The following is a 265,400-nucleotide window of genomic DNA, read 5'->3' on the forward strand; positions in this document are numbered from 1 at the left end:
GGAGGATGACTGGCGAGCTAATTTAGAAATATCCCCAGAAGATTTCTGCTTAAGGCTCAATGACAGAAAGGAAGGGACGTGAGGATGAGACTGGCTTTGAGGGCAAGCTAGAACCTTCTTTTTCAGGTGCCTTGCAAACGCAGGATTAGTCTGAATTGCACTGAGACCACCTCCTTGTCCTGGCCCTAGGAACTCCCCTGGTCCCTGTGGACATTTGCAGGGAGCCATCCTCCATTTGCAGGGGAATTTATAATCCTGTAGTTTGTGTTGAGGGATTGACGGTGAACCACAGTCTGTGGGCTCTGTGAATTCAAGCCTCTGAAAGAATATCTGCAAAACCAAAGATATCTCTGCTCAGTGAAGACTTTTGCTACCTCAAGAGGACAAAATGCAAGTTTTAAATGTCAGGAGTGGAGAGGAAGGCTTCATAGTGAGAAATGCTATGGTTTGGGCTGATAAGATTCAGAATGCCTCTATATGCAAACAAATACCATCAGTACCATTTGGTGAGACTGTATTGGCAAGGAGAGATCTGGCAGTACTGTGATGTGGTATTTCAGCTACTTGATCTATGCCAACAAGTGGGAGTTTGTGCGAATTTACCAGCTTGGCCATACACCAGTCTGCCAGCTATTGTCCCGCCTTGTCACTGGAACAGGACTGTACCCAGGGGGCGGGATGGTGAGACTAAGACTCATCATGCGCTCACTGATCTCTCAAGGTTCCCAAATGGGGTGAGTTGAGGTTACCTCCTCTGCCTGCCTGACCTGAGATTTGGAGGCACCCTCATTTGCTTCATGATACTGTTCAGAGTTTCAGGAACAAACCATGGTGCTTCCTTTTGAAGGCTGACAGACTGGATGGGGAGTGACACAAAACCTTCACAGCCTCAGTTCCCATTCCTTCCACGCTCACTGAAAAAGAGAAATATTCGATAGGACTCACTATCCTGCTGTTGGATGGAATGAACTGGGAATTCTGTATACTGTCTACAACTGGAATTAGGAGAAGGTCACATTGCAGGCTTGTCTTTCCCTTCATGGTGAGTGTCCAGGCTCTGTTTGCTAGCAGTTGTCTTGCATATTAAAGAGAAGTGCTAACTGCATGGCTTCTGAACATTAGCATCCTTGCTGTTAGGAAACCTCCCTTGTCCTGACTTGTTTCATGACCTTTTTGTCTAGAAAGTGATTGAGTGCTCCCTGTTGAGATGTTAGCAGCCCTGTGGTGGGGGAAAGGACATCTAATCAGCACCACGATGGAGAGCAATGCTGCACAAGTAGAACTGTGGCGCTCAACAGCTTGGAAGGAGAAATTTTGGAGAGCCTGTGCGTCTGAATCTGCAACTTAAACAAATGGGGCCGCCTTGCTTCATTTCATGCTGCGTGCAGTAGACTTCTCCACCAAGAGCAGTGCTCTGAGAGCAAGTCTTAAAGGGCAGGAAAGACAATTTCTCAGCAAAACTAGTTCTTCCCAAATCTGAGCCCCTGTAAATTCATTCAGAAGTACTTTGCATAAGAGCAGAAATGGGCTAATAAGGAGGGTGAAGAACAAAACAAGATGAAGCAGAAGTTTCCTCTAGGAGGAGGGACCTGGCTTGTAGCTAACCCAGTAAAACATAGCACAACAATGTTGAAGGTCTTCTCTTACCCTAGTTTACTCACGGAGCAAATAGGTGCAGTCCTCAACTGTGTTTCCAGGGACTGGAGGATTTTATTCTACAGCAATGCTTTTACTTATTTAAATATAATTCATGAACTTATAAAAACTTCCTAGCGTGGGTCCCATGTAGCAAGCACCAGCCCAACAACAAGCGTTTCTGAGAATAAGGCTGAGGCACCACTGTGCTGGGGAAAACGCGGGGCGGAGGGGAAATGCTTCACTGTGTTGGGAGCTCAGAGCCTAGTGGTTAGAGCTAAAACTTAGGCAGTCTGCCTGCCTTCCATCTGCAACTGCACAAAGCCAGTTTCAGCACACAGCCCACTGTAATTGCTTAGACCTTTGTTTTCACAGGCTTTGTTTCTACCTTAGGGTAAAATCCTAGTGTGTACAGCTATTCCTGTTTTTATTCCTTTTTTTTCTTTAACGTAAACCTGAAAGCACTCTGAGAGACTATAGCAAGCTGACTTTGTTTTTTTTTAGGGCAATGTGCAACAGGCTTTGTGGATTCTAATCATATACAGAATTAATATAATGATTTTTAATGAGACAACATATTATGATTAAAACACCAGCTGGTGAATGAAAGCAATAAAAGTATTAGAGGATTTTATCTTCTGAGTATTGTGAGTTCATAGCTCACTAATAACCTTGGGACTTAAGTTGCTAATAATAATGCTTTGTGTTGCTAGGGAATGGTGCTGCATGATACATGGTGAATGCTGTGTGGAGAGGATATGCCTACGGCATGATGGCAACTTGCTAAATCTTTTTATTATTTTATTGAACACAAACACTGTTTGACCCACAAAGTTGGATGCGGTTTACAGTGTTTGTTAATGTCGCTTGTCCTGATTGATTAGTTAAACAGTATTTTACTGCAGCATGGGTATTTTTAATATTGGTTGCTGACAATGGTACTCTAGATGTAGTAGCATGCAGTGAGTAGGGTTTTCCAATGCTCTGGCTGTTGTCTGCCACTAAAATGCTACATGCCTCAGTGAATTGCACCTCCTTGTATCTTTATCTACAAAGATGAGGCAAAAATGCCAGCAAGTATTTTAGGGCAAAGCCCACCTCTTGCTCCCTTTTTGTACTGCTTAGTATCTGGGATTCCCTTATTTACCTGGGGCAAATACTAATTTTCAGGTTTCTGGTTTTTTCTTCCAGATATTTAACTGATGTTGTTATCAGAAATGCACATTTATACTGCGGTATAGAATTGCAGATTGACTACAATACCTCATTTTTAAAATTAAAAAAGTAGACCTTGTGGTACTGTGGTGCCTGGCAGAAGGTACAGCTGAATTACGGTACTCTGACAGATGCGGATAGTGATGCAGTATCTGTGACATAACGCAGTCAGAGCACCCTGAAGAGGACAGTCACGCTCACAAACCAGCTTGGCCACATTGTTTGGGTCAGTCACGCTCACAAACTAACTTGGCCATGTTGTTTGGGCCCTATGGGCCATCACAAGTTACACCAGCTAGCACTCTGGCTCCTACAGAGTATTAGTGTCTTAATGCACTGCCATCTCTCCTCTTTGCTTTGGCCAAAGGGCTCATTTGCAGCTCTGTCTTACTCTGTCAAGCAGTAAGGTTTATCACAAGGTAGCGAGTCTGTTATGCAGTATGTGATTTAATCTATTGTCCATCTGTCAGCCCCACCACCGATAATGATTTAAACCTCTTTGTTGGTCTCCTTCAAATTATAGAAAATTTAATTCCTGGAAATTTCTTAAAATTGATGCCTTGACAGAGTAGAAAGACGAGAGATTTGTGCTCCTAGGGTCAGGAAAAGCAGCACAATTCAGCTGCTGCTTGTGATTTGTTGGGGCTAATTTGCCAGCTGTAATCTTGTCTGTCAGACTGTTGTCAGCTTCAGATTGTCTGTATGTTGTCTATTACCTGATTAAAATATTAAAGGTGACCTAGGATAAGTGTTACCTTGAAGGGAAGGGAGCAAGTTTGAGAGACAGAGCATGGCTACCGTAGAAGAGCAGATGTTAATAATTCTGCTGCACACAGAGCAGCTTGCTTTTAGTCTTACCTGCATCCTTCTACACTGCCCCACGAACGTGGTGTGCACTTTCAGCTTTGGCTGGAAACATACTCTCTGAAGTGGTTAGTTAATAGCGATTTTTTTCAAATATGTCACGTGGCTTTGGTTTTGGCAGAAGAAGAACCCTGAGAAAACAAAACACTGGGCACAGTGAGATCATAAAGCAGATTGGCACTACCCATACTACTGTGCTGAAACAAATCAGTTCTTACAGTTTGAAGATTAAAGCCTTGTTGTTCACGAGCCTCCGTCCCCCACAGATAGCCCCTGACTTCTGTGTTGTGCCGGTTCAAAACAAGCATTGAGGTCACTTCCTCTCCCCCCTCGTGTTTTACAAACAAGATGAATTCCCAAGGTCAGTCTCGGGCAGAGTTACCACAATGGCCACCGTGCTGTAATCCCGTCGAGGGCTGAATGCTTACCGTTTCCTTTGCGAAGTTGAACTGCAAGCGTTCAATAATCTAATAGGGGCCATAGTCCTTCACTGGGACAAATGACTCAGAGTTGGTTAGAGACATTGATTGGGCTCACAGTAAAATAAAATATTACAAATTTTCAGCAAAGATCCTATTACAACAATGAAAATGGTTGAATGGAAGTAAGCCAAGGAGAATATTCCATCTTGACAGCCTTTCATGTTTCCCTTTGATAGAGCCCTGTATAAAACAGACTTCCATTTGTCTTTATTTTTAGTGCTTCATGTCCCGTTTGGGTGCCCAGAAATGCTTTTCTGAAGCCATGTGTTCCTTTCAAAGTGGCGGTCAGTCTTGGCATAATCTTATGTTGTATAAATACGCGATATTAATCAAATTAAGATATTTCGAAGACATTATTATCTTAAGTTTCCCATATTTTTGGAAAGGAGAATGACAGGTCAACAACAAGGAAAAGAAAAACATATTTACATGAAACATTGCAACATCAAAATTCAATAGCTGCGTAAAACACAGAGGTCAATGAATCAGAAATTATTTTCAAATCCTTCTAGCTAGAAGAAGCAGAATAGCCCCTTTGATTAATAATTAAGTCTTAAGCACCAGACAGAAAACACTGCTTTATGTTGTGTTATTAAACTCTTGAGTGTGCTGTATCATCAAAGTTCCACTAAACAGTAGAAATGCAATCATTTTAAAGTGTTCATCCACAGACCTCTTCATCTCAAGGTCTGTGGTCTCAGCATATGTTCATCTGCGAAACACTTTTAAACAAATAACCCTCTTCACAGAGATGTCTGAATACCCTCGTTGCCTTCTGAGAGAAATAAGCTTCTGCTCATGCAGAACTCTTAATGGTCTGTAATGGAAGGTCTGCCTTCTGCCATCCTTTCCTAAACCAATGTCTCCATTGTAGATGTAATTATTTGTATTAGCCCTAATAGAACAGTAAGAAGAAAAACTATTTGGACGATGACTTTGCAAAATAGTTTGGATGCTCTAGGGAAACATTGCAGAGAAAATCAGGTCATAATTTATATAATTTCTGTTCTTTGGATGCCACTTTCAGTTTTGCCTTTATGAAGCCGAGTCTGAGTTTCAGCCCATGTATACTAGTCTAGTGTTATTAAACTCTATAAGAATTCACTGTAAAACCTCACTCACTTTTTCACCATACTTTCTTTCTTCCAGTCTTATGCTAAATTAGCTTTAAAATTTGTCTCTGTCCCGATTATCTATTTTTTTTCTGCTTTGTGCACTCTACTCTAGCGTGTGTGCTCTAGTAATTTAGCCTTGTGAAGGGTAAATGCACTTGTTAAACACCATCAAGCCATTTACACTAGAGACAATTCCATGAATAGTTTCATCTGTACAAGGAGGAAAAAACAGTAAGAAATTGCGTATGTGTTTCTGTGTGATGGTTTTATTCCAGAAATTCTAGTGGTTGTGAGGGGGTGTGTGTGTGTGTGTGTGTGTGTGTCATGTAAAGCTTCAGAAATAGTATGTAGTTCCTTTTATTTTAAAGTTAACAACTTCTGAAGGTTAGATTACCTGAGATCAGTATGTTTTCTTTCAAATTGAATGGACTGCTTCAAGATCAACTTGAAATAGAAATGCCCCAGAATTTTTCTTACCCCTAGCTGGATGCTGAATTAAAATGTTCATTATCCTAAGTTTACTTTGAACAGATATAACAATTGCAACAGATAAAACGAGTGAGAACCAGACCTCTTGGGTTGTTTTTTTTCCCCCCAATTCCTCTTGTGCAAGCCAAGAAATAAATTTCAAGCCTTTTATTACTGTATTGAAATGAATATCCTGCATAGTTTATTTCTAACAAAATTATATTAATGAAGGATTAATAGAGTAATTCATGCTTGATTTGTAACCAAAATGATACAAATAGCTAGAAATAGAGGGCTGTTTTGCATCTGTCTATTCTAAAAATGGAGCTATTGCAATTAATACTAGAGTTTGTCATAAATTCTACAAAAACAAAATTTATAGTTACAAGATGATGCATCACGGCCATTCAGGCTGCCAGATCTGATGGTCTCTTCTGGCTCATAGAACCCAACTGCTCACCACAAACACAACTGTGAAGTTGCTTATAATGGTTAGTGCCATGGCTATTTAAAAATGCTACTGTATCTTGTAAAAGATAACTGACTTTGTATGAGATAAAGGTGGCTTCAGAATAAACCTAAGAAAGTTAATACACTTCGGATTTATTCCAGTGTATCCGATCATAAATTGTTCGTTGTTGTAAAAATTACAGCAAATATGCAGCTACTTCTATATCTGATTCTGCAACTCTTTCATGTATCACTCAGGTAAAACTCCAGCCAAAATTCACATGGCCTGTAGTATTTGGCTTCAGTGATGCAGTTGGGTGTATTGTAATGAGTGCTATCAGTAAATCAAAAGGATTTTGATGAAAATCAAAAAGTGTAAATGGTATTGTAAACAAAATAAAATGCAAAGCTTCAAGGAGCTTTCTATCTATAAAAATACATTACGAAATAACTGTGAGGAACTTCCAGTCTTAACTGTACACATCTAGTTCTTCCTCCTTCTGTACACTTAAGCAATGACAGATTTTTTTGTACCACTCTTGCACTCTTCATTTTTACTCCAATAAATAGGGAAAATCAAGTCTGAAAAATGAAACAAATTAGAACAAAGTGGTAGCACCGGGATCAGCCAAAGCATGTTTGTCCTTGTAGGGGGACTCAAATTAGCATCCTAGCTTTATAAATTATTTGGTACTCAGTGAAAAATCCTGTAACTTTATTTAAGTATTTAAAAAAAGATACTTTTGGTGATTCCTGTAACAGTGTTTAGTAAATGGTAGACTACGAGTCTACCATATGCAAATAGTGCTTTTATTAAATGCTCTGGTCTTATTACAGAAAACAAGGGGGAGATCTAAAACCCATCAATGTCACCCACCTTGCAGCCTCTAGGTTATACTATTTCTGCAGACGGGACAATCAGAACTGTATTTGTTTCACCAGGCAGGTATGACAACACAGATTTATGTGGGATACCTCGGATGGTAAAAGGACCATTTTTAGTATAATTGCTCTATAGTTTGAGCTATACTCAACGTCCCATTAACTTTTCAGTCCCAAAAGAGCATCAAAGCAGGTCACAAAATGCACAGTTAGTGGTTTCATTGACGTCAGCATGAGTCGTGTGTCTGGAGTTGCAGAGATGTGGCCTGTTACGAACTGCTTCATGAGAAAGAAAGTGCTCTTTGCTACTTGAACTTTCTGATGGGGAGAGATGAAATTTGAAAGGAATCTTGGGAGGGGAAAAATCTGTAGGGGTTTCCTATCATAATCTGTAAAAAAAAATGGACAGAAACTCTGCCAAGCCTTTTGGTTTTGGTTTTTTGGGCTTTTTTTTTTTCCTTTGTTTGAAGGCTTTTCACCCTAACTTTGAATGTTTGTGTAATAGAGCATTAAAACAGAACGGACTTTCTTATTTCACGTGTACTCTTTCCACTTTGGCCTGGATTTTGCCAATAGGAATTAACCTTGAGGAGGTTGCTATGCAAACCTGAACCAATGTAAGGTCTGCTGATAAAATGGTGAATAGTGTGGAAATACAACCTAAAAGGGAGTTTATACCTTGCCAGAAACAAGACTTGTTCTGATTCAGCCCAGGAGAGAGGATCCATCTGATACATGGCAACCTGGGAGGGCCCATCTACTTCTGGCTTAACACTCTGTGTACTAGCAAAGCTGACTATAAAAATGATGGCATACAGGATCCTTGCAATTTTTCCACACAAAAGCACATGAATAAAAAAAACCCACTTGTTTGAAACCTTTCACAAGTTGGAAACCACTGTGTCTCCAGCATGCAGAGCTCTAGCAGAGCAGTCATGCACCTCCTCCCAGTATAAAACTGAAACAATTATTTAATGAGGAAAAAGGGGTAGTAGTGCATTTTTGCCTAATGTATGATAAAATCCAAAGGTAGACTGTGCAGTAATACTTAAACTCTAAGTTGTCTAGAGTGGATTTCAACAGATTAGATAAAACCGTATTCTTTTTTTAAACTTCTCCTTTGCCTTGTGAAGACAGGTTTTGCTGCGTCTTGCGTAGTTTGATTTCTTCAAGCGAGTGGCACAAACCAGGCAAAATGTTTGTTACAGGTACTAGATTGTGTTTGCTTATTTATGGATGCTCCTGGAAATGTATTTTTCCTGAATGCAACTGAAAAACAGAATTAAACCTGCAGGCCTTGTGTACGCGTATCTGCATGTTAGTCCTAGAAATACAGCACAATTGCTCATTCAGGCACTGAGTTCAGCAACTTTCAGGCTCAGTTATGGGGAGCAGAACTGTTCATACAGGATAAGGTACTATATGGGTCCGTCCAGCAAACACTTAGTAGAAATACCTAATAAAAGCAATGGAACTTTAAAGAGCAGTATGGACTTCATCTAGCATTTCAAGACTCTTATGCAGCCAGTTAAAATTCACAGAGATAAAAAGATAATGATGAAATGTGTGTATCAAATGGTCATTTGAGCTTACAGTATGTAAAAAACTAAAGGGCATATACAATTGTTCACAGAACAGATTGTCATCTAGCTGGTGAAAGTTGTTGCATTTTGAAAACATGCAACCCAAAACATATAGTTGAAATACTGTTCATGTATGTATATATATGGAATAACCATCTGATACACGGTCACAAGTGGCATTCCTAGCTGACCTGCTGGCATTCCATGGTTCTCTCTGCAGGTGGTCTCTTCATGTAGGCCTGATGGCTTTGTTTCCAGAGAGAGCGAGTATCACTTTCCCTTTTCTCTCGCTGCTTGTACCTAAGTTACTCCGGGGCCACCCGGCTCCCTTGTCCTTGAAGCAAGAAAAATCATACTGGGAACAGATGCACGACTGCTTGTTGTTTCCTGCTCCCAGAAACAGTGGCAGGAAAAGCCCAGGCACTGACATCCATTCCTGGGAATGAGGGGCTGTAAACTGCAGAAAAGGGATGACTCCAGTTGACAGATTTTTCTATTTTTACTCCGTTCAGTTTATCCCATACAATTTAAATAAAGAACACGGGATTTGAGTCTGTAATCCAGGAAATCCGTATTACATAGGTTTTCTCGCAACCCATTGGTCAGTGAAAGTAAAAATATGCTACACAGATGAGAAATTTCTTGAAGGGCATGTGCCTCTCTGAATTACTCAAACATTTTAATATTGTCACACTTGGATATTGTATTATGATTACATTTTCTACATGCAGTAGTACAGAGGGATCAAGTACACAGCATCTCTGTAGGCAGACCTGATAGGCGTTATCCATCAGGCTCTGCGCAGCTGGGAACAGGTCTAAGCAGAAGTTCAGGCCTTTGTCTAGCAAACCATTCTTCAATGGCCATGGAAAGCTGTCACAGAGCTTTAGAAGGGCCTCCAGGTGAACTTTTGGGAAACCAGCAAGTCTCTGAGATTGCCAGAAATCACCCTTTCAGTCTGTTTTTAAAGCATGCCTTTCCAAAAACAAAGTATAAGAAGGGCACAGTGCTACAGGCTGCTTGACTGGTTTCTCCACATCTTGGTGAACCTATGCGGACTCCAGGCTGTTTATTGCAACGTAGGGTTTTGCTGCTGTTGTTTTATGAAAGCCTGGAGTCTTGACTCCTGTTAATTCTGCAGGGTCATGCTGCTAACAATGAGTATGCTGAAGTGTGTTTTTTGTTATGCATATGAGCAGACTTGGTTAATCAGTTCCAATTAGAAGACTAATACTTACGCAAGAATAAGCTTTAACAAGTAGCACTTGTATCTGATGCCAGAAAAGCTGCATTTCATTAGTTTTGCTCTCTTGGTACAAGTCAGGATCAAATTGGTGGAACTGACAAGTCCTCTCCACTCCTCCAAACATGCTCTCCTTCCAAAGAAGCGCTGTTACGGTTTTAGTTTAAAGGAAGACACAATTCACACTTGTGCGGTGCTGTGGATTAGACAATGCTCCACCTTCTTTTGCAAGTAGGTAGGGGACTAAAGATTACACAGACGATCTTTCTTACATGTAACAAGAACAACTATGCAAAATGTTAAGGATGGCTTTGTGTGGTTGGAAGAACATCTGGGTTACAGACAGGTTGCACTGAACTCTGCTATGGATGCTGTTAGCTGTCTCTATGCCTCAAGTGAAAGTTTTGTGATGGACACACATTATAATTAATGCTTAAATTTCCATTTGGGTGCTCAAAATTAGAGCTCAGTGATGAAATTGGAAAGGGAGCTCAGTGATGAAATCAGAAAGGGAATCTAAGATGTTGAGGTAGCACCACACCATAAGCAATTAATAGCAAGGTTGATGCATGTGACTGAATTGCAAGAAGATATAAAAATGGGTACAATATACATTTGAGGTAACATGGCTCAAAGTGCAAGAATGTTGCAGGGAAGAACTATTTCCCACATTTCTTTGAAATACAGTTGGGTGCTTGGAAGCAGCAAGTCATTTGATGCCCCCATGTTTGCACACCTGGAAAACACCTTCTTCAAAGACCTGCCACTGTAGTAAGGGGTTCACTGGTGTACCTGGAGCAGATGTGAGCTGCTGGGTTGACAGCATCATGTACTTCACAATGGAGACTTCCAGAGCTTGTTCCAGCTTGCAGAGAAAAAATACATGTGACAAATGTATATCTTCTGATATGAATATTTCAGAAGTTCTCTTGAAGCACTTAGAAACAATTTCATTCCTTTTGTGGCATAAAACATTTAAAAAAAAATGCTGTGGAAAAAAAAAGTAGTAAACTAATTCTTAAAGGACATCGAAAGTTTTTTTAAATGTGGGAGTGAGGAAGGAAGGAAAGTGATGGTGGTATAGAGCTGTACTGCAGCAGCACTTTCCCCTCCCTTCCACCCCCCTTAGTTTTGCAGCACTGGATCCACTGGGCAAAGGCACTTAGAAAAATGTTTTAGCATAGAGTATGATCTCTCTTTGGAGCCAGAGGATGATGAATGACTTCTTGTAGGCCAGATACAGGCCGCCTGCAATAAACTGGAGGGGGGAAAACAGACCCCTAAATTTAACTTCCTTGTATTTTGAGATAATTAATGTCCAAATAAAATGGTTCCTTCTGCCTAGTGGCATACCCAAAAGCAGTCTGGGATCATATAAGAAGCACCAGGAGATAAGACCTGGTGCTAGTGAGGTGCCATACTGACACTTGATAGTGAATACCCTATTTCCTGATCCCCAGACGTGCTTGCACTCCCTTTCACAGCAAATACGCTTCTACTTCTTAGTAATCTCGGCATCACTTGCACTGCAGCTCACTGGAATTGATCCAAATTAATAATCTTTAATAAACTAAGATGCAATTAGTACTGAATATGCAAAATACTTAAAAGGCTGTTTTTCATGCCTATTGCTAAAATTAACGCTTAGATTACAGGAAAGTTCTTCCCACTTTCCATTTTAAACAGAAATCAAACTTCGGGTTCCTGTGAAACTTTGGACTGAGGCTGAGGGCTGGAGAGCGAAGAAAATTAGTATACTATGTCATAAAATGCAGGTAGCTTCTACCTTTTTTCCAAACAGTTTAACATGGTTTTACATGTAATATAGAAGAGCAATACATGCATTTTTTTCTCTTTACGTAAAAGCATTTGGATTTTTTAAATTTTAAGATCTGCAGGAGTAATGGTTTATGACAGGAGGGGAAAAAACTGACCTGTGACTGTTCTGAAGCCTCTTGGAAGGCCTGAACTTGGAGGAAGGAGGGTAAAGAGGGAGTAAGTATTATGTATATATGTGAGGAAACAGCTCTTAAACACTCTCTTCAGCTTTTTGATGTCTGTAAGATTATATTCCCATTTTCCTAGTTTCTCTTGCTTTTATTCCTTACGGTGCCTTTTAATTTGGTAAGATTTACTTTAAGGCAAGATCAATCAATTAATGTCTTAGTATTGAAATAATCAGTCTATTGATAACTTAAAATGTTAAGGCAAAAGCCTGTTGAGACAGTATGGTCATACTGTAATATTGTGGAGGAATCCTCTCCTTAACATACTTTTATTTTTAAAGCAGCTGAAAGATATACATGCATACTATCAACGTCTTCTCAAGTGCATTTATTCTACTACTCCCACATAAAAAGTAGGGAGGGAGATCTTATTTTAAAACCATTACAAAGATATAACTATTGAATTTGGGTTGCCAGAGAGATCATTTAAGAAGGAAAACCACTGTCTCTCAACAGCAAGATAATGCCATGGGGGATGATTATCCATGAGATAATTTTATTCCCGAGTATTGTAAATCTCAGCTGCTTTTCCTTCCAAACCCAGCACCTTGAGGTATGATCTTATTATAATATATTCTCTACTGTGCATTCAAACCAAAACACTAGAGTATAAGCTATCACTTCAAACTGCATCTTGTTTTCTCAGTGTTGGTAGGTTGCATAATCTGTAAAACAAAACTGAGAGGCTCTTCCAAAAAAAAAAAAAAACCCAGATGATAACACTCATACATTGAAATTGTAGTACCCAAGTCAGATTCTTGTTTCTGGGGATGACAACTCAAACACTGAAGTAGCCTTCTTGACTCTGCAATTCACTCCTGCTTCTCCTTACTTAAGACCTTATTTAATGTCAGGACAGGGACAGGCTATTATTTTTAAAAGTAAGGGTATTTTCAAGGACTTAAGATTAGGTCTCTCTGTCACAAACAGTATATCAAAACACTTAAAGCCTTTTGAATCCTCATAACAGCCCAGCATCAGAAATATTTTTAAAAAGTTATTTAACAGACCTTTTTTTTTCTCTAGGAAGAAAAATGATTTGCCATGTTGTAATTTCTTTATGCTGATCTCAAAACTAATTGAGAAAAGGGGCAAGATTATGCTGCCACAGCCTAACCTTCTGGCTACAGCTTGCAAGCTTTCCTGTTGTTCAAAGCACTTTGCTGTGGGAATATAGAAATGCGGTGTTCTTTCTCTCACGACTGGAGCCCTCTCCAATGGCCGCAGACAAGCAACGCCTCTTTGCTCTTTAACTTGCAGCTGAACTCGGGATGTGAATCTGACAAACTGAAGCAGCATTCTAATCCCGCTTTCACTGGGTCAGTTTCTTTAAGAAAGGCAAACTGAATTTTTTTTTTTTTAAATCTAAACACTGCAAAAACAAAGAAAACAATGGCTTATCTAGTATCTGGTTATTTGCAAAATTTGATGGTGTTTTCTTCTCCTTTTAGCACACATTTTTAGCTGCTGACAGAGAGCTGGAAAAAGCTAGACCCAGGGCAACAGGAAGCCAATTCTGATATGCGTACCTCCAACCATGACCTCGATAGCAGTACATGAACCCAATCTCCTAGCTGAGTTACCTTTAAGAAAGCTCTACCTGAGTGATAAGTCTCTGTTCTTTCCACAAGTGCTTGGAAGAGTATTTCCACTGATTAATGAGCTATGGGACAACAGTTTGGTTACTTTATCCACACCTGCCTTAGCAACAAGTAGAAAGTTGTTATCCTCTATGTGAACACTAAAAAAAAAAAACAAAAAAACAAAACAAAAACAAACAAAAAAAAAAACCCTAGAAATTCTCTGAGCAAAACTCATCCTCATGAAAATCTTAACTGTCCAGTTTGTGTGCAAAGTACCCTTTATTAGAAGATCCTTGTAGGCAGTGCTTAATATATGATATGCAGGGAAGAAAGACAATAACTTACCATGCTGCTTTCTCTTTCTTTCTTTTTTCCTTTTCCTTTCCTTTTTTTTGGGGGGTGTGTGTGTGTTGTGGTTGTTTGTTTTTGTTTTTTTTAAAATAGGATTTAACAGCCTACAGCACAAGATTTTTAGTGCCATGGAAGCATGGGCTACTGAGGATAAAATATTTTATCAATAGAAGCAATGCAGCTGTGAAGTCCTAGATAACTTAATTATTCTCTGCTATTCTTTGAGTCTTGCTGTCCTTACAAATTTCTTTTTTGGTGACTTAATTGCTCCCATCCTGAATTAGAAACATTGACTGAAACCTGAGATCACAGTACAAGCAGCTATTTTCTTTCCTACGGAACAGTAATAAGGCTTTGATATAACTTGACTGGAAAAAAAATAGAATGTTTTTAGTAAAAGACTGAAAAAATAGGAATTTTAGGTTCCTTTATCAACTGTTTTCTCTATTTACATGAAAGGTGACTTCTGCAGAGTTCTAGGGGAGATGGGCCTTTACAAAGGCCAGTGAAGCCATGCTTATGCAGAGCCTGGGTGACCAAGAGTGAATACTTGATGTTCATAGAGAAGGATCTATCAAATTCGAGGATGCTTTTTGTGAAGACTTGTGTGAAACTTGCAGTTCAAGGCTATGATATTACAAGGGAAAGAGAATGACTAAAGGGGTCTATTGTCTTCTCTCTCTTCCACCCACGCAGCAAAGGAAATATGTGTGTGTATGTGTGTACACAGATAGACATGTGTGTGCACTGAAAATAAAATGCAGCTGAGCTATGACAGTGACCTCTTTCACCAAAAATTATAGTTAAACACTCAATGAATTCTAAGAGAGGGTTTTAAGAGGATTACCATCTCAAAAAAAAAAAATTACAGTAAGGTAGCTGAATCAATTGTCTGGTTTGAGATCTAGAAGTTGAACAAAGGTGTACCAATATGTTTATTTCATTACCAGGCCAGCTGAAGTAGTCTGAAACTTTCAAGACTTGCCTGTTTTATTATTCATGGAGTTAACTTTATTACACAATAAGATAGTTTGACAAATGAAAGTCCAAAAACTGGTATAATTGATGCTACAATACTGATGCACTCTGCCGCATACAGTGACACTAACATTATGGAATAAATCCACTTTAAATGCTCCAAGGAGATAAGTCCTTTGTCCTACCACCAGAGATACAAATATTTAAAAATATACCAGCATTTGGAAAAGTTCCACTGCCACCTGCTTATGTAAAATGAGCTGTGTATGACAGAAACAGGTTCCTAGTATGTTATAATAATTAAATGATTTGCTTTTACTGTTTTGGAAACCAGCAGCATCCTTCCACTAAGGAACATGGAGCGTAGCCCACTAAGTATTTGTCTTGTCCTATCTCTAACATTGTTTAAGCTAGGGGAGGGAAGGAAAGAAGGAAAAGCTTAACTTTCTCCAACTGTTCATACGCTCCTGACAAGACAACAAATGCAAAGCTACAACCGTATGTTAAGATGATGTTTTTAAGTCTGTTTATATTGATTTCTAGAACACATAAGGCAACCAATTTAAAAACATTTTCTCCAGAAATTTGATCTGAATAATGAACCCTACATGATCACAGAATTAAAGCAAGTGCAGAGAGATACATGCAGGCGGTCCTTCGGAGAAGTGTCACGAGTCCCATGAGTTGTGGTTCATTTACTTTTGGTTTCTTGGTTGTGAGGCCATGTACAGTGCTACTAGACAGTAGATAGTCCCGCCTATTGTTAGAGCCATAGTGGTCCGATAAAGCAGCTTATCTGGAACTCCCCGTTTCAGGTGTACTGGCAGTCCATCTGCTTTCTGTGGGAAGAGTTTAAAAAGAAAACAAACAAAAAATGAAATGAACACCCATACTAAGGCAACAAGGGACAAGCTACCTCAGGTAAATTAAGAGACTTCCATGAGGGAAACATCCTGACAAATAGGCTATCTATAATCAAGTGTATACTGCATTTTTCATTTAGCAAGACAAATACAAAAGCAAGTTAATTTTATTAGCCAAAGCTGTTAAGTGCAGGCAGAAAGAATATATCTTGAAATATTTCTAAAGAGGACCTGGACAGGAAAAGTGTCACTAACAAAAGAACGTGAAAAGATATGCATAAAAGGTTATTCACCAAGTCAGACTGACACATTCCAAATGCATGTGGCATGTAAGAGAGAAAAGGGTACATCACATAAGGCACAACCTTGATGTTTTAAAAAAAAAAAAAAGTTTAACTGATTTGTTGTATGAAAAGTCCTAGTACACTTAGAAATTCCATAGCTAACAAACTGGCTTTGAGAACTTTACTGTGCTGCTCTTATACTGCATTATAAACAGTTTCAGTAATATTCAATTATATACAAAACAGTAATCATCTGCTTTGCTCCTCCCAATCTGCTTTAAGGGATACGCTTGTATTCCCAGACAGAAAGTGTTTCCAGTAGCCAAATAATACAATAAGCATCTTCTGAAGCCAGCAAAAAGACAGACAATATAATAGACTTTCTACTTTCTATATTTATCTCCTATACAAGGCATATATACCTTGTAGTATAGTAAAAGTATACAGGTTATATACTGTACTCGACACTTGCTTAACTAGACTTTAGAAATTTTGGTACTGTAGAATGACGAAAGTAGTCAGCCACATTAAAATAAGGAAAGGTATGTCCCACTCTCCAGTTTTCTTCATGTTACTCTCAAAGTTGTTGTTACCTGAAAAAGTTTCTGTAGGTCTGGCACCTTGTTTTTACCCAAGAAAGAGTCAGTTGCTGGTAAATCTGAAGAAAGTTTACTTGTTGTCCCAAAAATCAGAGCTGGGGATTCAGTGGAAACTACTGGTTTGAGTCCCTGCATAAATAAAGATTAAAATATCAAGGTATATAACACTTGCAAATGTACCAACTGTCATGTCAGGCAGGCACACTGCCAGTCATTACATGGATACATTACAAAGGATATTTATCTAGTCTGAAGACCTGTGACAACAAGCGAAAGATACATTGTTGGCCCACTTACTTCTCAGCTACAACTTTGGGTCAGGGCTTAGCAAGGATAATAGAAGCCTCCTTTCTGATTTCTTCATGACATAAATTGATAGCTATGATAAGTTTTTCTGTGCTGGTACTTGTTCCAAATTCCTGCTTGTTTTTCACACATAGTGAGACTACCTAGGGCTCTATCTGAGTCGTAGGATTAGAAGCAGGGAATCCCTGACGCTTGGGTCAGAGTGAGGAGACTCCAATGAACTCTTCCTCCTGAACGCTGCAAGCAGTAGCTAACTTTCTCAGCAGCAGTCTCTGAGATCACTTTAACAGTCACTAGACAATTGCAATTCCTGCTGGTTGTGATCGTGTCTACTTTATTTCATGAGCTATCTGTAGCATATAAAAACTGTACATACTGAAAACTGGAGTAAGCTGCAAAGTTCTTCAAACAGTTCCATGATAAAGATACTTCTTCCATCATTCCTAAACTCACAGATAAGGGGCTTAAAAATGTAATTAGCAACCCATAACATTTGTTATTAGCGCTGAAACTGCTGCCTTTACAGTATACTACCTGGATGCAAGACATACTGTATGGATTACTACTAGAATAGGGAAATCAGTTGTGTTAACAACTGCAAGTTATCGCCAACTTTTTCCGGCTTTGGAAATACATTCCTGTTCAGATAGTTACAAGATCCCCTTCTGTTGGAGTAATAGGAGACTTAAACCTGACTCAGGTGACTAACCTCATCATGAAATCAAATGAAACCACTTCAGAAAACTCATGTAATCATCAGTGTACTGTTGTAAATGACTTCCAAAGCAGCATGGCACCAGTTAAGAACATCACATAGCAATTTAAATAAAAATCATTGATATGGTTCATTGGCTTCACAACAGAGTGCAACAAAACGTGCTGCAGAAGAGACAGTTCAGTTTGCCCAACACAGACACTGCACTAATCAGGGTCCCCCACCCCAACATGCAATTCCACTTGAATTCCACCCACAAATTGTGAATCTTGTGGTCAGCTCCAACCAAGCTGGGCTAAATTAGCATAACCGTGTGGCTGTTCCAACTGAGTACTTGGCTGTGTTTACTGAGAGAAAGTGGCAAGCGCTCTATCTTGCACCCAGCTGCTTGCTAAACTTAGTGTGACTGAAGAGAAATCCTCAGTATTACACATAAGAATTTCAGTACAGATCATTTTTTAAGCAAGTGATTAAGACATCTTAAATGACCCTTAATTGTCACTTGTATTTAACTAAAACTGCAGGTTTATTTAATAACATCAGTGTCTCACTATGCTCAAGATAGTAGCGGAATGAATGCCTCTACACGCTTGATGTATGCTTCCTAAGAAAATGTTTCACATTGTTAATTCCTCTTCTAATATTAAGGTGTTAATCTTTTATTTCTAATCATGTTAACAGGAATTTGCTCCAATCCTTGGACAAAGTACAGCAGATGTACTCGTGCAGAAGAGTCAGCATGCTACAGCTCTGACTGAAGTCCTCAATGAAAGGTCAGGACGTGCAGCTAATCCAAACCAAAATCTCTGCCTACCTCTCTGTAAAGTGTGTTTGTTTTCCTGTCAGAGGTCTGAAGGTCTTAGGACCCCATCTATCTGTTGGTTGGCCAACATGCTCAAAGTTAAAACCACCTCATGCCATGCTGGCATGAATTTGCAAGCTAAATTTACAAAACAGTTAAGGATCTGGAGCACAATTTAATGGAGAGAGCACAACACAAGTTTTTAAATGTTCAGGGAATTGCTCAAACAGATCAGAGAATGAGAAAGTAAAGAAAACCGAGGTAAGGACCAAAATGAAAAGGGGGAACAGGAAAGAAAGTTAAGCTGAGAATTATTATTTTAGAACATGCAATGAAGTAACTGTTATGAACTTGCTAAACCTAGACACTTCTAACATAAATACCAGGTCCTTTGTAGTAGAACATACCTCACTGTATGAGGTTAAATATATTTGTTAACACTAACACAAAGATGCTTTTAGGTAGGATCACTTGAAGTTTTATTTGTATTGGGATGATACACTTCAGTAAAAGTCACTTTTTGTACATCGTAAGTATCATCTACAGCATAGAAGGTTAACCATTATAGCTTCTTAACAAACTCCAACCAATTCATAACAGCTAAAATCAAAAGATCTGCGGTTTGTGGGGGTTTCAAATAGCTACACACAAAATAAGTTGTATCAAGTGAAGTACCTAGTATGACTGAATTTCTACTATGATCACAGTCAGCCTTGAACTGGGGAAAAGTTCACATAGTTGTCTTCACCTGATGGCATTTGAAACTGGTGTCGCTATTTGTACTTTAAGTATAAGCGAAGTCTTTGAATTAATAGTTTTTATTGTATTTGAAATGGTTATGGCAGTCATTATCCTCCTAAATATGAGCAGTAATTTTTAACCTATTTGACTCCTCACCTGCACAAGCTGAGAAAGTTCCCGTTTATTCCAACAGGCTAAACTGTTCATACTACTTTACATAACTTTGTTAAATGCAAAATTAAGTTTTCTAAGAATGCTGAGATGGAAAGAACAATACAGGTTTCAAACTAATATTTTTTTTTTTGTTAATATAAGCTGTTAGTTATGTTACCATCAGAAAAAGCATTTCTGAAATACATTTTGACTGATATTTCACAAGCCCACAATAAGTTTAAACCTGTATCAGAACAATACTCCATTGGGAAGCTTCGGAATGTAACAGTACAGAATAGAGCGAATTATTATACCGCATATTCGACCAAGCAGAATTTGAATTGCGGGATGTCTTCATTTTTCTAGAAACATCAAGATAAATAGAAGCATAAAAAGCAAACCATTTTACATGATGAGCTATGGTTTTATTAAATACAGCAATGAAATCAATAGGAAAAAACTTACTTTGTTTTGGACTTAGCATCTACTTACTTATGTGATTCCTTTCATATTTTAATTCCTATTTATTGCAAACAGTTTTATCAGACTGAGGTGTCTGAATGTGTGGCCTGGGAATACAGTCAAATTCTACCAAAAAGGTGGCCTAAGAACACTGTAAAAGGGATTGAAGGTAACTTTTAAAAATGTAGCTATTCTATTGCATAGCACATCTGCGTGCCACAGTTGAGGACTAAGCTGTGTGAATGGCAAGCCAGATATGGAAGACTGTTTCTTTCGTCAATATGAAAAAAACCACATTTATAAATTGAGACAATATTCGTAAGACCTATGTGAAATGCTCCTGCTTGGATACAATCTCATCTTCTCAACTATATTCTCTCAAAAATTAGGTTTTCATATTTCAGTGATGATACTGAAATGAAATACAATGCCTGATGATGACCAAAAAAGAAATCACTACAATGTTCTAGAAAAAAAAAAAAAAGTATTTCTACTCCTTGGACGTTCTCTTTCCTGCCTTGCAGAACACAGAAGTGAGATCTACCTAGACTTTTTTTTTTTCTATCTGCAATGATAACTGTATGTGAAGCTAGTATTGCACAGACCCTTTACAAACCAATTTTGATATATGACACTACAGCATTTTAACCTAGATGTCAATAATTCAGAATTTATCATGTCTTTCTGTATCTAGTGCAATGATATTCATAGATACCTAGTATTCACTAACAGAACAGAATGTGGGATAACAGAGAATTCTGTATTCTCCTCTTATCTTGCTTCTGCCCTTTTAATCCCTAAAGATGTACTTAAAAGGGGATGATTGATACATTGTAATGGAGCCTGCTGAGCAGAAAGATGAGCAATACTCCACAACTTGGGCTCCAGAGGCCAAGAGTGTTGTCTTAAGGACGACTTTACATCAGATGGCTATAAGAGCTTCCTGTAGTTCTGTGGTGGGGCTTGTCTCTTAGGATACTAAAAAGGATGCATTATTTGCAACAGAATAGCCACAATATACCTAGAGACTAATACATAGTGTTCTAAGCTATACTTTTCCAGAAAGGAGGTACTTTACTGCTTGGGCTTGGAGCCCTTCCCCTCTGCCCCCAGTGGTAACCCTAGCCTTTGCCTTCCTCTACACAAATGAAGTGTCTTTGAATATAACCTTGTGTAGAACAGGTAGGATGTGACCCAAACACTGCAATAGCAACAAGAGTGTTTTCTAGCACAGGTGCCTGTTGAACTTACTCTTAATGAACAGACATACTTTCAGATTAGAACACTTTCTTTATTCCACTGTCTTCCCTGTGCACTGCGTCCCCACCCCCCAACAGCTACCAGGAAGCCTTCCAAAGAGTGATGGGGAAAGAGGAGGATAAAAATCTTCTTGGGGCAGAAGTTGCCATACCAGAAAGTCACTGGTACCTCAATGTTTACTTAAGACCATAGAGTAATTCAGGATGGAAGGGCCCTCTAGTAATTTTTAATCCAAACTGAGGAGACCAGGTCACTGTGGATTTTGTCTGGTCTAGCCTTGAAAGCCTCCAAGGATGGAGACTGCACAACCTCCCTGGGCACCTGCTCCACTGCCTGACTGTTCTCACCATGAAAGTGTCTTTCCTGATAACCAGTTTGAACCTCTCTTTTTGCAGCTTATGCTTGTTGTCTTCTGCCCTCCCGCCATGCACTCTTGTGCTGAGTCTGGCTCCATCGCCTTGACAGCACCCTGTAGGTGCTGGCTGGCCGGTCTTAGGTCTGCACCTGACGCCTCCCCCCTACACCACCTCTTCTCCTGGCAGAACAAGCCCCATTTCCTCACCCTGTCCTCACAGGGCAAGTGCCCTGGCTCCCCTGACCATCTTGGTGACCTCTGCTGAACTTCCTCCAGTTGATCAAGAACATTACCATACTGGGGGACCCACAACTGGATGCAGTACCTAGATGTCATCCAACGAGCACTGAGTATAGGGGGACATCATCGCTTTCTTTAATCCACTGGTTATGCATGTGGTGATGCAGCCCAGGATGGCGTTGGCCTCCTTTACAGGTAGGACACACTGCTGGCTCACACCCAGCTTGCTGTCTTGGGTCTCTACCACAGAGCTGCTCCCACCAGCCTGTCAGTTCCCAGCTTGTATCCCTGCCAGGGGCTCTTCCTTCCCACATGCACAACTTTGCCTTTTTTCCTCATGGAAATTCATAGTGTTCCTGTCAGTTCATTCCTCTATTCCAGATAGGTCCTTCTGAATGGCAGATCTACTTCAAACATTTTAGATCCACTGCCTTGATGTCTTCTGTAAGCTTAAGAGTGCACTCTATAGCCTACTCCAGGTAACTGATAAAGTCCTGCAGTAACCTGCAGTATTCCACTTGTTATGAGCATCCCGGCAAAGTATGACTCATTAACCACCATGCTAAGTCTGATCAGCCAGTTCTCGTCACCTTTCTAATTGCCTATGCATCTAAACTATTAACATCTTAACTTCAAAAAATTTCAAAATTGAAAGCTTTGTAGTTGGTCTGGGCCCCTTGAAACAATTTGAGATTTTAAAGAAGCTTAATACAATATTCTTGCTTGCAGAAGATGACTGGATTTTCCAAGTAAAACCTGCATAGTCAAGGATATCCAGGAATGCAGAACTGTAAAACAGGTTGCTAACAGAATTAGACTAACAAAGAATTAAATAAAAAGAGTTATTTGTGTATCACAATACACATTAGTCTATAAAAATGTAGTGTCTTTGTTACCTTTTATTAATGAGTTTATCAGGAAAAAGACAAACTATAACTTTGATTTCACTTCTGTGTGTACACATGTATCTACTTTTTTTGTTTTAACAACTTCAAGTCATATCAGATATGTTTGTTCTCTGGAGGCAGTTCTTTGGAAGGCTGACTTCTTAAAAATCATTCTTCTGATCCTTAACCTCCAGTTTTGGGGATTTTTTTTTTTAATTACTAAACTGTAAGAGCTGAAGCTTTTCAAAGTTTACTCAGGAACTTGAACACGGTATAGCAATCATGCTGCATTTGCCCCATGACAGAATCACATTACAAATCTTCCTAATATTACTTAGGAATCTGTGTTGACGTACGTAAAAGGAAACAAGTTCCGTGATCCTTTTTCTTCATCAACATGCAACTCTTCAATGTCTTGAAATGGCTGATATAATTGGGATCCATTCTCCCCTCCCTCATCTCCCCTCCACTCCTGCAGAATTAACCGTGTACTTTAACTATAAAGTATGGAAAGTATAAGACTACTTAATGCAATCTTTAACCTGTATACACTTGGTAAATATGTCAGCATCATACAGAGAAAAGGCTGTTTTCATTTTGCTTTAAACAAACTTCAGTAGATGTGCTTCCTCTCCAAGAATGGTTTTAATGCTTTCAGTAATTAGTTTTTCTGCATGCACAGACAGAAGAGGGGGACTAGGTGCTGTGCTGTTCCGATTTGCTAGCTGCAATTTTAAAATAACAGCCACGGTTTTAGCTCAGGGGCAGTCCTAGATGATAAAAGTGTGTTAATATCTTGCTATAACACTCAATGCATCCCCAAACTGAACCAAGACGTGCACGGCCGCATGAAGGGCCTCGCCTTGCCCAAGGTCACACGACAGGCCGGGCTCGCTAGCTGCATGGGGGGGGGGAGGGGGGGGGCGCGAAAGATCCCTCCCCAGCCAAACAAACGCCCGCCAGGCTCGAAGGCCCTGCCAGGGAGGCCTGGGCCGGCCGGCGAGGCCATCACCACAGCAGCCGCCAAGCGCCCGCCGCCCAGCAGCATGCACTCGCCCGCCACCTCCAACTCCCCGCGACCCCGCTCTGCCGCCACCGGGCGGGGCTGGGTCCCGGCCCTGCCGCCTCCCTCGGCGGACAGAGCCCCGAGGAGTGAGCGGCGCCGCGTAAGGAGGAGGACGGCGAAGGTCACCGCCGTGAGGGCGCCCAGGAGAAGGAGGAAGGCGGTGGCGGCCCCGTTACCTGAGGATTGTAGGCGGCGGAGGCGGCGGCCCCGACCAGCCGCTGCGTGACGCCGCTGAACTTGTAGTACATGGCGGGGGGCCACCGGCACGCGCCCTGCCAACGGCACACCGGCGGCGGCGACTCGCGCGGAAGGACCCCAGCCGGCTCCCTGCGACGCCTCAGCCTGACAGGGCCCGCCGGCTCGCGGGCCCCCGCGACGAACGCCTGCGAGGGGTGAGCCAGGGGAAGCCGCCAAAGGAGCGGGGTAAAAAAAAAAAATCGGTGAAATACACGAGTCGTTACTAAGGCAGTGGGAGCGCCTCTCTGCCTCGAAGGCCTGCCGCTCTCAAAGCGAGGCTGGCGGCAACTTTCAGTCAGGCAGCGGGAGGGGGCCCTAACTGGCCGAGCTGCAGTGCGCGTGCGCACCACTGCCCCGCCGAAGGGCAACGGTGGCGGGGTGCAGGGGGCGGGGAAGGGTGGGGCTGTCGACAGCCAATCAGCGCAAGCAGCAGGTGAGGCCCCGCCCTCACCGAGGAGGGAGGAGCGGGGGCTCTGAGGCCGGTGTTGTGGCCTCAGGGGACCGCGGAGAGGGAAGAGGAGGAGGAGGAGGATGCGAGTGCGCACGGGTAAAACGGGGCTCCTGCGTGTGGTGGTCCCCCCACGGCGGCCCAGCCCGCCCTGCCCCTCCTAAGGGCCGGCGGCTCCGGCCCTCCCTCAGGTTGTCGCCTTGCCGCCGCTGAGGCGGTCACGGTCGACTGCCTTGTGTGCGCCTTCCGCTGCAGAGCTCGGGGTGTTCAGAATTCGAGGCAGCGCCGGCGGCTTGTTCTCAAGTGTTTGTTTTCTGATAAAAATTAAGAAGGGATGGTAGCGGTTTTGTTTTCTGGAACTTAATCTCTGGGTCTCCACTTTGTCAGGTGATTCAGACATCTTCTGAAAACATCTGAAGCCCATAATTTGTTTAATGAAATAAGGCTTTCATTAAATGAAATCAGCATTGTCAACTAGGGGAATGTAATATGATGCTGCTTCTCTTGTGAATTTAATCTTCCTGAGAAGCCCAGCAGCCCCATAGACTGAAGGTACAACATGGCAGGGTGTTGCTATGCTTATGGCTCAAGGGCCTGTGGGCGCTGAGTGGTCATTTGGCTTCTGTGCACGCCTTGGGCCATAGGCAGTTGCCAACTGAGATGTTCTTGTTATTAATCCACAGCATCTTGCTATTATCAGAGTCTGACAGTGCAAAGTCATTAATTTGAGTTGACTCTGTGAATTGCCTACTGTTGGTTAAGATTAAACATACTGAGGCCTTATTAAAAAAGGATCATTTGTTGGTAATGTTTAATCATAAGTAATCTGCAACAATTAGAGTATTGCCTATTAGGAGTCTGACATACAGTTTTGCAGATAGGCTTGCTATAAAAATATCTGTGGTCAGGCACTGAGTGAAAACTATTAAAATATACTTTGCTTGTAAACTGGGGGAAGATCTGTTCAGAGGAGATGTTTTAGAAAGTAAAATACCCATATAAAAATATGTATAATATGATTTCTTTACCTACCTGTGTAACGCCTTCTACTTAGTTTTTAGAATTTGAGTTTGATGGCAGCAAAATGGAGCCTTGAGTCTTCTTGGATCTATCCCCTTCTGAACAGACATGTCCTATACAGGATAACAGCTGCTCAGTAATGAGGAAAGCCCCTGTGAGCCTTATGCATCTATTTACTTGTGAAAGTAGGGCTATGAACCAGAAGCAACGGTCCTTGCTGCACCAGTTCTTACCTGTGCCTGTTGCCCTGGAGGCAGGCTTTCTTCTTGGCGAGATTTCAGTTCCACAAACTCTGTCTCTGCTGTCCTCTCATGGAGAGAACCAGCTGGATGCTCCATACATGATACCCTGAGTTGACGTTCTGACTCTGTGTTAGGAACATTAACTGGAGAGGATATGTTATTTGCTCACTAAGTAGGAAATTTATGGAAATATTTTGTAAATGTTACAGGACGAATTGTGAAATCCCTGTGGCTTTCAAGACTAGGCAGCATTAATGAACTGGAACATGTGCTGCATAATTTATGGTAGAAAAGAATTTGCTGATCAGGATTCTATTTATTTCTGAGAAAACTAAACTAGAAGTTATGTTTGATTACAAATCTGCCTGTAGTGGAGCAGAAGACCCTGAAGATGGGGTATACATATTCTTTACAGTGGAATGCTGTGAACCATGGCTAGGTTTGTGTGGTAACAGTCCTGACCTACTGAAATCCATGGGATTTTGTTTGTATTATAACTACTCTGGAACCTTCCCTGGGCATATCTGTCTGCAGATGCACTTTTAACTCCTCCTGTCCAGCTATTTCAGCATTGGCCAGAAGAAATAGGTGTTCCTAGCAAGCTCACTTACAGAGTTTGTTTTGTATCTTGCTCTTCTACCTTTTTTTCCAATATTAATACATGCTGTACTCCCAGAGGAGCACAGGTTTTGTGGCAGGTCATGCATGGAGATAATGCCATTGTGTAACTAATTCTTGCTCCATTGATGCTCTTGAATCAAGTTCTTGAAAAGTCATTCAATATTGACTGAAAGCTGCAGAAAGGAAAGGTTCATGCCCCGGAGCTTTGAGGAAGCTGTGAAAAGTGTACAAATTTATCCCCTTTTTCAGTTAATCAATTTAAGTCACAATGCCTAAAAGCAAGCTGTGAAACTTTGCTGCTGCAAGCTGTTGAAACAAAACCTAGGTGCTGTCTCTCTCTTGTTTTAGCTCACAAAATTGAAGATGGGGAATTGTTTACCTTGCAAGAGAGATGCATGGGAGGATGACATGAATAAAATTACAGTTACAAGTGAAGCTTCTGCTGTTGTTCTTGTAACACAGGAGCATGGGGACGTTCTGTGGAAGGGAAAGTAAAATCAGAATAGCATGAAGGATTTCCTTTAAAGGAAGAAACTTGTTTTTGCCTTAGGTTTTTGGTCCACCTTTTGCTTTAGTCCCTAGACTTTCGCCAAGACTGCTTTGCTTATCAGACTTTCTGACATAATGGGTAATTAGGCTGTAAAACTTACTGCCATAGGAAGAAATTGGGGCAAAATGAGGCCACTCACCTTAGCAGGGTTCAAAGAAAGAATCAGCATCTCTGTGGACCATAAAACTATGTATAGTTAATGTAAACAAAGTGTCCTGGAAGAAGGAGACTTCCTGCATTGAACTTTAAGCTGATGTCTGACTTTTAGATGCTGAGATGGAAAATTCATGGCAGTTCTACATCTGGTCTGTTAGGGATTTTATATCTTCGTCTGTAGTGTGGTATTGGCAGCAGCTAAAGACAATACTACCCTACAGGCTACACTGTAGTTTAATTCATTTTTTCCAAATTTTTTAGGGGACTGATTTCATACATGCAGGTTTGTTTATCATGGCTCAGTCCTGGAATAGTGCTAAGATTATACTTCAAGATGAGTAGCTTTCTGGGAGTGAATGAAAGATGCAGTGTATCTTGAGCTTATTCTGGTTTTTTGTTGTTGTTGTGATTTTTGTGTATTTATTTTCTTTTTGAGGATAAAATAAATAAAAAAACAAGACCTTATTCTGCTGCTTAATGAACAGAATCTTCATATGCTGATCATTATTTCGGCACAGATGTCTGTAACTCAAATTCTATGAATCTGCCCATGCAGCTCTGTTCTTGAATTGCTGAGAACAACTGTGTGGGTGGATTTAGAACATGAAATTGCCATGTGCAGTTATGTTTTGTTTATGCAGACTCTTTTAAGAGTACTAGATTGGATTTGCTTAATATTTGCTTTGTGTGTCTCTGTGTGTATACGTAATGTATGCAAACCCCCAAATTAGATGATGATCACCAAGCATAAGCTCTATTAATGCAAGAGGCTGTGACATTGTAAACATGTTCCATTTGGATCATGTTATCAACTGAAAAAAGAAATAAAGTCTATGCGCAGAATAAGGTAGTAATTACTTCTGAAACCTGAATCTGAATTTATTGGTTCTTTATTGCCCATATATACTGAATACAGCGCAGATGAGTCTTGGAAATAGACTAGTGTTAACTGAGACATTTCTTTTTGATAGACTCAATACTGAAAATTAATAAAAATAGATTTTAATTTTAAAACTGTTCATACAGTTAATATATTAATATAAATTAAACAAAAGCTTTTACTATCTTTCTTATAACAAAATTCTTGCTTCTTTTTCTGAGGGAGATGGGATTAGAAGCAGCCATTTATATCTACTGTATGAATTTAGAAATAATTCCATATTTCATTTCTGTTTCACGGGCACTTTTTTGTCTTGACGTAAGGCTTCTATATGTGAAATACTTGCTAGCAATAGTTACTTGATAGCAATAGCAATTTTGGCAATAAGGGTGTTGTGTTTACTGTAGTAGGTGGGGATCAGGAATCTTTTTAAAGGTGTTGAATTTTATTTGGGGGTTTTTTTACTTCTTGTTATATACGTATAATATTCTTTCCAGGTTCTCACACAGAACATGTCTGAGAAAGTAAATTAAGTAATTGAAAACTTGATGATATAATTACTGTAAAGCCTAATGATTGCATAATACTTCTGGGGCAATAAGTTATACTTTTTATAGACCATTTCTCTGCAGTTACGTGTTATCTGTATAAAAGCAGAATGGAAATTGTGAAAGCAATGGTTTATTCCAGGTTAGCAATGAAGTGTTCTTTTATCCTCTAACCTCCAGATGTGAAAAGCATTATAGGAACCTACAGTAAATATTGCTTTCACTATCTCAGCTTTGTTGACTTTGCTTTTTTCCCCCTTTATTTTCAGAATTGCAGAAGCAAAGGTAAATTTTTCATCTGATTGAGACATCAATGTTGACTGTCAATAAAATAATAATTACCTAAAAGCCCTCTTTATTCTACTTTTGAGAAAGTAATCTTGAAATACCCAGGCTCTATCTCTATGGCTTGTAACACTTCCCACTTTTGAAATGCTGTACTGGAAGTTTGGATACTTTGCCTCTTGCTGTTGACTTTGATAAGGACAACCATAGCTCGGAAGTGTCTGCGTGCTTTCTGCTGTGACGCATTTTTTGTTTTTACAACCAGAAAGGAAATCTTATGATGGCAGTACATTATTCTTCCTGAAATTTTCCTTTAAGCATTGTACAGGTAGTGAAATAGGTTTCCAAATGAAGCAAGCAGTATCTTTGGACACTGAGAGGTAAAATGCATCTGCAAGGTTTTCTCTTTTCACACTGCTGCCAAAGTCTTCCTTCACCTCTTTCTTCTCCCTCCCTAGGCTGTAAGTGTTGCTCTCTCAAACTGTCAACAGCCCACAGCAGAAGTTTATTTTTCTCAGATATATTGTAGATACTGGGAGGATGATGCATTGTCCTTGTATTTAATTTCTTCTTGTCAGCCTTTTCATATACAAATCCATAGACTGGAGTCCAGAGACAACCACATCCTTAGTGCACTATTGTAACAAACTTCCCTGAATAAGGCAAGATTTATAGACAAAAAAAAAAACCTCCACTGCACATGTGTTAGAGGAAATGTTCTGTACATTTGTATAATATGAAGTCAATAGATAGTAGGGTATTTGTGATGGGCTGAGAAAAGATCCCAGGCACTATTTCTCAGTATTAACAACTAAAATAGAATTGTTTTGGAAATGCATGGGGCAATTTAGGCTAGATGGCTTGACTTGAATACCTAAGTCTTTTGCTTTCTTGGTCCAGCACCCACTTGTTAGTCACTTATACTTAATTTTAGGTATTATCAGTCATGTTTCAGAACATTCTATACAGCTATGTTTCGGCTAAATTTACTCTTTCCCAACAATGACGCTGCCCCGTATCTACTCTTTCTCCTTGGAGAAGGCAGTAATCAATGAACATGCAGGATTGCCAGCATGTTCAACAGTTCAGAACCAGCAGTTCAAAAATCATGAGGTCAGTTTTTTTGTGTTTTAGGATGTGATAATGTTTTATCACATAATCATGTTTTACCACTTCTCTTTCATGCCTCAGGATATAAGGAACATGAATAGATGAAAGCCTAATTTCACATGATGAGTTTTTATAATGACTATCATAGGTAATAAATTTCACAAGTTGGCAACTTCTGTGTTGTAATTTCCTGAAGAAGGTATACATTGTTTGTTAGAGCTCCACCCTCAACCTACTGCAAAGTGCCCTGTAGGTACATGCTGAGGCAATCCTGTTTGATACAGTGTGTTGAATCTATGCTGTTCGGGACAGAGAAACAAGAATAACAGCAATTCTTCCCCCAGAGTATCACGGTTTGCTAATAATTCTTAAGGTGACGCCATCAAGTAGCAGTACGTTATATCTCTTTACATTTAAGCATCCTTGTGAGAGCACTAGACATGTCTTGTTAAATCTTTTGGTTGTGTTTTAGCTAAGGATATATCCAGGATGCAGAGCCAAAGAATCATCTCCCACTTTGTTCCTGGACACAGTTTTCCATGAGAAGGAAACTACTGCAGCCTTTAGCTGAGTCTCTAGACTGAGAGAATATGAAACTGGGACCATGCAGTGCACTGTGCCACTCAGCCAATATGTGTGGCCTAAGAAAAGCCTGGACTTGTAACTTCAGTGAAATGTGTGCAGTTCTGTGGATCCACAAAGGTTGAAATCCACAGATCTCCAGTATGTTACAGAGGAAAAACTGAAATATAAGGAGCAAAAAGAAATCTTTCTTCCAGATGTACTCATCCGGAAAGCTTTTAATCAGAAATATGATTTGAAGTGAACCTCCAAGTTATACCTGTGCTTTGGTTTGTATCACTGAGCAGGCCTGGACCCCACAGATGGGATATATTTTTGGATGAAGCTGGACTTCCTGGTCGACTGTAAGATGCACTTAAGGAACACAACCAATGTGCTTCAGTTGGTAATGAGCATTCAGACAATAGGACCAGACTAGGACCGGTCTGAAGAAACCTCCCAGGAAATGTGTATGGTGTGGGTGCCAGGTCCTCAGCAGCAGCTGTTTCATTCTGCGCATCGCTCCTCTTTGTCTCCACGGCTTCCCACAGTAGGTGCAACTTGGTAAATTGTGTGAAATGGGATGTGACGGATTTTCTAGATGCTAATGTCTGCCTGGAATCCCATTCACAGCTACTACCCGTAAGCCCTTCTTCCAAGTACTGCCATGGGATAAAACCATTCAGAACTGGCTGAACTATCACCATACTCAGGCAGAAGATCCAGCTTTGCCCAGATTATTTGTCAGCAGGCTGTACTCCAAGGGGTTTCTATTTGACTGATTAAAAATATATATATACTTAAATTTAGTAATACTAATGTCAACTGTCTGGTTACTAGAAAAATCTTTCTCGTAGAAAATATTCTTGTTTTATGAATCATTTAGCACGTTAGAGGTAACATAATAAAAAATAGATTGCTGCCATGAGATCAGTGTCTTCTGCATTGAAAATAATGCATAGTGTTGACTACATTTATTTTTGAGGATTGTATTCTCCCAGCAGTAGGAACCATTACCCTGTGATACCTTTACAACTAACAGTCTCCTAATTATCTTTCCTGCAGCATCCTATCATCCCACTTACATTCTATAAGCATGTAACTATTATGATTTAGTCTCTTCATATGGTAGTGTAACTTGTATCTGTTTCAGGAAGTCGTGCAGGTTTTTTGATGCATTTCCCCTTTGTCTTGCCACATTATAAATGATGGGGTTTTTTCCTTTTAAAATATTCTGTCAGCTGTTGTATACCTGTCTGTGCTTTCTTACTGCCATCAGAATAGGGACACTGTAAAACTGGGAGTACAAGCAGATGAAAGAACTATCGACCTGCTTATCACAGCATTTCCCTGCATAGGAGAAAGAAATTCAGAAGATTAGGTAACAGTGTGGGAGAACACTTATAAAGTCCGGAGTGAGGGGAAGAGGGAAGCTTAGTTGCAGCTCTGCAGAGAAGAGGACTGAAGTGTGCTGGAGTGAGTAGAGTAACAGCAGGGAAAGCTAAAAGGAACTGTTCCTGAGCCAAGTCCTTGCACACATTAAAGGGTTGGATAGTTGCAGAAACAGGGAGCCCTCCAAGAAAATGCTGCCTGCAACATCTGCCTCTGCATTGTGCAGGAACTTTTCTTTGGCAGAGCATCGCAGCCTTACGGAGCCTATAGTTAGATTAGGGTTCTTCGTACTGCGCTGTGCATCTCTATTTATAGTTTTCTCCCAAGCAAGAGATGATCTGTGTGAGTGCAGGTATGTGTGTGTGGATGGAAGCAGTGTGATTCAGTTGCTGACCACATGTGCCATCTGAGTAAAAAATTTTGTTGAAGACATGTCTCTTGATAACATCCTCTCTCCTAAAGATTTTTCACAGTAAATTTTGCTGAACCATATCTGGCACCCTTGTCTTGCGTAGGTTCTGTGATGCCAATTGCTAACGAAGAGTTTCATTTGGCTCAATATATAGGAGCCTGGGCTTTTATAATGAGAAAATCTGAGTTCTGTTTTCCCAGGGAGTATTGGAGTTTGCAGTACCATTGGTGGTACAGGCATGTTCATTTAAGAGTGCTATATCCTATTCTGCAGCCTGAGGGAACTGAAAAGGGGTGGTGAGGAGGTGTGGAAATGGAGATTTGGCACTGTGATTTTACTTGCTTTTTACTTTGCATACTCTTGATTGTTTCCCCTCCCCAATATAGTTTTCTCTTCAGATTTTGCAGTGTGGAGCTGATGTGATTATGGTTTCCTGAAGGATTCCCCATCTCCTTTAGACTAGAGTATTTGTTGCTCACTGTTCAAAGGCAGAATGGAAACTTGCTTCTATGCATCCTCAGAGAGGCACCGCTTTGATCCTGTTAAATTGTTTGTCCCAGAACCAGTTGCCACCAAACAGACGGTATCAGATTAATATAATTTGAACCTACAAACTCAACGTTCTTAGCACTGGCTAAACACTTGCCTTATACTGTAGAGATTACACTAAAATAATGGGAACCAAATTACCCCAAGTTCTTTCTTCGCTTTCACTATGTTACTGAGTTATAGTGTCATGTTTGTAGTGCTTTAGGGAGAAATGAATTATGAGTGAGATCTACATGCTTGCTTTACAGGAAAGTTTTATGGGTAGAGACAAGGGAAACACTCTCCAAATGCTATTAAAAAGATTTTATTTAAGGTTCCATGTTATTTTTTATGTAATCTATGAGCTGACTTTGATTCACACATAAACCAATTTGAACTTTGGAACAATACCTATGTGTGTTCCATTTTGTTCCTTTTTGGGTGATTGCAACCTTAAACCTTAATCAACTTTTTTAAAGCTGGTTGCAAAAAAAAAAAAAAAAAGAAATCATAAAATATGATTTGCACATTTGAAATAAAAGACTTAGTAGAGAGTTTAGGGATTATTTATGACTACTGATAAATAACTGCAGGTTTCTACAATGGACTTACCCAATTTTCCCTCTGAACTGTAACATTCAAGCTGAACATCTTTTGATTCAGGAGAACTGTGTCTCTTCTTTGAGCAGTGAAAAGGCCTAATCAAGTACTGTAGCGCTTGTCTTCTTGCTCTAGTCTCCAAGACAATTTATGGTGCTTCAGCTGAGCTTTTGTTTCATACTCTTTTTAAAAGCAAAGTAGTAAGTATTGTTTGTACTATATCCTGCTTTAAAATAGTAGGAGAAGACAGATAAAGAAGTGACTTGGGAGCCCAAGTTAATAGAGCTGAACACCACAGCATTTGCTGCGTATGTTATAGTTAAGCCTTAGAGTGCGAGGAGTTGGCTGACATGGTGCTGACCACAACTATAGCCTGTGTAAGTAGCAAAAGATTGTGTTTTCATGTACCAGCTATCATGATTAAAGATTAGGGTAGGGAACCACCATGCTGAGATGGCACACCTCCATGGAAGTTCCAGTGGTCATCTCTGAAAGGAAAGGATGTGACTTTTGGGGAGCTTTTGTGCATATTTTGAGTTGTAGCCTGCAGAATCCAGTTCCTGGATCCCCTTAGTGTGGATGCCTTATGCATTTTGGAAGTCATTAGCGCTCCACAGAAAGGGAGGCAACTGCTGAGTGGCATGAGACGGTGCCAGATTCTCTTTTATTCTCCTCATCTGAGAGACTGCGTCTGCAAGCAGGCACATTCAGAAAACATTTAGAGGGAAGTAGTAAATGACAAATGTTGGCAATACAAGTTGTTGTCACATTGTGTAACCCAAAGAAATGGGTGAAAGCTTTTCTTTTTAGCAAAGTAGGCACGTATCAGTTGGGTTACACTTACCAGGGATGAGTGGACTAGGGAACTGCTCTTTAGCACAGTTCCTCGAGGGGCAGGATGCTCAGTTTGTATAAGCATGTACCTACAGAAATGACAGTAGGCCAGAAAACAATGGGCAGGGTGGAATGGCAGACGGTGGGCTGGCACTGTGATTTCAGAAATATTTGGTGCCAGCACAGAAGCCTGCCAGTGTGGCTAGTGGCAGAAAAATGGTAAAAACCAAAGAGGAAAGGAGTTGGATGGAAAAAGTCTGGCAAAGGAAGAAAGCAGAGATGCGTTTTCAGGGAGGGTATGGCAGGACAGCAGCAGTGATGGGGAAGAGGGCTGAAAAGCACAGCAAAGTCCTATTGTGTTTAGTGTCCAAGAGTTATCTGCATTGCATGGTCTTAGTTTCTGATGAGTCACTTAGAAAGGACTTCATTACTGTCTCAGAGCCTGTTGGATTGCTGGATTTAGTATTTTTAACCTCTCGCTACCCCTCTACCCCATTTCCTTTTTTTCATTAATTAGTTTTCCACCTGCTCTCTGCCATGTTCTTTCATTTTGCATGACAATCCTGGACTCTAAGTAGGGATAAATCCCCAAAGCAGAGAACATGAAAGTAGTGATTTCTTTTATGGATCTTAAACTGGGATCTTTAATGCTAGAGTAAAAGCCTACCAGTTTCCGAGGCTGTTAATTGCTTCTAGTATGACTCTGTTGTATGCTGATGGAAAGTGTACTGTCCAAGCTTGGCCAATTTGCATTACAGTTTCTTGGTAGAAACAGCAATTTAGCGTAATTGACCAAAAAGTAAAGAAGTACAAATCTGTAACTCCGCCACCTCATTGGCAATTCAGCTGTCAGGTCCACTCATGTTGGCGGGAGTAGGTGGCCAAAGGCAGATAGGCGATCTTTACTGCAGAGTTGTGAGTGCATTTGAATGGGCTGCGGGATGTGAGGTGCCAGGATAAGACTGTAGATTAAGGGTGGGATGTGGATGATTTAGGCTATTTTGTATTGCTTTGTAAAAGCTTTGCTTTGCATGACTGTTTCTTCCCATTATATATGACATTTATTGTGGGGGAGGAGAGAGCTTCTTATCCTACACTGAGACAGAGAAATGTAGGGATATTTATTCTCAGCTATCTAATCTCGTGTTGAACTGCATTTCAAATGCGAAAGGGACAGTCTGTATGAAGAGAAGGCAGAGGTAACAGCAGCCTCAGTCCCTGGAAGTTAATGTTTAACCTTAATGCTTCTTGAGTGAGGATCAGGTGAAAGGAGAAAGATCTAAGAAAATGAGGTGCTGAAGATGGAGTCTGCTATAAAGAGGGAAGCAGATGAGCTTCATGGTCCCTGGTCTTGTGTTGAGGGTAACCTGGCATTTACATCCAAGACTTTGTCTTCCATAACCCAGGTGACAAATAGATTTTCTAAAACAAAGCAAAATTCATCTGAGCTAGCTGTTATTCACTGCTGTTTATCTGACTCCCTTGAAGAAGATTTTTCTCTTCAGATATATCTGGGTTTTAAGCCTCTTGAGTCAATGGAGACCAAAACCAAAAGCTGCAGTGACCTATAGGCTTAGTTTGTATCAAAGGACACAACAGGTAGAGCCTGAAGACGCTGCACACAAAGGCAGAGATACTTAAGGAATCCGTATAAATATGAGGGCTGTAAGCAAAAAATCTCTGGCAGGAATCCGCACTTTTAGATTTTTACTTATTTATTTTTTTATTGAAGTAATTTTGTTACTTTTCTTTTTGTTTCTTTTCAGTGGGCCCCTGCATGACTGTACTTAGTGAATACACTGTTTGGATTGTATTTCTCATTTACTCTTATATGGCATCTATATAACAGCATCCTTACATAGCATCAAGGATTCAAGATGCTATTCTGATAAATGGCCCAAATTTTACTCATTCATAGTATTCCATCAAGTGACATCAAGTTCAAATATTAAACCCTAATAACAAAAGTCATGGTTAGAGGCTGTGCTGTCTTGGCACAGCCAGTACAGCTGACAAGGCCTTTAGCAATGTAGACTGCCTTCTAAGTGCTGCATTCGCCGGAGCCTTTCTAAATTGAAGAGGAAAAGAAAGAAAAATTGTATTTGAACACCTAGTACTTAAAAGTGTATCAATCAGACTTAATATATAAGCTATGCTCATGCTACAGAGAAATGTCATGTTGTTTGCTTGCACTGTTGTCTGCAAACAGCTTTTGATTTGTGTTTCAGTCTTGGATTATATGGGTTTTGGGAGCAGCATTGTAATTTTGATCCATGGTTGTAGAGCACTTAGTACAACAGAAGCCTGGTCCTCGCTGTAGTTCCTGCTTGCTACTTCAATACTGGTAAAAGAGCAGTGAAAAGAAATATAAAGGCTGATGTGGAGGATTTCTGGGGTACAAGGGAAAGAATTCCAATTTTGAACTTCTAGATTTTAATAAATCTCTTTACTGTTTTCTTTTTAAAATTCTTATGGCAAACAAATGTATAAAATGTTCCCCAAGACAGCAAGAATCAATCTTATTTTGGGGGGTTCTATATATTTACAGTTTCATCTCACATTGCTAGGAGATGCAAGTGTTGAGCTTATCATCCGTAAAACAATAACAGAGTTAAAGCATTTAAAAACACTTCTGCCTCCAAAATATTTTAGAAATTCTTTTAGAAAAACACTTCTAAAATATGTGACTATGTGGACATCTGCTTCATTTCTTCACTGATTGATTTGATGTAAAACTTTTAAAACTAATAAATAGAATATGAGAAGTAAAAACGCTAAAGATTTCTACACTAAGTCTGTTCATTTTCATAATAATGCAGTGGGCTGGTGCCAGAATAGTTCATAATTCAGTGATCTCTTAAAATATTCAAACTTTTTTTAAAAGAACATTAGTTGTGATCATTTTTGGAAGTACTTTTGAAATGGCTGCATTTAAAGAATCACCAGAGCATCTCAGATCCGTTCACAATAATGCGAGCATTGCACCGGTGAAACTTCAGGTTGTTTTGAAATTCCAGAATGAACACCATATTGACAGTTTGGATTTTATTTTTTTTTAATATAAATACATTTCAGTGAACTTGAAGCCAAATTCAATCCATTTTTCCAGATTTGTTCTTATAAATAATCCCTGTGTTATATATGTATAAAGTATGCGTTACATGGCTGCTTTTTCATTTTGTTTTGACAGCTCTGTTGTCCATAATTCTAATAGATATTCAGTTGCTGAAGAATAACTCTGTGTAGGTTTAAGTTTATTTTTTGGCTCAGACTAACTTCTAGATCAAATATTCAAATTTTCTATTGAGTAAAATTCCTCAGTTCTAAATGGCAGACTACTTAGTAGCCAACAATTGTCAAAGGAAAACAGTTTTTGCCTAGGTACAATACCAGTATGAATAGCCACAGGATTCACTTGTTAAAAAGAACACATTTTATAAACATTTGGTTTTTGACCACTAGTCCATAAAATATAGCAACAAGACCAGCAAATTTTATTATGTGATTTTATGCATCTAATTCTGTATTCACATCAAAAAAACACATTTATTACCTTTTCAAATTATAGTATACATTTTTCTTTACAGATAAGCAAACAATATATAAAATTAACATTCTATAAAATTATAAATCTTTGCGTTTGTAAAGAATAAAGGAGTCTAAAATGTGTAGTTGCAAACATTCACATTTTATTCATTTGAGCAAGGATTTATATTCTTCTTCTGTGGCTCCTAAAATTCCTTGTCAAGCAGATTGTCAGTCTTGGTGGCTCACTGTGCAGCCTTCTTGATGCTTAACCTATTCTGCATTTGCAAAAGATACTCCCTACTTTGTGTTGCTATACATCGTATTCACTTTTCACTATGAAACCAGCTTTGTTCTTTATTCCATATGGGCTGGGGCAGCTTTTCAGCTAGTGTAAACTGTTACAGCTCTAGCAAAGCTGGAAGACCTTTCTCACTAAGTGTATGTATTTTAAACAGGGATCAGTTTCACGTAGCAAGTTTAACTAGCATCAGGTATACAGACCTGCATGTTTGCTTTTACAAACAAGTAACAGAAAATGAGTCAATTTCCTTCTTTAAAATCATAGTGAAAAATTTTTTATATAGCGATAGAATCATTTTTTGCTATGCGTAGCTTACTTAATTTTCCAGTAAATGTCTCCTTACAAGCTCATTTGAAAGGATAATTCTAAAATTTTCAAGGTATTTCAAATGATCAAACTTTAATCAATAGTTTTATCCTGAACCTCTTAAGTGGGAGAAAATTCAGAGCACAGCAGATTTTGTTCGTTGTGCTTGTTCCCAGGAAACTGGCTGGTTTGCCTGCCGAATTTAGCTGGCTGGTGTGTGCATACGACCACTTCCTGGCAGACGTTCAGATCTGGTAAGATTTTTGTAGTTGTTACCCAGAGGGGAAGAGACAAGTGTTTTGAACCCATAAGGACTTCAGTTTTATTTTGGAAACATGAGGGTTGAATGCTACAAAAGCTGAAGACCGATTCCTTTACGGGCACAAATCGCATACACGATATGAAAACCCAGTACCTTTTCCTTTAAATACATGGGTGTCAAGATACGAATCTTGCGTTAACAGGATTTTCATCGTTCTCAAACTTGCTGCTATGTACACTAAGATAAGCCATTGTACAGTAAGAAGGAGTATCACATATTTAAATGGCTGATCCCTGTGCTGATAGAACTGTTGAAAATCATCAGTCAATCAAATTAATCTTTGGTTTTTATTTGGTGGGTATTCGTCAAGACAATATCATTTCCAAGTCTTACACCAAGGGAAATGATAATCCTCCAGTCTTGGTGATTTTTGGGAAGGTGCTTCATGTAGAACCATAGCAGGAAGATGTACGCTAGACAGCTTTCCATTACAGTGATTTCATTAATGATAAAATGCTTTTAAGTGGCGTGCAGTACCTTGAAGGACTGCAGCCAATATATAGTTCCCAACGGGTCAGTCCTAAGGATTGAACCTGGTATATAATGTATGATTAACCTTTCTTGTCATCAAAACATCCAGTGGCAGTTCAAAACTCATTGGCACTGCTTTTACTTTTAGATGAACAGAAAGGCTGTCTCACAATTATATAAGCTGTCTTTATTTATCCCCTGTTTTATTATATTTGTATTTTATCTCATTTGTTCCAACTGTGAATGTTTCAGATATTGAAAGAGGTACTGCCCATGAAGTATTTTATTGTATAGAGTGCAATAGGCAATGATTAGAAATTAGCGAGCGAGCTTGTCTTCGCTTGGCTTTGAAATGCTGTATTTCATACAGAGCACTGTACCCCACGTCTGCATAAAACACGGTCTCAAGTAAACTTTTAGTAACACAGTTTCATCTCTTTAAAGGTACGCTTATTTTTGACTACACATATAATTCAGTTTTTTTTAAGTCTCACTAAAAAAACACTGGTCCATTAAAAATAAGATGACATATATTACTAGAAGTCAGGAACCCTATTTACTTACTATAAAATTCTGGTTTAAGGCTACTGTTGAGATCACGTTACTTCAACTTGGTTTCTAAGGAAACTAAGTCTACACACTGATAACCATACAACAATAAAAAAGGCAAAAAATAAAACCACCTCAGTATCTCTCCTTAGTAGGCTTATATAGAGAGCAGTCTCAAAATAATATTTTATTGTAACTCAAAAAATACATTAGGTCATTCTGTTCACAGAACATAAGCTGTTCAAAACAAAAAGTATGACTTAAGTTAATCTCCACAGACTTATTCCTTTACACGATTATTTTCCTTAGGTAATCTTTTTACAGTGGGAAAGGATTCTTTAGCTGAAAATCACTTTATAAGGTATAAAGTTGTATAAAAAACATTTTGTTTGTATACCACATACAGCCTGGATCTTTGAAAATTTCCTGTCCTTAATTGCTTATACGAGATGATTCATGTTGCAAATTGGTATTGGCAAGTTATTACGTGTAGTAATTTATATTTTTTCCTTTGTACGAGCATCTAAAGATTAGATTTATAGGTAGTGCTGAAGTGCATTTCAGTCTTGAAATCAAGACTGCAACATACTTTAAAGTATATTCACATTCTGTATGGATTTCAAACTATTGTCATTGTGATGATGGTTTGGGTGTTTTGTGGGAGGGTTGTATTTCAGAGTATTGGTCTGGTTAAATACAACACATAGACAAAAGACAAAGTAAGTTTTAAGGAGTTTTATAAAAACCAGTATTTTTCCCAAGCATTAAAAACAGCATATGAAAATCCATAGGGCTAAGTTCTCATGTGGGGGTTTTTAACCTATTTTTAATGGAAAAAAAAAATTGGAGCAGAATACAAAAAAAAATAGCGATTTTATCCTTGAAAATGGTTTTGATACTGTCAAAATAAACTTTTCATTAGGAGATGAAAATGTCATTTTCTTCAACAGCTGTGTTTGGACTGAAGTCTGAAATTCCAATTTTGTCAAAGAGGAAATTTTGTGTGAGGAGAAAAAAAAAAAAAAAAAACATTTCGACTGACTATAATATATAATATATGCAGGATATATATAGGTGCACATGCAGGAATACAGAGCCAGCATCTCCGCTGGTGTAAAACATCTTATGTGTCTCTGAAGTCACAACTTGCCTAACTAACATCAGCTGTGAATCTCACCCAAGAAAGAAATTTTTGCTTATCTCATAGTCACCTCTCTGTGGAATGCTGGAGCCGGTTTCTGAACGACATGGTTCTGACATACAAGGCATAAATATAGTAGTACAGGAACTACAGAGCTAACCTGAACACCAGGAACGCGCCAGTGGCAAGAAACAGAGGTATGGCTGTAACGTTACTTAATAATGTAGTCTTGAAAAACTACTGAAGGAAAAGTCAAGCTTGTCTGTAAAGAAGGCTACTAAAATTCTTTTCAGGTCTTCAGAAAAATTCTTCTTTGCAATGTAATTCTTTAAGACTGCTAAAGACTAAGACCACTTAAAATGATAATGAATTTTTCCGGTCTCAGAGTGGAGCCTTCAATGTACTGGTTACTGACCAATGAGGTACTTTTATTTGAGTGAGCAATTCCAGAGATGTGTTTTCTAGGTGGTAGTCATTTTACTTCTAAAGCTTTTAACAAATACGTATATAAAAGATGCTTCTACAGCACAGTAATAGTAAATGCAGTATTTTCAGGCAAGCGCACCAAATCCACCTATGCTGATGACTCTGAACTTCCATGTCAGCAACAAAGCTCCCTGTTGATGTTTATTGGTACCCAAATTCATAAAGCTGTACTGTAATGTATTTTAGTATCTAACTGCACATTTCTACAGAGCAGCCTTTCAGAATTATACCGAACTATTCTATTAAGCAGTACTACACAAGAAATGTAGTGAACAATATTTCAGAACCTAACCTGATTCATTTTAATCTGCTAGTTACATTGGAGAATATACCATTTTGCCAAGCGCAACTCACGCTTCTATATTTTACTTCCTTTGGTACACTCTGGGCTTTTTACAGTTGTTTTTAAAACTTCCCTTAAAGTAAAGCGTATCCTTCAGTAAGGACTGCAGAATTTAAAGATGAGGAAAAGGCTCATCTGACAGGGAGCAGCTACTCTTGTTTTTCAGTGCTTTCTCCAGACTGTTTCAAGGGATGGAATCTTATCATTTGTCTTAGAGAACGTTCACTATGATATATATGTTTGATAAAATGGGGGGAAAAGAATCTATGCTTATGAGTATGTAACTTCAGGTGGATGGAACTGAACTCAATGTACATAAAATTTGGATAGCTCTTGCACCATACCAGAAAATATATTTATCAATGCCTGATTTTTTTTATACTGATCTTTATGAAGTACAACACTTGCTTCTACTAACTATTTGGTTCCAGAGAAATTACTTGTGGCTAAGGAAGTCCTTGCTCCAACATTCAGAGGTGCACTTCTTGCACTTCTTTGAGTTACCAAATTCAGAGCAATGCCACTGAGTTCACTAGTTTTACAGAAGATTTGTGTGCTTCATCAAAGATCAGAATCGGGCCTCAAGATTTTTTGCCCTACAGACCTATATTCTTCATCTTTCCTGAGTTACAGAACAGTTCTACTCTGTTGCGAACCTCAAAAGTAGCAGCAATTCTCCTTCAGTATCTGATTTGGTTATCTCAGTTAAAGGTGGAGATGATACTTCAGGCTCGAAGTTATCAATGCCTTTATGGAGCATTTAGATATTGAAATCTTTGAAAAACTTCTGCTACACGTTACTTAGAATGGCATAGGATGTAATTATGGGAATGACAGATCTCAGTGTTAAGCCCATGTTCTGGTCTGCTTTTGTGTGGAAAGGCAAAGTGAAGACCAAGCTAGTCTGGTTGAGGACTTCTGAACCCTCTTTTGTTATTTTTGTTCTCTCAAATTTGAAACTCCCTGCAAGGTGCCCAAGGCAAATGGCCATCCTTCCTGTCTGAATGGTGACGGGCTTTCTCCAGGCTGGCGAGAATGTTGTTCCACAGGACCATCCAGTCAAGGAGGACACACGAAAGGACCTTCCACCATTCTCTTCTAAGACAAAGCTTAGCAAGTAACTACAACAGAATGCAAGTTTGGTCAATTTAAGAATTCAGCAGAGAGGCTTCTACTGTACCTAGCGGATCGGAACTTGAGCTCATGGTAGCATTGCACAAAGCTGTGATAAATGAAAGTGATCGGCAAGGCTAATAAAACGATGCCACTAACCACACAAATTCCTCCAAGAATCCTTCCTGGTACAGTGATGGGACACATGTCACCATAACCAACCGTGGTCATCGAGATGATCACCCACCAACAAGCAGCAGGAATGCTGGCATAATCCTTATTCTTTGTTCCCAAGTCCAGCCCATTTTCAAGAAGCTGGGAAAGTGCACTGAAAATTGCCATAGCAACACAGATAAAGACAAGTAGCATCACCATCTCTCTGTAACAACGCTTCAGAGTCAGACCAAGTGTTTGAAGGCCAATGAAATGACGAGCCAGTTTAATCACCCAAAAAATCCTCATCATTCTTAAGACCCTCAAGGTGACTCCAGCCCTCTGAAGCTGTGAATTCTCCCCTGTGAAAACTGTCATTAGAACAGAGATGTAGTAAGGAGTAATTGCCAGTAAATCAATGATGTTGAGAGGTCTTCTGACAAACTCACACTTGTTTTTGGAGACGATGAACCTCACAATGCACTCTGCAGTGAACCAGCCTATGCAGATAGCTTCAATTATCCTGTTGAAAGAAACAAAGTATAGTATTTATGTTCTGTGCAAAAGCTTTAGAGGATGTTTGGTTTGTTCACAGATATTACCAAACTGACACTCAGAGCTTCACAAACAACAAACAGAAAGCCACGCTATTCTTCTCCTACGCGTGTAGCACCAGATTTCAGCAATTAACCTGAGGATCTAGTGAGGATTTTAAACTGATCATTGCTAAGAACTTACCCATCGATCGTTTTCTTGGAATTATAGATTGCTACTGGTCTTATGCCACCTATGCCACTGTGTAACATTATCTAAAATACCTTTTTTTCCTCAGTTGATTGGGTTTTGGAGGATTTTGCTCTTTTTTTTTTTTTTTTTTTTTTTTTTTAGATCTATGAGGCCTGATCCACTTGGGACTGCAAAGGACTGTGGATCAGTGAACTGGCTAGTTATGAACGGCAATGTATAGAACCAGACTGCTAAACTAAAATGGAAATGTAGCTGGAGTAGGCAGAAATGAGCTTTTGCATTGGATAATTCATGCAAATTGGCTCTTCAGGAACCAATCTAAACCAGTCTGATTTGCATCCCAAACAGTGGCTTACCTAGAACTATATTCAGAACTTTATAGGTACTGCCACTAAATACAGATGGTATTTTATTTTTCATTGGGTACACAAAGTAATAAGCTTGCGTCCTCCCATTTACCACTATGCTCTGAATTACTGGATTTTTTCTTTTGTTTTAAATGTAACTCCACCTAAACTGTGTTGCAGCAAGAATGTCAAGGTAACCAAAGCAATAGTCAAGATTATCTTCTTGCCAAATACAAATAATGGTCTTAAGAAAAGAAATCCTGGAAGGTGATTTCCGTATGTTCTTGAATATTTTCAAGTCCCAGTTCAGTGAATGAGACTTGAGAATATCTCAACTTCAAACCAGTGGAAGGTAGAAATAGAAGATGAAAATGTTGCTATAAGATTATTTAATAACTGTTGTGCATGTAGTCTCAAATCTCCCATCTGAAAAGAACCCTTTTCTTAAGAATTCAGACTGTGCTCGCTTGTTTAATACAAGAGGGAATGGGGGCTAATCTTTCCCTCTTCCCTTTGTTTACCTTTTTTCACCAACAGTTTGAGCAACGAAAAAGCCAATCACCGACGCCTTCTCATACCAACAGCTCTGAAACCAAACTGACGTGAAATTGGGGATTTGAAAATACTGCATACGACCAGAGCTTTTCTTTGCTACTGCAGGAATCCTAACAAGGTAGTGTCTGTAGAAATGTAATGATTTGCAAGTAATAATCCAACTGTCATTTCAAACCTAAAATTTTGCTTTCTAATACATCTGCGTAATTTTTTACCAGTTCTGAAATCTATTGTTATAATAAGACAATGGCCTCTTAGAAAGACGATATTCTTCTGTAACTGCCGTAATTATACTACTAGATGGTATGAATTAACTTTCATAAAAGTTTCATATGCTAAAGTTTTATTTGTTTTTTATTAATTTCATTTTATTCATTCATTCACTTAAGTTTTACACTAAAAAATGGAGCAAACAGTAATGGTCAGTTGAGGTAACGCCATAATTGCAGCCATGGCAAATCTAAATGAACATAGATTAATTACTTAAAGAAACAGTTATTCACATAAAATCAGACCTTGTTTCTCTTGTTTCATGAATAACAGGGAAAGTTCTGTAAGCAAGTGGCCTTTCTTCATAAAGGGCTCATAAAACACTCACTCATGTTAGCAGCTTTTGGTGGAAAGACCTGTGAATTTCAAAAATAGCTTGCTCTTAAGAATTATGTGTTCTCTTAAAAATTAAGCTTTTGAAAATACTAGCGCTTCTTTTAATAATGATAGTGAGTGATAACTACCTCAGATGCAGATTTAATTTCTTTTTAAAAATGCTCAGATCATAATGTCTTCTAAACAAAAGTCATGTACAGAATGTGTGAAAGTTATTGTATGCATGTATCATTCCTTTATGTTGGAAAAAAACAAGAAAAAAATATTAATGAGTAAGTTCTCTTCAATCCTTTTTACACATGATGAGGAAATACCTAAGACTTTCCATAGTAAAATCAGTCAAACAGCAATATCACTGTAATGGACACACTGATAGAAGTCTGAATGTAATTATACGTTGGCTAGTTCAGATCTCATGTAACAATTAAAAGAAAAATTCTATCTGGATAGAAAGCTGCAGCCAGGAATATTCAACAATTCCAACAGACTCTATTTCACATTTTATGAGATTTCTCTGGTTTTGCTGCCTGTATCCTATGACATGAAGCATTTAAATGAAAAAGCAATTTGTAATTATACAATTTAAAGCTTTTTCACTGGGTATTTCCTCCTGATGACCTGATAATGTTGAAAATGTGATTCCTCCGTTTTGTCACAAATTAGGCTCTGAGTCAAGCTTTAAGGAAGTTAGATCCTGATTGTTGTGATTCAGTAGAATTCTTTATGAATCAACATTGATTCAGTGGTCCGGTATAACTTTGAGGAGTAACTATACAAGTAAAAATCCACAAAATGTGATCAATCTATTGTTTTACTCTGGCAGTTCCTAGCACGAGAGATACTGTAAATCAGTTACATTTCAGTAGGAAGTACTGAAGAAGCCTTCTATTGTAGAACAAACTTGAAGAGAGCTAAGGAACACCACTGATAAAGCAAGATGAAGACAGTGGGAGATGCATTACTGCCACTCCATTACATATTGCACTTCCATTTCTCCATTCTACATCTCTCCGTCTTTCTCATTAATTATATGCATGTTGGCTAGGGAGAAGATAATGAAGAAGACTGTCCCTTGTTTTCAGTCCTGGAAAATCATGTAAAAGTAAGTGCTTTGGTGAGAAGAACTAGAAACCTCTGGCCTGTTGGGAAAACTGGAGTGCTACATACTACGTTTCCACTTCCAGATCAAGTCTCCTTCTCCTTGTAGTGATTTATCTTTATAGCTAACCTTGTTAATGGATAAATAACACCTAATAAGGAACGCAAATTTAACAGTTAGTCCTCAAGAGAACTTAACTAAGTGTGAAGTTAAAGCCAAGTAAAATGCGTGCACTTGGAAGACTAAAGTTACTGTATCTTCTGTAATCAATTCTTAAAATATTTGCTGCATATTCACAGGACAGACTGCCTTTTATTGCCTATTCCTGGAATAATGCTATATTAAAATCTATAACTATATAATTTAATCATGAGCTTTATTTGGTAAAATGTAGTACCTATTTTATAAGCTTCATCACAGTTTTTGGTTGTTTTTTTTTTCCCCCTATCAGTTAAGTTTTAAAATAGCTGGTATTCAAAAAGGAGAGGGGAAATTAAAAACAAACTCAGGAAGTGTCTCCTTGAAGATTCCCCACAAAATTTATACATAATCAGAGAAAGTAAGTCCTAATTTTTATTCAGTTACAGGTTATTTCTGGTCAAACTCACTGTTCATTGTCCCAGACCTAAGCACATGAAAGAGGGTTTTTCTCCTAAAATTTTAAGCCTCTTGGTACGTCTTTCCAGATTGCTTTAATGAGTCTTTTGTCCATAAATGGAAAATCAAGCCTTTGTGAGCCTCATTTCTACTGTAATCCCATCACTGTTCAATTTTCTGTTCCATCTGATAACTTCCTTTCAGAATAAGCTATTTTATGTACAATAAGTTAAACCACTTCAGAAATTATTTTTTCAATCACTAACAAGGCTAGTTTGTTATTACTGAAAAAAAAAATCATACTGTGAGTGTCTTAGACTATTTCAACTTAGCATAATTCTTTTCCCCAGCATGCCAATTTGTATATTTTCAGTATACCCTGGTGAGTTGGTTGAAATCTAGCCCAAATATTCGTTAGTGGCACTATTATCTATTAAGCTTGTAAATAAAACATAGACATCAACGGGACACATGAGGAAAACAGATGATATGATTAAAGACAGTATATGACAGGATTAAAGATTAAAGTCTGTCAGCACTGATTTGTTAATTTGTTGCTAAAGCCTATTTCCATGTAAACCACATTAAACCTGAAAAACGTCCAAGCAGTAGCCAGAATGATCAAATTCCTGCTCAGGAAGACTCCTAGTTGTTTCAGCAAATGTCTTTTTTTTAATCCTTTTGAAATCAACACGGTTTCTGTCTCGCTACAAACTGTAAAGTAAGGTCCACAGAACAGCTACTTTCCCTGCTTTAAAAACCTTGTTGGCTTTTTTCCATTCTGTCGCTGCTTTGGTAGCGATAATACGTCTTGATGCATTAAACTCCGGTGCCTTATATGGGAGGCTGTAACGACCCAGCACTCCCCAGGGACGGGGCAAATGTCTTTCACAGCTCTCAGGGGATACCTGGATCTGAACATCTTGAGCCCTGGGGTCCTCAGCATCTTTTCCATCTACTGTGAACACGAGTGGCACCTAGCCCTGGTGAGTTACGGTTCTCCCGTGGCCAGGCAGTGATACACGTCTGTTATCTTTTATTTTTCAAAAAGCTCATCAACTTATTAGAAGAAGAATGTGTTTTTAACTCTGGTCTGTAGTTCCATTCTTTACCTTCAGCCTACTGTTTTAACTTAGCAAAAATGTGGTGTTCAGGTTAGATCTTACCCAGGAAAGAAGCTGTTCTCTTTTTTTTTTTTTTTTTCCCAACAGATGTTGGATGTGAGCATTCGGGTGTTCTGAAATTCCACCACCATAAATGAATAACGATTTTTGCGTGTCTAAAATTCAAAGCCAACTTTTTAAACTGATGTTTTGCAGAGATGAAAGAAAGCCCACTGGCATCTGTTGAGAGATGCTGTTTGGAGAAGTTACTGTGTTTATTTGCTTTTGCTTAAGCACACAGCAATCATATAGGCTTGATAACCGAGTGATCCTTTCAATACGGATTTGATCATGATCAGTAAGTGGAAAAGGGGCAATGGTCTCTCCCTTGTGCTAACACACTACTTGTATTCAGCATTAGAAAAATAGTTTAAAGGCAGGTGGACAGAGCTGTGCTGGCAGTAAGTCAAGCAACTTCAAATGACTTCCTATTACAGGCTTGAAAAGCTCTCCCCAAAAGATTGTGCTTATGATCAGTTTATGGGCAGGTCCCTGACCAGAGGCTCGCAGTATGCGTCTGCTGGCACAGCTCAGAGGAGAGCAAAGATGACTTGAAATTGCCAGAAGCAACAGAAGGGGAGACAGGTGTCCCTGCTGTCTGCTCCTAAACTGTGCAAATCTGATGCAAATCTTTAGCTCTGAGAAGTGAAACGTGCCAAGGCAGGGAAGAGAGCAAAAATCTTAAAATGCAAGAAATTTAATAACTCATCCTTCATCCTGAGAACGCACCTGGGGAAGGCAATCCCTCCGCACATCAGGGAATTACACTGTGTCTGTCAGATCTGTGATATTCAGAGGTCGGATTCCCCATCCCTCTCTCCTTAAAAAGGCTTACTCATGGAGTTCTCTGTTGCCCTCTAAAGGGTGTTACTCCAAAGGATCTGAAATAGCCATAAGGCTGCTCAGCCTTTGAGAGTGTGGTCGCCATGAGAAGTGATAACAGCGTCATGGTTTCGGAAAAAAGTTTGGTGGGCTCAGTTCCTCTTCTGGTGAAGAGGTGTTCATACAAGAAAAATAAACACAGCTGATATTAGCTGGCAGCCACATTAACCCTCACTGCAAACCTCATTAAAGGGGCTGATTTTGTAAATTACGGAGTTAGTGACACCCTCACTTGTAGAGATGATGTCCGGGTAAGCTGGAGACACGCTGCCCAAGGCAGGTCCGGGGACGGTTACCACAGTTCAGCACAGAAATTATCCACATGGCACCTTTCTGAACTCTAACCTAACATCGAGGGAAGGACAGGGGTTCTTATTAGTAAGCATGTGAGAGACTAAACATATCAAAGTTGCTGAATTTCATGAGGCAGTTCTCTGCTCTTCTAAGCAGTGGCTTATGCTGATCTGAACAGTCAGGTACATTGAAAATCTACAGTTGAAGGGCTTCGAGATAAGCCCATTCGATTTTCATTTCTATTACTTTTCAAAATATGTTTTTAGAATAACATAAGGTCTTCATACTAGTAATTACAGTGTCATGTGAGTCAAAACTCACTCACATACAGCAGTAATGTCACCGTTTCTCTTGACAAAAAAAAAATTATTGTATTATCATGTTAGATAGAATTTCTTTATTTCAATGAGGAAGCTTGGTTAATAAAGAAAAAAAATTGGCTTCCAACTTTTAAATGTATCACTGGCCAGATTTTTAGAAGCCTTGTCACCTAAGATGGACAGTGTTGCCAGAGTACGCAATCCCAGACACTCCTGTGCGATTTCTGTGGTCAGACTCTCAAATAAGCCGCTTACCTACTTAGGTTTTGAAAACCTAACTCATTTTAAATGAAATAACTGCAAACGAAAGAAAATAAATAAAGGGAAATAAAGTTCAATGGCAACTGGGCGTGTTAGGTCAAATCCTATGGCATGTGGGAGTAGTTGTAACTAAACTGATCACTCACTCGAAAGCAACTGTAGCTCACACCTTTTTTTCCAGGTATAACAGGCTTTTTTAGTCATGCTGCAGCGTATGCAAGAAAAGAAAGGAGTGGCTCCTGTAAGCGAACAAGGCCATCTCAGCAGATGACCAGCTGTGGACATAAAGGAACGCATTTCTATCTGTTTTCCATGTGTTCACCGTTAAATTGCTATCAGCTCCTGCGCAGTGAGAGCACATAGGTTAAGTCGCACGTGAAATGAATGTGTTGATGTGCGACAGACTTTTGCACGAAGATGGTTAGAAACTGTTCAGCCCCAACTTTTAGGGTTCTCTCTCTGTTTTTTTGTTGTGATTCCACAAAGTACTACAACCATTACTGAAGAAACTCACTCTACCATTGATAGTGGTCCTTCCAGTTTTAAAAGCAGCCTTCGCTGCCCTGTGCAGCGCTTGGCTACGCTGTACCTTACCAATATTTAGGACCTTATCCTTCAAACACTTGGTATACAATATGCAATCCTTCTGAAAAGTAAAATTACGTGTGTATATAATACACACATGTTCTTGAAGACAAAGGCACTATGAAATAAAAATTACACGTCATATGCCTTGTTCCTCTGCAAGTTGAACTCTTTCAGTAAAATTGTTGTTGACTCCCACAGCATGAAGATGTGAACAAAGGTATGACGGATGTCATTAATGGTAGTGTTGCATCTATTTTCCCCTGTCTATTGGAGGTATCTAAGCAATTTGCTGCCTTACAAAGAGCATCCACCCTTTGAAATACCCTTGCAAAGCTTAAGTAAGGCTTTTTAACTGGAAGAACCTGTAAGAACAACTTTTGAGATATCTGAATCTAAGCAGAAATCAACAGCTTCTCAATCTGTATCTGCTTTCTTTTTGTTCATACAATTAATACTTTGGCTCAGCTACAATGAGAAATACAGGTGCAGTTTTCCATTAAGCTAATGGAAACTATGAAAATACTTTCCAAGGAATTAATTTGGCTACTAAGATATAATATATCACATTCCAATTAACTCTATGGTAAAAGATGATGATTTCATAACAACAAGGCTGCGATTTCACTGTAGGGCCCCTTTAGCAGAGAAGCAGCTGAAAACTTTTTGTTGAATATTCTGTTTTAAAAGAAGAGAGAAATTAGCAAATACAAGAAATGTTTCCTGCTTTCTTTATACATCAGTCCTATTGATGGGAGAAATGCTACCGGAGTGGTCTTGATTCTGTTCTCTAGGGAACAGCAAAGAGAGAGCGAGCGTGCCATGATACTGAAGTCAGCAGAGTTGCATCGATGTAACCCTAAGCTGAGGTCACAAAGAAGATGAAAAAGGGTTTGTTCTTACTAGTACGGTTTGGGATTGAGCCATGCCCTGTTTTCTGCAAATGTTTTGCAATGTTTAGTGTGCTTACACAGGCTTTATGGAAAGGAAATGTAAACATGTGTTACATTCAAACACTGGGGTGTTTTTATGATGCATTTGCAAGATCTTAATGCACAGTCTGATCATCTCCTGGGTTCCCCACACAGAGGATCCGAGATGGCAAGAAGAACGGGAGGTAAAACTGTTCCCACATACAAGATTTTACAAGAGCAGAACCATAACAGGCGCTGGATCTGCTCCGGCAGAAGGACCTGTATGAACACATGCAGAGTACATACGGGATTGTGCTCTTCCCAAAGGAAAAGAGAAGGGAATTGCATTCTCTTCTTTTAGGGTTTTATTTCCCTGTCATCCCAGAATCGTAACACCTAATACGATTTTCCGAGTGTTTGAACTTCTCTGTGTGGGTAAGGAGTCCCGTGGCTCCTGAAAGTGTGTGTGTGGGGGAGAATGACAGCTCCGAGCTGCTGCACCCTGATGGAGAAGAGAAGCCGTATTCCCACGGCACCTGCTCCGACGCCAGCCTGCCCGCGACCCGAGCCGCCCCCGGGCTGCTCCCTGCGCCCCCGGGAGACAGCGGGCGCCCGGCAGAGCCCGGCGGGAGCCGGGGCTGCAGAGCAGCGCCCGCTCCCCCGAGACACCCCCCACATCCACCCCCACACCCACCGCCGGCTCCCCAGTTCAGGGCCGGGGTTTGAAGGCGGGCAGGCGATCTCCGCCGGCGGCGGCTACAGCCAGGGACCGTCAGGACGAGGGTCAGGACACACTGGACGGGACACACGGGGAGCGGACAGCGGGAAAATAAAGGATCCTCCTACCCTGAGGGCTCCCTCACTGACTCTGCTGTGTACCTGCTCTGCTCCTCCACGCTGCGGTTCTCCGCCGCCCGCCACTCGGGCAGGGTGCTGGCGCACAGCACCACCATGGACACGATGACGAAGAGGATGGAGACGGTGGCCAGGACCTGGGCGGCCACGGAAGACGTGGGCTCCTCGAAAGTCCTCCTCATCCTCTCCAGCCACTTCCCGCCCTCGGCGGCCGCCGGCCGCCGGCCCTTGCCCTCGGGGCCGCCCGCCGCCTCCCCCGGCGGCTCCTCCGCCGCGTAGTAGGTGCACGTCTCGGACATGCGGTCGTCGAGGCGGCGCTGGCAGCAGTAGTCGAGGTGGGAGCCCTCCAGCCCCCAGTAGATCATCTCGTTGTAGAAGGAGAGCTCGCACATGTGCGGCACGAAGCGCAGGTGGCCGTGCCGCACGTAGAGCATGATGAAGCCGAAGGCCTCCGAGTGCCGGTCGAAGAAGTACTCGTTCCGCTCCCGGTCGTAGTCGTCGCACACCTCCAGCACGTCCTGCTCCGAGAGGCAGCCGTGCAGGCGGCTCACCCGCCGCAGCGGGAAATCCTTCAGCACCTCCCGGGAGAAGGAGTACCGGGTGCCCCCGACGTTCAACACCACCGGGGGGCCGCGGCCAAAGTTCATGGCTTGGGCGGGACGGAAGGAGGGGAAGGGCGGGCAGGGCGAGGCAGGGCGGCGAGGCGGGGGGCAGCGCGGCCGGCGGAGGCTGCCCCGGCTCCGGCTCCGCTCGCACGGCTGGCGGCTCCCGCTCGGCGACGGGGCGGGCGGGGAGAAGGCGGGAGAGGCGCCGCCGCGGGCGCCCGAGCGGCCGCGCAGGAGACGGGGCGCGGCGGAGGTTGCGCGCCCCCCGCTCCCCGCCGGGGATGCCGCTGGCAGGTGCGGCCGCGGCCTCAGCGCCGGCGGGCGGGCGGCTCCGCGGGGCCCCCCCGGGGCGGGGTGGCGGCCGCGGGCATGGCGGGGCCGGGGAGCTCCGCGCCCGGCGCCGCGCCGCTCCGCCGGTGCCGGTGGCGGCTGGCAGGAGAGCGGGAGGCGGCGCGGCGGCGGCGGGGTGGGGACACGCCTCCTCCCCCGCCCGCGCACATGGCGGAGCGGAGCGGGGCGCGGAGCGGAGGGATGCTGCGGGGCGCCCGCCACCCCCGCCCCGTCCCTTCGGCGACCCTTTGGGGGAGAGCCCGGCCTCGCCGCCCGCCCCGCGAAACGGCACTTGGGCGAAGTTGCCCGCCAAACCCAAGCAACACACTTTGGGGGCTTTTTTTCCCCCCAAAAAAACCAAGCTGAAAGTGAAGCGTTCGAGCACGGCACCACTCGCTCCTCGCTCAAGGCTGCCCGTCGCTCCCGGCTCGCTTCTTCGCCACGGCTCCCGGCCCGCGGGCGGCAGGGCCAGGGCCCGCCGGCAAAACGCGGGTTTCTTTTCAGAGCCTGTCCCCCACATCCCGCCCCCTCCCCGGGCACATCTGGATGAGGAGACGCTTGTCTGTCTGCCTCCTCACGCAGTCGGAGGGTGCCTTAGGCAGAGCCTTCTTCCCTGCTTCTCCCCACCTCCCTCTGGCGTCTGGGCGCCCGCAGCCTCCCGCGTCCCTGTGCCCCACACCCGTCTACAACGTTAAAACACACACCAGCGGGTACGACCCTGGCTGCTCTCTAAAGCTCTGATTTCATTTGGTTGCCTTACATACAGGGAGTTCTTCTTTTCCACTACTGATTGTTTTAATTTTTTCTTAACCCGAACATGACAGTTCTCCAGGCTGAGGTCTTTTCTAGGCTTATTAACATCTGGAGCATCCTGGGGTCAAATCACCCAAGATATGGATCTCCCTTTCAGTGAGGTGCTTCCAGTTGCAAATGTGCTTCCAGTTGTCAAGAGAGAAGGCAGGTGAGTATATCCTTTCAAAACCAGTGCTCAAGTGCTCTGTCTGTAAAAGGTTAAACCAGCGTTTTACCGTCCCCGTTCTTTGTTGCTCTAGATATACGCACTTGTCCTTATGGGCTGGTGTTGGGGTGGGGGTTTGTGTTCTTGTTGCTGCCATGTTACTTTCTCAGATGAGATTTGTAAGGTACGTTTAGGTGTACTAAAATAAATCGATAGTCATCTAGTTGTGTAGTAAAAATTGTTGTTGCAAAGGAGAATGCGATTAAAACTGTTATTTTTAACCCTGTTTGTCGTCTTCTAAAAAATACTTCCAGAGAGATTCGAATAAATGTCCACGTTACGGCGAAGAGCACTCTGCGAGCTCTGCTATGATTGTTATACAGGATATCCACTAGAGGTCACGGTTAGTCATTTTTCTCTGTTCATTTACCGAGAAGACGAAAAACCCACCCAAACTCCAGTTACAAGATGTAGTAAAGTATACACGCCAGCCTGTTGTTCCCCAGTAACGTCATGTTTGACCTCTCTTGAGTCATTCTGGTGCCTGTTTTCACATCGCTGGAAAGGTTTTCCCTCCCAGCAGCTGTGTTCAGTTATAATTTTCTAAGCGACAAACACTGTTTTATACCTCTCCACCTTTCTTTGATGCGTATGCTGCTGTAATTCATTCTTTCAGGAGCAATTACTAGAATACCTGTTAAAAAAAAACCTAAATAGCAAAACCTGACTGGAGCTGTGACAGCGATAATGAGTTATCCAGGTGCTCCTGGCTTTGCAATTTGTTCTGCTTCCTGTTCCACACGTTTTAACCCCCTTCATTCCTTATAGGGAGCTGCCAGAGAGGGGAGTACAAATAGTATGGCCTGAAGGGCTGCATTTACTAACTGTATAGGACTATGGGTTGAAGTATAAGCTCTAGAAGTCGTTTCAAGATGAGCAAAGCCTTATGTGCTGTGCTGCGTTGGGAAGCTGTATGGCAGAACAGGTAAAGTGCTGGGCTGACAAGACTTGATCTGTAAAGCGCATCGCTTGATGAAGCGTTGTATGTTAATTTTATACCTATTTCTGGTTTTCAATTTTTTTTTTTTTTTAAATACAGAATGCAAAGATTTTTCTCCAGAATAATGTTGTCAAGCATTCAACGTAAGCAAAGCTAACCTGACAAAAGTGATATTTTCTTTTCCTCTGTAGTCTGGCATGTTCAAGTTTTAGTTATTTTAGTTATAATTACTGACTTTTAATTGAGGAGATTTGTTCTAGCGAGATGGTGTCAATTGCTGTAAACAACACCTTCTCACATCGGGAGCAGTAATTTACCAGGAACAAAACCTTGGAGTTTAGACAGGATTTGTAATTTTCCAGTAAATGCTCTGATTTTTGGCATTTTGAGATTGGTCACTCTACTGCAGTTGTGAAATAGCTGGTTTATAGTAAATTTGTGGTAATACACATTGTTTCATGGGAATTACTCAGAATTTACAAGTGTCAGGTCAGTGGTTGTTGTGGTATATGTCTTGTTTTCCAGGAAACTTCAGTGAGTGTAGCTTTTTTTTTTTCTTTATTTTGCTGATGTTGAATTTTGTGACTGGAAGTCTTAAGAAATTTGAAAAAATAGGGTGGAGAGCCTGAAAGAGACAAAGCGCTTAAGACTCTGTGTGATGATAAGCAAAACACTCAGTAATATATTAAGAAAAATACCTCTTTAAAGGCAATGGTGGGGAAAAAAGTGTGTTTGAAAGTTCCAGCTGTCCTGATTTGAAAGATGGTACCTAATTAGTAAAAGCAAGTGAGCCAATAAAAACCGTTTAAATAGGTCAACACAGAAATTAGTATTCAACCTATATGTTAAATGGTAAAGTATGAGGCGTAAAGTGAATCTTTAGAAGGACTGAGCTGGCTAATAATCTATAATAAAGACCTCTTTCAAGTAGTTGAGTTCAGGTGGTTGGGGGTGGGTTTGGGTTGGGTTTTTTTATCATCTGGAGATAGACACTGGGATGTGGAATCAAAGCAATTACTCTTTTCCTGGTGTTATAGTTGTTACCATTTGCTGCCCAGGGGAACTTCGCAATTAATAGTCATTATGTAAAAATAGCTGTCTTTGTGTCAACATTTATTTTCATGGCTTGCACTGCGCTATTGCATCCTAGGGGTACTTAATGAACTTGAAATATTTTCTACAGTTTCCAAATCTTTCTGGCCCCGCGCTGGGACCGTTGCTCTGTGTTTTGAGCGCAGCTCAGTGTTAGCTTTTAGAAAAGAGAATCTTTACTTGCATTTTGTATATGAACGAAGCAGTATATGTTGACGGCAGGCATTTTTCTTAACTCGAGATTCTGTTCCTACTGAGGTAGCTACTGAGTGCTGTTGACTTCAGTGTAGGCAAAATAGGCTTTTGGTGGGGTGGCTTCTGTCAGGAATCTTGGTTATTTTTATGACCACAACACGTAGGAACTCTAGCTGTGGAGCAGGTTGCCATGATGATAGACTTGTACACACAAGAACAAAAAGATCTTCCTGGCCAGGGAGTATACAGCATGTAACACGTGAACTGGAGGGGGGAGAAAACCCAATGCTTTTTGGTATTAAACATACTGCATTTGGCCATATCTATCTTAATTGCTTGAAGAGGTAATGCATAAAGACTGGAACAAATGCTTCAAAAGGTTCTGCATGCACAGATGGACTATCATTTACATTTTTCTTTAGTTTAGGTCTTGGGCAAAAATGATTTCCAATAGATTTTTTTTTCTTTAATCAAACTTCTCTGCACCAAAGCCCCTCTACTTCAGTGTTATTCGTGGACTACATAGAAAACCTTTCAGGAGATGAGCCTGTTACCACATATAATTACCAAACAAACAGTCTAATGACAGATGCAGTTTGGATTGTCAGTGGCACCTGACATAAGAGTACAAGTTCCCTTGTCACTGAGGCACTTAGAAAAATCTGAATAATTTTGAATATGAATGTTTCTAAAAATGGATGAATGACATTTAGTAGGGAGCTGGGTATTCACATATCTATACATGTGCACAGAATACAATCTGTAGTTGACATTTATAATTAGACTAACTTGTTTCATGAAACATACTAACAATTTGGGAAATTTGGCTGTGAACAATTAAGCTTTGATACTGGAGACTGGATATATTTGTAGGTCAGACTGAGAGCTGCTTTTTTTTTTTTTTCTTTTTAACGTGAGAGACAACTGCCCTCTCTGTTGTCCTTCATCTCCATATTGAGAAAATCCCAGCAAAACTTCTTGTACCTGATGCTGGGCTAATTATTGAAGGCTATTAAGTTTCAACGAGCATTGAATCAAATGAAGCCCTCTTGGACAGAGATGGTTACTAGCTGGGGTAAACCAGTTTGTTACATCTGAGCTGCAGGCAGGCAGGTAGAAGGCACAGAGAGAAGGACGTTGCTTGCCTGAGGAAGGTGATTAGAAGGAGACTTGCTAATGGAGAATTCAAAGGCATGAACGTATTCTCACAGGAGAGTACGACACAGGAATGCGTTTTCACACCAGTGAGATCCTTTTCTAAATGCCTACCGAGGGGAAGGCAAACTGTCTGCAGAGAAGATGGAGAGAAATACTGGGATTTGGAGAAGCCGGGGGGGGGGGGGGGGGGTGAATCCAAAGTATGCTCTCAGAAAAGGAAGAAATGAACGTTATTTTGTCATGATACTACATTTTTTTGCATTAGCTAACATAAAGAGTTACTGTTGTGCTTTTTTCATCGTTTTTTTTCTTTTCCTCCCCCTTGAATCCTCAGCAAAGGCTATGATCAGTTCGCTTGCCTAAACATACATGAGTTAGTGCCACTTGAGATGCCCTCCATTTTCCCTGTTTTCCACCTGCTGCTCCAGTAGTGCACAAGCCTCCTGTATCCTGTCCATCGGCTCCCGTGGATGTCCGGGATGCCATACAGGTGACGCTTCATTCCTGTGTTCAGGTAACTGAATCAAGCCATAGGAATTGTTGAAGAACAAGCCTGGAAACTTAGAAGTTGTGTTGCTTGGGAGTCTGTGCAGATGCCCTGATGAGTCACCCGTGGCCTTTGGGAAGGGAATTCAGACAGCTGGGGACTTCTGCAGAGCCATTGAAGGCAGCACACGTGGTCCTGCCTGCTGGTTTAGAGGAGGTGATAAGCCTGGAGGTCTAATTAGGTGAGACTTAACCACACTGAGTTACTTTCCCGCAAGTAGGGGTTTACTGGATTTGTGGAAAAAATATTTGAAAGGGAAATTTCTGGAAATACCAGTTAATTTCTTTTATTCCTTAGTGAGAAACAGTATGCTTTTCCATTTTATGTTCTAAGCTCTCAGGGGAAGGAGAGGAGAGTTAGAAACGCTGTCTTGCTACTACACTGCTCTAAGCCTCACACTTCAGAGGAAATAAAGTTAAATACGGCACTTTTGAAAAACCTCTCACTTGTTTCCTAATGAATAGGGGAAGTACTACCTTCTCAAACAGTGCTCTTGTCAAATGCTGCATGTTAACAACTGACCACGCCATTTTGCTAAACTACAACAAATGATGTAGAATCAGGTCTTGTGTAACACGTGAGCATACAAAATTCAGTTACTTTGACCCCTCGCATGCGGATTTTTATTTATAAAAAGAACGATGAATCTTTTTAGCCTAATCCTATATGTTCTTCCAGGATTCCAAGAAAACTTTTCTTGTTGACTATACTGGTTTGTAAAAATGATGAAGCTGGCTAACTTAGATAAACATTAGCATAACTATTTAAAACTCAGCGATGATGCTCAAGTTCTTCAAATACTAAATCTGAAGTCAAAGCCTCATCCAGTTAAAATTAATAAACCAGTGGTGTCTTGTGTTCTGTTAGCAAATAAATCCTTTGATCCTGGGTGAAAATGTGATCAGACCTCTCTGTAAAAATCCTCTTTTCCTGAGCCTCCGGCAGCGCTGGAGAGTGTGGCGTGCTCCTAGCCTTTCTCAGGACACAGGCAATAGTGGTTCTGCAGTGCAACGAGGTGTTAAAACCTTTGCATTATCGGAGCTTCAGGAACAACTGGAGCATACCTCCATTACCAGTACAGGGAAGCCAATAAAGCTGCTCCAGCCTGAGTTTACCGCGCAGGATGTTAAATGGCAGCTGGCTTTTCGTGGCTGTGCAGAAATAAGCTAAAGATCCCTCAGTACTCCCTGTAACTTATCTGCAAAATATTGGAGAGGACTCTGGCTTCTAGCAAAAAGGGTTATGTTAAACTGGGTTCCATGTAAGCAATTATATACAGCTCTCCCCAGGTGCCTGCTTAATTGCCGTCAACATCTAAGCAAGTTACATAGATGTTCCCCGAGTTCGCTGCTGTGCCACTGCCGCAAGTTGGTATGTGCTTCCAGGAGCAGCAACTTCTCATCCCTTACATTAATTAAATCATTCCTTCCTAAATCACACAAGAGATCAGGTTGTGTCGTGGAATTAGAAGTTAAAGTGATCACACCATTATCTCCGTTAAACAGCTAGAAATGTCTCTTATAGCCAGAATGGGTCTTTCTCCGCCTTCATTTTACAAAGGTATAACATTCCTCATGATGGTATTTTTCAGTGATGACTTGAAGCTGTAACCGCTAATGGCCTGGATCAGGTACAAATACTTGCAACAAAATCCACCAGAATGATCCAGTAGATTGATCACCTCTTAACAAAATATCTGAGAATCTGGTTCTTGAGATTAAACAACTGCACGAGAAAACATTTTTCTTTCTTTCACACTGTAAAAAATATACATTTGTTACAGTTTTTATGCTGTGTTGTGGTCTGGTATAAGTTACCACAGCTTCCTTTTGTTCAATTACTGATTTAATGATATTTTTTATAACACTTTTTTTTTATTTCAACACACTTTTGTTTCTCTGCTGGCAACTGCAGATCCTGCCTACCTGCCCCCATGCTCTAAGTAAGTCAAGTGTCACTAAAGTCACAGTTCCCGAGTCACTTCTTGTAAAGCTGCACTGTGTTCACTAATTGTTCTTTTCCTGCTAATTGCAGGAGGGGAAAACGGACTTCCCACATTCGTCTGGGGGAGGGAGGTGTGGGATTTAGAGGAGTCATTCGCCAGTGGTGTCTCTCTACAATGTGCGCCAAATCCATAGTGAAATTGCAGTTGGAAATTCCTTTGCCATCGTGGGGTGTGTTAGAAAGTGCTGCTGGTGGACTTGCTGAGCTCCAACAGTTGCGTCGTGCTGAAATGCAAACAGCAAGAGGGCCACCTGCGTGGCTGTAATGGCCACTACCTCTCTGACTCAGCTACTGATGTACCACAGGATGTAAAGCTAATCAACCGATGCTAGCAATTTAGACATTCCCTAATTTCCCCGCTTCCCGTTGTGATAAACTGTGGAACAGCACTGCCAAGGCTGGAGTGACTTTGGCACAACTTTGCCACCAAGTTAGAACAGCCTGCTATACAGCAGAAAACCCAAATTTCCCAATATTTATGACAAACCAGATCTTTCCTGCAAATGTTGGCTAACAAAAAAATTATTAATGCCGTCTGTAGAGCTATGCAGATTTATTCTGATAGAGATCTTTGGTAAATTTTCAGTACAACTGGGTCTTTGCGTGTTAAGCTGCCCAGGCAAGTTTATAGATGTGCCTTTCAACAGCAAGAGCCAGAATAAAATAGGTTGATCATCTCAGATTCTAAGTCATGTTTTCCTGTGATCTATGGGGGTTTGGGTTTTGTTTGTTTTGGTTTTTTTAACTATTGCACAAACAAGGCAGGAGACGTCAGTAATCTTGAAATCATAGAAGAAATTTGTATGTGTCTCTTTAGAAAAGCTTAACATCGTTTAATGAGACACACTGTGTTGTGTTGCGCGTCAATGAATACAATAGTACCCTGCTTCTCACAGGTGGGAAAATACAGTAACAATCACAGAAACTTGTTTTGTAAAGGCTCCTACCCGTAGCAGAAGGTCTCTGCCCATAGACTGCAGCATTCAGCTGGAGAAGCTTCTTTTGGGGGCTTGGACTTTTATTATTATTTTTATTTATTTGTCTGTATTTTGTGTTGTAGTCTCATGCTGAAGACCATAAAACATAACCTTATGATCGTGTTGCTTCCTTAATTTTCTGAAGAGCACTGTTATCAGATCATCGACACATTTTTCCTTCAGCAGGTTTAAATGTGTGTGTCTTTCTTCTCTCTTTTTTAGAAATTTCATCTGTTTAAACATTTGTGCTGCCAAACAAACTTCAACCTGGGAACAGACATCTCATGTTTGCAGTGCCTTGTTTGTTTGATTTCTTTCCTCCTATAGTTATATCTTTAATTCCGAGATCTGTCTTTAATTCATCACTGAATTAATTATATCACTGGTTTTCTGTGTCTTCTACCTAACACTTTTTGTGATTCATATATTAAAAATTATGTTTTCTTCAAAAGAGAAGAAGAATGGGGAAAACAAGCTTTTTTTAAAAAAAACAAACAAAAAGCCCAAAACAAAACCAAAAGAGCCCCCAAAATGAACCACAAAACCCCAACCCCAAGTACTGATTAAAACATGGCACTGAAATGACAGAATCATAGAATGGTTGGGGTTGGAAGGGACCTTAAAGACCACCTAGTTCCAACCCCCTGCCATGGGCAGGGACACCTCCCACTAGACCAGGCTGCTCACAGCCCCATCCAGCCTGGGCTTGAACACTTCCAGGGATGGGGCAGCCACAGCTTCTCTGGGCAACCTGTTCCAGTGTCTCACCACCCTCACAGTAATTTCTTCCTAATACCTAATCTAAACTTCCCATCTTTCAGTTTAAAACTGTTACCCCTTATCCCTGTGTACCCCTTACACTCCCTGATAAAGGGTCCCTCCCCGTCTCCCCTGTAGGCCCCCTTTAGGTACTGGAAGGCTGCCAGAAGGTCTCCCCGGAGCCTTCTCTTCTCCAGGCTGAACAGCCCCAACTCTTTCGGCCTGTGCTTCTGTTTTCTAGGAGCCATACTGGGAGCCCTACTTTTGAGTGTCCTACTCAAGAAGTCATGCATTCATCCGCTCGCTTTTTTCTTTGACTAGATGACTTTTAAAGGTCCCTTCCGACCCAACATTCTATGGGGTCAGACATATTCTTGTCCGACATTCTATGATTCTTAGTCCAAAGAATTTTCTGTCTCTTTCAAGAGGATGGTGAGTGGGCTCTCTGGTTCAAGAAGGACAGGGAACTGCTGGAGGGGGTACAGCAAAGGGCTACCAAGATGATTAGGGGACTGGAACACCTCTCTCATGAAGAAAGGCTGAGGGATTTGGGTTTTTTTAGTATGGGAAAAAAAGACAGCTGAGGGGGGATCTTATCAACACTTGTAAATACTTAAAGGGTGGGTGTCAGGAGGATGGGGCCAGGCTCTTTTCAGTGGTGCCTGGGGACAGGACAAGAGGTAATGTGTACAAACTTGAGCACAGGAAGTTCCGCCTGAACATGAGGAGGAACTTCTTTACTTTGAGGGTGGCAGAGCCCTGGAACAGGCTGCCCAGAGAGGTGGGGGAGTCTCCATCTCTGGAGACATTCGAAACCTGCCTGGACGCGTTCCTGTGCAACCTGCTTTAAGGTGACCCTGCTCTTGCAGGGGGTTTGGACTAGATGATCTCCAGAGGTCCCTTCCAACCCTACCGTTCTGTGATTCCCCACTCAGCCTGGGCTGTGGTCACCCATTCAAATATGCGTACAGTTGCTGTGGCCTGAGTTCCAGCAAAAATTAGGTGTGTGCCAGAGCCTGATACGCTCTCTTACTATTTCCAGAGATTATTTGGAAAATATTCCTTACAGTCTCCTTGTCTCTCAAGTTCAACATTTCTGTGACTTCATGGAATGTGAAAAATACTCATCCCAATATGTAACCGGATTGCCTACTCATACAGCTGATTTTTACAGCCTCTTACATTTCTGTTGTGGCCAGAGGAGCAGTCCTGGAAAGCAGAGAGGAAGACCAGCTTGTGGAGCTGTGATTCCTGACCACATGCTTCTTGGCAGCTTTGTGGGAGGGAACCTACTGAGGTGCACCAATATTCCTCCTCCCGGCACACCAGGGAGGTCTGGAGGCAGACCAGTTACCAACCTGAGGCATGGGGTGGTCCGTCCACACTGGGAGCGGAGCAGGTAGATGTGCAGTCATCCTTTCAATGGGGTTGGACCTTGAAGATTCAATCTAATGCTGAATTTTGTAATCACGTAACCAAGTGCTCTTGCGTTCCCCAAGACTGCAATTCCTGTGGATTAACTCAGTAGTATCAATAGAGTTACTCTGAATTTACAGTGGTGTGACTGAGAGTTAATCGTGTCCCTGTATTTCTGAGTCTCTGTAAGCAATGAAAAGGTATTATTTTATTTGCCAATAATGATGGTCTGCCTAGTAGTCCCACATTTGCTGTATTTAAGGAATTTTTACCATGTAGATAATAAATTCCATTGAAAGGAATCTGCATTGCAGAAACTGTGACCATTTAGGTCAACTGGCACAAGAGGCAGATATTCTGAATAACAGAAAAATTATTTCTCATAGACAAATTGCTTGGCACAACTGTTTGTGGCCATTAGATTCTTTGCCTGTTTTGTTGACATAAAATCCTCTCTGTCTCCTACAACTGCAGAAATAATTTCATAGTTAAAAAAAAAAAAAGAAAATAGCTCCCGGGTTCCTTAAACCTCACAGGAAAAACTTCAGCCTAGCATGAACTTTTACTGCCAAGTTATAAACCTTGGAACAGAGGCTGGTAATGGAAATAGTGATGGAGAAAACTTTAGAATTATAAATGGTGACATGATGGATTCTGTGTGCCTCAACGTTTTGCACTTGGAGGGGACCGCAGGACTGGTGTGGCTGAAATAGCAGCGTTACCTTTTGCTGTTCAGAACAGCAGACTCCAACAGAAAGCGAGTACTTCGGTTTAATACAGAATTCCAGAAAGACTGTGAGGAACTGTAGTTACTTCTGTCCTCTCTGGTGGGGAAATAGTTTTGATGAAAGTGTAATGGGGTTTCCCAGTGTTTGTAGGGAACAGCTCACCCCTGAACAATGAATGTCTTAAACTGTGCACTGCGTTCAGAATTTATTTGAATTTGTTAAGAACTAATACAGCAGCAAATATTGTTTTCCGTCCTTGTGATACTTCCAGCATAGAAATCTGTAGGTGAATAAGAAAGCGGCTCAGCAGCACAGTTCATCCCATAAAAAGAGAGAGAGGCTTAAAACTACAAGTTGATACTTTTGTTTTTACATTTTGATGTATGAGGAAAACTGTAAAAGGCCTTTAAAAATGAACTGGTCACCTCTCAAGTCATGATTGCTATTAAGCAGTGTACCTCTTCAAGTCTTAAAGGTAGAACTAACATAGACTTAACATATTTTATGCTTTATAAACCGTATTAAGCTTGCTAAAGAGCTAAGGTAAAATGTCAGATTAAGTAGTGTAAACTCCGTGGCATCCAGATGCCACCCTGTAGAAGGCAGCACCGTGCCCCTGCCCAAACACCACCTCCTCCTGCTTCTCCCATCACAACGGGTCACTGCACTGTATTCAATCATTTGTTATTTTCTTTTCTAAACAGAAAAGGTCGATAGCCACATACACAATGACTCATGTTCAGAAGAAAATATTAATCAAACAACCGTAAATAACCTTCCTCAGCCCGAAATGTTGGGCAACTACCAAAGAGGAAACCAATCAAAACATGAAATCTTCTTAAAATATTCATTAAAAAATTCATATTCTGAAAGGCTTGACAGTCGCTATGGCTAGAATATTTTTATCGCAATTTCCCCCCTCCCTATCACAGCGTACTGTTTTCAGCTGTTTTCATGGAGAAGTCTGTAAGGAACTGATGTTATGGATAATTATCACGAGAACTTACATAGTACTCTCCAGCACTGTGAAGCTGGAGGGTCTTTGCCTGTGTTGTACATTATGTATTTTCCAGTTGGTGTTCATGAGAGCAGATGGCATTGGGCACCTGTTAGAACTGAGACCTACACGGGTGGGTTGGGATGTTGATCGCTGCTTATTCACAGACGCAGCCAGTCCTCACAGGGATACGAGTCTTCATTTGGGAAGAAGACCAGAACTTCTGGAAGCAGATCTGAGAAACATGCATGAGCAGGCCCCTTCTGTCTCGGAGCGTATGTGATTTAGCAGCATGAGCGGTGCTTATTTGCTCTCTGATGTCTTCTGGACATTTTACCTACACAGATGTTTGTACTTTGCCCTGGCTGCTGGTTGTTATTCTGGTGAAATTCAGGAACTGGCTTCAGTGAAAATAGCCCTGAATAACTTGCTGCCTAGTTTGGGGGTTTTTTGGTTGTGTATGTGGGTTTTGGGGTTTGTTGGGTTTTCTTCCCCACCCGCCCCCATTGCTGTTGATATGCATTAGTTTAAAAACTTTTACAGAACCCTAAAGGGAACATAGCTGTAACTATGAAAGGGGGTTATTCCAGTATAGCTTTTTCTTGTCTTTAGAGGAACAGGCAAACAGGCACACTGTATGCACGGAGCCCAAGACTCATTCCTTCTTTCCGTGGACCATGAAATATTTTCTGAGTTGTGTGGGAGAGCCACTGGATCAAGGAATCTTAAGTTATTTCAAAGAGCATATTTTAAAAGACACTTCTTTAGTCATATTCTTCCTGAAGAGCAAGAATTTGTTTTTTTTTTCCCTAGCAGTTCTCCTCATTGCCAATTCCCTAGTTCAGAGTAGTTGGTTGGATAGCTTTGAGGAAGACAGGGGAATGGAAACATTCAGTTTTGGCTCTGTGTATGTGTTTGTTAGTCTCAGCTATATGCTGTACTCTTGCCTCCCAGTGGAGCCTCATAAGGAGAAGGCAGCTGATTCACCCTGCATTTTTTGTTTATATTGAAATATAAATGATAAAACAACTTGTTAGTAAGCACATAAAATATTCCTTGTTATTCTAGGCAATATTGTAGAATATTAAAACTCAGATACTTGCAGACTTAATCTCAGGTATCCACATTTTACAGGTTTCCATCCCTAGCTGGAACCAAGACCCAAGCTGGGAAAGCGTCTAGTTGCAGAGGTTAAAGAATAGTGAGAGGCTCACCTGATAAAGAAGTGCTGAGGGTACATTTGATCGATATGTTGCGCTTTGGTGTTGCTTGCCTGTAATCATTCAATCCCCAGAAAAACTGAACTGAACAGATGCTAAGTCCTTGACTTAAATTAATTCCGCTCAGCTGAATGTACTGTACTTTGCTTAAATATGTGTCATTAAGCACCTTTGACAGCTTTTTAGCAGGTGTTTAGCACGAAAAATAGATCAGTTGGGAGAAAGGGACAGATAAAGAGTAAATGCAGTGTGGTGTGTTTAATGTCTAGCTAGTATTACTGTGTTCAAAATGGTTTCATTTAAGAGTGCTGTAGATCTGTGCAACACACCAGCGTGCTTCCAACTGCTCTGATTCACAACCTCCCTTACCTCAAAGATAACGAAGGTATATAATGATCTCATCTTAGTCCTACTGGAGTCAACCACGAAACTCACATTGACTTTTAACAGGAGCAAGATGTCAACCAAAGTCTTCTCTAAAACTGGCAAACAATGGGGTGCAAACCTGAATCCTAAAGCTATAGGGGGTTTTTGCCATTAGGCAAGAACTGCAAAATAATTGGTAGCTACAACAAAAGCTCTAGATGGGCAGATTTTTTCTTTTTTGTTTTTTTTAAATCTGATTAGAAGATATGATCTTTACTCTGTTACTGAGATGATGATCAAAAACTATGACAGTTACACCTGTGGACTGAAAGAAATGCATTTCTTGCATACGTAATCTTCAGTAGTAGATTAACGATAAACCCTGCTTTACCATCCCTCCTTCCCCCTCTCCCATCAAGCCTGTAGCATTATTTCTGTTTGCAATAGAATGGTTTTCTTTAAAGCAAATTCAGTCAGAACAAGAAGACAGGTGTATACAGATCTGACTTATTTTGCACAAAAAAAGACCTTAATTCAATTATACGATTTATGGGAAATGAAATTATGTATGGTGTCAAAGCAGTGACACATGGTAGGCTATAGCATCTATCTATATAACAGTGTGATACTATTTGAGCAGGTAGTGAAAAAGAGATATTTGGTAATGTTTTTTTCAATTAGTAACTTGTTGCCAGCCATAAGCACCGTTTTTCTCTTCACATTGATTTAGTGGCATTCTTACAACTTTAAGACTTAGATTGAACATCTAAATCTGCAGACTGCTGATAATTCAGCAATTAACTTTAAGCTATTGTTTAAATCAGATTTTATGAAAATAGTGACATATTTAGCTAAGAGTCTCTCGAGACATCTGACTCACAGAGTCAATAAAAAAGCCAATGTTATTTCTGATGCCAAGAGAAGATGATTTTCTCTTGTGAGAGGGTTGGGATTTTTTTTCTGATTTGTAAAGAAGTTGATACGGAAGCATCTATTGCAGATTGCACCCAGCTTCCGTTTCAATAGAGGCAGCTAAAATTTTCTATTTCTTATGATAATAAACATTGAATTTCATACTCCTGTAAATGAAATTTAAAAAAAAAATCTCACACAATGTCTGTTACAAAATGGAAATTAGCTAAGGTTTTAATAAACATAATCATGAGTATTGACATGGAAAAATGTTTTTCTGTATTGACGAAGTGACATCAATAAGAGTTCTGGTTCCGCTACAAATTCATTGATGAGGTTTTTGCAAGCTATGGTGTATCTTTGCATTAGTGTGAAAAACAACAAATGCATATACTTTTTTAACTGCCTGTAAGCCAGTCCAATTGGTGTGCAGCTGTATCAGCCGGCGTGTTTGGTCACAGTAGATGAAAGTGACTTTGTACAGACTATGTATTATTTTTTGAGCCACAGGACAAGTCCACGAACTACTGAAGTTCTCTGTGGCAGTGAATTACTCTCAGTGTAAGTAGGAGTTTAGGCTGATAAGAACTGATCACTTGTATTTTTTTAACTCTTTGCATGGGTTACGTGCATGCAGCCTGCTTATGCATTGTAGCAAAGTTTTACTAACAGGGGAGCCACGTTCCCTTGGTGCAAACTCATAAACTTGAACTGCTGAATGTTTCCCGTGCTTCCAGATTACCCGTGCCAAAGAGAAAGTCTAGGCTCAGCCCCTTTGAGTTAGGCAGGTCCTGTAAGTGTGGCCCAAGGATGGAAAAGTCTAAATGCCTTTTCCTTTCCGTTGCATCAGCAGGAGAGTGAGTCTCCGTGAAAGCTCTACAAGGAGCTGAGCACCTTTTATTAAGGCTCAAGCAACTCTCTTCTCCGATGCTTTCGTTGATTTCAGTATGATGTTTCTACCTGGAAGATCCCAAAGTATTCTGTAAACACTTCTATCAATATATCTTACTTTGGACCTCTAAACTGTCAGTTTAATCCTTAAGCAAGTAATTTGGGAAGATTTGTCTTCAGTACTGGTGTCTTTGTGAGTCAGTTTGTGTGGCTTGTTTGATTTTTTTTTTTCTGGCAGTGTTTTTTTGGGGTGGTTTTTATTTTTTGTTAGATTCAGGCTTTTACTACCTAGAGAAGATGCCGGGCTGGAACCTTTGAAACCAAGTTCGCTGGACACAAACCAGGACGTTGCACAACAGCTGCATGGGAAGTTCCCTTATTCTGTCACTTTCTGGGGTGATAAGGTTGTCAGAGCTTTTTGTAACTTTCATCCTGGCTCTCCAATAGCAGGAAAAGAGCATCGATGGTGAGGAGTTTTTGTGTCTGATGCAAGAATCCTTGAGGATTTGTCATAAAACCTCTCACCTCGTGTGGACAGCCAGGGTTCTGCCACTGGCTGAACAAAACATTTGGGCTCTGAAAAGCTATAGGCAATTAAAAATGAAAATTCAGAAGTAAAATTCCCTGATAGCACATTCTCATTCCCTTTGTCCAACCAATTCCACACATAAGAAAAAAGCCTTAAATTGCCTATGAAGAAAAAGTGAAACTTTTTTTATTATCCCTAATGAAAAAACTCTATTTCATCGTTGCTTTTTTTTTAAATACAGTAAGAAAATTGTATGGCTCCAGTCAGCTTAATGGGTATTTAACATACATAATTTAGATACATCTGATGATGCTAAAGTGAAAAAGCCAATAAAGCGGGTGCAGCCTGGACAAGTCAATAGGTGCCGTATTGGTAATACCATGAAAGGTCCTCAGGCAGCCCTGCGCTTGGTGCCTCATCTCCAGCTCCTTCCGTACTGCCGATCTAGCTCACCGTGGGGGCAGTGGGTGACCCTGAACCAGGGAACTGGTCTGTTTTAAAACGATCCTTTATGCTCTCTCTATTCTTCTTGGCTATTTGTTTTGGAAAAGCGTGAGGAGGAATGATGGGCTGCTCAGGATGGCACAACAAAAAAAAAAAAAAGTTGTGAAATGAAGTTCTCAGGTAATCTGTGAGTCTAACAGGAATAATCTACTCCGCAACTTCGAAGTTGCCACAGAAATGTGTGGTTTGGGTTTTTTTTGTTGTTTTTTTTTTTCCCCAAACACAAGGAATCTCTGTCTGTAGCTGAATACAGTTCACTTACCAGGTTAAGACAAAGCTCTTATCGGATTTTTTTTTTCCCTCACAACTACGTTGTGGTTGAAACAAGAGGTTTACGTTTTATTTAATCTAGAAAAATGAAGATGTTTACATAATTTTAATTTTTCCCATTCCATGCACTGAGATAGCACAGAAAACAAACCATATCCAGATGGGTGTATACATGACACCAAAGCAAAACATACTGCCAGTCCTGGAACTTGGTACACAACTACAACTAGTTGTGCCCACTACCTCCCTCAGCTTGCAGCAGTGACTTCAAACTATGTAAATACAGCAGCGTGACACTGTACAGTATCAGGTTGTGCTGTCTGTGGCTGCACAAACTGTGTTAGTGTGAATTATAAGGCCCAGTGGTTCAGTACTAAGGTATATAACATCATTCTTTATCTCATCTGTGGTGCATGCCTTAGTTGGGCAACTGTAAATAAAGGGTGGTGGGTTTGTGTTTTTTTTTTTTTTTTACTGTTTTCAGGCTGTCAACCTGAAAGGGTAGGCTGGGATTGTGGGCTTCCTGGGCTGCTCACTCATGTTTTTGAGAGGTGAATTCTGTATCTTCAGGAGTTGCCTGCCTTTTCCATAGGCCATGCCTTCAGATGATGGAAGCGAGGGTCTGCTTCTGTCGAAATCCACTCCTTGCTGGATGAAGGTACGCTGTAAGCTTCAAAGTGTGGGAAATTCCTCTAATATCACAGTGCAGACTTAAGCTGAGGAAAAGAGCTCAGAGGCATTTTGTTTAATTGATAATAATTGCGACAAGCCAACTATTTGACTTAACTGTTCTCTTGCCTTGAAAGTTTAAACCGTTTCATTTACCAAGCAGTAAACCACAAGAGTAGAAATAACACACCATTTAACTTCTAGCTATTTGAATGTGGGTCTCTGCTAAGGTGGTGGTATTGTGCCTCTAGAAAAAAACAGCTGGACTGAGCTGCTACTTCCCAAGGAGTTTCTGCAGACTTTCTTTTCAGGTCCTGCAGATGTTCCTGTCGGGAGACAAAATAGAGGAAGATTTCCTATTTTTTCTTTCAATGCATGAATGTGTTGATGACTAAATCACTGCATCGTATGCCAGCTTCGCGTATTTCAGGAATTTGGTACTCAGTTGCCTGTTTGACACAAAGTACTCACTCGGGAAATTAAAAGCGCCCTAAAAGTAGAAGAAATCGTAAAACCTAATAGTCCCAGATTCACTTAAAGGGGGAAAGGGAAGAGGGATATGATCATTTGAAACACCAGGGATGCTCATCCTCCTTCTAATCAACGCGTTTCCCCGCAGCTCGGGCTGAAGTGAAATGTTAGCTTGGGTAACGCTCAAGCTACACGCACGAAGAATCCAGGACATGAAGCAAATAATAAATCATCATCTTCCTTGCAAGAAAATGATAAAAAGCGTTCCTCTCCCGAGGAAGCGTCCCGCGGCAGGATCAATTGGTTTGTAAAGCGCATGGATTGCTTGTGAGGCTGTGAATTTTCTATCAAGGCGGGGACATGGCTTTGCCTTACATCAATATTGATGGTTTTTTTGAGGCATGCCTCTCGCCAGGATGATTTGTAAGCACCTCCTTCAGAACTTCCTGACTCCTAGACAAGCTGCTAGGCTTATCTTTACCCTGCCGTAGCTGCTTTCTCCTGCGTTCAGGCTGGCTCCTCCGGAGGGCTTGGAGCCCCCCCCGCCGCCGGGCTGCCCCCCAATTCCTTGCCGGCGGCGGGCAGGGCTCTCCCTTCCCGCCCGCTCCCGGCAAAGGAGCCGCCAAATCCATCGCCAGCAGACGCCGTGCGCAGACACACGCACACACACACGCGGGAGAAACTTTTTCTCGATTATTACTAGGAGTTTCCTGGGGGGAGGTGAGGGAGAGCCCTCGGGTGCAGGGGACAAAGCGGCGCCGGGGGAAGAGGTGGGGGGGGGCCGGAGGGGAGGTGGAAGACGCGGCCGCCCGTTTCATCCAAGGCAGCTCCCGAGTTTGGGGACAAAGCGGCGGGAACCCGCGAAACGTGGCGGACTCCGGGAGAGGGCGGGCAGCCCCCGCTGGGAGGTAAAGCACCGGCCGGGGCTGCCGGGCACCCCCCCCCCCCGCCTCCGCCGGGAACGCCCGCCCCGCCTCGGGCCGCCCCACCTGCGACCGGGCCCCCTGCCTCCGACCCGCCCCGGGGCCGGTGCGCGGAGGGAGGGAGGGAAGCGGTGGGGGGCGGTTGTTTAACCCTTTCCCCGCCGGGTGGCTCCGGAAACGGCCGCGGCGACGGCGGCGGCCCCGTGAGGCGCGGCGCTGTGTCCTGTGCCCGGGCGGGGAGGGGTGGCGCAGGGTGGGGGCGAGCGTGGGGCGGGGGGGCCGCGGGAGCCGCTCCCTCCTTGCCCAGCCTGGCCCGGCAGAGGCGGCGGCGGGAGGAGGAGGAGGAGGGCGGAGAGCGCAGACATGGCGGCCAACATGTACCGAGTGGGAGGTATGTGGGGACGGGGCAGCGCCCGCCCCGGCTCCGGGGGCCCCTGCGCCCGGCAGCAGGGACGGGGCCTGCCCGGGGGGATCCACCCCGAGCCGCGGGTGGCGCGCACCGCGCCGGGGTGAAGAGAGGCGCTCCGGACCCCTTCGCCTGCCGCGGCAACCGCCATGGTCCCCAGCGGGGCGGCCAGGCCCGGTCGGCCGGCGGGAGGCGGCAGCAGACCCCGGCAAAGGGTCCGCCGGGCCCTCCGCGGGGCGGAGGGGGAGGACGCAGGTTCCTCCCCCGCCAGCCCTGCGCGCCGGGTGGGAGGCCGGCCCCCACCGCCGAGGAGGAGAAGGGCAGCGCCGCCCTCCGTGGGGAAGGAGGGGAGCGGCGCCGCCGGTTGCCTGCCCCCCTCACCGCGGGCCGGGCACGGCCTCCCTTCGCGCCTCGCCTCCTTCCCCGGCGAGCGGCGAAGGGGCCGCCCGGCGGTCCCCCTCCCGGCCCCGGCGCAGCAGCGCGGCAGGCTGGCCCGGTTGCGAGGCGAGCGAGGGGCGGCCTACCGGCGCCGAGCGTCCGCGGGCCGGGGGCCTGCCTCGGCACGGCACAGCGTAGCCGCCCCTGCGGCCTGTCGGGCCCGGGCAGCCGGCGCCCGCCCCGAGGGGCGCCCGGCGGCGCTTCCCTCCCTGCCGTTCCCCCTGCCCCGGTTCCCTCCCGTTAACGGCGGCGTTTCTCCCTGCCTTCCTTTATGGGGATAAACAATAAATCCGGCTCTGTACCCGGGGGTGTGTGTGGGATTTCTTTCAGCTTGCCTGCTTTACCGACGTGACCCCGGCGGAGTGCAGTGATACTGCAGTGACTGCTTTGGCACCGGAGGAAAGCGGGGGGTGGGGGGACACATCGGCGGTAAAACAAACAAAAAAAAAAACCAAACCGCGGCCAGCGTTACTCTTCCCACCCCCTGCCTGGCGAAATAGACACCGGTAACTTTCCGCTCCCCTGCCTGTGGGAGCGAATATGGCTGTGCTCCTGGTGCCGTGGCTCAGGTGCACCGCTCAAGTTCGGTTTTTCAAGTACTTGGTGCTCAAAAATGGCCTTCCTCCTCCTCTCTCCTCAGCAGCCTGAGGTGAGAGGGAAGACGCGAGGAAATGAGGGGTGGCGGTGGTCAGTTTGACTCTTTTTCTGCCTCTGTCTAGAGATAATGCTGATACATCCACAGATCGTCCATCTGCATCCTCCTTCATTAGGGCGTTTAGATTGTAATCCCATCAGCCTTTACTCATGAAAGTAATCCTTCTCTGGGCAGGGCTGTTGAAATCTGGGGAGGTTTTGCTTCTTAGGTCATCAGTTCTCAGTTTTTTCGTTGTAATCTTAATAAGCAGTTGTGAAAAATATCCAGAGATGGTGTTCGTTCTTTCGAGCTAAATGGGCTACCTGAGGCTCTGTTTCATTGTAATGTAGTGTGAAAGCATTGCAGAAGAGTTTTATACATCATTATGGTCCCCCCACCCAATTTTTTTTTAAAGTAAAGTTTGCATGGTGCAGAAGTCAAATATCAAATGCAAAGTGTGGTTAGCATTTGATGGGTATGTTTTCATTTGATGAAAACAAATTTTGAGAAAACTATTGAAGGAAATGTGCTGCATGTCAATTCCTTGTATGTTATGTGGGAGCAGCTTTCAGGATATGAGTAAACTTCCATACACTTTATGAAAATGTTTTTGTAGTAATGATGTTATAAGACAGTTTTCCCTGGAAGAACCTCACTAACCTCATGCCTATTACTGCTTAATACAGTTTGCATGTTACTGAGCAGAGATGACAAGAAAAGCAAGTACAGTAAAATATACATTGCTCATTTGGACACCTGTACTACCACCCCACCTGATAATAAATGTGAGGTAGCATATCTTACAGAAATATTTATCACCATAATATAGAAACTCACTAAAGCATGTGATTCTTAAATCTTCCCTCATCGATTGTGAGAAACGGCTGCTTTTATATCAAGATTTATGAAGTGTGTGGATTACTGAATTACAACGTAAGCTCCAACACAAGGCATTTAACTTTATTTCAGCATGATTGTTGAAGCACATGTAGTGCAGTTATAACCAGAATTTAGGAACAAATCGTGTTAAATCTCAGCATAGAAATACTTGACTGCTGTAACATTTGTTAAAAAATCTCAGCTTTTTACAGCTTCCAGATTTAGAAGAAAATTTTTGCACTAATAATGATAGGCTTTTACATATTATTTTTTGGTATTTCAATATCTTTCCTTTTTTCTTTGCAGATTATGTTTATTTTGAAAATTCTTCCAGCAATCCGTATCTCATTAGGAGAATTGAAGAACTTAACAAGGTACACAAGTATCTTAAGATTTTTGCTTGACCTTTGAAACAGTCAGTGCACTTCTTAAAAAAAAAAAAGTTATTTCCATCCCATAAGATTTGTATTGTGGTAGAATTTTCTGGTTTTCTTTTTTGTTTGTTGTTGTTTTGTTGAGTTTTTTTTTGCTTTCTTGAGATTTGCTATGTATATTGTGTATGTTTCAGTTACTGAAATCTTGCTGTGTGATGTCCTGCAATTCTGCCCTGTTACCTAAGGAAACGCACAGTTCATCATTCCTGGTGAACAGAAGTCCTCTGCTTTAAAAACTTCCTAACAAATCCTTTGAGTGCTTGAGGAAATGAATGAATTTAATTCTCTGTATGGTGATGACACTGTGAATCCATCTGGAATGATCATGTAATGTGCCTGCTTTTGGATGTATGTGTAAAGAGCTAGTAGGTATCAGTGAGACTTTGCAGTGGTCAAGTAACATAATATGTGACTTTTGTGGCTGTTTATTGCTCTGCTTATTGGCAGCTGTGAATGAAGGATGGGCTTTTGAATAGAAATAGAGACTGAATTCTCTGTCTATCCTGAGTGTATTTTTATAAAGACTGGAGGCTTTTCAGAGTGTCATTTTGGGGAAAGCGTGATTACTTTTCTTCGTTATTGTACTATGAAGAATGGTGTGGGATTTTTATTTTTAGCGTGCCATATTTTTACTATTGCATAAAGCAGTGTTAAAACTTACTGATACATATGTCAGAAGTTAATGATCAGAATGCCTATCATGAGGTAAATAATGATAAAGATTTTTCTTTTTCCCTGTGGTTAGAAAGTAAATTAAAAAAATCAGTGACCTGCGAACGTTTTTGTTCGCATCAATGACATTACCTGTTAGTGCTGTCCAACACAACATGCACTGAGCTTCTGCATGGCAAATTGTTTTGGACTTTTATCGGAGAAGAATGTTTTTTATTTACAGTAATTGAAGTGATTCCAATCATGTTCTGAATGTAATGTTTATTATCTTCAAACTGCATTGCTATAATTTAATCTTGCTCATGGATGGTAGAGCAGTCATGTATTGATTTTTTATTTTTTTTTTTTAAAGACAGTTTTGAGGATATAGTCCAGATATCTTAATTGCGCATTAAGTGCTTTCATGTGTTAAAGGCATTGAGCAAACACGGAGATGTTATGGAAATGTGTAATGAAATGCTTTGGTTATCATTTTACCAGAGATAAGACGCTTTCTTTTCTTTTTGGTAAGAAACTTTAATTAAAGTATGATACTCTCCAGTGCCACATCTTGAATTTTAAATAAGTAACTCAAAGTAATGAACTAACATACTTTTCATAACAAGGGAGAGGTTACAGTTCTTCAAATACTAGTAGATTCTTTACATTGTCAGGCTAAAGAGCATGATCCTTGTAACGAGTCATGAAAACAACTGTGAACTAAATAGCTTTTTTTATCTCAAGAGCTGCAGCGAATTTTCAAATAAACTATGTTATATTAAATATAACCGAAATATTAAATATCCAGGAAAAATGCTGTAGTACTTTGAAGTACTCATTTATGTCTAAAGCTGGGTTGTGATGAAATGTTCATAAGCTTCTAATATTTCTTAAGGATTCTTATGTTAACATGATACTGGCATTACATCTCTAAACAGCTGCATAATATAAAAATTCTTAGCACTACATACTTATAATCAATACTGTCACCTGATCTGAAATTGATGTTGGCCCGTGTCAGGAAGTTTTGACTTATTTGAGTAGTTCTGTTGATTTCAGCCTGACTGATCATGTGAAAACTACTAATAATGAGTGAAAACTGCAAGCAGAGGGCATTTAATTTGTATTACTCAGCTGAGGAAGGATACATTCTGACTTGATTTATCTTTCTTTTGTAGACTGCCAATGGAAATGTGGAAGCAAAAGTGGTGTGTTTTTACAGGCGAAGAGATATTTCCAACAGCCTTATAATGCTTGCAGATAAGCATGCTAGTAAGTAGATGATATAGGGCATTTTTTTTCCTTTCTGTTGCAGCCTGTTTGGTTTCTGCAGCTACTTAAAACTGCATTTCTTTGGCGTGTGAATATATATTTATATTAGGCATTAATTAATATCCAGTTAGATGCGTATCGTTAGCTGATACTGGCCCTGCTCCTAGTAGTGGGACTTAAGTTAAAGTGTATTGAAGTGATTGAAGGTCTCCATTTGAAAAAAAAAATATATTTTTTCATCTGGAAGATACAGCTTTTTTTCTTTTTATGTCAAAATAAATCTTGGGTGTAAGTCGATGTAAGTTTAAGAGTGTTTGTAAGGATTTGATTTGACTTTTTTGAGTTAGACTTAAGCACATATTGCTTAATGCAAAGAATGAAATGTATTGATGGAGACTGAAAATCACTGGAGATTGTAAAATAGCTGTTATGTGCATTTATGCTAAATGTAGATATTAATCAGTAAAACAGTAGTAAGCATCATGTCATTGTTTTTTCAGAAAAGCAGCAAGTTGTAACAGGGGAAAAAAAGTCCCATTTTCATCATGATCTCAGCTTTTTTTGGTAGCTGCCATTTAGTCTACAACTGAAATACAATATTTTTCCCTAACTTTATAATTAAAAATACAATTCAAAAGACAAAACCAGAACCCAAGAAACTGAGATGTTTGAGAAAATAGTTGTTTGCAAAATACTGCACTCATGTTTGTAAATAACTGAAGTATTAAATTTGTCAACATCTGGTAAATTTCTTGCCATATACTGTTAAATAACGTTTTGATTATAAATGATACTTGAGTTTTCAAAATTAATATGGAAATAAGTGACGTAGGGTTTTTAAATCTCTGTTTTCTAATTTACTGGTATGAATCTCTTTAAAGACATAATCCCATATTGTGTGTGCAGATATATGATGGAGTAATTAGATGCTTAAAAAATACCTAAGAATTCGTTTAATGTCAAATTCTGATAATTTTTCTCATACAAGTACTATTCGTGAAGAGAAACATCCAACTTTTGGCTTTTGTTTTATTCTTTCATTGGTCCTAGAGAAGTGGAGGTGATGTGAGTACGTAGTGTGAAGTAAAGAAAGAAGATATATCTTGCTTATGTTCTAAAGGAATGATTTATTTAGAAGTTTTTCTAATACAGTTAGGTGCAGTTTATAATTATTGGTGACCTATTTTATAGCAGTCTGCCCCGACAATAGTTACAGCCTTTTGAGTTCTTCCTTACAAAATGTATAGAAACAGAACTTTTAGTGAGCTTCATTAAGCTTTCCAGCACGTTTTTTTGTTTTTCTCTTCTAATGGAGGAGGCAGTGAAGGATGGAAAGGATAACGATTTTAGTGGAAATACTTTTTTTTTATTTGATTTTTAAAACATGAATGTGGTAAATTTTTTTGGTTAGCTTGTTTTTGAGAAAAGGGTGTGTTAGTTCTGTGGGCATCATTTGATCTGGAAAGGTGAATAAGATTTTTCTATTTCTTTTGTGAGTTTTATATTGCCATTTTGTCAGCACTTTGGTATAAAGGACTTGTTGACGGTCTGGTGCTCTTCCAATATAGCATACTAGGGGTTTATTGGTGTCAGTAGAAGTACCATGGAATCTTCCGTCATGTTTTCTCTATTGAGATTCTCTTATGGTTATCTAGCAAGAAAATAGAAATGTAATTTCTAGCTGATTCAACAAGGCATCTTTAGAATGGCTCTGTCTCACAGATCCTAAGTCTTCTAACCCAGTGTTCTTATAGATTAGGTTTCTCTGTGGACGCTTTGTCTGTACAAATGCTTTCTTTCTGACTAATCTGTGGAATCTGTACAGCTAAATCATCTTACGAGATATATGTTACAGTTACAGGGGACAGCACATAGTGAAGGTTTGCTCGCCTGGAGCCGTACAGCTCATACAGCAGATGTAGTTAAATGTCAAATAAATGTAAATGTTTTGATTCTGGAATACCACAGTGTTCTGTTTAAAAATATGATGTATGTAAACAAAATATTTGTATATTTGTGAATTGAATGTTTTGGGAATGTTTTACATAGCTAAACATGTTGATGCTTCAACACGTCTACGTGTTTTGTTATAAAATAAATGCTAAAAGATACAAGTTTCTTACAGAATGGAAATTCTAGTTCAGTCACTGGTTACTCCAGTGTACGTGTCTAGAGAAGTCTTTTAAGTATAATATCTGCTTGCTACTTCCTAATGATGTTTTTATATTGCGAGCATATTTTTTTTCTTTTTGATAGAGAAAACTGTCTACTTTTGAGGATTTTTGGCAGGTGGGCATTGGGTTTTTTTGGGTGGCACTTCAGTTTCTGAAGGTTGCATTTTGTGATGTCGGTATGGTCCCATTTAATAAGAAAAGAAAATAGTTTAATAAGAAAATATTTTGGAACTTTAAGAACAAATTTTCAATAACTTGAAAAAGTTTCAAAACATTTTAAGAATATTTGGGGAAAATAGAATTAAATAGATCTTGTGACGTGATCACTGGTAAAGAGTTGATATACTGATTTTTGGGTTTGCTTGTTTGTTTTTTAAGTTGTCTATGAAAAAGTTTCAGGATATAGAAAGAATCGGGGGGGTAGGAATTGACTTTTCCTTAGGCCATTCTAAAATACTTGGGTACAGAGGAGTTCCCTTGATTTCAAAGCATCAGATGCTAATCTGTGAGGAAGTTGCATTTCCTTCGTTTTTTCTCTGGTGTTTCTGGTGGAAGTTAATTAAAGAGCATTTTTATTGGTCTACCAGCATCATGTATGATGTCAGTCTAGATATGGGAATAGTTCTATAAGTTGACTGGAGCCATCGAAATCCAGGAGTTTGGAATATTTTATGGGCCCTTGAAGACATTATGTTTTTCCCTCTTCGATTTCTGTTGCTATGGAATAGAGTCTATGGTAAGGCCAACTTGAAAGCCAAAAGAAAATACTGGCCAAGGTCAGCTTTTCGATCCTGTGCAGCCTCCTGAGCGGAGTAGGTGGGTTCTGTCAGTGTATCACCCACCAACTCTTAGGTTGTAGCCATTACCATAGGGTCCCTGTGAGGGGGTTCATTCCTTTCTTCGTGCAGCAGAGTAAGGCTTACTTTATGGGGAAAAGAAGGAAAAGAGGTGAATAGAAGACAGCAGGCAGTACAAGAGCTGTTTTGCAGCAGCTGACTGAAGTACTAAGCAAATGAACTTGGAGAGAAAGCCTGAAACCACTTGGCTTGTTAAAATGGAAGAAGGAAATGTAAAGGGGTGCCATAGAGATATTTTCTAACCCAGTGGTGTGATTGAATGAGAAACTGCCAACTGTATCTGGATCTGTAAAATTTAGATGATCCTTTATCTAAAGTGGGGTTGATATAAATATTTTAGGGCAAGGTTTCAGGCACTGGGGAGAGGAGGAGTATACTAGCTCTGTACTGGCACTGGGTTTGGGTTACAGTGAAGGGCTCAACTTCTGTATTTCCTTCTTTTGTAATAGATTTATGAACTGTTATTTCTCGAAGCTGAGTAGGGTGGCCTGAGTGCCTTATGCCTTTTTTTTTTTTTTTCCCCCCACAGTTCTTTACATTTTGTCTCTCTGGTCATGTGCTATCGTGTAATACTACGTCTGAAGTCACTCTCTTACTGCAACTCCTCAAACAGCTTTTGCCTAGTCAGCTACCTGGGGAGGATATAAAAAATATTGCTGTTGTCAGAGCCCTTCGTCGTCTTATATATTAAGAGAGCTTGCTTTGACTTAGGTGTGCTGAACTCCTGACTAAATGCCCGGAAAAATTCTTGATTAAAGCATATGCCCTTGATCAAGCACATGCAGTATGTATTTTTTCTCACTAACAAAATTGATGCTCTTGTGAATGAGACAGGAGTCAATTTAAAAAAAAAAAAGAAAATCTGAGGTGTATTGGTTTCAGAGACTGAGAGATCAAAGGTAAAACAGATTTTTCTAGATTACAGAAGCTGTAGTCAAAATCTCCTTTTTTCAATCTCATTTGCTCTGTAGAGATCACCTACTGGCTTTACTTCTCATAGTTGCGCTTTTTTAAAGACAGCCTTCAGCTGTTGAACAGTCACGATTCAAGTTGCATTGCTTTGCAAAATGGTGTTTCTGCTACAGTATTTTTGTACGCAATAGATTTCTAGGAAAAAAGGAAGAGTCGTCTTAGCGACCTAGTGATTCCTGTTCAACAGTTGTAGTCTATACTCAGTTCTGACTCTGGTATGACACAGACATATTATTGTGATCAGAAACAAATCCAGTATTCTCTCTGCACTTTAGTTTCTTTATCTGTAAAGTAATGCGCTTATTAGCAGCTCTTGTTAAGGTTGGTGAAAAACATTTAATATACCAATACATTTTTATAGCTCCCATTAAAAGATCTCAAAGCTCCTTACAAATAATTAGCCTAAAAATTAAGAGTTTATTTTGTATATTAATAGCATGACAGTTCCAACAGTCCTGGAAATGCGAAACAGCAGTTTTGCCGTTGTTGAACTCTCTTACTTTTATGTAAAGATGCTTTATATTTGTGGAAAAAACCCCACAAAAACCCAAACCCAGCCAACAATTATTTTGCATGTTGTCAATCTATGTTAGCATCATAATAATTGCCAAACATTCCATATGCGTCAAAGAGAATGAAGCTGTTAATATTCCATCTGATTTTTGCGAAGCATTTTATTTCAGTAGAGCAGCAGGCTAGCAGGTAGCATAGAAGATGTCAAGAAAATGGGCTTAACTTGAGAAATATTGTTTAATATATTTAGTAGTAATGTAGATTACTCATTAATATTCCCAAAGATATACAAAACTGAAATGTGAATTCCTTTCATATGTCATCAGTTTTTTTTTAATATATGGTTGCTGTTACACAGTGGTATTCTTAATATCTCAATTCCAGGAAAAACACATGGGAGTTTTTCCTGCCCTCTTTGACAATCGAAGAAATACAAGTTAGAAAGTTTCATTTTTCACTACTTTTCTCAAGTGTACACAGAACTAAAAGAGGAATAGGGCAATTCAGATATTCAGTGTATAAGAAAAAAATTATGTGTGTGTAGAGACCCTGTGGGTTCAGTAAAGAGCTCCAGAGTAAATGCCTAAAATGCTTTGTGTTGTTCAGTGTACTTTTCTCTTAGTCACATATTTGACTCAGTATAATTCAAAACATTTATAATCTAGTATTACTGGGTTATTTTTGTCCAATCAGATGAAAAACTGCCAAAAACTTGGTGTTTGGGTTTATTTTTTTTTGCTGTGGTTCTTTTTTATCGTAGTTCTTGTACATCAAACTAAATAGCTGTTATTCAGAAAAAATATTATGTTTCTTTAATCACAGTCCCTTTTCTGAAAATCAGTTTAAGATGAGAGACTGTTCCTGTTAGTAATTCAAGTCGTATGTTTTAGCATAGAAAGTATCTTTTGACTGGAGATTTTATTTGAAACCTTTAATTGGCTTTTTTTGTCCCATTAGTTCCCTTGAATAATACCTGTTGTCTCCACAGCCTATGTTTGGTTAGAAGGACCTTTGGTCAAATGAATAAGAGACAAATAATTCTTCCATTGTATATGATCCATTTTCTCCGCCTTCATAATCGTAAATGTTTTTAAATAATTCATACTTTACTTTTTTTTTTTTTTAAATGGTGAATGCTTATATTGTTGTATTCCTCCATATAACTTCCAGGGAATGAATTAAGGCAGTTTATTAGCTTTACTGGTCGTGCTAGTGGAGACTGACATCCATCCTACAGGAAAGGATGCTCAGAGGCACAGAGAGTTCTTAGTTACTCTTTCAAGGGAATTGAAGTTTAAAGAGCTGCCTGTTTAGCAGGTGGTCCTTTGAATAAAAAGGTCATTGTATTGCAGTGGTCTTGATAAAAATAAAAGAGAAACAAAACCTTTTGGGTCTTGTTTATGGTGACATGGGTGCAAAAAAAAAAAAGAATTTAGAACTTGGGTTCAATTGATTTGTGTTTCTTACAGTAGGGTGTAAGTGGCTCTTCTGTGGAATTTAGTGGCTTTCTGTTGTGGTTTAACCTCAGCCAGCAGCTAGAACCACTCAGCCGCTCGCCCTCTTCCCCCAGCTTGGATGGGGGAGAGAATCGGAAGAGTAAAAGAGAGAAAAAAAACCTCGTGGATTGAGCTAAAGATAGTTTAATAGGTAAAGCAAAAGCCATGCATGCAAGCAAAGCAAGGAATTCGTTCACCACTTCCCATGGGCAGGCAGGTGTTCAGCCATCTCCAAGAAAGCAGGGCTCCATCACGCATAATGGTTACTTGGGAAGACAAATGCCATCACTCTGAACGTATTCCCCCTTCCTTCTTTTTCCCCAGCTTTCTATGCTGAGCATGACGTTACATGGCATGGAATATCACTTTGGTCCGTTGGTGTCAGCTGTCCCGGCTGTGTCCCCTCCCAGATTCTTGTGCCCCCCAGCCTGCCTGCTGGCGGGGCAGTGTGAGGAGCAGAAAAGGCCTTGAGAGCTTAGCAACAACCAAAAATACCAGTGCGCTATCAAAAGTAGTTCTCATCACAAATCCAAAATGTAGCTCTATACCAGCTGCTAAAAAAAAAAGTTAACTCGAAACCATGATGCTTTCATAAGGTTTTCTGTAAAGTTACATTTCTTTTTTTAATTGCAGTGGGTGAGAAGGTCTCTTTCCTGCTTGCTGTTAAGAAAACAGATCTGTTGTTATTACTCTGTGATGAAGGATACCATTTTTCTGGATGTTAGATGGGAGGGGAAGGAGCTAAAGAGTGGAAAGGCAGAGCTGGGAATCAAAGACAGGAGAATCTCTTGGAGCATTTGTAAGGAAGAAGGAGGCTTGGCTGCTAGTTATGCCCAAGGGATGGGCGAGCATACTTGTGTAACTGGTTCAGTGAGATACTACCTTCCTAATCTCAAGGCTTCTGTAAATATAAACTAGTGTTAGTTTGCAGCTTAGTGTCTCTGGCCCTCTCATCTCTCTCCACCCACATCCCCCGTTCCCTTGGTGAATACCCAAGAATTAGGAGAAAATTATTTTTGACCTCACATATCTGCCCTCTTTTCAGGAGATCATTGATTTAGAAGATCATAGGGTTTGCTTTGAAGATGGGATGGTGAAAAGAGACAAAACCAAATATAATAATCCAGGAAAGTTTAGAATGAGTTCCAATGGCTGTTTTGCTTGAGACTGGAATTTTGCATGTTGACTTATTTACAGTCAATAATAGAGACACGTAAACTAAACACTAGCAAATTCAAGTAGGTTGTGTTGCTCCTGGGGATCCTGAAGTCTATGATGTGGGTGAAACACACCCTAGGAGGAGCATTTAAGGATGATACAGATAACAAATTCTTTAATCAGTGGCAGAGTAGCTTTTATGCTGAAGTATTTTTATATTACTGTAACTATCACTTTCACTGAAAATGAGCTTGAGGAGTAGGGTTGGCTTTTTTTGTGAGGAAGAGATGGCCTTTTTGATCTCCTGAGACAGGGGAACATTTACACAAGAGAATGCCTTCAGATGTAATTTATTTGGGGGGGGGGGGAGGAATTCAGAAGTTGCTGAAATAGAGCAAGCCTTATCCAAAATTACAGCCTTGTCACCAAGGAGAAACTTGTCTCAAGGCTCCCAATTATCCTTTTCAAGGGCACTTTGGGTAGTCTCGTAAATTATGTGTTCTGTTCATTTGATTTTTGTGCAAGAACTGCATACTTGTAAATTATTTTTTTTTCTCAACAGTAAAAGCAATAAAGAGTAATGAGGAGCTTTTTGCTTTTGGCCATATCTGAGTTTTCTGTCTGTGAATGACATTTTAGCATTAGGAGTTAATTGTAGTATATATTGTCTCATTAACAAGTTTACTGTCATCTCTAAGTATATTGTGGAATTATTAACTGTTGTGGCCATCTTTGGTGCAGAATGTCTTGTTAGATTGTGAATGTTAATGATCTTCTCTTAAAGGAATGAATGGATGTGCAACTAATTTCATAAGTTTAGGAGTTCTTAGCCCTGGTGGAAAACTTGCATAAATGCACTTTTTTCACCTGAGTATATGTGGTTTGGGTATGTAGAATTTTGCACATATAAAAACATTGTCCACGCTATGCAGTTAGTTTGTGTAACTGCCTCTGAATTTGTGCATGAACTAGCATTCTAGCTAGTAACTGCTAGTTTCATCTTTTGACCTCTTAAGAGTAGATTTATAATTTTGGGCAGCCATACCTAGATTTTTTTAAATTCAAAAACCTTATTTTCTGGACATTTAATTTAAAAGGCTTGAACGCATTGCTGCCAATCTCTGTGAATGTAAAAACAAACTAAAACCAAAATCTGGATTGACTCCGTGAACTTGCTGTGGAGAGTGGAAAGCTGCGAAATATCAGTTCATTTTTATACTTGAAGCTGTTTAATAGGTATCTGAAATTCAGCTTCTTATTTTTATTGCTTAATTACTGGAATTACTTATTTAGTATGTTTCCTCAGTAGGGAGGGAGCCGGTGGGCTACAAAAGGTGGCACTTTTTTGAGCTCCACTCAAAATAAATTCTTCACATTTTGAATTGTTGGAAGGAGACAGTGTTCACAGGAAACTGCCAAAGCATTGTGTGTTCTCTGTTTCCCTGTGTTTCTTAGCATTAATGTCCCCATGGTAAAGTTTAAATATATGCATCAGTATTACCATACTATTTGTTCTGTGTTTCTTTTGATTTGTGGAAAACACATAACTGTCATCTCTCAGCTGCTAACTTTCTTGCCTCCTTATGTTTGTTAATTGTGCAGGCCAATGATCCTACACTGTTTTCTCGATGATCTGAAAAATACTAGTAACATTTAAATTGATGTTATTGATCATAATTTTTTGTGTCATGACAATAAATAGGATATTTCACACCTCCTAGGTTGCCATAATCTCAGATGGTTCTACTTTTCTTTTTTTCTTGGCTCATAATTTAAGTGACTGTTCCCAGTTTCTTCCCAGTGCACTGTACCAAAAAGCACCTGAGGCATAAATTTTAGACTACAAAAACATTGCTAGATTATCTGTATCTGTAAAGCTCCAATTAGAGATGCATTTTACATCTTCAAAGAGTTCTCTGATAGTCTAATTGAATCAGTAGTTTATATTGCCTACAAATCTGAATGATGTAAACTCACTATTAATGTAGAAAGACTTTTTTTTCCCATCGTGCAGTGGCAGTTAAATGTATGAATCGGGAATCAGGCCTGATGATTTAAGGGCTTACTAGCAATAATTCTTGAATGTCTATACCATGCAGTGGAATGAAGTCTGCAGTTGTCCACTGTAATTAATACTTATGCGTGCCAGTAACTTCACACACGATGACAAAGATGGAGTTTATTAGCTTGGGCAAAGCACTCTGTGAGAACGAATGTAGTGCTTCCTACCCAAGCTGATTCATGCAGTGCTGAGTGTATATGGCGTGAGGTATTATGGAAAAGGTAGAAGTATCAGATCAGATTAATAACTAAAGGACTTCCGTGGTTTGTCTGTAAACTCTTTGTTAAATGTAGGCTGCACAAATAACGGGATATGGGCTCAAAGTTACCATATGTATTGAGTTTGACATGCCCCAAACCACATGGATTATCACAGTGGGTGGCTGGAACGGCTGTGCTCTTCAGCGATGTGATTTGTCGGTTTGATCAATACTTTGTTTTTCACCTCAGCTACTGTTTATAACTCTGAGCAAGGGAAGATTTGTAGTGCGAATCTGCTTTAATTCTGATTTTGATGTGCTACACAAGTACTTCTGCAAGGATCCTTGCAGAGAGACACTTTATACTAACGTAGAATATATCACTCCCATGAGCAAAACAAGTCTGAGTGGTAAAAGTGCAATTTTTTTCTTCGGTAAAAGCCTGTTCTACATTACCAAATTCCTAAAAGACTTTGGGGAGCTAACTAGTTCATTTTGACTGTCACCCACTGTCTGAATCTAAAACTTCTTTGCAGATTTCTCATGGTACGTAAGATGCCTTCACCGTGCAGATTGCGTAGTTGCTGGGCTGTGCATAGAGCGCTCTATCTGCATACATCCAGGGGTTATGTAGGTGCGTGTGCCTTTTCTACTTGTGCAACAGGTTAAGCATCTATCAAAACCCAGCACGACTAAATTAGCAGTCTTCCCATTTTTGATATGCTGACTGATAGACTTCAATTTTCATTTGTCTGTTCTTGTTTCTGTGAAAGATTGTGACAGTGATACGCAACGCTGAAGAGAGTCGTGTTTCAGTTTCCTGTATTAAAAGTGCAGGCTTGTTTTGGCTTAAACCAGTGCAGAAATCGTTAGTGTTGGCAGGGTCAGTGACCTGTAACCTAGTCCTATGGGGTACTGTGGCCCTTTGCTATGTGACGGTTCCTTTAGGGCAGATCATTTGATTGATGCTGCTGTCAGGAGTGAAATCCTGATGCTATTATTCAGTGGGGCCTCAATGGGCCAAGGACTCAGTTGCCAAGTATCATACAAGAAAAAGGGCTTTGATACGTGGACAGCTTTTATATTTCTTTTTGCCTTGAAAGGGTGACTAGCTTCGTGTACTTTCATACTGCTCCTCCCTTTCTTTTCCTGTTGTTAATTTTTTTCTTAATAAGAGGAAAAAAAGCCAGGATCAGAATAATGAATATTCAATATGTATGAAGTGAGCAAATGATGATTTTCTGATATTTTACATCATACTGTAACAAACATGGTATTTGAATGTGTTGTCTATGAAAGAAAGTACTGAGAGTACTTGGTTTACTTGACCTTTATTTCCATTTATTTAAAGAAAAATGGCATATGTATTAAAGATTTGAATAGTTAATAGTGTGATGTTTATTCTTACGCTGTTCTGCTTGTTTTTTCCCCACCAGCATCAGAATTAATAAATTAAGAGACTTTAATAATTTCGAGTAATACCTGTATTCGTATGTCTTTATACTTTCTCATTTCATATGTATAGTTCTCATTAATTAGAATCTTAAGATCTCTGTATATGCATTAAGGATGTAATACACCCTGTAAGATAAATCTCTAGCATAGCTGAAGATGGAAAAAAATGAACTTTTAAGTCTTATGTAGACCTTCAGAGTGAGTGAACCCCTCTTCCTGCTTGTTTCGTGAGGTCTATAAACAGAAAAACTTTCTTACCTTGCTGGCATTGAGCAGACATTGTCTTGGATAACATCCTTCTCATGTTAAAATCCTTCACGTAGAGTTTTAATGTGTCTTTGTTAAGTTTATTCAAGAACAGGATATACAAATCCTTTTCTTCCTTTTTTTTTTCTACTACTTCTTTCCTCCCTGCAAAAAATCAATCAAAGTTCAGCCTTCTGGAAGGAGAGACTGTAGAAGATAAATAATTTGTATTTTATAAGCAGAATCATATGCCATTCTGAGTAGGGGTAGGAGGGTGCTTGTACAATCTGTGCCTTTTCGTCTCTGCCAACAAATTTTTAAAAGCTGTTCTGCTATTGAGGATGTGAATTGTATGTTAGAAAGCAGTTCAGATCTCTGAAGCTCTGTGGTTATCATTGTCGTGCAGTGAAAGAAAATGCCTGTGTAGATCTTAAAAGTGGACTCTGGGTTCTTACAGAAAACTTAAGAGATTTTTGGTGTTCTTAGTTTTCTACATGACTTTTTTTTTTAATATTTATAATGCATTTTATTAAGGAGAGGCAACTACGCAACTTGTTAACTAACTGCATCAGGCACACCTATTTTCTATTCTAAAGGAAAGACCATCGTGTTTTAACAAGATACTATGAGCAGGAGGTCTGTATGGAAGTGATGAAAATCCAAGTGATGGGAAAAGTTGTTAATAGCATCAGTCTCATGAAAATGGAAGCTACTGATCTCCCTTTTACTCAAAATCAGGTCTAATAATTATTCATGCAGGTTACATGGCAATTGTTGCAGGTAGCCTTTGTATTTCTTGAGCCAGATGATAGATCTAAAAAATGATTTTTTAGGCAGTGTCAGATTCCCATGCGCTGTAGGGTGGTCTGCCAGCCAGGATTTGAGGTTAGAATAAAACTTCCCACTTTCTTTCCCACCACAGCTCTAAACTCATTTACATTTTCGAAAAGTTACTAATTGGTTTCTGATTCATCTGATGAGCTGGATACCAGTAATTGGACCTTGAAAATATTCATCATATTGGAAATAGCTGTGTCCATGGCACAATTTTGAGTCTACTGCTCGCTGCTACTAACGAGCTGCTTAAAGAAACACTGTGCAGGACTGTTGCTCCACACATGCTGCAACAGGTTGCTACAGTTCAGACAGGTGTACACATGACCAAACACATTTTGAGCCCTGTAACGGGGTATTTTCTCGTTTGGAAGAGTTTGCATTTGAATAGGTGAGACAGAAACCAGGTAAGAGGGAGAGAGGGGAAAAATCTACTTCAGATTTATGATAACAGAATTGCCAGCTCTTTCATCATTGCCTGCGTGTCATTATTTTCATGCTTCTATGGGATCCTTCTGTTCTGTAGTGTTGTCATAAGCTAGCTTCCAGTGCTGAATGATAGGATTAAAAAACTAGTGTGCTTACTCTTGTATTTATTCATGTCACATTTAATTTATTAAGATATATTTATTAATGTAGCACATCGTGATTCATACTACTTATGAAGGTAATCCTTCCCTGCCTTCCACCCATGAGTTCCTTGCTCTCAGAAATCTCCAAAACCAGTTATCCAAAAAACCCACCCATCAAGTTTTGGAAGGCGGAGTTTCTGGTGATGAAAACTGTGGTAGTTTTCATTAAATATTTTTGCTGCAGGCCTGCGATAAACATGAGATAGTTACCCAGTTGCTTATAACTGACTATCATCCTGGGAATTGTTACTATTGTAACATGCTACTTGGAATTACTCAAAAACACCCTTTTGCATGATTTTAGAAATAATTTCTATTATTGGAGAGTAGGTGTGGCATATTAGTTCTTAATGGTTGTGCAGTATAATTCTTTTTGGTTTGTGACCTCCTTTAGAAGAATAATTACAAGGTGGTGTGGGAGGGAGGATCACCTGGAAAATCGTGTAAGAAAATTGGATAACCCCTTGTGCTGTACAGTAGGAATTAAAAGTACACCTGTTCCTTGTAAGCACAACTATTGGTCTTTTTTTCCTACCTGCAGAATTGCTCAGATTCACACTTTAGATAGTAATATGCTAACTAAATGACTCATAATCCATACAAATTGTGCTTTAGATTTCTAATCCTGTCTGACAGTCACAGCAAATACCAAATTGGTGTTACATATTCGAACAGCCATCTGAACATTGTACTAACAGACGTGGTGCAAGTAAAGCTGATTAATTCAGCTTTGGTAAACACTTTCTCAGTCAAATTGACAGTATAACCGTTGCATAGTCTAGCTCACAAAGTTGATTAAAGTGCTTTACTACAGCGCTAGGGTCTTAAGTATCACAACTAAGTTAGTACAACACAACGTGTGGCAGGAAGCCTCACACAGATGAGCAAATTGGCCAGCTGCTCACCTAAGAGAGTTCTTCATTCACAGTCTGAATAGAGTTGTTCAGATGGTTAGACTTAATGTTCTTTTGTACTCATTTTGGCAGTAAATGGATTTACTCCCTCTCCCTCAAAAACCTATATTTATAATTCTTACTGCTGTAGCATCTAACTGCCAAATGCACACTTGATGTTTTTGCCACAACTAGCTAAGCTTGAAAGAGACTTACGCACAGCCATCATTGCTTTGATGTGGGGTAAACTTGCTGCTGTTCAGCATTCTCGGCTTTTTATCTGTAGGTTTTTAAATATGTTGGCAATACCTGGGATGTATATAGGGCCGAGTATAGAAGAAAAAGATATACAGGAAAGTAAAAAAGTTTAGAAACCGTACTGACAGTAAGGCTTAGTGGCATTCTTTGAACTGAAATTTACACTGACCTAATAAAATTTTAAAGGTGTTTTAACAAACTTGGTGAAACTGCTGTAACTCCAGAAATTGTGGTAGTGATTTAAATCTCTCCATTTAAGCTTGCATAAGCCGGATGCAGCTAAGCTGAGATATGGTTTCAAAATTGGAAGCAATTAAGTTTAAGAGGTAGGAAGTTAACGCATCTCAGTTTTTGGTTGCACTGCTCATTTAATTCAGCGTCAGTCCGTGCTGCTGTTGAAAGGAGTGGTTCTTGGTTTCACGTCTTTCCAGTTTAAGTCACTTATTCCTGCTTTTTTCCTTTGTGCCAGCACTAACATTTTTGGTAGGCGCACCAGGCTAGGGAATCGGAATTGATCTGGGTTACGGGGCAATTAGGTGAATAAAAAAACCAATTGCATGGTCTGAGTCAGAGGGTGGTGGTTAAGGATTCATACTGTGTGTGGAGTCCCACAGGGATCTCTATGGGGACCTGTCTTTATCAGTGACCTGGAACAGCGATGTGGTATGCTCCCATCATGTTCACAGGTGACACCACACTGCGGGGAGTGACCAGGTGATACGCTTGAGGGAAGGGCTGGTAGCCAGGGATTCCTAGAAAGCAGGAGCAATGGGATATCAAGGACCTGAAAATACTCAACAGGGACAAATGCCAAATCTTGCACCTGGGAAGGAAAAGCCCTGCCAGGGATATGGGCTGAGAACAGAGGGGCTTGGGCCAGCAGCTCTGCAGGAAAGGCCCTGGGGATGCTGGCAGACAGCGAGGCCCTGGCAGCAAAGTTGGCCATCAGCATCCTGGACTGTATCACCAGGCACATAGCCAGTAGATTAAGGCAAGTAATTACCCCCCTGATTATTCAGCACTTGTTGCACCACATCTAGGTACTGCACCCAGTTTTAGACCCCTGATACAGAAAAGTTGCTGATAAATTGCAGTAAGTTCAGCAGAGGCCACAATGTGGGCACTTGCCCTGCTAGCAGAGACTGTGGGAATTGATCCTGTTTAGCTTGGGGAAGAGGTGGATTCCCAGTGCCTGTGTGGGGGTTATAGAGAAGATGGAGTTGGTTTCTTCGCAGTGACTAAATTGAAACAGCGATTCAGATTAGATATAAGGAAAAGCTTTTTCACCATGGTTGTGTTGCTGGAGAGGTCATGTGGCCCTCAGGGGTTTTCGAGACCCAACTGAATAAAATGCTGAGTAACCTGGGCTGACCTCACAGCTGAGTCTACTTTGAGGAGGAGTTTGCATTAGAGAGCTCTGGAGGCCCCCTTTCAGCCCTGAACTACTCTGCGTTTCCATGGTTTTGTGATCCAGCCAACCTCTAGCTGAAAATAACAGTCAGCGGTTTGGTGACAGTAGAGGGAGAACTTTATTCTTCCTTTTGAAACTGAAGATTTACTCCCTCTCCCTGAAGACAGCCTTCAGTGTTTAAACTAATGTCTCTTACTTTCTGTTGCAGTAGATGAGAGGAGCACATGTTGGGTTATTTTGACTTAGTTAAGAAAGAGTAATTTGTTAAAAGGGAATTTAATTGTTTGCTAGCTGTTTGCTAGTTTCACCATAGAGTGGTTTGAGTCTCATTTAAACCTCTAAGTGCCTTTCAGGATTTATTTTAGCTATTTTTAAACCACTTTATATTAAATGGGTGTATTGTGTTTCTAGACACTTTCCCTCAGTTTATTTTTATTTCCGTTGTAAAAACAAGCAGCTCTTCCTAGTGGCAAGCTTGAGTCATCTCATTACTTAACGATAAACAAAGACACTGTATATGAAGCCTAGGTGGCATGGACGGTTGTCTCTTATGCTCGCTAAGAACACCACCATTTTCTACCAGTGAATCCCACAAATGAAATTGAACAGGGGAAAAAAAAGAGTTTATCGCATTTTTAAAAGTAGTAACACATATGTAAAATGAGTGAGAATTACAGTTTCTTCCCAGTATTCATTGCTTGCTTGTCAGCTAAGTCTTACTTATGTCAGAGGGAAACGGGAAATGCTATGTCTGCAGCGCTGCCGCTGAAAGTATCACCAAATCACTCTGGTTTGCAGGATCAAAGTAAGTATTTACAATTGCTGATTAGAAAGCCCATGTATAATAAATAGGCCTAAAGCTTTTAAAAGCTCACTGGAGATGTCTGCTTTTGCTCTCCAGGATTTTTCCTTTAAATAATGAAATATTTCTCATAAACCAGGAAAAGTACTACAAACCAGCATTATCTTAAACTTTGCTCAAGGCCTAACAGGGATTGCGTCATTTTCAAAAACTGATTGTATTCATCTTCGTAGTCATACCTAAGACTTTCAACATATTTTTAAGCTGAAAATTTTTAAATTGAATTTTGTTTTCTTTATAATCTTGCAATGATAAAGCCTGTGTATGTCATCACCATATTGCTCCATTAAAATATTTGCTCACTCTGAGCCAATCGCTTCTTTATTTCTCTTCCTGAGTGTAGAAAATATGCTTAGCTTAGTGCTACTTCATGACTTTCTGTAGGTACCCTCCATTTCCCTCCTTTTGACAGGAATAACCTCTCCTTGGATGGCAAATTAAACTTCACATATGTTGCTAATCTGAGTCAAAGAGGTGAAGGAACCTCTACAAGTACTGGAAGTTCTTCACCATTTTTCTTCTAGTGGGTGTTAAGGCCTAATCTGTGCAAAACTCTGGTTTGAAAGCAGCTACCTAAAGGTTTGTTGAGATGCAGAATTCTTTGTATTGCCACCAAGCAAATTGGTTTTCTATTTATATTTGTCATCAAGCAAATTTAGTTTTCTCATTTTCTCACTTTATGCTTTCCAGTGCTTCCTTTCTGGGTACAGGTTTGTGTTACTGCTGGGGCAAGCTATTACTTCTATTTATAAATGCTAATACTACTGTTAGCATTGTTTTTGTATTCTAATGCTGAGGAAGAAAATTGTAAAATTATCCTGGTGGTAAATTGTGTTAAGAGTGGAACTGTTCTGTGTTTGGCCATGGTTTGTTCTACTTGCTGAGTTTGTCAGATCATCATGAGTAAAACATGTATGTTTCATTTCTAAAAATACAACAGAAAAAGTTACATGGTTTCATGTCTAGGTTTGGAGTGTTTTAATAGATGTGTGTAAGAGACATTAAATTTCAGATTCAGGCTCTTGGATCAACACTTTCTTGGCTTACATAAGATTAGTACAATAAATATATGAGTAAAATTTCGGGGTTTTTAAAAAATTATTTTTTTAATTTATATTCTTACTCTGAGGGAGCTATTAAGATAGCTGTCTAGGTGTCTAAAGCCATTTTAAACTCTCTGGAATATTGTCTCTGTCTCCCTGCAGCCACTTCAAAATGGTACGTATTCTCCTGTGTTTTGTGCCATATCTGCAGTCAGATGTTTTGGATATGTCAATCTAAAATGGTCCCAGACACGTGTCTTTGGATGCCTAAATTGCTTTCTAAAGGACTGTTTGTTGTCAGCTGTTTTTCAGATGGTTATAACACATGATTACCTTGCTGTGATGTTTTTCGGGAAGGAGAGAGGAAATAAATAGCCAACCGAGAACTTTGGACCTGTAGAATAGTACCAGCAGTGCATTTATTAAAAAACAAAAAACCAGTAAAGCAACCTCTGACATGTCGTGGTACTTCAAGAAGAAACAGTAATGCTTGAACTTTGAAATACAAACGTAGCTTGTAATGGTCACTAACTGTAATAAGCAGTTGTAGCTATTAATTGCTTGAAACACGAACTTTTTAATATTAATTTGTACTTTTTTCTTTAGTTACTTGCTTAATTAAAAAAGTTCTTTGCCTTTCTGCAGATTTTTTTAAGCTTTATTTATTGTTAGTATTATTGATGCCAGAATAATTCTGAACTGAGTTGTGGTCTGACTTGAACCTGTACATGTGTCAGGTGAGGTGGGGGGCCTCAGGTGAGACTGGGGGAAGTCTTGTTTTCATTTTTGTTTTTCCTATTGTATTTTCCCACAAAATATGCCAAAACAAGGAAGGGGGGCTGGGGGGGTCTACAGGAGGATAGAGTTAAAGTGGATGGAATTGGGTTTGAAGAAGTTGGTTATATCGGAGCGTATGTATTGTTTTATATCTTTTGTGGAAAGAACTATTAGAAGTGGAGTGAGCTACACACAGGCTTGATTATAAAAAAAGAATAAAGTGTTGCATTTGGAGAGAACGGTGGTTACCATGAGGATGCAGGCAGGCTTCGTTTTGAGATAGTGTGTTGGTTGTTCATAAAAATGGTTATTGTTGGAAGAGCGGATGGGGTGATCTGTTGTAGTTAGTTATGAGAAATACTACCTAGTGCTGAGGATTCATCATGTAATTTCTGAGACATATTTTATAAAGTACACTTGGTTTTGCAGCTGATGGATAATTTTGCAGGTAGAAAATTGACGCGTCTTAGAGAGGTTATTAAAGTGTCTGTATTTTTTACATACAATTTTCACTGGGAAGGTGGATTTCAGCCATGGAGACCCCAGGGTAGCCATTTTGGAGAGCCTGTCATCGTATGACATGTTATCAACCACTGTGAACGTTGCTCTTTAACTCTGTATGCGATGCTTTCTAGTATCTGCTTTTATTTCTTCCTTTATGTTCCCAGTTGGTTTAAATTTTTAAAAGGGAATGATTTCCTTGGTTTTATCATACACGAGGTAATACTAGAGAATTTCAGATTATACTAACTGTAAAAGATAGTTTATAGTTATATTAACTGTAAAAGAACTATGGAATTTATGATTTGCTGTTATACATGCTGTCTTCTGGATTAAAATAGTGCTGTCTTGCTTAAAATAGAAATAATTTTAAGTGTTACTATTTGTTGTCAGTATCTAAGAAGGTTAGCATAACGGAAGGCAGTAGGCTTTTTCAGTTTTCTTAGACTAGGATTTGGCAGTCTTAGACTGCAATTTTGTTTAGTAAATTTCTGTTCCTAGAAAGTATGGTTTTCCCCAGGACTTCTGTAAAAGTTTTAGTAATACCAGTATCAGCAACAGAAAATCTGAACCAAAACTGTTCAGCAAGCAAGAGTCACCCCCAGAGAAAAAAATACGGAACAGATGAAAGAAGTTGAAAAAAGAATGAGTAATGTTGTCAGGATTGTTCTTACAGCTGCGTGAAAGACATCAACGTGTAGTACAGTAGGAGAGGAGCATAATTTTTTTAAGAGTTTAAGTAGAAGGTATAGAATTCAAAATACTTAATATTCTGTCAAGTTACGTAAACTGTAGTCTTGTTAAACTCATCTTTTCTTTGAAATACTAAGGAACGTTGCTAAGGGGTGGGGGGGATGTCAAGTGAAATGGCTGTAATGGTGTTATGCAACAGAGTTAATTTCGACCTACGCTCTGCTTCTCTGCAGAAGAAGTTGAAGAAGAGTCTGAAACTACAATTGAGGTTGATTTGACTGATAAACAGAAACATCAGTTGAAGCACAGAGAGCTCTTCCTTTCTCGCCAGTATGAGTCCCTTCCGGCAACGCATATCAGGTAAGAAAAAGTAAATATCATTTATCTGTGTGTTCTGTTGAGGTGGATTGCCTTCCAGTATCCCACCTGCTTGAACTCTTCAGCTGTTATCTTGCAAAAGGATGTGATTGATCACAGCTGAGCCATGCCAGGTTGTCCCATGAACTTCTTGGAACTGCCTTTGGTTTTTCCTTCTGTTACTTCATGTTGGAGCTTTGGAAGGGACAAGAGTCTCAGAGCCCTGGCTTGCCAATTACAGCATCAGTTGATAACGTGGTATAAAGTCAGTCTGTTCCTACTTTGCAAGAGTTTGGTTTTTTTTTTTAAATATTCTTAAGGTGGGCCGGAGGATCTTTGACCATTTTGTCTGCCCAGGGAAACCACAGATGGGTTTGGAAAGGAGACAGTGACTCAGTGGTCAGATCTGCAATTCAGGGCCGCACGCATTTAAAAATAAAATTACCCCAACTTACTTCAGTAAATGTGAAGAAGTCATGGTTGAGTTTGGCTAAATGTTGCAACAGCATTTAAAGTATTGTTTTAAATTGCCCTGATGCTAATGTAGGAAGAGGCTTGCTAAAGGTCAAAAAGTGTTTGTTGGTATCCTTCTGTAAATGATATAAGTGCGCATGTTACCTCCTATTTAGCAGTCAAGCAAATTCTTTTAGTGTTGAGGGGGTTGGGGATGATGTACCTAGAAATGGAAAAGAAAGAGCCCAGTGGTAAGAGGGAGTGTAGTGAATGTAAAACAAGGGCTCTGACATTCTGAAGGAATTTTTGTTTTCTCATTACATCCAGCTCACCTCCGCAGCTGTTTCAGATCATAAATGACTAGAAGCTACCAAAAGAAAAAGTGTATGTGCTCCAGTAGGAGAAACAATTTGTATGTGCTTGTAGATTTTCTCTCTTATTGGCAAATGTGTGGCTTACCTTTCTCTCTGCCAACACAAAAACTGGAAGTTGGAAATTTTTGTATTAATTTCCCCTGCTTGATTCAGCTACTTGTTTTCTGACTTTGAGAAAGTCATTTAACTGTCAAATCTCTGCTTCCCCAACTACAGCATAGAGATAATAATCCTGCGCTGTTTCTTTTACTTACTTTGACATTTAGATATCGAAATAAGGTATTCTCTTTGTAGAGAGATTACATAGAAGAAGTATTGTAAATGTCTTCTCACCTCACAACTCGGGGAGCAAATACAATAGAGGTTCTCCAGTACGTACTTCACAAAGAAGCCAGAAAAACACGTGAATTCATAGTACATGCAGCACTGCACAGCAGGCAAATGCAGAGTGATGACTTGCATCGACTTTTCAGAAGGGATGAATGCTGTAGGGCTGTGCTGTCACGTGTTACTAAGACCTTTAACACGCGAATTCTGAACCAAGCTGTATGTAGTTTAATGACATTTTAACAATCTTGACTCTATTTTAAAAAGACACAAGAAGGAAAATACACTGCAAAATATTCCTTATTTAACTTTTTAACTTCTTAATGGTTAGATTCTGTGATTCTCAGTAGTTTTCATAACTTTTATTAATTAGCTTGTCCTGTAAAAGAGGATAGAAATGTTGTGAGAGTGGTACTCCTCCAGCTTCCTCCTGTCAGTGCTCCAGAATATCCAAGGATGGAGATTCCACAGCCTCTCTGGGTGTCTGTTTCAGTGCTTGACCACCATAATGGTGAAAATTTCCCCATCGTCTAATAGGGATTTCCGGTGTTGAAACCTGCTGTCCACTGCCTTTTGTCCTATCACTGTGCTTCCCTGAAAGGAGCCCAACTCTGTCTTATTTTTATATCTTTTCATTAGATAATTGAAGACAGCAGTAGGATTTCTCCCTTTAGTTGTCACACCTTAAGAGTGAACAAATCCAGTTTAGTATCATCTGCAGACTTGCTGAAAGTGTATTCAGTTCACTTGTTCAGATTGTTAATAAAGATGTTAAACTGTTGGCTCCGGTATCAGCACTTCGGAGATGCCTGCAGTGACCAGCTGCCAGCTGGACTTTGTACTACTCACTACAACAGCCTGGTAGTCTGGCTAGTTTTTTTTTCCAGCCTTATTGTCTACTTACTGAGTTCTGGATGTTACCAATCTGGTTAAAGGACACTGTGGAACACACTGCAGGCCTTGCTAAAATCAGGGTAGACAACATTCACTGCTGTGACTGGTCTACCAAGCCAGTCATCTCCATATAGAAAGCTAGCAGATACTCATGCAATAAAACCCTGAGTAGCTCCATTTTGTGGGCCTCTGCTCTTACCACCTGTGGTTTTAGCCCCAAGATAGGAAAAATTGTATTTACAGGAGAAAATAAATGGTACCATGAAATAGTAGAGAATGAAGAATGGAGATCAGTTCTCTCAAGACTACATTTTGTAATACATCAAGAATATTTTGTAAGAATACAAAACCTCAGTCACTTTGGAAGGAAGAGGAGAAAGCTAAAAGTGATTTTAAGAGAATGGAGGAGGCTGAACTACCTGTAGTTGCTTTTGGCAGCTACAGATCTTGAACTTTTACTGACATCTTCGGCCAAGAAAAGAAACTTTAGCTTGTAATTTAAGAGAATAAAATAAATTTACCTGGTGTGGTATGTTTTTGTTTACTTTTTACTAATATACTTTTACTGCTCTTGTTTTGTCTTTCTTCTTTTCTCAACTTTACTGGTTTTACTTTTTTTTTTTTTTTTTTTAAACTGAATGGCAGGGAAAATTACAGCCCCTTCCCCCCAACCCTGTGACTGAGACTACTTTTATTCTAATTCACAATTACGAATACCATATTGTCTCATACACCTGGTGCCACTACATTATAGTTGAGATGCCTTGCAGTTATTTTAGCAGGTTATATTTCTTTGATGTGCAAATCTAATTCTGAAGCTCTTTGGTCTGTAATGTTGAGATTTGAATAACTCTGATGTAGTTTGTTTGCTTTTGAATTACTGAAATACAGTTTAATTCCTTATTCTCATACTTTTAATGTTGTTATATATATTATATGTAACTCTCTTGAGATATAATTTGTTTTGTTATAAATACTGGGATTTTTTTTTAGACTTCATCTGGTTTCCTGTTTGCATTAGGTGTCACTATGCCATTTTAGTAGCTTTAGGAAGCGGTATAAGTTTTGGCACCAAAAAAAAAGCCAGATTTAGAAAAGAATTAGAAGCTGGTAGTGTAGTAGTAATTAAACATGACAGTGCTGCCTTGTGGACACAGTGTTCTTGCAGTGGAATGTATTTAAGAAGATATAATTGCCTAGCTCAGTGCAGTACCATTCTGGAGTGATGGCATGTGGTACAGTACAAGGTGATGTACTAGTTTGGCTCTCAAAACCAAGATTTGTTACCTCAGTGCCTACTTGTCAAGTTATAAGTGAAACTGTTCCCTCCCCTGTCTGCTCAAATGTGTAAGGTTGGTAGCACCCCTCCAGAGAAGATTCTCCTCCTTTCCTAATTCCTGCATGTTACAGATGCAGTTTCCAGGCACCATAATCCCAGATGTTCTTGTAACAGAGTTATACTGCCAGCCAGACTCGCTGAGTGCTCTCCTTCATTAATGTCACACAGTAAATGCACCCAGAATTCACGCAGGTGGCTCCTGTAAGCAATACCAGTCCCAGAGAGGGGTTGATTTGAGCTTGAAGTGCTGTGTACTTTAACTTGGATTTTCCTAGATTTGAACATTACCAAATACAGCATTTTGGAAAGGCATGAGAAGGCACAGGGGGGGAAACATTGAAAGTTGTCATAAAGGTGAAATTCTTTGCCAGTGTTGTAAAATTCACCATAAAACTTAGCACCTGGTGAAATGAGTCCCTTGTATAAAAATCTACAAATGGTTACCTTGTTGGAGGGATGCACTGGTTTATCTGACTTGGTTTTAAATTTATTTTTCATTGTTAAGGTCTCAAGAATTAATAGGTGATAAACACATTTAGATTGCTGTAAAAGATTGCATTAAGTTCTAAGATCACTTGTAAATGCCTTTAGATTTAGTACTTCATGTGAGTTGTGTAGAAGAATTTATCCATCAGGGTTCATCTTGCCATTTTGTTATCTTTGCTTAGTTCTTGTTTGGTAATAACCTGTGTTTCAGTCTTGGGGTTGTGGGTTTTTGTGTTTTATTATTGTTAAGCGTTTGGAAAGCATAAATAAGTGAGGCATTCTCAGATGTTGTAATAAAATCAGGTGTGAATCTTTTGGGCTGCTCTATACTTTAATAGCACCCACCTTTCAAAAAAACAAACAAAAAAGAAATAGGAATTATTTATGCGAAGTATAAAGAGGCTTATATGCAGACTTTGACTAAAGTCAAAGTAGTTTGAGAACGAGGAAAAGTTCCAAAGAGTGGTGGCTGTTTGTGAAGGGGAAGGAAGATTTCAAACATATAATTATATCTGGTTGCTATCATGTTGGTGATTTAGTTGGTTGATACAGTTGGGTTTTTGTTAGGGTTAAGGAATAAACTACTACTTTGTCAGAATTCTTTCTTAGTTACAGCAAAATGACAAATATTTATCTTCAGTAAATAAAAATGAAATTTGTTAAATTACTTCTGTTCAGCAATCTTTCTGATAAGTTAAAGTTTGAATACAAGTTTTCAGGAGTTCTTCCCTGGGACTGAAGAGCGGTATGGGATTGTCATGGCCTCTTTAGTTGCTCTTTTAGCTGATTCAGACTGCACAATTTTGTGCAGTGACTGTTGACATGATCCCAACTATTTGTGCTTGAATTAAGTTGTATATTTCAGTGGAGCATCCATGCTTGGTTGAAAAATTTCCAAGTGATGGATAATTTACCGTATTCTTTATAGTTTTATCAGTTGCTAATTGTGCGCGTTTGTATCACTATGTTTTTTAATAAGTGCAGGGATTCTGATCACATGGTAGTTTTGGTTTTTTTGGTTTTTTTTTTTTTCTCCTGGAGACTGTGTTTTCACTAAGTACTTTTTGCTTTTCTTGGGCACGATTTCAAGATGCTGAAACTCTTGCTGAGCTTGATGTCTGGACTCAACGCACCTGTGTATGATACCTGAACATTATATGCATGTTTGTCATTATGGAGATTATTCAAGTAACTGTAATAAATCTACACCTAAATCTTTAATGAGGAGTATTTATTTAATCTGCCATTGGATGAACTAAGTGTTTCTTCTGTTTCTCAAAGGATTAAATTTCTTGCTTGGCCTAAGCAGCAAATTCAAGCTTTCTATATAGCTATGGCCTTAATTCAGAAAAACTTTCTAAACTCGGATTCTGAAATTTTCGGTTCTTTCTAACTTGTGAGTCTTTCTCATACATACCCTTTATTTAAAAAAAAAACCAAACAATTTTAAGATGCTCTTGGCTTGGTTTATTACTGCCACTCCCACACAGAAATGACTTCATGAGCCTTTCAAAGATCGTGATTGCATAAGATCATTTCATTAAAAGCTGATCAATGTGAATTGGGGAGAAGGTGAATTTTTTTTGCAGAATGCCTGTGGGTAAGTGACATTAAAGAGCTTCCAGATAGTCTGATAATGAGAAGAGTTCTTTAATTTGAGAGAAGAGTTCTTTAAATTTTATCAAGAAATTTAGAGCCTCTGCATAGTTTTAAATGTAAGCATACAAAAACGTATACTCAAACTTCTGAATTGTCAAGCTGTAAGAATCTTGGTTTCCCTCAGTTCTGAGATTGTTCCCTGTAGTAGTTTAATGCATTTTTACTCTCTTTTTTTTTTTTTCCCCCTGTGTCTTTTGACATCATTTGCATCAGTAGTGTGGTCCAGAACACACTGTCTTATTATTTTTATTTTTTTTTTACAGTTTGGTGGGTTTTGGTTTTGTTTTCTTGGTTTTTCATGGGTTTTTTTGTTTCTTAGGGTTGTTGTTGTTCTTAAATTATCCCTTAGCTGCTGGGTAGATTAAAGGAACTTTCATTGGTACCGCTTTGTAGACATATTACAAGCAGCATAAGTACGTGCAGTTTATAAAAAAAACATGTTGCGCTTAAAAACTACCTATAAGTGTGTGATGCTTTTTAGATGCCTTTTAGATAAATGACTCGGTTCTGTCATACAGATTTCTTTGTGCTGTTTTCTTCTTCATGATCCCATCAGAACTCACTAATATTGCTATTTCAGACAACTAAGGTGTAGAGAAGTACTTCTTTCTGAAAGTGGGATTCCTTAATTTAAAACAGACCAAATAATCTGAAGCTCAAGACAGACAGGGCAAGTCATTTTATAGAAGAAATTTGGGGACTTTTTAAGGCATTGCACCGTAGGATTTGTGATATTACCTAAGCATTTGTAGTTTTGGCATTCTTGGCAAACTAGAAGTTTCTAGCCTATGGGAAGGGTTTATGTATGGATTTATATACTTCATATATATATATGTGTGTGTGTGTATATATGAGATAAAAATTTTACCTAGTTTTTCAAAGCTTACTTTGAGCCTTATAAGCCTGATTTATTTTCTGGCATAAATCAGACTGGTTAAGGAGTGACTCTACTTTGCATAGCCATGTGCTTACCTGATAATTTAGATTGTTAAGAAAGGAATTCTTCATTTCTGGATTGAGTTTAGTTAGAACAAAGGCGCTTTAGAAGCATGCCTTATTTTATTTATTTATTTATTTATTTTCTGCTAGAATTCGGAGAATTCTTACGTGAATTAAGATGAAAATTCAGTCTGGGCCAGAATCTTGTTTTCACATATGGTCAATAGCCAGTACTAATAACAGCATAAGAAAAAGTGTATTTGTTGGTGGAAGGTTGTCACTTAAATACCTGAAAATCAGTACATATTTCCCTGTAGTGACATAATTACAAAGTTAGGAGTCTTTCATATGGTGCAGAAGTTTAAGTTCAGTTGCATGGAGCGATGTGCATTGCTTCTGAGCTGGGCGACCTTGTAACGTCACGCTGAAAAATCATTCTTCAACAGCCTCCTTTGTTGGTTTTTTTTGGGTTGTTTTTTTTTTGGGTAACTTTTTAGCATGAATTAATCCCCAGAGGAAAAATACCAGTGACAAGCTTCCTACAGTTGTTTATAGAAAGTGTATATATACGGCTATGCTTATTTTGAGATATCAAAACATGTCATTCTCCTGTGTCTAGTCCAAGAAAAGATTTGTCTCTCTCCATGGCACTCAGTACTACCTTGGTCTTTCTACTCGGTGTTTTCTTGCAGACCCTTCTCAGCTACACAAGATTCAGTCAGTAATGTAGACTGGAACAATGTTAGTGTAAATCCAGTTTTAAGTGATAGCGTGTTAAAGCTTGTTTCAAATGTGTGTCCATTCATAGATCCATTCATTTACTTCTTAACATTTTCTACAAGTATTAAGGTAAGATCTTCCAGCAGAGTTGTTGAATGCTTTGGCTCTTCAGCTAACAACATAGTAGTTTAAACATATAATCTGCACAAATTGTTACTGAATGCAAAGCGTTCTTTGATTTTGTCTTTTGTAAATTTGTTTCACATTGGGAATGCTTTTTCCTGTTGAGATTAGGCAACAGTTAGAGTAGACAACAGTAGTAGAGAACTATATAAAAGTTGGAACCTTAAGAATAGGCAAAAAATTTTTACCATTATCTACAAATTACTTTTAAATTCATGTCAGTTATGCATGATTGCTCCAAGAGGCTGCCTTTAAATCTTACCAATTTGGAGTGCTCAAAATGAGCACTCCAGCTCTAATTAAGATTAAAACTCTGAATTTTTTGACTACAAGCCACATGCAGCATAAAAAGCCTGGGCCACCCATATGATCTATGCATATGTTTATATGGCAGGCATTTACTGGTCCATTTAGATGTACATAAATCAGTTTGCTGTGCATTCTGTTTTTAATTTTCTTTGATCAAGTGTGCATTAAAAAGCTGATACTAAGTTTATTGGTCTATCTATTGGCCATAGATGTACAATCTTGTAGTGTTTGGGAGATTGGTATCATTTTGTTGGAGACATATTCGCCTATGAAATGTTGGGGTTTTGTTGGGTTTTTTGTTGTGTTTTTTTTTCTTGTGTTTGAGACAGGTCTGTAAATGAGCAGAGACAAACTGGAGCCAATTAAGCATGAATCAGTACAATGCAGATCTTTCTTCTGTCAATTCTAGATATTGATTGAATGCTTTTAAAGTCAATCTTTAGTTAGGGGTCTATTGCAGGTTTAAATCACTATGATGATGCTTTTATTTTCTTGTTTTTGCTGTTGTGCAGTAGCTTGCTCTCCAGTTGTAAATATCTTTGCAATCTGGAGAACTTGAAATTTGCTATAAATACTTTGGTATGTGTCTATCAGCATCATTCTGTGCCCCTTAACCTGTGCTTAAAAGTAAAATACACAAGTACTCTTCGTATTGCCTTTCCGTAACTGGGGAATCAAGTTCATATAATTAGCTCTTTGGACTCCACAGTCTGTGGTCTGGTGATCATCATTGCAATTTAGACTGCTTGTAAGGCATCAAGACTTGGCTCAAAGTAGTTGTTTGATTGGAAATCTTCAAAACACTTTCCCATTTAAGACAGCTCAGGAAAAAGCCTTTTTATTTAAGGTAGCCCTCTCCTCCTCTACTTAATATCGGTACCTTTTTCTCCCCTTTCCCTTTATGCCGAATATGGGAAAGGTTACTCCCGAGTTCTACTCCTGCACCAAACCTTTCTACCCCTCTTCATTATGCATCTTCTTCTTTTTAGTTTAATCTCTGGTTGTCATTGAAATAACAGCATATGTTAAAATCAAATCACAAGCATAATATTTCCTAATATTCTCAGACTGTCTAGTTAGTGACTCACACTTCTGTGTTCCAAATCTCTACTGAGAGACCAATGTTTCTTGATAAAGATCAGCAAGAGACACTTGGTATATCCATACAGAATTGCCCAATGTCATTCTGTCGTATTCAGGAGGGCAACTAATAATTGTTAATAGCAGAATTTCAAAGTCTGTGGAGTCATGCCTGCATGTATTATTTTCTTTTTGAACTTGTATCCGAATGACCAATGCATATCAAGTTGCATCGACTGAATAGGAACTCAGAGCAATGAGTTTTGAGAGTTCTTATACCGCATCAGGCTCACCCAAACTGCATCTACTTTACAACAGGAAGCTTAGATGGCATGATTCTGTACCCATGAGGTTGCTTTTTCTACTCCTGTGGTTTTTCCTGGTTAACAGGCACTAAGTGTTCTGTTTCTTGTGTAATTTTTTTCTGTAATTTTTATTTTCATACCTCCCTTCCCAATAAATCCTTATTAAAACAAGGTTTTTATCTTGTGGGCTGTTTTACTCATCTGGTGAAAATAGAAAGAAATAGCCTGCAAGAATAGCAGAACAGGAATTGCAGAGCTTTCCACTGGTTTAAAAGTAAAGGCTGTGCCGAAACAAACAGGGACTTTAAAAGATCTAAACAGTTGCTGTTATTTTGATTCATTCTGGTAGTTTTAAAAGATCAGTGTTTGCATCAGTTCGGTAAATATCCTTTTGATTACTTTAAGAAAAAACTTACTAAAGTACAGTTAGCTAGAGAATTCAAACAAGCAGTCTCATTATTTTTTCCCCAGATATGCATATCCATATTCTTCTGGAGAATAATAGGGTGTCTTGGTCTGGGTTGTCGGATCAGGCTATACTGAAATCTTTTCATAACATTGTCTTGTATAATAGCCTTGGTCTGACTTTCTCTGTTCAGCTTAAATTCTTGAGCTGGTTATCATCGTCTTGTTGTCTTTATTGGAACAGGTTAGTAAGGGCAGTCTTATTGTACTTCTCTCTTCTAAATATTGATCGTTGTCATGGTCTTGTCTGAATTATGTTCCCACATGTTTTTCATTCCTCTGTTGGGTCTCACTCAAATGTGGTGGTTTTTGTCTTTACTTTTCAAGGCCTATTAGGTCCCATCTCTGGTTACTGTCTTCGAAATCAGTCCTTCAGGACTCACTGACATCTCATATAGAGTGTTAATTTTCGTTAGCTCCTTATCAAATTGTCAAAGACAATCTTACATGTGAGTGTCTCACAAAGCTGCCATTTATTTTCTAGTTCTTTCTTTTTATTCTTTTCTTCATTCCACATTAAAAAAAATAAATAAATAACTAAAAACAAACTTCCACCCCCTGAAAAGTAGCTCCCCAAAACAGGGAGGGGAAAAAATAATCCTTATGTTTGCTGCATTGAGACTTCTAGCTACCATGATGACTACTATGTCTTGCCGTTTCCTTATAATCTTCATTTGTGTTTCTGTGCTTTACGTTTTCAGTTGTAAACGGTTAGGTTTTGGGGGCTATGGGGACTATATGGACCTGGCTTTCCGCTAGAGCTGTTGAAGCAATCCTTTTCTACAAAATCATTAAGGCATTTTTTCCAAAGTAGTATTTGAGAGTATTTTTCTGGAAAGTGTTTGAGCCTTATTTCTATATTGTAACAAAAGGACTTCACTGAAGTAAGGAAGTAGGTTCTTGGTGTGGAGAAATAGGTCGTTAGGCATCCCTTACCTCATGGCTGTAAATGGTGGAGTCACCTGAAAAATATAAAAAAAATTTACAAGCGGACAAGAGCTTCTAGTGAATGGGAGTGAAGGAAGGTGTAACATATGAAAACAGCTTTCGTATGGTTAATGCTTTAAAGAAATAAAGTTATGAGTTACAGCTCTGGTTTCTAGGACAAGGGAAGCAGTTGAATCCCGAGTGGTTTATATGATAGATGCTGGTAATACTGTGAGCATATATATAGGTAAGTTTCGTTGTCTCCTTTTACTGCAAGACCTCTAAATCACTTTTTACTGCTGACTGATTTTAATACTATAAAAAGTTTTGTTGGTATTGTTAGCTCAGTGGAAGAATTTCTTATTTGTGACTACTGTAAAAACTAAGTATATCTAAGAGCAGAAAGGATTCTGAAGGGAAAACTTAGTCTCATCAGAATTAAATTGTAGGTGAAGACATTAAAGTTTGTTGTTGTTGTGGGGGTGGTGGTGGGTTTTTTGTTTGGTTTTTTTGTTTGTTTGGTTTTGTTTTATTTGCAGTTACTTGTACATTGCTGAGGTATCCAAAACTTTCCCTCAACATTTCCTTCAGCGTTCACACAAGATAATTTTTGCCTAATTCTGTAGGAAGTAAAAATAATTTTTCTCTATGTTTTTAATTTGAGGAGAAGGTCAAAAAAAGATATGTAGTCTTAACATCGCTGAACCCTTCTGATGCTATTTACTAGTAATTCACCCTTTTGATACCAGTTAGGTCAAGAATGCTGCTTTGTGGAGGAATAAAGCTTGAATTACAGTGGGATAAGAGGAGGAATCTCTGGATTCATGTCTGAATAAATATTAGACATCTCTTCAATCTTTATTTTTTTTTTCTTTCACGAAAGCTGGGTAATTCCATGTAATTTTTACCTTCGTTTGGTTAGTTTTTGTGACACATCTCAGACAGGAGGCTTCACCAGTATGGCAATGAAACTCTAGCATTGTACTCGTAGTCTAAATAATACTCAAAACTTCCCTAGTGTCTTTGCAAAGAGAATATAATTTTATTTTGGTGTGTAACTGATCTTAGAACCTGGTAAATGCAGTTTATGTTCTCTTTCACTTATCTCTGTAGGTAGCTAGCTGCCCCCTCTGTTTTTAAAATCTGCCCCCCTCAGATTTTATCCTGTTATATTGATTCTTTATTTGATGTAGATTCATCTGTCCCAGTTACCTGAAATTGCTTAAAAGCATTAATGGAGTTCCAGAATGCTGTGAGGAGGGTAATGTTATATTTAAATCCGGAGAAGGCTCTGGTTTTTTAGGTACATATCTTAGAGAAATAACTCTAGGTCTTGTTGTAATGTAGTTTAAACCACATTAGCTTTCTCTCCAAGGTTTTTTGATTATTAATATTGGAAGAAAGGGTGCAGAGTGCAGTCGTGATTGGAGAATATTTAGGGACATATCACTGCAAATTTGTATTCACTTAAGTTATTTCCTAGGCATCCATGATTGAGAGATGCCAGAGACAAATACAGTGAGCTAGATGCTTGATTCAACCCAGTAGACGATTTGCAATAGGCTGAGAGGATTCTCCTCTGTTGGAATAAAAGAGAAAGAGGAGATACATAAATGGTAGGCTTTTGTGCGTTTGGTAAAGATTCTATATAATTTTTAATAAGGAATTTCAGGTTTCTAGATTATAGAATCTGGTAACTGTAACAGATAATTTTTTCTAATTTTGTTCTTATGTAATGTACCTGTTTTAAAATGCTCTTTTTCATTTTAGCGCGGTGTCTGCTACTGTGTGTCTAGTATTGTCTTTTTTTTGAGCCTCTAGTCATGCACGTGAAATATCATATACGCATGTAAAATGTTACCTGTGTGTTTGACTCCAGCCATTAGATGGTTAAAATGCTGTACAATGAAGTGTACATCAGATAGAAACTGAATCACTTAGAAGATGCGCTGGGGAGATTAATCTTGTCTCTTAATGGAATAAAATGAAATTTTTGAATTTATCAGCAGTAAGGTATAAGGTCAGTCAATAAAATACTCTTGCAGTCACAATGACAGTGAAGGAATGCCTCTGCAGTAATTGGAGTTAAATAGCAGTAGGCTGCAGTGGAGAGAGAGAGCATACTAGAGGTATGTGGAATAGAAGCAAACTGGAAAGGTGAACTCCTGTTTAGCCTTTAACACTAAAAAAAAAAAAAAATCCGTTAAAATAAAGTTGACAAACTAACTTCATGGTACAACATATAATTATTTTTTAGAAGTGAGTGTTCTGGAAGTATCAAGGCCAGAAGCTTCAAAACCCATTCAAAGACATGGTCAAGTATAGAGGTGGTTTCTTACTTCTCTACTGCAGGTGTCTTTTCCTCTGCTGTTGTGCATTGTGCTCGGGTTTTTCTTGCTCATCTTCCCACCATTTCTCTTTGGTGTGGTTCTTCTGACAAATACGGAGATGAAGAGAAGCTCAGAGTTCAGGAGGTTATATACTGTAGATTTAATGAGTGGTTTAACCCCGTTTCCTATGATGTGCAATGGTAGGGAATAGGACATTAGCTGGGTATGTTTGCTTAATGATGAGCTGTTAACAGTTGGTATCTAATGCTTATGGCTGAGTTTAACAGTCAACATTCACTGAAATGAACGATGCTTTTTACAATAACTTCTTTGGTGTTATCTTAAAGTCAAGGAGGTCTCTGCAAACAATTATCTTTTCTGTATTTGTATGCTGGTCTGTTCCATGGCAGAAGGGTGTTCTGGGCAGGGGTCCTATAGCTGTATATGTAAGGCCACTGGAACCTCCTGGTAAATACTGACTGAACTGGTAGAAATAGAATGAAACTTAGGTGCATGAAATACAAGGTGATGTATTTAAGGGGTAATAAATACGTATTATTATAAAACGGTAGTTCAGTTGAAAGTGATAGCATAAAAATGCCAGTTGCTAGCAAGATGATTCAGCACGCTTAACATTTTTTCATCCATATCTCTGTGTGTTTCTTTAAAATACCATTTGTTAAAAATAATTCTGTGGAATATTTGCAGAGAAGTTGGAGGCAGAGGAATTTGAGGCCAAAGGAATGTTGTGGGAGAAGGGGATGAGAGAGAGGGGAGAGATAAGGGGTGCAGGTAGTGGGGTCGAACTCCATCGCGTTGTATACATGTGTTGTACATGGGCAGATCTGTACCACCACTGAACAACAGGAAGCTTTCTACTGGCAACCTGCACAAAAATGTGGTAGTCGGCATTTTAATGTGGCCATAGGAGAAATGAATAGAATTCCATGATTAATTACTAGAAATCATCCCATACTTCATTTTTACAGGCCATTGGTAAAACCTTATATTGGTTCTAGTTTGTGTTGTTTCAGATTAGGCACTGAACCTACTGGAGGTGAGTCACTCGGAGGTGATGTTTCGTTCATCCAGGCCTTTTTACTAATTGGATGTGTATTTATTCTTTGCCGTAGTACCTCTTGCTCTTCACTACTTCTGTTTCTGAAACTGTTTCCCAGTTCTGCAGAACTCTTACATATTTGAGCACTTGGGTCGGTACAGCCACTTATTTTGTTGCTTTGATGTTAACTTTAATGTCTTAAGAGTATGGCAAAGTGCGTTTTACTGTATTTTTAGTGTAAAAGTTTATAAAGTATGTCTAGGTTATTTTCTTGCGAATAACTTTTTGACTTAAAAATTTGAACTTTTTACAAAGTAACAATTCTCCCTTATGTTTGTGTAGGGGAAAATGCAGTGTTGCACTTCTGAATGAGACAGAATCTGTGCTGTCATATCTGGAGAAAGAGGTAATATGTGACTTGTATTTGTTTAAATATTGGGATGGGTTTATGGGGGTTTTATGGCTGTATTATATAGTCTGTATTTGCCCATATAATAAATGGGCAAACAATACTTTGAAAATCTTTTCTTGAATGGTAAATTAAAATTATGTTGTTGAAAACACTGATTTTAAAAGTGTTATTGGAGAAATACTTAATCGACACTCTTAAACTATGGTTTTATTATGAATATGGTTGTATTTAGAAAATAATAATTTGAAGTCATTCATATGGTGTCTTACAGAAGCGAAATATACAGATTCTTTCCTGTAGTGGATACTTAAGGGCGAATTCACATGGCACTTTTTTTCCTTTTTTCTTTTATTTCCCTTTTTTTTTAATCTTTTTTTTTTTTTTCTTTTCCTAGAGGTGTTCTAGAAAGAAGAATCTTCTGTAGTCAATGGAGAGAGCAAGAAAGGCTCCTGTAGAGGGCAACTTAGCATAGGAGTTTAATTTTAAGGTCCCTGAATTATTGTTTGGGAAGCGTCTCCCCACCTTTCATTTTCTGTGGAAGGAACGTAAGGTGCTTAGCCTTAAGCAGAGGGGAAGAAAATTCCCCAAGAAAGGCATTGCAAAATACCTTTCAAAATAACCATATTTTTCTTTGGAGCATCTTAATATAACGTTAGGCAGACTGTGTTTTTAAGCTGAAATTAGCGTGTCTTTATTTTTAAATTTCTCCATCAAACCCACTGATAATCGGTAAAAATGTTTCTGAAAACAGGACTTCCCCGTACTTCAGGTGACTGTTGCAGTTATGCCAATATGATTTTTGTGTAAGCCCTTTTCAGACACTAGAGAGTGTTTTATGCTTTTTGAGATGTAATTTGTAATGCAAAGTCAATATGGTAGAGAGATTTAGAAGAGGAAACATGTTAAATTCCGAAAGCAGTTAAAATTATTTCTTTTCAGATCCATCGATCTGTTTTTGTGTATGAATCTTTTCATTATTTCTCTGTTCTGAAATAACTCCTAGCAATGAGAGAAGCTTCAATTAGCCGTTTAAAAGTACTCATGAAACATCTGCATTATTTAAAATAAGGATTAATGTCCCAAGCCTGTGCTCTGTAAAACTGTGCGAGGGGGGTTACTTTAATAATTTCCAAATGGAAGGTGATAAAATTTTAAAAATTACTATGCTGTTGCAAATATGTGTTCTTTTTTAGGATACTTTTTTTTATTCATTGGTATATGATCCATCACTGAAAACGCTTTTAGCAGACAAGGGAGAGATCAGAGTGGGGCCTAGATATCAAGCAGATGTGCCAGACATGCTTGCAGAAGGTAAATACATGATCTTTGATTAATCAAAAAAAAAAAAAAATGATCTTGCATTATTACTTATCCTGACTTTCTGAACTAAACTAATCAACATAGAGGCAGAGAAAGTAGAAGAGTTAAGTCTAAAAATTGGTGAATACCAGTAGATATTATGAAGAAAGCAAGCAAGCTGTTGGAAAGACATTGTCCATTTCCAGTTTGCGCATAATACAATTTAGGCATTCAGCGTTTATTTATTTAATTGTATGGTCCAGTTAGACCTCGTGGAAAGGTGGTGTTGAGGACTAACCCGTTTTGTAGGATAATAACAAGGTAACAAAGCAAGTGAAAAATGTATTCTTTCTCTCCCTTTTAAAATAGGCTCTATGTAGAGAATATATGTCTTTGTGTCTTCTTATTTTAAAATATTGTCTTCCCTCAAAGCTTCTTGTCTATTTGGTAGCGGGACTGAAACAAATGTTTCAAGCCTTGGCGTATCTTTAAAATCACTGGTATTTTTTAAATTTTATTTTGTTTATTTATAGTCTAGCACTGCTGCCTGTGCCTTAATCTTTTGCTTTATCGGAACTTTATTCATTTAAACAAAATTTCAAGTACAATATTTATTTAGTGTTTGGGTGTTATTTAAGAAGCATAAGCAGCTGTGTCTTGTTATGTCTGTAATTATTTTTACTTAGTAAATTTTAAAATTAGCTGGTTTTGTTGGTGAAATGTGCACTCTACATTGAGTGCTAACGAAAGGAAAAGTTTACTGAGAAGTATCTAGACATAGATACTATTTTCAAGAATCTTTGTCTTTATTCCTTATTAAGAAAAGATTATGTGACAGGAATATCACTTGCAGTAAGTCAAAGGAGTTCTAAATGCCCCAAATATGTTTATTTGTAACTTTAAATATTGTGTCTTCCATTCATCATGGGCTGCTTTTTTTTCTGCTATACTTTTTCTTTTGTATAAAACAAGCATTATTTCTACAAAGATTATTTAGTAAACTGTATAAAACAAGAATTATTTGTTTTCTTTCAAGTGACAGATTATTTTACAATGGATGTTGTTTAGTAGCTCGCCTGCATTATTATTCTGACTTTTCTTTTAATAACCAGAAATAAACTATAGGAGGTCTTTTCCGGATTTGTTCATAGCACTCACAGATTTGTTTCAGAACAAGTTTATGACTAGGATATGATACACTGATGTTCTTGCTGTAAAATGTGCCTCTCATAGGGAAACAAATAATTACGTAGACATTCCTATGCTCAAGAGGAAAGCTTCCCAGGGGACTGAGAGAAAATGACTGTCTCAACGTGTGTGTCAAGTGGCCAGGAAGTATTAATGTGCTTCCGAAGTAGCTGGTTGAATTGTGTTGGGTTTTCAGGATAAGCTGGAGTTGTCTGCCAGGCAGGAAGTCTTTTTGTACTGCATTCTGCTACTTACATTACTAAAGACAGAGCCTAAATATGGAGTAGTGAATACTACATATAAAGTAATTGTTTTTCCCATGGAAATTTTACTTATTTAATTTTTTTCTAAAATTAAATTCTGTATTTATTAGAAGTTGAATTACTAAGCTCTTCTGGAGCTTAACCTTGTGAGGTAAATCCTTTAGTCATTAAATGAGTAGATGATCTTTCTCGTATGTCATGAGGACGGGATTTCACTGTGTATTACTGGCTGGTTTTTCTCACGCCCCACTAATCACCAAAGTGTAATAAGTGATGAAGTCTTCTTGCTGTCTTTAGTAGGCAATAATAGTCCATCGATTATGAAGGTTCGGAAACACCAAGTTGCCCACAAACCAGAGATCTGGTTGCATACAGAGCACTTCTTTGGCAGTTTGGTTGGATTAATCTGCACTTATTTCCAGTGGCTGGTGGAAAAAAGGGTTTGGTTTTAGAAAGATAAAGGTATCTGAGTTATTGTAGTTTTGACTGATTGTTGTCTCAATGTTTCTGTAGCCTTCTGACCTCTAAGGAAAAGAAAAAGATGATTCAGCTGTTACTGTGTCTTTATGTAAGCTGACAGCCTGAAAGTTAATTCATTCACTGTCAAGCCTTTTCATTCATGGAAAAAAAAATAAAAAATGTTTAAAATTAATAGAAAAAAATAGATACGTTTGGAAAACATGGGATTCTGTGAAGATTTCTGAATCTTGAAATAAAATTTGCAGTCTGTATTTTTAAAATGATCTGTATGTCCAAATTATTATGCCACAATGTATCATTCTGTAAAACTAAAAGCGTAGAGCAATCACCCTAAACTAAAAGAAATAATTTAGACAACATCGAGTTGGGGATCACTTGAGAAAAATAGGTTTTATGTCATCTAATTAGATGTTAGTAGTAGTTAGAAAGCACTGCTAACTTTATTCACGTGTAAAATTTGTCAGGCCAATTTTAATGTAAAGGCAGTATACCTTTTTGAAGGTTGTTGGTAGGCATATTTTATGTCTACAGAAAATCCCCAAAGCCATTTAAAAAAAAAAAAAAAAAAAGATTTAGAAAAATCGAAGATTCACACACCATCACTTATTTTATTTTAAAAGTTACTGGCGTATAAATCCAATTCAAATTACTGAAGACATGCCAGTTCAGATTAGCTTTCAGAAGACCAGTCACAAAGTGACTGAAAAATGAAAAAAGTTCTTTGAACCATGAAAGCCCTTCCACATCTTCTGTAAATATGAAATTATTTAGATGTAAACACACTGATGTATTCTAGTAGATTAAAAATTCAAATTGATTGCATTTTCTCTATACTGTGATAATTTGTGTTCTGTCTGGACTACTGCCTGGGTTTTTTTTAATGGTTGTTGGAGAACTAGATACATTTTTTTTTTTGTGGGAATAGTTTTATTTTTTTTCTTCCTTGCATTGGTGTTACCGTTTTTCCATCCTTGCATAAAACATACTCCAAAACCTAGTGTTTAGGCCAAACTTTGGATAATGCAGCATACCTTCTTCCCCCTGTCCCTCCCCCATGGGTGCGTTGGATAACTTTATATTTCTCTTTAATTTTTGGAATGTAAAGAATGTGTACTTTTTAAAAGACTAAAAGGTTTATTAAAATCAAGATACTTAACAAAGTATTACAGATCCAACTGTATTTCTACTTTGAGATGCATTGAATCATAAATCCTTTACACAGTTACAGTAAATAAATATAAAAGTTTAAATCTGGTTGAAAATGCCTACGCCTTGTTTATCTACACTGCTTTTGTTTGTAGTGGTTTAGCTAAATTGCTTACATTACACATTTAGTGAAGACTAGATCAGATTTCTTTCAGCAGTCTTACGATTTCTGTTATGAGCATCACTGGAAGTAAAACTTTGATCAAAGTTGCCAGATTCAAATGATATGAAAGCCTTTGTTCCCCCCCCAGTACTCCAGTCCTTCAAGGCTCTTGAAGATTTTGAGAATCATTATAGTTGCTTTTACTGCACTGGAGAACAGGAGGCTATATTCTGCAGTATTGACTTAACTTCTGGCTAATACGATACTAAGGAAGGTCCTCTGCTTTTAACAACACATTCTTCAGTGTTTTATTCTGTGAATAAGCAGGTATTTATTTTCAAATCTGTTTCCAGTGTGGGGTAACATTCTGCTCCTCTGTACAAAGCAAGAATAAAAAGGTTTATCTTGGAGAACCAGAGCACATGTTTGGACAAAGAGTATCTTGTTTCAGGAATCTCTACTCTACAGTCCAGGAGCAAGGTACTTGGTTCTCTGCATGGGATGGCCAGAAGCTGCTGTCTGGTGCATCCACCTACTGTATTTGATCAGCAACTTATAAAATATGTGACTAGCAAGTTCAAAAAAAACAAAACAAAAATCCCCGAACAACCAACAAAACCCCCTCTATAGTATTACTTTGGGCAAGTCATTATTATCATTCTTATTTGATTAAAAGGCATACTTTTATAAATTGTTCTGAATATGATGAAATCGCTGTCACCTTTAACTAACGGATTTTATTTAGTCCTGTTTTGTCTACAGGGAAATACGAGGAAGGTCAGGGAAATTACTCCAAGGCAAATCAATTTAGATACTTGGTAGACTTTTATGGAACACTCATCCTTCCTGGTCTCACGACTTGATCTGTTTAAAACCAAATGTTTTTAAATTCTATATTTTCAACCAGTGTTTCTCAGCAATGGAACAACTGATGCAGTGGCAAGTTGTGTTATGTGGTTGACTAGAAAGCAGAGAATAAGAGAGAGAAAAGTACCAGCATAGCATTAGGGATATAGTTCATAAAGTAGGGTAATGCTCAAGTAACTGGGAAAAATTATTTTCTGCTCTACAGGATTTCTTTTAATGCATTAAAAAAATTGGTTTTCTCATATGCCTGCACTAGTCTTTCTGCCTCATGCATACTATCGTACATGTAATTGTAGCTGTCACACAGTAAAATACATGACAGCTTAACTAAATAAATACAGTCAAAGTGTTGTTATAGATGATAGGGAAGCCAAGCATTTAAAATAACCTTATTGGCCAAATCAGTAATTTTTAAAGTTATGGCTTACTTTTATTTATTCATAGTGTTGTGAATCAGGTGGAAAGACTGGGACAAAGCCAACAAAGGTCACTAATTGTTCCCCAGTCTGTCAAACCTCGATTAAAACTTCTGAAGCAAAGGGTATTTTCTAAATAAACCTAGTAAAGAACTATATCCTGACTGTGTTTAGTCGTGGTATGTAAGTCTAGGGAAACTGTTTGGAATAATTTTCTGACTAAAAAAAACCCAACCAAACCAAAAAATACTAAATTGTATTTTCAAGAAAACGAATAATTTTGAAATAACTATCTTCTATGATTTTGAAAACAATTAGAGAATAAGTCTAATTTGTTGAAATAAATTTTCTGATGTTACATTTGCTTTGTCAAGCAATAAAGAATGAACCTTTTGTATACCAGGACTTGGTAGAAGAGTGCCTTGTTAAGCAATGTAAAATGTTTAAATGTTGAAATTGGCATTTTCAAGAAAGCATAGCCCACCAATGTAAGAACAACTGTGCTGAATCAGTTGCTTATCGACGTAGACGATCACATCTCTTATGGCTTCCTAGTTTTCTTAAAACTTGTTTAAAACCTATTAGAAATCCAGTAGACTGTCACCTTGAGCTTCCTTATGTATCTCTATGATCTCTTTGCAGAACTTCAATAAGTATGTGAGGTGTGATTTTTCTTTATAAAAGGCGTGCTGATCTATCTCCAGTATATCTTTGTTGCAGTTTCTACTAATTGGGCTAGTGTAAATGGGAGTCTTGATGATGCTTAGTTGCCTGCATTCTCCCTTTAGCCCATGCACCCCCCGTCACACCCTAGGTAACACAAATGGATTTGAGTTTGCCTGTCACTATTAATAGCTATTGTATCCTTGAGTTCGTGTAGAAATCTTGAAGGTGCTTGTTCAAACTCAAATAACTTGTTAATGTTCGTATTGTGTAATTGTTCTATGAACTCTCCTATAGATGCTTCATTTTGAGGTAGATCTTCTTTTAGGTCTCATGAAGCATGTGAAACTCTCCAGTTTTGTCCAGTCATCAAAAATGCAGAGAATTAATTTGATTTCTCTGCTAACAGTTACCTTGAATTTCTCTTGTTTGCTTCCTTTTAAAACATCACATTGCCAATGTCTCAGATCCTGCCCACAGTCTTTTGCCTTTTATCCTGGGGAAGTGCTGCTTTATCTGTTGGGACTGGAATTTTAACTCTGATTAAACAAGCACAGAAGTGAGCGGTTGTTTAATCGATGCATCTTTGCTTCAAAGATGATCTTAGGCCAAATTTTTTGTGCTTACTTACAGTCATTTTTCATTAAGAGAAGCTGAAAGGGAAACCTCAAACTGCTGCTTAGCCGCCTTCCCTCCAGCAGTGATGCTGGGTAACTGGGTAACCTTTTTGTGAGTTTTCAGTCATTGCCATTAGCATGCTCAGTTTCAGCTGACTTTCACATAAAGGCTTGAGACAATATGTTGAGCTTGTAGCAAATCTCAGTCTAAAAATAAAGGGAACACCCAAAGATTAGGAAGTGCAAATGCTAATGTTAAGCTAACAGCATTAATACCTACCAAAAAGTCTTCGCTGTAACTGGATTATAATACTGCAATATCAGAAATAGTGTAACATATGCATCGTATGATTCAGTTAACAGAGCAACTACTAACCTTTAAAAATTTTGTTTCTCTCTTGTAAAAACATGGGGTAATTTCTGAGATTTAGCACAAAACCACCAGATAGAAAGTAGATTGTAGAGGGAGTTAAACTCTGAACTGTCTGAAGTTGTTCAGCTGGTTGAAGGGTGTCTTTGGGCATGCGGAGATTCCCAACCGATGTTATCCTGGGCAGCATCACAGTGGTAGCTGTTCACAACTATCAGTGTGCACATGCTTATCTGAACAGTGGGAAGTGTCTGGTAAGAATGATTTACTGCTAATTAATTGCCTGTGTATGGCAGCAGCTTCTGTCAGCTCATTTAGCTCTGCTCATAGTGCCTCTTGTATGGGTGCTGAGTGCAGAGCAAGTCACGTGGAGCTAGCCATCACCAGCCAAAACGTGGACGTGTCAGAGTGGGAAACACGATGATGGATGCGTGAAGGGTTAGGGTTGATTTGCGGTTGGTGGGAAATGAGATTTTATCTCCATGCAAAGATACATGGAAGGAGACAAGTGTCAAGCGGTTGACAGGCGTGGTGGGGAATGATTAGGTTTGAAGGCTTATCTAGAGAACTGGCTGCTAGTGTTAAGTATTGCTAGTCCTCATTGGGTGCTGCCACCAGGAATGGCAAACTGTTTGCAAATCCCTGTTTTAATTAGCCTGGAGGGTTGATCTTAGAGTCACTGTTACAGGGGTGTCTGTGTACTGCTGCATGGAATTTTTCTTGTGCTAATGTCTCTTCCCAGCTGCAATCCCATTCCTAGCCCAGTACTACTTATCTGTTGTATGTAGGTTTAAAAGGAGGCCACTGTGTCCTGGGGAGTTCTTTATGGAGCAGGAATCTCACACAGTTAGGTACCCTCTGGCTATTTAAAGCAGTATAAAGAGTTTGGAGTTGTCAGGGAAGAGGACTACCCACTTACTAAGACACAGAAAGGAAGAGGAATTAGAGTCTCTGAAATGGAAGAAGCAGCAGCCTGTAGGAAAGACATTCTGTTCAAAGCTTTTTTTTTTCTTGTTTTTAATAAATAAAATTATAAACTATATTCAAGGTACCTGTAAAAAAAACAAAAAAAAAAAAAAAAACACAAAAAAACCCCCAGAGTCCCTCTTGCATATCTGAGAAACATCCAGAGACAGCACTTGCTGTGCAGTCAGTTCCATTTCTTGAAGGCAAGACATTTTAGAATTAATGGAGTTTAAATAGTTGGGCACTCAATAGGAAGAAGGGGAGCAGTTCAGGAAATTTAAGCTGTAAATTTTGGGTGATGTTCAGAGAACTTGTATCCAAGACTTCTAAAACTTTTCTCTGTGTTGAAAAAGAACAAAGTAATTCCTTCAGAGGTATTTCCTAATGTCTTCTCTGCTTTTTTACTTCTTACTGCAACTCAGTTGTAAGAGCATGTTGTTTTTAATAGACCAGACATTTCAGATAGAAACCATTAAACTCAGAGTCCAAGCCTGTTAATGCTTGGGAATATTGGAATTCCAGGATTTTAAGTTTAAAAATTGTTGCGACTAAAGAGAAAAATAAGAAACTCATCTACGTACTGTTTGGATTTTTAACATTATTAAAGTACAGGATGCTTAGACTCAAATGTATCGTATTTTCGTGTTCTTTAAATGTTTCCCATATACACTAAAACTCTGTTTTCATTTAATAAATGAAAAAGATGTTTTAGAATAGTGGAACCCAGCTGTAATTTTATGAGGAGGGATCGGTTTTGTTACTTCATGGTACATAATTCTCCCATTTATTGGAAGAACCACTGCTGAATTTGAAAATGACTTAACGCTAGGCAGAGACCCGTAGGAGTTGTTTGAATGGGACAACTGATTCTTTTGTCGAATCTTCTCGATTCTGTGTGCTGGATTATCTCTATGAGTCTTGATGCGGGTGCAGTGATTTCATTCTGTTGGGAGAAGATAAAAATCGGGCAATATGAAATACTTTTAGAATATTCTGTGTTCTAATATTTAAGTATTAAAATTGGAGAGTCGTGCAGTCATTAGACACTGAAGACAGATAACGTGTGTCTATGAGAAATGTCTGACCGGATAAACAAATATTGTGTCTGTGTCCTATCAATTTTCAGAAAATATGGCCTGTAATTTGTGCTAAGTGATCAGTTTTACGGCAATTGCTGTATATGAGAACTGGGCACGTTAATACAATAGGCAGTTCTTAGAAAATAAAGTTCAGAGAATATTGCCTCTTTTTTCCTGAGTTTCCATATACATGGTATGTACCTAACCTTTCGTTTTTAACTGGCTTGAAGAAATCATGAGGGCTGATTATTTTGAGACCATGCGGTCCTGAAGTAGTTAATGTTTCCTTTGTGATTGGAGAAAAATGCAATTACAAGAATAAATCAGTGGATTTAGTTTAAACCCAGTTGCTTAGGTACAGTCATCAAAGAAAGAATTGCTTTTCCTGTGCACACAGAAGGTGACAACAACAGCAGCTTTAGGCTCTTCAGTGAGCAGTATGTTGGCTTTTGAGAAAAAGATTTTTGTGGAAAAAACTGTCAACTATAAAGTACTTTTTTGGATGGGGTGGAGGAACTCGTTTGTGTAGTAGCTTGTGCATCTTTTTTGTTCTACATACAGCAATTTGCTTATCCATAGTCTGTTGTTTAAAACCAGATTTCGTGTCAGTTGAAGATGACCTTACTGAGATCTAGACAGCAGAAAGCAAAGCTCAAATTCTGGTACCAGAACTGCCTTCAGGAGCAAGTATAAAAGGAAACTTTTATGCCTAACTCGCATTTGCTTCAAGAAGACGCATCTAGAAACCTTGTTAGAAATCTGTTTTCCACCAAGTTCAGTGTGAAATGCATTGAAGCTTAAAAGTTGTCGGAAAATGTAGTAAATTGGCAGCAAAATAACTGATCATTTCAAAAAATCAGTCAGAATATGCCAGAAGCAGAGAGATCTTTGAGGATGATTGGTTCAACAAAAATATGATGGCTTTCTATTTAATGAAGCTTTCAGAAGGAAAGGTGTGATTGTGCTAACCCAGTAAGACTTACCTTTATGGTCAGAGTAGAAGAATGTTGCCTAGACTTGATTCATGTCACCTGAAGATGGATATCTGAAATAGATCAGAGGATGTTTAAGGTCAGATGAGATGAATCTCGACAAAGGTAACACACCAGAACGAAACTCCTGTTTATGTGTACTCAAATGTATTTTGTTCTCAAATGGAGTTTCTGTTGGTTGGGCTTTTGACTTTGAGTTCACAGGAAAAATTTTACTATATTAGTTCTTAAAGAAAGAGCTGTTTCTTGAGGGTTAGCAAATTTAAGTACGGTAGTCACGTGTCTGATTCGCAGATTATTTTCCTTGTGACTAAGCTCAGTGAAGTAAATTTTTTATAATAAACAGTCAAATGCATGATCATCACAAATAGTAAAATACTTTTTCAATGTTGTTCATGTCAAACTGTAATAGCCTTTAGTAGGATTATAATAGCCTTTATATCAGTCTTGCCAATCTTTCTGCTAGGGAGCTGAGTTAGTGATTTGTGTCCTGGGCAATTAAATGCATGTTTATACACTTCTATCAGTTTTCCTATAAATTAAACAAACAAAGCACATGTAAATGGCCTCTGTGCCTGTTTTTGGTGAAGATGTCATTTGCTTCTGTCTAACCTTGCAGATGCAAGGGAAATCTGTAGTTTAGGGTTGCAGCCGTAGATAGTACAAACGCTCAGTTAGGTATTTGGAAGCTTTGCATTATAAAACAGTGGTTTATGAAGTCTTCTCAGTAATGTTATTTAAAAATATTTGTTGCCTTTCAGTACTATTCATTGAGGTTTTAAGCGCATGTATCATTTTGATTGCAAAAGCAGTTACATGAATTAAGTTGGTTCTTTTCTTATATGCGTATGATACAGTATTCTTACATAATGTGGTAATGGAAATTTCTGAGCTTCAATTCTCAGATCGTTCACAACTATATTAACAGTCAAATGATAAATTAGAACAGTTGGAAATTGTGCTGTTTAGCAATTACATCTTTTAAAAACCGTTCAATGGTTGAGGTGAGTTATTCGGGTTGTTCTGCTTGGAGATTGTTGCAGTATTTTCGTTTGGTTGGGTATTTTTTCCCCTCTCCGTCCCTGCCCTGCATTGTGAAAGCTGTTGTGCTTTTCTCTAGTTTGCTTTATACTTGAAGAGAAGTCAGTTGGAGTTTTAGTCTTCATAACAAGAGAGCCATGATTTCCTGCTGTCTTTAGCTTCTTGAGAAGACTGAGGCATGGTCTCTGCTGCGTTGTTGCTGTAGAACGTTGGGCATGATTGCTGTCGGAAAGATTTCTGTATTAATAATAGCTGTAGAGGCTTGGCTGAGATTGTTCAAATACTAAGAGAGTTCTGTAGCGTAGACAGTCTTATGAAGGGTACAGTTATTTATTGTATGCTGTGTATGTGCTTATTATCCCAAATAATGCATCGCAGTGAGCGCTCAAATCGCCTTTCAGGCAGCAACATCTTAGGGTTTAATTGACTTTCCTCATTTTTTCTACCTCAGTAACTTTGCCTAAATGGACTTATTTTAAGTTCACGTTTTTATTTCCTTTCCTGTTTTACCGAAAGTCTGATATTCTTTTCAAGTTTATTCTGTAGAAGATGAAAAACAAATACCAGATGCAGATGAAATGTTTTTTACACTTGAATAAGTCAAAATACATTTCATCCTAAAGGAAAGGTTCTTCTCTAAATTATGTTGTGTTTAAATTTATGCAAACAAATAGCTGTATTTATCTTCAGAAGACTATAGTCAAAGTGAATTTGCATGTTCATAACATTAAGTTTATGTAAAAAATATATTGCAGGACTAGAGATTTCATTTTAATTTAGTGTGGGGTTTTTGACGAATACAATATCTGTGCATTGCGGTATCCCTCGTTCCAAAACAAGAATTTTTGATATTGTTAATATTCATATGCGGTATGGTACTGTTATTATTTATACATAGAATAATTTTCACTGTGTTTTCCTGAAAACTGTATTACCTCATGTGTTATTATTTCAGGAATTCAGAAAAACTGTTGCAATCTTTCTGTATTCATATTGGAATAGATGCCAGACCATTGCACAGTGTCTACCGACCAAAATAAGGATGTAAAATGGGGGTGAGGGGCTGAGAATCTTGGTGCAAGTCTCATTGTCTAGGTTTATTCACAGGTATGAAAGGCGTACAAGAAGCCAATTCCATAATAAAGGTGAATTTCAGGTATTTTTTCATTGGTTGAATACTTGTCCTCGCCTTTAAACTGAAGATGACCTTGTAGTTTTATGCAATATATTAATTTAGGTCATTGCCTTTAGAATTGCCATAAAAGCTAAAATGGACGGACTTTTTATTATTTCAGTTCTATAATAGTGGGGATTCTATCTAAATGTGATTTAATATAAAGACTATAAAGTGAGGAGTGGTTTGAATCTAGGACATCATGTCTCCGTGTTCTCCGTTCTGTGGAGGTTCCTTTCTGCATATTGTTCTGCAGGGTTTTAGGAAAGAGGAAAAAATAAGGCTTCCTTTCTCAGTCATTCTTGATGCAGCATTATGGAAAAGTTTGTCGTTACTGTGTGGTTACAGTTTAGTTTATTCTAGGCCCAATTGTAATTCTTTCTGTTTATTTCTAGGAATTTAGAACACAACGAATTAAAGCTCTTTTGAGTGCTTTGTGAGGTCTTGTCTTTTGATCATCAGTGGTTGATTTATAAGCACTGCAAGGCTGAGCACTGAGAGCGCTCTAAGGTCATTGGAGTTGGTGGCAGGTTTTTATTGAAAAGGGATATTTTGAGTGAAGAATGACTGAATTTTTTTTTTTATAGACTAGCGCCTTAGAGGATGGGAGACGATTGGACTATCCGTGTTTTATTGGCATGGAAAATGCTCAATAGCAGTTTAAATTGCTATCAACAAATAATGGGCTTGTATCACCCAGTGTCTTTCATTTGTAGTCTCTATACATGTAGTCATTATATAGCCTGTTTTTAATTTCTAGTCTTTATTACATGCATTATGTTCATAAATTGAGTTTTACCATGAGATTTGGGTAAATATACGACTCGTTAGCTGAATGACTAATTGAAATCTTGAATATACATCTATCAGGCAAGCTAAGGGCGTTGGGATTGTTCTGCAATTGAAAGGTAAACAGATAATTTTCCTTTTGCCTGCACTTTTAAAATAATATAAGCTTTCTTATATTACTTTTTCAGACAAGTTACTTGCACACAATTTAGTTTTATTTTTTGCAGAGTTGAGTGTAAGTTTTTGAACTTTTTTTCCTGGACGATTTTTGATAATCAGTACCAGTGAGAATCACAAATCATTTAAAAAAAAAAAAAAAAAAAGGATTATAAGAATTCTATGTCTGCAGAGCTTTTATAGTGGGAAGGGTTGTGATGTGATATCTGTTAGTTAAGACCAACAGTGTGGTGCTGTTTTTTCTCATTGCAAATGAGAGAAAACGTTTGCAGACAGGCAGTCTAAATAGCAGCATGAGAAGGTGGTTCATGAATTGAAGCCTCATTTTCAGTGATTAGTTGCCTGTTTTTACAATGTTATATGGCACGTGAAGCTGTGTTCAAAAAGACATTTAGGATTACCTGCAGTGAGTATGCTGCCCGGCAGTTCTGACAAAAATCTGCTAAATGCTGTATCTACTAAATCTGATCCCAGATTTCAATAACATTGAATTGCAATTGCTGAACTGGACTAAGGGAGGCTAAGAACTGGTATCTCTTCTGCATTCTTGCAGTGTAGCTAAGAGATATTCCTGTTTCACAGGTATAAAAGTGAATCACAAAGATGACTATAATAAATTTGCTTCTTACATAAGTGCCAGGCTTTAAGAATATAAGCATCCACAAATGCCTTCAGGTTTATGTGCTTAGATATCTAGTGAGTCTGGGTAATTAATGCGTGAGTCAAAACTCCTGGCTGATTTCAAGGGATTGTATCAAGCCCTGAACGAATTTGCATAGCAGAAGGAACTCTGTGGCACAAACTGATGGTCTGGTGTCCAACTACTGTCCGTGGAGATATGTCTGCCTTCTTTCTATGACCAAAATATCGCAACTACAGATTTTCTGTCCCATGTGATTAAGGATCCAGCAGCTGGTATCTCTGTTTTGCGTATCATGAAAGATGGATTCACTCAAAGCTGAGCACTGCAGGTGTTTAGTTTGCATGTTTGGATTGAAGTGACTGCTGAATTACTTTTTGAGAAGGAGAATTAAAAGGTATTTTGAAAAATAATGCAAATTATGCAAAATACAAAAATAAGACATTGTGCCTGACAAGTGGCATCTCCAAAAATGGTCCTCCTGGCTATTTTTCAGTCAGGTACTTCATCAGCTGTTTGTCATTGAAAATGGAACTGGCATTGTGTCCCTGAAAGCCATGTTAAAAAAAACCCAACTTTTATATATTTCATATTTCAGTTTCTTAAAAGGATACAGTATTGCAGCATTGTTATGTATCGGTAACATTAAGAGAATTGCACTCTAAGAAAAAGTTCATATTGCAAGTTATTTTCTTTTAATTGGGTTATGTTAGAAGAAGAACATAGTGAATCTAATGTACTAATTACCTTGGGGGTATTTATCTGCAGGAAGTGAAGTCTAAAAGACTAAATAAATGTTTAATTTCTTCTAGTTCATTTTAATTGCATTCAGTTAAAAGTTGCATTTGGTTTACTTTTGTTTTGTAAAATTTTTCTTACAGTTGTTTTCTGAAGTGCAGATCATGCTTTCCTTTGTTTAAAACGACTAACTGAAATGCAGAACTTTTTTTTTTTTTTTTTTTTTAAGAAAAAAAACCAAACCATTTTGCTTCTTATTAAAAGAGAACCATGAGAAGCAAGGCACTGAATGATTGGTGGGGAGAAAACTGGCCATATTTACGTCCATCTACTAATGTTTTCCAGTAAAATTAATGTTCAGGGTTAGATTGGCTATAATAAAATAATAAGCAGCGCTCAAAATAAATTGGATGCACTGGTATGTCTTACCAGCCATTCAAAAAAATAACCTTCTCAGAAGCTGTAATTGGTATGTTGGTGGTGGTGAGGGAAAGCAACACTTGTAAAAGAGAACCTGAGAACCTTCTCAGATGCAACACTGAAAATGTTAAAAGTTGAACTCTTCCATTCTGTTTGTATACTGGAGTTTGCGGTGTAAGGAATGAATATTGTGGCAACTTTGGTACCTGTTCAGTTTGAGTGTCTTATAGTTCTGTGTCAAATTCAACAATATAAAAGATGAATGTAGAGGTGTTAACAGAAATTGCATCGTAGCTTTAAAGGGGTCTGCTAGGTTAAAAATCCTATAGTGTAACGTGCAGGCATGATTAACTAAGAGCAGACAGCTCAAGGAAGACAGCTCAATTTTTTTTATAATTAATATTTTGAAAGAAGACCTCTGGAAAGAAGACCTGTTTATCTTATGTGATCCTCCTATACTGATTCTTCCAGCACATTCAAAGGAAGTAAACAAAACTTTTATTCCTGAAATCAACTTTTCAAAGATCTCTACAGCACCACTTGACTGCCTTCATGATTTCATCTGTTTAGATTACTTTACTTCCTGTTTCAGTGATAGTATCCTGCCATTTAAGTGGAAAATGAGGAATGGAGCGGGTTTTTTGTAAGTGCAATTCGGCAGATACAACAGATCTCCTGGAAACCTCTCTGTCTGCTATTGTTGCAGCAATATTTAATATTGTAAATATTACATTATATGTGCTTGGAATCTTTTGGTATAGATATTTCATTGATCATATCCTGTTTATATCTACTGCCATTACAAAATACTGTTTGGCAATATTTCAGATTTACCTTTATCAACAACTACCACAACATTTTGTAGTAGCAATTGTTTATTTACTTCTACTTGAAGTAAGAAGTGTAGTATTGTAATTTTTTTCGTCTTTTTGCAAACTTGATTCAAGACAGTGACATGTTTTGGTTGAATACTTGTGCTGTGCTTGTATGATGCTTTCCCTTTGTGAGAAGTATGCCCTGCCTGAATATCGGGTTTTGTCATACTTCTACAATTCTGATCTCCAGGATATGATGTCCTGAAACAGTTAACTAACATTAAAGATATTTAAAAATTATGTATTAACAGATTGAAGTGCTCAGAGATTATTTATAAAATGTAGAACCTCACCCACAATGTGTCTGTCACAGATGGAAAAAATGAATGTATCGACAAGTGTGTAGTCCATTGAATAAGTTTATAGACCTAAAATCTTACCCAAGATTGCCAGAAATGAAGTTTGTTTCTAGTACTGGATGTGAACTATCTTAAACAGAAGCATAAGTCCCATTATGCAGGCAATTCTTTATTGCCTGGGTACCAAAATAAAGTAATTTACTTTGTGTTTATGAGAATGCAACTGTGAAATTCGTTCCTGAAACATTAGCCAGACAACATGGTGAAGTTTTAACTTGTGTATTTGGTAGGGATAAATACATATCACGTTCTCATTTCCTTCTAGAACGAATGTGCTAGAAAAACTTGCCATATATGATCAGATTTCAGAAAAGCCAGTTCTTAGCTTGCCGTCCGCTTACAGACTCTTAGGTGTACGGGTTAGTTCATGTCTTGATGATACTATGCATGTTTAGACTGGCTGTTTTCATTGTCATAAGAAGCAACACAGACTAAAGTGATCTGTGTGCTCAGAGAGGAGCCTACGCAGCCTAGATTTTCAAAGGAAATGGAACAGCTGTATTTGAGAACAGGTTTTTATTCTTGTCGTAACTCATAAAAGTACTGGCATCCGACTGAACATTGGAGTTTTTCACGTGTTCTGTGAAGGAAGAACATGCTCTTATTCTGAAAAGGAAAGACAGTGATTATAACTTTGCTCTTGTCATCTGTTGTGGCCCCAAATGTGTTGGCCACATCCCATAGGTAAATCTTCTCATACTAGTAGAATTTGTTGCCTGCCTAACCAGCCTCTGCAGTGTTTCTCATTCTGCAGTAGAAGTTATCAGTGTAGTAGTCAAGCCAAGATTTAGGCTTCCCTATGAACGTGAATCATTGTTGCCTCATCACACTTCACTGTTCTTCCAAGCCCAACAAATGCCATGCTCTTTTGATAATGAATACAGGGCAAATTATACAGGGAATTATCAAAATACAGGGTATTAGCAAAAAAACCCACCACCATTGTTTCAACCGCGTGCATGTACACAAATTGCTCTGTTCAGACAAATGGAGTTGGGAAATCATGATGTAGTATATACTAACTTTCTTGTGCTGTAGCCTTATACGTTATTTTATAAGAGGATATAACTAGTCAACATACACAGCAATTTTAATACTGTGATTTGTGTTAACAATACAGATAATGTAGTGGCTGAGAGCAAGAGGTGAAAAAAATAATTAAATGAAGGTGACTTCACTTTTTCATAATGATTTTTGGTTTGGGGGCATAGAGTGCAAGTTGGATAGAATTTAATTGCTAAATCTGGTTAAGTGTAAAATTAATTTTAATATGGCTTGAGTGAAACAGTAGCTTTGATATCGTTTAAGTAATTTAAAGAAACCACTGGTTACTTAGGTTCTGGTTTCAAGTTTATAATCATATTTTCTTTCATATTACCTCCTAAGAATGCCTCCTTAAATTGAAATGCTGATGCTAAGGGAAGATACTTATTTTACTGCATTATGGAATTTAAGTGGATAACTGGTGATTTTTAAATACTGTGTGTGTGTTTAAAAATGTACAATGTCTCTTTTAAACATAGTACAAGAAATACATAGAGAAAAACATTGTGAGTAATAAGTGTTTTGTCCCATCTACCTTTTGACAGGAGAATTAGATGACAGAGAACAGGCAAAGCTGGAAGTAAAAGTATGGGATCCAGATAGCCCCCTTACTGACCGTCAGATTGACCAGTTTTTAGTTGTAGCACGGTAAGATTAAAATCCTCTAATAAAAAAAATTCCTTTTCCTTTTCCTACTGACTATTTATTCCCCTATATCGTGTTACTCAACTTGTTTGCCATTTTGTGAGCCCTTCTCTTTCCCACAGTTAGCTAAAAGAGAAAATCAAACCATAATCTTCCGCATATTTATTGAAGCTACCAATACAGAAGAGAGAAAAAGAAAGTGAGTTTTGGAAGAATGCTACACTTCCTGTATTTCAGGTTATAGTAGAATTTGGTACTTTAAATGTAGACATCAATCTGTTTTCCCCTCAGAGTAAATGAAACAGGATTTCAGTGTTAATATTTCAGTCTTGTATTATAGTACTTGGAATTTCGTAGTGTAACATAAAGTTAAGAGTAGAAATAAAGAAAATGTTAACAAATGAAATGGTTGCAGAACTTGCACTATTTGCATGTAAGCTGAATAATACGCAGTGCAATTATTTTGTATGAATGTTGAAATAAAGGTTTTGAAGTGATGCATTTCATTAGCAAAAAAACCGCGGTCCGTTCAATTTTATAAATTAACATATGATTATGCAGATTTCTGAGAGGAACATCAAAGCCCTTGAATTCAGAAATACCTATAAAAATAATCTCTCTAAAAAAAGAACTTTCAAAACTGTAGATTTCTTACTGAATGCCAACTCGACACTCATAAGATATAGCATGTTTTGCCTGTCTTGTAATTCATACTCACAAATATAGAACAAAGGTACTTTCTAATGATGACAGAGAACTTTTAATCACAGATAATGTAGTGATTTTGTCCCGAATCACTCCATCTCCTGTATTTTCTGTAACCTGGTTGCAGAGCGTAGTCTCAGATCTTCTTAAGCAAATACTCTTTTTACGTTGTTTCCAATTTCTGTTCTTTATTCTTTCTCCATTTTGAACAAAGTGTTTCAGGAAGGAAATAGAGAAGTTGCTTTGCATTTTCAAGCTTCTGTGTATGGTGAAATGGGTAGTCGATTTATTGTTTTACAGTTCAATGCTTATCCACCAGGGTTTCTTCTTTCTCCTCTACTTTGTAGCACCGTATCCTCTCTATACAGTAGTAAAAATTGCCTGCCCCGTTGAGTTTCCAAGCAAGCCAGAGGGGTATAGGTGTGAACATGCATCGGTTCAGAAGATCACAATGCCTGGTAGATGCTCCATAGAACAGAACCCAGAAAACAGAACTACTTCTGTCAGCAGCAATATAATACTTGGATATGTATGACCATTATGGGAAACATTAAGAATACGATCTGTGTGAAGATTGCGTGTTTTTGAAGAGTTCATTCATTCCCTTCACAACCCTCCACTCTCCATTTTGCAGTCACTCTGGGGAGCTGAAGTAGTATCCTGTGAAGCCGAAAACGTTCCCAGAGGAGCGCGAAACAGTCTGCTGGGAAGTGACAAAAATAAATGACAGAGAATAAATTAAACTTTTGGGGAAAAACATTCTTCTCTCTTTACCCCCTTATTTAAGATATCCTGTGCAATGCTGTGCCCTGACCAAGATTGCATTTGCTTAGAAATTGATAAATTTCTGTAAAAAAAGCTTTCTGTTACGGAGGGAATGGGTCTTGGTCAATAGCTGACTAATTGTAACTATCCAAGATCTTGTGGTAGGCAATCATTAATGACCGTTGTGTAACACCAGTCAGGTGTTACTCAGATACCAGTTTATTGATGTTCTTCCACAAAACTCCATTCATCTTTGTAAGCTGCTTTTGAACTGACAGAAAACTATTTCCAAGGTCCTGTATACCTGTATTCACAGGCTGCAAGATCACATTTCTGTTGCATTAACTGCTTCCGAGACAGATTTTCATCAGTTTCTGGAGAAACAATTCTCCTCCTATGATAATTGTGGCAGCTTTAAATTCAGTTATGTTGTGTGCTTGCATTTAAAGGCTTTCATTGTAGTGGACTATTAAAAGCTGCTTGAGTAACAGTGGAGTTGGTATTATTATCATCTGTTAAACTCTGCTTACAGACTCAGGAGATATTTCTGCTGTGGCCTAACTGCAGTTCACTGGGCATTGGCTGTGCCTGCTGGGTTTCCAGTGAGAATGGTATTTCTCTGGTCCCTGGAAGTTATGTTTAGTTTTGCAAATTCGAAATTCTGACAGTAAGAGCTTTTTTTCGAAATGCTTTCCTATATGTGATTTTCATTAAGTGTGTGTATGCTGTCTGTATTTGAAATTTGAAAAGCATTTCCACAGGATCCTTTTTAACATGGTGCATCAAAGGCATCAAGTATTTCATCTCAGTTTTTTCAGTCCGCTCTGGCGGAAGGAAGAGTTGCTTTTGTCTTGTAGGCTTTAGCTTTTTCAAGCAAACAAGCACGCTTTGTTGGTTCTCTAGAAGGTGTTTAAACACTTTTTTTTTCTATTTGTATTACCCATTTGCAAGAACATTTATATTTGGCCTAGGACATGTGGCTTTCCCAGTCTTACAAGGTTTGTTTACTGTCTCAGGAACAAGAGGCCTTTTTTCTAGGTTAATATGCTTGGTCGGTCTGCGCCTGCCACTAAGCTCTAGTATGCAATAATCTGCGGGATGTAAAGGTAAAAGAATATGCCTATTCTGTCCAGAAATAGGAGGTAGCAGTGCCAGAAAAATCTATGGAGTTTTTGAACAAAGTGTAAGGGTACTTCAGCGGAAAGTTCGTTAACCTTGAGCTCCCTAAGTAGTCTCGCTTGACTGTGGATTTACAAATCTTGAAAGTACCTTATTGCTACTACTGAAGCATAATTTGGGCAAGGGCCTCTTGCTTGAACTAGCACAAGCATCTGTTAGGAGAACCTCAGGCATCAGACTAATGTATTCTGGTTTTGAGTTGTTTCTTAGGTAACACGCTGTCATTTGTACTCTGGCAATGAGAATTCCAACACCATTTTCTACTCCATTCAAATAAGATACAGCTTCGTCAACCAATTTGTATTCTGTCATATGTGTTATTGGCAACTGTTCTTTTGTGTCTCCTAGCTTCAAAGAACTCTGAGAAGCTGCGACAGCAGTTTGTATCTGTTCATGTTGGCAAATAGTACAATACCGTAGAAGTGGATCAGTAGAATTGAAATGTTTGGTGCTGAGGACCTAGCATCCACACTATGCACATTTTGAGCAGTTTTATTTTTAGTCTAACTCTGATCTGGTCCTGTGGACTAAATATCTATGAGTATGTGGAACTACTGTTTAACTTAACAGAAATCCAGTTTGTATGCTACAAGATACCTTTTGGTGTTGGTTGAAGCGCAGTAGATAAAGATGCTGGGGACAGTTGCTTTGAAACTTGATTCCTGGTTTGAACTAAAACACTGATATGGTTACACCCTGTTTTCTCGAGTCATCAGCCTCTACCATTCCTAATACAAAGGAATATTTATTTTCCTTTTGAGATCTCATGCTCTCTTTCTAACTCTATTCCAAGTTGCATAGTATTAGGAAATAGAAACTTTCCTAGTGTGTGTATAATAGTCCTGGGTTGTTTGTTTTTTTTTAATTTGTCATGGAGTCAAAAATGGCCCTGACCAGATTCAAGTGTGGTAGGAGTTGGGGGCTCCATTCGGGACAGATGCTGAGAGCTGTAGACCTGACCCGTTTTTTTTTCATTTTCATTCTGTCTGCTAATTTGATCTATAATTGATTACGTGATAAGTTTTTGGTACATTCTAGTTCCGTTTATGTACTTCATGATGCAGTGAAACAGTTAGCAGCTTAGTGCTTTTATTCTGCTTCATCCAACTAGATTATCAACATAGTCTTCTGGAAGGAATATATCTCTAAATCAGGCTACTTTCCAGACGTTTGTGGTCCCAGCTTATTTCCAACTGCAAGAGAGTTTTGAAGACTAATTAAAATAACCTTAAAGCATTGCATCTCTACCTTAAAATTTTGTTCTTTAATTACTTTGAAATTAAAATGGCAGTGCATACCTCTGGCTAACGTAACATATTTCTCTTCATTTGAATGCCTGCTTATTTTTTGATGTAAAATCACAGAAGAATGGAAAATTACGTGTTAGTCATTTTGAATTAGAGCTTGATCCTTCCTGTGTTGTTTCCACTTTTCTGTTTTCTCTAAGACAGTGATTATATTCATTTTCTTTTGGTTACCATTGATTTAGTTCTAAGTGCTCATGGTATATGGTGCTTTATTTGTTACAGGAATTTATCTTACAGTGGGGAAGGGAACACAAGGCAACTTCAAACAGCAATATGTCTTTCATCATATTAGGAAAAGAATACACTCATCAACTGAGAACAATAAGTAAAAACATTTTAAAGTGTACTCAAATAGTAATACTCTGTTCTTGCAAGATAATTCAGTGTAGTCAGTGGGAGTAGATAAGACTCCCAAAGCTCATCAATGAAAACAAATACATAAAGACACTGGTTTGAAAATTTCAATATTAGTGTGCTTCTGGATTCTCTTTAGGTGGTGGGAAGTAAGAGGAATTGGAGTTCATTAAAGAGGTAATGAAATTTAATGGCAGAATTGCAACATAAAATTATGTGGTAAAGGTGGTGAAAATCTTGATGCCAATCTGTACTCTCAGAACTAGATGTTTGCTAGCAAGGTGAATTACAGCATCTAATGGTAGGCAGATGGTTTGGCAATAAAAAGGAAAAATATGTTCACATCAGATTTACTAGGAGTATCAAAAACACTATGTTTCTGCCTGTTTGTCATGCTAGGCCAATATATGTTTATTCCTTTGTATGTTTTGTGTTACTATATTTCTTCTTGATCAAATTCATTTGAAAACAACTAATTCTGACTTGGAGCTGAATTTCTTTTTGCATCTTTTTTATGGATTTTGATCTATAAAAAAAATTTCTGCAGCAGCATTTTCCTCAACCTGCTTTTTGGGGGCTGTAAATCTCCTCCTCTAGGACTGTGAAATCGCAGGATGAAGTACAGATGATCACTTAAATCGTATCCTTTGAATTAAACTACTTGTATATGTCAGGTTCTATTTCTGTTGAGTAATAAAGATTTCAGATGTGTTCCTTTTCTATTCATTTAGTAATGAAACTGAAGGTTAGTTGTGGCATGTAGGGGACGTTATATGTAATGCCACCCCCTACCCTACCTTTGAGAGTCTTTCAGAGAAAGAATAGCGGCAGGTGACTTTCATGTTTATTATGTCATCTCCCTATGCGCTCTAAATATCTGAAATTATAATAATGAAGCATAGCACTGTACAGACAGTTTCTTAGAAATGCAAGGAAAATGCGTCTTCTGGAGCAGCATCATTTTACTGTGAATATGTTCTTCATGTCAGATTTTGCATTATCTCGTAGTAAAAATCTCAGGGGTATTTTTCAACTTTAATTAATACTGTGCTAATGACATACATCTCCACTGAAGAAATATGGGTTTTTTTCTTTCCAATATTTTAGGTATCGCAAGACTCTTTAAAGGAGCAATCAGTTATTAATTGGCTGTTTGTAAAATGCTCTTACTGATAGCAGTCTAAGAGGACCGTTTCCAACTCGTGGTGAAGGGGAACATGGATGTAATAATAAGGAAAACAAAAAGCTTTCCTAATACATAGGAAGCCACCAAAGAGCTACCTAATTATTTTCCTCAAAGATGTTAACTCTTGAGGTGGGGCATAGGTCTCATTCATTAGTTTGTAAATATGTGAGGAAAATTGTGAATTTGCAGTTTCGTGTATGCACAGAGGTGGTTTGCTTTTGAACGGATTTGTTCAGAGTATACCCACTACTCATCTCATATCACGGAAACAGAGAAACAATGTATAAAAGTGAACAATTTTAAAATAAACGTCCTCAGATTAAAAAGGATCTCTGTCTCAGCTGGATTGTCAAGAATACAAGGTAGATGAAAACAGAGGGTCGCTGGCCTGGATCCAGGACTTTCTGGATCTGATTTAATGCTGGACTGCTGTTGCTACCAGGGGGACTAGTGACTGTTTTTATCCTGATGTGCAATCACAGTGGTTCCAGATTTTCTTTCGTAAATAACATCCCTTTTCAGAACTAGTTACTGATGAGCAATTGAATCTTTAGAAACATGTTATGACAGTCTCTTGCATTTGCTGCTTCATAATTTCATTGGCTACCACTAATACTAATCTTATGCAAAAATTTGAATGATGACTTCCTTTAATGTCTTAAACTTGAGTTACAAAAATTTTGGAGCAATGTGTTTTCTGTGTTCAATGCCTAATCTGAAGTTTTGCCTGAATACAGGGCACACAGGAACAACAAAATGATGATAAGCTACTTCATCCCTGGAGAGTTCACTGTCAGGTTTTTTTGGACGTAGATATTGTTGAGTTTTGCTGAATTTGTGGATTTATTCCATAGTCTGAGATCCTGGCACTGGATTGTCTGGATTTGTTTTATGTTTGTATGGTTGTCCGCTGCGATCTCTGTCATAAGTCATTCTTGGTTCTGGTCTTTAAGATAATCAAGACAAGGAAAACCTAATTAAGGAGACACTGGATCATTTGGTCTAGCCCTTAAAGCTCTTACACCTGCTTGCTGATACAGCCTGTGCAAGGAGTGGTCTCTCTGCTGGCAGCACCAGTTGCTTATCGTTCTTGTCCGTCTCTGCCACCTGTGTAATTCGCTGTCTGTATGCCTTTTGGCTGTAGCGTATTTTGGGAGGCGTGGGGAGTGTTGGTTTCTGTTTGAAGTCTCAGTACTTTAATTACTCCTTGAATAACTAATTTGTGGCTAGCTTGCTGAGCACGTTTTTTGGTTACATGAGTTTATTATTGTTAATATTGAGTTAAATATACTTTCAATTAAGTATTTACAGTTACTCCTTGGATTCTACCAACTTAATGGAACATTTACGTTAAAGAGTCTGTTTAAAGGAAAAAATGAGTAGTTACGGTCTGACCAGCCTGCGTTGGCTTAATACTGAGTTTTATTTTGGTAGCAGGTAGGTGAAGACATTAGTGTGTTGTCTGGAAATGGGCATTGATTACTTGTTTGGGTTTGGTTTTTTTCCTTTTAACATGTTAAAATAATTCTCTGATGGTATTATTAGGAAAAAAAAAATCATGTAAGGAAAAATGACAAAGGAAATGTTTGACCTTTGTTCCTCATATCTGTATTTTAAATGGAAAAAAATTTTTTTTAAAAGAAGGTATTTTAATGATTTCTAAAATTAATATTTGGTTTGGATTGCATGGCGACATTATATAGAGCATTGTATATCACTGTTAATTTTTGAGACTGGTCACTATTTAACAGCCAAATGCTCTAGAATTCCTATGCTTATTTGGATTCTCTGAATAATTTACTGTTTTTCAAAAGTTTCCAGGAAAGGGTGAACTGGAAGTTATGTTGATTTCAACATATAGCCACAGACACACACACACCCCTCCTGTCCCTTAGTTCTTACCTCTTTATCGCTTATTCAAAATAAACCTAGCTTTATACAGTGTCTTAATTTTGACTTTACATACTGGGCAACATAACTCACATGTGCTTGGGCTCTGAAGTCAGCCTAAAAAGTTTGATGTGCTAGAGGGTGACTTGTGATGGCATACTCTTTGTAATTTTCATAGCACGCTCTGATTTTATTTTGGAAATATGGTCAAAAGAAAATAGTGTTAATTATGCAAAAGGAAGATAAGAAGCTACTAGGTAGCAGCAGAAGGGAAATACAGTCATGCCGCATGCTGCTTTACTGGTTTGAACAGTAGCGACAGAAGGATCACAGGAAAGACTGTTTAGCTACAACCCTTATCAATGCCAACATGTTTAAAGGGGTTGACTGACTATCAGGAAATGTGTTCACAATAGAGCCTTATTCTCGGGACCGATTTGTGGACAAATACTGTTTTATGTACTGCCAAACTTTTTGAAAAAGAAAATAGAATGCGTGTGTGTGCTTGTCACATATTTGCTATTTCTGCAAGGAGGGAGCAAAGGTTGTGGAACAGCATTTGACTATAACTTATTTATTCCACAGCCTTTAGAAATCTAAGCAGTTAATATCTGGAGTGTGTGAATCACTGCTGTTGAATCTTAACTGTGTCTTAAAGTTTTTGGCAGCAAGTACTGAAACATGTATTTAGTGTTAAATGTTTTGAGATTCAAGATAAAATTGCAGTAACACGTTATTACCAGTTTCTCCACAATCAATAATACACCTTAGTGAGTTAAAATCTTGGTGCACGTTGCATTATTTTATTGTTAAATATTGGGTTTATAGTACGCAGTAACAGGACGCTTTCCGTGTGTTCTGTCAGTGACATTTCTCGTTAGTGTAATTCTACGTTTACAACTTGTTTGAAATGTAGCTGCTGAATAAAGCTCCAGTCCTTTAGTCCAGAGGCTTAACACTGTATTAAAAATGTTAGGTGAGTAATTGGATCTTTGAATTTAGAAGGGCTTACTTCATAACTGCAACAAATCATTTCCTCTATGATATGCTGAGCCCAGTCAGATTTTCTTGCGCGTCTTTCCCTTCACCATCTATGCTGTATCGTAGAGGTGCTTCCAAGAAAAGTTTGCAGTTTAGAATGGTCACTGTCATGCTAATTCTCCATCTCTATTCCTTATCTTTTGTTGCTCTGATTAAGTCTAATAAATGCCGTGTACAGTACTGGAGAAAAATGTCTCCAGATCAATAATGTTGGAATGCTTTTAGTAAGTAAGCTGAGAGATCCATGTGTTTCATTATTACATAAAACCTGTCACAAAAAAAGGTTTTGGAGGTACCTAATACTAAGCTAATATGTTTTCTTTGCCTTGCTAATGGAAGTAGTGAACACACATTACCAAAGTGAATAAAACGTTATTAATTCCTTATGTGAACATGGTGAACCCCTTTTTTTAATTATACTGTAATTTGTTAAACAGTGTTTTGGCTTTTTAATTTTAAAAATAGTAGTCACAGTTGTAAAGCCCGAACTGAGTAAGGTCTCTGACTTCATAATTAGTAAAAAATTGGTACATTAGAATTCTCTTGAGTATCTTTTGTTTCCATGCTGTTCCTTATATGTAGGTTGTTACTTTTGGGGGAGAGGGTCAGGATTTTTATTTCAGTGCTCGTTGAGTTGTTTTTATCAAGCTGTCCTTTGTTAGCAAAGATCTAAAATCTTAAGAGTAACAGTATGTGACTTTTAGTTCTTTTAGTTTTAAAAGAATGCTTTTATAGATACATGACATAGTCTGATCTAAAAAAAAAAAAAAAGGTTAAATCTTTCTATGCATTTACTGTCTGCTGTTTCTCTGTTGTAGTGCGGTTGGCACATTTGCTCGAGCGTTGGACTGCAGTAGTTCTGTCAGGCAACCTAGTTTACACATGAGTGCAGCTGCTGCTTCCCGAGACATCACGCTGGTAGGTGGCTTGTTAAAAACCCTACAACTTTTTTTACATCTGTGAATTCAACAGTATCTACTACTCCAGAGCCCATGTCGTCTGGATATCTGTTTTCCGTTAAATACCTGCATGCAAGGTGCCTGTATCTATTGTAGATAATCCTCTGTGTTTTCTGTAAGCATGTTGGTGCTGCCCTTGCAATCATACTGTAAGTCACTTGACTTCAGCTGAAATCTATTTTAATATAATATGTGTGATAATTTTCACAGCAGGGTGGATAATACACATTGTATAGGGGTTCACTCAGTATAATTGATCAATAGTGTGATTTAAAGCATGCGGTAATGAAGCTGATTAAAAATTGTTTAGATGATATTTTGTACTTACCTTTGTGTTAGTAAATTTCCTAAAGTATAAGCAATCAGACTGTAAGCAACTTTTTGAAGGGCATTTTACTTAGAATATTCTTAGAATGTTTCCTTTGTTAAAGTATTCACTGTAAAATAAGCACCTGTATCTTTTAGAGAAAATTAAAAATATATCAGTTACAGACCAAAGTTTTGTCTCTGTATATTCATATTATCTGAGATCACAAGATGTGTTATGGTAATAAAAGTAAACCAGGAGAACTATGTGAAAGAAAAAAAAACTTACTGTTTCATAGAATCAAGTGTGACTTAGATTTCCAAAGACATCAGCAAGAGTAGTTTATTATTTTAAGTACTTGTGTACAGAGTCATGAAGATGATGGTTAAGGCTAAAGTAGATTTGCTATTCATCAGGTACGCCAGTATTTGAACTAGAAGACACTGAATGAAACTAACAGATCAGCTTGTAATAGTTAAGGTACTGCCTTGTATAGTGGTTGGAGAGCCCTTGGAATTTAGTGCCGCAAAATTTTGTAGGAACACACAGTATCAGCAGATTAAATAAAGGGGTTAGAAAAATTACAGACCATGGATCCATAAATGGGTACTGAGGAGGATAGGGGGAGGTGTACCATCTAGCATTCTGAATTCCCAAGGTTTGTAGATGCTGGTGAATTAAATGGGAATTGACCTCAGACTGTGATGAGACTTACTTATTTTTTCTAAGTAACATCCCTTGGTGCTGCTGTCAGAGTCAGGTACATCATCCAGGCTAGATGGATGACTGCTCTGGTTCAGTAGGGCAGTTCTTAGAGTCCAGATAAAACGTATTCTTTAGTATGATGAGAAAAATATTTAATTTCTTACATTTTGCAGCGTGCTCAAAGGCTATTAAACAGGAAACTGATTTAGTCTGGACTACACTAGTGTAGTAAAGGCAGTGGCAAAATGTAATGTTTTCAGTAATGCTCAAAATTAGTTTTCTGTTTCACGATTGCTGATGTGACCTTACCAGCATAATTCTGTTCACATTAAATGCTTTATTTTTTCCATCAAAACAGTTTTTCAGTTAAACGTTTTTCATTTTATTAAGATTGCATTGGATGAAGAAGTTCTAATAAATCCCACACATTGAGTATCCTTCTTACTGTATTCAGTGATTAATAGAATAGATTCATCCTTATAGCAATTTCTTCTTGTTTGAAAGTACATGTGGAGTGCTGCTAATAAAGGGATACATTTAGTGTTTGAGTGCCATATAAATGTTTCTGCATTGCAAATGATCCATTACGTTCCATTACACTTAATGAAAGGCATATCTTATAATGGGACATCAGAGGAGCCACCCCAGGTTTAATTATTGTGTCTGTCTGTTCTCATTTTCCTACCCCCTCAGCTTTTTAAAACCCTTCTCTTTTGCTCTTTGGCAATGTTCTTCCTCCTAAGTTAAGAAAAGATAGATTTGCCATTATAGTAGTTATTCTTTCAGACATTCCCATGTTAATTGGGTGCATATTTTGAGCAGGAGTTAAAGTTAGTACAGACGTTTGCAGAACTTGTAGTGTATCTTATTTATGCTTTGAAAGGGATGTAGGTGTGTAACACTAAGAAAATTACACTGTACGTATTCTTCATGCAAGGCAGATAACTCTTGCACCTGAAGAGCTATTAATGGGGTTTCTGTACACCATACCTCTGGCTTTCCGGTGTTCCTAATTAGTTGTTTCAATGAGAGATGACTGTAAACAGACTGATAAAAATAATGCAATAAATGTACAGGTTATAAACATGAGTAAATTCAGGGTGGATGTACACATTAGGGGGGTCTTGCAGCTTAATAGCAAGTGAGAGGCTACTTTAACGCTTCCTTGTTTTGAAAACATGGGGAAGGCAATTGAGACAAGGCAGGAAACTACCAATGCTTTTAGAAAACCCTACTGAAAGACATGAAACAATGTGTGTTTACCTTCTTAGATGATAGTGAATGTTCTTAGAGTGATAAAGACTTGTGAGACAACTTGCATTTCTAGCCTTCTCAGAGGCAGTGTTTTATTTTATAATGAAAGTTGATCTCTGAGAAGAGAGGGAAAGTGGGAAGACTTCCTGTTTCAGATTCCTAAACGCTGTATAATGTGTACACTGATGATGAGAGCCATTAAAGCAGAGCAGGTTGATGGAATCACTTGCTCCTTGTGGTGGGCTTGCTCGGAAGAGCCTGTGCTCCTTTACTGTGAGGAAGTCGATCTAGTTTTGGATGCCTCGTCAAAGTGAGAAGTATGAACAGGTTTTTCCTTTCCATTTTGAACAACTACTTTTTAATTCATTTTATCAGACTGCCATATATGTGGCTTCTAAGATGAACATAGTTGAAAATTTATTGAATTATAGAATGTTTCCAGTTTTAGTGCTGCTTTGGAGGCAGTTCAGTCTAGTTGATTTAACTGACTACTGAAATGGCATCTGTTTGGGAGCTGTGTGTTACAGCTTGTCATTTGCTTTCTTCCCAGCTCCATGCTGCCCTTCCTTGGCTTTTGGTGGATAGTTTCTTCTTTCACCTGCTTAAATTTGGACTTGAAGTTCCTTCTATCTGTGTAGCTAATTCCTTTCCTCTGGTGGGACCTGTTGTCTGTGGTTGATGATATGCTCTGGCAAGAATTCTTAGAAAAGGGTGGTTCTTCCTCTGTTCTTCAAGCTCCTGTTTGGCAGAGGCAAGGCCAGGTCTTCCCAGCCTCCTGCTCCTTAGGTGTCAGATACCACTATTTGTTTCTTGCAGTCCTCTTATCCTTGGGTAAAGCAGGTAAAAAGGAGATAGTCCAGGACTTTCTGTCTTGAGCTGTAGTAATGTCTTCAGGCTGCTCTTGCTTTTGCTAGCACAGTTTGCTTGTTGTGGTGTGGGACTTTGATTGCAGGTGAGGGCTGACAAACCTGTAGGAAGCAGAGTGTCTTATCATGGGAACTTGTCAGTGGTCTGCTGTCACAGAACAGCTCAGATAAGACAGTACTTATCTACAGAGTTCATTACGAATCCTTTCTTGAGTAATACCAAAAAAGCTTTATGGAATCAGATGTTTGTTACAGATGGAAAAATGAACATAAGGCAAGAGCAAGATCCTGATTTATTCACCTTGGTTTGTCATTTTTGAGAAAGTTGGTATCAGTGAATAGATCCCAGATTTAGCAGCTGCTTGGAAAGTGCCCGGTGTGTACTGCTTTTCCACAAGGGCTGCAATTGAAGCAAAGATTTAAATGTTAGTAACACATATGCTACATATGCTGTAAGTGTTCAGTCTTAAAGCCTGGTTTGCTCATTGCCTGAAAGATAAGCAATAAACCAGTAGTTTCATTTTATTCTCTAATTTGAAGATGATGGATTTTGGACATTATGTTACATATTTCCATCCTAGAATACTTCATTTTAACAATAGCTTTTTGTCAAGGCTGGTGAATTTGACTTGAACCATAAGTAAAATGGCTTGTTGTAAGATAAGACTGACATTCATTCTTGCAGACAAACAGTTCAAGAATCTTGTTCTTGATGGCTTTCAAAGAGGTAAATTGAAAGCTAGAGGCTTTCATACGGGCACTCATAGGAGATGGCAAAAGATAAGGATAATTTATTATTTGCAATACATTTGTATGCGGAAGCTCAACTGGAGAATTGCTCTGTAAGTGCTGTACTGACACGTAACGGAAGTGTTCCTTCCTTTGAAAGGTTTCGGGTGCCCCCTCTCGTGAGACGAGTCTAGGGCTGTATGAGATTGCATGCTGAGTTACAGCTCATCGCTGTGGTGGGACAAATAGTGGGAGACTGATGTTACGCAGTCACACACATTATTGCGCTTTATACCTCTACTACCTCCTTCAGCACAACAATTTAAGATTGTGGTGATGGGATCTTTTGGGACGCTGAGTCAGAAAGGCTTCTTGTATGTTGCTCGTTTTCCCTACGGGTGGATTTGTGGTGTAGTTGCTTACTTTTCATATTCCCCATCGTTGCTTAGTGATGTGAGCATTCACTGTTAACCTCTAAATTGAAATGCTATAACTTGTTCATTTTCTATTTTCCTCTTTTATAAAGGAAAGTGAAGCAAAGAAACCTCATTTACCCATCTCTGACAGCAGAGTTTAGGAAGGGACAGAAATTTTGCTTGTTTTTTAGTATGATGATAACGAGAACAATAAATGACTTCCTTCCCCAGCAATGAGAATATTGAGTACATCGATGTCTCGACAGCTATTTAGCTACTATTTAGAACTTCTGTTAATTGAAAATGTCCCCTCAGTCAATATATGCTACTGCCTCTATTGGGTTACTTGTGACCAATTCCTGGCAACTAAAGATTCTCTAGAAATGTTTGCTAGTAATTTGCAGGAACTAATAAACTAATGTCATTTTTAGTAAATGTTTTATTAAGGCATTTCCTTTCCCAAATTAAGTCATAAACAATTTATTTTCCTTATGTTCCACAGCAGAAAACCTATGATATAAAGATAGATTCTAAATTTAGCATTAGTTGAGGCTTCTTGCGTGGCTTATAGAAAATAACACATTGGATTTGCATAAGCTGAAATGGACTGCTGTCTGTTAAAACAAGTTTTTTATTCTCTCCTCCTTGCTAGTTTCATGCAATGGATACACTGCATAAACACAACTATGATTTGACCAGTGCCATCAGTGTTCTAGTGCCAGTTGGAGGGCCTGTCTTGTGTAGAGATGAAATGGAAGAGTGGTCAGCATCAGAAGCTAGTTTATTTGAAGAGGCATTGGAAAAGTATGGCAAGGACTTCAATGACATTCGACAAGACTTTGTAAGTACGAAAGTAATCCACTTTTCTGTTACTGTGTTTTCACATGGCTGACCATAACTGCTTTCTGTAGGTCTGGAAGATTAGCTGGAGGAGAGGTCTGTGTAGCTGATACGTAATTAACATACATACGCATTTTATCTGGATGCAAGTCAGTATGCTTTCTTATTTGGTGCCATTCTTTGGAAAGATGTTGACAGAAGATAGTCTGTTTAATGGTTTAATACCAGGTAGGATGTCTCATGCTGATGTGTTTTGATAAGGATTTTTACAAGGATTTTACAAGCATCTGAAAAAGTTCCAGCAGCTTTTCAGAACTTTTCCACAATTTCCAGTGAAATTCATTAGGAGCTACATGACTGACTGCCCTGAGTGTTTTTGGAAAGCTGGGGTTTCCCTCTATGGTTAGCAGAGAGAAATTCGTATTCAGGTAGATTTTAAAGCACATTACAGGGAGTTATTTTGACATATTAGGTATTTTGGCACTTCTGAAAACTAAAGGAAATGTTTTCCAATATGTTCTGACTTCACTGGTTTTGGTACTGTAGTATCAGACAATAGGAGAGCAAAGCATTAATTTGCTGAATGCTAATGCAGAGTAATTAAAAGAAATTTATTCTAACACTGGTTGCTGGAATTGCTAGTAATTTGTCTGCAAGTTTTTTTTGCGTGTTTCTTGGAGAGTCTGTTTCTTTCAAGGGAAAAGATTTCCTCTGTCGTACTAAGTTCAGGTTGGGCTTTGTGGAAAAAGTTAGGATTTCAGCCAAAGGAATTACTTAAGACTGAAGTCGATTGAAACATTTTCTCAGCTCATTCTGATTGACTCTGGGAGCTCAGAGCTTTTTTCCTTCGCAGATATTATTAATAATCTTCGTGAGGGGAAAACAGTACTCCATGGTAAATGTAGAAGTCCTTCCAAGATAGAGCGTGGGACAGCGGGAGGAGGCTGGGCACTGAGCGAAGCTGTCTTTTCTTCACTTTCACAGTTCTGAAATGAAACAGATAATTGAATGAAGGTGGGAAGGGAAGGCTATTGTTTTTCTGAAGAACTGACATTTTAACAGCTGTATTATGCTTAATTTTGAGATTCCTAAGGGAGAAAATGTTCACTGCGTTCATCACATAAGGTTGAAAATTGCATCATGGATGAAATAGCTCTGTTAAGTTCAAGAAAATACGAGTGGAAAAGAATATTTTATACCATTTTAGAACTGAAATCTTAATGTAAACTACAATTCCTTATTATTTCTCATACAGACAAATGGTCCTCAGCCATAACTGTACGTTAGTTCAGTAGCTATGTCTTCTAACTAAATGTTTCCTAATACATAGTATTCAGCTTTCAAAAATGCCTAAAGCATATATTACAGATTTTATCAGCTGTTTACAAGTGGAGTCCCAACACAACTTGTGACCAAGTATATCTAAGCCTTGTCTCTGGTATTTATGTAATATTTTTATTTTCTATGTTATGTTATATGTAATTTTGTTGATAGGCAGACATTAAAGTGACACAGTAATGTGCTGCAGGAATCACTTATGCATTTGTAATGTTCAAATGCTAGATATTTGAGTGAGTCTACTAGAAGCTCTTTGAAGTGTTTAATTTTTATCTCGGGTAGACTCCTAATACCCTCCTCCTTTCATTGAACCTTCCTTCCCAAAACGCAGATGTTTTCCCTTACTCTCTTCCCAAAGTGAGAGACAGGCACAGATCTACAGATAAGAGTTGCGTAGCCTACTGGGGGCACATTAATGATAAATCAAAGTGCAGCAGAAATAGATATGGGGCACTAATTAATTATAGTTTCTTTTAGTTAGAACAGGCATGTTGTCTATCTTTAAATCTTATTTCTTTTTTTTTTTTACCTTTGGAAAAGTGGCATGCCATTTTTAAAACATCATTAGAAGAAAATCTATATTGGTAACTTGGTTCACACAATCTTGATCTAATTCTATGTAATTGGAAGCTTTTAGGTACATTAATCATTGTGTAATCTTGGGGTATCCTAATTTCTCTAGAGTAAAATGTACATGTTCTCACTTGCTATGTATCATTCTAAAGGTATAGGGATTTAAAAACAAACATTTGGTTTTAAGTAATCATCTAAAGTAGTCCTTCAAGAATTAGGTCGTGGATACATGAAGTTTCCGCAAGGTGAGGTAGGTGTAAATTTGTAGCACTTAAGTAGTGGTTATGCATGAGAATACATTTATCTATTGCCATCTCTCTCTTCAGTGGCTAGTGATTGAAAAGTATCCACTCTTAGATGTGGTGTAAAGGCATGGACAAAGAAGCTAATGCACTGGTGTGTGCTGACTTGTTTGAGTGTCCGTGTAAGATCTAATGATAAAATTATATCCTGTGGTGCTGAGATTGAACTTGAACCCGAGAGTCACGCAGTGGTGCCACAGCGCGGGCAAGACTGTCGTGTGGCAGAAAGTGGTTGGTAGCAGTATCCCGAAGCAGAAAGGTGATACAGTACCTGCTTGAGTCGTCATATGCCAGACGAGCTGCCTTTCCCAAATTGTCCTGAATTTGCAAAGCATCGCAGCTGCAATTGCAGCCCTTATGTGCTAGTTCTCTAAAGGGCAGGCTCATTTACTTTTCCAGCAATTAATAGGAACTGGCAGTATTTGACATTCAATGTGCAGCTCAAGCATTAAGCTATAAACATTAAATATTAGTAAGCAAGACAATTATTTTAAATTAAATGGTGTGAAGGAGTTTACCTTTTTTTTAATAGACAGAAGCTCATTTGTTATCAAATTACCAGTCTAGCCTTTGAATAATCATTTTCATCAGCTCTTGACTCATCAACTGTTACAGGAGCTCATTTGTTAATGCTCTGCTCTCTTTAAGAACCTATGTGAATCCTAATGAATCTAAACTTTTCAAGTTAATTGAGTTTACTTGAATTACTTCACATCCCAGAGTAGTAGAATGGGAGAAGACTGAGTATTTTATGTTCTCCAAAAATAACTATTTCCCTAATGGTATGAGACAGCTATTATGCTTCTTAATTCTTAGTTTTTCATTATCACCAGTTTTCACGAACTTATAACTGTTATGTCCCAAATATAGCAGGAACAGCCTTGGGAATCAGACTTTGAACCATTTGTAGAAAACAGGAGCAACTGTTTTCCAACTTCAGAAAATTGTGGAAACATGCCTTAAAGTTAACATCTTCATTTTAAGATACTTTATAATTCTACGTTTTTCAGGCTGGTCTGATTCGAGTGGTCCATTTTTACTCTGCAGAAGCTAAAGAAACTGAAAATTCCCTCTCGCTGTTTTTGTACCACTGGCACCTCTTTGCTAACCAAAAATGTCACGCGGGTGGCCATTTTGCTCCTTTCAATTAGTGTTTAATAAATTTGGTCATGAGAGTACATTATTCTGTGGCTGTTCACAGCTCCTCTGGAAAATTCACGTGCCTTTGCAGTGTCTCATCCTCCGGGTGCGTAGGTAAACAGAACACAGGATGGTCATACTCAGTCTGTCAAACAGGTTTGCTGAGTTGTGAATCAAAGTATAGAAGGATTATGAAGGATTATGGTTATCCAGTCCAAGCACCTAATTATCTGTCTTTTAATTGTAGATACCTACTGCGTAAATGATCATATGGAAGTCACAATCATCGTTAAAACAGATTAAAATATTTTCTAGAGCAAGTCAAACATAATCTGTAGCATGAATGTGTTAATAAGTGTTCAGGAAGAAAAATAAATGTGGAGATGCTAAAAGGTACTCGTTGACAGTGGCAGGTAGTTGGGGTGACAGTGTTTCATCTGGATGCCAGGAAGAATATGGACCTAGAGACTGCTCACACCACACACATGTTCCCGTCACTGGCCTTCTCTTGCGCAGATTTCTCTTAAGGCGTAATTTGCCTGAGAAAGTAAAAGGATTTTACTAAAGTGAATTATGTTGCTATTTATTGGAACATCAGCTTACGCATTTGTTACACTGATCCTTTTTAATTAAAATGCAAATGGACAGGGATTTACACACTGTGGTACACTGCCTGAGAAAAAAATCACAGCCGAGTCTGGACCTGAATCCCAGCTCCTGAAAGGCAGAGGTGGGAGCCAGACTCAGTTCCTCTGAATGTCTGGAAGCAACCAGTGGGAAAAAGCTGGCTGTGAGCTCCTGCGTGCAGGGAGAGGCAGCTTGATAAGGGTGTTCCTGTGTTGTTTTAGGAACTTAATTAAAGGTTCAGGAAGCAATTCCTGTGGCTTAAGACATGCAGAAAGCCCCAAAGTGGAGTGAGTGAGGTTGGAAAGATAAGTTTCCACACCTGTTTTTTCTGGGACTTCCTGAAAATCATCCTCATTTCTAAAAAGCAGAGAATATTAGTCTTAATGCATGCCTCTAGAAAATACCATGCACAAAACAGTAGCGTGTTTCCAGGTTATGAAGAAAAAGTGCATGAATTTCATAAGAGAATTATTAAATTATAGAAGGATTTATGGAGCTAAATAGATTAATTGACAGTAATTAAAAATGGCTGCCCTATGTTTTGTTTCTCCGCTAGATTTAGGCTGATACATTTTTCAACCAATGAACGTGTGCACCCAAAATAATCATTATCAATTGCCCTGAGTTTCCACGGAGATTTTTGTGAAATATTTTCAGTTTCGCTCTTGTTGTTCAAGGTAGCATTTGTCCCAAGCATCCTTTTGTTTCTTGTTTAATGGTTGAGAGTATGTGGAGGTTTATACAAAACTAGTGGTATTGTATGAGTGTCTGAGTTGTTACGGGACTTGAAAAACCTCTGAACTAAGTAACCATTGTATTTTTTTTAAGAGTAAAATTATCATGAGACTCAAACACAGTCTTGTCAAGATGATTTATTTTAGTCCTGATACACTTTATAATAGAGATACTACCTTCTGTGTTTCCTAATGGAAATCTGTATTCTGTTTTTGATCATTTTGTTTAACGGTGTGGCTTAAACAGAAGAAATTACATTTGGATTTGGATGTATAATATTATTGTAATTCTGCATCCTTGTTAAATATAAGGAAAGGTTGTGTATTATTAAAATAGTAGTAAGTATTCACTTGCATATGGATTTTAATGTAGGAATTTAATACATTCACATTTTAGTATTTTTGTATCAACTATACTTGGCTTTAACGTGTTTTAATAAGATGTGAACCTTGTAGTTTCTTGTAACTGCTTTAATTTGTAACAACTGTTTTTCAGCTCCCTTGGAAGTCGCTGACTAGCATCATTGAGTATTATTACATGTGGAAAACCACTGACAGATATGTGCAGCAGGTAATTTAATAACTATTTCAGCATGAACCAGTCTGCCACGTGCTTTAAAAATCTGAACTTGTTAAAGCATAAAAATCTGTTTGTGTTCTTAAAAAGAAATACAGTGGGAGGCCTATGGTAATATTTTAGGCTATAGATCACTGGTTTTGTGCTGTTCACAGGGTGCATTGGCAAGTCCTCTGATGCCTACTGTAGATCACATAACTGTAAAGAGCTTTTTAAACCATTTGTATTGTATGCTGGTTTCTGGCAATGTGATTCATGCTTCGTTCTTACTGCAGTAAGGGATAAGAAGGAAACGGATTGCAGAGCAAATGCTTTGGGCTGTGAAGCTGTGCATGGAACTGAAGGAGAAGGAAATATACAGTATGTTAAAGCAGCTGCTAATATCATGAACCTTTATTGGTACTCCACGTTAAAACATTACTTTGGCATTACCAGGATTATAAAGAAAACGGAGAAGGTTCTGCACGTAGTGGGTGTGTTCGTCCTTCTCATTGAATATTCAATTGTTTGGGTTGCTCTTGAGCACAAACATGATAAGATTATATCGGGTACCAACACTGGGATATTTTAAGCAGGTTTAGGCAAGATTTCAGTCTTGGTGCTTTTTATATATTGCACTCTTTATATATTTACTCGTTGTTTTAGATATATAAGATATTTTAAAACACTCCATTTTAATTTATGATTTAACGTTTAAGTTTGTACTTTCTTTACTTGCTGCATAATTATTGGCGACGTTATGTACAGAACATTGATAATAAGTTTTATGCTGTAATGATTATAGTTGTATTGTTGGATGGGTCTTTGGAATTGTTTCAGGTTTTGTTACAGCGTTGTCAGAAGGATGATTGCTCCAGGTTGTTCTGGTTTATTTGAAAGGGTTTCTACATCATGTTGTTAGGGTATGGAAAGTAAAGGAAAAGTCTTTTACTACATAGTAAAGACTTGGACTATCGCTAGGTCCTTTTAGTTCTATGGATCATACAAATAGAGTATACTGTGTATAAAAGCATGTTTTTCTGAGTTTGTCACCATTCATTTCACTTTTAACACTTTTTTTTTTTTTTTCCCACTGTTAATCTTTATCCATAAGGGTATTGTCAACAGAGATCTGTGCTGTTTGGTAGCTCTTCAGGACTGGGCAACGGATGATCCTGAAAAATCAGATAAAAAGATTTTATTGATACTGAAAGCCATGGAGTAGGGATAAATTGAAGTGGAAATTGACTTTTGTCAACACTCTTAGGTTGCTCAGAGACTGAGCTTGTTTCCTGGGAAATTTTTCTGAAATACTTGCTCTGGAGTGGTTGGCGAAAGACCGAGACTCCTTTTTCTAAAGTTCTCTAGGGCTTCAATCGAGATGTGTGATGGTGTGCTGAGTTTGTGTATCCTTTTGCAGGATTAGACTTTAACCTCATGTACAAGAAAAACACATAGGCTTTATGGTTATCTACAACTTGACTACTCTTATAAGTGCCTGTGTTTTACTTGTAACTAAGTAAACTTAGAACATCCTAACTCAGAACATGGCAATACGCGACAGGATTTAATGCTTTAGACATGTTCTTTCAGGGTCATGCATGATCATCAATAAGAAAACCAGCATAGGCCAAATACTTCATTTCTATCCTGGTTAATATTTCTGTAATCCTTCCTAACAAAAGGCCGGAACTTCATCCTGCCCTTGTTTAGTTTGTTCTGGAATGGCACAAATAATACAGTTCAGTAAAAATGATACCTGTAGGGGTTTTTTCCCCACCAGAGCAAGCTGTGATAATTGAATGCATTTCAGGGAGGAAAAATGTTCGGTAAGAAAGTGGTAATTTCAGAGTCATTCTTCTCTAAATATCATGCTTGAGGGGAAGGGCAGCTTGGGGGAATGGGAAGACAAAAAGGTCGATATACATGCTTGAATCTTATGCGTAAAATACAGTCTCTGAATTCTAGACTGGTATGATTTTAATATGAAAATTTGCTCTTTAATTATCTTTATTTCTTTGTGTGAGCTGGCTGCATTGTGTCGGGTATCAGAAAGGTTTCCTTGTCATAATTGCTGCTAAATGTTATTCTTGCTTAGTAGCTAAAGGTGGTGATTTAATGGCAGTGGAGATACTGCTGCCACTTTGCCTTCAGAGCGTGTTCCCTTCAAGTCAAGGTGACGGGAAATAGATATGTTAAAGTTCTCAGTCTGTGCTGAGCCTGTCAAGCAAAACTAATTCAGGCCTTAGGTAATCATTCTTGGTGATATGGCACTTTTCATGACCACTACGTTATATAGTGTTTCAGGAAGGCCAGGTGGCTCATTCCACTGTATGAAATGTTCTCATTAAAAACTCGATTCAATGCAAAAAGACTTTTACTGAGACTTCGCAACAGAAAAAAGGGAGAACATATGTAAGGATAACGAAGTTACTGTACTACAGTGATATATTACATTTCCTTCTCATTTATTTATTTCCTCTTTTGAAAACGGTACTAACATAGGGAGGTGGTCATTTTTTGGGATATTTGTCAATTGATATTCATAACAAAAGTTCTTAAAAAGAAATAACATTCGGTTTCAAGGGTAGTTGCTTTAAAGTAATAGAGCCCAGGAAAAAAGCTGGTTTAGTGTAGCTTGACCTCCCCTATAATGCAGTCTGTAAGACTTGTTTGAAATGGTTAACTGTTTAAGATCAGAATTAAATTTTCTTTTCAGGAGAAGCATCATCTCTCTTTGTTACATTGCTCCAGCGGTTTACTACCCTTTCTGTTACAAAGTGGTGCTTTGTTACTTGTCTGCACGTTTTCAATTTCAACTTCTAGCCTATATAGTTTACCTGTTTTCATCCTCTCAATTTCAAGAGGCAGAGGTTTCGTCTCGGAAGTTGTGACTATTTATTGATAGTTTTGTTTCTGCATCCTTTCTTCTGTTTCAGTGCTTAAAAGTTGATAGGTCAGTGTGAATTCAAGCTGTGACATTTTCTGTTGCTTTTAGAGAGCAATGGTAACCATAGTTTTAGTGCATAAAAATATAGCTTATACTGAAATAGCATTGTGTCATTATTTTGTAGAAGGCAGTATATCATTCACTTCAGTAAATAAAGGAGGAAAGCAATTGCTAAAATTGCATTCCTTACAACCCCCATGCCAGTATTAAAAGTATGCTAAAATTTAATTAATGTGTACAGTCACTTCTCACTGACACTGCCATCAAGGCTTAATACAGCTTCCGACAAATGCCTTTACATTTTGATGGTCCTTAAGGCTACTTTCCTCATTTTTTCCCCCTTTATTGCATTTCTCTCTTTTGCTCCGATGATCTTGCTAGGCGTGCAGTGAGATTTATTCATTCTTTTTGTAGAATGGGACCTGTTTGTTATGAACCTGTGTGGAATACATGTTACCTACTGACCTGCAGTCTCCCGTGCTTTTTTAGTTTGAAAACAAACTCTATATTGTTGGCTATAATATGAAAAGGAAAAACAGACAGTTAAGGAAAGCCTGTAGCCTGAAGCTGTTAAGCGGAAAGAGTTCACCGTAGTGAACTCTTCTGCTGGGGCTGTGAAATGTTCTCGGATTAAAAACTATCAGTTTACAACACTTGGAGCGTGCTGCTGCTGTTCTTTCTCCTTGCTTATGTAAAAACTGACTTAAGCAGGCAGGGCATACCGTGTTTGCATTTCTGCTGTGGGCCTGTTGAAGGTCGTGCAGCGTTGCCAAGCCTGGTGCTGGGAAGAGACTGCAACTGCACCAGATGCGCCAATGGAAGCCACTGCTGTAGCTCCGAACACAGCTAGCCACCTGTGAACAGCAAAAAACTGTTATTTCCAAGATGGGTTTTGTTACTTTTTTTAAATGGAAAAGAGCTCTCATATTGCATAGGAATTAATTCGTGGTAGCATGGACTGCTTAGGACTCTCTTTGTCGTAGATTGCTCCTCAAAAATGCAATTTTTATAGGTGAGAGTTATGGTGATGGATGGCGCAGAGGCAACTTTCTGAAGTGGAAAAGAGCAGTGGCTTACGTGAGGAGGCTTACTCAGGCTCATCCACCAGTAAAGCTGATTAACCCTGTATCTCGCCTTGTGGCTTAGGCAAGAGAGTCTCAGGGCAGAGTCTTTTGATGATACTTTTCTCAAGGTGGGAAATATCTTCCTGGATTGTGAACCTTGCAAAGATTGGATATCAGAAAATAGGAGTATAGCAGAGAAGAGAATTGGCTGTTGTAGGAGAAATGGATGACTGAGTTTTAAACACCTGATAAAGAAAGGGAGGTAGTGTTAGTCTGGTATTGCTAGATATCAATATCCCCCCCTTTTTTTTTCCTCCTCTGTGATTTTTTTTTTTTTTTTTTTACTCCAAGTAAACAGAAGTAATGTCTTGTGTACAGGAAGAGCAGGGAAATACTCTTTTTACCTTCATCTTTTATGTACAGACGAACATTCCAGTAGACATCTGAACTCTATTTCTTGTGCCATTGCTGAAAAAAATTGCCTTAGTTACTTGTATAATATATGACAATAACTAAAACTTCTCAACATTTTGGAAGTTAGTATTACTACCTTGAGTGCAACACATTTTGAGTTTGTTGCGAGTATGGAGAAAGAATTTAGTAAATTCCCAGACTATCTTGATAGTAGTGTAGCTGTCTGCTACTGCTGTGTTCCTGAGCTACAGTTTGAGTGGCACTTAATGGCAGTAGGTGTTTAGTTATTTCTAACAGCCAGTGGACTTCACTGTTCCCCTTCCATGTACCACTTATAAAATACTAGCCTCAGGCTTGACAGAGCACACAAGACGCACTGAGTTGCATGACTGATGAGGAACTCATCGTGTGCAATTTCATTCATTTATTTTCTACCTACTGTGCAATGGGGGTTAGCCACAATGTCGTACGTGTTTATGTATCTGTAATTTATGTAAATTGTAATTGTTGTTTTTACAGTTTCGTTGCCTTATGCGAGGCCTATGAGTTTTACTGGGGAGGACAGTATACTATAATTGCAAACTAATAATACAAATAGAGAACTTGTTTTTCATGGTTTTCATCTTGTAGATTTCTATGCTTGTTTTGGAGGCTCTTGTGGAATCACAAAATAGAAATAATTTAAAGATGGATTGTGTGCAGTTTTATGAAATCTCGTATTTGAATATAATAAAATATTTTAATGTGTTAATTTTTCAACCAGAAACGTCTGAAAGCGGCTGAAGCAGAAAGTAAATTGAAACAAGTATACATCCCCACCTAGTGAGTATAACGAAGTCATTGTTTTGAATACCGTACAGGTAAAATTGAAACAGTAACATGCAGTGACATGCATGATATTTTCGTAGTCATCTCTTTAATAGTTGCTTTCTAAATATTTGTTATATACAAATGGAATATACAGAGTTATAATCAGAAAATGCCACAAACTCTTGTCATAAGTGAAACCTTTGTACTTAACTGAGCGCATTGTCTTTGACCTGCAAAATCCCTGTTCTGCAATGGTGAGAAGTTTTACAAAAAGTAATCGAGTGCTGCCTGGACTGTTCACGTGCAAGAAGGGCCTTATCGTTTAAAAAGCACGTTTTCCAGAACAATCGATTCTGAATCTCTGTAAAACAACACTTTCTATTTGTGTAAATGCAATATTTCAAAATAGAAGCAGTTGTTAACGTAGTTACATAAAATATAATCAGATACATTCCCATTACAGTTTTAATCTTGCTGATACAGTCTGTTCTTCAGCTAGGGACAAGAGATGTTCTGGCTGTAAATTGAAGGTAGCACACAGCCCAAAATCTTTTATCTTTGAACAAGTCTTATTAATGAAATCTGTTTTCTTCTGAGGGGGTTTTAATCTGTTTTTCTAGATTTAAACTCGATGCTATATCTGCTTTTGTTAACGCGTAGTTTACAGAAACAAGATATAATCTGTCTCTTTCGTATTCATAATTTCCTCAAGATTATGAGAAAAGAAAGGATTACAGATGACATTCTTTTAAGCTTTCTGTGGGTATATTCAGTTTACATATATCGGAATTTATGAGTGTTATGAGTGTTTGTATAACAGAAGACTAGAATACCAAATGAAATACTTTGAAAATCCACTGTTGTCTTTTTGATGACTTGTATAAATTGCATACAATAGAGATTCATTTGCATATTTCATACAGACTTTTCTCTCTTAAACAGATTTAATAATACAAACAGCAGACATAAATTCAGCCTTTTAATCTCATCTCTTAAGAAATGTTGTGGGTTTTGAAGCTCAGGTCTCTAATCATAGAATGGTTAGATTCGGAAGGGACCTTAAAGACCACCTAGTTCCAACCCCCCTGCCATGGGCAGGGACACCTCCCACTAGACCAGGCTGCTCAAAGCCCCATCCAGCCTGGCCTTGAACACTTCCAGGGATGGGGCATCCACAGCTTCCCTGGGCAACCTGTTCCAGTGTCTTGCCGCCCTTGCAGTAATTCCTTCCTAATATCTAATTTAAATCTCCCCTCTTTCAGTTTAAAACCATTACGCCCCCATCCTATCGCTACACTCCCTGATAAAGGGTCCCTCCCCATCTCTCCTGTAGGCCCCCTTCAGATACTGGAAGGCTGCTATAAGGTCTCCCTGGAGCTTTCTCTTCTCCAGGCTGAACAACCCCAACTCTCTCAGCCTGTCTTCACAGGAGAGGTGCTCCAGCCCTCTAATCATCTTTGTGGCCCTCCTCTGGACCCACTCCAACAGGTCCATGTCCTTCTTATATTGGAGGCTCCAGAGCTGGATGTGGTACTCCAGGTGGGGTCTCACCAGAGCAGAGTAGAGGGGCAGAATCACCTCCTTCGACCTGCTGGCCACCCTTCTTTTGATGCAGCCCAGGATACAGTTGTCCTTCTGGGATGCAAGTGCACCCCGGCGGCTCATGTTGAGCTTAATAACCTAATTGATGAGCTAATAAATGGTGTCTTTTTTAAAAAAGCTAAAAACTCTAGTATGAGTGTTCCCTAACCCTCTCAGGGAAGTGGCTGCTTTAGGAAAACTGTAAGATGCTCAGTCTTTACATAATGTCTTTCAATTTCATTTCCTTGGTCCATGTGGACAATTCACGACTTCTGCCAATATATTCACTGTAGGGAGTAATTGTATTAGATGACAAAACCTGTTTTGAAGTGTAGGATTTTTGTGGTTTTTGTCTCTCTTACTGTCTGTCTTTTGCCCCCATATCAAGACAGAATCCATAGTCAATGGTAAGAGTGTGGTGGGACTTGTCAAGTCTTTGATAACTGTGCAATCTGGGTCACTCGTGGGCAAATGGATTGCTAACGCTCTGTTTCAAGACTGATTTATTGTATTTGAAATCTGAGTAGAATTGATTCTCAGAGCCAGATACCTTTTTGAATTTGATCATAAGGTATTTCCTTTAAAAGCAAGTCCTATCCTCAATACCAGGAAGTCCCTTTCAATTCATGGCTTCTCTGGAAGGTAACTAAGCAACAGATTGTAACATGGGAGACTTAGTTGTCTCTTGATCCCTTCACTTGTACCTTGAGCCCAAGGTATTTGATAAAGAGTATCTGGAAAGTGTAAAAGTGTCTCTCACTGGGTATAGTGAAAAAGGAGAAGGCAGGAGACAGACTCGCTGGCATTTGGAGTAGAAATTTGATACAGCAAAGGTTTCTTCAGTTAGTCATTTTAATTGATCTTGGATATATTTTACGCTACTTAAAGAATCATCATCTCCGGAATCAGCGTATCCAGCCTTGCATTGTATTGAGAGTATAGCTCGTCAAAGGGGTGATTAACACCCACAGAGTTGGAGCTTTGGAGATGCTGTACTTAAGCTAGTGAGAAGTACATTAATTCTTTATGAATTAACTGACCTTAAAGTCCCACTTAACTGAAGTATTAGTAGATAAAATAATCATCACAGTAATATAAAAAAAAAAATAATCCAAGAATAATTCTTCAGCCTTCTCGGAGTAAAAGGAGTTCAGGACTCAACCCAGGCAGAACAGCCTGATGTACGGGTGAGCTTTGCCAGGGTTATGGGACATCACATTTACTGAAGTTGCTGGAAAGGTGTGTACTTCTGCTTGAGATAGGAGGCAGCAGGCCCTCTTCTAGGGTGGACAGCCTTGTGGTATTATAGTCAGCGGTACTACTGTTACTTGTTATACTTCACCCAGAGCCCAGCCTCACCTTGTAAAGCTTCATCCATTGACTGGAGTCCCCTTAAATTCTGCGCTATGTCAGGCTTATGTTAATGCTTGACCCTGAGACTCGTTCTTTTACTAGCTTGCCAAGTAGCTTAGACCATGTGAAAGCATTTTACAAAGATCTGTAAATTTGAGAATCAAAGCAGTTCTTCACATGGCAGGTCTCTTGCAGTGTTGAAAATACTAGAGGAGTATAAAAATGAGTCTTGTTTACAGCAGTTTTTACAGATGTTGTCACCACACACCAGAATTCCAGAAATATGTTGTTTGTTTTCATGTTGATTAACTGGTTAGTAATTTTTTTTAATTTTTTTTTTTTTTTTTAATTCAAAGCAATAAACCAAATCCCAATCAAATATCCGGCAACAATGGGAAACCTGCTGCAGTCAATGGAGCGATGGGAGCCTCATATCAGGCACAGGCTTCAATAATAGGTCGGGCTTGTGAAAGTTGCTATAGTAAGTACATTTTTTTAAAATAAATAGTAATATTATTATTTGATCTTAATATGCGCTTTTTTAAAAAAGAAATGTATGTACTTTTGTTTGCATGCTATAAGTAGAGGATAAATGAATTGTGTGGCAGAAGTAAGAGCAGGCTTCAACACGTTGACTGAATGTCAATATTCAAATCCACTTGATGGTTTCTTTTTAATAATTCAGAAAGTACAGAAAGATAAAGTAGTATAATATAATGGCACTGATATGTTTCTCCTTTACCTTCAGAATACTAGATTCAAATTTATTTTTGATTCTCCTGTAAGGTCGCAGGGTTTTTTGAGTTATTGTCCCCCACCCTCCCTTCTGTTGTTGTTGGGGGATGGTGGTGGGGTTTTTTCCTAGTGTTTTATGTGTTTCTGGTGGTCCCTGGTAGACTTCTTGAAATAGCAGCTTTCAACATAAGTTATATGAGAGAAGACGTAATAAAATCCAGAACTGGAAAGAATTGAGAAGGCCTACCAAATGAGAGTTCTTTACTTATCATTGCTATGGCTCCCTGTGCCTTAACACCAGTTAAAATAAAATCATATTCTGTATATAGAAAATTCCAGTTATACAGTTTGTTGGGTTTTAAATCACATTTTTTAAAGAACAGTTTTCTTGTGAAAGATTACATAAAGAAAAGAAAAAAACGGTTAAATTAGTGTTTCCCGCTGAGTCTCCACATGCACAAGATAAAGGTACTGCGCATCTCCAAGGTCAGTAGGAGAAGTGCTTGTCCTTTTCTTGTATGGCTCTTGACTTTTAAGTACTCACTTTACATGACTTGGGCAAAAAACCCAGATCTTTAGCAATTCTAATAAGTAACAAGCAACTTAAGCCCGTCTTCTGGGGTAAGATCAGAAATAGTGGAGGGTATATAGGGTTTGGGGGGGGGTTTGTTGGTTGGTTGGTTTGGGGTTTGTTGTTTTTTATTGCCCTGGAAGAAAATCTCATCTTTGCAATACAAAGTCCCTTTGAAATTAAGTAGGGAAGTACTTTGAAATTTCTATTTGGAGTTGACTTTTAGGGTGCTTTTTCAAAAAAGACACTAAAAATCCAAGTTCTTCTTTTCTCCATGTGAAATGTATTAAATACTTATCTATATCATGCTCTGAAGGAGTGCCATCTATTGAGCATTTGTCTTTGTTATATTGAATGTAGCATACACCACTTTAGCTGTGCTGGTTTTTCCTCCTTAGCTCCACAGTCTCACCAGTGGTATTCTTGGGGTCCTCCTAATATGCAGTGTAGATTGTGCGCATCGTGCTGGATTTATTGGAAAAAATATGGTGGCCTGAAAATGCCCACACAGACAGATGAAGATAAACTGTCTTCCAGCCAACCTACAGAGGTAGGATTGCGTAGCTAAAATTCCCTAAAATGAAGTGTGGTGCTTTCACAAGACTGCTGTGATTTGAATATTTCATGGAATGGGTTTTTATGTACGTGTTCAACTTCAGTGTTACAAAACATAATTTATTAGTCCTTTTCCTGGCTTAAGTAGAACTGAACAGTGTGCAAGTCCTGCCCTGTCTTTGTATGACCAAGTCTTAGATAAACAAACATCCACTTCATGCAGTTTTGGTGTACAAATGTCATCTTGTCAATCAAATGGTGTGTTAATCTATAAAATGTTGATATGACTATACGATATTTCATATAGAATGGCATTTATATACCCACTCACAATAGAGCTCTCTACTGTGTTACACAGCTTCTTGCATAAGCCCCATTTTTTTTTGTCCGTAGTATTTATCCATATTATTTGATTAACCTTGTGGATTTATCCAAATTGTGGGTGTTTTGAGTGCTGTAATTCACATATATGCATTATGATCTTTGTTTTGTTTTATTTTTGTAGGAGTCCCATGTTAGAACTCATATGTCCCGGCAGGCCACACAGGGAACTCCAGTTCGTAACACTGGAAGTCCAAAGTCAGCGGTGAAAACACGTCAAGCTTTCTTTCTTCACACAACGTGTTGGACAAAACTGGCCCGTCAGGTCTGCAAAAATACCCTCCGGCTGCGGCAGGCAGCAAGACGTCCCTTTGTCCCTATTAACTGTGCTGCCATTAAGGCAGAATGTAAGATGTTTTTTTAATTCTTAGTTCTGTGTGCTGTGCTTCCCACCCATTTTTGTCTTTTAATTTTATTTTCTTTTTCAATAAACATTTCTTGTCTATACGCTTTTGCTTTTCATTTTTTCATTTGTCCAGCATATCACCAACACATTGGATAAATCTGGCTGCCTTGACAGATTTCAGGCTGGGGGAACGTTTCAGTGAATTAAAAGGGGAGAACTATTACCTCATTCACTTAAAAAAATTGTAATTAAAAAAAAAAAATTGGGGGCAGGGAGGGGAAATCAGTGCTGTGACATAAAAAACACGCTTCCTGCTAGGCAGCATGAAAGAAGTTAGCTTTTATATTGTTCTTTTATTCTTTCGCTGAGCAGAAAATATAGATCTGTACATGTTTTGCTTTTTCTCAGTGGGATTGGTTGAGCAATAAGGAGCTGAGGATGCATAAGAATTTAAAACCGGCCTGTAACACAGCCTTTTGTTACTGTTTATTATTATCATATGGTGGTGATAGCCATGTTTATTATTTCGTCATAGTTGCATCATTTATTTTTTTGGCTGTTCCAGTTCGAAATTTTAGTTTTAAATAAAATTCTGTATTACGCTTGTTCTTTTTAAAGCCAGAATATAAAGAACCGGTAAATTCACTAGTAGTACGACAAAAGGTTTATGTGTTGTTGTAGATAGCAACAGTAAGACTCTTTGTATGCATACGTGCGTAAGCTTTGCTGCAAAGTCACTGAGTAGTCCAGCGGGTTTTGAATCTGCGCTGAGCACATTGTTTTACCACTCAAGCTGTTTGGTTGCATTTCCCAGTCTTCCATAGAGGAGGTTCTCAGAGCAGGCACTTGGTGTTCCAAGATGTGCCGTGGGTGTCAATTGTATTAGAATTGAAGACACCTTTTTAGAGTATTAGATGTTGGTTTTATAACCGTGTTTACTGCATTAAGGCTAAATATCATTCCAGCATATTTAACTGGGATGCTGATGATATCAGTGTTATTTGTAAGAAATTTACTCCACAGAGGCTTAAAATCTGGTTTAGAGTAATTCTATTAATACCAGCCATTCTTCACATGCAAACTCTTCACCTACTTCTGCAGTCATCCAGAACTTGGTAACTATTTCTGTTCATTGCCCTTGTCTTATTTATTTAGTTGTTCTGTTGGACATTTTCTTTCTTCTTTCAAAGCTATGCAAGTCAGGAGCAGCTTTCAGATTTAAAGAAACCACATGTCCACTGTGTGAATAAAATGGATTGTACTTTCATGGAAGAAGTGTGTCTAAAACTGGACTAGGATTATATTTTTAATCCTTAATACAAAATCACAGCTCTTTTCTGAGGGGAAAGCATTGTACCTTTTAATTTATGTAATTGGCACTGATTTCTGCTGAATCGTGGAGGGAAGTTAATTTTAGAAATTCAGTTGACTCTTTTTATCCTTACCCCTATTTCTTCTCACTCACCGCAGTAACTCAATTTGAAAGAAGATGAAGCTTTTGTTTAGGGAAGAAAAAAAAATAGAAGAAAAAAAAATGTTTCATCCAACTGTTAAATCATCATACCAGAAAAGTGTTACATACACAGTTCAACTTTAAAACAAAGGAGTGAAAAGCTGAGCTTTTCAGCAGGAAATAGTCATTCTTGTATCAGACTGGCAGTGCTGTGAGTGCTTCCTCTTTGTTCCTTTGAACAAAGAAGTGCCACATCAGATTAACATCAAGAGCAGAAAGATTTTTTTTTTTTCCCCTGTAGTCTCTGTCTTTCATTATTCTTTTTACTTAAAGCGAAATTTGGACCTTGCAATTCCATCCTTTTGGATGATCATGCTTCCTAATTAGATCTAACATAGATTTTTTTTTTTTTTTTAGAAAAAAAAGTCACATTTGTCAATGCTTTTTGAACACAACATTCAAATTATTTTATAATAGTGGAAAACGTATTATACCTCATTTAATTAATTTATCTCATGTTTCTCTGTGTACATACATACACATATACACACACACGCACCTATCCTGTTTCTGACAGTATCTTCATGGAATTGTACAATGCTCTTACCTGCATTGTCATTGTCGTAGTCTTACTGTAGTAAAGTCTAGCAAGTAAGTAAATAAAAAAATTGTTTTCTAGTTTTGTTCCTAGACTTATATCTGGTGACATGTGTTCAGCGCACTCTGTAGTTTCTAATGTTATAACTAAATAGGCTCTTTCTTCCTGAATGCCTTGAATCCTTTTCTACGGATAGCTTGATGCAAGTAATTTTTAAATTCCGTAATTTTTAAGTGAGATATTTCATTAACGGTAAAGTTTTGATATGTTGAATATCACTGAATAATTACAATATTGAATGAATATCTGTGTTGGTGTTAGAGAAGTTACCAATCACGCTTAGATAACAAGCTGGCCAGAGTGGCAGGTTGTCTACGATGTGATACAGCATGAGATGGAATTTGGTTTGGAATTTGTTTTCCATGTTGGTGTGCTGAAAAGTGAGCATAATGACTGCTTAGCTGCTTTCTCGGACCCACCTGACTCTTTGTGTGTGCCAGTCTACTGCTTGAAGCTTGAAAACACAGCTATGTTGCAGTAGGCACCATACCAACGCTCAGAAACCATAAAATCTAAAGACAGAAGGATGGTGGGGCACTTACCCCAGCAGCATACCGGGTTTTATGTCTTCCTAGTTTTATTTGTTGAAGTGCCAGGTTGCAAATGAAAATAATTCCCAGTGCTGAGAAGGAAGGTCTGAACAAGCCTGTCAGAGCTTGCTCATGAAGTAAATTGATTTTTTGCATTCCACCTGAACTCACCTGCAGATCGTTCTTCGGTCTTGGAGGGGCATGGAAGCCTCTGAGAATGCTAATCTCAGGACCAATGATCTTCTAGGTGTAAGCAGATCTCAGACAGAGCATTTTTTTAATTATTGTAATTGCACCCACATAATTTCCCTTGGCCCATTACATCCACTGGCAGAAAACAGTGTCCTATTCTATGTTCTTTATTCCTTCAGTTAGCGCAGAGAATTAGATTTTTTTCTCATTAGTGAGCCATATAGCATGACCCCTGCTCAGATGGCAGCAGGAGGTAGTGGAGATGATGCGTTTACATCCCAGTTTAATCTAGGGATGGTCAGAAGGAGTTTGAGAAGGTATGGCATCTCCTGCTAGGAGCACAACCCATCATGGAAGTCTCAAACTTTGTTCTGCCTGAAGATAATAGACTGGCTGTAGTTGTCAACAATGAACTTGTCTGATGGATTTTTCAGGAATAATTAGAATTGGTGAACTGTTTCAGTAAGAGGAAGTTCCCATGCCCTAAATTAGGCAAAATACTTTCTTTTTAGTTTTGAATGTATTGCATGTTTTTTAGAAAGTTAAGCAAGACCATCCTGTCTATGGAAAGTCTCTTAATTAGAGGAAACCAAAGTGGGCATTCTTCTCCAGTCACTTACAAGGTTGGATCTGTTTCCAGCTTACAAGCATGTTGACGTATGCGTGGCAGTGAGCCATGCATCTGTGAGCATTATTACTTCAGCACAGGAAGATTTTTGAGATTGGTTGGTTGTTTTTTTTCTTATTCAGATGTAGTTTTATCAATATAACTGTATGTATTAATTATAGTAATTTAAATTTGGGTAGCTACACTCCGTCTATGTAGACATGATTGTCAAAATGTTTTCAGTGGATGGTAGTATAGTATCTGTGTAATATATATATAGTTATCTGGAAATGGGTATACTGTTCATGATCAAAACTTAACATACCTTTAAATCTGCAGATTTAATAACAAGTTTGGTACACAGCACTTGCTTGTTACAATCTGTTTTGATAAAGACAAGTGAAAATTAAGGGGAATATGCAAAATGTTACTGATTTCTCTTTGTAAGCATACAGCCTGTATTTAACTGACATAAAACTACCAATTCATCTGAAGTGAGTAACGTTCATGGGTATTGGTTCACAATGTTTTACATCCCTGATTTTGATAGCTACGGAAGATCTTTTGGCTGCATCTAGGATGAAAATATTTTCTCTACTGTTATCTTTGAATACCATTTGTGCCAATTTTTTGTAGCCAGTAAAATAATTAAAAGAACACACTGTTTTTTCCCAAAGTTTCTAAGAAGAATACAATTCAGGGAATACATAGAGCACAGTACATTTATTAGATAATCTGAATTTTGATAGAGACATGATGGAATGTCAAAGAGAAATAACTCCCCAATGAGAGTTTCTCTAAGCTTGAGACCTACAAATCTAGTTTTAAAAAAAAATGAAATAATTAAAAAACCCTTTCAAATCTAAAAGAACTCGCTACCATCTTCTCCAGAGTATTCCTGATTTCATTGACCTCTGTGTAATGCAAGAGTCATCACTTTTCTAGGTTAAGAACTTAGTCTGCTTAAAACCTCATAAGGAATCCATTTCACACTGTGGTTCATAATGTTGTTCCCTAGAGTTTTTCTAATTGTACTGTATCCTCTTTAGGGTTATGGTGCCCCAAATTACACGCACTTCAAGATACAGGTTTCCCATCATTTTAGGGTATCACATGTTTTCTATTTTCATATCGTCATAATTTCTAATATTCTGGTTTTAATTTCTTTTTAAGTGACCACTCTTAGTATCATCCAGATATTTTTAGAAAGCTGTTGACGCTGACTCCATGAATTCCCTTCTGCATGGTGGTGGTGTAGAACCTATCATTATATTTGTATGTTACAGTCATTTTACCCATTAAGAATTAATTTTACATTTATTGCTTGATGCTGTTTGATATACTTTGCAATCGGTTTTAGCTTTGATTATACAGGAAGATTTAACTCTCTGATCACCTCTTTTCCTGATCTTCTGTATGTTGAATAGCACAGATCCTTTGGGCTTTACAGAGACAATTAATTTTAATCAGGTGCTGATCCGTGAAAAACACTTCTCTCTTACCCTGTAACAGCTGGACAGCATGGTCTTTGGTGATACAGTTTGTTAAAAGCTAATTGAAATGCCGTGTTGGATGCCAGATCAGCTGCACCTGTACGTGTCACAGTTCCTTCAGAGGATCCTGGCAGACCTGTGACACTTGCAGTCCCTGGTTTACAGCACGTGTAGGTAGGGAGGGACCTCTGGAGGTCTCTAATCCCACCCCTGCAGAAAGCTCAAGTGCTCAAGGCCTTTTGTCCAGATGAGATTTGTGTACCTCCAAGGACGGAGACTCCATGGCTTCTCTCAACACCTCTTCCAGTGTTTGATCAACCTCACAGTAAATAATCTTTTCCTTACATCCAATGAGAATTTCCAGTCTCCCAGTTTGTGTCCGTTGCCACAGGAAGCAGTAGTATGTTGTCCTATTCCTACGTACCTCCAAGAAGGGTCTGGCTTGGTCTTCTCTTATGTTCTGTCGCTAGGTAGTTACAGGTGGCAATCAGGTCTCCCCGTGGCCTTCTCATTTCAAGGCTGACCGGACCCAGTTCCCTCAGCCACTCCGTGTACATCCTGTACCCCAATCCAGTCTCTCCAATAGCTAGACTTTCTCCAATATGTCCGTATCTCATTTATAGTGGGGATCCCAGAACTCGGCACGGGGTCTGGACGTGGTTTCACAAGGGCTGAGTGGAAGGGAAGGGTTACCTCCCTCGCCCTACTGACTGGTCGTCCTTCTTGTTGCAAGGACACACCGCTGAATAATGTGAACACATTAAGCATGTTTTCCATTTACAAGGTCTTTGTTAGCTCCCTTGATGTCCGTATTTAACCGTATGCCTCTATTAATAGTTCGACCCTTTTGCCAGTCTGCAGACCTACTTACTGAAGAATGTTCTCACATTTGCCCTGTTTTTGTTCTCTTTCACCAAAACCAGTCTAAGCATTAGTTAAACACCAGTAGTGTACGTGCTCAGCAGTTTCTGTTTGGATGAATTCCACCTGGTCCTGGTAACTTTTTTATTCATTAACCAGTTTGTTTTGAAGTATTTCCTATGGACTCTTTGATGTGACACAGTTCTCACACTTTCCTCATAAAAGCATTTTAGAAGTGAGCTTGTTTGAGTTCTGCATTGAACACGGTTGCAAATAATTCATTCAGCTTTCCTGTCATGCCTTTATGTTTCTTCTATATTTTCATCACACCTTGACTATCTCCTATTGCTACAGGCACTAGCATGCTTTCTGCTTTTGATATGCTTGAAAAAATACACTGTCAAATGTAGTATTCCAATTCTTTTTTTTTTTTTAAATACATTTTTATTTCTCATAGTTTCCATTGTTTCGCTGATCTTTCTAAGATTTTTAGTGCTCACGTGGAAGCCCATATTTGATTTTAGGACTTTTTTTTAAATTTTGTTTTTGACAAGTTCCTACCTAAATTTTATTCCATGGTTTTACACTTGAAAGTGATGCACAATCTAACTTTGTGTTTTTCTGTATGTAGTACATAAAGATCATAAACTTCATTATATTTTTCATGGGAGTACCATATTGTGGATTAAAGTTTGCTGCTGTTGAACACATTTAACTGTTTTAACAGACTGGTGTGCTTTGGAATACCACCCGCTACCTTTGGTGAACGTGCTTTGCCTCAGGCATGGAAATTGTGCTCTCTTTGTAGTCTGTATTCCCAGTCAGCATATTAATATCTCGCCATGATTCAATGTCTTTTTTTACGGCGAAGACATGTAGATGGAAAATTTTCTTGCTAATTACTTCTTAGGCGATGCTTTGCTATTCCCAAAGTAACTATAAAATACTCGCTGTGTAGTCTGTGCTTATTTTACTAAGGGAGACAGTGGAGCCACATCGTTCTACCCTGTCACTTAAATTATTTCAAGTGTTGTGGAATATTAAAAATATTCCAGGCACCAGGTTCAGTGCATTTTTTTTCACTGAGAACTGGATATTTTGTTATTAAGGTAAAATAATGAAGTACTGCATGTTCTCGGCATTAGAGCTCTGGAACCTTTGGGCTTCCCAGATAGCAGCTACCATTTATGCTTAGCACACATAAGAATTTCAAGTAGTTTCCTTAATATACGGAACTAAGTTGTGCATTGTCTGCTCCATTGAAAACATCTGTGAACGTACTGAAATACTTACTTCAGTCATGGCTGCGGTTTCATGACCTACAAGTTTTTTTGCACATAGCTAGATAGAATACATAAAGGGATTGTAAATTCTGGTTTTTTTCTCAAATGTAAATTGTTCTATATAGTGCCTTATCCTCATCATGTGCCTGTGTACTGCATATCTTGTGTGGGAATGAAACAAATGGAACATTTTGGTAAAACAAGGTGAGGACAAAGTGGAATTACAGTTACAATCATTTATTTATAATGTCTGTCTCTTGTAAAGCTTGTTAGAAAATGCAGATCTCATGTGCATATGTGAAACCTCTACAAAAAAAGGTGTACGTGTATATATGTGGAAAGTAATTCCATGTGAGGGAGGGAATTCTAGATCTACGCAATCAACATATGAACACAATTTTGTACAAACCAGAACACCTGTGTTCTAGGGATACTGGAAGCCCTGTATGGGGATTACTTACATGCTTTTGGAAGAGAGATAGCCCAGTCATTGGGAGTAGTTTAAAAAAAAAAATATAGCCTGGTTCTAGTCATCTTTGAGACTACTGTAATCTTGAAACTACTGAAACCTTCGGTCTTGTGAATGTTTGCCTTAGGTTGATTGACTCCGCTGTCCAAGCGTGAACCTCTTCATAGCAACACTTGTACCTTCGAGGCATTTAGACAGATTCTCTGCACGTGTATTCGCAGTGCCTTTTAAGTTGTGAGTTCATAGTTTTAGCATAAAAGCAAGGTAGTGACTGAACTGCTTATTTTCATTTACTTTGCAGGAAGTTCCTATCTTTGAGACCTTTGATCTCTGTCATACTTGGTTATGATTGACCACTTTGTTCAAAAGTTTACAGTAAAGCCAAATCAGTAGTCCCAACCTCAAATCTTTTTTACCTCTGTATTACTTCATTTAGGGACAGACAAGCTTGTAGAAAGCAATGAAGAATTCCATGTAAATTCTTTTTAATAGCCAGCGCTGCCTTTATTTTTGTACTTATGTTTTCATCTGTGTTTCATTTGCCTAGCTGACTGTCTCCAAAAAAACTTTGTAGACAAAAAATGCAATCAGATTTGTGTTAGAACTGACATTAACTTTAAAAAAAAAAAAAAAAAAATCATAACACTGCCTGCATGGATGATGACATGGCCTGCCTTTATGTATCTATCATTATTAGCATTGATGGAAAAAAAAGAAGAATATGTGCTAAAATGAAATTTGTGGTAAAAATGTAGGTCAGAAACTGGTTGGTGCATCCTAATTATACTTGTAACGGTAGAATATTTAAACTGAGTTTCATTCTTTAAAATTCTCAGATGCAGATCGACATTGTGAAGTTGCTGGAAATCCTCTGAAGATCAAAAGCACCAGAAAACCACTGTCATGTATCATTGGGTATTTAGGTGGGTATCTGCCTCCGGAGGAAAAAGTTAATCAAATGAACATTCAGTATTTACTGATACTTAAAAATCCCATGTGCATAAAATGAGAGATTTATGCTTGTAGTAAAAGGAAAACTATGAAGTTATTAAAATAATAAAAATTCTGGTCTGCTGTCAGTTGCAAAACTGGATGATTGAACTTGCAGGATGTAGGCAGAAAGCCTTCTGATACTGGTTTAGAATGGCAGAGGGAAATTTGATGTAATTTAGAGTGTGAAAAATATTCTCCTAGTCTAAATAAATAAGCACTCAAAGGGGAGATGAGATACTCAGTATGCCCAATGCTACTCTACTGTGTCCCTGGAATCCACTTGTAATATTCCCGTGTGCTTGAAAGGAGCAGACTTCAGCCACAATGAGACACCAGTCTCTTCATTTGATGACATAACTTTAAAAAAGATGCAATGAAATCTGTACTGAGATCATCGCCAGGAGGTCAAGGTACTCATGTAAGATAACAGGGAGAGGAGAAATTCTAGTAATTGTGATTCCTTATTTAAAAAATGAAAGTAGACCTCTTTGCAAGGAACCACCATTGGCTATTAAATATTTACATAATCGTATGAGAGATGAGATACCCCAGAGGCTTTATATTAATCATCAAATGAATACAGAAATCAATCCGTTGATGAGAGCAGCAGTGAATAATTCTGCAGTGTGTTAATCCCGTTCGACAGATGTAAAGCTGAGGGTAGAACTCACCGTAAATGCTTTTCTCAGAATTTCAATCAACAGGAGGTTTTTTTGTACTTGGACAAAGTAAACAATAACATCTCTTGGCTTACTGAAATAGAAATCAGCCATTAATGCAGTTATAATTGTTCTGCCAGAATATTGAATTTAGCAAAATCTGAACTTCATAAGGCTGGGTAATGAGGAATGTAATGCCCACTCTCACTGAATTTTGATTCTTCCTGCCCTGGATTTTAAGAAAAAAGCCAGTGATACTTCCCTACAGGCATCCCAGCTGTGTGCGTTACGTATATTGTCACTGGAGTGAAGGAGGAGAGGACTGCGTGGGTGGACCTTGTGGAGCTGTGGTTGTGAGGGGGGAGTCTGGCAGGAGATGGCTGACCCCGTTTGGGTCGTCAAAAGAAGACTGGGCAGCGCGTGTCATCTCAGAAGGTGCTGCATGTTTTCAGTGCCACGTTAACTTAGTTGGTGAGGGGTTGTCTTGATACCTCTGGGAGCATAAATCTGTAGGTTTAATGGGAGTGAATGAATGAACGGTGTCAGACAGCATTATGTGTACTTTGGTGAAGGTTTTGCAGAAGATTAACAGTGCTAAAATATACCTGGTATCTGTAGAGTCTGCTTAGCATTTGACTGTATGGGAAGTGAAGGTATCTCACAACAGCTGAAGGTAAATAGGATGTGTTGGAGGGGTATGAAGTGTACGCAGTGTAGTTATGGACGTGCATCTGAATTAGCTGTGTAAGGATGGCAGAAAATGGTTTTTTGTTTGCCGTTTATCTTCATCTGGTTTTTTTCAGTTTAGCTTATGGTGGTTTTTTGTTTGGGATGTTTGTTTGCGTGTTCCGGTGAATAAGTAATGCTTGCGTTACTCTTCTCATGAAATTTAGCATTAACTATCATGTCATAGCTTATTTTCTTTTTAAAATTCCTTCTGTGCCATTCCCACAGACATGTATTGGAATACAGTTAACTGTGTGTCTCAGGGCGTGACTGTTTTCATCCCTCCCGGTAAGACAGAGAGGATTTCTGTGCCCTGCTCGGCCTGGGTCATCGCTTCCCTTTATCCCTGTTCTGCTCCTTGGCTGGCAGTTCCTCAGGTGAGGTAGGTTAAGCATCAAAAGTAGGCCCTGTCCTCTAGAGAGCTGGGGCTAATCCCCTGTAATCTCTTCAGTAATCACTGTGCTTACTAAACAACCCCCCTAAGGGGAACCCCTGGCTAATTAAATGTCCTATATTACCTCCAAGTTGTGAGGAAACCAGGCTAATGTTTCCAGCTGGGATACATGTTGAGGAGATGAGATGAGAGAGGCACAGCTACTTAAGCACCTCTGGAATCCAGCATCCTTATTTAAGCGACTCAGTCTTTGCTTTGGAATTTTTATTTTTTTATTTTTTCACCCTAATGACATTAGTGGAAATAGAAGTTTTTAGAGTTGTTATGGCTAATTACTTGTTTGAGGCTGCAACCTGGTCTTACAATAAAGGTTCCTAATAGATTGTTCAAGTATTGTTTCTTATTCCTGTTCTATTTTTATTTCAGAAATGGTCATATAATCTGAATCTGGCCAACTGTTTTTTCTGTTGTGTGGCTAATGGGATCATTTGGATTATTTGGGTGTTATAGTTAGTTCTCTGAATTAGCAGAAGGTGTGGGTGGCTAGGAGATTCTCACTAGGCAATAGAACAAGGATAATAGCAGCAGGAATTAAAAGATCCCTAATTACTATTATTCCATAATGCAATAATATGATAGGATAATGTAATTCAGGCAAAACCCCTGAAAAGCCTCATTACCCCTCTCAGGGGGGATGAAGCAGCTAGTTAGAAATTGCTGATCTAAAGCATGCAAATACTTGAAGGAAGTCTGTACGCAGAGGATGAGCGAGTGTATGATGTAAAGACCCACAGGAAGGACTCAAGCCACTGGGAAGTGGTCCTGGCTGCTTAATTAAGTTCCTTTCTAGAACTTAAAAGGAGAGCTTGGTCTTGCTGCCTTCATCTACTGCAGAAATAAAGGACAGCCTTTAGGAGGGTTAGTGACCTGCAGACTGAAAAGAAGTGGAAGGAAGGAAATGCTTCCTTCTTCAATTCTTCGCTCGTCCTGGATATGTAAAATTACATCCCTATGCGCTGTAGACAGAAGGTGTTTACGAGTTCTCCTGTGTTGATCCAGCTGCTGGGATTATTGTGGATGCTGCTGGAACTCATTGCCAAATAAGATAATATTTTAGTGGCGTTAGCCCTGAAAATTAATAATTCCCTTCAGAATATCGGTACCGATTGCCAAATGAGTATTTTAGAATCTAAATTCCAGTCATCTTCAGCAACCAGTGCAAACCTTTCTGTTTCAGTTGAAAGTTTTGCTTTAGCAAAACAGTACACAGTACTGTTCATAACAGCACACAGTAGTGTTCGTAACATTAAGCACGCCTCTGTTCCCAGTTTAGTGAAAACACAAAATCGGTGCTTGTTCTCCACAGCATGAAAAACAGGCCGTGCCATGAAAACTGCTGGGAGCTTGGTGTTCCTAAACTCTGTTCCTAAACTGAAGGCTGTGAAGGCTTGTCATGGGAGCGAGGGCGTGAGGCCGGGCAGGCCAGCACTCGGATATCGGATTTCCTCAGCATTTGTGAAAGAGGAAAAATCTGCTATCGCGTTGGACTTTGGCCTAGTGCGGTGGTTTCTGTTTCTCCTGCACAATGGCTGTGAACAGCAGAGGCCGGAGGGACGCCGCCTTAAGTACCTGGCCTCACTTTCAGAGTTTGCATATTCCCAGCTTCTGCGCTTTATTCTAATAAAATAAAAAAAATTAAAAAAAAAAGGCAGAAAGGAGCATTTTCACTTCAGATGCAAGATGTTTTGGGGTTTTTTTCCCTCTTTTCTTACTCCCCTTGGACAGCTGACTCTCCTGATCCATCTCCCAGCCCCTCTGCCCTCACGTTGTCAGCCCAGAGGTCTCTCCTGCTCCGTGGGGCGATGGGGTGGCTGAAATGGGGGCTGGCAGTGCCTCACGGCCTGCGCCGTGCCGGCAGCTGGTGCTCCGTGGCCGTGCCGGAGGGACACCCAGGGACCTGCCCTCGGCCCGCCTGGCCTCCCTCGCAAATTGGGCCTGCCCGAGGACGTACGCGGTGGTGGCTTTGTAAACCCAGGTGTGTGCTGGGAGTAAGTTAATTGGTTCAGCAAATTTCTGGTGAAGGACGAGCAGGCTCTTACGGAGGCTTCCTGTCGCCACTTTTATCTGGCAGATAACCGAGAAATTTCCATATGACTGTATCAGCCTTTGGCAAACGCAGCAGCTGCCACCCTGAAGTCTGCCGGCCAGACACCGCTGCGTCTTACCCACCTTTCTTCCTCCTCCTCCTAAATAATCCCACTCCCTCAACCGCTTTACATACTCTGGGATGTTTGGAGATCCCCCGTGATGGCTCTGTACGGTAGGCCAGCAGAACCCGGCGAACCCCCTGTGGTCTTAACGATTTTTGTTTTCCTTCTGCAGTTTTAGGGTAGTTTTAGCTTTGGAGCCCTGCTGCAGCTGGCAGCCTGACTTCTTGCACCTGGTGACTTGTGTTTGGAAAAATCCCTCGAAACTTGTTATTGTGACAGAAAATATTGAGTAGCTTGAGGTAGTGAGGTGATTTAACTTTAGTAAAATGTTTTTGTTTGCTTACTTAAAAAGCTGTAGGTGTGTAGCTCCAATACAAACCTCAAAACAGTAGAGAACTGTAAACACAGACCTGTTTCAGATTGATGTGTATTATCTCTTCAATCTCTGAAATCCTTACGCACCTACACCATAGTATTGAACTCAGGCAATCTAAAGTGAAGTAGATTTTTCATATTTGGAAGAACTGTAGGTATGAAGAATCATGTTTGAATTGTTATTCAAGGTCTTGCGAACACACTCATGCTGAAGAAGCTTCCTTTCCTTTGACTAGGAATTTAAATATAAATTTATGTTGAATAGACTGGTTTTATTTAGTTGTTTTTGAAACCAAGTATGTACGATCTCTCTCTCTCTCTTTTGTCTCAAACAGAGATTCATCCTGCAGTGAAACGCAATGTAATCAGGTCAACACCAAGCCTTCAGAGTCCAAGTGCAAAACGACTGCTTGCACCCTCCAGTCACTCTTCACTAAGTATTTTGGGAAAAAGAAACTACAGCCATCATAATGGTCTTGATGGTATGTGAAGGAACAGAAAAGAAATATTCTTTAAGTCTCTGAATTGCCAAACTTTCTGTGGACCTGAGATGGCATTAAATAAAGGGGGTACAGACTGACAGGAACATAAGATACGGATAGCGTATTTATAGCATTGATTCTTAATGCAATGAATGGTGGTGCTTATTCATTGAACATGGATATATTAATGCCGTCTCTTCCAAAAACTACCTTTACCATTTTTCTTACTGATCTTGATATAAAAGGACAAGAAAAGCATAAAGCTAATTTGGTAAAGGCAGAGATGCAGCGAATGCTTTATTTCCGTTTATTGCATTGCATTTTTATTTGAAGAAATATTTTGCAGTGATATGCAAGACCTGTTGAATTACTCTCTGTGAAATTACTTGACGTGTAGCTAAATTGCTAAATACTGGACCTGCTAGTTTACATGGCAATTCTAAACATGGCTTAGCATGGATTCTCAACACTGTGGTTGGTAATAGAGGGAAAACAGCTTTTGCCTCTTGCATCCCAAGACCGGTGTCACAGAGTCGGTTAAAACAAGAGGTAGTCCTTGGCAGCAAGGACTGGTGGAAGGTAGGAGCTCCTGAGAAAGAGATGTCCCTGCATTTATACCGCTTGCAGAGGAGGAAGGAAAAGGGATGTCACAGAGGTACAGGAAAGGCTTTTCCTGTAGACTGTCCAGCGCCAGAGGTGATCTTTAAGCCTGGTGTATCCTGCCACTTTCTTACAGTATGGTGCAAATGGAGAGCAGATATGAAGCTGTACAAAAAAAAAAAAGATGGAAATTTGTGGGTGAAGGGAACTTCTCTCAAATAATCTTTACTTTTTATTCTGAAAAGTGATTGTTTATTACTGTGGGCTTTTTTTTTTGTTTGGGATTATTTTTTTTTTACTTATTATTATTACCAAAAAGAAAGATTTTCAACTGGAACTGTGAACTGTTTCATCTCATGTCCAAATAAGAGGAGAATCCAGCAGGGCATCATTTGTTTGCACTGAAAAGAAATGCATGCGTTTCCTGAACTCTCTTTTTGTGAGATGTCACTTCTGTAAGCCATTAGCTTATTTGTTCTGTAATTGAATATGGCTGTTGAGATTAGAAATCTGAACGAAGTTAGGCTTTGAAATAGACTGTTCAGGACATGATCTGCACAAAAGAGGTGACTGTCTGTTTTTATGCTTCACAGAATATGTCGAGGTAGAAATGAGAGGGACTTCTTTTAGACAAGCTAATAGATGTAATATTCCAAATACAAAAAGGAAAACTTGATCTATTATCCATCATCTTCCCATAATGATCATGCATTTCTGTCATTGCCAATGCTCTTCTTATCTTGCAGTGAAAGTACATACTGGATGTTTAATAATACCTAGATAGAAATCACTACATACTTTGACAAAAAGTGGTTATTTAGTATATTCAGTAGAGAGGATCGCTGGGACCTCTCCTGAGTGTGCAGACAGCCATTGCACAGTAGGCAGATGACACGCATGGCAACACAAGCTATTCGGTGGACCGAGATGGCAACCTTGTGACTTGTACTTGGATAAAAAGATGATGCCATTAACGGGCATAGCCATAAATGCTTATTTTTCACTGCGAACTTTGAGCGTGAAGTTCTGCAGTGGTGGTCTGGCAGTTCGTGCATGGAAATGTGAGGGCTGCTTTCCCCATCCCCTGATGCTGGACCCTCCGTATAAGCTTTTAAGTGAGGAATGCCTTTCACCTGGAAATAAAGATGATGTTACATTCCTACTGCAGAGAAGGCTGTAGTAATAAATTAAAAGTAAGCTTTATTTTGATGATGTCCCTATAAGGAGGTGTGCTTGCAAGTCTTTAAAATTTTTCTTCTGCTTAGTACAGGTGTTCTCTTCAAAGTACCGAGTTTCTAAAACCAGTCATTAGCCACACTGATTAGTTTGTATCAAACAGTCAGCTATACTGTGTTAAGGCAATTTGCACAAAATATCATCTAATTTTAAAAATAGGTATTGAGAACTGTAAGTCATTGCTTTAGGGAGATAATTATTTCTGCTTATCTATTTTCTGTGAAAACATAACTTACTGGAAAGCATATATCCTAAATAACTGAAATCTGCATTTTGTTATGTATATTCTAGTATTCAGAATTGGCTATTTTGGTTCTTATCCTAGCCCTTGCCTTTAATTAAAAGCCTGCAAAGTGTAAATAAAATGCAAAGGAAAACTAAACTCTCTAAAACAATCAAACCAGTAGTAATGATTCTCAACAGCACGTGTCCTCTGTTCCGTTTGACTTAAAACCACTTACCTTTCGTATTTGCCATTTAACCCCTTCTCTGGTTATTGGTAAATATCAAACACATTTTTGGGGCTGTAATGTATCCAGCTTCTCTTCAGTACACAGCAAAAACTCAGTGACGAGATCAACTTGGGAAACGGTGGTTTCTGTCTCATTGCACTGACAACGGTGTACTACTATCTGTGCAATGAAAGGTTTTGCCAACCTCCAGAGTTCTTCTGTTACTATAAATAGACTAAAAAGCTTTTTTGGTTAGAAAATGCTATGAATTGTTGTTGGGTTTATTGCATTGTATCAATTAACAGAATCCAGAAAGCCAACTATGGAGGTGATGATATATTCTGTCTTTCAGTGCATGCTCTGATGAAACGAGCAAACAAAAATGAGCGCAGTGGGCTTCTATTAAGTCTTATCTCTTCCTGTTTTCGTAATCTTAATGTTATTTATATAGAAATACCTGCATGTTCAGGTTTGGTTTTTTTCAACAGTATTAGAAATTTGTTGTAAAGAAGCCATATAAATATGTTTACTTAAGATATGTTTACTTAAGATATACAATAATTTACAGCATTCGAGTAAGTGTCACTTAGACTTGTATAAATATATATTTAGATTGGCATATTTAAAGTCAGTCTTCCTGCCTAGGTGAGTTGAGTGCCGTATTTTGACAAAATTTGTTATTAACAAAATAATAATTATTGGCTCAGAAATAAAGCGATGTAATATGGGAATGGCACTTCTTTATGCCTGTATGAGGGAACTGTGGGAGATGATGAGAAACAACATTAGTATTTGGTTTAATGTTTTTAAGAGTAATAAATAAGAACATGATTAGCATTTCTTAGGGAAATCTTACATTGATTTTTGGCCAATGCAGCACAAGTTTCCCTTTCATTTTTCGCCAGATGCAGCAGATTTCCCCTTACTCCAACGGAGTCTGGTGCAACTGGTAGGAAAGAGGGAGTCTGTCCTTTCTGGCTGCTATTGCTCCATCATTATCGGGGATGACGAGCGAACACATTTATCTCTTCATAAGTGGTGGGGTCTGTGCCTTGATATCTTCCTATTAAGTGATCTGAGTGCCAGTCAGTGTAGTTGTATAAGGCATGTATAAGGCATAGACCTAAATAAAATTGCACTGCTTAAGCATTGTATGTTGTAACTAGATGGAGAAGTGATCTTGTAGTTGTTTGTGTCCTTTCAGTAGGAGAGAGGATGGTCTTAGAAAAGTGTTTTTCCTTTTATGTTCAAACAACGGCAAACCTCGCAAATGAAAAATGCCAGAAAGCTTTTTTTCCATTCTGGAAAAAATCAAAGTACTTTGGGGAGTTCTCACATAATATGCACGCTGGTGCTTTTAACTATGCTGAGATGCAGAATTTCCATTGCTGCTGGGGGGAAAAAAAAAAGTCAACACAAGGTATTTAAACAGTTCTCAGCAGTGAAGACAGTCTCTTTCAAATGGGAAAACTCTGTCTTCAGAAGATCACGACGTTGCAGAATGTTACGTGTATCCAGTTTTATGACTGGAGTTGACGATGGGAAGATTTAGGTGTGACTGTAAAGTGCTTTGTAGATATTTTGAACCTGATCTTTAAATTGCAGTGTTGGAAGTTATTCCCAGCAATTACTTTCACCCACAAGCTGCTTAACTGTGAGCAACAGCACATCCAAGTAGTCAAGTTTCACGTCAGGCTATTGTTTTGGCAGGGTGAGTAATGATAATTTTCCACATAATATTTGGAAAGATCAGGTAAAGGTATTTTACATAAGTATAATCTTTGTCAACTGGCAGGCATTTCCTTACTTTTACATGCATCAGAACCAGAATATCCACAGGGTGCCCAAGATACTAACGTCACTAATGAGGTACAGAAATCCGTCTGTGTCTGTTGATACCGTTTTCCTGACTTGTGGGCAGAAAATTGGAGAACAGGTTGTTCACAGCTTAAGGGACTTTAATCAACAACCCCAATCCTCCTTCTCTCTGCCCTCCCCAGATCTTTAATGCTGTATTTCAGGCTGAGATCTCCTGATGCCTTCCAGAGGATTCTTTCAACGGTCAAATTTCTGTTCCTGAATATACTGAAGTATGCAGCTGTATCTAAGAATGAGACAGCAATTTTCGGGTCCGTTTTCCTAGGAACCCGCACATCTCTGTCACAGCAAGATGAGAAAAGTGACATGAGCAATTGGCAAAGGGAGAAAAGACCTCAAAAAAATGAACCTTCTCTCTTAGATGCTATTTTGGTCAATCCTTCTCTCCCTGCTTATGACTAATAGCATTGGCTATTGAGGAGATAAGCAAGGAAGAAAGGCTCATATTTCACTTCTATTTTTCCATGGAGAATTTGAGACTCTCCTTTGACAAACACATGAAAATATAAGCAGCCTAACTGGCAAGCAGGGAGACTGGAGCCTTTCCTGCCCCAACCTTTCCTGAAACAGAGAAAACAATTCTAATATGTGTTTCATCATAATTCACTTACCGAACCCTATGTGAAAGTATATTGAAAGGAAGGAGTTTTCTCTGTAGGATGGCATTTCTCAGCAGAGGGAGTTGTTTTTTCTCAAATGTGTCTGATAGTTGTTATATTTTTTTTTTGTTATGTTACAATGTATGTATGTTATATATATGTATATGTTATATATTTTTTTTTTGGTTGGGATGGAGATGTTCTACTGCAGTGGCAGCCCAGCAGCATGCAAAAACACATCTGGCGGTCCATTACTTTACAAAGTAAAACCTTAAATTTCCTCCTACATATTAATAAATTATATACATACCTGTACTGTTATAAACGTCATTTTACATACCCAGTGATTTCCAACTGCAAGAGAAGAAATGAGATGTGATGAAAAAGCTATTATGTGAATCCGTTTTTGCCGTTTCTTCCATGCTGAAACACAAAGTGGGACTAACGTTGAATTGTGTATATCCACTTTTCCCAAAAGTGAGAATCAAAAGTTAAATATTGTTCCACAGCCATTTTTTTTCCTCAGAAATTTGCTTTGGGCCTTGGTATAGCCAGGAAATGTTTTGAAATATTTGGCTACAGATCTCCTACTTAAATGTATGCACTGATATTGATGGAAAAGTGGAGCACGGAAAGTGGATCTCCGGAAAAATTGATGTTGTGTTACTGTCACTTACTGGAGAAGCAGGGGATTATGAAAAGGGTGTTTATGACTCTTGGTTATTTCCCAACATATATTACTGAAAGTATTTATGTCATGATATGAAATGCTTTATGGTAAGCGCCTTGTCGTGCCTTTCTATACAAAGTCATTAAAGTCATCTGTGACTCTCAAGAGATTAACCTAACAACCTTTTTACCTTTGGTTTTTATGCTTGCAAAAGAGTAGCCAATTTCTATCTATTTTAAGTGTCTGATTGGAAGTAATAATTTTAAATATTTAGTAGAAAAATAAGACGCTCTAAGGCTTGCATTTATGTGGTCAGTATATTGTCTCATTTTTGGAGAGGTGGGAACGATGATACTGGAAACAAAGAACGAATGACTACATCCAGAAAATTACTATCCAGCATGGAAAATTACACAGCCCTTAATTACACCAGGGCGTTACTGCTGATACTGTCAATCATTTGTAGAACTAAGCTACTACATCTCATGCTTGCGCATTGGAAGCTGTTGGTTTTTTCGATTTAAATTTTTGCATTTTAAAACAATGTTTTTCCTTCTGTTTTCAACTTCATGGTGAGTTGGTGATTTCCCTCCTCCCCACTTTGGTCTTCATTTCTCCAACCCCAGCAATGCAAAGGACATTGACTTAATGTGAAATATAATCAAGAACTAGGAACATATTTAAATGTGTGTCTTTTTGTCCAAAAATGGAAGAGAAATCTCTTTTTTCACCGCAGAATTTCTTAAAGTTGAGAAAATGATTTATTATATTGCGGTGATAAATGTGCAGTCATCATTTGCTTACATTGAATTCATGTTACAGTTATCTCTGGAGTATTAGAGGTTCATTGATTACAAATAAAAGAAGAGTCTTCTATGTCTGAAGACCGCTAAAACTGCAGAGTATTTTTTCAGTGGGTAAAGGTAAGCAGTGTGACTTCTTTACGATGAATTTGGTCACAAGAGGACTTGGGAAGAGCCAAAAAAGCATTTCTGCAAACCCATATTTCCTCGAATTTCCTCTGAGAAGGAACTGTTCCTAAGCATTAGCATTAGCATAGCATAGCACTGTTTGGTGGGGTTTTTTCAAATATAGACAGTGATTGCTTTTGTTTTGCCAAAGTCAAAACACAATTTCCATTCAACTGTAGTTCTCACGCTTATTGTATCTTCTGAAATACAATTTATTTCCAAGGGTGGAAGTACACTAGAAATTGAATAGGGGATTTTTACTCTTTTTTTTTTTTTGCTTCTATTTCCTGCCTTTCAAAAATGTATCTTAGAAGACTTAGAAGGCTGCTTTGCCTATGTTTGGTTCAGAAAACCACAAAACTAGAGTTGCATTCATGCTTTGATGCACCACTTTGTGTGCCACACACTGCATACATTTTGCTGTACTAAGGAAATGAATGCTTATGAAAAGAATATAGCATTGTATCTCTGTATTCACTAGTGTAACAAGTGCGTCTGATAACAGCAGGGATTAGAAAGAGCAAGCTGTGTTGGGATCGCAGATGGAGGAAAGGGCACTTCATGGCGAATGGCCCCATTTCTGCTGCTGAGTCGGTGTTTCTGGTTTTGTATGCAGGTAATGTGTAGGCATGAAGTTGCAGCAACACTGGCTTTTCTGATTGGCAGTATAAATCAGCTCTTAAACCAGCAAACAATAAGAGCAACTTTATAATTAAGATAGCATTCAAAACACAATGCAGATAACCAGAACCTAATTCCTGGAATCACTGCTTTCCACTAGCATTACTTTAAAGAATTAAAGTTGCAGAAAGAGAATCCTGGCTGTTGGATAACAGGATTAGCAGCGTATTACCTCACGAATTACGTGTTCTGGATGCGAGATCTGGAGTTCATACTTAAAGTGCTTCTGTATATGATTACTGTCAAGTAGGTGGATTATTTTTTGTAAGCTGTGATTGCAGAACAATAGTTCTGAACAATTTTATTATATTATGCAGTAGGGAAGGCACCTTCACAAAGTGCTTTGGCAGTGTAAGTGGAAAGATCCTGCATCTGGGGAGAATGTTTTGTGATGATTTTGTATGGTTTTTTGCTTTTGCTTTTCTCATCTGTATATTGTTTCTCCCATATTTCAAATTTCTGGCTTGCGAGAATAAGGGTCTTCCTCAAATTAAGTCAAACTCAGTATGATTATAAGATGTATGTATATTGCTATCTTTTTTTAATAATACTTTTGAAGTAACACTTAATGTCACTTGTTACGTTGCTACAAACTGTGAGGGGAAAAAAACAATTATGTTTGGTTTCTTATAAAATACAGAACCCAAGTGGAGAAGAAATAATGAAACAGTCTTCCTTTCCCAGCTTATTTCACAAGGTGGTCCATCCGCGGTGAAAATGTTCTTTTTAGTCTTATGCACCATGATAAGCTGTGAGTGTTGCTAGGATTAAACTAAACACCTTTGCTATTGCCTGTCTGCCTTCATTTTCCACATGTTTAAATGACATTATCTTGAAGCGTATTTATTCTGGAAGGTTTAGAAAAAGGGCACCTTTCTTAATACAGGTGAGAAAGATGAATATCAGATAGCTAAGTTCCCTATCAACCCGCTGTCTAAAGAATAGCACATATAAATATAACACATGAACAGCTGGAAAAGGACTGGAGCATTATTAAGGATGTGGTTTCTGTCCTGGCTTGAAGAATCCTTAAGGGAAAAAAAAAATGTTGCTGAGGCATAATATGTAAACTTGAAATAATTCTGTAGCTGGCCCCATCCCTTAGCAGTGGACTTTTTCCGATTTAGCCTTAAATAGTTTTACAGTGGGAAATTTTATAGTCTCCTAGTGCCCATAAACAGGGAGAAACACTTGATTGGTCAGTGTAGTTCATAAAGCAACTTCTAATGTGAGGAAATTTCTTTTTACAACTTATTCATTTCTATTTGAGTTCAAATGTTGTAGGAAGAGCATACGAGCATCTTAGGTAGTTTCTGCTGTTGGTGCATCAGTTTCTCCACAAAAAATAAACTTCTAAACATCTTGTCAATACTGAAGTTGCATTTACTGTAATTTACTCACATCACATCACCAAAGCCCCTTGTTAGTGGTGATGTCTGACCGTTTCTGTTTCAAGTGGAGCAATGCCCTTCACTGGCTCGTCATCAGCCATACAGAGAGAATCATTCTGTATCTTGGAGTTTTCTGGTACTGAAGAAGTGCAAGTACAGATTATTGCCTTGCACAGAATCATTTGCTAGAACTCATTTATAAGCCAAGTGTCGACTGAGATTCAGAGCCTGGTTATTTAAATTCCCTAAGGCATTCTAAAACTTGGCAGCTAAAACTGAAAATTCAAAGTTTTGTCTTCCGTTCTGTTGAACTGAAAATTCAAAGTTTTGTCTTCCGTTCTGTTGAACACCAAGACGTTTGTGGTTTTTAAACAAGCTCTGTTGCTCTCAAGCTGCACTTGAGGTTGCCTGGGTGTGCAGATCTTTTGTAAAACACACCTTTTTGAATGCTGCACGACTGCCTTTTTAATTGGAAGCAAGGGCTTTCTTCCTTACTTAAAAACAAAGTTTTGTTCATGCATAAACATCGGTGAGAATGCTGCCAAATCAGGGTGTAATTATTTTCTGGAAGAAATCAGTGTCTCCTCAGTTCTAAAATCTGAATATTTGGGTATCAGAGTATGTAAGAGTTTAAATTGTGTAACAACAGCACCTTGATTAGTAATCTTTGCTAGATCCTAGAATCTTTTGACTATGTCTGCTTATTAAATAGTTCTTTCCATAGCTTTTTATTTATGAATATACTCAGGTCTTTCTAAAAAATGTTTGGCAAATTAGACGATATTTCACTATCTACAGCAATTAAGCTAAGAAAATGTTTATATTGTATAATATAACACAGAGAGGTTACTTTACAAATATAACAGATCTTTCTTCGCTTCTTTGCTTGGTTTTATTAATTGGTTATCAATATGGTAATATCCTGGAGTTAACAGCTGTTGGCATTGCATTAAGAGTGTAAAGTATTCTTCAAAAATACACTGTTAACAGCCTCCAGGTACATTCAGCTGTTCATCAGTTCCCTTTAGGGGAGATATTGTCTCTTTCACTCAGTTGTCTGTGGAACTGAGATGGTGACGGAGTATTCTGGGACATCATGGCTAAGCGCAGTTTATAAATTTGGCATATAAAGCCTATGCCAAAAGCATAACACCTCTGAGTAAGAGGGAAGATTTTATTACTGTAGTATCTGAGTATAAAAAGGGTGGATTTTTGTTTGTCCACTTTGATCGTTTTGGGGGTGACTGGAAGTGCCGTGGAATGTATCTTCTCTATATGTCAAGAGTGAAGAAGCCCTGTCCTTTTTGTTTAACCTGATAATTGGAACGAGTCCTTGTCTCAAGAGCTGTTCAGGTGGTTATACCCTCATGAATGCAGCCTCTGGGTTTTCTCAGGAACATTCAGGTCCTGAAATCTTATTTCACTGGGATGTCAAAAAAATAGATAAACTTATAATAACAAAAATAATTTTACTGTGAAGATAAAAAATGAACAGATTATATAGTTCTTCACCCTACTGTGATATTCTCTCACTTTATAACAGTGCCAAATAGATTCAGGTATCAGGAAACGGTAGCCTGTCACAGTATTTAATTTTTATACTACCAGTTTAAAACTTACAGGGACGGACTGGTAACCTCAATGTATTTTTATATATGATAATTTTTGTGAGGGGAAAAAAGAGAGGAAAAGAAGGCTGGGAGGGGAGCTCACAACTATAAAATATTGGTGGCTTTAGGTAGGTTATCACTTTACAGAACCTTTATCAATGGGAAGTTATTGATACCTGTATTTATTTAATTTTTTATTTATTTAAACTAGATTTGATTAAGGATGAAGACTCGTGAAAACGTAAATGTAAACTATATACAGGAATTACTGCTGAATATCAGATTGAAGTTTCTAAATAGTTGGAGATGTTTAAAATGGCTTGTCTCTTGTTTCTATCTGTGATTGAACTATACCTTCAGACTGGTTAAGATGACTGCTCAAAATGAAAGAGAAACACCAGTTTGAGAGTGTAATTACCATTTTTTCAGAAACAGGTGTGCAGCTGTTCTTTCTCTTGTCCTTTTAATCTCTTTAATACTATTTTTAACGATAACAAAGTCCCTGGAGAATTCTTTGTGTAAGTGATGCCAGTTGGGACCCTGTAAGAATTGCAATTTGGAACTGGGGCAAGAATAACTAACCCATTGTAATTGTTGTATCTTTATTTCACTTGCAGAATTGGGACCTTGCTGATTGAATTTGTGCAGAATTGTATACATTTTACCCAGAATTGCATGTAGTGTTGCTACGTGTCTCTGCCTTAAGAGCTCTGTGTACTATAGCGGATATGATCTCACCCAAATTTTTGAGCAAGTCTATGAGATTGCTAGTAGCATCACCTTGCATCTGATACAGCAACAAATTTTCTTGCAGTTTTTTAACTGATTAGGAGGATGTTTAGTTGCTGAAGTTATACCGCTTCAAAAAAGAACATGGCTGTAATATGACAACTGTAGTGTTTTAAAGCCAAAGATGATGAGATTTCTGTCCTTGAGGGGAAAAAAAGCAACCGTAACTTAATTTAAACAGCAGGATGAAGTCGATATTAGCTATTGGCCTGGTCATGATTCCTCAAGTTTTATATAAATATAACCATGAGTTCAGTTGACTGATTCCCGATTTATCATATAGGAGAGAATAATTAAGATTTCTGGATGTTACACTTTTCAATATAGTTTGTAAATTTCAAACTGAGAATCCATCTCAAAATTCTCAGAAAATTGATTGTCTAGTTTTACAAAGCTTTTTTTCAAATGGGAATAGTAATGGAATTATGCTGGTACTATTTGTATTTTTTTCTGCAGAGTTAATCATCCATGTTAAATGATGCCATATGTTAAAAGCAAAATGAAAAAAAAAAGGCACTTCTTGAAACATGAATTATGAATTAGTTCCATTTTTATATTTTCTTGCAGAACAAGATAATTAAGCAAAGCGAATGAGTGCAGTTAACAGCATACTATAGTTGGTCCTATATTTTCAGGACCAGTGATGATTCGCATGCTCGTTTCTTGAGAAATCTCTCCAGTCTCTGCATTTCTGATATGTTCGTTGTTGTAGCTGAACAGTAGCATCTCAGCCTTCAGGGTGAGCGTCAGAAAATAGGGCTTTTATGGATAAAGACAATACTCTAATATGCTGTGGTTCTTTTGTTTTCCAGAATCATCCAGCCATACAACAAGAACAATAATGGTAAGTATAGAGGAGATTATAGGTATGGATCTGTCTATAGATATGATTTTTCTTTTGAAAACAAAGTGGATACGGTGGTATCCTAAGCCTTTGGCATGCTTTCTTCTAAAGTCACGTATCACTGTAGAGATAAAATGCATCGGTCTGTCATCACATTTCATGGGAAACCTTGGAAAAAAAGTGAGGTTGAATAGCTTAAGAAGTACCAGTGCTGTCAGTTTGAATCGGTGAAAAATACAGTTAGTTTTGTCTAATATGTATTTAAGTGATTTTTTTATTATGTCAAATTAATGTTGATAAAAATCTCTTGCATTTTGTGTGTATCACGTGTCAGAGCACATTTAAAGCTCAAAACAATAGCTGAGTAATTGCTTGCATCACATTCCTGTGAGGCCAGTTTCTGACTTTACCTTGAGTCTGGTAGTTTGGGTTGCAGAAACAGAGAAATGTTTAAATGGACAGATACATCTTCAAAAATGAGATTAAAAACTCTTATGCATTAAAATGTCATGGATTTAGTTTCTATCTTGGTTTTTTATAGGGTGAGAAATTTTATCAGTCTCTTTCTGTTTCAAACTCCTAATAAAAGTTTGATAAGGACTGAACAAAAATTCACATAAAGAAAACCTGTCTCTGACTGGGAATGATTCATTCCTATCCTGTAGATATTTGGAGGGAGGGCTATCTGCTTTTGGAAAAAGTTTTTTGAGGCAAGTTTTGAAATTTTAGAATAAACCCCAACAAAACATGATGTGAGCTTGTTTGTTTTCATTCCTACAGTTTTCAGGGCGTCCCTTCAAGTTTATTACCTCTTCTATAGCTACAGCACTTGTGGGACATAAAAATTCACATACAGAAACGTGATTTAATAGGGGACAAAGGGTGAATTTAATTCCTTGCCTTTATCATCAATAGTCATTAATAATCCAGTGCAAATAGATGAAAAACAGGGAAGGACTACAGATTACAAAATTTCGAAATAGTAGAGAGATAATCTGGAAAAAGTCATGTTTACTACTGGATGTGAGAAAATCCTAGTCTGTTTAAACAGATGCATTTCAAAAAGAAGATGCTTAAAGTTATTTAACCGTATTCCTCTGCTATAAGATTTTGGAAGGGACTGAAAATTTTTTCAGTATTTCTTTCCAATTCTGCATTGGTGTCAGGAAAAGAGCTAGAGGTTAATGCTGAAGCTGGTGAAAAATTCACTCTTCGTTTCCTTTTTTTTCCTAGTAATTTTACTCTGAAGATAACACATTTTGTTAGTTTCTCTTTTCCATTAATGTATCAAAGCAGCTCTAAAAACTGACCCAAAGAAATGTGGGTTTTGCCTATATAAATGTGACCACACCAAAACATGGCCAAGCTTTAAAGAGCTAAAGGAAAGGTTTTTAAATAACTTCTGTTGTTGAGATTCCTGTGTTGTGAACCTCTCCAGACCTCTCTGCTAACAACTCGGGTCGCTCAGACTAATGTTCTGCAGTCAGTGCGCAGTTAACTGTCCATTGCGCTTACATAAATAAAAGTACAATTGAAAATAAGTATTCTGTTTAGTGTGAAAAGGTTATAACAATATGTCCACTCTTCTCTGCAATCAAAGCGTAACCGAAGGTGTAATGGAAAATGTCTTACTCTCCAATGAGTGGGTAGAATACATCAGTAAAGCCAGAAAATACACTATTCCTTGCGTTAGAAACAGTATGGCATTATCTATTCAATACAGACATAGCAAAGCAATACTAGTGAGATCCATTTTCTTAATGACTACTGCAATAAATAATTACCCTGAAATAAAGTGCCCTTTTTCTGACTGATTATGGTTAATACTGTAACAGATAAAAAGTTATTAAAGCATGATTTTTAGTCAATCAAAATGTGAGAGGTATAGCAGCAAATCTGTATATTGCCTTGCATGCTTTGATGTAAAAAAGCTTTCGTCTTACCAAGGCGAAGTGAAACTCCTTTTAAGTTGCATTTATAGGTGGTGGAATAACATAAGGCAGGCATTAAATCTCATCTTTTCTCTGAAGATTCAGATTTATGTTAAAATCAAAGCAAATGAGGAATAGAGTGTACTTTGCTATGGAAAAAGTGCAGTTTTTCTGAGAACATTACAATAACTCTTCTTTTATATTTAAATACAATGATGGCTCCCTGTTTTTTTGTTTCAGATTCTTGTTTGTAAAAATAAAAAATGAGCACATTTTTTAAGGGTCTGGGGAGGGGATCTTCTATGTTTTAACTATAAAACAAATTTCCTCTTATTCTGTGGATAGACACCAAGATTAGTCTTTCACTGCTGATTGACTGATTTTTATAAATAAATATTTAATTTAAAATGCTGCTATTAAAGACATGGTTTATTCAGCTTTTGTGTAACTTCCATGAAATACAGAGGCTATAAACATCACAGTATTTTAGCAGATGCTTTGGAAAGTCAGCTGTGGGGTGTGGGGGTTTTTTGGGTTTTTTTCCTCCCTTGCCCAGAAAAGTCATTGACTTGCATTTTCAGCATTACATCTATTCTAGCTGTTTTGTGAAAGCTTTGATAGAAAATCAGGAGGTTCAAAAGTAATACTTGTGTTGACTATTTGCTAATTTCTTGTATATGATCTGTTGTTTGAAAAAAAAAAAATTAATAGCCTTCAGGTTTCTTAAATGAAATTCTATACCCAGTATGAATGTGTGCCTGCATGCTGGTATGAATGTGTGTGACTCCATGCTCTGTGGAGACTGTGTTTTGTAATTTTTGCATTCACCTCAAATCTCTGTGAATAAGTAAGCTAAACTGGCGCCAGACCTTGATGCTTATTAGAAATATAAAGCCAATGCCTTTGCAAGTAAGAACACTCCAGGTGTGGAAAAACAGAATCAATACCCGATTCAAATTTATTTAACTTATTAAATGTAATTCTACACTTGTTTTACACTGTATCCTGTCATAATTAGGTCAATGCAAAATATATTGAACCAATTAATATGGATTATTACCAATCATCTGAACATGCTTGATTTCTTCTAGTGATATTTTTTCTCCATGTAGTGAGCTGCTTTTACTCTGTTTCATTTGATTTGATTTTTTGTTTAAAGATACAACAAAATATTTAAAAATGCACTGGGCTTTTTTTCCTTTTTGAAAGGATGGGGAAGAACATAAGAGATCATAAATTCAAGGCCACTTAGGAATTTATGACAATCCACTTAAACATTCTTTCAGCCACAGCATAAACATTCACCATTAGTTTTTACATTTATAATGCCTGTTGGTGTTCTGTATTCAGTTCAAAGCTGGATGTCTTTTCAGGCTATTCAGTGGCTTGGCTATTTATATCCCAGTAGAAGGGGAGAAACTTATAGACAGGAACCTCGACTGTGATTTGAGATCTGAGTCCCGTTTCTAAATTTGTACAGGATTCCTCCCTTGACTTTCCAACATGCATCTTAATATCCTTGTGCTTGAAATTCCTCTGGGAGATAGTGAGGACAGGAGATTTACCCTCCATAATAAAGATGCTGTCTTAAGTGGCCCCTTTAATATAAGGTGTTTGTGGAGTATCTTTGTAGGTGTCATTGGAATAGTATCCAAACTGTGTTGGACTGGTGGCTGCCCCTACAGCACATATCACGTATATAGTGATGATATACAGCTAATTCCTCTCTTTCTCAGGCACAGCAAAGCCTTACGCCTGGTGCCCCTGTGCTGAAAGACCTGTATTTGTAGTTAAGCAACTGATTGAGTCAGTAACTGATTGAACGAGTGCTGCTGCTTCCAGAAGATTTAGCAGAGAGAAACACATTCTCATGTAGCTTCTTCACGGAAGGGACTATTACATTCATTGAATGTTGGAGGTGTCTCAGTTGCTCACTGGGAAATTAACATTTGTGTGTGCAAATGGGAAATTCATGCCCCTGCAGCTCTCGGAAATCAAAACTGTGAGTGAAATACCTGAGAATGGTACCCACAGAGAAATCTTTTAGCAGGGGACAGGTGAAGCTGTGAAGACATTATGACAAATGGTCTTCCCATAAGCTCCTCCTTGTTGAAGACTGTGAAAAGTTTGCCTTTAGGCTCAGAGGTCTCTGAGGATGTGTTCACCCTGCAGCATGTAGACCTCCTGTTTGGCAGGTGAAACTCTTCCCAGTAAGCTCTGTGATACAAGAGATCTCCATGAACATATCCAGATGGAGATGAGGAAAAACTTGGGAGGAAGGGGTCACTCGTGAGGAAGGAGGATTTCTCCAACACGCAGTTAGCAAACATTGGGTAAAGCTCCTGCTGCTCAGGTGCTGCTGTGTGATCTGCCACTGGGATGCGGACTCTTATTAATACCAGTGGTTTTGTCGCAAAATATCATCACAGCTTATTAGCGATGTGCACAGTCAAAATCAAAATGCCAGCTGCTAATTGCACACAGCAGTGTTACGATGAAATGATTGGAGCTTTTTGCATGCAGGGGGCTTGAATGAATAGGGCTTCTGTGGTAGTACAGGTAGTGTTCCTGAGGCTTTCATAACCTTTCTAGTGTAACTGTGTGCTAGAGGGGGAAAATTTAAAATCATCATAATTTTTAAAAAAGCATTTTACAAGTACTTTGTATGAAAGTTCATTTTACTCTTTGTGTTGGTATTAGTATGAGAGTGATGTTGAATGCTCATTTTTGTACATGGTGATAAATACATTTCTGGAGAGGAACTAATGAACTGGTTTTTCTACTCAAGAACTTCAATTATTTTGTTTAACTAGAAATTAAAGATAACGTGGTCCCTAGCACATCCTGAAGAACAATGATCTTATTTTCTCTTATCCTTAAGTGAAATGTAATTAATTTTTTCAAATAGCTTGAACAGACCGGGGGAGAAGGGAAATAAAAAGGAAAATTATAACCAATAGGATGCAGCAGAAATGAGATTATATTGTAACCCTTGCACCATTTTCTCTAATGTTATCTCTTGCCTGAAATAAGAGTTAGGGTCTAATAAAAGTAGACAAAGCAGAAGTTCAGAACCAGTAATGACATCTATCTCTGCCAGGGAAAAAGTATTATGCAAAGCATGTACTTTTCCCATCAGGCTTAACTGTTCTACAGAGTTTATGCCATAGGAAATACACTTTTTGTACCTTGTACATTTCCTGAACGTTTTTGCCTGTGCATGTTGTCTCGAGTAAAGGAAACATTCAGTGGTGTATTAGAAAGAAGCCTGGGAAAAGACATAAACTATTATATTTGATAACTTAAACCCATTTCTGACTGGGGAAACAGTGCAAAAAAATTGCTGTTTGAGCCCTTGAATACTCCTCTGTAACGTGTGGCACTGCCCATTGCTAGGTGAAAATAGTTAGTCTGAAATCTGATGTATGGCAGTGTTTTCCGTGCATGAATTCTTATTCACTTTTTGAGCACTATCCACTTTGTACACTAAGAGATCATCAGTTAAATACCTTTGTGGATTTCTAATTTCTTCCAAACTATGCATTTTATCCTGAATTTATTGTAAATAAGCTGAATTGCTGAATTACTTCTAGTAGCATGTCTTTTTGTTCTTCCTCCCCCCCTCAGCCAATACAAAAAAATGTGAAAACCAAAATGCAGTCTAGACACTGAATAAAAAAAATGGAAAAAATTAGGCGAATATTTAGAGGGACTACAAAGATTGATTTACAGCCCTATGTGCGACAACAACTAAATTCATCATAAACCTTGTTTGTCTCTAATACAAAGGAAGGTAGTTTAGCTCTAAGAGGGAGTTACATGTGACTCACTCAAATTTGATGTCTTGTTGCTCTTTTATTGTTGTTTGGGTTTTTTTTACATCAGACGTAAGGAGTCATAGAGGGGAGTGTTCAGTTATTTGCACTAAAATAATGAGCACTGGAATTTTTTGTTAAATGCATAAAATTTGTCCAACTGAAGGGAGCAAATGGCGTGGATCAGGGTGTGTTGAAAGTTGTGGCATAATGTGAATATAATGCATTGAATACGAGTGTAAGAATTGTGCAGAAGAAATGAGGTCCTTATTATTTTTGGCTGTTAATGTTTTTACGACATGATTTAAGAGATCAGTTTTGCATTCTGTTGTGCTAGTCTTTGTGGATGCCACCAGCCCCTTCCTTACTCAGTGGCTGTGGAATTAGTCCCCTAATTAGAGGGTACTCCCATGAATGTGCAGCACTGTGGGCATTTTAGAAATACTACAAAAATACAGAATGTGTAATACCGGTATTATTTCACAATGACAATAGTAATTCTTCCTAAGAAAACATGGTGTTGAATCCATGTGAGAGAAAGTAAGCAAACTTCCATCTCTGTATAATGTCTTCTATCATATCTTTTTTAATCTAAGTGTTATTAGTTAGCCCTGCTGATAATTAATTATGTGGGAAACAAGATTCAACTTTCCAAAATTAATATGTTTGTCATGGGATATTCCTCAAAAATGTTAGCTACAGACAGTATAGAAAACATTATTTTCGGTCTCTCCTTTTCATATATCAGAAGGCAGCTTCTCTCATTAGATCTGAGTACTTGCTCTCTTGTTGGACAATTATTTCAGGTAAAGGTTTAGTGGAAAATTAATGCATCGTTTTATGTTCAATGCTATCTGTATTAAAATGAACGTAGACATATTGCAATCGGCTCCAATATGTAATGACTGTTTAGTAAACCTAAGAGCCATGGCACCAGCAAGGTGATATAAACCTTTGTAACCCTGATTAGGGTTGGCAGCAGGACCAAACCACTTGTCTTATTCAGTGACTTTTATTCAAAAGGAAAGACAGAGAGAGTAAGGAACTATGAGGTGCGAAGCGTGGGTTTTTAAAAATTAGGTTAATGCCATAATTGGATAAAAAACCCAAGTCTTATATCTCATTGGTTGGGATGCTGGGTTTTTGCTTAGAAAATGTGAATTCTCTCATAAAATCTATGCGTTTCTGTCGTGGAACTGCTTAGTTTATGTCATTGATTCATACCTCAGTTTCTTGTTGTATAAAATGGCATTAGCAGTAGTTAATTTAGTTTTTACAGAGCTTTAAGACCTGTGGATAAAACACGTGAATGCTCACAGGGTGTTATCCAACCCCCATGTAATGGTTGAGTTTTTGAGAAGGGTGCTGGGTGTAGGCTGCCCTTTACAGCAGAATTCGTTAACAGAATTATGCTTATTCTCAGGCAAATACCTTTCCCTTTTATTATGATTTCAGCATGCTGCTCCTCATGTTCATATGACTAATGGTAAGGCCTTGCAAGCCAGTGCAAGTGCCATTAAGACAAGCACCATTCCAGTGATCAAGAGACAGAGGCAAAATTGGCTTGATGCTTCAGATGATGGTTTCTTTATAGCTACAGAAGAGACCAGGTAAGAGAAATAAAATCTAAGCAGGGAACGAGGCTTCACTGCATACATGTTATTTATCCACTATTTAAATAACAGTTTTTGACATTATTATTTGAGGTTGCATTACAATGAAGAGCAATGTTACATCAAAGCTTGTACCCAACGTAGCATCCCTTGCATACTAATATTATCAGTATTTCACTAATAAAGCTTATTCAGTCAGGACTACTTCTCTGTGGCAAAAATTAGAACTTTTTAATTGTTACTAATTTTAGTTCATATGCAATGAAGTTTGAGGCACTTTTGATCATTCAGCAACATGTAAATGCATCTGCAATGTAGGTTATACTCTAAAATTTTCAGAAGTTGAAAAATATATAGCACACAATAGAGAAATATACAGCAGACAGCATCTTTTCCAGGCTAGAAATTGATTTCCTTTAAAAGCAACTATGATGATAATCTTTTTCAGTCTTTCATTTACAGATTAATTGGTAAAATTTAACGAGCTTTTGCTTTTCCCAGTGAAGCTTGATATCACGGAAGAGTCACTAGTTTTCTGGAGGTTCCTCTGTTCTTTTCTTCCCCTGTTAAGATCTGGCCATTGCCTGATTTAATTTAATTAAGCTGTGGTAGCTGGGCGTGTTATTTAAGAACCTTTCAAATCTTGCTTAAGCAAGGGGATTATTACATCAAGTAACATCAGCCTGCTCCTCACTTCTGTGATGATTTCACAAGCCTAGAAAAGCTGGTAGTTGAACAAAAATGTAAATAATAAAATGAGGGAAGAGGAAGAACATATGTAACTATAGAGCTAACCTAGGAAAATGCACATATTTAGTCCCATTTATGGTAGATTCAGCTCAGGAAGTCAAAATACTAGTACGTGACAATTTTGGGGTTGTTTCAAGATCAATTAAATATGGCACTTCATTTTTCTTTTCTATGAGGAATGCAACAATTCAGAGAGAGTGGTAGGAGGATGATGAGCTTTTAGGCTTGCGACATCTATTCAAGACTGATAGCATTTACTATTTTGAGAGTTGTTTGATGCAAAGAGCTTAGTAGTATCAGACTAATCCCTAGTGATGATACCCTCAAAGTGAGACTGGTAACCTTTTGAAGGTTTAGACTTTTCAATATTTTTTTTCAATTATTATAGAGAATTGCCTGTCAAAGGATGAGATGAGTCCTACACTGACAGTGTTTGTCTCTCCCCACTGATCTCCAAGGTAGCCCAGGCAACTGGATTAGACTAGTTGTTTAAATTCTAGGTGATCAAAGTATGGTGAGATGAGTCCTGCCTCTGCAAATCACTCATCCATGATAGCCCTGCCTGTTCCAGTGCTAGGAAATTCCTTTCCCCATTCCCATGGCTGCAGAGACCATACCCAGGCCAGGCAGCAAGGCAGAAATTGCGTTGTCTCCCCTTCCACATCAACGGTGGTGGGTGAACCAGGGGCTTAGTCCTCATGACTCTGTGTCTGCTACCCGTCTCCAAATTATTAAAGGTCTAAAGGGTAACATTTGAAATCTCCTGGTATGGGGAGCACAGGGCAGTTAGACCTCATTAATACTCCCTCAAACAAGGAGGTGCCTGAAAATGTCATGCTGCGTCACACTGGCCAGTGCTGGAGAAGCAGAGCAGGGAATGCGCGAGGGCTGGTGTGGGTTGAGTCTCCCCAGTACAGCCATTCCCAGTCTGACCAGAGCTAATGCTGTAGATTCAGTGCCAGTACATCAGGACACATGCACGTACCTTCCTTTTGTGCTAGCAACATATAAGTAATAGTGCCTCACTCACATTAATCTTCAAAACTGTAACTAATGGAAGACAATAGCTTTTTATCCTCTGAAGCTCTGTTTCACATTTTCCTTCTCTCTCACAGGGCTTTTTCTTCCCTCTCCCCTCCCCGCCCCATCCCCATCCCCATTGATTCCTTCCTACCTCAGGCGTGCTTTCTCCTTTCTAACTTTTTCCTGTGATCCTTCGATTCCCTCCACCTTTACTCCAAGAGTATTTAGAAGAGACGGTGTAGCTTGTTCTGCTTTCAGCTCTCACTTGCCTCCGGCCTTTGCAGCTTGAAGTGTAAAGCACTGCCTGGTTCTGCTGCTAGGAATGCACTGATGCCCAAGATGACAATTAAATGTTCTGCTCTTTGGGGGAAGAAGTGGGAAGAGGGAAGGGACACTAGTCCCTGACAGCCAGCCTGTCCTGTGAGAGGACTTCAGGTAGCTGTCCTATGATAAAAGTTCAGGTATCTGAGCATGGCCTTGGCTCAGTTGGATGCAATATAATTTCAATGGGAAGAAATATCTAGGGAGGAGACACTTATAAAAAAGCAGCAAAGAATTTATCCACTCCTGCCAGCGAATGAAAAAAAAAAAAAAAATTCAGTTGCCAGTTTGCAGCCACTGGTTGTTTATATATGTTCTGAACACTCAGCTCAGAAATAACCATCCCATTTGAGTCAAGGTAACAACTCATTCTTTAGGGCACTTGTTTCGTGCTGCGTCAGGTTCTAGTCTGTTTTATCATGTGTGTTTTTTCTTTAAAAAAACATGTAAGACAGACATGTAGAACCATAGAATTGTAGAATCATAGAATAGTTTGGGTTGGAAGAGACCTTTAAAGGTCATCTAGTCCAACCCCCCCTGCGATGAGCAGGGACCTCTTCAACTAGATTCGGTTGCTCAGAGCCACGTCCAACCTGACCTTGAATGTCTCCAGGGATGGGGCATCTACCACCTCTCTGGGCAACCTGTGCCGGTGCTTCACTGTGCACATTGTAAAAAATGTTGTCTATATATCTAGTCTAAATCTACCCTCTTTTAGTTAAAAGCCATTACCCCTTGTCCTATCACAACAGGCACTACTAAAAAGTTTGTCCCCTTCTTTCTTATAAGTCCCCTTTAAGTACTGAAAGGCTGCTATAAGGTCTCCCTGGAGCTTTCTCTTCTCCAGGCTGAACAACCCCAACTCTCTCAGCCTGTCTTCATAGGAGAGGTGCTCCAGCCCGTGGATCATCTTCATGGCCCTCCTCTGGACCCACTCCAACAGGTCCATGTCCTTCTTATATTGGAGGCTCCAGAGCTGGACGCAGTACTCCAGGTGGGGTCTCACCAGAGTGGAGGGGCAGAATCTCCTCCCTCGACCTGCTGGCCACGCTTCTTTCGGCGCAGCCCAGGATACAGTTGTTCTTCTGGGCTGCAAGCCACATTGCCGGCTCATGTCCGGCTTTTCACCCACCAGTACCCCCAAGCCCTTCTCCTCAGGGCTGCTCTCAATCTCTTCATCCCCCAGCCTGTATTGATACCGGGGGTTGCCCCAACACATGCTAATTACGGCAAAAGGAAAAATATTTTCCAGTATAATTACAGCCTGCAAAAGGGAAACTATTTTTCAGAATAATGTTTTGTTTGCAACAGTCCACAACAATTTTCATTTCTCTGTCCTAAAACATTTTTGTTTGTGGAGTGAGGTTCAAGATGCATGTTTCTATAAAACGTAAAGAGTCTAGAAGGTAAATTTTCTCAGACATTTAGCTAAAAAAATTATACTACGATAGTTGGTTGAGGAAAAAACATGTTATATCGCTGCTAAACTAAATAAGATGACAGTGTATTTCATGCTAGCCAAGCCAAAGATGCAAAACATGAGCATTCTAAATTTTATTATATATCAATAGACAAGATGAATATATGTATTTATGCCTATAGCTCCAATTTGGAAGGTATTTTAAAAGAAATTATTATCATCTGAATAAGCACCAATCATATTTCTGTGAAGTTAAATATCGTATAGCTAATTGCTGACTGATTCCAGATATTTGCAGTGATGAATGAGTAGGGAGCTAAATATTCAGAGCAGTGAAAATAATTGTAGAAATTCTACATCATCTAAGCTTTCCAAGGTAACCCTTGGAGTTACCCTAGAATTTTAGGGCAGTGTCCTTCACTCTGCACTCAGACCACAGTTCAGCAGTGCCAGCAGGTACACTTAAAATTTAGTGTGAGCATATGTATCATTGAAACAAAAAGACTGGAGTTTGCATCTGAAGTTCAACATATTTTAGGTGCTGCTCTGCTCTTCAGAGTAGAATGGGGATGTACGTTGTATCAGTTGTAATGTGCATCCTCATACATCTCAGCTTTTTTTTTTTAAAGTTGTAGCTATTTGAATGCAGTTTTCTCCCCTGTTGCATATCAGTATCTGCACATCTGGGGCAAATTCCCAGCATAATTCCCATTTGTATTCGCCTCTCTCCAAGCCCTGAGGCCTCTGCAAAGCTGGGCTGCGTATTGGCACGGTGCTGAGCCCCAGTCGTTACAGCCCCTGGCCAGTCTGGGGAAGGGACAGAGTGAGTTTGCATCTGCCTACGTATTAGTGCCATGAATGAATCACCTGTATGAATTTTTTGATTGATCTATATCTATATGCTCAGTGAATTTCGCCAATAAATATAGAGGCTCCCAGTTTTGCTATTTCGTCTGTAGTGAGAAGCTGCATTTCTCCATTCAGAAACCTTCCTTGTGCCTGTGTGAGTCCAGCTCAGTTGGGGTTTCCACACCTCTGTCCAGTCACAGGCTCACAGCAGGGATTAATCTAGGTAGAAAACCAGGTGACAGTTCAAGAACACTTTCTTTTACATTACATCGTAATTTTATGTTGATCTTGCTGGATTTAACATTTTTGTATTTTTTCTTTATTCTTACCCATTTTGAATGAAAAAGGAATTCTTATTCCTTACTGCGAAATAACTTGCTCAAGATTTTACTCTAAAGTGCAAATCTGTTTACACAATTCATTGAAAAATGACTCTTTAAAGGGCCTTACATTTATCACTGCTCACCAGGGGAGTCTCCTTATTTCTTTTTAATACACTTAGGTATTAGCTGCTAGGATTCTCCTAGCACTAAGTGCATGCTTTAGGATCAAGCAGAAGTCTCATAACTATAAAAGGATTTTATTCAGGACATCGTACTAGATCACCTTTGCTATAAGGAAGCTTTCTGGGTTTTATTCCCCTTTTGTTGACAGCTGTGATGTGGATTCTATTGTAGGCCCTGCTAGAGGTTAATGCAGAAAGTGACTATATTGTGTGAAATTCAGTTCTTTATACTGAATCACCATTCTGGGAGTTTAATTATAATTGAAAAAATGGGACAGTTCGTATTACAGGCTCCAGAAGTTTAATAAAAATGTAATATATCAGCTCAATATCTGTTGAGATATATAAGACATAATCATAATCTGCGAGTAAAATTAGCAATATAGCTGTTGGATGTCAAGGGAAATGTATCTGTTGATTAAAACTTTTCTTACCAATTCTAGGTATGCAGTGTGCATACAGTTCCTATACAAAGTCTCTGTCCCCAACAGAATGCACGTGCATGCTAATGGTCGTACTTGTATAGGGACAGATAAAACACTGTGTGGAAAGTGAAATATTTTTTTTTCAGCATTTGCATTATAAGAAATGTGTGGAAATGTTTGGCTGAATGGGTTATAGCAGCAGATTCCATATGCTTTCCCTTCACGGGCCAAAAAGCATATTTGCATATAGAACTGCAGTTGAATGACTCGATGCTTGTTTCCTTTCAGTGCTGAAGCAGTTAGAAACCTTCTCACGGTAAGTGCAACTCCATTGGGAATGAGTTAACTGCAAGTGCTAAAATTAGAACGTGATCTTTAGCTGTTCCCAGTAGACATTGCTTCCTTTTTGCTGATAAAATGATTTGAGAGGCATCCCTGTGGCAGCATTATATAGGCAATTTTCATATTCTTCACTTTATGTTTTTCCTCCAAAAGGAAAAGCTTCCCTTGATTTGTTCAGGTACTACATAAGGATGTCACAATTGCTGTGATAATTACCTGATACCACTCATTTTTATTTATGCATGTCTCATAGCACACACAAAAAGCTGAAAATCAAAGTTGCATGTTGAGAAAGATGAGAATGTGAGGCTGACTACCAGCTTCAGCAAAATATTGGGTCTTGCCTTGCCATCAGTGGTCTGGTTCTCTTGCAGAAGTCGGGGGGAGTAACGCTGGTGCTCACAGCCCTTCCAGCTCCTCCATATGCCGCTAGCATCCTCTGCACTGTAGCTTTATCAGTGTAAACTCTAACCTGTGCTTTTAAAAGCGAACTGAAAACTCAGATGAACCAAACTCTTCTAAGTATCACCAATATTAAGAGCTGGGAATGACCTGCCCTTGGCCCTTCTCCCTCCCACATGCGTTTTAATCGATGCTTAGACAAGGTCAGGCACGGTGTTTGAGTTACCACTTGTACGACGTCGCTGGGAGAAAAGGGAAAAGTGGAGGAGTAAGTCTCCAGTGCCCGGGATTTGATTTACAGTGTTCAGGTGAGGGTCTAGATCAAAGTCAAGAGTTCCAGTGCTAACTGCTGTGCTCCTTCTTCCTCTTCACATGTGCAATTCATATCACAGAAATGGTCATAGGTACGTTTATTCTTTTTTTTTTTTTCAGTTGTCCCCAACTGTGCAGAAAAATTTGTGCACCAAAAAAAGTATTTTTAATATACACTCAGGGGTGACCTCTGCTTTTCATAAAGATGAGGCAGTTTGATTTGAAGTGGGATCCTGGTTTTGAACTTCACCACACTTGGATCCGGAGCGTAGTGTATTTTCATTTCTTACCTGCGTGGCACTGTGGCCATTAGACCCTGACCCCGACCCTGTAAGTGACTGCATGAAGATGCCTGGCTGAACCCTTGGAACATCAGCTGCAAGCCTGAGTATGTGCTACATCAGCTACTACCCTCTAACCAAAAAATCAGCCTCTAAGGATGTAATTTTCTGGTTCCTTTACTTCTGCTGTATTATATAGTTGTCATACATCTTGAAAAGCAGGGATTACAGAATATATCCCTCAGATTTATGTCTAATCCTCGTTGATAGGATTGCAAATATCTTATTGATTGGCCGCAGCGGAGTATAGGCGAGCTGAAAACCATTTCCCATCACTGTGACAATACCGCATGCGGGGAATTTGGGAACTGTCCTTGCTGCAATTCAGGAGCCATCCTACTTGGCTGGCTACTGCTCAAAGTTCTTATCTACTCATGAGAGTGAAAACCATAGTCTAATATGTGAGCTATCGTTTTGACCTTATTTAACGTTGACTGTTGATGAATGCTACGCATTGTTCACACCTTATAAATCATACTTCTTCCCTGAGCTATAGCTAAGGTACTGTGGTACAGAATCGCAACCAGCCATATAGAAACTAGATCATAATCTCTTGCTATTTGTTTCTCATTGAGCAGCTTTCATGGACCTACGGATATTTTCTTTCATTATTTATCTACATGAGTTTTTCCTCTGGCTCCTTTTACAGCGCCTAAGTCAACGTAACACTACTGTGATAATGCCAAAGTTTGTTTTTAAAAGCAGAATCATTCCATGAAGCCAAAATCAACTAATTTGAAGAATGTGAATTATTTATTTTTTTAACTTCTAAAAGGCAAAATAGATATATACATGGAAAACATGTACGTAACAAAACCCAAAGTTCAGTGTAAGTTGTGCCATTAGTTAGAGCTGGTAGGTTTGAAGAGTGTATGATATTAAGAGTTTTGCGTTATCAGTCTTCAGAACAAATGAAATACAACCATTCTGGTTTGGAGCTACGTATTCGTCTTCTCACAGTTTAAGATGAAGTTTCAGTGACATTGTAGTAAGCTACTTACTCTGTTTAAAGCTACATGGCAAGGGAAGGATGTTGCAGTGGTTGGAGTGCTTACCTAGGACTTGGGAAAACGTGATTCAGTTCCCTTCTCCCTCACAGACTTCCCGTGAGACCTCAAGCAGGTCTTTTAAGTCCGTATCTCCAAGCATTTCGATGCCTAACTCCCCGTACCAAAATAAACAAGGTGCCTAAATACTTTCTTTGTTGAAGATTTGGAGGCAATTGTCTAGGTACCCTCTGTTCATTCCCTGAAGAATCAGATGAAGAGTACTTTATTCTTTCACAGGGCTGTTGTACACGGAGCAGGTCAGAAGCCTTACAGGGGATCTTCTTTCAGAGAAAACTTTTTACCTTTATTGGTAATAAAATCTCATGGAAATGCCATCTAGAGGAGTCCAGAAGCTGCTGACTGAAACTGGGTGATGTGTTAGCTTCAGAGGTGTCTCCACTGATTAGCAGGTGAAAATTAATTAGTGCACAGCTTTGGTCATGACGGCAGGGAGACAAAAGCTAAGAACAGATGGTTGTAAATGACCTAGTTACTGCTGCCTGAAAAGTCACACCGTTGGATCTTGTAAAATGATCTTTTCTGATCCCACCCTGTGGTGAGCAGAAACTCAAATATGCCTCCTCTCTATGGCGGCTTAGATACCAAAGTATATTTTGCAATTGCGTCTTAGGTAGGAGCTTGAATGTGGTTAATTGACATGACTCAGCTAAAGAGCAGTGACACATTTAGAGGCGTTATTCAGCCACTTGCAATCTTCTCCGCTCCCTTTGACGAAAGTGATTTCACATTCAGGCAGTAGCTGCAGAAGTAGCCAGAGCATTTTATATTTGGGAAGAGAAATATAATTTCTGAAATGAGACTTTTTGCACAATTTTATCATCTTAGGAAACTTGGGGGAAGAAAAAAGAAGAACTTAAATGAAACACAGGGAAGATAATGAGCGCATTAAGGATTGTCTTAAAACACAGATGTTAGTGGAGAAGCTCCTGTATAAGTACTTAACTTTTCCATAAACCTCCCTCGCTTTCTTAGACCTTCCAGACCCAATTCAGCAAAGCTCTTAAATGCATGCGAGTCCCACTGGGGGCAGTCCGTCAGCTAGTCATCACGTAGTCAGTAATACACCTTCTGTGTCAGATGTTAAATTGGGACGTCATGCAAGTCTCTTAACCTGTTTTCTTACAGTTCTGGACAAATTTTGAATTTCCTGCAGTATGGTTGGCTATTTCAAAAAGTTTGCCTTAGGAAGCTGTCTTTTGTGTTTGCGCAGAGGATTTGATGTAGCTGAACCCAATCCTCTTTACAGGATGTTTTAACTGAAGGTCTTCGGGCTTAACTTTTTGTTAGCTTGCTGCTCAGCTTTTTCCTAAATCCACATCCCCCGTGGGAATGTTTCATCTTGTAATATTTGGTCGTCTTCTATTGTGAGAGTTAAAACCAATTTGGTTTTGAACAAGAAGAAATTTTTCTGTGAAGAAGCATCTTTGTATGGGAAGCCAATTTCTCTTTTGAAGTCTTGGGAAACATACAAAATAACAATAGGAATGCTAACTTGTCAGACCAGCATAGTCTTCTGCATATTTAAGTATCAAAGAGAAGATAAAGACAAGATTAATTATACAATTGCTACCTATAGCAAGGCTAGAGTAACGTCTACTCTCACCGTTCCTGTGTCTAAACCACAGATGTTTATCACATTAAATCTTAGCTATTAGTGATTGCAATCCTCAAACACTGCACAATATCAGTCTTAAGAGATCTTTTCCCCTTTTTACAATTTCTGTGCCATGTGAGCAATACTAATTAGTAGAAGCTGGACACTGGGTTAAGAATTATTACATCTGAAGGCAGAGAAATACACAACAATAATGTGCATGTAGATATGGAAACTAGGTAAGTCCTGTGGTGAACACACTGATGCTAAAGTTAAATAGCAGAGAAGATAAAACTGTGCTGTGGTGAATATGTTCAAAATACAGTCAGTGATCCTCACAGTCTTAAAATTCACACAGAACTGCCTGCCAACTTTCATTTATAAGTTGTCCTGTATTGGATTCTTCATTTCATATGACAGATAGAGGACTTAATTCTGAGCTAGTCTATGTTTCAGTGTACAGTGTATGTATTTAATTATTTCCTTATTATTTTCCTCTGATAGTTTTTTTTTGGGGGGGGTGGGAGGGTTTTTTTGGGTGGGGTTTTTTGGGGTTTTTTTCGTGGTTTTTTTTTTGTTTTTTTTTTTTTTTTTAGTTTATTAAGATCTTTTACATGCATCACCCTCTGGCATTAATGTAAGTAAGGCTGTGGAAAAGGAAATATTAGTTGGTTTCTTTTTGTGAAAAAGCTTGCATAAGTAACTACATAGGCATTTTAAATGTAAAATACTGAGGAGAACATAATGACTGTGGCTGTGAAAGCCAATCACAGAGATAACTATCAGTTCTTGTCAAACACCTAAGGAGAAATGGCTGGCTGTTTTCCTTACTTGTGCTATGGATAGAGGCTAAAATATTTACCTCACAAAATACAATAAGTATTGATCTCATGGAAAAAGCACGGATCTGCACTTTAAAATTCCCAAATTGCCTCTGTTGCTTGATGTGAGACACCAGACAACTAATTTAACCTCCGAGTATCTCCACCTTTTTGTCTGTAAACTGGAATAATATTGACGTATACCTACTCTTAAGGATGCCGTGCAGTTTTTCAAGCAGTCCAGCAAGCACTATGAGATACTGACATGAAAAGTGCTGGCCATTAGAGTGGAGAGAAGGATGAGTGGCCAAAAATTAGTTTGAATAGACCTTTGGTAACACGAATATTTAAAAAAAAAAATATCCAATCTTTGAAATGAAGCTGACCTTAGAAATTAGCATCAAATCATTCTGTGTCAAAGCTTTCCTCTGTTGATGCCACAGTACAGATTTCTAATCCCTATTCCGCATTGGAGCTTCTGTGTGTAGAGTAAGGGGTGATTATGGAGGAGATTGATGGTGTGGAGCTGAGCCCCAGGGAATGGTTTTGTGAGGGAACTTTTGCTTTCCAACTGTTTCTGGTAAGGCTGATTAATTTTGATTTTTCAATCCTTGCTTAATAGCAAGTGGCCAGAATGCCAAGAAGCTCCTCCAAATATACTCTATTGGTACATATATCATTCCAGGAAAAGTCTATACATAATTGATAAAGAGGAAAAATATTGTCAATTTTTTTGAGCAGGTAATGTTATAAGCTGTAATACTGTAAACACAGTGTCCAGGGCAAAAACCTCAGATTAAACCTACCCTGAAGTAATCAAACAAGGTAAGAAAAGACAGACACAAAAATACTAATAAAAAACCATACAAAAAGTTTTATATTGAAGCAGTTCTCCTAATAAATAAAATACTAAAGTAGTTAAGATGGGCTATTTAAAAGTGCGTCAAAGTTGGAATCAGCCACAAAAGTAAATGATCTTTTTCCCCTATGGAGCATTTGTATGTACCCCATAGGTATGTACCCCAAGGCCAGAAACATAAGTTGTACATTCTCAAAATTTTTGTCATCTTAAATTCTGGGAAAATGGTGGAATTGAGAATTAATATGCAAGATGTTCAGGGAGTAGTTGAAAGCAACATTGCGTTCCACTCTTAGCCAGCTCTAAAGCATCTTCTCTCCATTTTTTTGCCTGTCTCAGGAAAAAAATATATGCTGCCATGTGGGTAATAGTTTCATCTAATAACATGTGATGTTTAATCAATACACAGAGTGGCCATCCTTCTGCAGAATAATTAGATGGTAATGAAAATTCCTTTTGGCAGAGTATAAAGTTTACGTAGTTTAGGAATTCCCCCGCACCCTGCTGATATAGTTAGGAAGAATAAAGGAGTTGTTTTGAGATCTTCTGGCGTTTGTGCCTATGAGCTGTAGAAGGTTTTCCAGCTCCTTGGATTCCCAGGGTGCCTACGTATTGACAAATCTGCAGTGACCTTGTGTGTGTTCATGGGTAGGAGAGGTTAAGCAACTCTTTCTTTATCAGAGCAGGCTTCATGCCTTACAGCCTCTGAAGTCGATGGTAACTGTGGAGAGGTTAATGAATTTCAGATAAGGTGCAGAGCAGCTGTCCCATAGCTCAGGTTACAGGTCTCTTGAAGCCTGAGCCGTTGTTTTGTTTTAAGGAGTATGAATAATTTACTTTTTACCCATTCCATTGAGCTACCTTTTCTAAGACTTATCAGTTCTAATCCATTCTACGAAGCTGGATGCTGTGGTGAAATGCCATGAATCCAAAGACAGGCCTTTCTCCCTTCTTCAAGGGGGAAACTGCCTGAGGAACACGGCTCTGTGCATGCCTCTGCCATAGCCGCTGCTGTGTGGTGTGTAACAGGAGATACTGTCCCCGCTGCGTTAACAAAGCTCCACCCAAGAAGCAGGGCAAGTCACAGAATCACAGAATAGATGGGTTGGAAGGGACCTTTAAAGGCCATCTAGTCCAACCCCCCTGCAATGAGCAGGGACATCTTCAACTAGATCAGGTTGCTCAGTCCTGAGCTATGTGATCCGTGTTGATCTCTGTGGTGTCCATCATTCCTACCAACCAGATCAAAGATTTTTTTTATTTTTTTTTAAACTGTGCCTACCTCAACTCGCTCTGGTAGGGCCTCTGTGCTGCTGGCTTCCATAAGAAGTCAGCATTGGACCGAAATTGATATGTAATTGTTCTTGTCCTAGCCATCTGCCGTAGGTAACCTTAGTCTCCTGGTGGTAAGTACCAAGCTCACAGATGAACTGGGAGGGTAATTTCATTGCTGATTATTAACATTTAGACATCATGATGACTGCTGTGTGACAGCACCTATTTATAATGGTTCTTAAGAGTTAAAAGTTTTTCTCAGTTCCAGCATTCAACTGAAAAAAAGAATAGTAACGCTGAGAATAAGACTTTGTGCTTCTTTAATTCCTTCTCTCCTAGCATCTTAAATCACTTTAAAAATATTAATGAAATATTCCATTTTCAGGGGAAATGAAAGCATGGAAAAGTATGTTAAATGAGGTGATTTGCCAAAAGCTATGCCAGTTGTTTGCAGTAAAACAGGATATAAATCATTTCAATAGTGGGTAAGATTCCTGTTGTTCCAGACACTCTAAAAATGCTCACGAAGAGATGGTTTCTGCTCCAAGGAGATATTGATCCAAGCAGGTTTTATATCAGCAGCAGGTAGAAAGAGACAGAGAGTTGGCTTGTGCCATGCAACAGATCAGGCATGACACAGTTGTAGAAGACCGTGCTTTAAGCACGCGACCTGGTTTTTTCCTACCAGTAAAGAAAATGCTCAAAATCCATTATTTATTGTGTTATATATATACATAGTAGCTATAAGCTGTTTCTCTGAAACACAAAACATCAGAGAAGCCCTCAAGGTGGTGCAATCCTTGAAAATGCTATATTAAGCTGCTTAGGAAGATCTGACACCGTATCATAGAATCATAGGGCTGGAAGGGACCTCTGGAGATCATCTAGTCCAACCCCCCTGCCAGAGCAGGGTCACCTAGAGCAGGTTGCACAGGAACGCGTCCAGGCAGGTTTTGAAATTACCGTAATTTGTAACTGGTGTGTCTATATATCATTGTTCATAGAGAACAGTTTTGCTCCATAAATATTGATGCCAAATTGGAAGATGAACACCAGCAAAAGAAAACATTTCCTTGCTAGGAGGAGAGAAATAAGACAAGCTCTTAAAACATTTAAATGATGTTGGCATGTCTACAGCAGCACCTCTTTAATCTTACAAAGGTTGTACCACTCTATCTGCCATCTGTATGAGTTTTATAATGCAACTAAGTGGCTCATGGCAACTGCTTTCTGGTTGCCCAATGCTTATTAGAGCACTTGCAATTTGTTTTATAAATGAACGTTTCACAAAGGAGCTTATTTTTAAAAGGCATATCAGTGTCAACTCACTTCTGCCTTCCAAATATATTTCTCCTACTTTCTGTCATTTTGAGGTTAGATTGAAACTTTAATGGAATATGGGTAAGCTTTAGCCTCAAAGTGCTGAGGGGGAAAAAAAAAAAATGTCGAAACCAGCAAGCCAAATAGACAGTTAAATAAAATACTTCTCATTTCCACAAAGGTAGAAATGTAGAAGTGCTGTGAGTGATTCAGTCTCCCTGTAACCTGTCAGGTTTCTAAGGATCTGTGCCTACAGCTTCATCCCAGTTAAATTCTCTTTGAGCAGAGTCAGCATTGCACACGTTTTGGCCTTTCACTTTGTTGAAAAGCCTGTTGAAATTAATAGAGAGCCTATCAGCCTCCTAATACAGTGCCCCCTCTTGTAATTTAATCCACTGAATAGTTACAGTGTACCTCTGGATACAAGGAGCCCTCAGAGAAATGAGTGATAATGAGGTCTAATAATCCCCAGGGAATGATGGTTATTTTTTAAATTGTTGTTTTTGCTCACTGGCCTTGAGCTTGCACTGAAAATTTACATTGCCCTGGAGCAGCAGCAGCTTTGTGAATCTTTGTCTAGAAGACTTTTTTTTTTTTTAGTTTATTTTTTCCTCTCTGAATGTGTTGATGGTTAGACTGATTGCAAGTTTCCCATAAAACTTGTGGCAGAATGCAAAATCCTGCCTTGCTGCAGTTAATGTCTAAAATTCCACCTTCTTCCAGGGTTGGCAGTAGTTTGTGCACCTGGCACCTTTAAGTTGCTGTTTATAATTGGCAAGTCATACCAGAATACTTCACCCCAATCTAGAGATTAGGTGGAATTTCAGCTGTGATTGTGCAGGGAATCGGCTCTCTTACACCTGCTGCTGACCTGCGCATATTCCTTGTGCTACCAGCAACGATTGGGTAATAATAAACAGCACTAGGACTTTGTATATAAGGAGGTTGCTCAAATGGCATCAGTCTAAGAAAGACTCAGGCAAAAATATCAAACCAATTTAGCTAGAGCATGAAACAAAATATTATGCCCTTCAGCTTAAAACTCTGTAGCCAGGTTTGTATTAGGTCCTTAATATATTTTTAGTGGAAACAGAGCATCAAAAGCACTTCTGGACCTTGGTATTTAAGAATTATGGACATATCAAACGTGTGTGTGTTGGGGGTGATTCCGCTTCATAGGAAAGTTTTTCTTTCTCTTCACTTTCAAAACAAGGTTTGTCATCAGCTAAAATTTCAGCGGGCCTTTCCATGCAATTAATTTCCCTCCCAGTAAAAACTTCTGCCATAACTGGAATTTATTTAGTATTACTTCTTCAGGACTGTTGGTGTAGCTGAATAGACCAAAGACACTCTAGTCATCACAACTCTGAGCCTAATGCAGAGGAGGCAAGACTGATGCTCGACAGTTTATAGATAGAAGCAGTAACAGACAGATGCACCCGATATCAACAGAGCTAAAGCAAGTAATGCCTTTAACTCCTAGTAGAAAAGGCTTGAAAAACACATTCTTGACTAACATCAACTGAAGGTCAACTTTCTTTATTTTATTCAAGTTTAAAAATTGCTGCTGTCTTAATGCGTGGCATAATTAGAGCGGGGAACTTTGAGTCAGCTTTTACAAATAACAAATTTTGTTACCAGCTATCCTATTTCTGAGAAATCTGGACATAACAGATTATATAGGATTGTGCTTAAACTTCACCAGATGGTTAGTTACAAGGAATTCACTTGGATCCTGAGAAAGGGTTGGTTCATTGAAATGCTTTGCCTGATTAAATTTAAGCATGGCATAAATGCCCTATACAGCCTATTATTTCTACCCAGTAGGTTCCAGTCCATGTATAAAACTAATAAAAAGAAGATAGGTCTTAATAGTATGTGGCACTTATGTACCTGTCCCTATTTCCCTGTGTAGGTGCCAGGGATCTTACGTACCTTTGTCTGCAGTTACTAATTGAAGTATCATGCAGACATAAAGAATTTGTCTTATTCCTGCATTAGCAGCAGTGCATCACATTTGACATAAAAATGAGCACAGCGGGCTTTATATACCCATCACCTATTAAAAGTTTGATTCATTCTCATACCTTTGGTCTCAGGAGGACAAGAAATACACTGCAAAGGCTTTAAAATACTTTTTAATTCGCGTTTCAAATGAAGCCTGTAATGCGTATTTCAAGCACTAGTACAAATGTCCAAGGAAAAAGCAGGGGAAAATGGCAATTACTCTTTTCATAGCAACTGCAAAGGACGTTATCAACGCTACCAACATTAAAGCCATTTACTTGCCATCACCAAATAAAAGCTTTATGTAATTAAAACATATGGCTGGTATTAACTGAAAAAGGGACAGGAAATTGAACGTTAAAGGTGATTCTGCCCTTAATTCCCTGTGTTGTTGAGGGAGGGAGGAGAGTGTGTTGAGGTGCTTGGAGTGAAAGGGCGAGCCACAACCTTATCTTTGAATTTCCTGCCTTTCATCAGCTACTATTACAACCTGCATGTCTAAGTGTTAATAAAAAAAACAACTCTGAAGCATTATAAAACCTGATCAGTGCCTCTCAAAAAGCTTGACTGTGTTTACATGCTAAATTCCTCAGTTCCCTCCATCCTCTATACTTTTTGCAGTAAAAAGAACAGTTTTGGCGTTTAGCAAAATGATTGTTTAAATAATACGTTTAATGAAGTCAGTGGAAATTTCCATCCTTCCAATTTTATTTTTGTAAGGCTATATCCCAGAAAGCTAATTTCTGGAAGCATTTTTCACCATCCTGTTTAAATAGAAGTGCTGGTTTGTCTTTTTAGAGTGCATAACAGATTAGTTCTTCTGACAGTCTATATAGAGCTACTTCCATTTATACTAAGTGAAGAGTTGACTTTTTGTGGTTTGCTTGATGTCATGCTGACGACTCCTCCTTTTTTGTTCTGCCTTTTTTCATGCTAGCTTCGAAACCATATTTAATGAGAATAACTACATCTTTTGACTTTACTGTCCTTATATGATCACAAATTATGATCACAAATTGTAATCACAGATACTTTACTGTCCTTACACTTAGTGTCAGCTGCAAATTGCTTTCATTAGTAGGAATTTCTTGGCAGTTTATGAAGTTGCCATATTAAAAATTCAAAAGGGCAAACTATCATCTAACATTTTTGGAAACCACGGGCTTCTCAAATGCTTAATGACCACATTCATTTCCTAAATAAATACAAAGTTTTGCAAACAAATATATCTAAAGGGATTTGTTTCTGTAAGCTTTTGCTGGAATGAACCCCGTTAATAATCAGTGTGGGTAACACCTATTGTCTATTCATATCAATTTACAAAACCTAGCCATCTTACTATTTTAGAAATAGTGTTTCTACCAGTCTCAGGTTACATTTTTATGATTTTACCATTCTGAAAGATATGCAATATTTTTTCAATCAGTTGGATATCTTTTTAGGACTAATTTAAGATGACCGTGTAAAGTAAGTACTCAAACAGTAAGTCTGTGTCTCTGTGGGATTATGTGAAAAGCCTAAACTTAACTTTCTGGCGATTAATTTCCTTTTCATTTGCCGTGCTTATTACTGAATGATGCTAAATCTTAATTTGGCATTCCAGGTCATGAGATGCTGATGATATCCTGCTTTCAGGCAGCCAAAATGAATAGTTCCCTCCACCTTTTAAATATATTAACCGAAACAGATGTGGTTTTTGGGCTCCCTGTAACCTCTAGGAACACAGTGTATTCTCATGATTTTTAGCTTTTGGTTTTATCTTCGATTATATTCTCTTCTGTTGTCCAGTTATTCGTCTGGAAACTTACATTCCCGGGGAATACTCAACCAGTAACTAAATACGTGTTTGAAAAATAATATGCAAATTATCATATGAGTATTCAATATAATTTATTTTAAGCTGATCTTGTATTTTCAATGTCATGTGTCACCATTTTTCAGTTTCAGAATTAGCAGCCCATTAAGATGAAAGGGACAAATCCCTTCTTGAGTTACCATCTCAAAGCCTTGATGCAGGTAGGCACATTGTCGCCCTGTAGTTTGTAGTCAGGCCACATTTTCAGCTTGGAAAGTTTGTATTAAAAAGCCTGGTCTCATTTAGTGTTGGAGGCCCCAGTTTGCTTTAATTCATTTCCATAAGCTCAAAATCTCTGTAATTTATAAAACTACCTAAATCAAAGCTGGGACTCTGGACTTGAGTGAATTCAGAAAATAGGTAATTTTCCACTAACATCTAATGTTCAAGACTCTGGCAGTGAAGGTGGTTCTTGACATACTCTGTGTGTATCATTTCTGTGTTTTCTGATACCCTGCCCTGGATACACTCGGCATTGTGGTTACTGATTTGTAATAGTAGAGAGACAGAGCAGTTGGAACATAAGAAAGCTTTTTGTTTCAGAATTAACTATCCTTGAATGTATAAGACTACAACACAAACAACATGGCTACCTGTAGTTAATACGTTTGATTTATCATACAAAAGTCTAAAATTAAAGTGAATTTACTGCACCTGAAAGGCAGTAGTACAAAGAGCCCAGAGATTCAGCTCATCCTTAATCTGCAGAATTGATACAGTGCAAATAATAATTGCTCCCAGTCCTTCACTTTTACAGAGGTAACACATTCACTCGGCTGCTAATCAGGTTTATTCTTCTATGGTCCTTCATTCGTGTATTGATATCACGTATGAGGATTCACCATTCGAGCATTCTGGCACAAGATTTCCTATAATTAAATGTTATTATCCAGATATTGTCTAACACCAACTCACTTTTCACTGAACAATTATTAGTTACTAGTTGGAGACAACTGTGAATCATCAGTTGATGGACAGGGCTCACTCTTGTTGACTGCAAGTCTCTTTTCCATGAACTAGCCTTCCTGCTCTGGTAAGAGTATTTGTTATGTTTGTTACTGGCTCTTGAGCAGTCTTCTGTTAAAGACTGAGATTTATCTCTTCTGTTGTCTCTCTCTTCTTTCCCTCCTTTCCTCCTTCCCTCCTTACAGAAAAATCCGTAAGAAGTTCACCAGATCACAGCTGAAAAGAGCTTCCAGAACACCTTGTTCTCCAATCATTGCAAAGATAAAGTCTCTCATGAACAATAGGCAGGCACGAACAGAGCCAGGAACTATCATGCACTGAAGATATAACAGCATCAGCACCATAATCATGTCAGAATCATGTTTACTTGTGAATGCAGATACAACAGGAGACCACATCTTCGAGACAGAAGCACTGTATGGACAGATTGTGGCTGGGTTCTGTGTTCTGGGTAGGATCCAACAGCAGCCCTTGTTTTCCCTCATCTCTGCAAGGGATACTTCTGGTTCACTGTGCAGGCCTATCGCAGATTGTCCTGCCATTCCCTCCATTCCCAGTCATCAGTGTTGGCTGGTCAGGGAGGGACTGTTTGCACTGGCCACACCGAAGGAGTATGGATGCAGAGTCCACCCACCACATATGTCTATGCCTTCTAGTGGCTTGATATAAAAATATGCAGCTTTCAAAACTGTTGCAGTGTCATTAAAGTGGGATTTAGCCTTGAGGGGCTTGCATTTTCAAAAACAGCTGCGAACTTTGGGTGTTCGTACTTTTCAGTATTGGCTTGAGTCACTTTGGATTTGATTTTCTAAACTGCTGAGCATCCAGACCCTGAAATGAGGACAAGGAGTTGTTTAGCAGTTCTGAATCTTAGACTAATTAGGAAATGCCCATAATTAGTGGCCAATTTTCAAAATGCCGGCCACATTAGCTTTGATTAAAATCCTGGAAAGTATTATGTGTGACAGTGAACATCCAGCTGGACTAGTTGCCTGTGTAGGAACTGGTCCCATTGTCTATATATTTGCAAGCATTCACCTATTTCTTTGGGTATTTTTTGCATTTCTTGAAGCCTATTCTGAATAGTGAAAACCAGCAAAACGCCATTCCCAGGAAAAATAATGAAGAAATACAGTATTTCCTATTAGAAATGTCTCTCCACAAAATAATTTCTACGTTTTGGTATGTCTGGATAAAAAGATGTCTTGCAGAATGCTTTGAAGTTCGTAATTGTAAGGCTGCAGGTGGATACTTACCATGGAGAGATGATGTGCCTTTTGAAACTACTTGTAGGAAACTGTCCGTCCCTCTGAAAGTGGGAATGGCAACAGAGGCAGGTCTTTTTTCTACTCAGGTACTTACAGGTGAACAATCTCTGCCCTACTTTGAAATCAAGAGGCAACCAGTGTGTAGCACTGCTGTGTAAACCTAGTTGGGATATGTTAATTATCTGAGGCAAGTTGTGTCCTTCAATAGGTTTGTTTTCCATATGGCTTTTTAAGAGGTAGTCAGACAGTCATAGTAAGCTGAGATGAACTTGAAGACTTTTTTTCCTGTCTCTTTACTAAGTGGCTCTAACAATATAGTATAGATGTGAGGTTTTCATCCAGTTGTGGATGTGCACTCAGCTCTGTGGTTAGAAAGACAAAGATGTAAGTGGTGTCTCACACTTCTGGGTGATTCCCCAAAAATTATTTCCCCCTCATGCGATTTATGGTTTCAGCCTGAAAGAGACTCTGTGGTCTCAGCCTATAACTAGCCATACTCTCTGTGTAGGATTTTGGGCTCTTGAGACTTGATCTCAGATGCTGCTTCAAAAAAGAAAGCACCTTGACCTCCTGAAGGGACTTCCTGATGATTTTCTGGAGTGATGGATCCAGGTCTTGTCCACTGTCCTTCACCAGCAAGAAAAGGGTGAATATGAAGGAGAGATTTTGACATGAAGTGCTCCTAGTACCCTGAGCACCCTAGTGAATGTCACTGATTTGGACTCAATTGGAGAAGACCTGGGATTCATCTGCTTATGGATCTTTCCAGTAGCCGCTGAAGTGTGCAGCCCTAGGAGTTTTCTTCTAGCCACATGATATGCTTTTCCTCACAACAGGAGGGCTTTTCATCAGTTAACTGAATGGAGACAACCTATTCTTATTAGTAAGAATTGCCTTTATTAACTAGGACATACGGAAACACCTTCTGTGTAATAGCTTCCTCACCCATTAAAATAAAGAAAACATGATTATTCAGCAATCTGTTTGACTGAAAGTATGAAAAACATGAACAGAAAGAGCTTTGTCTCCCTCAGGCATCAGTGAAATCACACACAGCAGACTCATTTTCAAAGTGTCATTAGCTGTAAGGTGGTGGATTTTTTACTCTGCCTTATTAAGCTTGTACTCAAATTATTTCTTTTAGTCAGTGTGCTACGGTGTCTAGCCAGTATTTTGTAAAATCTCTGTGTGTTTCTGCTTTTGACAAAAGTGGTATCTGTAACAGTCTGATGTGAAGTCATTTTTTCTTCTTTCCCTCTGAGGAGAGAGAGATTGGTAACACGACTCCCTGTTACACAGCCAGCTGCCTGATACCCTTATCTTTTGCATCACGTGCCCAAGGTAAGGAAGAATCCTTTGCAGCTTCAAGCTGAGGTGCTTCATCTGGATAGACTGGAAACAGCGCTGTGCCCCCCCCCGCCTGGCAGAGTCATTTCACAGGTTGCAATAGCCGACCCTCGGGGTGGGTAAGGCACGGAGGAGACTGTTTGCTGGAATAACTTCTGCTCCGTCTTTAAGCTGTTTCGCATGCAGCTGCACAGAGACTTTCCCTCCCCGAAAATGCTCACAGTGCGCAGAGAAACTGCACGCCATGTATTGCACCTTTCTCTTTACCTGCTCTCTCTCTGTCTTACCTTTCCTACAAGATGTTCTCCAGAGATGGATACAGGATTTGCCTGTGAATTTCAACCAAAAGCGTTGATGGAAGATTAGCTGAAGACATGTTCCTGCTGGGTTTTGGCATAAAGATTTAATTTTTTGTAGAAACTGTGACACTCCTCACCACAATGTCACACAGTTCCATGCTTTTTGTTGAGTTAAAGATTTTTCCACTGACTGTGAGCAAAGATGACACATTCCTGTGTAAACTGTTACAGCATATCCACGGCAAATCAGAGCTCAGTACTGTTTTTATCAAGCTTCCCAAGATAGTTATTTAAAAACTAGCTAACATTTATCAGTCATCAACAATGACATTGAGTATAAACATAAGCCTCAGAAGCAAGGACAAGAAGTTTGGTACTTACCATGGTTGTGAGCTAGAGAATCTTGGCAGCATCAGAACTGCATTTGCAATATGATTTATTTTCCTGTTGGCTAAATAAGAAATCTATCTGAAAATCTGCCTCTCCTCTTACAGATATGGGGCTAGAAATCCATGCAAAATGCACGATCTTTCTTTTTGTCCAGAGCTCTCACATAAAAAGTAGGAAGATTGTTTTAATGTTTAAAATGTCTATGTTGCTGATTTCAACTATATAGCTATTCTGCTCTCTTGAAATATTTGTGTGTTGTTTTCAGATCATTTTTAAAGGCCACTACTTAGTGATGGAAGCTTTGGTTTTGTAGGATGGGAAAATGAGGTTTTGAAATATTGAGACTGCTTGAAATGTGTTGGTGATATGAGAAAAAACAACATCTTTTAAACCAGTGTTTTGATTAAGGGCAAATACAGCCTTCATTTCTGCAGTCCAAACCTTGCAGCATGTTATGAAAAACTGGGTATTGAAACTGAAATGAAGAACAAACAAGCAGTAGAAGCGGTGAAATGGAATCAGCACTTACAGAACGTACACTTTTTATTACTCTAAAGTAAGATATATTTTTTTTTTAATAAATATAGTTTCAACACAGGTACTTTCCTAATTATGAAGGCTTAAATAAAATGGAATGGCTGCACAGTAGTTTCTGATATAGTCACAGCATAACATGCCACAGCCTTGTGCAGAGAACAATTATAGTCTTTCAGAAATATTATATTGCAAAGTGCGATATAGTAGACACAATGTCTTTATGTATGTGTACTGCTATGGTAATGGAAGTGTTAGAATCCTCTGGAAATTTCAGCAAAATAATATTCATTTTTCATTTTCTCTTGAAGGTCCTTTATATAAACCTGTGTCTTCATAAGCCAGAGTGGGTGTCAAGAGATCTGAGTTTATATAACTGCACAGTGGAATTTTTTGGAGTAAGTCAGGACTTTTTTATTCAAATGTTGCATGTTGAGGGAGGAAGCCTAATTTTGGAATACATGGGTTTTGGATAAGAGTTTTGAGGTTGTACTATATAGTGATCAACAAATTTGCAGAATATGCTCCTGTTGCTCATAAAGATTTAACAGTTGGTATTGAAATACAGTATTGATTAAATAAAAAAGAGAATCATTAAAGAGCTGTCTGTTTAAAATTCTCTTATTTAGACTAAAAGTAAATTTCTCAAGGGAAATTTGGTAAAACTGGGAAGTTCAATGTTGAGTGTTTGAGGATGTGAAGCACCTTAGAATGAAACATAGTACTATTTGATTTGCATTAAAGTGTCTTTGTGTACAAACCTTGTGACTCGTGGCCCTTTTTGCAGGAAACTGAATTTCTGCATCGACACCGTCATCCTATTTTACAGTAGCCTATTGAATAATCAAGAGACTGAAAATTAAGCTGAGCTGTTTGCAGTGCACTAAAGGCACGAGTAGTTGAAATGGGAATGAGGAAAAGAGACTCCAAAGTCAGGGACAGAGAGACATGAGGTATTGGTCATTGCAGTGGAACATTAGAAAACTTCCTAGGATTGAACTGAAATCCAGGCAGAAGGACTCAGTCTACAAAAAATACTAGAAGTTTCAGGGTATTGCAGTCTCCAGGGCATTGGCCCATCTAAACTTTGCAGGTCGGTATTACTGTCAAACACTTCTTGTGTCGTTGATTTGGTAGCACCTAGAACTGGTGGCTTCTGTATGAATATGGAACATAATCTGAAGTGTTTTCCCCAAATAAATTGGATGTTTTTTCCAGAGAAGGAGAATCATACAAAAGCCTTCTGAACAGAAGTAATGGCTTCTACTTCACAGGTTTGTTCAAGGCAACTCTTTCCATCTCCTAATTCCCCCATCTGTCTTGGATAAAGCAGGATTTATGTGGATCCATGCTACGTGGTCCACACAGTAACTTTTGTTTCAAGGGTGTGCATTAGAATGAATTATCTTTTCTTCCCTGCCCCTAGAGAGACCTGTGCAGACTCCAGGTAGCAAAACTCAAGTTCTTCTGTGGTGTTTGGATTTATTTGGCAAGATGAGTTACCTTTACTAGTCCTTCTGGGTGAGTTGCATTGGTATCAAGGAGGGGATAATCTCTGGTAGCAGTCCTTTGCTGGGAGAACTGAGGAAAGGGGGATCTCTTTAACCAGGCTTCCAAGGAATCTCATTGAAAAAGGAGGAGGTCCAAGACGCTCATCCCTTCCAAAGTACGACTGTAAAGCCTTTCCCTTGTCTAGTTGAAACATGTACTTGAGGGACCATTTTAGTCTCTTAATTCTTTACTTCACTGTAAAGGTACATATGTAAAGATCATACATACAAAGGTTTAGCAATGAAAGGACACATACTTAATTTTTTTTTCTTTCCCTTGCACTAGCAGTCAGAAAAAAAAGACAAATATTAAGAAAAAAAAAAGGCTGTGTTGTCTACTTTACTAGGAGCTGAGTTCTTTTTTCGTACTTGGTATATGCAGAACTTTCATAAAACACTGTAAATACAGAATACATTTTCTGTGGGACTGGTTTGACACCATGATGCTTTTCCATGAAGTCAGATGCACTATGGCTGTTTTATACAATAGGGAACTAGCAGGTGAGTGACTGTTACCATTTCAACTTAATGTAAAAGCCCTACGTGGGCTTTAGGACCCTTTTAGCCACTTGTTACCACTGTGGCAAGACCAAATGTTCTTCAAATATATATTATTTGTATATATATTAAATGTATGTTCCTTACAGGCAAAGCAGAGGGATCTTTATGGAAATTAAAAATCTTTATTGCTCATTTAAATGATGATAAAACTCAGATGCCAGGCCAAAGCACTGTCTGTGGCCAATGATTTTTGAGATACACACTCAAATCAAAGTCCGCTTCGTGTAGCTGGGATGTTCCTTAAGCACAACAGTTGGCACTGATATTATATGATGAAGACATTTGTTTTTAAGTGGCTTAATAGCGTCTTGTAAGGAACAAAATATCCTGCAGGAAATAAATCTTTGTACTGCTTTGGGCAATAGAATGGTAGGAAAAGGATTAGAGCCAAATTTCGACGCTGATTCTCTTCCTACCAGGTTAGCAATTCATGTCTGTAGAATTTCCTCCCCAAAGGTAAGCCCCAGTGAGCCTGTACAAACTTTTGTTTGTAGGGGTTTTTCCCCTGCTTGCGAGCTATGTTATTACTTTGGAGATTTGCTCCTTGGTAATCTGAATCAATAGTTTCATTAATGTGGAGGAAGCAGTTCATATCACCTTTGAGGTAAAAGTGGCTCTTTCTCTAGTTTCTTCTGCTTAGGCACATAAAAAAACATTCTGAATAATAATAGCAAAAAAGGAACTTCACGAGGATTTCTGTGAAGCTAAGAAGTAAGGAAAGAGTCTACAACTTTAAACTAGAATGACAGCAGAACAGGACACTGAACATGATTTTCTGTTGTCACATGGGACAACTGTCCATGACTGAAGGATCACTCTTTCAAGCAGTCCTTTCCATGCCAGTTCTCTGGACGCTGCACTTGCTTTTGCTGTATTCATGAAACTCCTCCATTTGTGCTGTTTTCTCTGCCCATGGGTCACATATTGGAAAAAGTAACTACTCATACTTCAAGTTTTCAGTAAGATAAGTTATTGGGGCAGATGCAATGGAAATTTAGAGACTATAATATTGATGAATGTCTCCATGTTTATTTTCCTTCCTTCATTTAGATGGGTACTTAAAACCTGTGTCATTTATTTCTCAGAGTCTAAATTTTTCTGCATTCAATAAAAAAGAAGAAACAAAGTAGACTCTTTCCCAAAAAAAGTATCCAGAGTTTGGGAGCACTGCTCCGTGCAGGGAAATGAATTGATTTGGCAGGAGAGCAGTCCAGATTTCCATTAGGATTTTAATCTCTTTTCAGACAGTGAATCTAAGAAGAGTTACACTGAATGCCTTTGATCCTTAGGATATGCATTTAATCCATAATCCACAAGGTACTTGTGTTGCGCGTTCTGCTTGCAGGAGCCTGACTGTATCCTTGCTGTTTGTTAATCCTGCCTCATTGTTTATTTTCCCTATTAGTTACAGTAAGCGCAGTATCGACTGGCCTTTCCAAGCAGACTAGCCTCCATCCTGCAATTTGTACAAGCAGAGTCAAGGCACGGTTAAATATTTTTTATGGTCTCTGCTTGCTTTCCTGCTTCTTGTACATGTTCAGAAGAAAGGAGAGCTTCCCTTCCCGGCGTGTGGGGGTTTGGCTCAGTTGCTGCTGAATGCCTGGGAGAGGGAAAGGTGGGATCACTGCTGACTGTCCCTTCGCATAGACTCCGTACTGGGCACTACAGACCCCTGCGATGCTTCTTATTCTTAAATTGTAAGTATGGGGACAGCCTGTCTGACTGGTGCTGCTGTCACCCCTAGCACAATAGTGTCTGGTTCAGTGGCTAAAGCAGCCTTCGTGGCACTGCTGCAGTTTGGAGTGTAATAAATGGTTCAGAGTGGCTGAGCCCTCTGGAGATGCTCCCATTCCACTGCTGCACAACTGGAATATGCTGCCAGCCCTCTCATTTAATGGCATATTTGGATCCTAATGGCATATTTGGATCTAGTCCCCTTCTAAATTGCTTCACGAATGCTCAGGCACCCTAATCCTGCCATGTTATGTTTACTTTGCTTCCTTGAACCCTGATCTCTATGAATTTTAACTCACTTTTCAGAATGATGTCAAGGAAGATTATAATTAAGATGCCATAAGCATCTAGAAGTTTTTGTTCCCTCACCCCTTCTTCATTTTCTAGTTTAAGGCCATTTTTACTCCATTACTCTTTTGTTTTCACCTTCCTTTCCATTGGTCTTTACTGATAAAGATTCATTTAATATGCTCAGATCTTACTTGAAATATGTCTTCATAGTCTTCTTGACTATGTCTAACATATAGTCTTCAAAATCACAAATTTGTACCTATTGGGGTGAGGGCAACAAAGAGGTGATGTGGGCTTATAGCTCAATAAGCCTAGATAGCGTATTGGCCAAATCATCAGAATTCAAGTCCAGATTAATATTTTAAACCTGCCCAGTTTTTGAGGTATTTGGAGCTGGTGGCTTTGTACTGTCGCTTCCAAAGACTGGGGCTTGCTGCAGACTTGAAATATCAACATGTTGGGCTTTTTTACCCTTCCTTCAGGCTTAGAGGAGTTCTGCTGTAAGGTTTGGCTCGACTGTACCTATTACACATGCCTTGCCAGCCTGTAATTAGACCTGCTCCTTGAATGCTGAGTAGCTTTCTTCTGTTTACTGCTTGTGTGGATTAAATCTGAAAGATTTCAGTAGAAGAATATAAATGAAGTGACTGCCTAGCTCTGGATTTTCTCCATCTTCCCTTGATGCACTAATGAGAATCAATTGCAGTTGCTTATTATTTTTAAATCGCAGTTAATTTGAGAAAATCTGATTCACTGCCTCTTTTATTTTGCTGATTTGATTTCAGCCTTCTGCCCATCTGGGCCAACCTACGTATACTGTTCTAAAACCAGTGCGTAAACTCATTGGTGCACATCACCAAAGTCAAAGAGACTCAGCCTGACAACCCAGCCAAGAGCTGTCTGCAACAGTGTACTCTGACCCTCTGTTTTCTTATGGGTAAAATCCTCAGTGAAAGAGGGGGCTTTACTCTGCAATTAATTCTCTCTTGTGCCTGGGAAAGAATCAAGCAGACTATCCAAAAACATCCCCGAGACTGTGGGGTTGCATAGATAGAGAAATTATTTCCTGAGCAGATCAGTTTATCCTGTCTGGGGATGTTCTGAAAGAATCCCACGCTCGCTGTAGGAACTGTAGAATTAATCTCTGTAAAGTCGTATGACGCTTCTAGAAATGGCCTTCTGGTCAAACTCCTGCATCTGTGCAAATCCTCTTGAAGGCAACAAAGAATCCTGAAGTAGGATTGTAGGCTAAGCTGTAAGCTCTTTAGGTTAGGGCTAATATCCTCCTGTAATTATTAAAAAATGCTTTTTAGATTTATAGCTTTGTGGCAATGTCTATGATGATACAAAAAAAAAAAGGGAGATTCAAGAGGTGGTAGTAGGTATAGGGTCTTTCGTGATGGATGCGGGAGATGATGTCACTAGTTTCTACAGAAGAGGTGTGCTGTTATCTGATGTGAGGAAGAAAAAGATGTATTCTTCTCTGAATCAAGGGGTGGGTGAGGGTTACTATCTCCTAATGGTCTCCCCACATTTAAATCCACGGTTATTTCTGTTCACGGGTTTTTAAATACTTTTCACTTCATGGCAAAAAAAGACAATACACTGAAAGGTACAGGATGGTTGTATGGGATGAAACATTGCTTTTTTCATTATACGCACGCAGGGAAGTTAAAATGTTATTTGTAGAGGATAAAGGTGAACTTTACTCATGATTTTATGAACTTCTTTATTGCACAGTTCTCTTTGTGCAAACAGCACTTGACACTCTCTTGCCTTTTGTTATTACCAGCAGATTGGAGTCATTTGTTTTTTAATGCTGAACTGTGACAGAGCAGCAGGTGTTGGATAAAAAGAATAAAGAACACTTCCAGGTTTTGTGCAAATATTTAGGGGGATTTGTGAAGTACTGTAAAATTCAATTAGATTTGCTTCCTACCTCCTTTTCCCTAGACCATTGATTTGCAATTCTGGAATAATTTGTCATCATTTCTACAAAACTGGAGCTGGTAGCTGGACTGGGCTAAGGTTGGTGTTCACTTTGCAAACAGCCAAACTGACTGAAGATGTCATCCTGGAACAGCTACTTGCTACTAATCCTGTCCTGTGGGGTTCTGCCCTCTGTTAGCAGAGACAATAGCATGGACTCTGCTGTTTTCTGCTTCAAAGTTAGCCTGAAAACTAGGCTTAACTGTGAGGTATTTTCTGAAATGAAAGAAAAAGGGTTCGTGTGAATCTTCTAACAAGGAGGGAGTAGAGAAGAACCTCTGATGGCTACGGAAGACAAATAGCTCAGGTCAGCAGCATCTTCAGCTGCACAGCTAGATCTGGAAGAGGACATCTGTCTGCAGCCCAAGTTAGCCTCTGTGTTTACTTAAGGAATTACTAACCTTGTAGAGATAAATAACTTTCCATGAGGAGCTATTAAGGTATTGAAAAAGTAGAAAAGATCTCAAATTAATCAATGCAATGTCATCAACCTGATTCAAGCACCTATATATTTCTGACTATTTCGATATTTGCATGTATCTCTGCCTGTGACCAATCCAGCATTGCTGTCAGTGTCTGCTCCTCACCAATTTTGTGTTCTCATCTGTGGCTGATTGTGACCACTCGTGTTCAATCACTGCATATTCAGGAGGGTCCATCAGTCTTCAGCCAGGACAGGACACCTATTGAACAGTGTCAGATGCTGAATTGCTTAGTCCTTTCTCTCTGTGCTGCTTGAAACGATTCTGATTTGCTCAAAACTCAGACTGTAGCTAGGATAAAGGTCAGTGACATACTTGGTACAGTTTATCTGTTTGAAATGTCAAGTAATATGATAACTTCTCCATAAACTAATAAGTTAATCCAATAGGATCACTGAGAAAGAAATAATTCTATTTTCAAACGTTTCCACGAGCCAGTGTTGTCATGAACATGGATATTGAATTTCTGATGGCTGGTGAAATGTATTTCCATGTTGTTTGTAGCTGTGTACTTACAGTCACGTAATTCATTCAGCTCTCAATAATGCAGGATGCTATAAGTGACTGCAAAAATTTCATAAATATGCAACTGAAAATCAGTAGTGATTATGAACAAAGCCAGTGAAATTCAATTTTAATAAAATGTGTGATGATCAGCAGGCAGGAAGAGACTCAGGTAAACAGGCAGTTTTTCCTGATTTCTTGTTAAAAGTACTGCAAAGGAAGAACATGTATTTTGCTAATACGAAAAGTTTATCATCTAAGTTGCCATTGATTTTTTAACTTGAGCACCATCTAGTGTGCATGATAAAAATAATTTAAAAAATAAATAGAAGGCCAGTTCATTATGGCACTTAGCAGTGAAAGTGATGGCATGTTTTCAATATCAAAAGGAAACGAGCACATCAGAGCTTAAGTCCTGCTAACTTTCAGTAAAACAAGCTTCAAGTGGCATACATCCATAGAATCATAGAATCGTTTTGGTTGGGAGATACCTTTAAGATCATCAAGTCCAACTGTTAACGTAGCACTGCTAAGTTACCACTAAACCATGTCCCCTCAGCACTACATCTACCTGTCTTTTAAATACCTCCGGGGATGGTGACTCAACCGCTTCCCTGGGCAGCCTGTTCCAATGCTTGATAACCCTTTCAGTGAAGAAATTTTTCCCAATATCCGGTCTAAACCTCCCCTGGTGCAACTTGAGGCCATTTCCTCTTGTCCTATTGCCTGTTACTTAGGAGAACAGACTGATCCCCACCTCACTACAACCTCCTCTCAGGTAGCTGTAGAGCTGTAGATTCTTGTGAGCCCCCTTCCCCTTTTAATTTGTGCTACACTTACGCACTTGCTTGCGCTTAAAATAAATGCAAGAAATGAAAGGCACAAAAACTAAATGCATCTATTTACAAGCAGGTTAAAAATACAAAAATCAAAAATCAGCAGCTGGTTGTTTTTTTTTTCCAAATGCAAATGCATATTTGTATATTCATGCAAATATAAATGCGGCGTCCTGCACACTGCTGGAAGTTGATACTGTCTGCTCCACCAAAGCCCTACCTTTCAGCTAAATGTATCTTGGCATATGTTCTCTAGATCTTGCCCAGACTTGGCATACAGTCAGAGATGAATTTCTTTCCTGTGTGCCTAGATCAGAGTGGAGTGCATTTATAAGTTCAGTGTGCTGTTACTTTTCCTGTTAGCATTGTTTCATGCAGCACGTGCTCCGTGGCATACTAGGAGAGAAGCCCATCCATTATTACCATTGCTAATGAACTTCATACTGCTCTTTGCGATACATTTTGTTAGCACCTGTGTTGCAAAGTCCCTCTGGCAGTAACTTCTGCCCTCTTTCTAGTCACCTCACATTCCTCAGTGCAACAAGATTTAGAGCTGCTGCTGGGGACCAGTACTCATTCTCACACATCCATCACCAGTCGTGCTTCGGCCTTTTGCTACAAGAGTTCCTGTGATGAGGGAAAAATCTCCTGCTCCCATGTGTACTTCTGGCTTCTGAGTAATTTAAAATCAGAGGAGATCAAAACCTACCATTAGATTTTTTTTAAAAAGCTTATAATTTGTTCATCAAGCGAATTATTCTTTTGGGGAAGTGGAAGGCAAAGGAAGGGGACATCATTACCAAGGTTTTTTTAAACTTTGGGCTCGAGAGCCTATTGATTTTTTGCTGCCATTATTTTATGACACAGGGCCTGCTTAGGCAGACAAGAAAATATTATTTTATGCCCTGAAATGAAAGCCAAAGTTGGTAAAACTACACCCAGCGTATCAAGAAAAAAGCTTATTTGGGGCATTTCTCTTTCTCAGTTCAAACAAGGTAGGGAGGGTTCTGGGAATCGACATCACTGGTCTCAACAGGCCCATGTGCTCTGGCAAACTGAGGAGCTCCTTGCTCTGATATTGTGTTTCTATGTGACCTAGCTCTAATCTGAAATAATTTGGATCGATAACTGCAATTTTTAATGCTTAATAGCTGTATTTGGATAAAGCTTTTAAACCTGTCATTCGCTGACTCGCTACCCAGACATCTAGTCTCTAGTGCAGCACAAACTGCAAACTATTCACCAAAGCCACACATCAAATGGATTTTCAGACTATATTGTCCAGATAATAAGTGATAAAAACTACATTGTGGTAAGCGACCCCATTGCCCACTGGGGTTTGAAAACTGTTCATCACCTTGCATGTGTGGGAGTTGTACGCCATAAGATCTAGGGAACAGGTTTAGCGAATGGTTGTTTCAGGAGAATCCACTGGTGGAAATTACCTTCTCCATCCAAAACACTTTTCTCTTTCTTTGGACTATGCTAAGTAAAGACTGTGAGGTAACCTGTTCAGGCAGAGGAAGTTATCTCTTTCTAGCCATTTGATACACTCTAGGAGTGAGATACCAAACAGAAAATATACTGGGCTGGAAAGAAGGGGATGGCTCCGTGTAAATTCAGGTGAGATGGCAGAAAAGTGAGAAGGCCAAACATTCATGAAAATAATTTTTAAAAATTGTTAAAGAAGTTAGTTCCCTTACGTTTATTAGTGTGCTTACTGTCTGGTAGTTTTATGATGTTTATTTTGGCTCAGATTGTAATATCAATACTGTTGAATGATTCATAATAGACTAATTCAGTTTTTCTTTTGGAAAGGAAAATCTTGCTGCAAACCAGATGTTGTGTCTGATCTGAACTTTCATGGGTAAATTGATTACAAAAGCACACACAAATGTGTACTTTGTCAGACGCTTGAAAGGGGACAGGAACTGCTTATTTTCCCGTAACTGGAAATATTTTGAAGAGAGCAACAATGAAGTGATTTATAAGGACTGTAAAATTATCAGTCTTCAACCTTAGTCCCCACCACCACACACACATATCAAAAGACTTTCAGCCTCCTACATCACTAAGGTATGATTTTGTTTCCGATCTTACCAAAGTTCAGGCAGAGTTGTTGCTCTCTGGTATGCAGCATAGAAAATACCACCAACCTAAGGGTTAAGCATGTTGCTTCTGGCACTACTGGAATTGTTTTGCTTACCTGAAGCACACAGCGCTAAGAGAATTTGGTGGAGCAGTCTTTTGGAAAGCTCTGCTTCAGTGGTTCTCCATTTCTCTGTGTAATTTCTAAGTTCAGCATTTATTTCCTAGGTGTTTTAATAGTCCTTGCACAGTCAGCTATTAAAGTTATCTGCATGGAAAAGAACCATTTCCCATTAGTGCTTTACTGGCAATACAGGATTTCAGTATCTCACAGGGGATTTGGCTTTATCATTTGGAACATAGTTTGAGAGCTTCGCAGTTCTGCCTTTTCTTCCTGGAATAAGCAAAGTTATAATTTTTGATGGGATTGTTAAATGGAGTTTCTATTTTGCAAGCAGAGTATTCTTTTCTTTCAAGAGTGTGGTTTTAAAAGCACTTATACTTGGCTTAACTCCTTTCACTTTCAACAGTAGCTTCGTAATACTTGAAGACTGTTGAGTCTACTGCAAACATTCAGTGGTCCTCACCCCTTCCAAGAGTTTCTTTAAAGGACAAAATCTAACGGACAGGTGAAACAGCTTGGGCCATCGTATCACATGGGATGAGGAGGGGACATCAGACATTCCAGCATGAACTGAGGTCTGAAGCCAGGCAGAGTTAACACCACAGATCTCACAGTCTATGTAACTACTTTCAGGCTGGGGCAAGGGTCTGTGCTGGAGTGCTTGTGACAGTCCCATAAGAAATGTTAAAGTGGGAACAATTAAATTTGTAAAGGCAGTGAAAGAAGAGGAGCGCTGCTGCTCTGGCGCCAGTGAATGGGGAAGTCTGAACACCAGCACTCCAAGCTTCCTACCAGAACAACTGAAACGGCTTTGAGAGGGGTATCCTGAGAGGCACAGTATAATTCTGTCAAAATGTAGTTTTTCTGTGATTTAGTTCTGTGGAAAAAGTAGCAACTAGTCTTATTCCCTGACCGAGTCTATGCGCTACTGGTAGACCACCTCTGAAGTTAAGTAATAGGTTGAGCTCACTGAATTCCGTCTTATCAGATGTTAGTTGTTGATATCTCATGAAAGAAGACAGAAGACAGACTGCCTGACTGAACAAATGGGTTATCTGCATTTCTGGTTTTCATGTATACATATATATATATATATATATAAAGTCCAGGGACCTCAAAACTTCAAGTTTGTTTTTTTTTTTAATCATAAGTGAACACTTCTTTGTGACAGAGTCTGAAGGCCATAAGCCTGCATGCTCCCATTTCCTCACCCTATAATTAACTCCTGAGAAAAGCTCCCAAGAATACTTAAAATCTTATAAAAAAGAAACAGTCAGCCTTAGGAGAATTGCTTAGTTTAACAAACAGGTTTTATATAATCTGAACAGGGAAGTAAAGACCAAATGAGAAGCAGACTAACATTTGGCTGTGGTTATATTGAAGAGCATTCTGTATGTATAATTCTAATTGCTGTTTTTTCCATAGAGGTCTATTGCATATTGTGCTTTCTAGAGTAATTAGATTAGATTGTGTTAATGACCCTGTTTGTGTATGGTCATTAATGTGACCAATAATTTTTTTAGTCTGTATGTGTTATTCCTGAAGGTAATCACCTTAGCTATCAGTGAAATAACAGAAAATAGAAATAGACAACAAAAACTGTTCAAATATATGTGTTGCTCATTGTTCTGTTTAGAGTCTTCACCATCAGCAATTCTGTAGCCCAATAGTGAAATTGTGCCTTATAGCGTCTCCCCTGCCTGCAAGCCTAGCAGGGGATTTCAGACTGATACAGTCTCATCTACAGATCTTCAGTGCACGCTTCTTCATTAGCAGGCACAAGTATAGCTTGAGATGGCCTAAATAGTTTGGTTTAGAGAGTGTATTTACTATTCTGAGTACTTACTGCTGAACCATCCCAATTTAAAACCCAGCATATGAAAGTAATCTGACCTTAGTGCTTTTTCTTCTAAATATTTTGGACTAATAGCTATGATTCAGTATCTGCTGCATCAACAGTTGAGTTGTTCCTGCAGCAGGAGCCACCCTGCAGCAGAGTGGATACAGCAGTGACTTTTGCTTGGACTTTACATTACTGCAGTTGGCAGCAGGGCAACTAGAAATTGTCCTTGTGCAAGGTCTCATTTTCCTCATGTCGTCATTTTTTCTATTAATTCAATGAAACCCTTAAAATACTGTGCCACAGGCATTAAGGATGGTTTCTGGTCTGGACGTGAAAAACAGGAGAAAGACGCTAGAAAGAATCACCTGCCAGAGAAAGATGCGTAAGGACAGCCCAAACAGTCATCTGCTTTGGTCTGCTTGCATTTGGAGTTTGAATGGTCATTTAATGCATGTGTAAGAGTCCCTGCCAAACTGTCCCCGACCAACACGACTCATATGAAGGGTGTAGGCCTTGATCAAGGCAAAACTCCCAGTGATTACGATGGGGATCAGCAACGTGTGCTTCCTCATATCCATAAGGAACTTGTCGATGACAAAGTAAACTAAAAGGACTCACTCTGGGTGTCACCTGGGAATGGGACTTCTTTAGAACCCACAGTAATGTATCCATACTCAAGGTATTCTACTAAGAATGCTTCCCTTAAAAGACTACTGTTTATAAACCAAAAAAATAGCTGAAGGAAGAGGCCAGAATAAGTGGCTACCAGGTTTCAATAGATAATGCCCAAGTCCAAATTTAAATGTTCCAAGCCCTAGACCCTTTGTAAGACACTAGGTACAATCAATCTGGATTTTGCTGCTTAAAACAACTCCTGTCTCTGTAGATTTATCAGAACAGAGCTCTAGCTCCATTTTATACCATCAGACTTGTCTGTCATGTCAGATCCATAGCTCTCAGCAGCTGTAAATCAATGCAGCTTTTTTGATTTCAATGTTAATATGTTTCCTATTCATCAGTTGAAGATCAGACTAAGAATTTGCTGACTTTCTTTCTCACCTGTGTTGTATTCTATATTTCTAGTTAGATACTTAGAGCGACTGTAGCTTTTCTTCTGGCTTTAACTTTTGCTCTGGGTTGATTTGCTAGATTAAAGCTGTATTTTAATGCATTCCTCCTATTCTAGCAAGTTACCTTGAATTAGCTTACTGAATCAGAAAGCAGACTAGTATTTTTTGATGATAAAAAGAAAATATGGGCTCTCCATCTTAAAATGCCCTGTCTTCAGAGTCATTGCCCGTAAGTAATTGGCACCTTTCTGGGCTGTCCTTTACTCCAACCTTTATTTTGATTTTTTTCATCCAGCATTTCCAGACTGTAGCAGACAGTGATTAAAGACTGGTGCATGAGGCCGTGTAACTTTGTGTTCCTTTTGACAAGTGTAGCTAAAAATCTGGAACGTGTCCTAATATTTCCATAAAAGCAAACAATTGCAGTGTATTAAATTCAAGTTCTCTGCTTTATCGTTTCCTGATGAAAAAAATTTGGAGCCAGGTGTCTTTTCTCTGGGATCTCATGTTCCTTGTATTTGAATCACATTCACATTTGTATTTTCTGGTGTTTTGTATTACAAAAGCAGTATCTCAGTAAGTGTTTGCATATGCAGCTTCCACTGTAAGAGTGTTACTAAGGGTCAATGTTCTCTTTGTGCTCTTACCTTTTAGCAGTTGTGCATGTAGTCCTCCTTGTGAAGAGAGAGCTCTTCTGAAGAGGCTTACCTCATTTTTCACCTCATCCAGAAATCAGTGTGTCTCAAACTGCTTTCTTCTGTTCACAGCTTTCAGAGGTGGGGATGCCAGCTGGAAAGGGCTTTGTCTTCTCTTACCCAGTGCTTACTCAAGATATGCTCTCGCCACTAAAAAATGGCAAGTACTACTTAAAATAAGTAGGGTAGTTGCGGGTAGTGATCTCGGCTCCCTTCAAAACTGGATTATAGGTACTTATACAGCCACTTAGGAATGTTCTGGTAGAGGGTAAGAGAGGTTTTTGAGAAAGATGGGTAAAACATCTTCCCGAGGTCTTTTTTATCATGAATTGTTGCGATGCTATGCAAACATGGTAAAGAAGGGAATGTTAGGATCTCTCTGTATCCCTTTTATTGTTTTGTCTTTAAGAGAAACTCCTTCCCAAAAGCATAACAGGGAAGTCCCGCTCGCTAACAGTAAACTCTAAAGTTATGAAGAAGGCAGGTGGCCACTGGCAGTATCTGAGTCACGATGCAATGCTCACTGTGCAATGCAATGTGCAGTGTCGTGGATTGACTGTCATGCTCATGGAAGAGGAAACAAGGGAAATCTGTTTTCAGTGAACAGGAAGAGGACTGTGAAAGTCCAGCTCCTTGAAAGTAATTCTTTTTAGCAATCCATTTCAATTTAAAATGAAGTAAGTTGATTTACTGTTGTGAAAATCATGCTTCCTGAAATGGTATATCTCCCTGGATGAGCAGAAAGAAACCTGGCGTTTGCAATGCTAGTCATCTTGAAGAATGCACAAGCATGCTGTTAAAAATGTCATCATCACACCATAGACTGCATGGCAGAAACATACTCAAGGACTAAAAAATAGCTGGATACGAGAGCCCATTGTAATGTGATCTCATGACAGTTTGCGGATAATTTGCAATGGATGGAATAGAACCTCATCCTCAATAGGGTCTTGCTAAGTTTCAAAATTAGAATTTTGATGAGGTTCAAACATAAATGATATTTTTGTCTGTGTGAAACTAGTGACTTCCCTGGATAAGGTGGGGAATAAATGACAATGATTGGTTACATCTTGCATGAAAATATAGCTTTGCACATTATGTCTGCATTCATAGGAAAGGGGTGCTGGCTTCTTGTAAAAGCTTCTCTTTATATCTAAGTGTGTTTATTAATTACTTAAGTTTTATCTCTTTCTGACAGCATGAGCTGTCAGAAATACAATTTGTAGGAATGCCTGTTGCAGTTAATTCTATTTTATCTCTCTTTGATGCTTGGATATGGCACAGGAGAGTGGTAAGGGAATTAATGAACTCTTAGAGCTGGGAAGTGCTTTCAGGTCCATTGTTAACAAATATTGGCTGTGGTTGGAGTTTCGAACTGAAGAGTAGATGGGGTGCTCTGGTGTAATACCAAGGAACAGCTTGGATGAACTGCTCCTTTCCCTCGAGGGGACAGTTCCTCAGGTTTCCTCATTATTAGGGAAGAGAGGGCAATATCTCTACTGTACTGAAGACATCAAGTGTCATATCTGCCCAGGCTGCATAAGTAATCTAATATCTGAGCAAGACAGAAATGTCAATTAGGACAAACAAACAGAAGTTCAACAGACATAAAGTTGTAGTATTCCAATCAGTATAATACCCATGGTTTGTATTAGCACTTTATATTAGCATCTTATATTAGCCTTTATCACAGCATCACAGGAGGGCTGAGGTTGGAAGGGACCTCTGGAGTTCATCTTGACCAACCCTCTGCTCAAGCAGAGCCACCTAGAGCCCATGACCATGGCCAGACAGCTTTTGAATATTTCCAAGGAGGGAGACTCCACAACCTCTCTGGGCAACCTGTGCCGGTGCTCGGTCACCCTCACAGTAAAAAAGTGTTTCCTAATGTTCATAGAGAACCTCCTGTGTTTCAGTTTTTGCCCATTGTCTGTTGTGCTGTAACTGGCCACCATTGAAAAGAACCTGGCTCCATCTTCTCTATACTCTCTCTTCAGGTATTTATATATACATTGAAAAGATTGCCCTGAGCCTTCTCTTCTCTGGGCTAAACAGTCCCACTGCAGCTGTTTATTCTGCTTCACCCTTTAGGAACCTTATTAGCTTTTAGACAGGTTCTAGATGCTCAGTCAGTAGCTGTGATCAAGAAGAATGAAAAATCTTTTCCCAGGTTTTGGCTTTGCTGTAATTGCATCATTTGCTCTAACGCTGTAATGTCATCATGATAACGATGGCATTCCATCTTCGGGTTGTGATTTCTGCAACACACTCCTCTGTACTTTGCAGGCCAATATGTAAAAAACCCATATCACGATTAGATCAAATACTAAATTTTGGCTATCGGCTTCCTTGCTGTGGGATGTGCCACAGTACTTTGCTCTGCTGTAACTTGCACTGGCTGCCTGTGCTAGCTGACTGATGTTTGTATCCGTGGACAAAGTACCCACAGTCCCTTGATGAGTTCTAGAAGGGGTCCATAGCTGAGCATTGTTGATACGGCAAATTGGAATTGACAGGGCAGGTAGGGTATAGGGTATTGTGATGTTCCTCTTAGCAAAAGCAAAGCAGTCACCTGAAATGACTTTTCCGTGTAACGACAAAAATGATTAGGGATTTTACCAAGGCAAAGAGAGACTGAGAACAGATCATGCTGTTTCCCCTGCTCTATTAAAAAGTGCATAATGAAGATGTGCTACGGAGAGACAAGCCTAATGTGATAATCACTAAAGATTGGTTATAGAATATCGTATTTTAGTACTCAAGGATGTGGGAAATTAAAGTACATTTCTCATTTTTTACAGAGGTCTTCTTATTTTTCAGGAATGGTAGGGTTGGAGTAGTGATGCATTCTGTGTGTTTAATCTGTGTTGCTTGTTAGGTCAGAACAGTCAGTTCCTAGCCTCCAGGGTCCCTATGCTTCCTTGGACTTTCACAGGACTAGAAAAGAGAGGAGCCGCACTCCCACCAATGCTGGTATATGTTCTAGAGAGTAATTCTTCTGCCTGTCAGAGGGAAGTCCAGTCAGGAAATTTCATGCTGCCCGTTCATGGTCGATGGAGCAGCTGCTCACCCCATAGCCCATCTGCTGGTGACACATCTGTGCAGTCCTAGAGAGCTGCCCCTGGGAAGGAGCTGCTGTGCCTTCCAGCTAAATCTGATTTTGGCAGCCGCTCAAGAGTTCTGCATGAATTTTGACTGTGCCTTTACACCAGAATATTCTGAAATCCAGTAGAATTGTGCACTGGAGAAAAGCATCTGTTTCCTGCTTGCTTTCAAATGGGATTTTAAATGAAGATGTTGGGTTGTTTATATTGCAGGCTATTCCATGCAGGTATAACAATCTTGATGTTGAGGTACCATTGCATACAATGAGTGAGGGTGAAAGACTTTCATGAACTTCTTTCAGTATTTTCCAGGAACTAACTTTTAGGTCACGTGGATCCCAAACTAATTAAGAAATTGTGTAGTAAAAGCCATTGGACAAATTCATATCTATTTTTTTCCGTGCATTCTTACTCTACTGTTGTTTAAAACTTGAGGATATAAATGAAGTAAAATTACAGAACAGTAATTAATCCATTGTACGATATCTTAAATGGAATGTCTAAAGAGACATTTTTCAATGACATCTCAGCAGCAGAAAAGCCATTAGGGTAAATACACAAAGTTGGATAACTTTACTCAAGACTGCATGCTACATTTGTCACTGCCATTGGATTTCCTGCAATTCATTTGGGTTGCTATTTTTTAATTAAATTTGGAGTTTATTTCATTTTTTAGAAAATACTACATCAAAGGTCCAAGAGGAACGCAACAAAGATGCACGTAGGCTGTGTACAACCCACATGAGGAAAAAAAAATTAAAATCTTTCCTTGTCAACATCTGAGACAGTACAGAAAGGAATTAATTAATAGGTGCTCTGGAAATCACCTTCAGCAAGAGACTACCCTTTGTTCATAGATGTGTAAGGGCAAACTGTAACTTCAAGGGTGCGACACACAGTGATTGCCAAGCTGCTTGGCATCTCCTCCACTTCTTACGCTTTGCATCGGAGGGAAGTGGTAGGGACCAGGCTAAGTTCCACTAGAGGTGTTCAGTCATTTTCCTAGCTATGTGAAACCAATCCCATTTATTTACTGATTTCAGAAGACTTCTTTATCACGAGTATGAAAGAATGGGCTTCTAAAACAAAACCAAACCAAACTGTAGGGCGGAGGGTGTGGGGTGGGAGGGGGGGGAAGGAGGAAGGTGGCGGGGGAAGGAATTTAATTTATGGGTTGTCTGAAAATGGCAAAAATCTTGTTTTGAAATTCAAATGCAAAAATGTCTTTAATATGAGTAACTTGCACCTAGCACTAAGATTCTGTTGGTAAAAGTATATCTTTAGATATTGTTATGTTACATAAAATTCTTTTTCCGCGACATGGTATTTGCCAGAAGCTTACAGGGCTTAAGATTAAGCACATCCTTAGAAATATAGTTGTCACAATATGCAAGATCTCATCGTCTCTTACTGCTAATCCTCCTCAAAAGATAAAAGCAGGCAAAAAGCTGAGATAAAAAGATTAAATGAAACAATCCCATCAAATTTTTTATTTTTCTAAGGTTTTAATCCAAAGATCTTATGTGGTTCTAAACTTAGTCCATGGAAATACTATAGGCCTGCAAACGGATGGAAGCACTTAATTTCATATGGTTTGATTCTGATATTTGAATATCTTATTCCCATCTTTAGATATACAAGGAATATCATCAAGTTGGTTGATCAAGACTATAAGATCCTTGGGGCAAAGGCTTTTGCAAAAATTCCTTTTTTAGCATTCTGTAAAGACTCACAGTAGCATTAAATGCATAAGAAGAACAAATCTACGCATTAGATTGCAGAATTTTTATTAAGTAAAGATTACTCTGCGCGACTATCTTTGTATTTGGGTAATGAACTCCTCGTTACCTTTATTATCGGCTACATTAAAATGGTAAAGCATTTTTAAGGAACAGTTTAAATCTCTGAAAATCAATACTCAAGAAATGCTTCAGAGGTGAAGTATTTGAAGCCAAACTGATAACGTTTATTATTGGTAAGTACCAAGAAATGTTTCTATTTCAACCACCGGGAACAGTCTTCTACCAGAAAGGTAGAAGCATGAATTTTGTTACTCTAAGGCAAAGACTATTTCTTTTTTGTGCTGGAGATCTTCTCTCCCCACACCACATGTTAGTATTGTGTCCAAATCAATTATTTCACATAATGACAGTAAAGGCGTGGTAATGGTTCTGTCACAGTAGGAGTATTTCCCCCTTTGAAAATGAATGCCATGTCTTTGCTGTGTTTGTTGACAATGTGAAGGAGACCATTTATTATTGAATAACACGGCATTATCTCTTCACTAAATTACAGGAGCCTTATTTAAAGACATCTTTTGTTCAGCAGAGTTTGTTTGGCAAGCAAGGAATGGCTTGTCCTAGCAAAGTGCTGAATTGTACGTGCAGGCTACACTCCCAATATTTTGCCTTTTTTTTTTTTTTTTTGGTAACCTTCCATATATCTGTCTCCTATCTTATTGCAAGAAAACAAGAAATTTAAAGACAGGAACTAGGAAAAATAAAGTTTTTTTTTTACTGTTCATTGCAGCTGCAAACCAAAATTAAAATCCTCGAGCAGTTAATGATATTTTTGTCTGAGGTGCACTCCAACCTGATTTATCTCGTGATACCTTTTATTTTTATTTTTGAAGTATTTAAAGTCCATTTTAATTACAAGTAGAATAAAGTATCGAGTGCCCCCTTCCACTCAAAGCTTACTTTATTTTGTGAAATAGTTATAGCTGCCTTCTTATTGAAATGCTGATGATTTTCTAAAGTCTATGCTGTATTTGCAGGCTTCTAGGCAAACAGGCTCCTATATCCTCAAATAAGCAGAAGATAGTTACGGGTACGTAACAGGTACAGGGTATTGATCATGGAAAAACTGATAGCATTCTGTTGCTGTAAGAAATAGAGGCTCGGTGAGAGCTGCCCGTAGCTGGGCTCTTCATTTGATGAGGCATCTAGGAGCACTCAAAGCTGATTACCCGGATGCAGGCCTCCATGTGTTGTGGGTCACGTCGGTACATCAAAATGGAAAGGCAAGGCAGCAGGAAACCTGACCTCTCTCCACCCTGTCTGCCCACGACTTCCAGCTAGGAACAGCTCTGGTGGCCGGGAGCCCTGAAATGGCTGCCTGGGCACGGCCACCCTGAAATGGCCGCCCTCCAGGTGAGCTGCTGTGGAGGCCAGTGGCTGAGCGTGCCTCAGGTGGGTCACTCAGTATGGCCGGCCTGGGCCTTGTCGGCCGCTGTTTATAACACTGCGCTCAGGGAGCAGCAAGCGAATCATCACTGTGGTAAAATCGCCAGAGCTGGTGACAGACATTTTCTGGGAGTGCTAGAGGTATACATGATTTATAATGGGTCTTTCAGTAACACTGGTAGCCCTTCCTGCCCTGGCCCCCTGCTTTAGGAGAAAGCTTTTAAAAATCTGATGCACTTTCAGTCGCTTTAAGAGTTTTGGCCTGGCTGTTCCTGCACAAGGTATTCCTCATAGACCCCGTGGGCTGCTAATGGAAGTGGGCAGCACTTTATGCGTGCCTTATGCCCTGGCCCGTAACGAATCACTCTCCAAAGTCCATTACAAACCAGTCAAGAAGGGGCTGTTGCTTCAGCAAAATGTTCTGGAATGCAGACAATTTCATTCCTCCGTCTGGAATGGAAAAAGAGGCCTTTCCACTGCGAGAGCTACACTCTTCACCACGTTAGAGACCCACCCTGTAGCATATGAAATAGCTGACTGCTTTTGCATGAACGACAGCTAATCAAACTCCCGTAAGAAAAAAAAAAAAATGTCAGAATGGACTTAAACTTCTAAAAAACCCTCCAGGCTCAGTTAAAACCATTACTTTTTTTTTCAAAAAATATTCAGTGCTCTGAAACACGGAGGAAATACGTGAGGCCTATTCTCAAGCCTCTCCACTCTCTCCATTCACTTCAAAAAGTTTGTTAAATTTTTCATATAATCCCTGAACTCTGGGAACTTGGGCATCAAAAATGTACTCACTGTAGTAATCAAGATATGAGAATTGACAGTCTGATGATAATTTTTTTCCTGCATAGTAGTTCTGGATCAACTATGGAAAATATAGTTAAGAGAAAAGAGGGGGATAAATAAGGTAAAAGAAGCAATGAAAAGCCTTCTTTCTACTTACGCCCCCCTCCCTTTTTTTTTTTTTACTGAGCCTCTGAAAAATGCATAATTATGGAATGTGCTATTTTTCTGTGGCTGACAAAGCTTTGAATTAATAATTTGGTAATCCATTACAAGAACCATTTTAGAACTAGTAAGAACAATGCTGTTCAAACATATTTCAAATGCAGTAAACATTTAGAAGAAACAATAATAATCATGGTAGATGGCAAGCAGGGAGGCATAACTGGCTTTGAATGCAGAACTGCAGTTTAGGCAGCCATTTTATTTTTTTTTACTCAAAGATTGTCAGAGGTTCCTGCAACCCAGGTGCATGCAATTAATCTCACAGAAGTCAATGAAATTGTATGTGAGAGCGTGACAGAAAAAAGATCCTTTTCAAGTAGGTAACTATTCCATTTAATAAAGTTCCCTGCTTATGTTTATCTTGCTTCTACATGTCAAAGGCTTGTAAATAATAATGATAATACTATTTCCTTAAACGTTTGGTCTGTGTGTCACTCACTGTACACGCACAGTGCCAGAGGAAGCTGTGCTGTAGCTTCTTTCTCTGCCACTGTGCTTCTGGGGCAATATACTGCCATGAAATCCAGCCTTGCCAACAGAAATAGAAATACTGTAGCACCCTGAATACAAAATTAAATAGATAAATAATTTCCCTAACTAATGTAACTGTTTATATTTATATCCATTTGCTCTAAATAGTTGGGCTGATTGTATTTTTTTTTAATAGTCAATATTGCTGTTTTGTAGAAAATGTGTTTTCTGACAAAACAAATATTTTCACAAGTATTTCATTTGGGTCTATTACTTTCCTTCAAAAATATAAGTGGTTGAATGTGCCAATATTTGGCTGATAATGAGCCATTTAATTCAGAAATTCTGCTACAGTGCATCATGGGAATCATGGTTGTCTTTTCTTAGATTATAAGACTGGGCTCTTAAGCTCCATTAAATTGTTCTTGATGTGCTCTGACCAAAGACTTACTTGCATGATATACCTGGCTTCTCTCATGATGCGGAAGATTATGTTGCAACATTGAAAATATAGTGCAACCTAGAAGATAAATCTATGAGGGAGACTAGTAATATGAAATATTAGAACTACAGTTCTTCTGGATCTCCCAGCTGGCAATGTTTCTGAAGTGAAATATTTTGTTTACTTCTGAAATAATTTTTGCTTTAAGGTTTCCTTTTGGGGGGAGAGGGGTATGGTGGTAAGGAACAGAAATAGTTCCTTATAAAAATGTTGATAGCTTTTTTTCATTGTTTTTCATTTTTGTTAGCATTTTTCTGGGAAAAGTCCTTTTTTTCTAACAGCTTCTTTTGTCAGGTACTTAGTATTCATGATTAATAATGAAGTTGTGTGACATGTTGCATTATGAATGTACATTACTCTTTTAGTTCTTTGACTGAACAAATGAACCTTTAAAAGTGCCTTACACTTGAAACAAAAAAAATTTAATCTCCTTATGTGTCTCAGCCATGGACCCAGAATTCATTTCTGTGCATATTCCTACGAACAAAATGTCAAACATATGGATGTTTTAAAAAGGAAACAAAAAAGGGTGGTAAAAACATTAAATCACATTTCTAATTAGAAGCCAATTGAATGTCTTTGGTGATGTTAATGCTACTCACACAGTTGCACTGGCAACTCTTGGCAAATATTTATTTTTTAAATGGTGACTAGTCTGTGGTTGTTGCAGGGAACTGACTTGGAAGTTGTATTTAATGCTGGTAAAAAGGATACGACTCTGTCTAAATTGGAGCTCTGAACATGAACTCCAGGTTCAGATGCATATGCTAGACTTTTGCCTTGCTGCTTTCTTCCACGTGGGAAGGAAATTTACTAATGAGAGATGGAAAGGAGCTGTGGTTCAGGCCACCAAGCTGAATGTCCCATGAAAAATATTTGGGTTTTGCTGAGTAAGATGTGTAAATTAGATAACGTCAGCTGCATAGCTGTAATAAGCATAAATGGTGAATATCTAGTAAAATGATATGGCAAGTATTTCTCAGGGAACCTATGGTCTGATTTATATTCCTAGAAGTAATTTTTTTAATATCTCAAAAAAACAATGAATTACCAATTAACAGAAAATTTGCACATAGATCATTTGCAAAAAGGGAAAATTGTTAAGAAGTACGTCAATCCATGTAACATCTCACTGCTATTCGATGAGGAAGGCCAGCAGAGTCAGCTGAAAGGTAATCTACTGAACTGAAATCTCTAAGTACTGGTTTCTTATCGCAGCAGGATTAACAGCTCTGAATTGGTATTCTCTTTAGGTCATGCTGTTTTTTATCCTGGCTAGTCTTTGGGGAAAGGACTTTCTCTTACTCTCTGGTATCATCTGAGCTGTAGATAATAACAAATGTGTGAACTGTTCACTGTAAGTAACTCATCTGGCTCTACCCACATTCCCCTGTAAAGAAATGTCACAATGGCACCTGGAAGGAGAAAGCTGGAAATACGCCTCAGTGGGAAAGAAAAAAAACCCCAAAGCTAAAGCCAAGCAATAAAGATGGCCTGTAGAATAGCAATAAAATGATTTAGTAACACATGCAACAGCCATCATTTCCAGATTAAAGAGGAAAATTTATTTGTTTGGTGTCAGGATGATCAATGGTTTGTTTTTACATTACATCAACACGGCTTTTTTTTCAATATGTTGGAGCATTGAATCAACGTGTTACAGTTCCTGAATGCAACCCTAAAGAGAAAAAGGATTGTTAGGCCAGTGGCAAGAACCAATATTTTTGTTATCTACGATACCTTCAATTATTACAATGAATAGGTGCCCTGAAAACATATTCTCCACAACCTGGCTTCTAGCCTGTACTTTGAGAGAGATGTTGAAAAGTTCTCCTGATGCCTGTTTCAGCTGAGGATTTGTCTGTCGTCTTGGTACATGTGAATTGCCTCAGGGTTGCCTCAGGGTTTTCTTATTGAAAGGATGTAAGCAGTAAAGTCAACAGCAAACAGCTTGTGTTGAAGGGGGATCATGTCAGAGGATCATAGAAAAACAGTTTGGAAAGGACTTTATAGATTGGAAAGGACCTCTGGAGAGCATCTGATCCAATCTCCACTCAAAGCAGCGCCAAATTAGAAAAGCTTTCTCAGGGCATTGTCTGCTTGGGTCCATGTAGGAGCTTGCTTTTGGAATAGGTGAATCATCTGCCATATGATTTTTTCCATAGGCACTCTGAGTAGAGTCTGGATGTTTACAGTGTATCTGGACAAGAGGAACTGAGCTCTGTCCAGAGCATGTTGCGGGAACACCTTTGTTCAGATTTTCTGGTTTGCTTCTATGAATGATTCCTCCATGAAGAGGAGGGACTGGCAGAGGGAAGACCAAGAGCAACAAGGGGACGGGTTGGTTGTCGCTTGTACCTTCATGACCATGCTTTGATCCACAGTTGAGTATAATGAGTAATAGCTGACAAGAAAATGCAAACAAGAACTGAGTATATTGAGCCTTGGCATGGGCCATGGATCAACATATCATACAAGCACATTATTTGAAACTGCTGCAAAGATAGACAGTGGTATCACTGGGTACTGATTTGATTGGCAGCCTGTGTCAAATCCTGGTGATAAAACCCTCCAGTAACTGAGATCAAGAGGAACATTGCTGTGCAGACATCCAATACTGCAGAAGAAGGAGGACGCAAGGTGGAACTGTTACTTGGTGCTTAGCCATTGAACAGAGCCTGACGCTGGATCTGGGCGCAGTGGGTGTCACGTTCTCCAAGGAAGACTTAGCTAACCCACTCAAGTGGTAACTGGGGTGGGTCTTGAGGGGCGATGTACGAGTGCAAAGCTTTGCCAACCAAAGCTTATCCATCGCTTGGTCCAGTTAATAAGCTGGGGAATGTCACACTGCCTGATGTTCCTTTTTCCTGTGACACTGTCATACATCTGAGTCTCTGGATGACAGGGAGTCCAGATGTTGCTGGCTCACATGCAGCCAGGCTCAGGAGCTGGAAAGTGCTATCTGGCCCTACAGCTAGCGTCTCAGATGCTGAGACTGCTTCTCTATGGAGGCTTGCCTTCGCTGCAACTAGTGGTCCTCCTCTCCATCCTTACTCTGTGGATCAGTAACTCCCAGTGCAGCTTTTTGGCTGCTGTAAACCATGGCTAGGCTGGTGGAAGGTGTTCACAGCTGAGCAGATGTGCATTAGCTGAAGACTACTTTTGCATGCAACACAAGCACACACCTGCACCCCCTGGTCATAGCAGCAGACCACTTGCAAAGATGTAATTTTAACACTACTTGAACTTGCATCCCAGCAATCTTTCTTCCTTTCTCTGTTAAGTTAAAAGCTTATAATTAATTCAAAACTCTAAGGATTGTGTTGCAGATAAAAGTCTTTATTCTTTCTGGCTTTTCAGTCTTATATTCATAGCATTAGGTCAGAAGAAGGCAATGCAAGTGTAAAGCACTTTGAAAACAGAATCCTAGCTAGACAGAAATATTTTCCATTAATGTTTTAGATTAAAAAAAAAAAATTACTGTTGAAAAAAAACAGGTATGCAAATTTCCTCATTTATTGACCAGGACCAATGAATGTAGCTGGTTTGTCCCTTTGCAGGCAAAAACATGCAGAAAGTGTAGGCATATCATGAAGTATAACCGAAGCACCTGTCATTGACTGTTGTGACAGTCTGATTCAGAATGGATGGTAGTAATCTGTAGGCACAGGAAAATACTTCATGCCAAATAGTTTGGGTGAGTTTAAATTTTGCGCAGTTACGCCCAGCTACAACTTCTCTGTAGTCGGGAAGAAATATTCTTAGCACACTAAGAATAATAATCTATTCAGTGAGGAAAACCTATTTGGACAGGTTTTTGGCAGAGAACTCTCATAGTGTACAATAATTGCGATACATGCTATCGGTGGTTACCAAATGTTTTAGAACAATGCCCACTGCATCTTACTCTGTACCAGCCCACAGCCAAAAATACGGGGATGGCATAAGGGGGGAGTTCTTAACAGTTTAAAATACTTCTTAAAATTTATATCAGAAGATTCCATACCATCAGTTGTACTTTGGTTAACTTCATGGCATTGTGCAGTGTACAAGATAACAGCAAATGAAAACAGTGCTTGATTCTGTCTGCTCAGTGTCTGGCTACCAAAAATATCATGAGATGAAATTAAATATTACAGTGCTATTGCTTTAGCCCAAAAGGAAGAGGCTAGTTCCACACACAAATGAAGGGCTTAAGGAACTCAGCTGTGACTCTGAACATGTGCAGGGTATGAAATTAACCATAAAACCCCAATGTACTTTAATCAGGATTTTTAAACAGCTTCTCCCTTTAAAGCATTGGACCTGGCTCTAATCTCATGATATCAGCATAAGGTAGATTTCATTCAATTGGAAGAAGATCAGATCAGCCTTTTGTAGCAATATGGCATAGCCTTTCCTTCTGGAATTTTTAAATGAAAATTGAAGCTAGATGGTAATTCTGAATATATCCACAATAAGCCTCTCTGATAAGAATTACTGGTGATCTGCCACCACTGTCCATCTATCAGCCCATCAAGGAACTAATTTTATAACAACCCCTTAAGGCAGCAAGATCATTTGCAAAAAAAAAAAAAGGAAAAAAAAAAAGAAAAAAGCAGAGTGAAATTATTTTTCCATGACAGTTTGAGGAAGAACATCTAGAAGTTTGAAGTTGTTCTTACCATCCCTAGCCATTAAGTTCACTTATTTAGATCTGGAATAAGCAGGTGAAGTTAAAGATATTTCTCCTACTGCTGGTGTTTTTTTGTGGTAATGCTTTCAGCTGCACGACTATTGCCTGCTCAATGATAGCTTAGAAATTTTAAATTATCTTTGAACCTTGGCCAGCTTCATAACTGATATAACTGGACATTGCTCCACTGACTTTGCAATGTCAACTATTACTAAAGGAGGAGATGACACATGATTTCTAATGTTTATGAAGGCAAGAAGAGTTCAGCCATATAAAAAATTTAAACACTGTGATCTTTAAATGAAGCGTATGAGACTTCTGATTTAATATCAGGTTAATAATGAGTTAATACCAGGTTAATCAATGCTAACAGAACTGAACTGCTGCTTTAGGAAAATACTGTGAAACCATAGCTGGATCAACCAGTGATACCAATAAAAATATACTCCTGGGTTATTTTCTGCACAATTCAATGAAGGTAACTAATATCATGATATATGCTTCCTAAGAGAAACTGGTCTAGCTATTTAGCCGTTTTCTAGAGATTAGGTAATAATGTAAATAACAAACTTGGACCTGACTTCCTCACAATCTGCTATTCATTACGTTGTTTGTGCATTGTTCATTCTGCGCTGGATACAAAGAGAGGCAAATTTGGATTAAGAAATTTGGCTTGATTCTAGATTGTGATAATCAAGCCATGGAAAATTGATTTTATTTTCTTTTCTGGTAGCCAAGGCAGAATTTACACTATGAGAAGCCTCTTTCTGAACTTAGTGTTTGAGTGTCAGTCTGGAGTGGTCCCATGACTTCAAAGCCCTGCTCCTCTTTTTTCTGCCAGTGCTCCATCTGTTCACTCCTGTTCTCACTTTATTATTCTGTCGTCTTCTTCATACCTCAGTGCCTCTTTTGATATATGTCCTGTGCTTGGACCGGCCTTTCATTTTGTATGCCAAGCATGTAAACTACGTTATTGAAAGTGCTTCTCAAAACCTGTTTCTTATACCTTGGTTTTCATCTCATACTTCTGTTTCATAAATGAAATTCTGCCTTCATTGAAGATAATTGCAAAACTCCCATTGGCTTCCTAGAAGACCCGTTTAATTTTCTGTGTCTGGATTTGTCAAAGAAAGATTGAAAAGTATTTGGGGCAGAGACAATTCGATAGATTTCCAGTACCCATGGTGGTACACCAGCCAGATTTTTAATTTTTTAGAGTGCTTAGCTCTTCAAAAAAGATTTTTCCACTCACGTTAAATGAAAGCTGAGTCCCTCTGAGATTGGGACTTTAGAGGTAATGACATCTATGCTCTTATTCACCCTATCTACTGTCAGCAATTTAGCTGAGGTCTCTGCATCAACAATTCAGTCATGCTAGATTTCCTCTGTAATCAGTAGGTGGAGAGAAGCAGTCTAAGGAGACAGGTCTACTTCTCTACGATATGTATCACCCTCTGGAAGCGCTGCTGTCTCTCTCTAGTGAGTACAGTGGTGTTTGTGCCCCCTACACTCCAAATCTGGGCAACTCGGATTTCATCTGAAACCTTAGTGTCCCAGAAAATCAAGCAAAGCATTAGCTGAATACATACAAAATTAAGTGAAGCCAATTTAAAACTCTGAGGCCACTTGACTTGCCCAAAGTTTTACCTGCTGGAAAAATACTATAGATGTTAACCAAGAATTCCCTCCGGCTCTTCTGTCTTGAAATGCTGGGCCATGATACCTTATTGTATCCAGTTCACACATGTATCCATGATGCCATCTTGTATTCAAAACCCCAGAGCACCCTTTTAATTTAGTAAATAAAAATCATGAGTAACGGAGACGCAAACACAATTCTGAAGTGGTTCTACTCTCATAGCATTAATGCTTTGCGAGACTGCAGTCTTCTACATTTGTTGCTGAACTCTCATTTTCATCTGTTACAGGAATCTCTCTAAATAGGTATAGCTTTTTTTTCTTTTTTGTGTCTATTCCTGAACCCTAGGCTTTAAAAGCAGTACATACTTGTTTGGGCACACGGTTTAAGTATGTAAAGGCAATTGAATTATGAAGTAAAAGGTGACTACAATACCAACAGTTTTTGTAATGCTTTCCACAGTGCCAATCAGAGCAAACAGAAGAGCAGGAAAGAAGCAGGTGATACATATAACAATGAACAGAGGACAATGCCTATTAGCACTTTATAGCTCTTTGGACTGTGTTCCTTTCAGCCAACTGCTTCAGTTTGAAGATACTGCAGAAAATACTGAAAAAGATGCCTAAAAAGCAGAAAAGAAATCATGAACAAATTGAAGTTTTATGCCATACAACTGCTGCTTGTATCTTACTGGTCAGGTATGTAATTTTGACAATGTTTGTCATAATGAAAAGCTTTCATGGCAATGACATGGAGGTTCAGCAGCAGAGCAGTAATCCAGACCGTAATTGCTATTTTTATAGCACAAAGTATTGATATTTTATTCAGTTGGTGTGCAGATGAACCACTTTAACTAACCAATCTAATGTGATGACAGTGAGAAATACAATACTCCCTGCCCTGTTCAGTGGCAACATGAATAGATTCAAACTGCAGAGAGGTTCTTTGGAAATCCAGTATTCTCTTTTCAGGTTGTACTGCATATGAAATGACAGGCTAATCATCAGTAAGTAATCAACAACAATTATACTAAATAGATATATTTTGCTTGGTCTCCAGTTATTCCTATAAAAGCTCAAAAGATGCTCAAAGCAATTCCACTGCCAAGCACAGGGTCAAAACTGTATAATGTCCACTTGTCATTTTAATCATCGCTGCAGTTCTGTAACTTTTCCTGGCCTCATCATCATCGTTGTTGTTGTTGTTGTTGTTGCTCAAAGCCTACTGCTCACAGTCAGTTGGTAAATTGAGCTGTTTCTAGCCAAGAGTCTGTGAAATGAGCTGCAGAGGAAGTACAGGGAAGTTTCAAGATGTGGTATATTTTTATGTAAATTATGAGTCATAGTGAGTATGATGGACTCTTTCAAACTGTAGAGAGTGGTGAATAGTGAAATATTTGCGCTGATAAAACGTTGCCATAGTACGCAAAACCTGGCTGTACTGGTTTTAGGTCTCCATCAAAACCACATGTACGCCAAACCCATTAATTTTGTTCTTTCTTTCGTTCAGTCTCATTCAGTGAGAACTGGTCCAATGCAAGTGATTTCCTGTATTTGGGATACAAAATCTGTAGATCAGTGTTCATTAGTCAACAAGCACAGTGTAATCATTGGAGTAACGTTTGTCAAAGTGTTTAGGCATCCGACTTCCTTTTGAAGTACATTACATCCATTAGTCTTTGTGTGTCTGTTCACTACTTTCCACAAGCACTGTCAACAGCTGTCTCGCAAGGAAGGAACTCTTGTAGCTAAGAGGCCAGGTAAGAGAGAAAGATACCTTTCGCCCCCTCATCTTTCTAAGCCATTCAATTTATTCTTTTTGTTCTATTGTGTAGCAGACACCATTTGCCTGGATATGGTCTTATCTCCAAATGGTTCCATTTAAGTGTGAACTGGAGCATGGAGTTAAGGTTTATAGGACATCTAGACATAGCCGAAGCTATCTAGTAGAAGTAACTTTTACAGGCATATCTATACCTTGTAAAATAATGTGTTCTTATGCATTAATTTCAGGTATGTTGTCCTCTGAAATATCCCCTTTTTCTTGAGCTGTCAAAGGAAATAAACAAGAAAAGGATTCTTTATTTTCAAAGCATTTATCACAGTACTTCTTATTCATTTCATCTGTGATGTAAAGAATTATGTTTTTTATGATTATATCACAGCTGTCAAAAAACAGAAGAAATTCTTAAATAGAAACAAATCATTTTGAAATAGAAACAAAATTTGACATGTTGATTTTTGTCATATAATGTGAATTATGACCTCTGTTTTGAAGAGGAGAATAAGAAAATTATGTTTTGATCTTGACAAAACCTTTCTACCCTTCTCTAGGATGTTCAGAACCTGCAAAGCCTGTTAGTCTGGTAGCTTAACAGCTGTGAAAAGCCAGGGATAGATGTTCTTAGGCTTTACCCTCACCGCTGCCCATTCTGGGAGTCCAGAGGGCCTGTATTGGCAAAGACCCATAAAGCTGCACATGAGATAAGCAAGCAATATATAGGCTATCGACCAGGTGTAAACAGTGCTACACCCATCTCACTTGGCTCTTGACCTCCAGACCACCCTTCATGTGGGAAAGCAGCATTTAGAAGACAACAATTTGCCTGCCCTTTCTTCCCTGAGCTACATTTTTATTTGTGCTCTCGTCCGTTTCATTTTGCATCTTTCACTAGTCAACTAATTAAGGATCGTGACACGGGTTTGTGAGGATCCTTCATTGGAACCTTTCTAAATTACAGCCTTTTTCCACTGTCTCGCCTGTTATGCTTTGAAGGTGGGAATTTGCTCTCTGTTATCTTTGCTGTACGATGTTATGCATGGAGGGTCCATGCTGTGCCCCTAAGGTAGTTGGAGCTCAGTGCTTCTGTATAGATGCAATTCCTGAGACATTTTTGAGTTTCAGCAAAAGGCAATTGCTCAGTACATTTGAGTTAACAGTACTATATTTCAAATAACAGCAACAGAAAGATTAGACTGAATGATTTCATGGTGTAACCCATGTCTAAAATGTACAGCAGCAATTGTGTTTCATGGCACATCTCAGAGCTGTTACAGAAGTTGTTTGCTGATAGGAAAGTTTGCATCATCCTGCAAAGGTTTATCAAGTTTAGCAGGATGGTTTCACCTGCAGCAGTTCTGACTTTCTTTGAACTATTGTTGTCTCATATTTTAGATATAAATTGCTAGGGTAATTCTTGACGCAACTTCTACACGTGCAAGAAAGTTGCAGTTTACACAAGATTTCTCAAACGTGAAAAAAAACTTTTCCCATTTACTCACAGCTGTCTTTGGATAACATAAGGCCAAATGAAGCACGTTTACAATTTAACTGAAATACGTGATTGGCAAACCAAGATCCTGGACCTAAAAATGCAACAAGCACTTCAGAACTAGGTTCAGCATATATTTATATTTACTGCTTAACTTTTTAAAATTAATCTTGGGAAAAGTTAGATGCAAAATGCCATCCTTATTTGTTTTGGTCACTCTTTGGTCAGTCATTGCAGAAGCGTGCACGTGTGTGTTTATAGAACATATAATAAAATCTATGTGATAGCACCCAGAACATTTTGTAACATTGGTGCCTTTGGAATATAGTGAGAACTATATTCCTAGTACTCTTCTTTCTTCTTCCAATATTGCTGACTTAGAAGTAGTTGTGAAGAAATATACTACCCTGGAGTGTTAGGAAGAGCAAGTGTTAAGACATGTAGAAACCAGCTAATTTTGTCATATTTCTATTCCCCTTCTTCCAGTATTGACAATAAAAGGGTGACCCTAATTAACACAGGAAGTTATAGAAGGCCCTGCATGGCACAAATCAATAAGATTAATATTGTGCAAATGAATCCCAGTGAAAGTTTTTGAATGTCAAATTGTCGTCTTAATTGAAATGTGTTTGGTTCTGAGAGAGAGATGGGATGACAGTGAACCAAGTGCCTTCTGTTGGTTTAAGTTTCACCAGATGCATTGCACAGTTGCAATGCACAATGAAATTAAATTATAAAAATATAAATATAATAGAAAGCACATGATAATCCGCTGGGTTTGGGCTTGCTCTTAGGCATTTTTTTTTCTTCTTCTTCATAGTATGTGCCTGGATGTGGGAGAGGACAGAGAGACAATATTTTCTTTCCTGCCTGGGAACCCTCTGAAGCAGTAAGCACTGGTTTTGGGCTGCAGTAAGGCTGCCTCCCACAGGCCCTAAATAACCTGTCATGTCTTCATGGGCTCTGGAAAGGGCGCCAGTGCCGAGCAGTATGAAATTCACCCCGATATTCTGGAGATTCTGCCTGCAGAACTGCCAGTGGAGGTGCTGGGGAGACTTTGTCTCACGAGCCTCTTTGTCCTCTAAATTAGCAAGATGAGTTTAAGCTCCAGTTTGATTTATGTAGTTATTAATCTTATGAGAGATACTGTAACTCTGGTTTTTGAGTTAAAGGAGTTAGTGAGCAGGGGCAGAAGCCATAGTGAGAAGTAAAATTAATACTTTTGTCTCGTGCTTTTATGGCATGGCTGATTTCTTGCCGAGTTTTCTATTGAATACTTTATTTAGGGCAACACAGAAACTGAGCAATGCTGTTCCCAGTCTGGTGAGCTTTATGATTTGATACACTCTTAATGACAAGATTGCTTTTTCTCCTTCAACCGTACTAGCATATCCCCATGTAAATTCAGCTCCAAACCATGTTAAGGGCTGTGAACACAAAGAACATCGTCGCTGTTTTGGTTTATTTTTGCATTTTAATTGCTTCTCCACCTTGAACTAGTTTGTTTAGATGATGAATTGGAAAGAGAAAGGCATCTTTTTTTTTAGACAACTATGCTTTGCAACCAACAGCTAATATTTATATTTTTGAAAAATATGGGTAGCTTGAAATCTTCACAGATTTTCTTTCTAGAAACCTCTTGGGCTGTTCTGATCACCTTCTACTGCTGGACCATGCAATATGACAGATGTCTGACATGTCTAGTTGGTTAGCTGGATTGTGTCTGATACGTTCCTCCTCCTGTGCTAATGCCCAGAGTACAGTTGGGTTAGGTTTCAATTGATTTGTTTGCATGTATTTTGTGAAGAGAGGGCAAAGAGGAGCTTATGTTTTCCTTGGAGCTTTAGTGAGCAAGGGAGTTTTTTATTCCGAGTTCTTTAGTCTTGTGACATAGTTTCCTCTGTGACATTTATGCCTGCCCTGACGTCTTATTTCAGAGCTCTATCTGAAAGAGGGCACAAAAGAAGAGGTCATTGTGGAAAGATCTGTCTCAGCTGAATATCTCTAAAGAAGGGGAGAAATTCTGGAATGTAGAACGTATGTAGAATGTAAACGTCCTGTTTAGCACCTGCCAGAAAAGGTTGGGCCCTTGCTGCAGTCTAAGACATCTGTACCTACCTGCTTCCAAAATGCACTGAATACTTGCGGCAGCTAGGTATTGTGAGAGTACAGGACACACAACTGTGTTCAACTGCATTTCAACCGCCTTTGCCTCAGAGTGAAAGGTGGCTTTTTTGTTCATATGTGTGTTTTGTTTTTGGACTGCGGGTTTGGAACCTATGCCCTCCAAATGCAGTGACTGAGCACTTGCACATCCCATCTCGCCTTGCTACACCCTGAGCCCTTCCTGACCAAGCAGATGCTCTGAGTAATTTGTTGTTTTTATTAGGCTTTTGCTTGAGGAAGGAAACAGGATTATTGGACTGTGGCTTGGCTTGTACATAACCACTGTTCAGTTTTTGTTCCGTTATTGCAGCTGTTTACATTAATTGAATTTTTAATAAAAGCCCACGTAACTCACACAGCAGGTGTTCTCTGAGGCTAGTCACAGTCTGAGGTCATCACGTCTTTCACAGGCAATTTTGCATCTTTTTTATTTGTTCCCTGCTGTTTTGTTTTGCTATGCTTTCTATAGGTGCCCAAGAGAGAAATAATTGTGTGTTTTCTTCCTCGTTTGTTTTGTTTGTGGAGGGATTGTACACCCCTTCTGATCATTCCAGTACTTCCTTGGTGAGTCCCTCCTGAGATCATTGCAGTGAAAGTAGCATAATGTGCTTTTCTAACCGCTGGCTTGCTGATTGCTTGTTGTAGTCTATTTTCTGTTTTTTGCTATTCATTCCACCCATAATTCCATTGATTTTTCTAGCTCCCCTTTCTAAATTAGGCTTTGGCTAATGCAGACTTCTCAAGCCTCTTTTCTTCTGCCCTGTGAGACTCTGAGCACTAATCATTGTAAGAGACTTGACGGGTTCTTATTTCTTTTAAGTGCTGCTTCCTACTAGAGCATCACACAAAAGCCATTAGACAAAATTCCATATTCCACTTTTCCCCCCATTTTTGGGAAGGTAGAAACAAGACTGAGGCATGGGCAAGTATCTGGAATTCCCAGAATGCAAAGTGGTCCCTAGGGCACAAGACTCTTGCCAGCATTTGTCTCTGTGGGTTTGCGCCCTACTGAGCCCTGTGTACGTCTCAAGGCTGTGTCTCGTGCACTCCCACCTTTGTTTCTCTGCGCAGAACCTCACAGAGGATCTCTGGAAGTTCACCTGGATTTTTCCAAGGCCTTCAGTTGATCTGGATCTGTCTGTGAGCTTTCTGGCCCATAGCAAACTACGGGTCCCCGAGGGTTACATTCCCATTATTTGTTAGATGGTTAGTTTTTAGTTACCCCTACCTCAGTTTCAGAAAGCTGAGTGTTACTACTTCATTTTCCCTAAATATTTATATATTTAGCTGCGCTATGGTGTGTCTCTAGATACCAGCAGGCTCCAAATCACATGCTTCAGCATTTAAGCTGCCAAATACTGATAGATGGTAGCCAGGAAGATATTAAAGCACTATCTTGTAACCGTCCTTCTGATACTGCAGTATATAACCACTTGCTGAAAATCATTATCTTCCTGTAATAGTATCTTCACATATCAGTGAGACCTTAAGATGGCTCTCTCAAAGCTGAGGGTGACTTTTAGGACCAAGATCTTCAGGCAGATGCATTTACTTCAATTTATTTTTCTAAAAAAAAAGTTAAATAACCATGGATGAGACTTCATAAGTACCATATAATGAAGGTTTGGTCTGCCAGATTTTTTCCTGGCACAGAAGTTTTTCCTGGGTATGACTTTTTTTTATCTTCTTTTCAAACTCAGTTATTCCTGGTGAAGCATTATTTGAATGAAATTGCACTGGTATAATTTAATTTGCTTCTCATATTGTAATTATTCTACAGTAGTGCTATGATTGCAGCAATACTAATGGATGTGAATAAAGCAATTTTTCTATGCACAGGAAAGCCCTAAAATATTTATTTCCGCTAACATTTAATATCATTGAAGATCCTGCTAGTGTTTGGAGAACATTAAAGGAAGCTAGATTTACTATTTTATCTTAAAAATAGTCCTACTGTCTTTCCTTGTATGCCATGAAAAAGGCCAGCTGATGTTAAAAAAATCCTGCTATCTCTCTCAGCTTTTGAAATGACTTCTTTTTTTCAGTTCAAGTCCTGAATACGCAAAAAACTTTTAGCCCTCCAAAACCAAATTCCAGTTAATTCCACTCTAAAGGAGATGAGCTTCTCAGTACTACAAAATAAAAAAGAGAAGTGAGTGAAATAATCTGAATTTTACAAATATACTCCAAACTCACTATTTCTGATAAAAAAATATTTTTTTAGTCATGTCTTTAGCGGGCTGTATGCAGACAGAAGGGCTCATTAGAAATACATTTTCTGCACGTCGAGGTTATGCCTGAACTACCTTTTCTGCACTCAGGGAGAATTTAAAAGCTGAGATTGCCTGAATTGTGTAATACTTTGACAACAGCAGTTTTTTAACAGAAATAACCATGGACTTCATTTATTCTTTTTTAAAGAATAATTGAGAACTTTGGCTCTTGACTCTTTTTGAACAACCTTATTTGCATTCCTATCTCTTCTCTCTGGATTTATGCCTCACAGGGCTCTTGCTTAATAGATGATACCCAATGTTGTCTTCACAGCACAAGTGTGAGAGCGGTACTCTTCAGCAGCTGACAAGACTGGGTAATGTTTAGCTGGTCACAAAATGTCTGTACTGAAGACAGGAGAGGAAGTGGGCTCTTCTGATCTCTCTGAATATCACATTCTTGCTCATAAGAACCTTGTGTCCAAGGGACACTGTCATCTGTGATATGGTTTAGCGTGTTTGGATATTCAATACAATACTAGACATTTGAATATTAGTATTGCATATAACTATCCTGATAGCAAATCTGCGCAGGGTATTGAAATAAAAGACATATATTCTAATATACCACACAGTAAGCAACTAGATAAGTCTGGTGGAAGGTCCTCACAGTTTCATGTAGATTATTCCAAATATTTCCTTATGATGATTTAAACTGTTATGGGGCCTGTATTTCCTTTGCTTCTAATGTTTGATTGATAGCAGTATGGTTTCAGCTGCTGTTTGTGGCATCATATTGCTCTGTAGGTCTTAGAACCCTAGCTGCAGCTTTGCTTTCTATTTCTGTTGAATCAAGCACTGTAAGGGGCCTATGGTTCAGAAGAACAGCGCACAGCCAAAAAAGAACTATGTTGTAGGCTAGGGGGTTTTTTGTTTAATTACTTTGTTTTTATTTTTTCAAATTCAGCTTTCAGTCGTGTGCCTAATTTGTGTCCTCATGTTGCACCTTGAAAGCTGCACCCTTTCCCCTCCCACACACCTTTGCACTCCAGTTCCTCTGTTGCTCCATCTGGCAATATTCCCTGTAATAAAAATTTATAACTATCTAACACAAATGAGAGGGGAAAAAGGTATTTCAGTGGAGATGGGCTATTGAATGCATAATGGTGTCATGAACTTTCAGCCTCTGATGTTGGATTTTTGTACCATATGGGAAAAACAGCATAGCAACATAACTGCTACTCCTAATTATATAATATAAATGTCAAGCTCGTTCAAAATTCAAGGATTACACACTGCCAGAAGAAACTCTCTCTTTTGTAGACTGAAGCATTTTGGCAGCAGGGTCTGAAGGCAGAAGCACTGTCTGTGCTCTCATCAGCCTATTTCTTAAACAGCAGGGACATGGACAGAAAAAGGCATTTTTACGTCTCTGCCAAGGGACAAGACAATCTCTTGATTTCAGCTCTGAAAAGCTTCCAAGACACAAAAAATTTCAAGTATACACAAATCTTCATATTAAGATTAGAAAAGTTACCAAATATTGACTGGATGTTTAAGCATTAACGACATTATAAAGTACATTCATGGAAAAGTCACAGATGGGTATAACCAGCTGACATTCTGGTTGCAGCAGTGTAAAAATATACTTAGAAACTATTAGCTGAGCATTTAGCAAATTATAATAAATGATTGCTGAGAAGATCTAATTGGTATTATTTTTATAATTTTACTAGCTGGAAGATCTACAGGAAGAAATAAGAAAGAAGAAACTGTAAAAGGCTATCAGTATTCAAGGGTCTTATGAGCTTAAAAGTACACAAATCAGTGTGTTAGAAAGGAAATAGTTTCATCTCTGTTGCACAGCAGGGAACTGAACGTGAAGTTTACACCAATGTTATAAAGAAAATGTGTGGCAAAGCTGATCACCTGTTAAGTGAGGTCTTCGCCAACTTCAGAACTGCTTCTTGTAGAATAGATCATACCCGAAAAGACAGGCAGGTGTTTGCCTTGATTCATATTGATTCTGAACAGCTTTTAAGTTATTCATAATCAACTCAATAGCTTCCAAAGTGACTGTTTCATAAATAGTGACAAATCATCTGAATGTGTTAAGAAACCTGTGTTTTTTAATGAAACTGCAGGTCAAAGCAGTATAAGATATTTTAAAAGGCTATTTCATACAGTTATGCATAATAAAATTATCTGTGACAACACCTTAAAAAAAAAAAGTGACTTACATGACATTTTTTTCTTTATATATAAATGGTTAAGGAAATTCCGACTGCACCTTTGTATTTATTACCTAATGTGGCTTGATTTAAAGTCAGAAAAGCATATAAGTCAAATTTCTGATTTGACCAAGTGGCAGAGAACACACATATGATGTATTTAGAATTGGCAAAGTCTCATCTTGGTGAAGAGTGCTGTAAATTACTTTTGATTAAAAAAATCAGCAGAGGAAGTGAAAAATCATTACTACCAGAGCAGGAACAATAAAACATTAATGCTCTGTGTAAAGATTGATGGGTAGTTGAGAAGTTGATTTGTAGAAGTTACCAGTACCACAGGGCATGAGTTTATTAAGAGTATGAAAGAGACAGAGTAAAAAATGAGCTCATACTTCAATCAACAGAAATGGAAAATAAACAGCTCAATATTTGTAGGCTTCTTTCAATGGAATTTTAGTTTGAGGATAATTGTCTCTGCAAAAACCCCTAAAGACTTTGACCACTTGAAAACCAATCTTCCCCAACTCTGATTTGTCCAAGGAGCTGAAGAGAGATAATGCTGGTTGAAGAGGCAGATGGGGAAGGCTGACAATTCATCTTCTTACTGATAATTAAAATATGTAAGGAAATGCATGAAAAATCCATGCTTTTTCTTCTTCCCCTTCTTTTCCTATGTGAGTTGTCATTTTCATATCCGTATGTGTATTATAGGTAGTACCTTACACAAATAAATAAATTGCTGACTCTGGACTGGGATGAGCTATGAGTCATGCAAACATAGACAGGAGAATTAGGGCTCTAGATTTGGAAGCTGTTGGTGGCTGGGATTATGCCTTCACATCTATTTCTACACAGGCACCCTATAAATTGTGCTACCTTACTGGGGGTCCTGACCACTCCTGTGTTATGCAAACTGCTACTAGCTTTCTCTGCTCAGGAAAGAAGTAAAATGCCTGATAATTTCAGTGAAAATGACTGGCTAAAAGTTAGCGATCAGTTGACCAGAACCTTCATGGTCTCAGAGACAGACATCATATGTTTGACACTAATTGTATTTGGCACCCTAGCTTAAAATTCAGAGCAGAAAGTCCGAGGATCTCACAGGCATAAAATATCTTCTATTTTGAGAGATGAGTCACACAGATAAGAAAATACAGAGATGCTGGTGACTACATGTATTTCTGTGTACTGTTTCCACTGTTGATCTAGAATAGGAAACTTTATGGATAAAAGTCCATGCACAAAATTATACTCTTGGAAGCTGCCAAACTGACAGTCTTCATACCACTGGCAGAGGTAACGTGTTTCTCATTCTATCTAGCCAGTATGCCTATATTTAACTCTGATCTAAAAGCACTGAAATACAGTGTAAGGAAGATATTTTATCCTCTTGCTCATTTACGGTTTACTGCAAGATGCTGAGCTTTTCTGGGAGCTGGTGGGAGTCTTTAACTCCCACTAGTTTTGCTGAAAATTTGGCGTAAATATTTCACAAGAATGCCTGCCATTTTGTGGAGACAAACTGAGTCCTTCACCTCTCCTCTGATGTTTTATGAAACACTTCAAGATGATCAAATACCTTGATATAACTATCAAACAGAGGCTTCCCAGTGTCTAATTGTTTAGTTAACTTCCCTTACAGCAAGCTTATTTCTGTGCCTTCGTGTTTGTGTGATTGGATTTTATCTAGAAGTAGGGATAAATCTGAAAAAAAAGACTTTCAGTGCCTTATAGGGAAAAAAAATCACTTGTCTTTGGAAAAGCTGCAGATTCAGAAGTCAGTTCCCTCTTTGGCCTGAGAACAAGTAGAAATGATCACTCTTTTCTAAGAATGCATGACATGACTGTCTCTGCCTGTCATATATATGATAATTTTATATGACTACTTCAGTTCATAGTTCAATACCATTTACAGTTATTAGTGGGGGTTTATGTGTTTATATTGAGGGGTATTCATTGTTGTAATTTAAGTCCCAAGAATCTTTCTATTTATATTCTTTATATTCTTTTACAGGTCATGGATTATATGCTTCTCTTTCTGAAAAGCTAAGTATTTTAAAGTTTAAATGTGTGGTAAATGTCTCAACTTGAAGAATAATGTAATAATCATGTTTATTAGACAGTAAACCAAATAAAATGAGACTGCAGGAGAAGAGATACAGTGTTTTCCTAGATTAGGGGTGCTCTTATGGGCTCTAGATAGTAGAAATATTAGGAACAAATTAGTGGTATCAAGGAACAAATTAGTGGTGTTAGCTCTCCAGAAATTAGCTTTCTCTGTGTGTAATAAATGAAACTTTGGTACCATGGAGAAAACAACTACCACATGAGAATAAAGTTTTCAAACCTTTAAACAGTAGGGAAAATGGAGTTAATCTGGATCAATACAGCGTTCTTGTGTAATAAAAATACTAATACACAACACTTTTGTTGCTTATATTAGAAGTTGTAAGATAGAGATAGTTGCATTGCTGTTGTAAACTTGATTGTCTGAAGATCCAGGAGATACAAAGCTTGTTGGGAAGGTGGTATCTCTTCTTGGACCTGTACACCAGGTGGACAGGCAACAAAAACATATAAGGGCCCAGACTGTTCTGGTTATACACCGGTATATTGCCAGTTTAAATAAAACAACGTGAATTGCATATGGGATTAATAATTTCTTCTTCACAGCCTTGCTCACCAGACTTCCAGTTGCAACACAATGGGGACTTGGGTAACTTGCTTGATGGTTCCTCATTCCTCAGCTCCCACCATGCTTGGGTCCAGCCACAATTTTTACTGGGATTTTGCTTCCAATTTACAATATTAATAACATTGAACAGACAGATTTTAAATGTCTTCTCATGGAAGGAGCTAAGTCAAACTGGTTTTTATCTTCTTTTAGCTTTTTTTACCTAAGAAACCCCACATCTGTAACGCCTCACTCCTCCTTTTTTGCAGTATCACTTGTGCCTTTGTATCCCATCCACAGCAATCAGAGATCTGACTAAATTTTTATGTCTCTTTTATTGATGTAGGAGGGGTAGGTGAGAAAGAAAAAGAGAGAATGTAGTACATCATTTGTTCTTTTAAACAAATGGTGTTACCAACAGCTGTAAGTTGCTATTTCCTTACAGGACCAGTGGATATCATTGCAAAAAGAGATGACGAAGGGTATATCTGTGCTGTCATATAACAGAGCTTCGTGACCTCGTTCCTGGTTTCCTGATTATACATGCTTGTGGATATGTTAGTTCATTCCCCAGCTTTCTCCTGGAGGCAACTAATTAGTTCCCTTGGGTTCTGTCTACATTTATAATTCAGGACACAGGAGTGGAACATTAGATCAAATTGGATTGTGCTGAGGATCCTCATCTCTCTCACGTTTGTGTGCCACCAGCATTGTGAAGGATGTCATGAGCTGCTGCCCTCCTGTGATGAGCTAGCTGGGATTCCTGCTGACATGAAAATTTGCCTATCTCTCATCTTGCACGAGGTTATGTTATGGTGTGCTCTGCCTCTGATGTGCCATTAGAAGCAATGGCACGCCAGCACGAGCTCCATCATTTTATTGCCCCAATAAAATGATGTTCAAGGGTCACGAGCATATGACATGGGCCCCAGGCAAGAGGTGTGCCTGTCACACCTGGTAGTTTATGAACATCAGATATAGAGGGAGAGGAATGTGGATGAAGGAACTGAGAGAAAGACCCTACATTTAGTCTGAGGAAAGGAAATCACTACCTTGAGTGTGGGACTTTGAAGAATAAGCAGAGTTTATCTGTGTTGCTCTAATAAAAGATATATTCTCTTCCTATAAACTTCACTTCTCATTGAAAGGAAGGACATCCTTTATGGGATACTGTAAAACTGTCATGTATTGTAGGTAAGTCTGAAGATTTATTTTTAAAGTCCTATTCTCAAGGTCCCTGGGCTTTTCTGAAATGTGGCTGTTTAAGCAGTCTTTTGCAACTTTGGCAATCTTATCTTTGGTGTGCTCTTATCTCCTCTCAGCTGGTTTTTCTCACTTCGGAGGGAACTCTGTGCCCATTCAGGAAGCACAGAGTGTCTTTACAGGACAGTAAAGGAAGTCCACTGCAGCATGTCGTATGGCAAGATGAAGTCCATTGGTAGTAATTCTTGCTGAAGGGACTGTGTGCTTGGAATCCAGAACAGTAACTTCCAGCACCTACAAAATACGCCCCACATGTTGAGACAATCTATATGATGCTGGGGGGGAAGGAGTGTGGTGGTAAAATTATTAATATTTAAGATTGAGAGGTCTGCATAAGAAGCAACTTTTACTTAAATAACATTCCTTTCAACTAAAAGCTAGCAATCTGTGACTGTTTCAAACTTGCTGGTTCTGCGCTAAGCTAATACTGCATGTACCACTCCTATAGGCTCCACCAAGAGACATCTCTCCATATTGTCATGTTATTTACTGTTTGATTCCTTAGAAACGTGGCAGTTAGCAAGCAACTTAAGGAGTTCATCCCCCCAGGGATGGATACCCGGCTTTGTTAACACTGAAATGATTGGTTTTCCTCACCTCTTTCATTTCTTTCTGAAACAGTATATATATATAGGTTGGGTCTCTGCAAACACTTGGCAGAGAACCAGGGAGCAGAGGGAGAGATACTGTCCCAGTGTTCATAGTTAATTAAGCTTCTGTTTGACCTGTCCGCAATTGTACCTGCATCATTACGTGCTTGGAGTCCCCAGATGCTCCAACAGGAGTTAACTGTCACCTTCTGAGATGGCAAAATTCGAGTCAGATAGGTTGACTAAGATATAAGGTAGGGACTATACACATGCACGCATTTATGTAAGCACATTCTAACGAGTGCTGCAAACATACAGTGCTTTCAGGAAGAAGTATTTTCAGCGATGTGGCCAGACATCCAGAATATTAATTTAATTTCTTTTCAGACATAAGCAGGAAGAAAAAGGGTGGAAGGATTTCGGGAAAGGAACATGTAGAACAGACAGGGACTCTTTCAGGAGCATGCTATTTTTCAAGGAGATGCTTGGACACTACAGAAGTCCTGGCATACCTGCTATTCCCTGGTCATTAGCAGTAATAAATGTCTTGCTATGAAAGCCAAAGAAAGCGGTGTCAGGTAGGACAATAGTACAAAATGTGAGCCCATCTGTCAGTGTGATTAATGGAATGAGCCCCTTCCAGAAAACAAATGGAGTTAAGGAGACCTTTCCAGGGCTTGTGGAATGTGCCCAGTTTAGCATTACACAGAGGTGCAGAAAGGCTAAGAATTTGTTGGCTGTTGATGTTACCTGGGAAATATCAATAGAAAGTTCTGGGTGATTGAACAGGAGATCTGATCCATGCACGTTTTTCATGAACAGAACTAAAAGCCAAAGAATCCACTAAGTCCAGCCTTGTCAAATTCTTCGTAGAGGAATGGGAAGGAAAAAAATTATTAGAAAACTATGTGACAAAATTTTCTGTATAAAGTATGAATCACTCAGTTTCAAGTTAACCAATTTAATTACAGAGAGTAAAATAAATAACTTGCCTGGTCATTCATGAGGAGGCAGATGAGTAATTTTGCAAATGTCTCAAATGATATTTATAAATTAACTGTACTCTGAAGCCAGAGACCCTGCCCTACAAACCTGATTATCTGCCATGACCGTTCAACAGCAGCTCACCCTAAAAACTGTTCCTACTTACAAATATAGGAAAATTCTTGGTCTGTTTTAATCTGGTCTTTGTTCAATGATACTGAGATTCTTTCCCCAAAGACCTCCATGCGAAGGAAATACCTATCTTTTTTTGTCCCTTTTCGAAAACTGTTTTGTTTTGTTATGATGATAGAGACCACTACCAAGATGCAATCAGTGAGTCATGTCCAATGACAATATTGATAGACCTCGTATTTGAAGCTCTCTTTCAGCGTATAGTGTACATACTCTGGGGGCAAAGCATACCCATCCTAGTCTCCTCCAGGCTGAACCACAAGTTCTCTTCCTTTACCATTCCTTGATTAACACAAAACATGTTATCAAAATCAAACTCCTTCATCACTCGTATTTGTGATCCTGGGCCACAGGTGAAATGCTGGATTTATTATTATGTTTCTCTGGCACAAGGCGTTGAACAACTGTTTCTATGGCTTTAGGGAGACTCTTTAGTCTTAGGCTGTTTTAAAATAGCAGATATATTTGGCTGCATTTTGGTATCATGTTGTCATCTCAGTTTCTGAAACTTCCCCAGAACACCGTAGAGGAAATGTGTTCTCTATGATGCTGTTAATTTGGGTACATGCTGAATGTGGCTTCCAAAATAGCACTGTCACTTACCTGCTAGGATGCCACTAGGGCATCCCACGCTTGTGTCTATGGCTTGGAAACTTACATCTCTCTCAAACATTTAGCTGCACTTTTCAAGTTACTGGAAAGGGAACATCTATTCATAGTTATGGCAGCATGATACTCTTCCATATTTACCAGTAATAATTGTTCTCTTCAGCCTGATGCCTTTCAACCCTGTAGGAACCAGTAGAACAGCCTCTTCTGAGAGCCATTGTTATGGGGATGTAATTCTTTTCAGTGGGGTTTATTTGTCTTTCCTTCTTCATCATTGTGACCTTTTTTATTCCCTTCTTTACACATTAGCTTCTATCTGTGCTTGTTCTTTTTCTTCTGTTCAACCTTGAATATCATGAACTATTCCCACTGAAAATGGTTCTGGTTACCTTTCACAAATGAGTAAGAAGCGTGAACACAGGGCTATCGGGTGTACTTCAGTGCCTTCAGCAGTCCTGTGAAAGGCAAGATGTGTCTGTCTCACACTGACCTCAGTGATCTCTTCTACTCTTCTGTGTGAGACTGAAGAGCATTTGTGTGACTTGAAGAAGCAGATCTGTTGAGAGACGGCAGAGTTATTGTGTTTAATTGGGCAGGGGGAAAAGTTCTGCCTTTAACCTAAACTTAGAGTTGTTTTCAATTTCTTGCCTGGTTACAAATTTCCTATTTTCTCCCTCCCAGAGACTACAGTCTTTTCCTGCCTGAAAAAAAACCCCTAGTTTGTGAAAGACAGGAGTAAAGTTGGAAAGCCTAACTCATCAGTGAGGGTAAAAGTACTTTAAGATCTGGACAGCAGTGCTGGCTATCTGTTGTTTCTGTCATAGTTCATCATGACAGTACAGAAATTTTGGTCCAGCCTTGAAGGATGCCTAGCCACTATTATGCTGTCTTTTATCAATAGAGACTGTGGTAACAAAAATATTATACAGTTATGAAATTTTTTTGAATGAGAAAGGAAAAAATTGTCCCTCTAGAAATCCTGCGGAAAGCCAATGTCATTTTGATGTCTTTAAAGCTTTGGTTTGAAAACTTCTGGCCCTCCATGCAGTAATTACTTCCATTGAGGAAGTGCACACATTCTGCTACTCGTGCTAATTACTGATAAGAAAAAAGCAGGAGAGCTCAACGATAAAACATGTTTCATGCACTTGTCTTTCTTTTACTAAGCCAAGTTTTGCAAAGCTGGCAGCAGTTACAAAGAGTGCCTTCTGTAATCATCCTCCCTCACTGCAATTTGAAAATTCCTTCTCTTCTTTCCATCAAAAATAACAAGGTAGTGGCTCATGTCTTGTGAAAATGGGCTTCACATGCTATGTGTACTGCATGGCAGGCAAGTAATTAGGCAAAAGGCCACGCAGATGAGAAAAAAAAAGGGAAAATTGCCTCGTTTCTTCAACTTTGCTCCTCTATGAAGATTTGCTGCACTATGAAGATTGAGGAAACAGGTGCTGTTATAAATATGAGGAAAGAGAAGGAGCAACAGCTTGTCTGGATTACAGTCTTGAACCCTAGACACCCAGTTTGTCATTTTAATTCTGATAACCAGAATTGCCAGCTCTTCCTCAGTCATATAATTCTTGGCAGTGAGACAGTGAGGAAGGGAGGGAGGGAGTGATAAATTCCAGCATATTTCCTGCTTCCTAGATATCTCTAGCTCTTGAGATAATGCTGTGAAGTTTGTAAATGAGATGGGTTAAACCTAAAGTAGATGGGTAAAAATGGAACTCTTAAATACTTTTTTATTTTTACAAAATACGATTTTTAAATTAGTTTTGTGCTTAGGATTTTTAGTATCTGAAAGTAGCAATATTGACTGTTAAAGGTTAAACTCTCTTAAATTTTGGCAGAAGGCAATTGGTTCCATCTGAGATAACAAACATTGTACCAGATATAACAAAATCTTTGTAAACGTGTCCTTTGTTTAGGAAATGTATTCTGATACAACTTCCCGCTATTGAAATCAGTACCAATTCCCCTAACTTTACCTGGTATTACTTTAGATTTACTTTAATAAAAAGTTGAGCCAAATAGTGAGGTCAAAATTAGATAATTTACATCTTTCTTTATGCGACATCAACGTGCCTAAAAATATTTAAAAATCTAAGCACCCTTAATATTTGTAGAGCAGTGGCTAAATGTGAAGAGTCTTGTCTGGAGTTGCTAGGTTTTAGAATTCCTTTGAAATGAAGCCTAAATTGCCCTCTGGGGAATGAAAAAGCCATTTATCCTCTTGAGCTGCAGTGGTGGAAGAAGAAAATTTTTCCTGAGATTTTATTATAATTCATTATTAACACTGGCTGTCCTTTGGCCTCTTTGAGGTAATTTTCTTTTAAGATTCTTGACTTTTGCTTGGTAATGTTGGGTAGAAACATCTCTGTTCTTGTCTATTCTAACTTCCTTGTGCCAGGGGATGAATAGGTCAAGTCTTTCTAATTTGAAGTCTCCATTTGAAGAATGCAAAAAGAATAAGCACCTGATACAGAGAAACTGCTTTACTAATGTCAGACTTTCCGATTTTTATCAGCCGTACCTAAAATTAACATTGAGATGAAGAACCAGCCTGTGTTTAATTAATTTCTGCCCCCCTCATGTTGTGGTTGAACTGGAACACCCCAAAACTGATACAGACAAGGTTTTAAAATCTAAAAATAAAATTTTGGGGTTTAAAAAAAGCGTACGATATTGTGGAAATATTTGGAAGATGCTTTGCTTTGAGAAGTCTAACACAAACTTTACATGAAGACTCGTGAACAAGCATCTCCTCCCTTTTAGTGGAGAAAGTATTCAGATGTTGCATATTAATCAAAAAACTTAGACTGACTTTTTTACAGGGTGGGGTTTTTTGGGGGGGGACGGTGGTCATAATTATGTATTGCCTACCTCTCTCCTGAGATGTGGTACTCACAACTGAAAGCAAGACTTTTCCTGCAGCCTTGTAAGTACCTCATGGACTGGAAGGCATTCCTTCAGGATTTTGTTTGTGCATTTCAGTACAGTCTGTTTTTTTGTTTTTAATGCCCTGTTGATGATCCATTTTCATCTTGTGATCCACAATAACCTCCAAATGTTTTCCAGTATAACATCTGCATAGCAAGTTGTTGCCCATGTTTTTATGGAGTTGATTTGTTTGTGCTTATGTGCATTCATTGTTGTTCAGTTGTCCCCATCGAATTTCACTTTATTGTTTTTAGAACTTTCTGCAAATGTATCAAGAAAGTTTTGAATTCTAAGCCTGACCTCTAGGATACTGGAATTCTACCTGGTTTGGGCTTGTATGTGTTTTAAATTCATGTGCTATTTCATATAAATTCATATTCTATTGCATCATCCAGATTACTGTGATTTATACAGCATTGAATGCAAGACCATTCTGCCAGTCAACGGTTACCAATTCTCTGCAGTATTTTATTCAACTAGTTTTAAGTATCACTTAAAGTTCAACTGAGATTATTTTCACCTAGACAATACTTCCTTGATTTGCTTCCCTCCTAAGTGAACCAGTGTCTAGGGCTTGAGTGGGGTCAAAATATGACAGTAGAGGTCCCTTCCAACCCTACCATTCTGTGATTCTGTGTCACCATTTCTCCTTTGTTTGCCTTGTTTCTAGATGGAAATTAGATTGGCTTGACCCAATGTTCGTTGTTATCCCATTCAAGCAATTGTGGACTTATACACTATATGTTTTTTTGTAGCAAAATTACTGTCTTGGTACACTATTCTATGGTGGGTAATGAGAAGACGAATAAGATACAAAAAGATTCTTTAAGAAAAACAGAGATTCCATATACCATACATAGCATCAGTAAGACCCAAAGATCAAACAAGGTGGACTGTTGCAGGTCAAACTAAAGGGAAGTCAAAGATACTTATTAAAAATATAAAACACCTGGATTGTTTTTTTTGCTTCTATTGAAATATTCTTTAGACTAGTTAATAAGATATAACAAGAATTGGAAAGAAGATACTTTCAGGAAGTTCAATGGAGGTTTTTCAAAATCACATAATATATGGAAGTTGCAAATTTAAATTGTCGTGAAATGATCCCATATTTATTTAAGTGGATTCAGTGGCCAAGATTGGACTATAGAAATGTTTTGATATAGTGTGATGTGAGAGGGGGAGAGCTCTAGATGCATATGTTCTGATTCTTATGTTTATATGGCTTATTAATTCTAGGAAAAAATAATATGAAATATAGCTGAATGAATGCACAGAAAAAAAGTGGGACAGCCAGTCATCCCTGGAGAATACAGTAAAGTAAAATGATGTGATAGTGCAACTGCAGTATCTTACCACAGAAAAACAAGTATCAACAGGTTTTCAAAAAGACTTTATAGTATAGCTATTTCTGTCAGATCTCAAAACAGGTAGTGTTTTTCTGAATTTCAACAGAAATGACCTGCTTAAATAAATCAAAGCTTTTATTATAAGGGGCGGGGAGTGGGGGAAGGTACTCTAGCCCTTGTCATTGTTGAGAAAAATTAAATGTAACCTCACTTCAAAGTAAGGTCTGAGAACTCAGGATAACCACATGAAACTCAAAGAAATTGGCATAAAAATCAAGATAGTACTAGTCTTTGAGTGTATACAAAGTTGTAATACTGAAATGTACTGCTAAAGCTAAACATACTGTGTTATGTTAGCAGAGCAAAAACCAGATCACAGAGAGCCGTATAGCAAACAGATGATACGTATAGAACAATTAAAGAGACAGTAGTGTGGTGCTGATCACTAAAAAGTTTGTCCAATAAATCTAACTCAAACTCTCTTAAAGTAAAGGCATAAATATTAAGGGGAATAAAAGTCGAGTCTATAAGGGTAACAGACCAAGAAGCAATAAGCAGCATGAGCTGATGATGGAGGAAAAATCATGTCAGATAAACTTGATTAATATTTTGGAGATTGAATTACAGATGGCTGCAATGGAACAGATGTAATTTGTATGGCTGTCAGATCCGGCTCCTATTTATACAGATGAAAATCCCGACTGACTCTGTTGACATCTATTGAGTTTTTGCTGACTGAACTTGGAGAACAGGGAACACATCCCTAGCTTTCACTGAAACAACGTTCTCATTCAAACGTGGCTATACGTATTAGCATAGTCATAGAAAGAGGATAAATTTATAGATCTGTGGTTCTGGGGGATGTAAGAAATGAGCTGTGGATAATAATAACGTAAGCTTGTTTTAACTTGCAAACAAGATGGTCTAAATGAGAAGTTCCTAAAAGATAGTGTGCTTACTGAGAGGACATGGTTGGCTTGAGGAGCTTGTGCCATGTGTTTTACGGTCTGCGATGTGGTATGAGGGTATGCCAGGAGTGACGGAGAATGAAAACCATGACGGGGTAATGCCACAGGATTGCAAAGGCTGGAGGGAGACAAACCTGTAACCTCATTCATCCTGCATGGAGTAGTCCTTAGGAGTGCTCTTCCCTCAACGTACTTCCTAATTTTGAAGGGCAGTAGCTGGAACACCCCAGAACAGAGCTGCGGGATAAGGCTGGGAATAGCTCTCAGTCTCACTTCCAGTGCTTGCCTGTTCAGCAACAGAGATGCATCCTGAATCACAGGGTAATCCAAGACAATTTCCTGAATGAACTTGTGCCATGCTCACAGTTCCAAAATGTGAGTAGTTTCCTTTTCGCAATGGGAATTAAGGTCCCCTAGACAATGTCTAAACTGCTGATAAAATACGTACTCAGATTATCAAGAATATTAAGGTGTGAGGTAGTGACAGGACAGTAATATTGCAGAAACTAATCTGATTAAAGTTGAAATGTGGGTAAAAAAAAGAAAATTACTTTATATAAAAGTTATTTTTTAATGATAAGGAATATCAGGATTATTTTTAAACTGGTTTGAGTAATGCTGGATTTCAAATTCCCTGGAGCAGATTCCAGTGGAATGTGTGAGAGGGCCATCAGTGTATAAACACAGGTTTTGAAGTAACATTTTGGCTCACTGACTCCCATGTTACTGGTGCCAGCCATGGCATACAGTTCTCTCTGTAAAATGGAAACACAAGTGCTGGTAAGCTTCAAAGTTATGAAGTTAGTGCAAAGGGATAGAATAATTGGAATTTAATAGTGTCTACAGCATAGGGATATTTTTAAGGATACTCAATGTGCAGTGCACCAAACACTGAGGAAAAGACAGTAGGACAGACGCGCACATAGTTGTTGCTATATAGCTGGAAGGAATTATTTGATTGCCATATTACTGCGCACCCTGAGAATATTGCTAATTTGATGTTTATGCATCAAAAGGTAATATCTTGGTACAAAAGCAATTAAAGTGGCAGGAATCTTTTTCTTAGTCATCTCCGTTCTTCTCTAGATGTCTTTTTCCCAGTCAGGCACCTGAATTTTCACAACATAGAGTGATTAGAGAAGAAAAGTTTCAACACAATAACTCTTTAACTCAGAGGACTATGCAGTCTTTGTTTCTCGCTGCTGGATACTTAGGATAAGTACTGAGCATACAGACCTTCGAAAATGCCAACTCTGAGAAGAAACAAACATATGCTGTGGGTGAAGCAAATGGAGGGCTAATGACACTTTTGTCAGATGCCTTTCTCTGCTTGTTGTGTAGCTCCCTTTCTCTAGCTTGCTATTTAGCCTACAAGCCTCAGGGAAACAGATTGTCTCAATCTAAGTTTTTACAGTGCCGTGCTGAGAATGGAAGCCTTACATCATAGAGTATTTGCTTTATTGATCACTCAAATACAGTGAGATTTGCCTTCTGTGCAGCTTTGTTTTTCCTTCCTGGTCTCTGGCGATAGCACAAGCCTAAGCAGAGAAAGGCTTAGCTTTTTCCTAGAGGACAGGGAATCCTGAACAAAAACTCCCCTGAGCATGCAGCAATAGCAATGTCTATCCAAGCCACATGGGACCACACTATGTCTTACCCACCTGCTTTGTAGCTGCATGTGGTAGTGAATGCAGTAAAAAATGTACACATAGCATGTTCTGGAACTCAATATTTTCATCCCTGGCGAAGAAAAGCACTTAATGAACTCAGTGGGAACAAATAAAGACAAGGAGGATATGCCATTCTCCAGTGCCCAGGTTGAGAGGCAATGACATTAGCTGCGGGGGGCAGTGAGAATAAATATTGCCCCCCCAGTCACCTCTGGCAATGGAGTTGTTTCTGTGCCACTCAGTTCCTGCTTTCTGGACCCTAGCAGATGAGCAGGTATAGGAATTTGTGCATTAACTCTTCCTTTGTTCTTCTCTAGCTCAGTCTCACTTGAAGGCCACCCAGAGCAAAGGCTCTGCTGCCTGTCAGTGCAATCTGGGG

General features: G+C 38.8%; 3 protein-coding genes and 1 long non-coding RNA gene across 12 annotated transcripts; 2 read left to right on the forward strand and 2 right to left on the reverse strand.

Annotated features, from left to right (window-relative positions):
• Positions 1 to 13,945: 13,945 nt before the first annotated feature.
• On the reverse strand, positions 13,946 to 24,094 carry LOC134512809 (cytochrome c oxidase subunit 7A-related protein, mitochondrial). 2 transcript variants are annotated; one of them, XM_063328573.1, is made up of 3 exons: positions 23,765 to 24,094; positions 16,596 to 16,730; positions 13,946 to 15,694 (listed from the first exon to the last, which is right to left on the reverse strand). In XM_063328573.1, the coding sequence occupies exons 1-3, from the start codon at positions 23,834 to 23,836 to the stop codon at positions 15,551 to 15,553; spliced, it is 351 nt and encodes a 116-aa protein (XP_063184643.1). In that variant the 5' UTR covers positions 23,837 to 24,094; the 3' UTR covers positions 13,946 to 15,550. The 2 variants fall into 2 exon arrangements, with proteins under 2 accessions (XP_063184643.1, XP_063184644.1); XM_063328574.1 differs by lacking the exon at positions 16,596 to 16,730 and having other exon boundaries at positions 23,765 to 24,060.
• Positions 24,095 to 24,254: 160 nt separating this feature from the next.
• LOC134512810 (uncharacterized) lies at positions 24,255 to 50,818 on the forward strand. 3 transcript variants are annotated; one of them, XR_010070249.1, is made up of 6 exons: positions 24,261 to 24,372; positions 38,324 to 38,401; positions 40,697 to 40,827; positions 44,357 to 44,492; positions 46,026 to 46,082; positions 49,778 to 50,818. It is a non-coding gene; the product is annotated as an uncharacterized LOC134512810 (long non-coding RNA). The 3 variants fall into 3 exon arrangements; XR_010070247.1 differs by lacking the exon at positions 49,778 to 50,818 and having other exon boundaries at positions 46,026 to 47,079; XR_010070248.1 differs by lacking the exons at positions 38,324 to 38,401; positions 49,778 to 50,818 and having other exon boundaries at positions 24,255 to 24,372; positions 46,026 to 47,079.
• On the reverse strand, positions 40,821 to 52,770 carry KCNG3 (potassium voltage-gated channel modifier subfamily G member 3). 2 transcript variants are annotated; one of them, XM_063328572.1, is made up of 2 exons: positions 51,975 to 52,770; positions 40,821 to 43,248 (listed from the first exon to the last, which is right to left on the reverse strand). In XM_063328572.1, exons 1-2 carry the CDS (start codon positions 52,595 to 52,597, stop codon positions 42,603 to 42,605), a joined length of 1,269 nt encoding a protein of 422 aa, XP_063184642.1. In that variant the 5' UTR covers positions 52,598 to 52,770; the 3' UTR covers positions 40,821 to 42,602. The 2 variants fall into 2 exon arrangements, with proteins under 2 accessions (XP_063184642.1, XP_063184640.1); XM_063328570.1 differs by having other exon boundaries at positions 51,942 to 52,770.
• Positions 52,771 to 71,393: 18,623 nt separating this feature from the next.
• MTA3 (metastasis associated 1 family member 3) lies at positions 71,394 to 214,282 on the forward strand. Of its 5 annotated transcripts, XM_063328576.1 has the most exons (20): positions 71,696 to 71,862; positions 74,135 to 74,202; positions 76,092 to 76,185; positions 95,455 to 95,581; positions 109,771 to 109,834; positions 111,034 to 111,151; positions 128,152 to 128,254; positions 137,497 to 137,596; positions 142,567 to 142,755; positions 147,965 to 148,039; positions 153,216 to 153,274; positions 156,553 to 156,677; positions 157,901 to 158,052; positions 158,563 to 158,785; positions 167,167 to 167,253; positions 172,023 to 172,169; positions 183,859 to 183,890; positions 191,092 to 191,246; positions 196,831 to 196,858; positions 209,892 to 210,034. In XM_063328576.1, exons 1-20 carry the CDS (start codon positions 71,835 to 71,837, stop codon positions 209,901 to 209,903), a joined length of 1,986 nt encoding a protein of 661 aa, XP_063184646.1. In that variant the 5' UTR covers positions 71,696 to 71,834; the 3' UTR covers positions 209,904 to 210,034. The 5 variants fall into 5 exon arrangements, with proteins under 5 accessions (XP_063184647.1, XP_063184646.1, XP_063184645.1 ...); XM_063328577.1 differs by lacking the exons at positions 71,696 to 71,862; positions 196,831 to 196,858 and adding an exon at positions 71,394 to 71,456 and having other exon boundaries at positions 209,892 to 214,282; XM_063328575.1 differs by lacking the exon at positions 196,831 to 196,858 and having other exon boundaries at positions 209,892 to 214,282.
• The last annotated feature ends 51,118 nt before the right edge of the window (positions 214,283 to 265,400 follow it).

The sequence above is a fragment of the Chroicocephalus ridibundus genome, chromosome 3 (genome assembly GCF_963924245.1).
Source record: "Chroicocephalus ridibundus chromosome 3, bChrRid1.1, whole genome shotgun sequence".
NCBI classification, from domain to species: Eukaryota; Metazoa; Chordata; class Aves; order Charadriiformes; family Laridae; genus Chroicocephalus; species Chroicocephalus ridibundus.

Excerpts from the sequence above, each read along its gene's own strand:
- LOC134512809 (XM_063328573.1), bottom strand. The coding sequence starts at position 23,836 with ATGTACTACAAGTTCAGCGGCGTCACGCAGCGGCTGGTCGGGGCCGCC. Across the intron at positions 16,731-23,764 it reads CCGCCGCCTACAATCCTCAG|GGACTCAAACCAGTAGTTTC; the intron begins GTAACGGGGCCG and ends TTATTTATGCAG. Across the intron at positions 15,695-16,595 it reads ACCTACAGAAACTTTTTCAG|AAAGCAGATGGACTGCCAGT; the intron begins GTAACAACAACT and ends CTCTTCCCACAG.
- KCNG3 (XM_063328570.1), bottom strand. The coding sequence starts at position 52,597 with ATGAACTTTGGCCGCGGCCCCCCGGTGGTGTTGAACGTCGGGGGCACC. Across the intron at positions 43,249-51,941 it reads TCAGTGAGGGAGCCCTCAGG|GATAATTGAAGCTATCTGCA; the intron begins GTAGGAGGATCC and ends TTCTTTCAACAG.
- MTA3 (XM_063328575.1), top strand. The coding sequence starts at position 71,835 with ATGGCGGCCAACATGTACCGAGTGGGAG. Across the intron at positions 74,203-76,091 it reads GAATTGAAGAACTTAACAAG|ACTGCCAATGGAAATGTGGA; the intron begins GTACACAAGTAT and ends TTTCTTTTGTAG. Across the intron at positions 111,152-128,151 it reads GCCAGACATGCTTGCAGAAG|GAGAATTAGATGACAGAGAA; the intron begins GTAAATACATGA and ends ACCTTTTGACAG.